Source organism: Lepidochelys kempii, chromosome 1 (genome assembly GCF_965140285.1).
Source record: "Lepidochelys kempii isolate rLepKem1 chromosome 1, rLepKem1.hap1, whole genome shotgun sequence".
NCBI lineage: Eukaryota > Metazoa > Chordata > Testudines > Cheloniidae > Lepidochelys > Lepidochelys kempii.
Window position 1 is genome coordinate 97,128,031 of NC_136380.1, and position 248,139 is coordinate 97,376,169.

Genomic DNA, 248,139 nt, shown 5'->3' on the forward strand with positions numbered 1-248,139 from the left:
CATACAAGTCACACAGAACAGAGACACAATCTGAGGCTTTACGTTTCTATATGAGCTAAATTCCCTCGGTTAATACAAGTTATCTATCGCCTCTGAACAGTTTCCCAGCAGGCCCTGTCCTAGAGGGGATCCAGTGCTTCATGGAAAGCACCCCACTTAGATGCTGGCCCTTCATTTGCGGATAGCCTTCATTTCAAATCCCTTTCAACAGAGTTTGCAGAGTTTTCTTCCTTTCCCCCCAGACTATGGTAATTTATACATTATACTATACATTATACTATACATTATTATACATTATACTATACATTAATACAATACTATATATTAGTAACACAACAGGGGTGGGGTTTCCCAGAATGGGGTTTTCTTTTCAGTTTCAAGTTGTTTTAGTGTTTTTTCCATTAATTTTAATGGTCCACCATTGTCTCTTCCTACCTGGACAATGCTAGGTGCTCAGAGTGTGAACACCTGCCTGGGAGGTGCCCTCCCTGCCTGATTATTTCACTGCACTGCTGTGAGGTGATGCTGCAGTTGCACTATGGGTACGATTACAATTTTCTACACATAAATACATGCATCAATTCATAACCATAACCTGTATACATATCTCCTAATGGCCATCAAGTTCAGGACATTACATGTTTTCACAAAAGAACTTAGTTGGCATATTTTATATACATAATAACACTGTCGATAACCAGTTGATTCAATTGCTTATTTTGGGGGGTTCAGACTCCCTCATTCTCTCCTTCGGGTGTTTGGACCTTTATTGTCACAACAGCCTTTTTCGCAACTGCATCACATCGCTGACTCATAATCAACTTGTGATCTACTAAAACCTCCAGATGCTTTTCAGCAGCACTACTGCCTACCCAGTTATTCCCCATGGTGTATATGTGCTTTTGATATTTTTTCCTTCATAAGTATGGTACTTTGCACTTGTCTTTAATGAATTTCATCTTGCTGATTTCAGACCAATTCACCAATTTGTCAAGGTCATTTTGAATTCATTCTTCCTGCTTGTTTGCTTAAAGCCTGCTATTAAACTAAATCAATATATTAATATAGTAAACATCCCAACAACAAACAGGTGTAACGGTGGGCACTCACAGCTGGAGCAATCTCTGGCAGCCTGTGGAGGAACCAGGTTGTGTCTCTGCTTTGGTTTCTCTTAACGTGCTTTCAATAAGTTCAGTGAGGCTGATACATATTGAACAGTGCCCCTTCAGGGGTCTAGTTTACTCATTCCAAAAGGGAACATGTTGCACAAATAAGCCTCCACACCATCATCCTCGCTGGCAGGGGAAGGGAGCAGAATTAACCTCAGTCCACCATCCCCCTTCCATCCAGGCTCCTTACCAGCAAGGGCCCTCTTGACTCAGAACACTCTTCTGGAGTCAGGGCTGTGACAGATATTGCAAATATCTGTTTCTCCTCCTACCCTTTGTCCATCTGGCTGTTTAGGTTGTAAACCCTCTTGGGGAGGGACCGTTTCTTACCATGTGTTTTTACAGCATCAAACACAACTGTAAGGGGACCTGATTGAGGCCTCTGGACAGTGCCATAATACAAATTATTTCAAGTGCAATACTGCATTTGGGTTTTTACATGGTAATGTGTGTGCTCATTATAACAGGGTTACACATACTTTTGAGGATTTCATCATCACACTTTCTTCACACAGCAATACGTCATACCATATAGTCAACTAAAAACCCTTCTATGACAATAACAATCAAAAGTCATTATACAAATTCCAAGCAAAACAGTGAAAGTTCTCAAACAATGCCACGTTACCGAAACTAAAGTGTGTGTAGAAATCCATTCTTCTGTTAAAATGTCAGAAGTTCACCCTCATCACAGGAAATAATTAGTCTTTTTAAAAAAAGAAGAGTGAATGCAGAGATGAAAAGGTCAGATTTTTGTGGGGGAGAGAGATCAGGCAATCTGAAAAGCAACACTTTTCAGGGAGGTCTCTACACCTTTCTTGGGAGTCCTAAGGATCTTCCATTTCCCCACAATTTTATCCAAACGCATCATACCACTATTTTTCTAACCATAGGCTGGAACCAGTCAACAATCACTCAGACAACCAGATAAACTGATCCTGATCAAAGAAAGTGATGATCTCTTTCAAGGACTGGACATGCTGGTGTTGCTGCAATTTAGCCTAGATCTACCCTAAGAGTGAGAACTTGGTGCAGGGAATTCAACAGAACATTGCCACAAGGCCCACCGGACCCAGAGATAAACACTATTTAAAAGAATTTTGTGCAATCTTCCTCCTGATGGTGTTTATTCTTCCACAATTTGTCTATTTTGTACAAACAGATATCAGACACGCCATGACTATCATTTATCTAAATTACAATTATTTAGATCAGAATCAGGGTCTGCTCTTAGTCTCTTTCCCAACAAATACACCTTGTCAAGGTTCCTCCCCCACTCTGAACTCTAGGGTACAGATGTGGGGACCTGCATGAAAAACCTCCTAAGCTTATCTTTACCAGCTTAGGTCAAAACTTCCCCAAGGTACAAAATATTCCCCCCGTTGTCCTTGGATTGGCCGCTACCACCACCAAACTAATACTGGTTACTGGGGAAGAGCTGTTTGGACGCGTCCTTCCCCCCAAAATACTTCCCAAAACCTTGCACCCCACTTCCTGGACAAGGTTTGGTAAAAAGCCTCACCAATTTGCCTAGGTGACTACAGACCCAGACCCTTGGATCTTAAGAACAATGAACAATCCTCCCAACACTTGCACCCCCACTTTCCTGGGAAATGTTGGATAAAAAGCCTCACCAATTTGCATAGGTGACCACAGACCCAAACCCTTGGATCTGAGAACAATGAAAAAGCATTCAGTTTTCTTACAAGAAGACTTTTAATAAAAATAGAAGTAAATAGAAATGAAGAAATCCCCCCTGTAAAATCAGGATGGTAGATATCTTACAGGGTAATTAGATTCAAAAACATAGAGAACCCCTCTAGGCAAAACCTTAAGTTACAAAAAAGATACACAGACAGAAATAGTTATTCTATTCAGCACAATTCTTTTCTCAGCCATTTAAAGAAATCATAATCTAACACATACCTAGCTAGATTACTTACTAAAAGTTCTAAGACTCCATTCCTGGTCTATCCCCGGCAGAAACCAGCATATAGACAGACACACAGACCCTTTGTTTCTCTCCCTCCTCCCAGCTTTTGAAAGTATCTTGTCTCCTCATTGGTCATTTTGGTCAGGTGCCAGCGAGGTTACCTTTAGCTTCTTAACCCTTTACAGGTGAGAGGAGCTTTCCCCTGGCCAGGAGGGATTTCAAAGGGGTTTACCCTTCCCTTTATATTTATGACACACCTATGCACTGATGACTTTCAGAAGTTGTTGTATTTTAAATAGTCTATAGTAGAATTAAGATTCTAGAGAATTTTAAGGCAGTTGATGGTGAAGAAATTGTTTTAAAAGGCTTCAATAATTCAGAAGATGGAATTCATTTCCAAGAGATTCCAATTAAGGAATGTAGATCATGACAACCCAGCTTTGTTGCTTCTAGGTAAATTAAGAATATTTTCCAATGTAGATGTGAGAACAGTTTGAATTCTACCTGAAATAGATACGTAAAAGGCTTACCTGGAACAGAACTATGTACATTTAACAGTCAAGAGACCCAGCAAATGGAAGGCTAATTCCCTCCCACACTTTACTTAAACACTAAGTCATAAATTTGATTGCTAACAATAAGGTGCACTGACACATTTTTACTCATCTGAAAGTAAATGGACCAGCCAATGTTACATAATTGTTAAAACAAAACAGCAACAGATGTTAAGAAAAAAATGGAACAATGATGTATTGGTTAAATCTAACCTGTATTATTTAGCTTAACTATTTTTTAAAAGAGTACAATATGGATTTAATGGCATTGAGAGAAGTTACTCGAACATGAACATACCAGTACCAGTTGTCCTGTTCAACAACTTACACAGGTTTTCATTTTGATTTCTGACACTGACATTTGAGACATATAGCTGGTATTGTCCTGTCAAAACATGTCATACAGTATAATCCACATTCTCCTAGATGCCAAGCATTTTTGTGTGCATTCAAAAAGCTACAGTATCAAATTAATGTCCTGGTAAGTAAAGTATACTAGTTGACTAGTTGATAAAGCAAGATCTGTCTAGCTTTCATGCCAGTGAGCCTGCAGAAGCCAAAAACTTTGGATTCTTCTCTCAAATATACCATAGAAGCATTTTTGGCTGAAATGGTCTAGAGCCACAATATACCCTTGATCCATGCACATGATTCCCTTGAATATTGATGGAAATTATGGGCATAGATTCACAGTACAATATGGCCAGATGCCTGCACTTTCGTAGTATGTTTAAAAACTCCAGCATATCACACACAGTACACATGATTCTCCTCTTATCTTGTCGTAAACCAAAGACATACATCCATGCAAGGCCATAGAATTGCACCACTGTAAAACAGGGTTAGGTGAGATTAGACTCAGCCCAATAAAAGGGCCCGAATGTGAGACCCTTATGTTAAATAGCACCATATCAAATGTCCTCCTATTGAATTTAATGGGAGTAATTGTGGAGTAAGGTGCTACTCATCAAGAGAAAGGGTGTCAGAATCTGCCCAAGCAGTATTTCATTTTGGAACTTCATGATAACAATAAAAGAGTGTTACTAGGAGCCAGATGCCACACCTGTGTAGATGGGCAAATGAGAACCAAATGCAGCGGAAATGGATCATTTCTGCTGTCAGGTGGCCCATACCATAAAGAACCCACATACAGGGATGCCACAACCCTTTGAATGTCACAGAGCAGAGTTCTGTAGCAGCTGGTCTCTATTTAGGGTGTGACCATAATTATCTTACTTGTGGACAGAGCGGAATTTTGCATTTAAATCAGATTTTTGCTGGTATTGCTGCTTGAAATAAGATTAACAGTTTGAATTTCCCTTAATTTAGTCACTTCCTTCACTGGGAAAATAATATCTATCATATAATATAACAATTATATTCTACAGGATTTTAAAAATCACAACTTTCTTTTCCATTTTTCTTCATTATTTGCTGCTCTTCAGTCGACGAAAGAGAAAACACCATTTAAAATGTAAGGTGAATAACCTTAGACTGCACTGAACCTCAAATTGTAAATATCTCTATCAAAAGCAAAGAACTGGAAGTAGCAAAGCACTTGCTTAATTTTTGAAGCATGCGAATAGTGCTACATGCTTAAGTTCTTTACTGGATCAGGACCTAACTTATGAACACAGAATACAGACCTTTCCTTAAATTCTTGTCAATATCAGTAAGGGCATTCAAAATTACAAGTGATACTTTTCTACTCATGAGAGCTGAAATGGCAACTTCACAAAGGTTCAATTAAACAGAATTCCTGATGCAAAATTTTTAAATGCATTAATTTAAAACAGTAAAATAAAGTATATTTAATGAATTTGCTGTGTACCCTGCAGGTGGAGATTTGGCTTGAATTGTATTAAGGCACAATAAATGCAAATAATGTACACATTTTCACAATGTGTTTTGCAGAAGATAACTTTCTGCTACATAGTGTTTACTGATGACAAGTCTTTCAATAAGTATTTCCTCTAGTTATTTTAATACTTTTTTCTTTGATTACCTGGACAAAAAGAGGAATGTATATTCAATTATTTAAATATTGGGGTAGTGCAAAATACAAGCATTACAAATACAGCAGTGCAAATACAATGCGACCATTTTCTTCTAAAATACAGTAGATTGATACTGATTTTTAGCATTTGGATCTCAGCAAAGGAAAACTGAAATTTTTACATTAATTTCTACACACCATACCTGTATTACATTTTAATTTAAAAATTAACAGTTTGTTCACTTATTTCTATAAAAATGTATTTTTGGTTGGTTCAGTTCTTGTTTCTGCCAGTTTGTAAAACTGCTTTAAAAAGATGGCTTATATAAAAGGTACTGCATTAGAAGATGGTGTGTTATATTATCAAAACTGCGGTAAGACAAAGTTGTCATTTTAAAGTGACACTAAACAAATTGATTTTACATGCTTTCCAAATGGGAAAACAGAGAAACTCCAGGTTTTGTAATAATCTCTAAAACTGCACCCCAGAATTGTTAGATGCCTTGCACCTGTGATTTAAAAATGAAAGTCTCCACAATGTAACTTTAAAAAACAAACAACAACCTAGGTCTGCCTAATTCCTTTAGTAATGGAAATTTATTTAGATGGAAATGATAAATGTATTGCACTGAAATTAAAGAGCTAGAGAGATGAAACATTTTTCTAAACATTAAATATGATTGTTGTCTAGTGCAAAAAGCTCCCCTCTAAACACTGTCAGTCATCCAGTTTAGATGGTTTCAGGTTTGCATTCTACAGAAAGCAATCATGTCTACGCTGGATCACAGTGCAGTTTCATAAATGATTAATCCTGAGGCAACATCTTTTGAAGAATCTGTGACAATTTGACCATTCTGAATAACTTCTGGGTAATTTTTACTGAAGTAGACCTAGAAAAAGAAAACATACATACACTGATTAATTTTACCCATCACTGTTAAACATTTTTTAGTTTCAAAAGACATAGTTCTCCAGATTAATGCAATGTAAGCACAGAAATTAATTTCCATCAGGAAACTGAACAGGAACTTTAGTTTAACAAAATTCAAGACATAGCTCCTTATTCACTGAGGAATTAGTAAAATTACTGTCCGATCTTTCTCTCTGATCAGAATAAAGTGTAACTGAATCCTCACATGACCTGTAGATCCATTCAAGTTAGATATAGTACATCACTTTGCATTAAACAGATAAGTAAAATTAAACAGATAAGTAAAATTATTTTACTGGCTCAAAACATGGAGATAAATTAAAAACAGTATGACAAAGAGGCTGGGAAATCTAGAGTCCGCACAAGGGTTTCTCATTTTCACACATAAAATGAACACAATGGATCTGGATGTTAATATCAGGTTGTAATCCTTATATTTTACAAACTATGATTGACAACCATTGAAACTTCACAGTATATGTATGAAATATCCCAGCGTTTAATTTGTGCTGCAGGGCAGTTATAGGGCCTATAGAAATGTGATCTCTGGATAGTGTACCACAACAATGAAAGGAGAAGCAAAAGCCTTAACAATGACTCAACCAAGCAACTTCTCTAAAATGTAAGATGATACCAAATAATAGGACAGTTCTTTGCCAAGCCTTTGAGTTCTTGAATTCTACCAATTTCTAGCTGAACTAGAAGAGATACAGGTTTCCTGATAAATGTATAATCAGAACATAAAGGAAATGAAATGCTGTCAAGTTTCACTGTTCCACAATCATCAGTTTTTAGTAGCTGTATCATATCTCTGTTCCTTGACAGATGCGCATTACAAAATGAAATAATGTCAAGACTTGTGTGCTCTTATCTGAAAATGTGTTTGGGTGAGAAAGGACTTCAAATGTAATTTTTTCAAAGAAGAATGTGAAAAGTTTTGTTTGAGTCTTTAAAAAACAGAAAATACGCGATCTTTCTGAGGCTGACATGTGTCACAAGTTAGGTCTCATATTCATGCTGTCCTGAATATGGCTTGTGAAACATTTCTCCTATTTATATTTTGGGGGCACTGTCAACAAAGTTAGCTTTGCCTGATAATTATGTTCTTTTCATATCTGAATAAATGTATAGGACATAGGATATAAAAAAGAAATAGCTATATTATACAAAACCTCCTATATGTATGAATGTCTCCCTTTGTGTACACACACACACTAATGCAGTGTATTTGTACAATTTCCAAAGAACATTAAGGTTATGATTTGAATCAACAAAAGGACTGGAAGTCAAGTATTCTCCAGTAACCAGCCATAATGGGGCGCACAAGAGGAAAAGTAATCTAGTGCCTGGCTGCATCTACATATTGGCCGTTGAAGCCTTGGTAGTTCACTTCCATCTTTTTACTGATTTAAGACATAATTTTAACATATTTTTACTGGAGCTTTTGACAGTGAATTTTCTTAAGAAAAGGTAATAGAAAACCTCAGCACATTACCGGGGATACAATGAAATGGCAGTAGTTTTTTCAACCATCTCACTGTACGTGTACGGGAATCCTCCACCTGGGGCCTGATATCGCAAGATGCGGAATGCCCACAGTTCAAGTGTGTAAGGTGCTTAGAGCCTCACATAAGACAGGTCTTCCACTAACATTAACAGGACAGTAATGACATTAAAACGTCTATACAGTAATGACTGTGCATGCATAATAGCTGATATTTAAATATATATTTGTAAGCAAAAATCTTTTATCAATATATCCAAAGGCTGTTAATACAATAACTGCCCACTCCTGGTGCCACTGAAGTCAAGAGCAAAGCTTCCCTTGACATCAGGATTGGAGTCCAAATGGTAAATTTTGTTTATCTGAATAAATCATTGTTGAGTGTGCAGCAGTGGCGTAAAATAAGCTAAACTCAATGAACATGTTGTTCTGTCCAACAATTATTTCTCTTTTTCTTATGATGATCTCCTAACAGCTCCTTTTAAATTGAACATAGATAACAACAATGTTCACTTAGGGCTCAATCTTGCAGAGTGGCTTTGAGGTGGCTGAGCAGTGTCACACAGCATTCAGACTCATAAGCAATTCTGAGCATGCTCAGCAGGATGGACTTTGAGCTGCATCATACTATGCCAGGGTTGTTACCTTTTACATTTGCAGAAAAATAATAAGAAATGCTAAGTGGCTGAAATGGGCAGAATTCTCTGACTGGTTTATGAATGTTATAATTCTTGACATCTGACTTGTGTCCATTTATTCTTTTACGTAGAGACTGTCCAGTTTGCCCAATGTACATGGCAGAGGGGCATTGCTGGCACATGATGGCATATATCACATTGGTAGATGTGCAGGTGAACGAGCCTCTGATAGTGTGGCTGATGTGATTAGGCCCTATGATGGTGTCCCCTGATCGACTCCTTTTCTTTTTGCGAGTTCAAACTAACACGGCTGCTACTCTGAAACCTGTCATTATGCAAGGCACTGCATTTAGCCGTATGGAGTGGAAATCTATCAACTTCATGAAAAAACTCGTACAGATACAGATAGACATCATCTTCCTTTCCAAATGCAAACAGATGGACATCATACCAAAAGGACTGAAGGTAAAAAATCCATTACAATCTACATACCACACAGACTATGCTGACAGCTTGTGTCACACACTCTCAAAGAAACTGCGGAACCACCTGATCAACATCCTCTACAGCAAACAGGGAAAGATTAAGAATGAGCTCTCAAAACTGGATACTCTCATAAAAAACCAACCTTCCACACAAACTTCCTCGTGGCTAGACTTTACTAAAACTAGACAAGCCATTTACAACACACACTTTGCTTCTCTACAAAAGAAAAAGGACACTAAACTATCTAAACTACTACTTGCCACAAGGGGCCACAGCAATGGTTCCCTTAACCCACCCAGCAATATTGTTAATCTATCCAACTGTCATAAATATAAAGGGAAGGGTAAACCCCTTTGAAATCCCTCCTGGCCAGGGGAAAGCTCCTCTCACCTGTAAAGGGTTAAGAAGCTAAAGGTAACCTCGCTGGCACCTGACCAAAATGACCAATGAGGAGACAAGATACTTTCAAAAGCTGGGAGGAGGGAGAGAAACAAAGGGTCTGTGTCTGTCTGTAGTCGTCTTGGCCGGGGATAGACCAGGAATGGAGTCTTAGAACTTTTAGTAAGTAATCTAGCTAGGTATGTGTTAGATTATGATTTCTTTAAATGGCTGAGAAAAGAATTGTGCTGAATAGAATAACTATTTCTGTCTGTGTATCTTTTTTGTAACTTAAGGTTTTGCCTAGAGGGGTTCTCTATGTTTTTGAATCTAATTACCCTGTAAGATATCTACCATCCTGATTTTACAGGGGGGATTTCTTTATTTCTATTTACTTCTATTTTTTATTAAAAGTCTTCTTGTAAAAAACTGAATGCTTTTTCATTGTTCTCAGATCCAAGGGTTTGGGTCTGTGGTCACCTATGCAAATTGGTGAGGCTTTTTATCCAACATTTCCCAGGAAAGGGGGGGTGCAAGTGTTGGGAGGATTGTTCATTGTTCTTAAGATCCAAGGGTCTGGGTCTGTAGTCACCTAGGCAAATTGGTGAGGCTTTTTACCAAACCTTGTCCAGGAAGTGGGGTGCAGGGTTTTGGGAAGTATTTTGGGGGGAAAGACGCGTCCAAACAGCTCTTCCCCAGTAACCAGTATTAGTTTGGTGGTGGTAGCGGCCAGTCCAAGGACAACGGGGGGAATATTTTGTACCTTGGGGAAGTTTTGACCTAAGCTGGTAAAGATAAGCTTAGGAGGTTTTTTCATGCAGGTCCCCACATCTATACCCTAGAGTTCAGAGTGGGGGAGGAACCGTGACACCAACTATCCTCTTAACCCAGCAGAAGAATCTGTCCTATCTCGGGGCCTCTCCTTCTGCCCCTCCACACCCACGAACATGATACAGTTCTGTGGTGACCTAGAATCCTATTTCTAGGTGGACTCCTCCTGAAGGTCGAAACAGCAGACTGGACTTCTACACAGAGTGCTTCCGCCGACGTGCACAGGCAGAAATTGTGGAAAAGCAGCATCACTTGCCCCATAACCTCAGTCGTGCAGAACACAATGCCATCCACAGCCTCAGAAACAACTCTGACATCATAATAAAAAAGGCTGACAAAGGAGGCGCTGTTGTCATCATGAATAGGTCGGCATATGAACAAGAGGCTGCTTGGCAGCTCTCCAACACCACTTTCTACAAGCCATTACCCTCTGATCCCACTGAGGGTTACCAAAAGAAACTACACCATTTGCTCAAGAAACTCCCTGAAAAAGCACAAGAACAAATCCGCACAGGCGCACCCCTGGAACCCCGACCTGGGGTATACTATCTGCTACCCAAGATCCATAAACCTGGAAATCCTGGGCGCCCCATCATCTCAGGCATTGGCACCCTGACTGCAGGATTGTCTGGCTACGTAGACTCCCTCCTCAGGCCCTATGCTACCAGCACTCCCAGCTATCTTCGAGACACCACAGACTTCCTGAGGAAACTACAATCCATCGGAGATCTTCCTGAAAACACCATCCTGGCCACTATGGATGTAGAAGCCCTCTCCACCAACATTCCACACAAAGATGGACTACAAGCCATCAGGAACAGTATCCCCGATAATGTCACGGCAAACCTGGTGGCTGAACTTTGTCACTTTTTCCTTACCCATAACTATTTCACATTTGGGGACAATGTATACCTTCAAATCAGCGGCACTGCTGTGGGTACCCGCATGGCCCCACAGTATGCCAACATTTTTATGGCTGACTTAGAACAACGCTTCCTCATCTCTCGTCCCCTAATGCCCCAACTCTACTTGCGCTATATTGATGACATCTTCATCATCTGGACCCATGGAAAAGAAGCCCTTGAGGAATTCCACCAGGATTTCAACAATTTCCATCCCATCATCAACCTCTGCCTGGTCCAGTCCACACAAGAGATCCACTTCCTGGACACTACGGTGCTAATAAGCGATGGTCACATAATCACCACCCTATGCCGGAAACCTGCTGACCGCTATTCCTACCCATGCCTCCAGCTTTCACCCAGACCACACCACACGATCCATTGTCTACAACCAAGCTCTACGATACAACCGCATTTGCTCCAAACCCTCAGACCGAGACAAACACCTACAAGATCTCTATCAAGCATTCTTACAACTACAATACCCACCTGCTGAAGTGAAGAAACAGATTGATAGAGCCAGAAGAGTTCCCAGAAGTCACCTACTACAGGACAGGCCCAACAAAGAAAGTAACAGAACGCCACTAGCCATCCCCTTCAGCCCCCAACTAAAACCTCTCCAACGCATTATTAAGGATCTACAACCTATCCTGAAGGACGACCCATCACTCTCACAAATCTTGGGAGACAGGCCAGTCCTTGCCTACAGACAGCCCCCCAACCTGAAGCAAATACTCGCCAGCAACCACATACCACACAACAGAACCACTAACCCAGGAACCTATCCTTGCAACAAAGCCTGTTGCCAACTGTGCCCACATATCTATTCAGGGGACACCATCACAGGGCCTAATAACATCAGCCACACTATCAGAGGCTCGTTCACCTGCACATCCACCAATGTGATATATGCTATCATGTGCCAGCAATGCCCCTCTGCCATGTACATTGGTCAAACTGGACAGTCTCTACGTAAAAGAATAAATGGACACAAATCAGATGTCAAGAATTATAACATTCATAAACCAGTTGGAGAACACTTTAATCTCTCTGGTCACTCGATTTCTGATCTCAAAGTGACTATCCTTCAACAAAAAAACTTCAAAAACAGACTCCAATGAGAGACTGCTGAATTGGAATTCATTTGCAAATTGGATACAATTAACTTAGGCTTGAATAGAGACTGGGAGTGGTTGAGTCATTATACTAAGTAAAACTATTTCCCCTTGTTTATTACTCCCTCTCCCCCGCCACTGTTCCTCAGATGTTCTTGTTAACTCCTGGAAATGTGCTGGAAATGGCCCACCTTGATTATCACTTCAAAAGGTTTTCTCTCCCCTCACCCCACTCTCCTGCTGGTAATAGCTCATCTTAAGTGATCACCCTCCTTACAATGTGTATTTTTTCATGGTCTGTGTGTATATAAAATCTCCTCACTGTATTTTCCACTTTATGCATCCGATGAAGTGAGCTGTAGCTAACGAAAGCTTATGCTCAAATAAATTGGTTCGTCTCTAAGGTGCCACAAGGACTCCCTTTCTTTTTGCGAATACAGACTAACATGGCTGCTATTCTAAACATAGCAAAGAGACTGTGATAAAGGACAAGAGAGAATACTGGGATGTGGAGCTGAAGGGGTGGGGTATTGGGACAAGGATAGGCTGGAGGGGTCAGGGGCAGAAGTGTCTGTAGCCACTAAAGTCCCCTCAGAATCTAGAATAGAAACCAGGATTCCAGAATCAATATTCCTCTCTACTCAGCAAATAGCTGTATAACCAACTGGCAAAATTTGTACTACATTTACCTCCCGTGGCTGGCCCACACAGATGACAACCTACTACTGAGATCGGCTACTCCTTTAGCTCAAGTAGCAGAGGTCTGAGTGGTGGATCTAAAGATTCAGACTGAGCAGGGGGTTGGACTAGATGACCTCCTGAGGTCTCTTCCAACCCTAATCTTCTATCATTCTATGATTCTGGAACAGTTGAACCACTATGTAGGAGACCATACAATTTCATGTGATGGAATTTGGTTTTTCAGGTTGCTTTTTTAAAAATCCAGGAAGTTACATACAAAAAACTACTTTACTATTAAGATTGCAAAGTCAAGCAGTCAGAAATTAGGAAATATCACAATAAAGTTGCCTGTGCATTCAGAACAAAAAGTGTTATAAGATGCTGAATTATCTAAAAAATCAGGACACAGGTATATCAAATTGGGCACCCCAAATTAGTACACACTTGATCTTAATGTCTCTGTGTCTCAGCTCCCCATCTGTATAGTAGGGATAATACTATCCCCTCATCTCAGAAGGATGTTGTGAAAATAAATCACTTAATGTTTGTGAAACACTCAGATGCTGTAATGTTAAGAGTCATAAAAAAGCTCATGAGGAAATTAATAATTCTTTATTCAGAGCTGGTTTGAATAGTGTGCAATAAATAAGGCCTGGGACAATACAATGAAGAGAAAGCAAAATATTGAATACCCACTCATTCAATGAGCACCATTCATCTTGTGCACTGAGCAAGGAAAAGATAATATATGATCATATAACTAACAGTTGTGTCATAAGGGGGTCAAATGTAGGTCGCATGGGCAACCTTAATTTTGTCATTTTCTAACTTCTGAGTGCTTGACCTCCCAACCTTAACGTTCTTTCACGTTCATTTTTTTCAAAAAGAAAAGGAGTACTTGTGGTACCTTAGAGACTAACCAATTTATTTGAGCATGAGCTTTCGTGAGCTACAGCTCACTTCATCAGATGTATGCCGTGGAAACTGCAGCAGACTTTATATATACACAGAGAATATGAAAAAATACCTCCTCCCACCCCATTGTCCAGCTGGTAATAGCTTATCATTTTTTTGTGAGTGATGTATATCTATAACACACACTATATTATTTATACATGCATATGTGCACAAACACATACAGATGGAAACAATCCCAAGCATCAACTCAGGATATATATCATTTTGAGCTCTGGATGTATATTATTTTATATCCCAGTAATAAAGCACTGAATATAAGGGTTTAGAATTGAAAAGCTGATAGATCATTAACTACAGGAATGGATGGGGCCTGCTCTAATACTGAATATGCTAACATGTGAAAAATAAGACTATAGAGACAAACTTAATTACAACTTATTTTAAAACTACCTGTTTTGCTGTTTCAATCAGAGCAGCAGCTTCAGCCTTGCCCACTTGTTGCACCATCTTGTAGAACAGGCTCTCTTTTTCTTGTAGCAAAATGTATGGCTCATTATATTCTTTCAGTCTTCCTGCATCTAAAACCTGTTAATGAGCAGCAACACACCTATTAACACATGAAATTCTGAAACAACATATTATAGGTAATTCACTACAATAGTAGGGCTGGTAGGTGGGGTTTTTTAGGCTGTATTCTTTGATTAAATGTTAAAATGCATTATATGGATTGAAGGTTGGATATTCTAATATCCTTTCAGTGGGCGCATGGTATATTTTCTGTTTCTAGACCAGGGAAGATACCTACCCTGACTCTATTCTTTACTCGTAATAAAGATGAGGTACTATCAGAGATAGAGGTGTCAAAAGAAGAAGTGCTCGAACAAATTCATCAATTAAAAAGCATTAAGTCGTTACGTCAGCAGTACACGCTCAAGAATTTTGAAAAAAAATTCAGAGTAAAGTCGGTGAGCTGCTAGGAAAAATGTGCAGGCTCTCGTTACAATCAGCTAAAGAACTAGAAGGTAGCAAATATTGTACATATATATATTTAAAAGATACTGACTGGGTGATCTCAGAAATTACAGACTGTGAAGTCTTACTACTTTCCTTGGTAATTTGATCAAAATGATAATTAAAAATAGAATTATAAAGCACTTAGTAAATCATGATAAATTAGGATCTAACCACCTTGGCTTTTGCAAAGGAAAATTATGCCTCACAAATTTATTAGAATTCATAGAATCATAGAATATCAGGGTTGGAAGGGACCTCAGGAGGTCATCTAGTCCAACCCCCTGCTCAAAGCAGGACCAATCCCCAACTAAATCATCCCAGCCAGGGCTTTGCCAAGCCTGACCTTAAAAACTTCTAAGGAAGGAGATTCCACCACCTCCCTAGTAACGCATTTCAGTGTTTCACCACCCTCCTAGTGAAAAAGTTTTTCCTAATATCCAACCTAAACCTCCCCCACTGTAACTTGAGACCATTACTCCTCGTTCTGTCATCTGCTACCACTGAGAACAGTCTAGATCCATCCTCTTTGGAACCCCCTTTCAGGTAGTTGAAAGCAGCTATCAAATCCCCCCTCATTCTTCTCTTCTGCAGACTAAACAATCCCAGTTCCCTCAGCATCTCCTCGTAAGTCATGTGTTCCAGTCCCCTAATCATTTTTGTTGCCCTCCGCTGGACTTTTTCCAATTTTTCCACATCCTTCTTGTAGTGTGGGGCCCAAAACTGCACACAGAACTCCAGATGAGTCCTCACCAATGTCGAATAGAGGGGAATGATCAAGTCCCTCGATCTGCTGGCAATGGCCCTACTTATACATCCCAAAATGCTATTGGCCTTCTTGGCAACAATGGCACACTGTTGACTCATATCCAGCTTCTCGTCCACTGTAACCCCAGGTCCTTTTCTGCAGAACTGCTGCCGAGCCATTCGGTCCCTATTCTTCCGTCCTAAGTGCAGGACTCTGCACTTGTCCTTGTTGAACCACATCAGATTTCTTTTGGCCTAATCCTCCAATTTGTCTAGGGCCCTCTGTATCCCATCCCTACCCTCCAGTGTATCTACCTCTCCTCCCAGTTTAGTGTCATCTGCAAACTATTCTAAAATGCATCAATAACACAGTAGATAAAGGAGAACTGGTTGACAATTTATTTGGACTTTCAAAAGGCTACTGAAGGAACTAAGTATGCACGGTAGAGATAGGATGGAACGCACTAAGAGATAGAAAACAAAGAGTAGAAATAAATGGTCAATTTTTAACATGGCAAAAGCAGGATACCACGAAGTTCCATACAAAGATTGATGTTCAATATATTTATTTGTTGTGTGGAAAAGAGGTGAGTAGTGAGGTGTCAAAACTTGCAGATGGTACAAAATTATTCAGGTAAGTCTAGACCAGAGAAGACTGTCAATAACTTCAAAGGACCCTACCAAACTAAATGAATGAGCACCACAATGGCAGATGAAAATAAATTCTGACAAATACAAAGTAATGCATATTGGAGGGAACACTTAACGACCTATGCATCCAATGAAGCGAGCTGTAGCTCATGAAAGCTTATGCTCAAATACATTTGTTAGTCTCTAAGGTGCCACAAGTCCTCCTTTTCTTTTAACAACTCATATACTCTACTGGATTCTAAATTAACTATATGACTCAGGAAAAAGACTTGGATATCATGGTGTACAAACTATATTCTAAGTTTAGTAGCAGTCAAGATAGCAAACAAAACGTTAGGATACAGAAGGGAATTGAATAGAAAATAATATAGAAAATATTTTTCTATTATATAAATCAATGATATGCACTCACCTGGAATACTCTACTCAGCTTTCAAAAAGGATAAAGCAGAAAGCCAGGGACAGATGATGAGAATGATTAGAGAGACAAAAACTCATATAGCGAGATGTTAAAGAAGTTGGGATTATTTACTTTAAAGAAGAGATGAATAAGAGGGAACATGATAAAAGTATTCAAAATAGTAAGTAGCATGGAGAAGGTAGCTCAAAGACCTGTTCTCCCTGTCTCATAACACAGGACCAGCGGACACTCAATGAAATTGAACGGTGGCAAATTCAAAATGAGGAAGAGAAAATTGCTTCATAAAATGCCTACCCTGCCTATAGTGCTCATTGTGACAATATATCATTGAGGCCAATAGGTTAGGAGGATTCAAGAATGGATTGGATGTTTATATGGATAACAAGAATATACAGAATTATAATAGTAAATACTAAAAAAAGGTAGGAAGCAATATAAACTCTCATATTTCAGATTGTAAGTCGAACTCTTACTCTTAGGGGTTAGGAGGAAACTGCCCATGAAATAGGTAATTCCAGAACTTTTGGGTTTCTCATAGTTTTCTCTAAAGTTGCTAGTACTGCTGACTGTCAGTGACAGAAAACAGGATGAACTGGACCAATGGACTGATCCATGTGGCAGTCCCATGTAAGAATTAGGCACTGTTGATGCTTTCTGCTAATGTGTTTTAAACATCTGGACCTAGCATTGGGAAATTCAAACTCCCAGCTCTAAGCTACCAGTTAAATTATAATAGATTCATATATATTAAGGTCAGAAGGGACCATTATGATCATCTAGTCTGACCTCCTGCACAACGCAGGCCACAGAATCTCACACACCCACTCCTGCAAAAAACCTCTTACCTATGTCTGAGCTATTGAAGTCCTCAAATCGTGGTTATACCAGTAATGTACCAGTTATTACACATTTAGAAGTATGATACATTATATTTGAACATATGATAATCAAGATCATATGCAGCAATTATTACAAAAAAAGTTTGCAGAGAAGTAGCCCATAGACTTTTTTCCATTTAAAAAAGCTTCTATAGTAAAGAAAAATGCAAAGTATATGCAATGAATTCCTCTAGAGAACAATATATACAGTACTGTTGTGTGTATGGATGTACAAAGTGTTAATGGAAAACTTTTGCAAGCTCAAGTTATATTACACAGCACATAAATCACTCTTACTCTATAATAAATGCTCAAAGTATGTCACCTGGGCAGGTATTAATTATACATGCAGATATTTCAATATTCTTACACCTATCATTATTAATTTGCATATTTAAGGATAAATTACAAATGTAATTTTCATTGCAATCTTTTATTTACTACAGTAAATCATAGTTAAATGCAGCTTTCTTAAGCATTTAAGGATAATTGAATCTATCTTATATACAGTACATACATAATAATTAAGATGACCTATGGCTTTCCAAGTTAGGTGCCTTGAATGTGCAATTTTTTTAAAGTATAGCACTTTATTATGTAACCTCTCCTTATGAAATCAAAGACAAAGCATGTTCTCTAAATATAGGACACTTTCTCTCTCATGTGAAGAAGTATGTAGATAAAATGAAGCTATTTCCTATGCCCTGGTCTACACCACAAGTTTAGGTCGAATTTAGCAGCATTAGATCGATTGAACCCTTCACCCGTCCACACAACGAAGCCATTTTTTTCGACTTAAAGGGCTCCTAAAATCGATTTCTGTACTTCTCCCCTGACGAGGGGATTAGCGCTGAAATCGACCTTGCCGGGTCGAATTTGGGGTAGTGTGGTCGCAATTCGACGGTATTGGCCTTTGGGAGCTATCCCAGAGTGCTCCATTGTGACCGCTCTGGACAGCACTCTCGACTCAGATGCATTGGCCAGGTAGACAGGAAAAGGCCTGCGAACTTTTGAATCTCATTTCCTGTTTGGCCAGCGCGGCAAGCTGCAGGTGACTGCGGATCTCATCAGCAGAGGTGACCATGATGGAGTCCCAGAATCACAAAAGAGCTCCAGCATGGACCGAACGGGAGGTACGGGATCTGATCGCTGTATGGGGAGACGAATCCGTGCTATCAGAACTCTGTTCCAAAAGACGAAATGCCCAAACGTTTGAAAAAATCTCCAAGGGCATGAAGGACAGAGGCTAAAACAGGGACCCACAGCAGTGCCGCGTGAAACTTAAGGAGCTCCGACAAGCCTACCAAAAAACCAGAGAGGCAAATAGCCACTCAGGGTCAGAGACCCAGACATGCCGCTTCTATGATGAGCTGCATGTCATTCTAGGGGGTAGAGCCACCACTACCCCACCCCTGTGCTTTGACTCCATCTATGGATTATCACACAACAGGGATGCACATTTTGGAGATGAGGAAGATGATGATGAGGAGGAGGTTGAGGATAGCGCACAGCGAGCAAGCGGAGAAACCGTTTTCCCCGAGAGCCAGGAACTGTTTCTCACCCTGGACCTGGAGCCAGTACCCTCTGAACCCACTCAAGGCGGGCTCCCAGACCCGCCAGGTGGAGAAGGGACCTCTGGTGAGTGTACCTTTGTAAATATAATACACAGTTTAAAAGCAAGCGCGTTTAATGATTAATTTGCCCCGAAGACTTGGGATGCATTCGCGGCCAGTACAGCTACTGGAAAAGTCTGTTAATGTGTCTGGGGATGGAGCGGAAATCCTCCAGGGACATCTCCATAAAGCTCTCCTGGATGGTCACTCCTCATGGTCACCTGGTTGAAATAGGGTAATTTTATTAAGGGGACATTCAGACGTGGCTGTTCCTGCTGGGCTGTGTGCCTGTGGCTGAAAAGAAATATTTCCCGCTGTTATCCACATAGTGTGGGGAGGGGTGAAGCGATCATCCCAGAGAATTGGGTGTGTGTGGGGGTGGCCGTTCCTGCTGGGCTGTGTGCCTGTGACTGAACAGAAATCTTCCCCGCTGTCTCTCTTTTGCTGTGGGAGCAGGGGTGAAGCAATCATACCAGAGAATTGGGTGTGTGTGGGGGGGGGTTAGTTGGATTTGTGCTGCACGTTAACTCGAAAATTGCAGCCCTTCCTTTTAAATTGCGCTGCTGTTTGAAACCATTCCCACATGTTATGAGGGTGTCCATGTCCTCATCACTCTCGTCACTGCGCTGCCATCGCCTCTTCACCTGCTTTTGCAGGTTCTGGTTCTGCATATACTGCTGGATAACGCGCATAGTGTTTACAATGCTCATAACTGCCATGGTGATCTGAGCGGGCTCCATGCTTGCCGTGGTATGGCATCTGCAGGAGAGCAGAGTGGCAGCAGAAGCGGCGGGTGGATGATGATGCTGACAGCAATATGGCGCCCGCATGGAAAAAGGCGTGAAACTATTGTCGGCCGTTACTTTCACGGAAGGGGGGGCAAGGGGTAGGCTGGCAGCAGACAGTGCAGTACGACTGCTAGCAGTCGTTGTCTCCTGGGTGCTCGCCAGCTGACGGTGCAGTACGACTGTAGCCGTCATCGTTTCCAAGCAGACAATCTCCATGAGATGAAATTTCAGAAGAGAATGACCTGGAGTCACTCCCATGTCTGCACAGGCGCCCCGACCGACCTCACTGAGGTCGGCCAAGAGCACCCAGGAGACGACGACGATGATGGCTGCCAGTCATATTGAACCGTCTGCTGCCACAAGGCAATGAGCTGCTGTTATGTAGCAATGCAGTGCCGCGTCTGCCAGGACACATACGGTGACAGTGAGCTGAGCGGGCTCCATGCTTGCCGTGGTATGGCGTCTGCACGGGTAACCCAGGAAAAAAGGCACAAAATGATTGTCTGCCGTTGCTTTCATGGAGGGAAGGGGGCCTGACGACATGTACCCAGAACCACCCGCAACAATGTTTTTGCCTCATCAGGCATTGGGATCTCAACCCAGAATTCCACTGGGTGGTGGAGACTGCAGTAACTGTGGGATAGCTACCCACAGAGCAAGGCTCTGGAAGTTGACGCTAGCCTTGGTACTGTGGACGCACTCCGCCGACTTAATGGTCTTAAGTGGGAACACACACAATTGACTGTATGAAATCAATTTCTAAAAAATCGACTTCTATAAATTCGACCTAATTTCGTAGTGTAGACATACCCTATGTAAAATACTGTTTTATACTATTATGGAATACAGATTGTCCTGAAGCTACAAAGAACTTTGTGAACATTACAAAAAACAAACTACTGGATAAAATTTAAAGTTTTTGACCTATAAAAGCCCTAAATGTCCTGGGATCTACTTATTGAAAGTGCCATACTATTGCCACAGCTGCATTCACAGGGGACAGATGAGATGGAGTCCCAGGATCAGAGGGAAGCAGCTGATGTGGCATTATCCATGCACACTCCTCAGCTTTTGAACTCACTATCCACTTCAGTTTAGAACAGCTCTAGTTTATCAATCTTTGGAATAGCATAAAAGGCCCATATGCTTTTGCTAGCTGTCAGGAAACCGGAAGGCTGCAGTGGGAGTTCTTAATGATTTTAAATATGTTTTTCACTGCTGGATTATCATTAGTAGATATGAATACTGATTAATGGTTAAAGGAATGGGGGGGCTATAGGTATGGTCAATTTGGTCCTTATATATTTAAGAATAGTCCGTAAATGCCTTGAGTAAAAGATAGGCACTCTTCTTTAAGTGGCCAAATATAAAAATCAAAATAAATAGTACTTAACTCCAGGAGTTAGACCTATTAAAATCAGTATCACTATTCGCAAAGTAAGCTGCTAATCAATGTAAGAGAGGTAAAATCTGGCCCTTAACCACTGACACTTATCTTCTGATGAAATTACATCCAAAGTGTAACTCATACCACCGTACAATATGACTAAACTCAGCCCAGACACTTTCCCAGGTAGTTGTAGCTGTTGAATTTGGTCCAGAAAAGCCAGACAGACTCTCAGTTAGCAAGATCAGACAGGAGTAAAATAAGCATGGAGACAGGTATTGGTGTTCGACTGAAGTCAGATCTTGATTTCAGTGTAAGTGCCAACACAGATTTTATCTGACACCTAAGAGAAATCACTTAATTTCTCAGTGCCTCAGTTTCACTATTTGTAGCCTGTCATAAATATAAAGAGAAGGGTAACAACCTTCCTGTATACAGTACTATAAAATCCCTTCTGGCCAGAGGCACAATATCCTTTTACCTATAAAGGGTTAAGAAGCTCAGGTAACCTGGCTGGCACCAGACCAAAAGGACCAATAAGGGGACAAGATACTTTCAAATCTAGGGTGGGGGGCAGAGAGAAGGCTTTTGTCTGTCTGGTCTGTGTGCTTGCCGGAGAGAGATCAAGAAAGCAAGTAATCCAGCTCCATTAGAATTAGTAAGTACTAGCAAAAAGAAAAGGAGTACTTGTGACACCTTAGAGACTAACAAATTTATTTGAGCATAAGCTTTCATGAGCTACAGCTCACTTCATCGGATACATTCAGTGGAAAATACAGTGGGGAGATTTATATACATAGAGAACATGAAACAATGGGTGTTACCATACACACTGTAACAAGAGTGATCAGGTAAGGTGAGCTATTACCAGCAGAAGAGCGGAGGGCGGACCTTTTGTAGTGATAATCAAGGTGGGCCATTTCCAGCAGTTGACAAGAATGTCTGAGGAACAGTGGGGGAGGGAGGAGAACATGGGGAAATAGCTTTACTTTGTGTAATTACCCATCCACTCCCAGTCTTTATTCATGCCTAAGTTAATTGTATCCAGTTTGCAAATTAATTCCAATTCAGCAGTCTCTCATTGGAGTCTGTTTTTGAAGTTTTTTTGTTGAAGAATTGCCACTTTTAGGTCTGTAATTGAGTGACCAAAGAGATTGAAGTGTTCTCCGACTGGTTTTTGAATGTTATAATTCTTGACGTCTGATCTGTGTCCATTGATTCTTTTACAAAGAGACTGCCCAGTTTGGCCAATGTACATGGCAGAGTGGCACTGCTGGCACATGATGACATATCACATTGGTGGATGTGCAGATGAACGAGCCTCTGATAGTGTGGCTGAATTGATTAGGCCCTATGATGGTGTCCCCTGAATATTTATGTGGACACAGTTGGCAACGGGCTTTGTTGCAAGGAAAGGTTCCTGGGTTAGTGGTTCTGTTGTGTGGTGTGTGGTTGCTGGTGAGTATTTGCTTCAGGTTGGGGGGCTGTCTGTAGGCAAGGACTGGCCTGTCTCCCAAGATTTGTGAGAGTGATGGGTCATCCTTCAGGACCATAGGTTATAGATCCTTGATGATGCGTTGGAGAGGTTTTAGTTGGGGGCTGAAGGGGATGGCTAGTGGCGTTCTGTTATTTTCTTTGTTGGGCCTGTCCTGTAGTAGGTGACTTCTGGGTACTCTTCTGGCTCTGTCAATCTGTTTCTTCACTTCAGCAGGTGGGTATTGTAGTTGTAAGAATGCTTGATAGAGATCTTGTAGGTGTTTGCTTCTGTCTGAGGGTTTGGAGCAAATGCAGTTGTATCGTAGAGCTTGGCTGTAGACAATGGATCGTGTGGTGTGTCCTGGATGAAAGCTGGAGGCATGTAGGTAGGCATAGCAGTCAGTAGGTTTCCGGTATAGAATGGTGTTTATGTGACCATTGCTTATGAGCACCGTAGTGTCCAGGAAGTGGATCTCTTATGTGGACTGGTCCAGGCTGAGGTTGATGGTGGGATGGAAATTGTTGAAATCCTGGTGGAATTCCTCAAGGGCCTCCTTCCCATGGGTCCAGATGATGAAGATGCCATCAGTGTAGTGCAAGTAGAGTAGGGTCATTAGAGGATGAGAGTTGAGGAAGCGTTGTTCTAAATCAGCCATAAAAATGTTGGCATACTGTGGAGCCATGCGGGTACCCATAGCAGTGCCACTGATTTGAAGGTACACATTGTCCCCAAATGTGAAATAGTTATGGGTGAGGACAAAGTGACAAAGTTCAGCCACCAGGTTTCCCGTGACATTAGTTTACTTTAGTTTTGGCTTGTGATTTACTCTGTGCTAAGAGGAAGGTGTATTCCTGGTTTTCTTTTTGTCACTTTGAAGTTTTTGCCCAGAGCGAAACCCTCTGTGTTTTAAATCTGATTGCTCTGTGAGATTAGCTTCCCTTCTAAGTTTACGGAGGTGCTTCTTTTACCTTTTTTCTTTCTAATAAAGTTCTGTTTCTTTTAAGAGCCTGACTGATTTCCTAAGACCCAGGGCTTTGGGTCTGTGATCACTTTGTAACCAGTTGGTTACGATATTATTCTCAAGCCTCCCCAGGAAAGGGGGTGTAAGGGCTTGGGGGGATATTTTGGGGGAATAGGATCTCCAAGTGGTCCTTTCCCTGATTCTTTGTTAAATCACCTGGTGGTGGCAGCGTATCCTCCAAGGGTAAAGCGTTTGTGCCTTGGGGAGGTTTTACCCTAAGCTGGTAGAAATAAGGGTCCCCACATGCAGGTCCCCACATCTGTACCCTGGAATTCAGAGTGGGAGGGAACTCTGACATAGTCTCACTGGGATGTGGTAAGAATTATGAACTGGTTGTAAAGTTCTTTGAGATCTTTGGATAAAAACGCTTTATAAACCCAAAGTAGTGGTATATAGATTAGGGTCTGATTCTCTACTGTCTTGCACCTTGTGCATCATTTATTTATACCTGTGCAAAGTGAGTGTAAAAAGCAACCATTTTGATTTGGCAGCATTTTTTACCCACTTTTTACATGACTACACAGGGGCAAAGCTGAGAAAAGTCAGACCCTTATGTCTAATCTTGTCATTTACTTGCATGGGGCTATTCTCCTGAGTAAGAATAACTCACATGAGTATGAGTTTACAAGACAGGATCTTGGTGATCACCCACAGGACTATATGAAAGTTCATCTTTAAAGTTAATGGAAGACATCGATCCATCTTAATATGCAAAGTGCATGTGATTATACTTTATTTCTGCCCAGAATGCCATTTGTACTCAGGCAGCATTGGCCATACAATTTTACTTTAAAAATGTGTAAATGTGTCTCTTGGTTCTTGAATGGAACCCCCTAGCCATTTCTGAACCACAGAATGTTTTATCTGAGTTGTGGAGTCTTCTGGGGATGAATAGCTGTCATCCACCCCATCACACACAACTTAGTGTGAGAGTTACCAAAAGGGAATAGATAGAATTGGATTGGATAGAAAGCACTACTAAAGTTTAGTTTGACAAAGAGAGAGAGAGATCAACAGAGAAAAGGGTGGGAAAGGAGTTAGCAAAATTAGAGGAAAGCAGCAATTTTACAGTAACTTGCAGAAGCTAATTCGGAAGTGCAGTGTTATCCATACAAAAATATATCCTCCCCATGGCCTCTCTAGCCAGTCTCTGGGGGCTATTTGCTTTTGCCAAAAAAATATTTCTGAGCTACTTTTTTATAAAGATTTTTTTTATGCCACAAGTTTGTTGGCCATTTTTTCTCTGGTATCTATTGCAACAGTATGTTTTCTCCCCTCAACGGTGCAATTATTAAGGATTATTTTTTATAACTTCATTTTTATATATTAACCTGGACCCACTCTGTGCAATAGTAGATATTTTCACTCTCTGTGATCTCAAAGAATGATACATTCTGAGTGTCCACAGCAAGGAGAACTGGCCAGCAGACTTCAGGAACATTACTTTTTGCTTAAGATTAGTTTGAATTTATTATGTACTGAACTCCCCTCACAGACTGATTATTTTGGACATTTTTCAGAGTAATAGCCGTGTTAGTCTGTATTCGCAAAAAGAAAAGGAGTACTTGTGGCACCTTAGAAACTAACCAATTTATTTGAGCATAAGCTTTCGTGAGCTACAGCTTACTTATCGGATGCATACTGTAGAAAGTGTTGAAGATCTTTTTATACACACAAAGCATGAAAAAATACCTACCCCCCACCCCACTCTCCTGCTGGTAATAGCTTATCTAAAGTGATCACTCTCCTTATAATGTGTATGATAATCAAGGTGGGCCATTTCCAGCACAAATCCAGGGTTTAACAAGAACGTCTGAGGGGAGAGGGGGAGTAGGAAAAAACAAGGGGAAATAGGTTACCTTGCATAATGACTTAGCCACTCCCAGTCTCTATTCAAGCCTAAGTTAATTGTATCCAATTTGCAAATGAATTCCAATTCAGCAGTCTCCCGCTGGAGTCCGGATTTGAAGTTTTTTTGTTGTAATATCGCAACTTTCATGTCTGTAATCGTGTGACCAGAGAGATGGAAGTGTTCTCCGACTGGTTTATGAATGTTATAATTCTTGACATCTGATTTGTGTCCAGTTATTCTTTTATGTAGAGACTGTCCAGTTTGACCAATGTACATGGCAGAGGGGCATTGCTGGCACATGATGGCATATATCACATGGACCCATGGAAAAGAAGCCCTTGAGGAATTCCACCAGGATTTCAACAATTCCATCCCACCATCAACCTCAGTCTGGTCCAGTCCACACAAGAGATCCACTTCCTGGACACTACAGTGCTAATAAACAATGGTCACATAAACACCACCCTATACCGGAAACCTACTGACCGCTATTCCTACTTACATGCCTCCAGCTTTCACCCTGACCACACCACACGATCCATTGTCTACAGCCAAGCTCTACGATACAACCGCATTTGCTCCAACCCCTCAGACAGAGACAAACACCTACAAGATCTCTATCAAGCATTCTTACAACTACAATACCCACCTGCTGAAGTGAAGAAACAGATTGATAGAGCCAGAAGAGTTCCCAGAAGTCACTTACTACAGGACAGGCCTAACAAAGAAAATAACAGAACGCCACTAGCCGTCACCTTCAGCCCCCAACTAAAACCCCTCCAACGCATTATTAAGGATCTACATCCTATCCTGAAGGATGACCCAACACTCTCACAAATCTTGGGAGACAGGCCAGTCCTTGCCTACAGACAGCCCCCCAACCTGAAGCAAATACTCGCCAGCAACCACATACCACACAACAGAACCACTAACCCAGGAACCTATCCTTGCAACAAAGCCTGTTGCCAACTGTGCCCACATATCTATTCAGGGGACACCATCACAGGGCCTAATAACATCAGCCACACTATCAGAGGCTCGTTCACCTGCACATCCACCAATGTGATATATGCCATCATGTGCCAGCAATGCCCCTCTGCCATGTACATTGGTCAAACTGGACAGTCTCTACGTAAAAGAATAAATGGACACAAATCAGATGTCAAGAATTATAACATTCATAAACCAGTCGGAGAACACTTCCATCTCTCTGGTCACACAATTACAGACATGAAAGTTGCGATATTACAACAAAAAAACTTCAAATCCAGACTCCAGCGAGAGACTGCTGAATTGGAATTCATTTTCAAATTGGATACAATTAACTTAGGCTTGAATAGAGACTGGGAGTGGCTAAGTCATTATGCAAGGTAACCTATTTCCCCTTGTTTTTTCGTACTCCCCCTCTCCCCCCAGACGTTCTTGTTAACCCTGGATTTGTGCTGGAAATGGCCCACCTTGATTATCATACACATTGTAAGGAGAGTGATCACTTTAGATAAGCTATTACCAACAGGAGAGTGGGGTGGGGGGAGGTATTTTTTCATGCTTTGTGTGTATAAAAAGATCTTCTACACTTTCCACAGTATGCATCCGATGAAGTGAGCTGTAGCTCACGAAAGCTTATGCTCAAATAAATTGGTTAGTCTCTAAGGTGCCACAAGAACTCCTTTTCTTATTTTGGACATTGAGCACATTTTGGTTGCTTGCTCTGTATTCATGCTTACTTTTGCAGCTCACTTAACAAATGCAGAAAAATATAAGCCAAAGTATAAAATACAGGATAAAAAAAAGTTATGTTAAATCTAAAGGTCTTTTTGGCAAAGAGAAAAGGGGTTTTAAAAGACTTTGAAAACAAAGAAAGTACATACTATATAAAACAAGATTCAACAAATGCATCAAAACATAAGTGACAAAGCCATGAATGTGCACTATTTATGTTTCTTTGTATATCCCTGTATCTGTCCCACATTACTGAGTTATGCAGGACTTGGTGAATTCAAATGACATACATTCACCATACTCTATATAAATACTAATTTTGAAAGTGAATAATACTTTTCTTCTTACATGATCTGTGTTCTCTGCATTACCTCATCAAGCTAATGTATCGCAAGCAACAGATTAAGGTAAAGCATACAGCCTTTGAAAGTGGTGTAATAAATATTGTGTAACTGGCTATCCAGAGAGACAAAAGGTAAACTGCTTTTTAAAACTTTGTATATATTATTTTCTAACTTTCAACAATGAAAGCAGCCAAATAAATAGAATCACTACAGTTATAAAACATTCTGAGAAAAATAGATTACAAGGGAGTGGTGGTGTATTTCAGTTATTAAAGAATGAACAGTATTCACTGTATAGCCACAAGGAAAAATGGACATTCAAGAGTTGACCATAAATGTTTTTATTTCCTATTAAAAAGGAAACTAATTCAATCAAATTTTCTCCAGGGGAATATATCTGAATTAATTTGGATTTAGGGAGAACATAACTAAACAACAAAATTATTCTAAAGTTCAAAATCCTACTAGGGAAAAATACTTTAAACAGTGTTATCCTCAGAGGACACATCAAGCCGATCTTCAACAAAATGCTGGCAAGGGAGGAGTACTTAGGAGACACTTTTAATTGCATCATAATTATAAAAAAATATATTTTATCCAAGACTCTAGATAATGCATAGCTTTGTGGGAAAGAATTCAGCAGCTTGTGTCCCAGTTTGAATAAACTCAGATTTAAGTTTTAAGCCTTTTCCTCCTCATCATGGTTTGCCTAGCCGGCTCGGAAACTTATACACATTTCTCATAAGAATCATTTTGTAGATCTTATCCTCCCTGGTACACGGTTGTGACCTGAGGACACAAAGAATACTGCAAATGTAGTTCAGGAATAATTTTCAAAGGTTTTACTCTCCACATGTAATATAAATGTTCCCCACACCCTTCCTGAGATTTGGTACAACTACTCTACTGTTAAAGGCAGCTCAAATTTGGCGCTGATTTCACATACCACTTGCTGTATCTCTCCCCCTCCCCACACACACACCCCCATACAGTACCGAGCACAATGGCACCTTTAACTTCATTTGATTTGAACTGTTGTCTTTTCATGCCCCTGACCATTTCTCCATTGTGGTGTGACAATGCTGCTGACCATTAGGATTCTGAATACATGCTCTCCCCACTTTCTGGGGCAGAAGTAATGCTTAAGTAGTCTTGTTCTAGCATCTGGACTGGTGGGTCTGCTTAGTCTTAAATTATAGCTCACTGGAAATTGACCATGCTACCATCAATTAGCAAATTGCTTTACCCCCAAAAATTAAGGCATGAGTCACCTCCATTCTTGTCAACCTTTACTTGTAGATGCTTAACAGTCTACTCTTTTTCTGTTTGCCCATTTGATTGCAGACATCTGTGGCTAGCTATTATGGCATAACAAAAATCATAGCCATGTGCAAACTGCTGAAATCCCTACACTGGTGACCATCGTCTGATACCAACACCTCATGTATTCTGTGCTGGGCAAAGACGTCTATGTGTACCAGCCACTGTGGAAGTTTTTGCATTCTTCAATCTCTGCAACTCAAAACAACATCTATAATATACTACTAGATTCATGTAGTTTTCACTATACAGCGTGCAAAGGTCTGGTACCACCTCCTGCCATGGGCAAGACAGTATGTTAAGGGATTACATGCTTCCAAGAGTCTCACTTGAAGGTTCCTCACAGCAGCACAAGCTTTAGCACTTCCTCTATTTGTCCATTCTTAAGAGACCAAACAGCAAAGCTTGGGCCATGCACTACTTCATCACAGTGTGTCCTTTCCAAGCTCAGTGACCATGAAACCACAAATATTTCACCTGGAGGAGTCAGATCATACATAACTACTAGCTACTCACGGAATGTCCAGAACTTCAACAACTGTGACAAACATTTTCTTATGACCAGCCAGCAATGATAGTTTTCTTCGGTGTAGATAAATGGAGAACTGGCTTGGTTGCGACCCTTAGATCAGCCATTTTCATGCTTGACAATGAACTTGTGGCTCAAATGACTCTTGCAAATTATGCCAGAAACTATCTGCTTAAGCGGCAAAGAGTCCTGTGGCACCTTATAGACTAACAGACATATTGAAGCATAAGCTTTCATGGGTGAATACCCACTTCGTCGGATGCTTAAGGTTTCAGTAACTGGTGTGTCCTTTTCTGGTCAGTGTTTAACAATAATGTTGGGTGTCTTCAGGAGCAAAAAAAAAAAAGCATTATTTTTAGTCTGGTGCTGCTGCTATGTGGGTTTTATTGCTCGTGGTTGCCTTCAAAGGATCTGACTCCATTGTCCTCCCCCCCACCAAATTGTATTGATGGAAGTGCTCACAATGAACACAACTACATGAATTTCTTTTTCGATCTGGGCATAGATTACTTCTGTGCAGATGAAAGACTTGAATGCATGAATCAGTATTCGCTTCTTGCAGTAACTCAAATCCAAGTCTTCACTTCGATGCTTCCATGTGAAGACACTGCTTTCGCCAAATGTGCTTGCATTAACAATTAATTGTTTCATTTAGGTGACGGCAGAACCTTGCTGGGCGTCCTATTGAAACTCAGTCTGACTCTTTCTTTAGGAGATCTCTCAATGGTGCCAACTCATCTGAGAGGTGTGGTTTGAACTTGGCAAGGCAAAACAACAATTTTCTTTTTAAGCTCAGCAGGATTCTGACTGTCTCATTTTAGAGATTGCTGCTGAGTTTGCTGGGCCAGGCCTGATACCTTCAGCTGAGGGAATGTGACTGACATACTTTATTTCAGTTGTTTTGATAATACATTTGTCCAGATATCTGGAGCATGGCACATGGCTCGGCATTGTTTTCCTCAACACAAAGCACAAACATCAAGATGTCTTCCTCAATGACTGCAACCCCACAAAGCCCTGCAGAGCTTTAATCCAGGGGTTTTTGAAATACTTCTTGAGCTGAATGAATACCAAAGAGTAAGCAGGTAAATAAGTTTCTTGTGGGACAGTAAACATGGTTAGTAAACCTGGCTAGAGAATGGTAATTCCATTTTGTGGAGAATTTCAAGATTTCCAAATTTGGTTTTGTTCCAATTTTCAGCCCAGCTGTACTGGAAGTTCCAGCTCCAGGATAGCCCACCTGGTGGGCTGCCGAGGAGCAGGGAACCCAGAAATCCTGGGCTGCCAAGGACTCATGAGCCTGGTGGGTTGCCAAGTAGCTTGGAACGTGAAAGCTCAGGCTCCTCAGAAGCATGCCAGGAAGACTTACGAGGAGGCAACCTGGCTGGAATTCTGCCTGGTTTCCAGCAGGATTTTGTCAGAACTGAACAGTTTCTGCAAAATGTTTTGATTTTGATGTATTGGCAAATTCTGATGACAGAACATTTTGTCAGAATTTTTCTGACCAGCTCTAGTGATAAGTATTGAATTTCTTTTCCCGTTTTTCCAACCTTGCCTTTCAGACACTGGAAAACTGGGTATCCCAAGAATGTACTTGTCACTTCATCAGACATATGCATCTGGTAATGGTCCGATTTGATTCCCTTGTTCAGATGTCACAGACTCAGCACAGCTGTAGCTCCCCTGTGTGCAGCTTCTCCTCTACCACTGCAGAGTTCAATTGCCTTCTCTGTAGGATCACCTACTTTGACAATTACCCCTACATGTTCCAGTTTCAATATTTCATTAGCTGACTGACTGATTTTTGTGTTGCAGTACAAGAGGGATTTTTCTTGGACCGTGGTACGTACTCTAAGACCTATTGGAATCTAGACCTTAATCTGGTGTTCCCTGGCCAATATCTTCAAAACTAGAAATCTAACTTCTATAGAAGCTGCTGATGCTTAGTACTTTAGAATGACAGGGTTATTTATTCAGATGCCTAAATATGGATTTAGGAGCCTGACTTTAGCCTGGGAGTTTTGACAATGTTGCCCCCAAATAACTGCAGTAATCCTTAAAACATCTTTGCATTCTTTCAGTCCGTCATCTGTTTTGATTGGTGTCAATGGCACTAGAACTGTGATGTTTCCCACTGACATTACCCAGTTGATCAGTTCATGATCCAGGATCACTATAAGATCAGATGCTTCTTGGGTTTCTGTGCTTTACTATATAATATTGTACACATTTTATACCCTCATTGCAGTTCTCTCCACTTCTGAATTTCAAGCTGTGCATGCAAATTGTGCATGCAAAACTTCTGCTCCTCAGGATGTTTCATGGTTTCCCAGTTCACGCTGGGCTCCAGCAAATCTACCATCTACGTCAGCCAGCTTTTGCACATGCAGGGCTTCTGTCTCATGTAATGCTTGCAGGAGTGAGTATGTCCTTTAGGCAATAGCTCTCCACCAATAAATGATTCTAGACAGAAACCCTTCGGCAGAGAGAATAGCTTTCCTGGTGATATGCTCAGCTTCTACAAGAAACTGCATTGCAACTAAGTGCACACTTTTCTACGAGATCAAACTGCCTATATGGTCAACTAAAAGAACTTGTAAGATTATCTATAATAACGACATCCAATGATTTCTATTAACACAAAAAGCAAAAGATGAGCCTGTAAACCATTGTATTCAGAGTAATGCTAACACAGCATTTATCCTATCTACCAGCTTCCCCCATTCAAACTAGTACGCTCATCCATACCTGCAAGATAAGCACAACAATATATAGGAACCTGGAATAAACTTTACCAAGGGCACAATACATTAAAAACAACAAAAAACATGGGGACAAGTAGAATGAAAGAGATTCACTGGAGAGCTAAGAAATAACTTTTGACAGAGAACACAACTCTAGTTCACACGAACGATAGATTAAAAAATCAGTTGTAAATTGCTTGGGTAATGAGAAATTTCAATGGTTTCTCAATATAAACTGGCAAATGCTTTCAATTTAAAAAACAAAGAACAACTCTACACATGGATCCACCACTTTAAAGAGAATACACCAACAACACATAACGTGTGTCACTCTTCGTTTCTCCTTCAACAGTATCATTTCTTGATTCTCATGCTTCTAAAAACTCCATGGCCTCTGTAGGATAAGTGATGTTATATTTTGTTACCTCTGCTTGGTACTTACAAACAGACATGAGGCCAGACTGGTATAACAGTTTCTTATAAAATAGAGTGGATCAGACTGAGTCTAAGCATTTCCCAACAGAACAACGGATATTGGATTATTGCTGCCTGAACTCTTGAGCCCTGGCTGTGAAGTACATTACAGTACTTTCACATTTTCTGCTTGGATATTAGTCATTTCAGGATGTAATCAAAGCATGTTTTCTGTACAACAAAGTAACACTCCCCATCAGTTTGAAGTTCCCTTTTACCAGAATGGTGAACTACATCTTTTTAAATTAGAAGAAGTAGTATTGTTTGCACACAGAGTTTCCATATCAAAGAAACATTCTGGTGATAATAAAGTCTCCAGGAGGGAAACATCACTATAATTCAGAAATTTGGCAAATACTTCTTAATACTTCAAAGATTCCTATAAGGCTTTCCTCATAGAAAAGCACCATGATGCAGGGTTCAGAGCAGAGAAAAGCTTCAGAACTCGAGTATTTTTAGTTCTGCTGATGCCTCACTGTGACTTCGGGCATGTCCCTTAATCTCTGTGTCCCACAATTTACCCATCTGTAACATGGGAAGATTATTATTATGGCATTATTATTACAGGAGATGGGTTAGATGACCTGACCTAACAAGTCTTTTCCAATTCTAGTTTCAATAACTCTGAATACTTCCGTACCTCGCGGGGCTGTTGAGGTTTAATTAATTAATGTTTGTACTGAGCTTTGAAATTTCCAGATGAAAGGTTCTGTATAAATGCAAAATATTATTACTCCTTGATGTGATTGTGTTGGAAAAGTATCATCTTACACAATACAACTCTTCTCTCAATGATTTCAAGTGTTTGAAGTTTTGATAAACATATTTGTAATTAAGAACAATATAGTGGAGATAATCTTAAGGCGTGACCTGGATTATGAAACCAGAAATATGGCTTTAGGGATGGAACAAACTAGAATTAAAACAATTCCTAAGGCCAGCTCTGTCTGTAGTTGGGTAAAAAGCATTCTGTTCTTCCTTTTTCTCTTTCAGTTAAGCTACTTTCCTTTTCCAAAATTGAACAGATTTTATAGTGGGTATGAATAGAAGATTTACCATTTTTACACTAACCTAACATTTATATTTGCTCATGACTTTTTCAAAAATTTCCTTGATCTAAAATTTTCCATGATTGGACTCAACCTAAACATGAATATTGTTGAAAGTTTGAAACTCAATCTAGCCATTTAAATATTTGAGCATTAAACAAAAACCAGCAACAACTTGTCCCCTATTCCAATTAGAAATGTGGTCTGATTACTTTCAACAGAACAGTTTTTCATCAGATAATGTTGGTTCACTGAAATCCAAACATTTTGCCAAAATATACCGGTTTTGATTAAATGTTAATCGCAAAAGGTTTCTCAGGTCCAGGATGGAATTTCTGGCCTGACAGACCCTCCCCTCCCAGCCCCATTCTGTATAGCCCATTGGTTATGCCACTCACCTGGGGGGGAGGAACCTACATTCAAGTCCCTGTTCTGCTGTTCTCCCACTTCCCAGCTGAGTGCCCTAACTACCAGTCTAAAGAAGGAGAACAAAGGCAAGACAAAATTATGATGATCAACAGATGGCTCAGGCAGTGGTGGTATAAGGAGGGCTTTGGGATGTTTCACCACTGGGAGGCATTCATGGACAGAGGTCTGTTCTCATAGGATGGAGTCCACCTGAATAGGGAGGGATATAGACTTCTGGGACGGAGGTTGGCACAAGTGATTAAAAGAGCTTTAAACTAAGAACTCAGGGGAGATGGCTGGGAGATGCTCATGTAATGTCCATGCCTAATTCTAACATCGAGGTGGAGGAAAATCAAGTAAGAGAGAATACAGCAACAGACAAAGGAATAATAGAGAGTAGGAGAATGGACAACAAGAGAAAAGATAGCGCCAATACCAATGAAGCTAACAGGTAGGTGATACTGGCAATAAAATGACTGTACCCAATTGACAGGTTTCAGAGTAACAGCCGTGTTAGTCTGTATTCGCAAAAAGAAAAGGAGTACTTGTGGCACCTTAGAGACTAACCAATTTATTTGAGCATGAGCTTTCGTGAGCTACAGCTCACTTCATCGGATGCATACCGTGGAAACTGCAGCAGACTTTATATATACACAGAGAATATGAAACAATACCTCCTCCCACCCCACTGTCCTGCTGGTAATAGCTTATCTAAAGTGATCATCAGGTGGGCCATTTCCAGCACAAATCCAGGTTTTCTCACCCCCCACCCCCCCACACAAATTCACTCTCCTGCTGGTGATAGCCCATCCAAAGTGACAACTCTTTACACAATGTGCATGATAATCAAGTTGGGCTATTTCCTGCACAAATCCAGGTTTTCTCACATCCCCCCCACCCCCATACACACACAAACTCACTCTCCTGCTGGTAATAGCTCATCCAAACTGACCACTCTCCAAGCCCAACTTGATTGTCATGCACATTGTGTAAAGAGTTGTCACTTTGGATGGGCTATCACCTGCAGGAGAGTGAATTTGTGTGGGGGGGTGGAGGGTGAGAAAACCTGGATTTGTGCTGGAAATGGCCCAACTTGATGATCACTTTAGATAAGCTATTACCAGCAGGACAGTGGGGTGGGAGGAGGTATTGTTTCATATTCTCTGTGTATATATAAAGTCTGCTGCAGTTTCCACGGTATGCATCCGATGAAGTGAGCTATAGCTCACGAAAGCTCATGCTCAAATAAATTGGTTAGTCTCTAAGGTGCCACAAGTACTCCTTTTCTTTTTGTACCCAATTGGGTGAGGAATCTGGGTGAAGCCAAGCAGAAAAAAATAAGATGTTTATACACCAATGCAAGGACCCTGGATAACAAAATGGAGGAACTAGGACTACTGGTGCAGGAAGTGAAACCAGATATTATAGGGATAATAGAAACATGTTGGAATAGTAAAGGTTGGAGGGTATGTGCTATTCAGGGTATTGAAGGGTATGTGCTATTCAGGAAAGACAGAAATAAAGGTAAAGGTGGTAGAGTAGTACAGTATATTAATGATGAAATAGACTGCAAAGAAATTAGAAGTCATGGAATGGATAAAACAGAGTCTGTTTGGGCCCAAAATCACTTTGGGGAAGAAAGCTACCAAAGGCTCCCCTGGGTTAGTGTTTGCTACAGACCCCCAGGATCCAGTTTGGATATGGATAGAGACCTCTTTAATGATTTTAATTAAATAAATACTACTGGGAATTGTGTGATTTAGAGAGACTAATTTCTCAGATACAGATTGGAGGACAAGTGATACTAATAATAGTAGGACCTATATTTTCCTGGACGTGATAGCTGACAGATTTCTTCACCAAACAGTCACCAAATCTACAAGATGTGATGCCATTTTAGAATTTTTATTGGTGAGTAGCGAGGACCTCACAGAAAAAGGGGAAAACTTTGGTTCAAGTGATCATGAGCTAATCCATTTTAAACTAAATGGAAAGATAAACAAAAATAGATCTGCAACAAGGACGCTTGATTTCAAAAGGGCAAACTTAAAAAAATTAAGGGAATTAGTTAGGGAAGGGAACTGGACTGAAGAACTGAAGGACCTTAATGTGGAAGAGGCTTTGAATTACTTCAAGTCAAAGATGCAGAAACTATCTGAAGCCTGCATCCCAAGAAGGGGAAAAAATTCATAGAGAAGGATTCTAGACCAAGCTGGATGAACAAGCATCTCAAACAGGTGACTAAGAGAAAGCAGAAAGCCTACAAGGAATGGAAGATGGGATCGATAGGCAAGGAAAGCTACCTCTTGGAGGTCAGAAAGTGTAGGGGAAAAAGCCAAGCAGAGTTGGACCTTGCAAAGGAAATTAAAACCAATAGTAAAAGATTCTATAGCCATATAAAAAGAAAAGGAGGAAAGAAGCACTGAGCATGTGGTGGAGATTAAAGATAATCTAGGCATGGCCCAACACCTAAACAAATACTTTGCCTCAGTTTTAATAAAGGTAATGAGGAATTTGAGGGTAGTGGCAGGGGGGCTAATGGAAATGAGGATATGGAAGTAGAAATTACCACATCCAAGATGGAGGTCAAACTCAAACAGCTTAATGGGACTAAATCAGAGGGCCCAGATAATCTCCATCCAAGAATATTAAAGGAACTGGCACATGAAATTGCAAGCCCAATAGCAAGGATTTTTAATGAATCTGTAAACTCGGGGGTCATACCCTATGACTGAGAATTGCTAATGTAGCACCTATATTTATGAAAGGGAAAAAATGTGATCCAGGAAACTACAAGCCTGTTAGTTTAACCTCCATTGCATGCAAGGTCTTAGAACAAATTTTGAAAGAGAAAGTAGTTAAGGACATAGAGATAAACATTAACAGGGATAAAATACAACATGTTTTTACAAAAAGTAGATGGTGACAGACCAAATTGATCTTTTTCTTTGAGAAGATAACAGATTTTTTAGACATAGGAAATGCAGTAGATCTAATCTACCTATATTTCAGTAAGGTATTTAATACAGTTCCATGGGAAATTATTAGTTAAATTGGAGAAGAATGGGATTAATATGAGAATTGAAAGATGGATAAGGAACTGGATAAAGGGGAGACTACAGTGGATCATACTGACAGGTGATCTCTCAGGCTGGAGGGAGGTTACTAGTGGAGTTCCTCAGGGATTGGCCATGGGACCAATCTTATTTAACATTTTTATTAATGACCTCAGCACAAAAAGTGGGAGTGTGCTAATAAAATCTGCAGATGACACAAAGTTGGGAGGTACTGCCAGTACGGAAGAGGATCAGAATATTACACAAGAAGATCGGGACGACCTTGAAAGCTGGAGTAATACAAATTAGATGAAATTTATTAGTGCAAGGTCATGCACTTACAGACAAATAACAAGAATTTTTGCTGTAAGCTGGGGATTTATCAGTTGGAAGCAACAGAGGAGAAGAAAGACCTGGGTGTATTGGTTGATCACAGGATGAGCTGCCAATGTGATGCATCTGTGAAAAAAGCTAATGCAGTCCTAGGATGCATCAGTAGAGATTATACAAGGCACTGGTGAGACTCATCTGGAACACTATGTGAAATTCTGGTCTCCCATGTTTAAGAAAGATTAATTCAAATTGGAACAGGTGCAGAGAAGGGACACTAGGATGATCTGAGGAATGGAAAACCTACCTTATGAGAGGAGACTCAAAGAGCTTGGCTTGTTTAGCCTAATGAAAAAAAGTCTTTCTTTGCAGCATGGGGCATGCAGATCACTTGCAGGTTTCAACTAGTGTAAATGGTGGATTCTCTGTAATTTGAAGGCTTTAAATCATGATTTAAGGACTTCAGTAATTCAGCCAGAGGTCATGGGTCTATTACAGGAGTGGGTGGGTGAGGTTCCATGGTCTGCAATGTTCAGGAGGTCAGAGCAGATGATCATGATGGTCCCTTCTGGCCTTAAAGTCTATCAGCCCATCAGAAGGCAGGTCCTGATTCAGCTTACACTGTCTTGGGGACCTGATGAACCTGAAGTAAATGGTGGATTCTCTGTAACTTGAAGTCTTTAAATCATGATATGAGGACTTCAGTAACTGAGCCAGAGGTTAGGGGTATATTACAGGAGTGGATGGATGAGGTTCTATGGCCTGCATTGTGCAAGAGGTCTGAACAAATGATCATGATGGTGTCTTCTGGCCTTAAAGTCGATGAGACTATTGGGTATTCTGGATGACTCTCTCTCACTGTCTTCTGTCAGAGCTGTTCCATTTTGTGTATCTGAAGATGGGATTTGAACCTAGGTCTCCCACATCCTAGAGCAGTGCCCTAACCAGTGGGATATAAAGTCAGTCTCACGTGCTTTCTCTCGCACTCTGTACTAATGAATATTTAATACAAAGTGGAACCCCAATGGGCTATTCTGGGTTGGTGTTACTCTCTCTCACCAAAATTTCAAAAAGGTCACGGTTTTGTCTGGTATATAATGGGAAAATATTTGAAATTTTCACGAGGCAAGAAAACAGTTTCCTGCCTAGCTCTAGTTATTAGATTTTGGTGAGATTTATAAAACAAGCCCAACTTGAAGAAAGTCAATTCAGCAAGTCTAAAGTTATGTTTGAAGTCTGCACTTGAATCCTGATAAGTTATTGAAAGCCTACAATTTGAGACAGCATAAATTTGGGATGGCCTAGAATTGGAGGCAGTTTTCTTAAGGAGCAGAAAAATATAAAAGGCTTAGAAAATTACAAGTCCTGGAAGATAAATAGTTCATTTCCGTTTTTGTATTTATACTCTTAACCCCTCCCCCGCCCCGCAATTTGTATCATATTATTTTCAGGGTTATGGCCCTTCAACAACACCTCGTTGGAGTGTTGACAGAGTTGTACGCTTATTCTGGGTCCGGTCACTTAAGTGGGGGCACTCAATAGCACTCTGAAGGGGCTGGATTCTCAGCCCTCCAGCCAAGTTCCTTAGGATGTTTACCCCTTTCGAGGTCCCAGGGAATAAACAATTTAGGAGTAGCAACATAAATGAAGGAAAAGGGACTATACAGACAGTCCCAGCCAGGCAATTGGCCTCTCCTCCTTCAAGGGGCCTTGGATGGTGTACAATCCAGCTCCAGGTCCACTGGTTCACTTACAGTGGAAGGAATACGATACAGCCTCCTTTGCCTCAGGTGACTTGGGCCTTCTTTTCAGCAAGGGTGTAGGCTCTGCTCTCTGCCAGGCTCTGCTCTCTGCCCTGGGAGCTAGCAAGTTGAGCATTCAGTTCTCCTCTCAGAGCTGCTCCTCCTCCTCCTCCATTCTTGACGTGACTCACAAGTGTGGACCACTCCAAAGCAGAGCATCTCCTTAACCCCTTCCTGTCTGGTGTGGGCTTTACATACCTTGTCACAGTTACACATTTGTATTTAAGAAATAACACATTGTGATATTGAGAGCCCATATCTGAAAATATATGCACAAAGGGAATACAGTTAAGGTTAATTATTTAGCCTTAACTTTTGAAATTCTCTGACTTTTGAGTAATTTGTTTATTAACCTGAATCATCCATTAAGGCTAGTTTGCATGCACGGAATATATGTATTTAGGGGTACCAGATTTGCTATTTCCACAATGAAGAACAGTCTTTTGCTGTTGTAAGAATACTGAACACTGTTTTGGTTTTCTTTTTTTCTTTTTTTTTTTTTTTTTACAATTCCAGGATCCTTCTAGCCTCTTTAATAGGTCACTTCCCATAAGGTATATGTATATATGAATGCAGATTTTTTTTAAAGTATACTTTTATTTAAAAGTATCCCTTCCATAGACACTGCCATTTAGCCTCTGACTGCCCAAAGCTGGGAGTGGATTACTCGATAATTGCCTGTTCTGTCTCTCTGAAGCACCTGGCATTGGCCACTGTTGGAAGACACAATTCTGAGCTAGATGCACCATTGGTTTGACCCAGTACAGTCATTCTTATGTTGTTATTTTCAATGGTGTACAATGCTTCTGATCTTCTGGAGGCAGAGCCAATAGTTTCATGTTGGTATCCTTCTTGCTGCTAGTGTAGTGAGAGAAGATTAAGTCTCACTCATAGCTACTGGAAACCAGCTGTAAGTGGCTCCAAGCCAGGAAAAGCTCTGTGTAGTGACGAAGAAAAGAGGTTTCTTAATGGCTCACAATAGGTATTAAAATTTCTCATTCTTTCGGTATTATGTTTCTCCCCCCTGCAAATTCTTGCAGAATTCTCAAGCCACCAATGTGGACTAGTAAAGCTTGCTGCACCTATGGGACACTTTGTAAATCCTCTCCTTAATACAATCTAGAAAGGACAGCAAAACCATTCCAAGAGAAGTCAGATTGGATTGTATGTGGACATAAAGGGTTTGTAAAGGACAGGTCTGTAATGTAAGCTAAAAGGAAACAATAAAACTTCAGAAATGGCACGCTAATTCTAGAGCTACAACAAAGGAACTATCTTCAGTCGTAAGAGAGCGAGCAGTATGGGAAGAAAGACTATTTTTAATTTGTCTACCTTGCTCCAGTATTTTATAGCAAATGAGTAAATAAAGTATTAAGTAGCTATCATTATGACTGTACCATGCTAAATAACATGAAAACATCTTTATAAAACAGCATTCTGAACCTAACATGTTAATGGTGCCTAATGAACCAAAATCAGTGGAAATCCCTTTGGATAGCCAACATATAAACAAAGTTATTAATTAGGTTGCAGTTGTTTCCGAACAAGCCTTTCATTCAACATAGTGGCGGTAAACAAAACCAGATCCATCAGTCTTTGTGGGGAAGTATTCACCAGTGAAGGAATACTTAATGATTACACCTTAAGCACTTGCAGTTACATGACTTATGACAATGTTTATGAAGTGACTAGCAAGCAGCAAACTATAATCTCTCAATTCATAGCCTAATGTTTATGATGCTCCAGAACACCAATAAGCACAGATGCTTCATTTTTGTACACACCACACAACCATTACAATCCTTGACTATTGGTTTAAAATGTGTTTATGGTGTCCAAAAGGAAAAAATACCTAGTGAGAATAAAAACACTCCCTATTTCAGCTTTTAAGAGAGAAAAAGTTTAATAAAGATGGTTTTATTAATATCATCCTCATCTGGCAGGAGGATGTATATCAGTCTTCAGCTCTGTAAAGGAGCCAAATCTTTAAGCTTCAAAGTTGGTGTAGGAAAAGTTATCAGAGGCTGGGATGAAGCTCTGTTGACAATGACTAAAGGGGAGAAGGCTCATCTGGAAATTGAACTTGAATGGGCTTATGGGAAGAAAGGGCAGACTGATGCCAAGATTCCTCCAAATGCAAAGCTCTTTTTTGAAGTTGAATTGGTGGATATTGATTGATATGAAGACCCTTCTGTTCAACCATAAGTGTGACCTCTTGTGTCATTTCTACTGTTGCTTTTTGTGATGTAAGTGCCCACAAAGGCCCTCATCTTACAATGAATAGCACATGGGTGGACAGCTGTGCCCATGCAGAGTTGCATTAACTTGACTGAAGCTCCGTACAAGAGTAGCATAATCAGAACCTAAGAAATGAGTTGAGATGACAGATCCACACCTAGTAAACCATTAAATAACTGGCAGTTGCTTTCATTGACTATCAAGCTAGTTTCAAACCAATCAATAAGAGATTAAAGGCTCCATATCTTTTGGCCCAGATCAATCTCAAACCAAGAACTATTGACACAGTGCAGCCAAGAGGACACAAGCACCATCTTTGCCAGGAGGCGTGGGAGATGGATTGGATTGGCCATGTGCTTCAGATGGAAACTGATTCCATCACCAGAGTAGCAATAAGATGGACACCTGAAAGCAAGCAAAAATGAGGCCGCCCCAAAACAACATGGCAAAAAGCAGTGGAAGCCAAGCTGAAAAACCTGGGGCACAGCTGGGGGACCATTGAAAGACTTGCCAGAAACAGACAGGAGTGAGGAGCTTCGTTGCTTCCAGAGGCGTAAAGGGAACATGATGATGATAATGATGATGATCCATTCCATTCTCTTATCATGTTGACCTCCATCTTGATGTATCCAGATGGTATCTATATCCAGTTTTCAAGTTTCTTATAGTAAGATAGCGCAAATGACTGAAGAAACATGGGGAGCAAATAACAAACCGAGATACAATTTACATAGATATTCAATGGGAGGAAATAATCTGGAAAGCAGTACTCCTGATAGAGGGCTAGAAGATTCAGAGCGGAACAAGGGACCATATTAGACACAAGTCTGCAATACAATATGGGAGCAAAATAGGCCAATACAAATTTAGGCTGCTCAGACACAATGACGGAGCAGGGAAGCAACGGTCCTTCTTTATATAGCTCTGAGACAACTGCACATGAAATATTGTTTGCAGCTCCACACAAATCAATGCCAGAAAGATCCTTACAAATTGGAGGAAGTTCAGAGAACAGAAACAACAGTGATTAATAATTAGGAATTTGGAGGGACTTACTTACAAGGAAAGACTTAAATGTCTCACTTGAGTATTCATAGTTTGGTTTGGTGACTATAAAAGAGGAGATACAAATATCTGAATGCTGCAGAAGACTTCAAGGAGGAAAAGTTATATCAGGATGGTACAAGGCAGTATTCATACTATAATGTGATGAAATTAAGAAAATATATAAAATATCAATACAACTCTTCTCATATTCCTGTTGAATAGTCTCTCAAGGGAAGTGGTGGAAACCCCACCACCACATGGGACATTTATTTGGGGAAATACTAATTCATGTACTGTAGGCAGGGCCACTTGCATGCAATGGCTGTGGAATTAAATTCTTGTTACAAAATTAATCTCCAGAATCTGTTCCTGTATAAGACACATTATGTTATTAGCCCTTATGTTCATGAAGATAACCTTGAAGAAGTTAACTGAGCGTAAACCAATGCAGTAATACCAGCCTGACCCTGCAGACAACTTGAAACAATAACCCCAAGAGCTGGGAATTGTTTAATTCATCTCAATCAGGGTCCACAATTCTATAGACACAGAATTTGGCATATTCCAAAATAGTCAGCATTTTTGCTGTATAAGTCAGCATTTTACTAAAGCCAGGTGCCTGTCATTTTATGTCTCCCAGGCCTTTGAAGCCCTTCCTGCAACCTTCGAGCCTGGGAGCCTAAAATGTCCAGTTTGCACCCAAGAAGCAAGATTGTGGGGGCTTGGGGCAGAGATAAGGGTGATGGAGGGAGACCAGGTACCAGAAGTACAGGCTGGGAAGCGGGGTTGTTTGGAGAACAGCAAAGCAACTGAGCACTGGGAAGCTGAGGAAAGGAGTTGCTAAAGCTATCGACAAGCTCCCTTTTCCCCCTGGAACACAGAGGAGGAAGAATTTTCTGAGCCAGGCTAAACAACATTGTAGGAGCCACGGCCCAGGGACTGCAGCCAGGTTGCCGGGAGAGCACAGCAAAAATATCCCCTCTTGAAAAATAATCAACAGATTGCACTTCACTGAGTCTTTTTCAGCTATGAGCTGAGGGGGAGCAGAAGATGGCAACGAAAGGTATTTAATAAATGCGTATGTCTGCAGAGTACATGGGACCCTGACTTTAGAGTACAATGCTGAATCAGCAGAGAGAGGGACTGGGTGATCGAGTAGGTCTTTTCCCATCCCTATCTTCTATGAGCTGCTAGTCATGGTAGTTGTCTGGGTTCCCTCCCCACTCTGAACTCTAGGGTACAGATGTGGGGACCCGCATGAAAGACCCCCTAAGCTTATTTCTACCAGCTTAGGGTAAAACTTCCCCAAGGCACAAACTCTTTGTCCTAGGAGGGTACACTGCCACCACCAAGTGACTTAAAGAATCAGGGAAAGGACCACTTGGAGTTCTTATTCCCCCAAAATATCCCCCCAAACCCTTATACCCCCTTTCCTGGGGAGGCTTGAGAATAATATCGTAACCAATTGGTTACAACGTGATCACATACCCAAAGCCCTAGGTCTTAGGACCATAGAGAAATCAGTCAGGTTCTTAAAAGAAGGATATTATTTTAAAAAAAGGTAAAAATCACCTCTGTAAAATCAGGATGGAAAATAACTTTACAGGGTAACAAAAGACTGAAAAACACAGCAGAACTTCCATTAGGCTTAGTTTCAAAGTTACAAAAAACAGGAATAAACCTCCCTCCAGCAAAGGAAAAATTCACAAGCAGAACAAAAGATAATCTAACACGCCTTGCCTGGCTTTTACTTACAATTTTTGTAATATGAGAGACTTTTAGGATGGTTTAAAGGAGGCGAAGGAGTTTTCTGACCTGATGCTTCTCTGCTTTCCAAGAGAACACTCACATCAAAGCCTTTCCCCCCACAACACCCTTCAAGATTTGAAAGTATTTTCTTTCCCCATTGGTCCTTTTGGTCAGGTGCCAACCAGGTTATTTGAGCTTCTTAACCCCTTACAGGTAAGGAGGAATTCTAGGCTACCCTTAGCTGTATGGTTATGACAGTAATATTTAGAGGGAACTTGAACCAATGCTGTTAACTTTCTTACCATAATCTTGTCACTGTCGATAATGGTGTTTAACCTGTGTGCAATGGTCAGCACAGTGCACTGGGCAAACTTTTCACGAATTGTCTTTTGAATTAACTCATCCGTTCTGAAACACAGGAAGAGCAGTGGAAATGGAAGTGAGAGATCTACATGAACAACAATCTGACTGCAGAGAAGTTCTATGATTGTATTGTAGATAACTGTAATATTATTCAATCCATAACCAACAGGTTTTCTGTCCTCTTCTCAGAGACCAATCCTTGCTATTCTCTCTGCTGCTATTCAAGAGGGCCCTGACAATCTCTTAGTCACTTGGGAGACAGAAGCCCAGGGGAGACAAAGGGTCCCACTCTCTGAAGCAGTTGTGAGGATAGGTTATGTACACCCCTCCTCTCCAATTATTCTAGATAGAGGGGTGGTTGGGGATGGTCTATACAGAAGAGAGGGAGAAACATTTTTTTTTTTAAAAGGACAGTCATTAAGCTCAGAACTATTTTTACTGAGGGGGCACTAAGGGAGCACAAGGAGTTATAGCTTAATAAGAAATTCTGAAAACAATTAAAAATAAAGTTTAAATGATTTGGAACTTTCGAGTTGTGCCCACTGTCAGCCTTTGTAGCCACACGATCTTACCATCATCCTTGTCCTCCCTTTCTTCCTATTGTTTGTTGCACTCTCCTGTTGAATCTTTTATTAGTAAGTTCTTCAGGGCAGATGCCATGTTTGCTTATATTCTGGACAGAATCTAACACAATGGGGCCTTGATCCCTAATAATAAACCAATGGTTGCATGTATGTGCAGTTTCAAAAAGTTCTGAAAGTGAGGCTGCCAAAAGAAGAGTTAACTATATTAATTAGAAAAAAGTGGGGGCCCATACTTAAAACAGCACAGGTTACAAAATAATATAGAACCTATCACTGATAGGTTCTGAGACAGATTCACCCCAAGGTTATTCAGATTCTGGAGGAGAGTCTGCTGGAGGGAAGGGGAAAAAGGAGGTTGTGGTGATTGAAAGCAGCTGCAACTTCACCTTCAACAAGGGAGGGAAGAAAGCAAGCACAGCCTCAAAAAATGCCCCTCCTAGATTTAACTGGAAAATGGGTATAGCCAGCGAGCCTGGGCTGACTGAGCGCAAATGCTATTTCCAATGTGAATTACAACCACCCACTCAGTGGAAAACTGAGGCAAAGTAGCAGTGGCTCTGCCATTCCGCAGGGAGAATTCGCACTGGGAGCAGGCACCTCTGTGGGCCAGCTTCACTATAGCCCTGATCCTTCACATATGTTTGAAAACAAAAACCTCATCTGAATGTTAATCAAATAATGGTAGCTGACAAAGAAACCCAACCCTATTTTAATTAAACTTCATGCAGACAGATTTATCTGGGGGTGAAAAAGGGATGTAAACTCTCCAGAAAGTTTCACAAGTCTCAATTATTGGAGATTTTCCAAGATATAATGCTGGAAATAAAGTGATTCATATCATTTCCACTTCTAATGCCAAGGATTTCATGTGCAACTTTTAAGAATCATTTAACTATTACAGAATTATTTTATTCATGGGGATAAAAATTCCAAATTCATGACCACGAAGAAAAGCTAAAATTGTGCTAAATTTCCATCAATCATCATGTGAAATACTTAGACCACCAGGCTTAGGTAAACTTTCATATTGTGACGGCTATAGAAAAGTAGTGGGAGACAGATATATTAGCCCCAGGCTAAACAAATCCCTGTTACCAGAATAAGTAAATGGCAGCTGCTCCAGGTCAATTAAGACATCTGGGGCCAATTAAGATCTTTCCAGAAGGCAGGGAAGATAGCTAGGTTGATTGGGTCACCTGAAGCCAATTAGGGGCTGTCTGAAACTAGTTAAAAGCCTCCCAGTTAGTCAGTTGGGCATGAGTCTCAGGAGCTATAGGAGGAAGCCGCGCTGTTGGAGGAACTGAGCAGTACAAACCATTTCAGGCACAAGGAAGGAGGCTCTGAGGTAAGGGTGACGTAGATATTGAGGAAGTGGGGGCTACTGTGGGGAAGTGTCCCAGGGAATTGTACGAGTCCTATTTTCAAAAAGTCAGCTACCCTAGCTGCTACCATTAGGGTCCTTGGGTCCTACTCCAGGGTGGGCCCAGGTTCCCTCCCCCACAACTCCCTGATTAATCACTGAGACTGGGAGACAACAGAGACTGTGCTTGGGAGGGTTGCTTCCCCCCACCTTCCTTGCTGGCTTATGATGCAAATGGCTCAGTAGGCTGTGACCCTTGCCCCTAGAGAAAGAAGGGCTCACAGTGAGCCTCTGAGGCTAGCAAAATCTTCCAGGAAGTGAAAGACCCATGGAGACAAGGACAGAGTCACAATATTTAGACCATTTCCTATTTGACAATAGATTGCAGTATTTCCTGATGGGCATCCTATTAGGTTGTACTGCTTAAAAGTCCACCACCATAGCTACGCCCAAGAGGTTAAGAAAAAGGTAGTAAAGACTGCAGTGTAAACCAACTCAAAGAAGAAACTCCAAGTTAAAGTTGATACCTCTTCAATCATTTGTATTGTAATGCTTACGGTTGCTATTAGTAAACATTTACTTTATTGCAATATATCTGCAGCACATGTCAAGTAAGATAATTTAAATGGATAGTGCAAATAAAAAAAATAAAGATGTCAAAATGGGGAGGATGAATAAGAGGATATGAAATTTCCATTGGTCTGATTAAATCACAGATATTATCTCTTTTTAGCCAAAAATAAGCTAGAAGCCCAAAATCTATAGAGAACGAAAGGCACTTTCTCTAAAGATTTTAGAAATGAAATGCATGCTTCACTGCAAAGCTTCTCTGCTGGCACCACTTCTCTCCCAGGAAGAGGTTACAAAAATGAGTCATGGGCAGATACCACAGTGGAAGGATGAATTTACGGTTCTGGACTCCACGGAAATCTGGAAGAAGTCTATTAATTGCTAATGCTAGGTGTTTTATTTTTTTTAAATACAAGTGAAAATAAAATAGCCTGTTTCTTCTGCGGAAAGAGGAATGCCACCTTGCTATCGGCAGTATAAGAACTGACAATGATACTTTGCTTCCAGAATTATAGACTTACTATAGGTAAACCAGGTACACTTAACTGCAGTTGGGAGGGTTTCATTGACACAGCCCTTACATTTTTGAAGTTTGGCATTCTGATACAGAAGGGTAACTTCCCCCAGCACTGGACCATTACACATCTTACCAATCTCTCACACAGTACTAAAACAGTTTGGCAATATGCAGCACTGCAGTGATGGAAGTAACTGTGTATTATGTATAGAATGACTGACTTCTTTGGGGAAATCAAAGATTTGTACTACCTCCTCAGAAACGGCCACAAAATCTGTTGATTTTGCATGTGGCAATATGTTCACAACTCCTCAGTCAGCTTTTCTCTCTCTGCTAGCACCCAAATTTAATTTTCCTCAGGAAAACTACAATCATTGCCACTCGAAAGTGACCTACAGTGAGCAAATCAAAAACCAAACAGGCCCCAATCCCGCAAGCTGATCCTCACAGGAGGTCCACCTGCACTGATCATCTTGCATGATTATAGCATTACTCTCCTTTGCCACGATGCCTACAAAAAGCTTGACAACAATCAGGCTGCTGGTGTGCAGAGAACTCTGCCTATCTTGCTGACCAATACTGTCTCCTTGTTTCTTTGTACTCTGCCGTCTGTCTATCTCCATTTGTTCTCTAATCTTATACACAGATTGTGAGCCGCTTGGAACGGGGACCGTTTGTACACTGCTTAGCTCAATGGAGTCCTGTTCCATAACTAGACCTCCTACATGCTATGGTAATTCAAATAAATAATAATATTAAGTATAGCACGCTGGAATACTACAGGCAAGATTTCTCACTAATGCTGTTCAGATCCTTTTATATCCAGAACTGATTATTATAACTCCTTTTATACTGGAATATCAAAGCAACTCTACTGATTGCAGCTAGTGCAAAAAAATGACTGAATGACCAGTCATGAACAAATAGCATCAATTCTTTGACCAATGAGTGAACTACAATTTGTTTTGATGATGTATAAAATAGTAAATGAACCTATTTGAAGGACTTGCTGTTTTATTGTCCTTGGATTTTCTCAAATCATACTTTGGTGGAACTATCTGTTCAGCTCTCAAACTGATGCAGCATATTTGCAGAGTTTTCAAAAAATACGGTCTCTTTTAGTGAATCCCACCAGTGTTCAAAAGAGCTTTAAAGACTACTTTATTTTGTAGTTCCTATGATATTTGAAGATCTCTTAGGATTTTGATCTCTATTTAATGGGTTTTATCTGTAACCCACTGTGTGTACTGAATAGCATCCCGAGCATTTGGAAGGAATGAAAACTAATAAATATTATTTGTTATTTGTCACAGTCATTTTTCCTTGCTCGTCTTTGTCACTATGTGCACAGGATACCCTTCCTGGATCAACAGACCTCAACACTATGCCTAACTTTTTCATCATGAGGTCCCTCATCTTTGTGGGATCGTGGTGGCCTAAGAATCTTTCCATTCTGTGAAGTCTTTTGAGAGTTTATCTTTTGTTTGCAGTGTAGCTGTGTCGGTCCTAAGATACTAGAGAGACACCAACAGAAGTTAGTCCAATAAAAGATATTGCCTCATCCATTCTGTCTCTCTAAGAGGTTATCCTGACAGTTGTGATCTGCATTTCCAAAAGGAGTCTTTTATCCATGGCTGCTGTAGGGTAAATAGCTTTGAATGTTAATTTACACATAGAAATCAAGGATATTTTTCTCCTTCCAGAGACAGAACCTGTATCTATCCCCTCTTAGGATGCATTCAGGGGAGCTTTCATGATCGAACCCCTTAAGCTATATACCGTGTTTGGTTTGCCTGCTCTTGAATAGGCATTAGTGACGCCGTCAGCGTTCATGAGAACGCAAACCCCAGCACGGGCTGCACAAGATACGAAGCTTTTCAGTTCACCTCTGTGTACGCCAACCATGTACAAACAGGATAATTCATTTTACTATGGCCTCTGGTGTTTTACCTTGGGTCCACATTTGCTGTTGCTTCGTCAATAATCAGAATTTGATTTTTTTTGAGAATTGCCCTGGCAAGGCACACGAGCTGTCTCTGACCGACGCTAAAATTAGATCCAGATTCTGCCAACTGTGTCTCCATTTTATCAGGAAGTTCTTCCACAGCCTCCTTCAGTTGAACCTGTAGGTATGCCAACGTACTGTAAGATGAGTAACTCACTTCTAAACAAAATATGGTTGTTGTGATTAGGTTGCCTATTTTTTGTTATGCTTTACACAACAATAAGCATGTAAGATTTACCTTTCATACTCATATACATACACTATGTAATTCAATTCTAGAGTTAAGTCTAAAACTGTTTAAAAATCTATTTTTAATTAATCAAAATATATCAAACCTGCATCCCGAATGATAAAAAAAATATTAATGCAAGATCCAGCAGGTCAATGTTATATACAGAGACATTTATATACATTTATACACCCCACAATTATTTTCCTTTCTTCTGTCGGCCATATCCTTACGTAATCCAACAAACCAGCTCAAACCTAATATGTATAAACACTATGAATAATGTTATTTTATATGTAAACATTAGATACAAATGATCAGATATTTGGAATTACCTCTTCCAAGACATTCCACAGCTCTTCATCAGTGTATTCATTGAAAGGATCCAAGTTTTTTCTCATCGTTCCAGTGAACAGAATGGGCTCCTACAAACCAATGAAACATTACATTTTACTTTATATACACTTAGTTTTCGTACTGCAATACAGAATTTAAACACAGTAAAGCTGAGTTGAAGCATGCATGGTACATACATGTAGTACAACAACAAATTATCCCTAGTACAAGACAAGGGGAAAAAACTGTTGCGATTCTTTTTACATCAGAGAAGTAATAAAAGAAAACTCAGAGGTGTATTAGGAGCATGTGGAAGAAAAAAATAAGATAAATGCATAACAAGCCTGCATGAAGATATTTTAATAAAACAGATGAAACAAATACAGGTATTTTGACAAAATCGATATATATCCAACAATTTATTCTGTCTGTACTTGAACTGGCTTATCTGTGCTACTCTTGACACCACAACGCTTTATAGTATATTTATAAGCTAGGCAATTAAATCCACTGACACTGTTAGCGGAAACAAGCGACAACAAGAAGATCCACTCAACGCACTAACGTTCCTAGGATACTTGGGTGCTTTTGAAACTGTGCTCCCTAACTATATAAGGCACAGACAGAGGAGAAGACTCAAGTGGCTCAAGAGGTAGAATACAAGGTGTTGGGATTTTTGTTTTATTTCAGTTTGGAGAAACTCTCCAAGTTTAACATTAAAGAATCTGAAAGATAAATAGATTTCACAACTTTTCTGCAACATTTACGTCTACACATGTATCTGTCAATGATGGTTAATACTAATATTTGTACTTCAGTAGCACCAAGAGAGAATTTGGGCACCTCTAGGCAAACACATGGCAAGGCATAATCACTGCCCCAGAGAGTTTACACTCTAATTTCAAACAAGACTCAACCCATTGAGTGTGACAAACCAAGGGAGAGAACAGGATAGCGAGACAAGGGTGGCAAAGAAAACAACATGCAGTTACACAGGCTAGACACATGCCTGAGATGATGGTTCCAAATCATCTGAATTTTCTTTTTAACCTAGTCATGGCTGACTGATTTCTTGTAGGTGTCACAGCAGAAGTATGGATTAGTTCAGGGAGGGAATTCCATGTTACAGACAATGTGGAAAAAAGTCTGGAGATATTTGTAGGAGAAGCAGACAAATGGGCATTAAAGGACGACATAATTGGCAGAGCACAGAGTATGGGGGTGATAAGAATGAGCAAATGACTAAGGAAGGAAGAGTTGTAAAGAGTCTTGAGGGGAGGTTAAGAAGCTTGAATTTGATACAGTGAAATACAATGAGCCAGTGGAGGGAATCAAAGAGTGAGAAGGAGGAGGATTATGGCCTATTCTCCCAGCTGGGGCAATAGGAATCCCTCAGATCTGCTGCTGGCATCCTAATGCTCCCTCTGAAGACAGCCAAGATATACTATTAGTCTATTCTATGGAGGGACTAAACATACCCTGGGTTAGGGCTGCTACCACTGCACAGACCTCAGGCAGGAATGTGATGACATCTTTGGTTCCTGAATTTACTAAAATGTTGTAGCTTGTTTTCTAAAACATTTTTCCCTTGTAAAAGTGTCCCTATTCCTTCATTCATTATATAGGGGAAAGGCAGCCTCTGATCTGCAGTCTGAGGACTGATCACCTTTCTGCTCTTGGGTTTCAGTTGTGGCCACCCCACTTTTCTGCCTATGGAGTTACTGAGCAAATGGGGTTCAATACCCCTCCCCCATCTTGTTTTGATTGTCATGTTCTAGCAGCCCTCATCAGTTGATGAGCTGGGACTGGAATCCTGTGACGGGGACACATACCTGCTAGATTTTCATTCTTCCTTTTTTTACTGTGTGGGTGTGTAAAATCACTGTTAAGGCTCTGGTGGGATAGCTGTGCTCTTTTTGCTCCTTGGGATAGAGACAGCTTTTGCAAAGAAGTAGTCACCCCCTGGATCCTCATCCAAGAGAAGAAATGACTAGGGTATCCCTCTAAAATTCCCTGCCCTCATCTTGAGAGGAAGGGAAGCTGGAAGGGATGCCTGCCCCTTGCCTAATGAGAAGTGTCCTATTTAAAGACTTGTGGCAGAACTCATCTAGGTGGAACTATTACTGGTTGGAGAGGGGTTGGGTTTGATAGATTTACTCCTGGAGCAGACATTGGGTGCCTGGACTCTTCCTCCTGTGAGCCAATCAGGTTATTCCTTTCTTTCTGTGTTCTCTCTCTCAGTGTGGAATATATTGTGGCTTGATGGGAGGCAGACCCTCTCAAACTAGTCCAACTCAGAGCCTCTCCCCTAGGCAGAGCAAGGGTCCACAAACTGCGGACAGGCATGGCAAAGCTCTCCTGAGCTGCTAAACAGAACTGCCTCATTAGATGAACGCTGCTTGGTCTCTGGTTGGTGTCTTCTGGACAGTTCTACCATGAAGAGAAGAGGCAGAGGGACCTGTCAGGGGGGCACTACACTGGAAGACCCAGAAGGCAAAGATCTCCATGCTGCTCTGAAGGGGAGAAGAGGCATGAGAGAGTGAAAAGACCAGGAAATAAGTTTGTTCCTACCCAAAGGCCCTGAAGGAAATCAAAAGGTTAAGGCAACAAAAGTGGGAGAGCACTGAACCACTAAGCTTTAGCCCAATGCCACAAACTGATCTTCAAGTCAAAAAAAGCAAGAGGGACATGATTTTGCCCCAGAATTCCCTACTAACAGCCCTGAATGCCACTGATATTCAAGCAGAGACGGCACAGTCTGAGAATCATGAACTGTAGGAAATGTTAGGATGTCAGTAATTGTTGGTGTTATACACAAGATATCTGAGCCCAAAAAACCATCACAATGCTGTTGAGGACTGTGAAATATCTGACTTGTTACCAGAGGTTCTTAAATCTATATTTTTTTTTAAAAAAAAAGAGTAAACACTTGTTTATATATGATATGATTTTTTTAAAACCATCACACATCTTAAAGGTTAAATCCTGCCCTGATTAAGACCCCATGTAACCCTACTGCTGTCCATGGACCTGCATGTGGGTGTAGAAAGCCCATGTAGAATTTGGACCTAAACCTTTTATGATTATGTGTTAATTTTTAAGCCATTCCTGGAGTATTATGAAGGTATTGATGATGGCAGAATGTGGTACAATAAAAATGTAAGAAGATAATGTGTTTTCTTTTTATTTTCTTGTTATGTGCCAAGTATTTGAAAGTATTTGTTGCACCAGGACCAATAAAAACCTGTTGAATGAGCAAAGGCGTTTAATAGAAGGGTTGAGAGAACATTTTTCTTTAAAAAAAAACACTGCAAGTAATTTGTTTAACAATACACATTTTAATAAGTTATTTGAGATGTTCTGAAGGTATTGTTAAGATAATTTTCCGTTTCAATCTATTTTTATAGGTTGGCAAAATAAGAAATTGAATTTATAAAATGTTCATAACTATTATAAGAGGTCCTAAAATCAAACATGTATTGCAACAGTAGATAAGGATAATTTTTAATTATCATTTCTGACACAGATTAGTATTTAAAATAGCCTGTTTTATGAGAGGAAGTTAATAAGCCAAACCTGTAAATAATTGTTGTAGAAATGCTTGCAGTCAGGGTAACAGATAATATTTACAGACAGACACAACCTTCATACAGCTCCATCCAAGCAAACAATTAGAAACCTAAGGACATTTTTATTTCTATGAGTAGATATTTAAACTCAGATTTAAGAAAACTTCACTCTCTGGAGAGTGACTCAGTTAGCATGCTACCCGATATATTTTACAAATGCCTACAGCTAGACTACATAGTTTTCCAAGAAAATGCTGAGGGTTGCAGCTACAAACTGTTGCCCTATGTTATGTAGCTATTTTTATTACTCATACAAATATTAGTAATATAGTACAAAATGTCTATTGTAGTATAATTATTCCCCCACTCTCCAAAATGGTTAAAGTCATTCCTTGGTCTTAGACCTTTGCATATACTTAATAGAAAACAAACCTCTCTTTATCTGGAAGAGAAACCCTACCTGCTAACCTTCAGATACTGAAAACCCCTGGGGACCATGACAAAAACCTTCTATATAACTAGCAAGATAAAAATAACAACATTTTACTTCATTACAATAATTTTATGCCCAGGTCAGGAAACTTCTGCATGAATAAAATATACAATTAATTATGAGTGCTCAAGGTGTAGAACAGCATTAGATCAGCAGTTTTCCATCTCTAGAGTTATATTTTGTTCACCTGGGATCAGATATCCAAATGTGGAAATCACCTGAAATACTTGTGGTTAAAGTTCTCAAAACCCTGTAGCCCTTGAATGAACTGATCATCATCCGTTTTCAGGAGAAAAGAACATTGTGCACAAACAAAAGAGAAAGAATGTAAGTTTATGTAAAGTCCTCTTTAGATAGAAAAAGGTCACTAACTCCACTGAGTAGCACCACTGTGCATTAATGAAGCCTCCAGTATGCAGAAACAAAAGACGGCCCACATGAGGCTGCAATCCAATTGTATGTCTTTGCTAGTAACAGCATACCTACCTCTTTCTGTTTGGCTTCTATTCTCAAGAAAGAAAAAAGAAAGCCAGGTGATGGAGAGGCATTAAAGAGCCATTGTTTGTTAACCTTCTTATCACATTCACAGTTGTTTTTAAAAAGAGAGATAACAGAATATAAACATATAAAACAGTACATTAAGTAAGTGCTACCGTGATTTCTTCATCCAGCTGACGAACCAACAAACATTCAGACACCAATATGGTCAAAGGCCTCTGGATCCAACGTTATTAAACAAAACAGAATGAAAGCTGGAAATTAATAGTTAAAATGCTACCTACTAAGCAAATTCCACTGGTGTCTAAACAAGTGTTTCCTCCCATCACCCAAACAAATAGGATGAGCTACCTGCAAAGCACATGCCTTCAGGAAAGGAATAGGGCACTGCAGAGGGAGCACCATATAGTCATGGCTGCTAGAGCCATGTTCTCCCGCAAAGGGGAATTATGGCCAGAGGATAGGTCAGAGTCCCCATGGAATCTGGTGACCTGCATAGGCCCAGCTATCCAAAGAGATGTGGATCATACCAAACTCTTCTGCTGCAACAATGTCTAGCTTGCTGTTTCAGTCAGCTGTAGGGTAAAGGTGTGTGGCTGCTCTGAAGAGGAAAAGGCGTACTTCCAGAACCACCACAAGTACTTTTCTTCCAACGCCCCTCATCAGGTCTAGGATGGCAACTTTATGGCTTTGTAGCTGGTAGCATCATCCTCAGCCAGGACCTAACACAAGGCCTCTTCTGTTAATAAATTGAAGGCCTAGAACAACTGCCCTCACTGAACAACATTGGTCACTACTCAGAGGTAGGCATCAGGGTCATCATCCAGTTCAATCTTGGACAGAGAAGGGGGCAGATCGAGGGACGTGATCGTTCCCCTCTATTCAACATTGGTGAGGCCTCATCTGGAGTACTGTGTCCAGTTTTGGGCCCCACACTTCAAGAAGGATGTGGATAAATTGGAGAGAGTCCAGCGAAGGGCAACAAAAATGATTAGGGGACTGGAACACATGAGTTATGAGGAGAGGCTGAGGGAGCTGGGATTGTTTAGCCTGCAGAAGAGAAGAATGAGGGGGGATTTGATAGCTGCTTTCAACTACCTGAAAGGGGGTTCCAAAGAGGATGGCTCTAGACTGTTCTCAATGGTAGCAGATGACAGAACGAGGAGTAATGGTCTTAAGTTGCAGTGGGGGAGGTTTAGATTGGATATTAGGAAAAACTTTTTCACTAAGAGGGTGGTGAAACACTTGGAATGCGTTACCTAGGGAGGTGGTAGAATCTCCTTCCTTAGAGGTTTTTAAGGTCAGGCTTGACAAAGCCCTGGCTGGGATGATTTAACTGGGAATTGGTCCTGCTTCGAGCAGGGGGTTGGACTAGATGACCTTCTGGGGTCCCTTCCAACCCTGATATTCTATGATTCTATGGTACTCACTGGCTGCTTAACTGGTGTCCTTGGATTACTGAACATAGGAAACACAGCTAGTGGATCACTGCTTTGGCTTGTTTCTCCTTTGTGATTTACAGTAAGAACTGCTGTTGTTGGGCTACAATTGGTTTTGCTGCTACTGTCCATCTTCCAGTTTGTGATCTCTTCCATTACTCCCCCTTTTTATACCTCTTCTGCAGATGAGGTTCAAAAGAAAACTTCCATGCAATACCACACGCAGAATGCTCTAGAGGTCAGCAACAAGACTCATTTTTTCAGGGAGAGGAGGCAAGACATTTCTGGGAGAAGGCTTTCAGCTTTGGAGTTTGATCCCTTCGATAGTCCAAAGCCAGAACCTGGTAATATTTAAGATGCAGTGCAAATAGCATCTCTTCAGACTGGCATTTTAGCTGGCAGGAAATGTATGGTCATTTCTGGGGGAAGGAGGAAAGTGACTTAAAAATTAGAAAGGCTCTGTTGTTGAAGAGAGGAGCTGAGGGGCAAACAGATGTTTAGTTGTGAAGTCTTGTTTAGCCATTGATATTGTTTATGATTAATTTTTGTGTTTACACCCAAATCATATTACGGATATAGCCAGTACAATAAGAAAACATTCCAAACATTCACGTCAATTAGGTGCCTAAAGTATCAATGCAAAAAAAAGTGTTTAATTTTCACTCAGAATTTAATTCAAATACATGAAAAACCAAAAATCACATACTGCTAAATAAATCTAGCTTTCAGGAGCATGTATGTGTTTGAGAGGGGAGAGCAGGGTTTCTTTCTTTGCTTTTTTTCTTTAAAAAAAAGAGAATAATAATAAAATCCTACACACACACACACACACACACACACACACACATTCTCTGCTGCACCACTTTCCATGTAGTCCAGCTGAGGGGTGGGAGATGGGTATCAGGGAAGCCAGTGGAGGTCTGTGATTCTCTCCCCAGCTTCTGCCCTGGTGCAGGTTGCACAGCTGGCAACAGTCCCTAAGGGATCATATGCCCGATGTTGCTGGAGTGCAACATACCCTGACATGCCTTCTCTGCAACTTTCTCCTGGTGGGGAGGGTGGCATACTGCTTGCACTCCCCTACACTCCTGTCAGAGCAGCACAAAGAGGACAGAGAAGAGGAAAGAGTCAGACCCAAAGGGCTGATCCTATACGTTATGGAAGAGGCACTCTGTAGGAAATAATGTGATCTTATTCAAATTCTTTCAAATACATCAGATTACACAGAAGCACAATCTCAGTTATTGTCTCTTACCAGTTCTTGAAGAACTTGTCCACAAGAATGGACCGATTTAAATGATTAAGACATATGGCCTCAAAATTTGCCCTACTTTCAGACTGAATCATTTGGATACGAAATATATAGGCTCTTGTTTTCAATTTAGTAGTCCATTCCAGAGATATTATGGAAAACAATAGCCACTAGTATTTTTAGCAAATGTTTTATGCTCTGTGCTGGCTCTTCAGCAGCAGTTAGCCAGAAACTTAATTCAAACTCTTTCTAGAATTGTGCTGATATTGATATCACTGATGCACACACAAAATAATTGGTTGACATGACAGGAATCCATAGATAATGAAGTTGTTAAAAAAAGCCGTGATTATTTCAGCTCCATTCTCAGGTTACAGTGGGGGAACAGGGGAACTAATATTTGCAAAACAGACAAGGATGAAATTCTGGGACCTAAGAATACTGCAAACAGAAAGCAGAAAAAGAAAAAATGATTATAAAAATGATCTTGACAGAGTTTTTGAAATGTTACAGCCCTAAAATGAAAATAGATGTGGCAGACAAAGTCAGCTTCATACCTGAGGTATGATTGAAATTTTCTTTCGCAAGTCATGAAGTCCTAGTTCTGATGTTAAGTACTTATCAATCCAAATTCGTCCTTTGGGTTCAGCCAACCGAAAGAGAGCTGCTATCAAAGAGCTCTTTCCAGCTCCTGTTCTTCCCACAATTCCAACCTGCAAAACCAACCAAGCCAGTATGATTAAAATTGTTTCTTTCTTTCTTTCTTTCTTTCTTTTTTTTTTAAGGTAAATGCTAAGAAGAACAACACCCTGGAGTTGGATAGGATTTGAAGCTTTAAGAATTTTCTAGATCATCTCATTCAAAAGTGAAATGAATGTTTTCTTAACAAAATGCCTCCCTTAATATGAGTTGCGGAATGCCTAAATGAGAGGCAATGTGGCCAGTGGATGGAGCACTGAACTGGTACTTAGGAGTCCTGCGTTCCATTTCCAGCTCTGCCATTAGCCTATTGGGTGACCTTGCACTAATCATGTCACTTCCCTGTGCCTCAATTTCTCTATCTGTAAAAAGGGAACAATGACACTAACACTCCTTCGTAAAGCACTTTGAGATCTGCCTATGGACATTATTAGTATTAAACAAGCATTACTAACTGCACTTGAGACAATTCTGAGTCAGATTCTGATGACCTCACTCAAGCTGAATAGTATGTAACTCAGTGAGGAGCCATAACAAAGTCAAAACTAACAATAGAGCTACAAAAAGTATCTGAGCAAAGGGCATGGAGAGATGGTCCTAATGTTTGCCATAAGGAGCTGCAGTAAAGAAGAAACTAATGCTGGCTGGGGCAGTGGATTCCTTTGATAGCCTAGCTTTCAAAGTTCAGATCACTGCAGGGGACAGATATGCTGCTTTTCTCAAAGCTCTGAATACCAGAGCCACATATCTCATAACCAGGGATCTCAAAGAAGGACATTTGAGGGAATTAAGAAATCTAGTTAAGTACAATAAGTGGAAGAAGGCCGACCAATCCTAGAAGACACTATAAGGCACAACACAGTCTAAAAATCCTCTCAGAAAACAGGAATTCACAAAAAGAAAATCTGCCAATATGACTCCACAAGGAGCCATTGAAAAACCAGAGGATTAAAAAAACCATACTGACAACAGAAAAAAAAAATGGAGAAGCAACACAACTAACACATTCAGTCAGTAAGGCTTTCACAGAAAATGCAGGAAAAATGCAAAATAAGGAAATGCTAAGAAGCCTAATGGTATGGAACTAAAAAATCTTTTACAAATATATCAAATGAAAAAAATACGTAGGGAGATCGTATGTCTATTAATAAATGAAGAAAGGGGCAAAATTAATGCTGACTAAATATGACTCAGCTAGTGAACTCCTTTCTGCAAGAAACCTGTCTTCAGAAGAAGCAGCTAAGGGATTACTTAGAAAAACGGAATGTACACCCAATCAACTGTCTCACAGAGCACTGCTTAGGATAACTCTCTATATAGAGCTGCTCTGCCAGAACCTCTTACAGTAGAACCTCAGAGTTATGATCACCAGAGTTACAAACTGACCAGTCAACACACACCTCAATTGGAATCAGAAGTACACAATGAGGCAGCGGAGCCAAAAAATAAAAAAGCAAATACCGTACAGTACAGTACTGTGTTAAACATAAACTACTAAAAACAATAAAGGGAAAGTTTAAAAAAAAAGATTTGACAAAGCCAGGAAACAGTTTCTGTGCTTGTTTCTTTTAAATTAAGATGGTTAAAAGCACCATTTTTCTTCTGCATAGTAAAGTTTCAAAGCTATATTAAGTCAACGTTCAGTTGTAAACTTTTGAAAGAACAACCATAACATTTTGTTCAGAGTTACGAACAAGTCAGAGTTATGAACAACCTCCATTCTCAAAGTGTTCGTAACTCTGAGGTTCTATGTATATATTGCATTCAGTTCAAGGCACCACATTTCCAGAGAGATATTGGCAAACACTGGAGGGATTTCAGAGATAAGCAAGAAAAATTATCATGGTTTGGAGATACTGATTTATGAGGAAAGATAAAAGAGTTAAATATGCACAGCAGTGGTTCTCAACCAGGGGTAGGGAGAGGTCTTCCACGGGGTACATCAGCTCATCTAGATATTTGCCTAGTTTTACAAAAGGCTACATAAAAAGCACTAGCGAAGTCAGTACAAACTAAAATTTCATACAATGCCTTGTTTATACTGCTCTATATACACTATACACTAAAATGTAAGTACAATATTTGTATCCCAATTGATTTATTTTATAATTATATGGTAAAAATGAGAAAGTAAGCAATTTTTCAGTAATAGTGTGCTGTGACACTTCTGTATTTTTATGTCTGATTTTGAAAGCATGTCATTTTTAAGTGAGGTGAAACTTGGGGTACACGCAAGACAAATCAAACTTGTAAAAGGGATACAGTAGTCTGAAAAGGTTAAGAATCACTGATGTACAGTGTAGCATAGCTAAGTAATTAAGAGGGCACATGACAACAGAAGAATATTTGAAAAGTACAAACACCAAACAAAAGAGGGCAATTATGTAGTGTGATACACAGAGATACTGAAATGATATTAAGGAAAGGAAAACTTAAGGTGAATTTCAGGAAAAAATTTGTAACAGAGAAATTAAGCTATGGAACAGGCTCCCAAGCAAAATGGCAGAACCTGCATTTAAAAGAAACAAAACACCCTAGACTAAGCACAAGAAAATATACTGGAAGAAGCAACTTGGAAGATGGACTGGATAACCTAAAAGGTCTTTTCTACCTCTAAATTTTCCAATTATATGATTTTATTGAATAACTGATTCTCGTAGGTGTGTACAATCACGAAGTACTATGTAAGTGCTAATCATTATATTACTGTTACCTAAAACACAGCATAGTTTTAGCAAATCTGTTTAAAGGAATGGTATAAAAGTAAAAGGAAAAAAAACTGAAATGAGAAATATTTCTGAAGAACCTCTACTAAAGCTCCTCTTCCTTCGAAAAGATAAATCAGAAAGAAAAAGCTAAATGGAGAACACACAAAGTGTTTTAAAGAAGAAAGAGTTAAAAAGCATTTCTTTTGAAAACCTTAGTGATATACACTATTATATTAACAACATGAAAAAAACATTATCAAAAATAAAGTAACTCTTAAAATAAAAATGCAGCTGCTTGTATATTGTCAATATCTCTCTTTCAGGCAGACATCAAATGAAAACATTGCATTTTTCAGTGTTTGACCAAAAATACAAATGGATTTCTCTAAATTGACTACACTCTGCTAAAATCAACATGAATTTGAACTGGCTCTCAGTAAACAGAATTTTATTCCCTTTTATAAATCATGTTATTCAAAAGGCACATTATTTTTCCATATACAGATCATAATCAAATCTGTCCTGCAAAACCAGGCAGGCAGGCCCTTGTGCAGCCCCACTGAAGCCAATGGCTACCTGCATACACAAAAGGGTCTGTCAGCAGAATTGGGTTCCTGATTACTAAACACATAATTTAGGTCATCCAGACAAAGAAAATAACTTATGTTTAGCAACTGTATGAACTGACATGTGTTAATGTGTTTTTAAACACCACTTACCATCTAGCTTTGACAAAGACAGTTGACTTGTGTTTAAAAGCCACCACTATTTTTGGCCTGATCTACCTTTAAAACTTATACCATAAAAACATAAGAATGGCCATACTGGGTCAGAGCAATGGTCCATCGAGCCCAGTATCCTGTCATCTGAAAGTGGCTAATACCAGGTGCTTCAGAGGAATTAACAGAACAGGGCATCCAACCCCTATCATCCAGTCCCAGATTCTGGAAGTCAGAGATTTAGAGACATCCAGAGCACGGGATTGTGTCCCTGACCATCTTGGATAACAGCCACTAATGGGTCTATCCTCTATGGCCAAACTTACTGACACTCTGAGACGCATATGATAATCTTCAGAAGTTCAAGAGCCAGGTGCACCTGTTGGGGCTTGGGGCATCAGCCTCACAGCAGGGTGGTGGGGCTTACCTGCTGGGGCATCAGCCCCATGGGGCATGCCTGCCAGGGCTCAGGCCTTCAGCCCCGCAGCACGGTGGTGGTGGGGCTAGAGCAGTGGTTCTCAACCTGTGGCCCATGAACTGCTTGCGGCCCAATCAGCACACAGCTACAGACCATGTGACATTCTCAGGGCCATACAAATAATATATATATTGTGTGGATGCAGCCCACATAACACATAGAGAGCTGTAAATGAGGCCCACGATGGTAAATAGGTTAAGAACCATGGGGCTAGGGGCTTCTGTCCTGCAGAGATGGGGGTCTCAGGGCTTCAGCCCCGTGGGAGGCACCTGCCAGGGCTCGAGGCTTCAGCCCCACTCCTGCTGAAGGAGCTTGCAGGGATTTCACTTTTGGCACTGTACCTTTTAATTTCTGTTTAACTAACTTCCTCACTTTTGTCTAGTTCCCCTTTCTGAAATTAAATGCTACAGTGGTGGGCTGCTTTGGTGTTTTCCCCACCACAGGGATGTTAAATTTTATTATGTTATGGTCAGTATTACCAAGCAGTTCAGCTATATTCACCTCTTGGATCAGATCTGCGCTCCCTTTAGGACTAAATCAAGAATTGCCTCTCCTCTTGTGGGTCCCAGGACTAGCTGCTCCAAGAAGCTTCCATAGTGTAGACATAGTCTTCATCTATGTTAGGTGCTAAATGTTGTTTGAGGCCTTAGAGGACAGTGAGAAAATACTTTGGCCTAGTCTATATTTAAACCTTAAGCCAGGTGGACTGAAAAATCCTGTGCATCATAGCTATGTCAACCTAATCCCCATTGTAGAGGCAGCTAGGCTGACAGAAGAATGCTTTCATTGACCTAGCTACCATCGCTCAGGGAGATGGGATTCCTACAGTGACGGAAAAACCCCTTCCATCACGGTCACCTGCGTCTACACTATGGGATTACAGCAGCATAGCTTTAGTGCCATAGCTGTACCACGGTAACTCCTGTAGCATGGACATGGCCTAAACTGTTAGCAACTTCCAGATTTTCAAGAAATGCTTCCCTCTTACTAAAATCCAGTGAACAGGGGCAGATACTTGGAAACCTATTATTTTACACATTATATTGATGATGGCCTACTGTCACACCATGTGATACATTATCAAAAACAGTAGCTTCTAAAAAGGAAACAAATCTCTCTTCAGAGCTGCAAGAGCTTTAGACTGGACAAACTTACTTTAGGATGACCAACGCACAGCACAATCACGCAGGTCAAAAAAAACAACAAGTATTTCGCCACTGTCTGGGTACCTCTCTTATTTCGGTTCTTTTATTTTATGTCTGTTTCTCACCATGAAATTTACATCTTCTTATTCACTATTACACTAGAGTGGCTTATTATAACTGCTACAGAGCTGGCCCAAAGGCAAGAAAAGTACAGAGAAAAAAAACAGCATTTTTGCTACACTTTGTAAACTCCTTGCCCTCAACTCCCACTTACTTTTCTCTGTGAAATCATCTTTGTACCGGACAGAAGGGCTGAATTCTTGAAACATACTTGTTACTAAAATGATTCACTTGAGGAATGAAATGGAGGTGGGGGCTGAATGAAAGTGTGTGTCACAAATTAAACAAGGGCAATGATTGTACAGAATTGAGCCAATCCCCCGGGGGAGATCTGAAATAAAATCATGTGCTAAATCATAATCCTAAAATTATGCAATCGACTCCCCAGCCTTTTCTCTCCTTCTCCCCTATCCTGGGATTATGTGTGTTGCATACACCCTCCTTTATTTTTTATGGTCACTGTCCACCCTTTGTGTTGCCCCTCCCTACCCCTTTTGTGTTTCCCTTAGTGGATCCTCAGTGTCCCTTTGTACGGCTCTACTTGTCTCCCCTCTTTCTCATCCATACTTAGCTTCCTAATAATTTTCTTTCTCAAGACCCATGCTGATGGAAAAGATAATTAACCTGCATCTAAACTAGGGAAAAGGTTACATGCAGTTAGCTAACACAAGTTAGTTAAACTCAATCCGTCCTTGACCCTTTTTCTCCCTAATGGATACAAACCGTTGGAATCATCAGAGCAGCTTTGTCTTCTCAGTGGCAGAGACAGAAGATGCTCTCAAGCAAAGTGTGATTGTCCCAAAATAAGCATTTATTTGTAGTTAATAAGAGTAATGTGTTCATAAGGTGGCTAACAGTTTAGCATACCCTTAATTATTCATTTCCTTGCTTTTAAATTCTGGACTTTGTAAACAACATCTGGCATGCATGTTGTTTTCTCTTAGTGACCTTAGTTGCATTTTGAAATAAAGGTCATGATCGTGCAAGAGGATCTATATGCCTGGGCTGAGTCCCACTGAAGTCACCAAGGCTCTGCACATACACAAGGATTCTGATCTGCCCACATGGATCCAGTCACAGGATCAAGGCCTGCATTTGTTTTCTTATAATTATTTGCATTATGTAGCACATAAAGGCCCAAGCCCTACTGGGATAGGCACTTTACAAACCTATAACCAAGAAAAAGTCCCTGCCCTGAAGAGCATACAATCTAAGTGCGTTTTGTTTTTGGAGTTTATGCAATAGGCAAAGTCCCTAGTTTCATAGGTTCTTAAGTAGGTTATTTACTCATAACCATGCATATTACCAAACATCACTGCATAACTTATTGTAAGTAAACATGCTTTATCCTTTAATAAATATAAGTAATATAATTACTTTATTTTTATTTTTTTAAAGACAGGCCTCATTTTCTAAAGACAGTATATTTCAGGGCTGGCCAAACTTACTGACCCTCTGAGCTACATACGAGAATCTTCAGAAGTTCGAGAGCTGGGGTGCGCCTGCTGGAACTCAGGGCTTCAACCTGGCAGGGACGGGGGTCTTGGGGCTTCAGCCCTGTGGGAAGTGCCTGCCAGGGCTTGAGGCCCCCTTCTTGCTGGGCAGAAGTCAGAAGTGATGCATGGAGGGTCTCATGGGATCACGTGCCCCCCCGATTTTTGCTAGGGTTTGCTGGCCCTCACTCGGTCAGTTCCTGGAGCTGGCAAGCTGGAAGTTGAGGCCATGTGGAGAGGCAGTGGCAAGCAACTGGGAGCAGCAGGGAGAGCTGCTGCTTTTGCTGCTTCCTGCAGAGCTAAAGCAGCAGCCCCTCCCTGAAGCTCCCAGCTGCTTGCTGCTGGCTCTTCATGTGGAGCTAACACCAGGGAGATGCAGGGAGGGGCCGCTGAGGGTAAGGGGGGAGGAGGCGTACCTGGAGGTGCAACTCAAACTGTTTAAATTGTACCCCCCACTCTCAGCAGGCACCAGTCATCTCTGGCAGAAGTCCCTAACCCCACCACCCCACTGCAGGGCAGAAGCCCTGAGCTTTATGCCTCAGTCTGGTAGGTGGAGAATGGGGGGGTATAGGAGACTCCACAAGCTGCACTTTAACTATAAAAGAGATGCATACCTCTCACAAGCCACAGTTTGGCCACCCCTGGTACATTTTATAGCACTGTATAGAGTTGGAAAAAAAGACCATAAGGTATTACCTCCTTAATGAAAATGTTGTGTATATCTGAAATAAGCATGCAATGCATACCTTTTCTTTTGATTTAATTAGAACAGACAAGTGCCTCAACACCAAGGGTCCATCTAAGCTGTAAGTGAAGTTAACATTTTCAAAGGCTATCACTCCTTGGCTTGGCCATTCAGCTGGTGGACGTTTGTTGGACTCCCAAGGAGCTTCCTTTTCAAGTTCTGTGTATTCCATTACTCTTTCTACTGAGATCATCTGGAAAAAAGTCACACAAGCAATGAAACTCTTTTATATTTTGGGTAACATTTTGATTATAAAAAAAGCTACAAAATAACAGGAGAAATTTTCTTTCAATCATATGAGAGAGAGAGAGAGAGAGAGAGAGAGAGAGAGGATGAATCGTGGTACTGTCCTATTTTTATTAGACAGAAATGCAAGTCTTACCTCCTAATATAGGTCCTGATCCAGCATAACATTTAAGTATGTACTTAATTTTAAAGCATGTTAATTGAGTCAATGTAAGCATTAATTTGAGGTCAATGGCATTACTCACATGCTTAAGTGCTTTGCAGGACTGGAGCCTTATTTTCTACATGATAGGTTGTCTTTCTGCTGGGCCTCCATGGGAGTAATACTAAAGATCTGACTTATATCTGAGCTACAGGAAGATCCAGACTATTAATAATACCATTGATAAGTTTATCATTTTTGTGTGTTCTGAGCCACCACCATCTCTGGGGTTTCACCAACGAGCTTGTCCCTTGCAGCTCTGGCTAAGGTTACTATGTGCTTGGAATGAATATCTATAATTCAGCGGTAGAGCCAAATCAGTATACTAGTTACTACAGTATTGGCTAGATAGCTAGCAGAATTTTTTTTCATATCCATGGACATACAAATATGAAAGAGGCAGCAAGATCTATTGTTAACTGAGATTTTATGGGATTCTAAATGGAAAAGACTAACTAACGGAACTAACCTCTCCCCAAATTTGAGACATTTGGGCTGCCTCTCTCTTCTTGCAAATATGGGAGGCAGTTCAGTTTTGGCCATGGGGTACCGTTTCCCCCCACCCCTTTCATCCCCGCAACAGATTATTACATCAAAAACTGTAAGAAAAAACTAAACTTTTCTTAACAGATTATATTTCACCTTACTCAGCTTTGTTAACTTCATATATGAACCATGAAGAGACCATCATAACAATACCCAAAGACTTATCTCGACAGCAGTGGATCTGGGGAGGGAGTCAGTCCCAGAAAGTGAACAATGCAGTAGCAAGTTCTCCATTCTGGACCTCTCCTCCTCAGTTGGAAACACATGAGAGACAGAATGAAGTAAGAAAAAATTACTAGTGAAGGAGAGCTAAGTAGGACAAAACCACAAAACCTCGGATTCTTGTGAGTCATGGAAAAAGGAAGTCATTTACAATAGCTCCACGAAGTACTCCACATTCTACACTAGTGTCAGCCTAGTAAATGGTATGTCTTGTTCTATGATACCTCTGAATCTTCACCTCCCACAGAGTAATTCACCCCCACAGGAGAGCCTCACACATTTGAACTTCATTAATCCACAACCTGATAATTCAGACAAAAAGTTTAGCAGTCTCTCCCCACTTCTCCAAAAAGATTGATAAGTATTGGTTAATTCTTGCCTGCAACATGCTTTGAAAATGCAATAAGCTATACAGCATAAATGCTAAATACAAAATTATTATTAGCAGGAGTGTTGTAGTACAGTTTAACACTAAATAAGCCTTTGTTATTCTTTATGTAGTGTACAAGGTGTATTTACCAGAATGTTACGGTGACTCATCATAAATAATTACAAGTAAACCAAAACTGTCAACACAAATGAATAAGTAGATTTTTGATGTTGTATTTTTTTTATTGTGGTTGCTTACTCATTAATTTAAAAAAATTAATATGCAACAAACAGCATCTTAGTAAATAGTGTAAATTGATGTTCTACCATATGCAAAAATGTATTTGGAAATTTATGCCGACCTTATGTAGTATGACTTGAATAAAGATTTAATACATCTTAAATATTTGTTACCTTTACACAAATTAACAGGGTCTAAGGCTTTAGATAGAAATAACAGGGTCTTTAAAATTCCATTAATGCAAAGATAACACTTCTAATGTATTTCATGTCACTGAACAGCAAAGAGATGTGAAAAATACGAAGTTGAGAAATTAATATTACCAGATTTTCAACTTCAGCACTTTGCCTAACTCCCCACTGGAACATTCCCATGAGCGTGATTGCATAGGACAATGCCAAGCCAACCTGTCCTGCATCCAGAGCTGTAGGGCGAGGAGGAGAAAAATCACATCTATATAATTACACAAAACTCTGCTTAACTCTTCCTTCAATCTAATATGCCACTGAAGTGGTAGCTGGCTCTTGGTCACACCAGTTTAAATAGTAGCTCTGTGGAAAAAGTCTATCTTGTCACATTACTTTTGTAAGCTTTCTAAAACTATATTTGTGTTTGACAATAAGGTCCTGGTTCTCCACTGCAAGGCAACTTGTCTTAAAAAAAAAAAAAAAAAAAAAAAAAAAAAAAGCCCAGAATCAACTAATCTCTTAAGCACAAGCTTAGGGTCATTGCTAGTCAGTTAAGCAATTGAGAATCTTTCAATTAATTTCAAAGGGAGTTGGATCAGACCCCTAAACCTGTGCATAGTGAGCATAAAATGCTACTAAAACACATTGCTAGCATTTACACAAACTATGTACTGGTATAAATGGGTGCAAAGCACTGTAAGAGCAGACAAGATGCTTTTGAAGGGCAAACTTCTGCTCACCCTACTCATATGGACAGACTCATTACACTCAGCGAGTCAGCTCTTGTGAATAAACTAAACAGGATTTGGTCCTAATATGGGATCCGATTCTCCTCTCACTATAGCCATTTTATATCAGCATAACTCCATTGACTTCACAAAAGCTGCTCCTTATACTGATTGGAGAGACAAATTAAACCCAGTGTTTTGATTTGTCTTCAAGTCTAGTAACTTGAAACCTAGTTGGAAATCTCTATAATGCCATGTATATAGGTCTATATATAATTTATCTAAAGGAAAAATAAAGGAAACAAAGAACAGCAAACTAGCACCCAAATTTCATGTCCAAGATAATTACTTCCTTTGTATTTTAGAAGACTATCTAGTTTTAGAACATCTACCATAATTACATCCTAGGATGATCATATAAAACAACAGCATCAGAATGACAATGAATATAAAATTTCTTATAATGCAATCTCCCTTTCTGGGATTGGGCTCTCCCTGAATCCAAGACATTTGAGCTGAATCCTTGAATGTTCAGCCTGCTTTGTTTTGCCTAGTCTGCCGTGACAAGAAGGGAAACAAATGTTGTTGTCCCAAAGACAGCTTTAAAAGCTAGTATTTCAACAGTAAAGGCAAGATTGTAGAATTGCAAGCTTGCCTGCAACACTGTGGGGAGATAATCTGGAGAAAGGTTGTTAGGTTCATGGCCAATCCCTTGAGTCCAGAGAAGTCTAAACGGTCTCCAGTACTTACAGGAATGTCTTGGACAGAGGGACAGACCAGGATCTAGAAAGAAACATTTTACGTAACTGCAATCCATAAACAATTAGAGAAAGTAAATTCTGAAAAAGAATAAGGTATTGCTATATATTGTAATTATAGCATTAACATTCCTAGCATCTGTACTTACTCTTTGCGAGAAGCAGGGAACCAAAGGCAACCACTATAACAAAGATGGCACAGATGGCATCCAGCCGCACAGCAAACCATCGGGAGGTAGTCAAAAACAGAAACCAAGCCTCTAAAGAGTTTTTTAAAAGTCATAATAAGAACAATAAGTTATTGGGGAAAAAATAAGTTCTATAAGGACTCCCATAAGACAGTAATATAACATTAGCATGGACTAATTCCATAAGCTGCAAAAATACCATTGTCTTGGAGAGTGTTTGCATGTGTTGATGATGATGTCCTATTTTCCTAGCTAGTGCTGGCCAGTTTTCAGGTTTTCACACCGTTTAACACAGCTGACACTAGTATATCAAATAGGAGTTGGAATAGAAATAAAAGATGCTAGGGCCTGATTCATAGCCCACTGAAGCCAACAAAAAGACTCTCATTGACTTCAATGGACTTTGGATCAGATGCCTAGTATGCTATGTAAAATACCATTGCAATTTTCTTTCATATAACATTTAGATAAAGTATATCCCAATATGCTTCAGAGAATTGAGTATTACTGACAGTGGAGGTTATATGATATAAATCACAGAAGAATGCAGCATAATCTGTATGATGAAAATTCAAGTATTCAAAGTTAGGGCCAATAACAGAAGTCAAATAGGCATCAGATAGAATTCTATATTGCTTTGTAATCTGGGCCTGTTCATATAAAATGTATTTTCATATAGCCAAATTCAAAGTTACATGTCTTGGAAAAAGGCCATACCTACAGACTGGGGACCTGTGTTCTGGAAAACAGTGACTCTGAAAAGGATTTAGGTGTCATACTGGTCAAGCAACTTATCATGAACTTTCAGTGCGATGCTGTGATACAAAGGGCTATTGCGCTCGTTAGATGTATAAGCAGGGCAGTAGTAAGTAGAAATAGGGAGGCAATTTTACTTTTGTGTATAAGGCACTGTCAAGACTGATACTGAATACTATGTACAGTTCAGGTGGCCACATTTTCAAAATATATAAAAAAAACTGGAGGTGCAGAAAAAAGTCACAAATTATTTGGAGTTGAGTTATTTGAAGAAAATGCCTTGCAGCAAGAGACTTAGAGAGGTCAATCTGTTTAGTTTATCAAAAAGAAGATTGAGAAGTGACTTGATTACACTGTATAAGTACCTGCATGGGGAGAAAATATCACATACTACATGGCTCTTTATTCTAGTAGAGAAAGACATAACAACTAATGGTTGAAAGCCGAAGTGAGACAAATACTTCAGGTCAAGACTGGATGACTTTCTGGGGATATACTTTAGCCAAACACATGCCTCTTGACTCAGTACAGGGGTAGCTAGGTGAAATGTAATGGTCTGTAAAATACAGGAAGTCAGGTTAGATGATAAAATGGTCTCTTCTTGCCTGAAACTCTATGACTCTATCAATTAAAAAAAAAAAAAGAAGGCAAACTAGTATAGAATACTTAGTACAAACATAATTCAGATTACTTTTGCATACAGAATATTCATATTGCAGCCAAGTAGACTTTAATAAAAACTAACCTACAGTATTAACACAGACAGGAGCTCTTAAAGTTGCTCAGACAAAAAAGATAAGAGATTAACAGGTTTTTATATTTTTCCAAAGGATAATTTACATTAAATATTTTTGTACAGTTTTAGGATTGGTCTACACTACACAATCAGGTCAATGTAAGGCAGCTTACATTGACCTAATTATGTCAGTGTACACACTACAGCCTTGTCCCGCCAATGTAACTGCCCTACTACACCAACATAATAACTCCACCTCCACAAGAGGTGCAGGGCTTATGTCGGTGAAGTTAGGGTGACACAGAGTCTGTGCAAACACTGTGTTAATTACATCAGCTATTAGCTCTCTTGTCAATTTCACTGCTTGCTGTGAAATTGACAAGAAAGCCAGGCAGCTAGAGCCCAGCTACCCCTACTCCTTTGGAGAGCTGGGAATCTGGACCCCACTCCCAGCAGGGAACGAGCAGGCAAGAAGCCCCAGCGGGCTTCCCCGCCTGCTCCTGGAGGAGAATGGAGAGGCGAAAAGCCCTGGGAGGCTTTCTCCTGCTCCTGGCAGGGAACAGGGAGCCAATGGGGCGGGCAGCCAGCTGGGTTCCTGGCAGGGATCTGCCAGCAGAGCTGAGAGACTGGGCTCTCAACTCCCCACATTGCCCCTCTTAGGTCAGTGGAAGCGCTCCTGTTGAGATACGCACCACAAACCCAAGGAGAGTCATGTGGACATGCACCACGGCAGTAATTACTGCGGTGGCTGTAAACCGACCTAATACAGGGCGACTCAATTTTTTAGTGTAGATGCATCCTTAGTGTTCCACCTGAATAATATTAAATATTGCTAAGTATAACTTGTTTTGCCTTAAAATATTATGCAATACAAGATCTTGGTGAAAAATGAATTTTAAATATACTTATTGGGTATACTTTAAAATGTTTATCGTAAATATTGTTATTATGCATGCTTGGCTCTCTCAAACTATACTAGAGTCCAAAGTGTATTCTACAAATCCAGAAAAACAGAAGAAAAAACTAATGGGGAGATTTTTCCCTAAAGAGAGATGTATTAAAATCAGTGTGAGCTGTGCATGTACGCTGCACATGTGTACCTGAGGGGAGAAAATATTTCCCTCTGAAAGAGCTACATACTTAGTTGTCCATGTCTATTGGTGACAAACCTGAGTGAAGATCTTGGTGAGCATCAAATAATTCTTGGAATCTTTGCTCTGCTTTGAAAGCACGAATTGTCCAAAGTCCCTGGAGAGATGTTGACAAGTGGGAGAACACTGGACTTCGAGCTGCAAAGTAAAAAAGATTAATTTATTGTAGCTGAAGGGCAGTGTTGGTAATTTTTTGCACTATGTTAACCTTTAATCCTACTTCTCTGTTTACTGACACAAGCCACTGAATCACATCTTTTAGGATAAACATAGGATAAACCTATTTTCCTGTTACTCAATTATACCCACTTGGATGGCAAAATGGATTAATCTAATTGACACAAAAAACGTTTTCAACAGTTGTTATCATCCATGACTTCTTCCTTTGTTTCTTTCACTAATCAGATAACGCACCCATTTTTTTTTATTCATGATGCTAAAGACTCAGACTCTGCTATTTAATAATCAATTTGAAATACTGAGATAATCATGAATCTATGAAGGTCATACTGGGTCAAAACCTACATTATTATGTGCAATTAGCCCACTAAGGCCAAGATTCAGCAAATCATTTAAACTTAACTTTAAGTTTAAGTTGTCCTTAACTTTAAATATATGAGTAGTCCATTTGACTTCAAAGACATTAATTGTGAACTTAAGCCTGGGGTTAAGCAAGTTTTGAAGGATTTTGCTGGGTTAAGACTCAAGACAACAAGCAAGTAATTTGCAAAACTACAGCAAAAATTCCTGATTAATTGATTGTTTGCAGAATTTTAGCATCTCATATAATTGTTGCTCAGACTAAAAATCAGCTCTATCCAAGCAACGTACTTGTGGACTCCAGACGTTTAATATCTCTTGCTGTGTCTAAGAAATACCGTCGAAGAAAAATGAAAAGAATACAAAGTGGAACTAAAGGGATGAGTATCCAAGGAATCACTGCCACAGCCACAGCTACTACGCCAAAAATCTGAAGGAGAGTCTGCAACAACATAGGCAAGAGAAAACATTACTTCCTTACCCAGAAGGGTTCCGTTTAAAACAAGCTCAAAAACTATTTCACATCATTAAAAGGTTAAATATTCAGACAAAGATGACACTCCAATTAAAAGGATAAACAACAACTCTCATATAATAGCTAGATCACAATTATTTTCACAATATAATTATAAGATTTAATATTTTTAGTATTTCAGATTAATTGTAGAATTTACTCTATTTTCTGCATGATTTGTTCTGCCAGAGTCTAATGGGAGCTGCTACAATCAACGTGACCCAACATGAAAAGCTTGCTTTCATGGCATTGGTCCATTTCCTGTGATCCTGCAAATAACTAACAGTGTACCTGATTTACAAATGGTTAAAATGGACACGTTCAAGATAGGTAATAGTTAATTGCTCTGCAGCCATTCAGAGAACCATATAGATGTATTTTCTAGCTCAGGTGAAAGGTTGAATTGAGCTTTGACAGAAACTTAAGTGTTCTTTGAACCACCTTGCCCAGCATAAACTGAAGATCCGACTGCCTGACAGTATTTTTAAAGTTTGAACTTTCTATGCCTGTGTGATTAATCTGATAAAAGGAAAGGTAACTTCTACAGTGAAGAACAACATGGAACACTGCCAAGAGAGGTTTCCAAAGAGACCAGTGTACCAGGTTAAGAATCCAACAAGAAACAGGAGACTGAACAGCTGGGCTAAACCTGAAGCTGACCTATAGAAATCTGGAGATACTAGAGTGAGAAGGTTAATTGTCTAGGGTGTGGAAATCCTCAGGGCAGCGAGTGCTTCCATAAGAACAGCCATACTGGGTCAGATCAAAGGTCCATCAAGCACAGTGTCCTGTCTACCAACAATGGACAATGCCAGGTGCCCCAGAGGGAGTGAACCTAACAGGTAATGATCTAGTGATCTCTCTCCTGCCATCCATCTCCACCCTCTGACAAACAGAGGCTAGGGACACCATTCCTTACCCATCCTGGTTAATAGCCATTAATGGACTTAACCTCCACAAATTTATCCAGTTCTCTTTTAAACCCTGTTATAGTCCTAGCCTTCACAACCTCCTCAGGCAAGGAGTTCCACAGGTTGACTGTGTGCTGAGTGAAGAAGAACTTCCTTTTATTTGTTTTAAACCTGCTGCCCATTAATTTCATTTGGTGGCCCCTAGTTCTTATATTATGGGAACAAGTAAATAACTTTTCCTTATTCACTTTCTCCACACCACTCATGATTTTATAGACCTCTATCATATACCCCCTTAGTCTCCTCTTTTCCAAGCTGAAAAGTCCTAGCCTCTTTAATCTCTCCTCATATGGGACCTGTTCCAAATCCCTAATCATTTTAGTTGCCCTTTTCTGAACCTTTTCTAATGCTGTATATCTTTTTTGAGATGAGGGTTCACATCTGTACGCAGTATTCAAGATGTGGGTGTACCATGGATTTATATAAGGGCAATAAGATATTCTCTGTCTTATTCTCTATCCCTTTTTTGATGATTCCTAACATCCCGTTTGCTTTTTGACTGCCGCTGCACACTGTATGGACGTCTTCAGAGAACTATCCACAATGACTCCAAGATTTTTCTCCTGATTAGTTGTAGCTAAATTAGCCCCCATCATATTGTATGTATAGTTTGGGTTATTTTTTCCAATGTGCATTACTTTACATTTATCCACATTAAATTTCATTTGCCATTTTGTTGCCCAGTCACTTAGTTTTCTGAGATCTTTTTGAAGCTCTTCACAGTCTGCTTTGGTCTTAACTATCTTGAGCAGTTTAGTATCATCTGCAAACTTTGCCACCTCACTGTTTACCCCTTTCTCCAGATCATTTATGAATAAGTTGAAAAGGATTGGTCCTAGGATTGACCCTTGGGGAACACCACTAGTTACCCCTCCTATTTTCCTATTCTGGAAATTTACTATTTATTCCTAACCTTTGTTCCCTGTCTTTTAACCAGTTCTCAATCCACGAAAGGATCTTTCCTCTTATCCCATGACAACTTAATTTATGTAAGAGCCTTTGGTGAGGGACTGTAGAGGGGTGGCTATCCCCACTCCTAAAATAGAAAGGGTTAAAAGCAGTCCTGGAGAGGGCTGTGGCTGGGGACTGCTGATTGGGGAAGCAGCCGCAGTTGGGCCACGCCCCAATCAGGCCCCAGCTGACCTGTATAAAAAGGCTGTGAGCCAGAGGCCCAAGGAGTCTCTTGACAGAGTGAGTGAACGAACGAACAAACGAACAAACACACTGAGGGTGGTGCAGTGCTGGGGAAGGAGCAGGCTGAGCAGGGGCGCTCCAGGCTGGCAACTCCCCAGGCTGAAAGGCCTGGTCCAAGGCCCATAGAAGTACTGGGAGGCAGAGAAAGGCAACAGGTCTGAACCCCCTTGCCTATGATGAGTGGCCTTTACACTGAAGTCTGCCCCAGGGAGCGGGGGTTGGTGATGACTGGCAGTAGTCCAGCCTGAGGCAAGGTGGGGATAGTGGGTTGGGGGTTCCACAGGAAGGGGAGACCCAGAGGCAGAGTGTGGGGGTACTGCCAGGGGGCAGAACCCCAGAGAAAGGGGCGCTGGGGTCTGTGAGAGACACAGGGGCCAGAGCTGTGCAATCATCAGCCTGCAGAGGGCGCTCCAGGCTGGAAAAGAGCTAATTCCCAAGGATGACCAGCAGGAGGCACTGCAGGGGTAGTCTGCTCCTTTACAGGGACCTTGTCAAAGGCTTTCTGGAAATGTAAGTACACTATGTCCCTGGATCCCCCTTGTCCACATGTTTGTTGACCCCCCTCAAAGAACTGTAATAGATTAGAAAGACACAATCTCCATTTACAGAAACCACGTTGACTTTTGCACAACTATTTATATTCTATGTGTCTGACAATTTTATTCTTTACTACTGTCTCAACTAATTTGCCCTGTATTGACATTAGACTTACTGGTCTGTAATTGCCAGAATCACCTCTATAGCCCTTCTTAAATAGTGGTGTTACATTAGCTATCTTCCAGTCATTGGGTACAGTAGCTGATTTAAAGGACAGGTTACAAACCATAGTTAATAGTTCTGCAATTTCACATTTTGTTCTTTCAGAACTCCTGGGTGAATGCCACCTGGTCCCAGTGACTTGTTACTGTTAAGTTTCTCAATTAATTCCCAAACCTCCTCTAGTGACACTTCCATCTGTGACAATTCCTCAGATTTGTCACCTACAAAAGACAGCTCACATTTGGGAATCTCCCTAACATCCTCAGCAGTGAAGACTGAAGCAAAGAATTAATTTAGTTTCTCTGTGATGACTTTATCGTCTTTAAGTGCTCCTTTTGTATCTCAATCATCCAGGGGCCCCACTGGTTGTTTAGTGTATGTACCCAATGGTACATATGTACCCAATGGTAGGTAACATAAGCCTTTATGACATGCAGATAGCTGAAATTCCAGGTTTATGTCAAATTCCTGCTCAGTGTTAATTATTACTTCTTGGAAGGTACACTGTTAGAAAACTGTTCTCCATAGTCCATACTAGCTCCTAGATGTGGAATCCCTTCTAGTTTATGAATTTTTGTGTGTAACTAAATTCCAGCTGAATTCTACTGCTGCTGCTTGATCTCCAGATGTCAATGGAAATGTGGGACTCCCTTTGGCCTTGAGAAAGCAAGACTTGGGCAGGAAAGCATCAATCCTTATCTTTTTAAAGGTATTTGGAAAAGATGAATGAAATATCAGATATGGATGACCAAATGGATAAACTGAATTACCTGGATTTTCATAATATTTTCCATTAAGTTGCCTATGAAGCAGGAAGCATTCCCATCTTACTTCTAATAAAGTCCACACATATTTAATAAAGTCAAACGTGCCCCCTCATGTTGGCTGTGTTATTTTTGAGTTACCAATAGAGTCAATCAGCACAAACCTCAGAGGAACCTCTCCCCTTACGCCTAAGTGTTCTTAGGGTTTCTTACAGGATCTTCCTGTTTGAACATTAATTTCCCCTACACACATGTAAGGGTCCTACACACACAGTTCTGTTATATCTTGGTGGCATAATGAATCAACAGAATTTACTCATCAGCTTTATGCAAGATTCTAACTCCTGATAACAGGATGGATCAACAAAAGAACCCTGCATCCCTATGTAAGATTATGCACTTTGCCACCCTGTTACAGTACCTCATAAAAGATTATTAAGGAAAATAACTAAGGGATAAGAGGTAAAGTCCTGCTGTGAATTATACACAGATTCAACAATAGGAAACAGTTGTTATAGCCCACTATTCATCAGAGTTAAAATAAGTTAGTAGGGTAACTCTCCAGGAGTCAGTTTTGAGGCCAGTGTTGATATACAGTACAAGGTAAATTAACTTTAAAAAAAAATCCAAATTTGAGCTTTAGTGATGATAACCCACAACATTTTGCCAAATACTGTTGTGGGTAGGAGGAGCGCTGCTGAGATCTAGCTCATGTAACAATACCTTATTAGGCAGGAAAAGTTAGGCTACTAATTAGGCCACTGGCATGCTGAGACCACTGCCCATCATGCTGATCAATACTGTCTCATTGTTTCCTTGTACACCCACGTCTGTGTCCCTCTCTTGTCTTATATTTACTGCTTTGGGGCAGGGACCAATTTTTTGTCCTCTGTGTATGTACAGAACCTAATACAATGGAGTCCTGATCCATGACTAGGGCTCCTATAATTAATATCATTATCATTACCACCACCACAAGCATTTGAGGTCTCGTGCATGTAACTTAGGGATTTATTATCTTATGAGAAGAAGATATCAGAAGGATTTGTTAGAAATAATTTTTTGTATAACTCCAATAACAGAAAAGACCTCTGAATCTTGGTCTCTCCTGAGGCAGTACAAGCAGTATAGGTTGAACCTCTCTAGTCCGGCACCCTCGGGACCTGACCCAGTTCTGAACCAGAGAATTTACCAAACCACGGGAGGTCAATGCAGAGTGCCAGCGGGTCTCCATAGGTGTGGGAAGTAAAGGTGCGGGGGGTGCTGCAGCACCCCCAGGCTTTGCACCCAGTGTGGCTCCCCGCCCGGGGCCCCGTTGCCACCTAGGGTCCCTGTGGCCAGCCCCAGGTCCTCCGCCTCCCTCCTGGAGCTTGAAAGCCACAAATCAGCTGTTTGCGGCACTCCGGAAGCACTGGGAGGGTGGAGGAGGAGTTGGTAAGCACGGGGCTGCCGGAGTGCAAGAGCTGCGGGGGAGGGGAGCAGAGAGGGAAGCATAGTGCCGGTAGATGCTCTGTACCCACTAATTTTTCCCCCGTTTGAGAGAGTTGTACCCGAGTGTGTGTGTGTGTGTGTCACCCCTCCCCTTGTGTGTCACCCCTCCCTAAAGTCTTAAAGATAAGAAAGTAAATAAAAAGAATCCAACTACTTTTTAACAGGTTTGTATTTTTTTGAATGGTTATACTGCATAGTTCTGATTGCCGTTGAACTTATTTGAATATGAGTAATTTTACCAGGTGTCCCTTATTCAGCATAGGGAAATATGGTCACCCTAGTAGGTTCTAACTTCAATCATGCACTCCAGAGTGGGGATCTATTGCAGTATTCTTGCCTTTGAGAATTACAGATAATATCTGAATGAGTAATAAATAAACTATCTTAACAACACTGTAGATAAAATATAAAACTTTTAGAGTGTATTTTTGACAAACTATATATATGCACTTTCCACAGTTGTTGGCAGATATCAAAACTGGAACCAAAAACCCAACCCTCTACCTCTTGAGCTATGAAGAACTCTTTTAGCTATAAGAAAAGGAGTACTTGTGGCACCTTAGAGACTAACAAATTTATTTGAGCATAAGCTTTCGTGAGCTACAGCTCACTTCATCAGATGCATTCAGTGGAAAATACAGCAGGGAGATTTATATACATAGAGAACATGAAACAATGAGTGTTACCATACACACTGAAACAAGAGTGATCACTTAAGGTGAGCTATTAAGCAGGAGAGTGGGGGGGAAAAACCGACCTGGAGTTTTATATCTGCTACCCAAGATCCATAAACCTGAAAATCCTGGGCGCCCCATCATCTTAGGCTTGGCACCCTGACAGCAGGAGTGTCTGGCTATGTAGACTCCCTCCTCAGGCCCTACGCTACCAACACTCCCAGTTACCTTCGAGACACCACTGACTTCCTGAGGAAACTACAATCCACCGGTGATCTTCCTGAAAACACCATCCTGGCCACTATGGATGTAGAAGCCCTCTACACCAACATTCCACACAAAGATGGACTACAAGACGTCAGGAACAGTATCCCCGATAATGTCATGGCAAACCTGGTGGCTGAACTTTGTCCTCACCCGTAACTATTTCACATTTGGGGACAATGTATACCTTCAAATCAGCGGCACTGCTATGGGTACCCGCATGGCCCCACAGTATGCCAACATTTTTATGACTCACTTAGAACAACGCTTCCTCAGCTCTCGCCCCCTAATGCCCCTACTCGCACTACATTGGTGACATCTTCATCATCTGGACCCGTGGAAAAGAAGCCCTTGAGGAATTCCACCAGGATTTCAACAATTTCCATCCCACCATCAACCTCTGCCTGAACCAGTCCACACAAGAGATCCACTTCCTGGACACTACGATGCTAATAAGCGATGGTCAGATAAACACCACCTTATACCGGAAACCTACTGACCACTATGCCTACCTACATGCCTCCAGCTTTCATCCAGGACACACCACAAGAGCCATTGTCTACAGTCAAGCTCTATGATACAACCGCATTTGCTCCAACCCCTCAGACAGAGACAAACACCGACAAGACCTCTATCAAGCGTTCTTACAACTACAATACCCATCTGTTGAAGTGAAGAAACAGATTGACAGAGTCAGAAGAGTACCCAGAAGTCACCTACTACAAGACAGGCCCAACAAAGAAAATAACAGAACGCCACCTTCAGCCCCCAACTAAAACCTCTCCAATGCATCATCAAGGATCTACAACCTATCCTGAAGGATGACCCATCACTCTCACACATCTTGGGAGACAGGCCAGTCCTGTCCTTGCTTTCAGACAGCCCCCCAACCTGAAGTAAATACTCACCAGCAACCACACAACAGAACCACTAACCCAGAAACCTATCCTTGCAACAAAGCCCATTGCCAACTGTGTCCACGTATCTATTCAGGGGACACCATCATAGGACCTAATCAATTCAGTCACACTATCAGAGGCTCGTTCACCTGCACATCCACCAATGTGATATATGCCATCATGTGCCAGCAATGCCCCTCTGCCATGTACATTGGCCAAACTGGACAGTCTCTACGTAAAAGAATAAATGGACACAAATCAGATGTCAAGAATTATAACATTCATAAACCAGTTGGAGAACACTTCAAATCTCTTTGGTCACTCGATTACAGACCTAAAAGTGGCAATTCTTCAACAAAAAAACTTCAAAAACAGACTCCAACGTGAGACTGCTGAATTGGAATTAATTTGCAAACTGGATACAACTAACTTAGGCTTGAATAAAGACTGGGAGTGGATGGGTCATTATACAAAGTAAAACTATTTCCCCATGTTTATTCTCCCCACTCCCCCACCGTTCCTCAGACATTCTTGTCAACTTCTGGAAATGGAAATGGCTTGATTATCACTACGAAAGGTACCCCCCACCCGCCGCTCTCCTGCTGGCAATAGCTCACCTTACTTGATCGCTCTTGTTACAATGTGTATGGTAACACCCATTGTTTCATGTTCTCTGTGTATATAAATCTCCCCACTGTATTTTCCACTGAATGCATCCGATGAAGTGAGTTGTAGCTCACGAAAGCTTATGCTCAAATAAATTTGTTAGTCTCTAAGGTGCCACAAGTCCTCCTTTTCTTTTTGCAGATACAGACTAACACGGCTGCTACTCTGAAACCTGTCTTTTAGCTATGAGTAAGTTATAGGCTGTTAGTTATGGAAGCAGACATAAGGGAAACCGTTACTAAGCCAGTGTATTACCTATTGGTAGCCTAACATTTTTTTCTCAGCAATGAGGACCTAACATAATCCATTTAACAGTACACAAATGACTTGCAAATAAAGGACTGTGCTGTATTTCAAAGCCCACTGAAAAACAAGAGTTGGGGAAAAGAAGATGGAAGTAAACACAATGGTTTAGAATAGTAGCTTTCCACAATAATGCAGGAATAGCTATTGTCTAGAAAGTGAAAGTTCTTTTTTCCCTCTAATTTTCTTCTATTTTCAGAACTAGAGAAAATAATCCAAATGTACTGAGGAAGTAAAAAGTGCTATTAAATTAATACCAAAAGACAGCAATGCTTCCCAAAGCAAGAAATGTTACATCCCTTTTCAGTCCCTGAAAAGTGCCCTCCTCTTTCAATGTACTAGATGACCCAAGCGTCAGACATTATTTTATGGCCAACTTAACTGAAACCTATTTCCATAGCCTTGGACAACCTGCACAAAGACTGCTGCTCTATTGTTGATGCTGTTAAAATGTGGAAAGAATGTCAAACATTGAAGAAAGAAATACCCAACAACAAAGTTAAATTGCAGGCATTAAAGAAGCAGATGGATCAAGCACTTACTCCACCTCATTTTCTTGCAATATTCCCAACCCAAAGTACCAGGGTAGATGTTTAAACTGCTGAAGGAGATGCTACTATGACATGAGCATCTAATAATCACCCATTAATCATGCCAATCATCATGACTTTCAGGGTTGGAGGTGAACCATTCAAGCAGTACATGTTTGCTGATGATCTTTTAAAGAAAGTCACACCACTGAGCTGGTGGAAGTCACTAGCTAAGCACCTGGAACCAGAGCCTGTTGAAGTGCTACAACTGCTTTTGACAATACTAGCCTCTTCTGCAGGCACAGAAAGAATATTTTCTTCATTTGGACTAATACATTCAAAGCTGAGAAGTCAATTAGGAGTTGAAAAAGAAGGAAAACTTGTCTATGAATAAAAACAAGGAGGGAGGGAATAAGATCCCCTAGTTTTAAAAGTTTGAAGGACAGTCTAAGTAACAGAATAGACGGTCTCATTTTCAAGAGATTTAGGCCAAGTCTACATTATAAACTTACTTTGGTATAACTACATCGCTCAGGGGGTTGAAAAATAATCCACAATTATACCGACCTAACCCCAGTGTAGACAGCTCTCTGTCAGTGGGAGAGCTGCTTCCTTCAACACAGGCACCGCTCTGAGGGAGGTGGATTAATTACGCCGACAGGAGAAGCTCTCCCGTTGGCACAGAGAGTCTTCACTGAAGCACTACAGTGGCACTGCTGCCGTGTTTGAAGTGTAGACCTGCCCTTAGGCAAGTAGAACCTTAAGCTCCAGTCATTTTCACTTGTACATCTTTTTAAAAATTTACCATGTTGGGCTGAAATAATAGTTCAGTTTACTGACTACAGTTAACCCCTCTGTTTAAGAAATCGTTTAGTTGTAAATGTGAAACATTTTGATAATTGAAATTTATGTATCTAAAATATTTAAAGCATTAAAAAAATTGTATATGCTGCTTTGTGTTCAGTTAAATTCCAGTTCCCACCCTAATGCAGCTTGACACAAATCATGAGAAAAAAAATCTTAATTATCCAGCAAACAAGCAACACATCATTTACCATATTCTAACATAATAAAAAGATACAATTAATAATAATCTGAAAAAATAAACTATTCAATGTTAAATGTTAAATAAATGTATATAGTTATAATGGACCCTCCGAGGTAGCAATTCTAGTGTAAAGGCTTTATTTAGTTGTAAGTCAACATGTTTTTATTGTTCTATCAACCGGTAAGAATGTAGTTAGAAAATAACTGAAGTACAAATGAAAAACTTGATTAGAACTGATGATTTATATCAAGGATTTCCACTTGGTGATATAAATCAGTGATTTAAATTGCCTTTCTTTAAATCAATCCATAGACGACGTACTGTCTGTGGACTCATCAATGCAACTCCTTAATCTGCTGGAGGATTCACTGATCAACAACTATATCAATTTCCGATCTTGTGAAAAGCAGGATAAAAGTTCTGAAGTACTGCATGATATGCACATGTAACCCGAGAAGCACATTTCTATGAGATTTTTTTTGTTACAGATAATTTCTTGTCCTCATGTTTGTTTTCAGAATAAATATGTATAATGATCCAATACCCACACTAGTAAACATAACTTAGTCATTCAAATTATGCTCAGTTTTTTTTCACAAATCAAAAGTAAAATCTACAGTCTTTTTGCCAAACAGTGAAATCCTACTTTGTTTGTAAGCACATAAGTCATATCTATAGTATATCAATAGTTTAAGGCAATCTAGAAGATTTGTACTTATCGCCATTTGGAACAGGATTGTTACATTCTATGACTGACAGTAGAATTAAAAGATTTCTAGCTGCTGTGAAGTGTTAGAAATATTAATGACCTTGATATGTCTTTTTTTTAATAATCAGGTTGTGCTACAAATGTGGAGGGTTATAAAAATGCTTGACAAGCCATTTAAATAAATAATCAAATGCTTCACCCCTGTGCCAAAAGCAAATTTAGTATTACAAAAAAGATAGAGAAAAAATACAAACAAACTGTAGAAAATATATTTGCTTAGCCTTATGAATACCTCTTTGTGGCCTTTCCATACTAAAATATACCAAACCCCACTTCTAATAGACTTGAAGAGTCTAGGATCAGCAGGATCTCTTGAAAGACATTTAGGAATTTTGGGTGAACTCAACTCCTCACTTGGCCTCTGGGTGGCCAAATCCTCAGCTGGTGTAAAGGCTGGTACACTTCAATGCAGCTAAGCTGATTTGCACCAGCTAAAGATCTGTTCCAAAGTAACTTGGGAAGGAAAATAGGGATATGAATGCCAAAGGTAAGGTCTGACCTAAATTTTTATCCAAAAGTAGAACTGAACCCTTGTTTGGTTGTTCATTTAACTTTAAAGTAGTTTTGTGCAACCTCACCACCTTTTGGTTTCATCCAGAGGCACCAAAATACTTTGAGAAAAGCTGTCCTTGCTATATTCCCGCTGCTTGCAACCAGTCAAAACCATGAACTACTAGAAATCTTGCAAAAAGACTGCATCACATGAGACTTCCAGTACTCTAGACCAGGAGCTACAGCGAAAAGAGTTCATATCACTAAATGAAAGCTAGTTTTATTTTTCAAGGAACTGAGAGATACTATATTCAAAACACTGCTTTCCCCCAATTCATTGAGAAAAATCAGAGAAATAACTTAGGTACAATATGTTGTTGTAAGCTGGGAAGTACACAAAGAAAAAGACAAGAAAGTGAAAAGAAAATGAAGAAGAAAAAGGTCAGGAAAGAGAGAAACAGAGTCATCAAGAGAAAAAGATAAATGCAAAATAATTAAGAGGAATGTTTGTGTACAGTCTTCTTCCACATATGAATAAAGGTTAGGGGGCATCTCATTAAGAATTTATTTTATTCAAAAATAGAACAGATATGAAACAAGAACAAAATGCAGAAAACACTGAAATAGTTATCTGTATATTTGATATTTTATATTAAATTTCTGTTTTGCTATAGTAATAAACCTTATTGCATGCATATATATATAGAGAGAGAGAGAGAGAAAGAGAGAGAGAGAAAGAAACTTTACCTGTCACTAATAATGCTGAAAATAGTTGTAGAGTAGAAATAAAAACTGGAAACTGGAGACATCTCTGAGCTCTGCATGGCTCTGGCCTAAATCTGGATGACCAGCCTACCCAGATATTTGGTTGAAGTACAAGAAATAATTTTTTAAAACATTAAAGAAAAATGGATGACAGTTACAGTGTAAAAACACAGCAATGGCTTTAGCATATATACTGGTTATCATCAAGATTACTCCATCTGGTTCCTGAGATTTAATAGTTGGGGCATTCAAAAGAGGAGTGAGAGAGCAAATAAAGGGCAGCTTTATTTAGCCAACACACCATGTTACCCTCACACCTACAGCATTTTTGATCTTCAAGGCAGAAATCCTCCCCTCCTTTTTTTCACATCAGTGTAAATAGTATATTTTTATTCTGAGTTAATGGCAACCATGAAAATACAAAAATAAATAAATAAAAAAAATCAAGGAACTTCAGAAAAAGTTACAGAATCACCTTTTTTTTTTAAAATGAACATTTCCACCTCACCATATTTCTATCTAAATGCCTGTGCCTTCTTCTAATAGACCTGGTAAAAATCACATTCTTATTTTCGCCTGTCCCCCTGTCCCAATAAGACTTAATTAGCCCTATGTTAAATACTAACTGATCCATTGTGGCATGGATGCTGGACAAGAGAAATTGGAACGTGTAGATGCAAGCAGAAAAAGGTTCAGAGAGTCCCCCCATGATTAACTGTCACCAAGCTGCTATTTACTGTTCTCTTTTAGCTAAACTTCCTATAATGGCAAAATCACAGAATCTTTGCAACTAATACCACTCAAAAATCAGAATGTAACAACACACACACAAAAGATACATGTTTGCATGACCTGCTTCACCAAACAGAACAGAGAGACATTTAACAAAGATCCCAGTCCTTGGGTATTTTTTGATACCCTCATTATTTTAATGTTTTAAAATATCATAAAAATTGAACCAAGTTACATAATCTTTTAGCAGACAAAGAACTTTTATGTAATTATCCAATGCACACATCTTAAAATTATCTTACACATACAAAAGCTGACTAACTTTGGGGGGAAAAAATGAACTGTAAGAATCACAAAATGACAAAGTCATTGTAAAGCTAAAAGATGCTGGAATTCCTTCTACACACTTTCCCTGACATTGCCAAACAATAAAATGCAAGGGTCAGTGATACTGAAACAAGTAAAGGCAGTTCCACTCTTTTGCACCTATGAAAGCAAGTGACCCTAGCTTATTATTCCAGTCTTAGGCACTTTTTGTTCTTAATATCCAGATGCAGCAGCTATTTTTTAAAAGGAATGACTGTGGACACCTTCTTCACATTTTCCTTTTCTTCAGTATTTTCACTTCATAAAGCTGCAGTCAATGTGTTTTGTGTGTGGTGAGAAGGGAATGACACATTCAGCGGTGGTCTTAGCCAAAGCCTACATTGGTGGCTCAAGTAGGCTCAAGATTAGGTCTTTGTATGTGATGAAAGGATATGAAAAGTCAGTTATTTAAGCTCAGTCAAGCTGTTGATTTTGGGAGGAAAAAGGTTTCGCAATTCAGTTTTCCTCAATAAATCACTGCCCTTTACCAAGAGCAGCTGCTGATAGTTCACATGTTCACAATGTTCCCCAGAAACAAAACAATCTTGAGTTTTTTAAAATCCAGCACAGGGTAAAATCAAAAGGAGTGGGAGATAATTTAAAAGCAGTGTCTTCTTTAAATATAAGGGAAACTAAACCAGCAATTCATTTATCTAGATATGAATAATGAAATCATAGAGGATTTATATTTTGTTATCAAAAAGACAATAAACTAAGACATCTATATTATGCTGACTTTAAATACCAACTAGTGACTATTGTAGAAGAAAGGGAATATTTAAAAAAAGAGCATGAAATGGTGAAGCTATTGGAAATGGAAGAATCCGTAGAACTTTACGAAGATGATCATACTGGCCAACATTTTCAAGTGGCTACTAATTTTGGGAGCCCAACTTGAGACACTGAAAATGCTGATTTTTCAAGGATGCTAAGCACCCACAAGTCCATTTGAACTTAATGAGATATGGACTCTCAGCATCTCTGTAAATAAGCCCCAAAGTGTCTCCAGTTGAGCATGCAGAAATCAAGGCATCATAAACAGTGGCCACTTTTGAAAATATGGGCTATTGTATATAAAATGTTACGTTATACCTTACATTTCTTATTAAACTATGAGTACTATAATATTCCACCCCTGGATTCTTTCTCCAATTAAAAAAGCCAATATACAAATTTATTATGTTAAGTTGTATACAGCTGTAATATTTTAACCACAGTGTATTTAAATGATAAGCCACAGTTTGTCAATGAGCTCCACATGGCTGGAACCTTGCGTCCCTGCCGTGCTAGAGATAGAGTCAGGAAATTTTGGCTAAGATACTAAGTGAGCTTAGAAGGGATTTTCAAAAGAGCCTGAAGGAGCTGAGTGCCAAAGTCCTATTCACTTTTAACAGAAGTTGGGCATTGAACATCCTTAAGCCCATTTATCTATTTAATTAAATCTGATCAGTTTTATTGTTCACTAAACAAAGGATATTTGTGACTATTATTTATATTCTGGTAGCACCTCTAGACCCCACTCAGGATGAAAGTCCTATTGTGCCAGATACAGTACAAACATATAAGCAGGTATAGAATAAAATCTTAGGAAGCATCTAAGGAGAGGTCTTTCAGTGCAAAAAAAGGTGTTTGCTAACTCAGAATAAAATAGTAGTGAAGACATCGCAACCCAGCTTTTAATCAAGTTAGCATTTGAGTGCAACACCAGACTCCGCTACAGGCTTTACCTTGAGCTTCAAATTCAAGATAATAGCGGAGTTTTCCTGTCCGTACTGCTTTTTTAACCTGTTAGCTAACCTGAGTTAAGAACTAACCCTTTATTGTATTTACAGTGTAGATGTACCCTAAGTAATTTTAGGTGTCTAAATCCATTGAAAGTCAATGAGAATCAGTCACCTAAGTCATCAATGCACTTTTGAACATTTTATCCATGGTTCCTGCCTTGAAGAGCTTACAACTTAGTTGAAAACGAGATGTCCCAAATGAATGTAATCAACAGCAGGAAAGGAAGGGGAAGGAAGAATGAGGGTAAGAGTTATAAGGTAACTGACTAACAAAGTATATGGGCTTACATCAACCAAACACTGTTACCTTCATTTTGCTTTTCAAGTTATTTCCACTAGTTCAAGTCACTAACTTTCTAAAAATCAGTTTGGACTATAGCAAACATAGCAGTAAATGAAAATGATCAGTTATGAATTTAATAAATATGGCACAAAGAGATGAGCTGTCATGGAAACTTACGCCCACGCAGAGTCCATCAGAGGCATAAGGGCCCAAACCAGTGCACCAATTTCTGGATACAGGCCTTGAACGCTAGCAGCCTGATACAGAGCCTACTGAAGTTAATGAAAAGATTCCTATTTACTTTTATGAGTTTTGAATCAGACCGTAAATGTAAAATTCAAAGAAACTCAGCTAAGTATAATAACCTAATATCCGATAATAACCCTCTGTCTGCACATACAGCTCCATTTGATATCAGTGTAGCAGCATACATCCTTAAATGTGTGCTCTGACAGATCATTCTAATTTTTATTTATAAAATGATGGAAGCAATTATTCCAACAGACAGTTATCAAATGAACATGATCTTTACAAAGTAGCAGGCAAAAAATGATTTCCTCATTCTGTAAGGCCAAAATCTTCTCTTTTTAATACCTTCATGCTGAAGTTGAGCAGATCTTTTCACAAAACAAGGGAAGCAGAATTTATAGTCTCCTGCTCTTTAATCCTCACATATTGGACTATGAGGAGCTGACTTTGGGTGCCCTTTCAGATCCACAGTTCTGAAAAACATGGTCAGCTCTGGAACCCAAATATAGTAAGGCTTTATTTAAGCATTTTTGTGCTTGTTGCATGCCCCCCATTTAATTTTTTTTCTCTAACAACTCTTTATTACATGTCCAGAACATTTCTAGTCTCTTTTAAAAATAAACAAACTGTTTCTTTCTGGTTTATCCAATGACGGACAAAATAAATGTAATTATTTCCATTTTAGGAATTATTTTTCATCCAGAATAGCTATCTAGACTAATCATGTTCATTAGAACTGTAGTGCAGTGTGTACATTTTATTAGGGGTCTATGGTAATACTGGGAATTTTTGGTATTCTCTTAAAATCTATATTCTTTTTAACTATGAAATTCCTGAAACTAGTAAATTTTTATTTATTTATAGGTACTTCTACAGCACTCCTCATTGTAGTATCTGAGCCCAGCCAAGTTAAGTTTATTTGTTCAGAAATGAATTATACACTTGCTAATATAGTAACGATAACTCACAACAAGGACCACTTCTTCAATGCAAATCTTCACAAGAAAAGCTTCTACACATAAAGTAAAATGAATCAGTTACTGCATTGTTTATTAAATTTCACTTGATTCCTCCTGACAACCATTTAAAACAATGAATTTTGGGAAATGTCCCTCAAATAATCAACAATAATAGTAGGGATCAGAGCTTTTATACTTCGCTAATACTGTTCTTAAAAAGAAGAAAATATTTCTTCCTGAAGGGATTATAGAAAGTCTTATAAAAGACACCTGCAAACAAAATAAGTGACAAAAGATCTTTATCATAATTGATAACAGTTATCCTCTCTAGAAATCTATGCTTCCTTAGAGATAATGTAATATAACTTTGCTGTTAAATTCAAGATGTATTAACTAATATGCATCACCGACGTTCAGCAGTGGTACATTTTAACAAAGAGAGGGAATGTTTTTCCTCTCATGCTCAGAAGTTTAATAGCTAAGTGCAACAAACCTACAATAGGATTTAACTAACTAAGGCTTCTTTTCTTATGCCCAACAGAACAGGGAAGCACTGAAATTTATGTACAACGAAAATCATTTAAATAATTTCTGTAAAGATTCTGGACGTATACAACTGTGTATTTAAAAAAAATCCTTTTACCCCCACTTAACTATACCATACATCTGTTCCCAAAGCTTGTGTGTTTTCACTTACAGTGCAAACTTTAGAACACCTGTCTTTCAAATATTTAAATGCCCTATTTACAAGAGATGAACTAAGTAGCTCAGCACATGAGATTTTGGATGGGAAACTTTTGCAAATTGCAGTTTTCACAATATGGATAAGAGGCTTGATAACAGTCAAAAGAACAAGAAATTCACATTTACAATGAAATGCTTTATTCTTTCATCCCAGATCAGTTTTGTTTGGGTAAACATACAATACACTGACTTTACCCCCATTTGCCTGTAATATCTGAGCACTTACTAACTACAGTGGCAGGCATTTGAAAGATGCATGTAATAATATAAATTATCTGCACTAGTTGGAAAGACATATTTGTACCTCTCTACCTCCAGACACTCCACAATAGGAGACAGACCCCAGAGAGATCCCTATTCTCAAATGAGTGACAACATGGGACATGTTAACCCTAAATTGAGGAATACAATGCGGAACATCATTTCCCCTGCAATTGTCTGTTTACCTCTGTTCCCTTTCCCTGCCTCAGTTTCTCAACACCTCCCCTTTCCTTTTGTCCCCTAAATTCTTTCCAACTCTCTCCAGCTTTGGCAGCAGCCACCAGGCTTTGTGGAGGAGAGGAGTTTCATGCTGATTACAGGAGCAGACAATCAAGTACCAGAAGCAGCAGCAAAGCCATGTCATTTCACTGTCCGCAGCCTGGACTTACCCAGTCCTGTACACAGTGGAGAGAGCAGAAGCATACTATACGCAGGAGAGGAAGCTAGCAAAAGGGCAGTATGCAGAGTAGTCTGGGCACGCAGCAGGATAGCAGGACAAAAATACATTGCCTAAACCAATTGAAACAAAGCAAGATGTCCTAATAAAAGATAGTTGAAAAGTCTAAAGAAAAACAAAGTTTTGATTCCATATAACTGATAGAAATAAATGGCCAATACACATACACTCTAGCACAGAGATGGGCAAACTACGGCCTGCAGGCCACATCCAGCCCGCAGGACCATCACGCCCAGCCCCTGAGCTCCTGGCAGGGGAGGCTAGCCCCTGGCCCCTCCCCTGCTGTCCCTCCTCCGCTGCAGCCTCAGCTCGCTGTGCCGCCGGTGCTTTGGCCTGCTGGCTCCAGCCAGGCGGCGAGCTCCTGCTGCTCTAAGCAGCATGGTAAGGGAGCGGGGGGGGGGGGGGGGGGAATAAGGGGCAGGGGGTCCCGGGGGACAGTCAGGGGATAGGGGTGTGGGTAGGCGTCAGGGCAGTCAGAGGACAGGGAATGGGGGGGTTGGATAGCGGCTAGGGTCCTGGGGGGTGGGGGGCGGTTAGGGATGGGGGGTCCTGGGAGGGGGCGTTCAAGGGACAAGGAGCGGGGGAGGGTTGGATGGGTTGGGAGTTCTGAGGGGGGCTGTCAGGGGCGGGAAGTGGGATGGGGCAGATGGGGGCAGGGGCCAGGCTGTTTGGGAAGGCACAGCCTTCCCTACCAGGACCTCCATACAGTTTCGCAACCGTGACGTGGCCCTCGGGCCAAAAAGTTTGCCCACCCCTGCTCTAGCAGATTGTTTACCTTCTGCCCATAGGACAGATCTCTTGTATACTTTGGAAACTAGGCAAATTCAAAAACTTAACATTAAGAGTTAGAAAAACAGCAGATAATGGTAAAAAGTGTTTACAATTTCTAAGGGAGGTCCTGCAAGCAGATTAAAAAAAAAAAGCCATCCCATCTCCCTCTCAAAGGGGTCTACTGCACTGAACAGCTTTGAAAAGCAGGACAAAAAGCTCTTCAACCTTAAGGCCTTGCTTAGGCAAGAAAAGAGGTCTTTTCTAAAAAATGTGTTTTAACTAAAAATGTCTTAAATTAATTTTTCAGCACACTTCAAGAGTTAAGTATTATCAATGTGATAAAAGTAACTTTTACAAACCCAAAGTACATTTAATTTCAATATGAAAAAAACAGGTTAAATCTCCATGGAGTCATCCGTAAGACTGGATAAAGCACTAAGTAATATTACTGTAGGAAACATTTCTGAATAGGTAGAATGATGAATCTACAGACGGTCTAATCAGTCTTTTCCATCTCTAATTTCTGCAATTCTGAATTTTAAGTCTACAGGCATTAAGAATATTTTAGCATACAGCGGTTGTTTTTGTAAACATTTTGCTTTTGAAGTATTGATAAAAAGGATGAATTGGGATGCCAATCAAAATCACTGGAATATCATAAATTTAATCCTTTTATTGTCACTAACATTGTTTGTGCTTATAGACATTTTTCTATTTGCAGTAACTTCTTTCTCTTGTTCCTATTAAGACTATTATTTTCACCCTGTTATTACTAATCCTTTCTTTGTAAAAAGCCACACCTATTTTAATCCAAAATGGTGTGGTAAGCATTTGCTTCTTTGTGGAAGTACACGCATAATTAGGTTAATCTGTGCTATCTTGCCATGTGAATTGATTGTTTCTTTACTGTAAATATATTTCATAACACACTAGGCTTGCCAGAGTGCTTGGAGGCAAATCCGGAGTGATTTATGAAGCATGTAGCTACTATGAACTGAAATCTTGACATGATAGCAAGCTGTATAGCCACACCTACCTGCCACTTATTGCTCATGATAGCTTTTCACTTGCACATTAAATTTTGACCACACCTTTCTTTCACAAACAAGCACTTTCATTAAATTCATTCAACTAAAACTTTGGCAGATAAGTGATTGGGTTTTGTATGTCATCTGAGTATAGAGGACTTGAAATTCATAGCACAAGGTAAAATTCTCAAACAGTAGCAACTACATTACCTGTATGAAGTCTAAAATTGTCAGTGGAAGCAAATCATCCAGATGGCCAATATCTTTGGAGAAACGATTTAAGATTCTCCCTATAAAAACAGGATTCAAAAGAAATTGTAGTTTTTTTCAAAGACAATTTTTAAAAATTCACAAAAAATCAGAATAATATTTTTTAAAATACAATATGCTTTAGTTTTACAGGCAATTTAAGAAAATCAAGAAGAAAATGGCTGACATCTGAAAATAAACAAAAAAGGAGATCTTCTGAAAACAGAACACAAAAGGAGATTTTTTACAGCTAGTGCAATACATTTTGCTAAAAAAGAATAAAAATATTATTTTTGAATGAATGCTTCTTTAATACAGACATAAATTGTTTATTTAATAGTGATAGTGTGTGGTCACCACCATTTCAAATGTTTCATAACAGTCTGAAACTAGTCATTTAGATAGAACTTAAGACCTCAATCCTGCAAATCCTTACATACATGCATGACATTATCCACATAAGTAAACAGTTATAGGACTAGATTCTTAATACTTATATACATCAATCAATATGGGCCATAACCTGTCTGACTCTGGTCCTTGCTTGCAAGTTCCACTGACATTTACCTGAGTTGTATGCATTTACTGCAAGGCCTAATATTGTCCTTTTTAGTAGTTCTGTGATTTTTAACCAACTTAGATTTCACAAAAGTAAAGAAATCTTAGCATCTTTAAATTCATGTTGCAGCTATTCTGGAATCAAATTTTAGTTAGGTTTGTATTGATGTGGCATGTTTTTATGTTGATGCAGCATGTTTTTTATATTTATTCAAAACCTTGACAATGCTGATCTTTATTAAAACTAATAACATTTTTAATCTATTATCACTGAAGCATTTATTCTCTTCTATTTTCTTAAGGTCTACTTGTGTGAAAAAAATTCAGTCATAGCAAGAGAGCTTTAATTATAAATGTCACCATTCTGCCACCATTAGATAGATTAGTACTTTACTCCACGAACTGATGCTTCTACTCAGGAAGTAAGGTACCATTTAACCTAGGGATGAGAATCTTACCTTTCATAAGGGGTTTATGTATGTGGACACATTCAAGTTTCTTTCTTTCTTTCTTTCTATCTACCTCAATTATTTTAATGAATTTTGTGATGAGATTTAGTTTTTCTCTCTTTTGGAATCATGGATCATAAGGAGAGGGAATTGAAGAATGTATTTTTTTAAGAAAAGTGACAAAAATCAGTGATTTTCAAATCCTCCTCTGGCAGAGGGGCAAGAGCGGGTCCTCTGCTGAAAATTCTGTTGAGTTTAAAAGTTTGGCATAAAGATGAACTGCAGATTAAAAAATAAAAACGGAGTTAAACTGAGATTTTTGTGATGAACATCTGTCTCATTAGCCAGGATCAGGTGGGAGAGGATTATTCAGTTCACAAATGTTTTTTTAAACCAGCTTTCTCAACAGTCTCTCCTCTCTCTCTGATATAACCTCTTGGTATGTCTAGGTTTACTGAAGATATCTGAAAGTGCATTATTCTGTGATATCACAAACACTATGTGTCCAGGCTGTACTCCTAAAATCTCCATGCAGATCTCACCACACAGTGGGAAAGGACAGCTACTTCTACAGCACGATCCCCACTTACCTAGTAGCTCACAGAAGACTGTTCACAGGGTCAGGATTGATGTGCTGTGGGATGGACAGGGACTGGGAAACCCCACATTGGGTGGGAGTGGGATGAAGTGAGAAACACATAATCACTCTTTCAACCTTGTAACGAGTACTCAGGAAAATTAACTGATCCTGGCACAGTAACCTGTTCTCAGGTGCCCTTGAATCATGGGGAATCACCTTTTAAGAATCATGGGGAATCACCTCTGTCCATGCAGAGCCATTGTAGTGGGAGAGGAAGGGCACGTTACGGGCATGGAGATAGCTCTGAGACACAGGGCCTCTGTGCAGATGGCGCAGAGATCCTGCAGTTTTTGGGTATCCTCCAGATTTGCAAATGAGCCCTGCCAGTTGTTTCATGTTGGAACAGAAAGATCAGGGAAACTCCATCAAGGGATGCAGCTTGGAGGTTTCTTTCCCTTTGATCCCCCCATGGGGGTTTTGACACAGGAGGGGTGACTCAGCCCATGAAATGCATGTGCTGCAGTGAGACTCTTGGTAGCTCTTACATCACATTCTGGGATATCTTCAAGGGAACCAAATAGTACCAAGAGGATTTCACAAAGGAAAAGATCATTTAAAAAAGTTTATTGCTAACTTCTCTTCAGACTGCCCCCGTGGCCTGCTTAGCACAGGGACATACAGTACAGAAGCCTGAGCTTCTCTCTGTTTTAAATTTTGTTTTGGCATTCACCTTTAATCTGGTTTATTTGTAATAGTGATAAGAGATTGCAGCAGAATTATCTTGGTTACTCCTCAGAGGAAATTCCATAATACACAGAACGTGCACCAACAAAGCAAGTTCTTTCAGACTGGCTGCTTCAACACCAGTAGTACCGTGCAGGTCACTATTAACAATGTCAGGAAACCTGGAATACCTTCATCATGTCCCATGATTCAATGAGTAGATAGCACATGCAAATTCCTTCCTGGAGCAGCATTACAGTTACTCTAACACAGCTGTGAAAATAGTTTAACTTTGTACTTTTTGTAGACAGGGCCGTGAAGGGTAGAAGGCTGAGACAAATTAGTAGTGAAATGCTCACAAACTATCACAAAGCAGTTTATCACTTTGAAGTTTCAATCCCAACACTATCTGAAGTTTTGTTGTCCATTTTCTGGCAGGTTTTTATTGCAACTTACAAGTGAAAGTTAGAGGTTTGTTACTATAGAAGTTTGTGACTACCCCTTTGCACTACCTCAAAGTTTCAAAGCTCTACGACAGCCCCCATAGACAGATGGAGAAAGTTTTAAGTTGCAACAGTAATAAAGTTCTGTTCTGGCTCTTTAAAACAAAATAAAACATACACAACACAGGTTTCAGAGTAACAGCCGTGTTAGTCTGTATTCGCAAAAAGAAAAGGAGTACTTGTGGCACCTTAGAGACTAACCAATTTATTTGAGCATGAGCTTTCGTGAGCTACAGCTCACTTCATCGGATGCATGCCGTGGAAACTGCAGCAGACTTTATTTATACACAGAGAATATGAAAAAATACCTCCTCCAACCCCACTGTCCTGCTGGTAATAGCTTATCTAAAGTGATCATCAGGTGGGCCATTTCCAGCACAAATCCAGGTTTTCTCACCCTCCACCCCCCACACACAAATTCACTCTCCTGCTGGTGATAGCCCATCCAAAGTGACAACTCTTTACACAATGTGCATGATAATAAAGTTGGGCCATTTCCTGCACAAATCCAGGTTCTCTCACCCCCTCACCCCCCTCCCAAAAACCACACACACAAACTCACTATCCTGCTGGTAATAGCTCAGCCAAAGTGACCATTCTCCCTACAATGTGCATAATTAAGGTGGGCCATTTCCAGCACAAATCCAGGTTTTCTCACATCCCCCCACCCCCATACACACACAAACTCACTCTCCTGCTGGTAATAGCTCATCCAAACTGACCACAACTGATACACAACACAAACATTTTATAAAATAATACCAAAACTCATTATGACTGCCAAGAACAAGTTCCAGAATATTCTCATTTACAATAACATCTCATTTGGCTAAAGTTCTTTGATGCATACAGACCCACGCTAAAACCAAGCTGGGTGAACCATAAGAAAGATTCCTCTGGCGTGACTATCTCCTCCTCATATCCACATTCTAATCAAACTCCTACTTAGTTCTCATGGGTAATCAAGTTGCTAACTAATACCAAAAATGTAATTTTGGTGATTGCCTTATAAAATTGTTATATGTTTTTAGAGAATGTTTTTGATACAGCAGGTAATAGGAAAGTAGAAATTAATCTGACATTATCAATAAAATGGGAAAAAATCTTTTAATCTGCTTAATCCACATTCGAATGTAAATATAGTAATTCTGTAGAATGACAAGGACTAAAATATGAGTAAGAAAAACAGTTGGTGTATGAACATGACTGAACTTGAAAGGAATGGGCCCGCCTTCAATCCACCCTATGAAAAGAAATGTAAACATCCTGGAGTTGGATCAACCAATTCCTAAATAGGAAATTCAGGTCTATCTACAATTGCAAGATTTTAATATTTTGGAATCTTCAATAGTTACTGCACAAAGTTGTTTATTGTCTATTCGGTATTTATGCACACTCCTTTTGGTAAAGCATGACTGATCATTAAGCTCATGGAAGTGTTTGCCTCCTAAAGGCTCATGTTTCTTTCTCCTATTGCTAATTAGTTATTCTAGTGCCCATTACTGTTGTATCCGGGTGCATCACAAATAAAAACAAAAAATTTCTAGCACAGAAGAAACAAACAAAGCAACGGGCCTTAATCCCACTTTCACAAAAGCTGATTTTACCCCAGTGTTACTCCATTGACTATATGAGATCAGAATCAAGCCCAGGGAACCCAGTTCACAGAAGGTATAACTTCTCTTAACAGTAATAAACTCCGGCAACGACAGCTTATCAGACAGAGCAAATTCCAACATTAGGGACCAGTCACAGAGAATAGCCTGCATCCAAATTTCAGTGCCCCATTCAGGGATTTGCCATTCTGATGTGGCATAGGTAGAGACTGCATATTCATAGTATGGATATGTCTACACTGCAATTAGACACCCATGGCTGGCCTGTGCAGCTGACTTGGACTTGTGGGACTTGGACTAAAGAACTCTTCAGTTGCAGTGTAGACATTGAGGCTCAGGCTGGAGCCTGAGAACTCGGACCTCCCACCTTGCAGGGTCCTAGAGCCATAGTTCCAGCCTGAGCCCTGGGATCTTGTGAGGTGAGAGGGTCCCAGATGTCAGGCTGCAGCCTGAGCCTGAACATCTACGCTGCAGTTGAACAGCCCCTTAGTCCAAGCCCCGCAAGCTTGAGACAACTGTCACAAACCTACCATGGGTTTCTAATTGCAGTGTAGACATTACCCTAAGTTTCTAATTCAAACTGAAGACTGTTTCACAAGATATGAAGAAACATAATTCTACTTTTCCTTTTTAAATAGCACATGGTTTAGTTGCTTAGGTATGCACTATTAACTGTGCAAGAGAAGAGATTCTAGATGTGAAAGCAAAATTAATCATTCTTGCAAAAATTTTCAAACCTTTCCCAAGAACATGATTACACATTTTCTGCCAGCATTCACACACTCAATTTGCCCAGGGCTGCTCCCCAGATTCAAAGGATTGTTGTACCTGATATCTGGGACCTGTTAAGCTGGCCTACAGAAAATATTTTCTCTAAGCCCTCTGGGGCCCTTATAGCCTATCACCATTTCTATGGGCTCCTTTACGCTTCCCCAAGTCCCTTAAATAAGCTGTGAGTGTTCTATGGATCATTTGGACTGTGGTATTTTCAGGACACTGAACGCGTAGTAGGTAAGTCCCCACAAAAATCCTGCCTTAGAATTAACCCACATTTTCAAACTCAACTACTGCATGCAACTTGAATTATTCAAATACGAATCACATCTTCTTCACATAGCATTTTAAAAGAACCAAAATTACTAAAAATATAGACATTGTATAGTAATGGATGGATAACCTCCACTGACCAAAAAAAGTCTTCCCATAAATCAATTCAGAAATATTTTAAAGTGTCAGTGTTGCAAGAGTACTTGAATCTGCCAAAAGAACCTGCTATTTTTAGTATTATGAAACTTCCAAACGCTTTGTGTAATTTCAGTAGCAAGCTGCAGTGGAGAACGTGCTCACTCCAGCAGTTCCATGTATGTTACTATATTAAATAACTTAATCAAACCACACTCTGTTCTTAGATTTATTCTGAAGTAATTAAATAACTATTCAATGCCAATTAATCACAGTTAAATAAGGGTCTGTCAGCAAAGTGCTATGTACACATTTGAGACTATTTAACTGTCAAATACTTGGCAGTATCTAAGTTAAACAATGATTCATTAAACCTCCCTTACAATATAATAGTTAGGCTAAACTTGAAGTGAAAGAATCGAAACTCTTTTCTTCTGCATGAAAAGGACATCAAACCTCAGAGTGTGATATTCTTTTCTTACTAACTCTGTAAACTGCTTTAATTTCATGAATCAGAATGTGTTCAGGTGCTCTATAGCCACTTAGCTTCGGCAGGTGTTTGTTGGTACTTTGGAGTAGATGTTCAAATCTTTTCATCCAAACAATGAAAATACTTGACAATTTACCACACCTATTTAAAATGTTTATTCATACTAAATGATTAAAGGAATATAATCCAAACTGAATCAACATTTATGATCTAAACACCAGAAAATGAAAGAATTTTCTTCTACCAGTTTCACATTATTATCAATCACATTAACCTTCATGTACTACTATTAGCATTTAGTATTACACAATCCAAATTCCCAAAATCAAGTGATTAGTAATCTTTGTTTAATGAATTTTACTATCCTGCTTTACTTTCTGGCCAATGTATTAATCAAAACATTCCTTTACAACAGAATAAAATAGATGGACTGATTTTAAAGTCTTGCAATTAATTTAGAAAGCCCTATACTCACTTGGGTCATCATACATTTCAGACCTACTCTGTTGTTGCTGGTCTGCTGACTCCCTTATTTCGAACAAGAAAAGGTTTTAGAGTAAGACTGCTGGGGATAGAGCCTTAGAGATGCTTGTTTTTTTGCCTAGAACGTTTTCCCTGTAGAGATTAGGCTAATCCTTAGTATGGAGCATTTTGAACATTCTACACTTTTATTCAATGTACACTTTATTAATAAAATGTTTGTAACCTGAACAATTACATGGGAATGGGCTTAAACACTAGGTTTAATGCTCAAGGACATCTGCTTTTCTACAAACTACGTTAGGGGCCATTACCACCCACTCCAAAAATGTTGCTCCAGTGGCCACAAACAGGTTGAAGGAAGGGTAACAGAGCCAAACAGCAACATCCCTCACTGCCTCCAAGCCCTCACAAACCCCGTGGAAGCAACACATAGAGTGCTTGGGGATCTGTACATTTAGGAACTGCCTCAGCAAGGTACTTACGCACATACACATAGGATCAAGTAGTCCCATTTACTTCTTCAGGCTTACTGTATGCTTAAAGTTATGCATGTGCTGAAATACTTAGCTGAGCCAGGACTAGATGTGGTTGGGAATTTTTTGACAAAATGGAAAGACAGAGACTGACCATATCTCAGCAGTTGGAGCAGCGAGTCACTTCTTGGAGGTGAATCCGACAGAGCAGGGATTTAAACCTGGGTCTCCCACATCCCAGGCTAGTGCCCCAACAGCTGGACAACAGGCGTGTACGTACACACACACACACTTTTCAAAATCTTGCAAATTTGTGCAAGAGAGGAAAACAGTTTCTCACCTGCTTTAGACAGGATTTCAATGGGGGCAGCTACACAGTAGAAAGTGTGCAATTGGCCAACATCTTTTCTACTAAGTGTAACTAACTAACCCCTTACTAACATTCAGTGGGGGTGTCTTAGTTGCTAGCTCCCAGTACTAAAAGGGGGGAAGAGCCGATGGGAAATCAGGACCCTGAGACTGACAGCCCCCAGGAACAATGGGGAGAGGCCAATGCTCCAGGTCAGCCTGAATGAGGGGGCGGGCAGGCTAATCAGAGTCAGGAGGCCAGGGAGGTCCCGTCCTCCATGTGAGCTGGATTTGCCTGGGTCGGACAGAGTGGGGCTGAGCTAAGGAGAAAACTGGGACCCACACTGAGCTGGGGAGCAGAGCTGTGCCAGATCCAGAGGGGCCAGAAAAGCAGCCCACGAAGCAGGTCAGTGCAGGGAGCAGAGTCACAGAAACAGCCTGCAGAGCAGACCTGTCCTGGGAGCAGAGCTGTAGCAACCAGAGGCAGAGGGGCCAAAGAAGCAGCCCAGGGAGCTGGAGGCAGAGCAGCAGCCGTGCTGAGGCAGAGTGGAGCTGGAGCTAAGACAGAGTGGAGCTGGAGCTAAGACAGAGTGGAGTTGGAGCTGGAGTTGGACCAGTCCAGAGCCGGGTGCGGTGAGCAGCTGGGAAGAGCGAGGGGGGACCCCGGGCAGCAGGCCCAGCACAGGGAGACGCCTCAGCCAGGCAGCTCTGCAGGCCAGACTCGGAGAGGGATTGGTAACCCTGCCAGGGCAGGGGCAACACTGGGAAGAAGGGCCCTGCCACCTCAAGCCTGAGAGCATGTGGCCACCACCAGAGCGAGCGTCTAACCCACAGCATCCCTGCAGCACAGCCAGGGCCTGAGAAGGAGGCTGGGACTTACAAGGAACAGACTGTGAACTGCCCTGACATTCCAGAGAAACTGTGATGTTCCCCTGCCACAGAGCGGGTTGATGTGTTTCCTTTAACCTTTCCCATTTTCCCTTATTCTTTTTCAAATTAATTGTTGATTAAATAACTTGCATTTGCTTTAAATTGTATGTAATGATCAGTGGGTCAGAGAAGTGCCCAGTGCAGAGAGAGTATCCTGGAGTGGGGACACCCTAGCCCCTGTCCTAGGTGACCACAGCAGTGTTGGGGGTCGAGCCCCCCAGAAATCCTGGGCCCAGCTTTGTTGGGGTTACGAGGACTCTCCCAGACAGGAGAGTTGAAGGGGAGTCCTCAAGAGCAGGGAGGCCGCTGGGTAAAGGAATTGGGAGCGAGGACTCAGATTCTTTCACTAGCCCACTTCACCAGGGTAATGCAGAAGCCAGGAAAATTCCCCACAATAGCGGACTATTCCCCTGCTTACATCAGCAAGACTAGGGTGGAAATTCCCAGTGAAGTGTTACGCTGACAATATGTGCTTCAGAAGCTGTTTGAAGCAGGGATGTAAGGTGCAAGCAAAGAGGAGGAGTCAGGGTTGGTATGCTTCTAAGGGTTTTTCCATAACAGGGTGCATTACAGCTGCATATAAATAACAAATGAATTTACACCAGATTGGCTATAAGGATAGGAAATCACTAACTATACAAAAAAATCACACATGCATTAACCATCCCAAATCATAAATAATTTTTAAATGATTTTATATATAGTTCAACAACAATATACACAAGATGGGAGTGAAAGGCAATAACTATGCAGAACTGAACTTTTACACACAGAGCTGTATATTCTGTGGTACAAACATACCCAAATTTACCCACATTAAATGTGTTTTTCTATTCTGCTCTGCTCATGGTATAAGTTGGTAACAATATCATATGTGTCTTGGTCTGTTAAACTATGACATACACACTTTTTTTTTTCCACCTACACTGAGTGTATACACATAGTTTAATAAAACAAATTTTACCTCAACTATAAGAAGTCTTCCAGTTTATCAAAGCAGAAAAAAAAAGTGGATTTGTCCATACCAAATGCTGGCAGGAAGAACACATTGCATCAACCTAGTAAAATACAACTTAATGTAATAATTCAATCAACAAAATAATTAAAAATGGACAGACTCTGAAAGGTAACATAAATTTAACAGATTTCTCCAACGAGAAATCTGAAAATACATCTCCTGTGTAAGTGACAGTTACTGATCCATTCTGGCTTTCTTTCCATGTTCTCACAAATAAATGTCTATAGGCCTCTTATCTTTTTTTTTATGGAGTTAGCACCACATGCCCATGTAAACTGCCACACAGCATTGCTGGCTTCCCTACAGGCATCCCATAAATACAAACGAATTCTGCCCCATATTTTCTCAGAGGCCTGAAACTGACAGGAATATTATCACTTTCTCAGATTCTTGCAAATGGGCACAGTGGTGCTGGCAGAAATGTGCTGAGATCATAATATCCATTTATCTGAACTGCCAGCATGTAACAAATTCAGATGGGGTGCTTGCTACCCAAATTAATTTACTACTTGAAAAAGACTTGACTGTCAAAAGACTGTCAAAAAGAAAAGAGGAAAAGAGTTAAGAAATTTCAAGAAAATCTGAGCACAGTTTGTGTTTGCCCCCTCCTGTACCCCAAACCCCTCCTCTCCGACCCCACCCCAGAGCCCATACCACAGCCAGAGCCCTCACCCGCTCTCATACCCCAACCCCCTGCCCCAGCCCGGACCCCCTCCCACATCCCCAGATGGAGCCCTCACCCCCTCCCACACTCCAACCGCCTGCCCCAGCCCAGTGAGAGTGAGTGAGGGTGGGGGAGAACGAGCGACAGAGGAAGAGTGGCTGGAGTGAGGGTGGGGCCCCAGAGAAGGGTGGGCACAGGGGTGGGGCCTCGGGGAAGGGGCAGCGCAAGGGTGTTTGGTTTTGTGCAATGAGAAAGTTGGCAACTGTATTCACGTAGCTGTGGTCAGGAAAACACATATGTTATTAACATTCTCCCGAGGTTAAAATTTGATCTCCCGAGGTTAAAATTTCAGCACAGAATGTATGCAAATTCCTCATTACCAATAACTACATTTAAAAGTATCTTGATTCCCACTACTATACTACTTTTTCGCTCTCAAACTACCCTCACCTTAAGTGTCAAAACACTCTATTATTATAATACAGCATTACCAGTTAACCACTTTCTCTACAATTTCAGTCTTACCAGGATTCTCCATACAGAATAAGATTTACTAGCTGCAATAAAATAAGCTCCTAAATAATCTGTTTTACAAAAGATTTTACCTTCTTTCATGGCATGTTCACAAGCAATTTTCAAATTATTGATCATTGAGCTCACTTACTGCTTCTCACTTCATATATTAATATTTTCCTAAATCACTGTGTTCCTTCACAGTAAATAAAGAGATCAGAATCATTTAACAATTTTGAATAGCCTCTAGCTAAAAACCATAGCTTTATCCACCAAATACAAAACCACATCTTTTTTTTTCAGTTTATAATGAGATCTTTACTCATAATAATACAGCTTATTTATTCTCTCCTTTCCCTTTCAGAAATAGCTTTAAATCTTGTCCTTCTTATACTAACATCTAAAAAAAAGACAACCAAAAACACTGACTGCACTCAAGATTCTTGACTTGTTTTTTTCACTAGCTTTGTTGGGGAGGAGGGTATTTTAATTATCAAATTTCCCTGCATTTGAGAAAAATTAAGTGCTGGATGTAATGCAAACAGGATGAATACAAAAGCAAGAAATAAAATATCCCACCTCTTTAAATGCATTGTGAAAACATTTCAATATTAATGTATTTTTCTTGTATACGTCTACTTTTATATGACAGTATGAGGAGCGAGAGCATTGTAATTCCAGTAGTCTAACAATCTATAAAATAAGCAGTTTTTTTTTATGAATGAACAGGTCCCAGTAATAAGAGGACATGGCATCATGCATCGCTAACATTGTCTGAAGTATATATATATATATATGTGCAACCATTCACATTTATTATGCACAAATGCTTCATCTACTCACATTTTTACAAAGCACCAATGTAGCAGAAACTTGGAATAGGTCATATAAAATGTATGATTTGCTGGCTCTTTACCAGTCAGATCATTTACTGGACTCTCACTTGGATTTCTGTGTACCATGAAGACATTAATTTCTGAAAGAGCATGTGTGATATAACTGTATGATGATATATAAATCCTGATTGTATTCAGATTATTTCTTATTTCATTTTGTTCTCTTTTGGATCTCTTTCCCGGAAGTAATTTAAACAATGTGCTTACTGCTGTTGAATGCAGTGGGTCTTTGTCTGAGCATGAGAAAGAAAAGGGGTTGTGGCGGCTTTGAGGGTCTCCACTGAGCAAGAGGTAAGCCAGAAGTCCAGCTCCGTGGCAGCATCGACCTATCAGGCACACAGGGGTGAGGTGGGCTGGGGGGGGATTTATACCCCATGCCCTCCATGTGGAATCCTGCACCGACCAGCAGCACTCACCCTCCCACTCATGGGATCAGAGTAGGACTGGGTCTCTTCTGATCTGCTGTAGGCATTGTGCTAGCTGACTTGTTCTTTGGGGCTCGAAAGGAATTTTTCCCTCTGCCAGACTGGCCAAGCCAGGGTGGGTTTTTTCACCCTCCTCATAGCAGATCAGAGATCCAGTGGGGGTAGGTAAGGTTAGTTCAAGATGTCACAGCTCAGTAGGTGCCAGATGTGGTAGGTCTCCAGTGCACGTAATCATTCCAAAAGGGTTCTAGTTCCCTGATAAACAAGAGATGGAAGGGGATTTAGGGAAGTCATCTCCTAAACAAGCTGGAGAAGGGGACTGGTGCCTGTAACATCTGGCACCCCCTTTCTTTCCAGCTCCTCTCAACCCTCACATAGGGCTTCTCAACAATGGGCTACTTCCAGGTTGGGAATGGGGGCGGGGGCTGTTAGTCCCAATAGGTAGAGATGATTAAGGGAAGAACGATGACCTGCACGGTATGATTTATTGCCCAGTATTCCCAGATAAGTTAATAAAGTTGTAGCCGAATTAAACCACATCCACTGTATCTTGTTTTTCTTCCTATGAAGCTAGAACAATGGACTGTAATAGCTAAAGACATATTTATGTTTCCTTTCAAAGCCATTTTTAGTTTGTTTTTAGGAAACAAAGAAGAATATAGAAATATGTGACATTTTTTGGTAAGTCTGCTCTCCAAGAATATTAAAAAACAATTGCTTGCTAATGTGGTATAATGCCAGAAGCTAGAATTCAAAACAGGCTTTGGACACAATGCACCATTAAATATTAACAGTGAACTTCTTAAACAATATAAAAAGAGTGTTGCGAACTCTCAAGATTTTATTTGAAAGTCTCACAATCTTTGGTGATTTTCTTAAAGTCCCAGTTCTTGGAGTCAGATGATTACCTGAGAATCATAACTTTCATTGAAGAAAAAAAGAAAGACAGTTTTTAACATTCATGGTGGCAGAGAAAAGACTGACAGTATGACCCTATTGCAGTCTAAAGGCTCAAAAGGCAAATAAAAAGATAACCTAAAGTTATTTTAAAAATCTCATGACTTTAAAGACAATCTCATGATTTTGCAGATCTGATTCATGTCTTTGTGCTTGGAGTTGGCAATACTATAAAAATATATAATTTATTACAAAACAATATAATCCCCACTAGCATGCATGGATAAAATTTACAATGCAGGATATTTTCCAGAGGCTAGCATGGCAAAAAAAAAAAGTGGTCTATTGGAACAGTGGTCTAGAAAGAGTCAAAGACTAATCAAACAGGGATGTGTGTCCACAACAGAACTAAAAGAATGCTCAGATGAACTGCTGTGTCCAGAGAAAGACATGAGAGCATTTCTAGCACTGCACATACAGAAGTTAGAACCTCCATTTGTACACAGGGATGGTAGCTACCTGACCAGATATTCTTTTGCCACAGTGTTGAGTGATATATTAACCACTTGATGCTCAAACCAGCAAATTTTTATATGCATGCCATTAGGAGTGGTGTGGCAAAATCCCCACAACTTTGGAGAGATTTGAGTCAGAGAGGGTCCAGGTGAATGGCAATGCAGATTGCAATGATATATCATTCAGAGTCAGATTGGTATGATGATAATTAGAACATCACTGAATACACAACTCTTTCCTTTAAAATGCTCATTTAAAAGGCCTTCCACCTGCCTGTGTCCTGTGGCTATGGTCAGGAAAGCATATGTTATTACCATCCTGTATAAGACTTCCAGAACTTTTAGCAGCTTTTTTATAATATCCTCCCTCATATTGAAGAAGATAATTAGGACTGTGCTCCATCTAAAAAATACAGTAAATGTGACGTTTCACACCCTCATCTGATTTTCTAGAGCCTCATCTTCCCTTTGTTAAGTTGTTATTTTTTGACCCAAGCATCTTTGAAGACTTTTACATCAACGTTTTCTTTGCTAATCTTTAAATCTATTTTAGTCTTGTCCAAACTGACCTCTGGCTTTAACCAGTAAAGTACCTGTCAAGGTTCTTTCCCCACTCTGAACTCTAGGGTACAGATGTGGGGACCTGCATGAAAAACCCCCTAAGCTTATTTTTACCAGCTTAGGTTAAAACTTCCCCAAGGTACAAACTATTTTACCTTTTGTCCCTGGACCTTATTGCTGCCACCACCAAGCATCTCACAAAAATAACAGGGAAAGAGCCCACTTGGAAACATCTTTCCCCCAAAAATCCCCCCAAGCCCTACACTCCCTTTCCTGGGGAAGGCTTGATAAAAATCCTTATCAATTTGCATAGGTGAACACAGACCCAAAACCCTTGGATCTTAAGAACAATGAAAAAGCAATCAGGTTCTTAAAAGAAGAATTTTAATTAAAGAAAAAGTAAAAGAATCACCTCTGTAAAATCAGGATGGTAAATACCTTACAGGGTAATCAGATTCAAAACATAGAGAATCCCTCTAGGAAAAACCTTAAGTTACAAAAAGACACAAAAACAGGAATATACATTCCATTCAGCACAACTTATTTTATCAGCCATTTAAACAAAACAGAATCTAACGCATATCGAACTAGATTGCTTATTAACTCTTTACAGGAGTTCTGACCTGCATTCCTGCTCTGGTCCCGGCAAAAGCAACATGCCAACAGAAAGAACCCTTTGTTTTTCCTCCCCTCCAGCTTTGAAAGTATCTTGTCTCCTCATTTGTCATTTTGGTCAGGTGCCAATGAGGTTATCTTAGCTTCTTAACCCTTTACAGGTGAAACGGTTTTTCTTCTGGCCAGGAGGGATTTAAAGGTGTTTACCCTTCCCTTTATATTTATGAAAGTGCCTAGCGAGGATAGCTACAAAACAGATATTAATAAAAGGCCTATTCTACCATACAATTTAGCAGTGCCACATCTCATATGATTCCTAAGGTGCCTTTTCTTCTCCATCAGCTTTTACTGTCAAAGAAGATAACATACTAGTGGTGTTTTTGCTACCCAAAGTTTGGAAAAGTTAGCACTATCTGATTTTCCATGTCTTTGCCCATCATTTATGAAACAAATGGAATGGCTGTGAGTAATGCTTTCTACCACCACTGGTTGGCTAGGAAACTCCATCCCATCCTAGTGGATGAAGAGTTGACCTTGGTTATTCGTGCCTTTGTCACCTCTTGGATGGATTACAGCAATGTGATATACCTGGGTATGAACTCTTCAGCATTTAGGAAACTCCAACTAATACAAAATGCTACAATGCATCTTCTTAGCAACACAGGCTACCATGAGTGCATCCGATCTATCCCCTGTTCTTTACATTGGTTGCCCACAGAATTTTGAATCAAGTTCAAGATCTTGGTCCTCATCTTCAAAGAGCTTCATGACTTTGGCCCACTGTACCTAAAAGACCACTTAAAGCTCCAGGATGAACATCATGGTCGACAACTTCGCTCCTCTGGAACAACGGAACTCTCAACAATTAGAGTAAAGCTTGTCTGTGTGTGGGAGGCAGAACCTTCTCCAGGGCTGGTCCAAGAATATGGAATAAACTCCCCCAGGAAGTAAAGACTATCACAAACCTCACCACCTTCCACTCCAAGTGCAAGGCACATTTCTTTGACCTTCCCTTCTCTAATATAAATATATAACAACAGGAATATTTAACAAAAAACAAACAAAAAAACCTTACCAAAATAAGACACTCCACTCCATGCCTTTCACCCTCTAAGGACAGGACAAGAGAACAAACACATGGCATAGATGTAGTCACACTGCCTGATGTAGTACTAGAAGGCACACAGTTACTGATGAGCGTGGTATACAAATCTATATAGAATATAATTGAAATCTTGGCCCCACTGAAACCAGTGGGAGTTTTGCTACTGACTTTAATGGGGCCATCATTCTACCCACTGTGTTTAGGAGTGGCACAACAACAGTGTAAGCGTGCTTACCCCACCATCAGGTTCAAAGAGCAACTTAAATTTTGCAGGATGTTGAGTTTGGCCTCTATCCAGATGCAAGCAATCTGCAGCTAGTCTTTCGTCCTTTATTCCCAATCTTGGAATTGTAACAGAGAGTTTTTTTTAGAATGAGGGGAAAAAATTTCTCTCTGACTAAAACGAAGATATGGCTGAATAAATTTTCCTTCAATTTTCTTCCCTCCTTCCACAATGATAACCCAAACTGATGGACAGAGATTATGCATAGGAATTTTTTTTTTTTTTGGTAAAACTTCCTTTGAGCAATCAGCTTCTGAAAAAAGGGGTTATCATAAAAATAATTATACAGCCTTATCTATAGCTTTCACTAACAGCAAAGCTGTTTGAATGTATAGGAAATCTTATACCCTATATTTCTAATTAGACAAACAAAGTTAACAATTTCTCCTTAAGCAATCCATAATGGCATATAAGATTAGATATATGAAACAAAAAGAGAAAAATCCACATTATTTTAAGTAATAATACTTGACAACAGTAATATACCCCCTCTACTGGTCAGCTATTAGAAATTTACATTTCTTAAAGATGTAAACCATACCAGTCATTACAGTTACACAAAGTAGTTAATATTAGAATACAATGTCATGATTTATCCCAGGGGGTTCTAGTGATAAATACAAGGGCAGTGATACATGAAACTAAACCTATGAAAGCAAACTTTACACCTTATGAATATTCTTCAGCATTCACCACAGTGATCATTCCTTATCATACACAAGCATAATTTAATTGTATCGTCTCCATTCTTTGAGATCTGAAAGATAGATTGTTTACATTAATAAGTAGGTTACATTTGAGACACGCATGTATGTTAAAAGCAAATCACTCTAAAGGGGAAAAAAATCTCATGATCCTATAAATCTAACTTTTTTCATGTCTACAGAAATACGTTACGCAATTACAAATAGACTTAAAAAGTATATTTTAAGCTTTGATTTATACTGGACCAACAAATCAACAAGTGATTACAAAATAGAAACAAATTAAACAAAAGTGTAGTGTTTAGGATTGCCACATAGTGGTGCTATTGTTAGTTATTTCATTATGGTAGCACCCAAAGGCACAGTGAGACTCAAAACCCCATTGTGCTGGGTATTGGACACGAATGCAGTAAGAGAAAGTCCCTGCCCTGAAGGGCTCACAATTTAGATTAAGACAAAACACAGACACAAAGGATTGCAGCAGATAACAAGGGAAATGGACAGGAAAAGGGAGAAGAGGGTAACAGTAATGGGGTCACAAGACCTACTTTTAAGGAAAAAATAAATAAAATTAAAGAAGAGAGAGAGGTTAATAAATTTCTACAAGCCATTATCCATTGGTAGTTTAACTCTGGGAATCATGGCAGAGATGGCTCTTGACAAAGGACTTCAAGAACAATAAAGATCTACTTTGTGAATAAGTTCAGGACAGTCTTTCATGCACAGAGGGCATGAAGAACACATATACGACCTTGTGAGAGAAGCAGACAAAGTGGTGATGGACAGGAGAACAACTGCAGGGAGGAACCAGCTACAGACACTCCAGTGGGTAGGAGGAGAAGCAACCTCAGCACTGTGGGGCAGGACTTAAAATGGGGTCCAGCAGGGCTACCCCCCCCGACGTATCCCCCTGGAGCCAGAATTGTGCAAGGGAGATGCTCTAATATGGGGGCACTAGGATCTCCCCTCTGCCATGTAGCATGGGAGGAAATTGCAGAAAGGAATCAAACTCCAGCTGGTAGGAGCAGCTGCAGAAGTAGCCAAATCTGGGACCTATGGACATCCAGAGAATGTTCTACAGTTCTTCTTGGACTTTCTCTGCCTGTGCTGAATGGCTCTATCTCCCCCTCCCCCACTTCCCTTGTTCCTTCACAGGCTCTTCATAGAATCATAGAATCATAGAATATCAGGGTTGGAAGGGACCCCAGAAGGTCATCTAGTCCAACCCCCTGCTCAAAGCAGGACCAATTCCCAGTTAAATCATCCCAGCCAGGGCTTTGTCAAGCCTGACCTTAAAAACCTCTAAGGAAGGAGATTCTACCACCTCCCTAGGTAACGCATTCCAGTGTTACACCACCCTCTTAGTGAAAAAGTTTTTCCTAATATCCAATCTAAACCTCCCCCACTGCAACTTGAGACCATTACTCCTCGTTCTGTCATCTGCTACCATTGAGAACAGTCTAGAGCCATCCTCTTTGGAACCCCCTTTCAGGTAGTTGAAAGCAGCTATCAAATCCCCCCTCATTCTTCTCTTCTGCAGGCTAAACAATCCCAGCTCCCTCAGCCTCTCCTCATAACTCATGTGTTCCAGTCCCCTAATCATTTTTGTTGCCCTTCGCTGGACTCTCTCCAATTTATCCACATCCTTCTTGAAGTGTGGGGCCCAAAACTGGACACAGTACTCCAGATGAGGCCTCACCAATGTCGAATAGAGGGGAACGATCACGTCCCTCGATCTGCTCGCTATGCCCCTACTTATACATCCCAAAATGCCATTGGCCTTCTTGGCAACAAGGGCACACTGCTGACTCATATCCAGCTTCTCGTCCACTGTCACCCCTAGGTCCTTTTCCGCAGAACTGCTGCCTAGCCATTCGGTCCCTAGTCTGTAGCTGTGCATTGGGTTCTTCCATCCTAAGTGCAGGACCCTGCACTTATCCTTATTGAACCTCATCAGATTCCTTTTGGCCCAATCTTCCAATTGGTCTAGGTCCTTCTGTATACTATCCCTCCCCTCCAGCGTATCTACCACTCCTCCCAGTTTAGTATCATCCGCAAATTTGCTGAGAGTGCAATCCACACCATCCTCCAGATCATTTATGAAGATATTGAATAAAACCGGCCCCAGGACCGACCCTTGGGGCACTCCACTTGATACCGGCTGCCAACTAGACATGGAGCCATTGATCACTACCCGTTGAGCCCGACAATCTAGCCAGCTTTCTACCCACCTTATAGTGCATTCATCCAGCCCATACTTCCTTAACTTGCTTCACCTGAGCTTCACTCCACATCTGTCCCTCTTACCCTCGTCTCCCCATCCTGTCCCTTCAGTCTCATTCTCTACAATGTCCCCACTCCCCCTTCACTTTTCTTTTCATTTAGTAACTCCAACCCCAAAATATTGTGGAACTAATATACTGTTTGGGGCTGTCACATTGTTCACTTGGCTTGTGTGTTACAGACCTTCCCCCACCCTCCATTATCCAAGTCATTAATGAAAATATTGAATAATACCAGACCCAAGACTGACCCCTATGGGATCCCACTAGATATACCCTCCCAATTTGACAGCAAACCACTGATAACTACTCTTTGAATATGGTCATTCAAACTGTTGTGCATCCACCTTATAGTAATTTTGCCTAGACCACATTTCTCTAGTATGCTTATGATTATTAATAAATAATAATAATAGGTTGCCATCACTGGCTGAGCCAAAAAGATGGGTCCTGATAAGGTAAGACAGAAGGGGCCAAGTGAAGGGGCCAAGTGATAAAGGGTCTTCACCACCTCCCTAGGTAACCCATTCCAGTGCTTCACCACTCTCCTAGTGAAATAGTTTTTCCTAATATCCAACCAAGACTTCCCCCACTGCAACTTGAAACCACAGCTCCTTGTTCTGTCATCTGCCACCACTGAGAACAGCCGAGCTCCATCCTCTTTGGAACCCCCCTTCAGGTAGTTGAAGGCTGCTATTCAATGCTCCCTCACTCTTCTCTTCTACTAACTAAATAAGCCCAGTTCCTCCAGCCTCTCATCATAAGTCATGTGCCCCAGCCCCCGAATCATTTTTGTTGTCCTCTGCTGGACTCTCTCCAATTTGTCCACATCCTTTCTGTAGTGGAGGGCCTAAAACTGGACACAATGCTCCAGATGTGTCCTCACCACTGCTGAATAGAGGGGAATAATCACTTCCTTCGATCTACTGGCAATGCTCCTCCTAATGCAGCCCAGTATGCCGTTAGCCTTCTTGGCAACAGGGGCACACTGTTGATTCATATCCAGCTTCTCATCCACTGTAATCACCAGGTCCTTTTCTGCAGAACTGCTGTGACACTCTGTACCTTGGGGGAACACCCTGCAATCCCATGTTCATCCTTATAATATGATTGTGTGGTATCCAATGCAAAGTTTGTCATGTTGGGTGTCTTTGGAAGACTCATGATGCACTGAGCATTGTTGTTACAGTAATGTTATAGGTTGTAATTTCATGTATATAGTTGTGAGGCTGAAAATGTGTCCTCATGGCTTAAAACAAGCCCAGGCAAAAAACTCTCCAGGAGCAAAGGGGCAGTTCTCACCTCATTAGGGCATGTATGGGACAAACTCAGCCCAGCCTCACAAGAACAAAGGACGCTGGCCTAGGAAGCAACAAAGGATCTGTTGATCTCTCGATTGAGTCACCCCCCCCTTCCCTTGGTCAGTTTGGGACTACAATGAGGTAATGCTCACCTGACTGTGAAGGGGTGGGGAAAAGCCAAGAGGGAAGAAAGAACATGATAAAAGGGAGAGACGTTTGTCATGTGCTCTCTCTTCCACTTACATCTACAGACACCACCACCAAGTGACTGAAGCGTTGATCAAAGGGGAGAGCCTGGCTGAAGGTCAACCAGCCAGCCTGTGGTGAGAAGCATCTAAGTTTGTAAGGGCGTTGAAAGTGTTAAGATCAACTTAGAATGCATTTTACTTTTATTTCATGACTTCTTGTTCTTTGACTTATAATCACTTAAATCTATCTTTTGTAGTTAATACATCTGTTTATTCACCTGAAGCAGTGCGTTTGGTTTAAAGCGTGTCAGAGAGTGCCCTTGGGATAACAAGCCTGGTGCACACCAATTCCTGTGTTAAATTGACAAACTCATATAAGCTTGCAGCGTCCAGCAGGCATCATTGGACACTGCAAGATTGAGGTTCCTAGGGTTGTGTCTGGGACCGGGTCCCAAAACTGGACACAGTACTCCAGATGAGGCCTCACCAATGTCGAATAAGAGGGGAACGATCATGTCCCACAATCTGCTGGCAATGCCCCTAGTTATACATCCCAAAATGCCATTGGCCTTCTTGGCAACAAGGGCACACTGTTGACTCATATCCAGCTTCTCGTCCACTGAAACCCCTAGGTCCTTTTCTGCAGAACTGCTGCCTAGCCACTCGGTCCCTAATCTGTAGCAATGCATGGCATTCTTCCATCCTAAGTGCAGGACTCTGCTCTTGTCCTTGTTGAACCTCATCAGATTTCTTTTGGCCCAATCCCCCAATTTGTCTAGGACCCTCTGTATCCTATCCCTATCCTCCAGCATATCTACCACTCCTCCCAGTTTAATGTCATCTGAAAACTTGCTCAGGGTGCAATCCACACCATCCTCCAGATCATTAATGAAGATATTGAACAAAACCAGCCCCAGGACCGACCCTTGGGGCACTCCACTTAATATCGGCTGCCAACTAGACATGGAGCCATTGATCACTACCCGTTGAGCCTGACAGTTTGGCCAGCTTTCTATCCACCTTATAGTCCATTCATCCAGCCCATACTTCTTTAACTTGCTGGCAAGAATACTGTGGGAGACTGTGTCAAATGCTTTGCTAAAGTCAACGAACAACATGTCCACCGCTTTCCCCTCATCCACAGAGCCAGTTACCTCATCATAGAAGGCAATTAGATTAGTCAGGCATGACTTGCCCTTGGTGAATCCATGAATCACTTTCCTCTCGTCTAAGTGCTTCAGAATTGATTCCTTGAGGACCTGCTCCATGATTTTTCCAGGGACTGAGGTTAGGCTGACTGGCCTGTAGTTCCCAGGATCCTCCTTCTTTCCTTTTTTAAAGATGGGCACTACATTAGCCTTTTTTCAGTCGTCTGGGACCTCCCCCGATCGCCATGAGTTTTCAAAGATAATGGACAATGGCTCTGCAATCACATCCACCAACTCCTTTAGCACTCTTGGATGCAGCACATCTGGCCCCATGGACTTGTACTCGTCCAGCTTTTCTAAATAGTTCTGAACCACTTCTTTCTCCACAGAGGGCTGGTCACCTCCTCCCCATGCTGTGCTGCCCAGTGCAGCAGTCTGGGAGCTGACCTTGTTCGTGAAGACAGAGGCAAAAAAAGCATTGAGTACATTCGCTTTTTCCACATCCTCTGTCACTAGGTTGCCTCCTTCATTCAGTAAGGGGCCCACACTTTCCTTGACTTTCTTCTTGTTGTTAACATACTTGAAAAAACCCTTCTTGTTACTCTTAACATCTCTTGCTAGCTGCAACTCCAGGTGTGATTTGGCCTTCCTGATTTCACTCCTGCATTCCCAAGCAATATTTTTATACTCTTCCCTGGTCATTTGTCCAATCTTCCACTATCCCTACCTTCCAGTGTATCTGCCTCTCTCCCCAGCTTAGTGTCATCCATGAACTTGCGGACCAATGCCTGGGGCACTCCACTTGATACCAGTTGCCAACTAGACATGGAGCCATTGATCACTACCCGTTGAGCCCAACAATCTAGCCAGCTTTCTATCCACCTTATAGTCCACTCATCCAGCCTATACTTCTTTAATTTGCTGGCAAGAATACTGTGGGAGACTGTGTCAAATGCTTTGCTAAAGTCAAGAAACAACATGTCGACTGCTTTCCCCATATCCACAGAGCCAGTTATCTCATCATAGAAGGCAATCAGGTTGGTCAGGCATGACTTGCCCTTGGTGAATCCACGTTGAGTGTTCCTGATCACCTTCCTCTCCTCCAAGTGCTTCAAAATGGATTCCTTGAGGATCTGCTTCATGATTTTTCCAGGGACTGAGGTGAGGCTGACAAGTCTGTAGAACCCCGGATTCTCCTTCTTCCCTTTTTTAAAGATGGGCATCTGCTCACATGGATCATCTTGCAGGATGAGAGCTTAAATTATGTGCTTTAAAAGTGACTGAAGAACAGGGTCCTTAGTGTGGAAATCCAAATGAACATTAGTAACAAACTCTAGGTGTTTTCAAGTACTACAGAAATACTTTGAAAATAATGTTAATTAGTTGCTTCTACACACACTCAATTCCTCTATTCTCCTCAGCAGAAACAGACAACCAAAGGATCACTTTTATGTTTAGAAAAGAGACACAGGAAGAACTGAAAGGTTCTGACATCTGAGAATTTAAACTAGATTTGAATCCTATTGAGGATGCATGAGTCATCTCTCAGGTTTAAATTAGATTATCTGCTAAAAGAAGAAGCACTATAATCTATAATGAAGGGTGACTGCCTACAGGAAAATAAATTTTTGTCCCTAGTGGCAGATGCTTGAACTTTAAAGGATCTGAGACTAAGCTTTTTGTGTAAGCCTTCCTGACAGAAATCAAACAATTGAAGCGATATCTTTAGTAGGTCCAAACTTCACTCCGCATACCACATGAAAACAATATCTAAACTCTGTGAAAGAAAATATATTGTCACTTCTAAAGCAACTGAGATTAAAAAAAATTACAGAAACCAAAGACTTATTTTGATGACAATTAAATCTATCACCAGGATTTGAGATTCAATGAAATTGGACAATTGTGAAGAAAGGGGCTTTATTTTACTAAGTCTGGAGTACTTGGAAGACTCAACAGAAATTCTGTTGCACACTGAATTAGATGGAAGTATTAGATACTCTTTGAGGATTGTCTAGAGTTCAGTAATTAAAATAAGTACTTCTTTGCTCTGCTCTGTTTCCTTCCAGAATTGTGTTTGGAATTACAGCAGAAATAGAAAGACATACTTCAAGATGCAAACAGTTTTCAGAACAAGCATTATACCAGTCAGGTTTCCTTTCTTAAAGGAGTGGCATATTTTGGTGTCTTCTTTATTGTTTCAAGTCTATTGCAACAGAACCTCTATTCCCATTAAAACTAGAGCCAAAGATGTATGACTTACTTCTGTACACCAAGCCCAAGTGCTTTTTAAGCAGTCCACCAATCTCTTTTTCATGTATCTAAGATGTTGTAGAAAGCCCTCATGTTTACCTCACACAGTATTTTGGATACCCAAAAGCTGTGGGCAGCAATGCAGGCCGGACCACCGCTTCCCACAGCTCCCATTGGCCGGGGACGGCGAACCATGGCCACTGGGAGCTGCAAGCGGCCATACCTGTGGATGCTCAGGTAAACAAATTGTCTCGTGGTCCACCAGGGGCTTACCCTGAACAAGCTGCTAACCAAGTTTGGGAACCCCTGATCTAGTCTTACCTCCTGCACTCCTGTAATAGACCCATAACCGCTGGCTGAGTTACTGAAGTCCTCTCATCATGATTTAAAGACTTCAAGTTACAGAGAAGTCACCATTTACATTAGTTTGAACCATGCTGCAGAGGATGGTGAAAACCCCCCAGGGTCTCTGCCAATCTGACCCAGGGAAAAATTCCTTCCTGAAGTCAAATATGGCAATCAGTTAGATCGTGAGCATGTGGGCAAGACCCACCAGCCAGACACCTGGGAAAGAATTCTCTGTAGTAACTTAGAGCCCTCCCCATCTAGTGTCCCATCACTGGCCTTGGAGATATTTGCAACTAGGAGTGGCAGATCGGTTACATCCCATTGTAGGCAGTCTCATCATACCACCCCCCGCATAAACTTATCAAGCCGAGTCTTGAAGCCAGTTGGGTATTTTGCCCCCACTACTCCCCATGTCAAGTCTTTTGTAGGCAACACAGCACAAAGGGCTTTTGAGGAGGGATTTGAAAGTGGATAATGAGGAGGCTTGCAGATGTTTATGGGGAGTCTTCAGGGACAGCATGGAAAAAGACATGGAGGTGCTTATTTGAAAACTTAACAAATGAAGATGGAAATTGGCACCATGGACCAATCAGAAGTGAGTGTCGATGAAAAGGAAATGAGAGATGATAGGTAGGGTGGGGATTGACTATGAAGGGCCTTGAAAATGAAGAGAAGGAACTGATATTTGATGCCACAGAGAATTGGGATCCAATGGAGGGGTGCAAAGAGAGCAGTGCCATTGTCAAAGTGATAAACTAATGGCAAGAGCTCATGGCAAGTCCACACAACAAAAGCAGACTCTATGGTTATTACCATGGAAATTGATCTCATAGGGTTGTATCTGTGGCTGAAAACATGACTGAGATTAGTTTGATAACACAATTTTTCTTTTTACAAATAATTTTAGTCCCTGCTAGCAATAGATTAAAGGTGTTGGTCAACATATGTATGTGTTACTTCTTACATTCTTATGGTTTAAATGCACAATATGGATATTGTATGTATAAATTTTGGCAGTTACTCCAACTGAATTGTACTGTTTTTTCCCACAATGCTGTTCACTCTTGTTCACTGGCATATCCCACAATACCTGGATACAGAACAACTCAGTATTTGGCATAAGGGGATAGGAAAACTGTCAGAAACAAAGTACATTACTGTTCTGCCCCAATACAAGCTTGGGAGGTACTTTCATGGACCAGTAACTGAAATACTATTTTGCAAACAAAGATAAGCAAGGTACAAAACAATAAGTTAAAGAACTGGCAGAAACTGGTGAGTTGAATTTTAGAGACATAAAGAATGTATTTTCCACTGAATGCATCCGATGAAGTGAGCTGTAGCTCACGAAAGCTTATGCTCAAATAAATTTGTTAGTCTGTAAGGCGCCACAAGTACTCCTTTTCTTTTTGCGAATATAGACTAACACGGCTGCTACTCTGAAAAGAATGTTTTGTAACTTGTGAAACCATGCCATAAATATAGCCAATTTAAATACATATTTCCGAAGCACACCTTCTGTGTAATATGAACTGAACACACTGCTTCCCTAGATGCATTGCTGATGTATTAACTCTTTCTTTTGTGCACCATATTTCTTTGTCTATAGACAATAAATTGGCTGTGCTTGGTTATTTGGATCTCTCAAACATTTTTAATATCCAACCACAGGTGTAGTCAAAATCAATTGGCTAAAAATATCAACACAGTGCAGCCATAACTATTTCACTAAAATTATTTTGACAGCATTACAAAAAGAAAAAAGGAAACAATCCCTTTTTCCAACTATATTTCTAATATTATAAGTGAATTTAGTACTTGTGAAAGGTGACAGATAACAGACCAGGTCACACTCAAGTCCATCCCACATATAGAATACAGCATCAATGCAAGCTTTCTGCCTTCTACCCCATTCATGTGTCTGACACCTGTTTTAGAATGATCACCTGCAGAACAATTCCCCTAAGTCTCTACTACAGACTGAGCATCACTGGATTAATCATTAAGATGGGGGGGGGTAATGTGGGGTTTGTATTTTGTTGTTGTTGTTTTTTACACATACATATAAACAGTGTTTGGTAAATGACTTTGAAGACGATGCTAAATTTCATTGTATGTGTCAATGCTGGTAACTAGCTTACTTTATTACCAAAAAATATGTACTGCCGTCATTAGTAACATAGTTCAAAAACGAAGGTCTTCAATATACCTGTCAATGCTTCAGAAAGAAACCTCAAGTCAATATTCTCTCACAGGATGAATTGGTTCTCTTTTGAAATTATTCCTTTGGATAAATTTCTGATGATTAGAACAAGTCTAAAATGTTTTTTGTTGAAAATGTTAGAAAGATTATTACAATTTTTCTATGATCAATAGAATTGCGACAGAAAAGAGAAACATTTTTGAAAAACTAACAAGAACTTGATTACATAATGAATAACTTTTGACTTGAAATGTCCTATATTTATTACCTTCCATCCTATCCAAGTACCAAGAAGTTCCTTCTGAATAGCAAAGATGTGCAAGATTAATAAAGAGGTCTACTATCATCTAAGGCATCTTCCACAATTACACTCTATTTTAGTCGAGGAATACCAGAATTACTTTTGAAGAACTAATAATAGTAGCTTTTACTCAAAGACAGACAAATTTTGTATGCATCTTTTTCCCCTCCCCAAATTAAAAAAAAAAAACTACTAGCAATTTTAGAACATTGGGCTCTATTGTCTGGACATTTCACAACACATATAGTCACCCTCAAACTCAGATTTTTTTCCTGGTTGGGAAATAAACGCTTCTGCAGATCTGTTATGAGAAGTACTAAGATTATATGCAGTGTCACTTCAACAGGATTTTGTATAAATGTTTAAACATAGGCCTGGGAACCTTAGCACCTAAATTAATCTCGATTTCTCCATTTGTAAATTGGAAATATGAAAGTACCTAGCTCACTGGATGCTGCAATGATTGATCATTGTTTATAGATCATAACGAAAATAAAAGGCATTTTATATATGTATCTGCTACAGTATATATTGCAAATAGTCAGCACTATAGGTCACATGTTCGTTTCTGCCATGTAGAGCAAGAAAGAGCAAACAAGCCCACTGACCCATAAATGAGGGCAATGCTTCTCTGTCATGCTCCACACTGACTCTCATACTGCAAGAAGTCCTGCATACAAAAACCTCATGGTCAGGACTCCATCCATTCAGAAGGGCTAGACTAATTGAAGAGGTGACAGCCACTCCAGGATATTGTATCCGAGGAAGACCGCAGGGATCACACACATAAAATAACTGCACTAGCATAGAAATGGAATGGATGTTCGAATTTTGGGGGTGGGGGTGACTGGGTTTTGGGGGGGTTACAGCTGATGTGCAAAGGAAAAGATGTATTGCGAAAGTCTGATGTATAGGGAAGGTCCTAAAAAAAGAAATGGTAGCTGTTTTCCTACATGAGAAATTCAGGTCAATTGTCCTGAAAGACTAGATAACCTTGCCTACACTCGGAAAAGTATCCATTATTGACAATGGGTGTTCAAAGAGATGCAGCTGAACTTGTGCTACACCTGCAAGTGCAACCAAGGACAAACTGTGATCACCATTGTTCACCATGATGTTCAACTGCATTCGCTGGTGACTAGCAATAGCAGAAGGAAACTCTTTTTTTCCTACAGACAAGGTTAAAGGTGATTGGAGACGGAGAAATGACAACAGCAAAAGAATGAAAGTTGAGCAATTAACAATGGAATGTTTTTTAGTCAGACTATTTTTTTCTTAACACAAATTGGACTTCAATGACTAACATTTTGGGCAAAGACACATTTGGCAAAGATTTAGCACACTGTAGTTTAAATGAATTACTCGTAATTAATACATTAATTTGCCTAGTAACGAATCTATTTGTTAAAAAATATATTTCCTGAATCTTTTCATTTTTGTCTGTATTATTACAGACATACTTGCTGACGGGTATTTTGAAATAAATGATCAAAATAATGGAAACTGGCATGATTATATTGTGTTATTTTGACAAATAAAATATGCAGAATTTTTAATATTTTGGCACAGAATTCCCCCAGAAGTAATAAAGAAGCAGAAAAGGCCACAAGCCCAAATTTTTAAAAAAATTATTTGCAGATCTCCCTAAGTGGATTGTTCTTCCCATAATAAAAACCTTTCCACATTACCCAAAAGGGATACTGGTTCAACGGCAGCCAAAACCAACCTATTCATGCTGCCACTTGGAGAAAGAGTAAGATTTGTGAACCACAATATATGTCTGTATGCAGATAGCCTGGGCCGCCACTAGATATCTGGGATTCAATAATATCTTGTGACGTGTGAATTTTGGAGGCCAGATCCCCTTTCCACTCTGTGGAGTGGGGCAAACCTCCTCCCACACAGACTGACTTGGATTTGGATAGTGAGTGAATCTGGAGTTTCCTCATCTTGTACCTGAGATGTTCCTGTGGAGGAAAAAGTGTCCCTATATCATCATCTAGCAGCTTGACATGTAGAAGTTTACTAGTTTGCAATAAATATATTTTAATTAAAAGTGTCCTAACTTCATTTTAATTAGGGAAAGCAGTTTTAGTAATGAAGCTATGAGCCAAATAGTGGCTGCTCCAGTGTAGGCACTGTGGGAGCTAGAGAGAGGTTGTTAGCCTTGCCCTGTCAGCCAGCCAGTGCTGCCATGCAAAGAAAGTAGTGATAATGTTGCTGCCTGCCATTCTTGGAGCAGGGAGAAAGAGAGAGACAGAGGGAGAGATGCTGCCACCAGCTCTGAACAATCCAGATATGTAGCCATGCTTCCTTTGTATTAGAAGGCTTTGGAGAGGTCTGTTGGGGGCAATCCATGCTACATCTTTTCAGTGGTTATACAAAGGAGTACTATGGAGTGTGCTTCTCCAGCACCACCAGAGGCATCATATTTGCTCCTGTTCTGTATGCATAATGCCTCCCATTATCACCACACTTCCTACCCTTTCTCCACCCCACCCACACCATAGCTTTAACAGAAGGAGTCATAATTTAACCATACGTTTTAAATCTCTTGACTTGAAGACAGAATTTTTATGCCATGGTCTGTTTTGCTGAGTAAGTGTAATGAGTTATCAGAAAGAACATACCAATGTTTGTTAGGATGATGCCATATGTATTTAGTTGCATACTTCTTGGCCTTTTAAATAGCAACAAATGCACATTGCAGGATCAATATCCAATATTAAAAATAGATTTTGAAACCATCTTGGTCTAATCTCAATGCTGGTACAATACGCTTACATGTGGGGAACCCAGCTTTGGGATCTAAATGTTGTCCTTAATTTATGGAGTGAGAATGCTGTGGCCAAGGAGAAGAAAGTACTTTGTGTTTGTTTTCTTGTGACCTTTCCAGTCAACTAAGGAACAATGTTGATGAGCTATCGAGGAAGCCGTGACCAGACCTCTTCGATGGAAAAAGATTCACCACAATATGAGGCTTTATGTGTGCTATTTACTAATTAGCAGGGGTCTATATTGTATCTTATATGTATTAAAATTTCACCATGAAATAGTGTGCCTGACAAAACTGTGAAGTACTGTGCCTGACAAAGTGCCTGAAAAATGCAAGGAAATGACAAGTTAAGCCACCAAACTGTACATATACCATCTTCTCCACCGACCAACACACTATCATTACCACAACTGCCATACACAAAAGACCATGCACCACAATCTTAACTGTGGCCTTTATTTACCTTTCTGCATGCACCCCTTCATCATATTCTTTTTTCCCTCAACACCAGGAGTCGTTTAGTGTAGGGTTGTGTTGAGAGAAGTTAGAGTGGTAAAAAAGTACGTGCAGGGGGAAGTTTAAAGAAGGTGATGGAAGGATGGCATTCCTAGATAGGCAAAGTAGAGATGGAGGTATATTGTCTGAGGTACAGTAGCTGTGGCACTGGTAAGACATGTAGTTATGGATGGAAGAGTAGATAGTACAAATCGCTCGGTGGCTTAACTTTTCACTTCCTTACTTTTATGGGTTAGTGTTTGTCAGGATTCAGGGCTTGAAGCAAAGACAGACTCCAAGTAACCTAACAAATGCAGTTGGATCAGCCCCACCTCTCCTGGGGGAAGAATAGCTCAGTGGTTTGAGCATTGGCCTGCTAAACCCAGGGTTGTGAGTTCAATCCTTGAGGGGGCCATTTGGAATCTGCAGCAAAAATTGGGGATTGGTCCTGCTTTGAGCCGGGGATTGGACTAGATGACCTCCTGAGGTCCCTTCTAACCCTGATATTCTATGATTCTAACATGGAGAAGAATCAGTGCCAGACATTGGGCCTATGCCTATACTGTATGGGAACCAGGACACTTCCATCAAGCAGCCCTACCAAGGTCTGAGCTGCGGTCACTTGGGAAACACCAAGTTCCAGCTCCAATAGAGCCTTTCTCCTCTCCTTGCAGGCCAACATTTGTCTCATGGTATCCTGGTGATGGCCAATCAGCATCCAAAACATCTTCAACTCTGGCACCCTGCCATGCCTGACACCAACGTAGAGGTGCTGCTGGACTCAAGTGCCTCAAGCAATTTCATAGATCTTGAGCACACAAGATCCCCACCAGCACAAGGACTTCCCCAAGTTAGTGGAGTCCATACATGTGTCATTCCTTTCATAGGGACCAGTCACCCACCAAATGGCTCCCTTAGAGGTAACCACTCTTCTAGGCCATCAATAAATCCTCCAGTTTGGGCTAATTCATGCACTGCATTCATCAGTTATACTTGGCATCCTCTGGCTCATTGTCCATGACTGGTCAGAGTTGCCGAGGTCTGCTGGACCAGGGCAGTGGTCCCCTGCTGGCCAGTCAGCTGGAGCAGCTGTGGTCGTCCGCTGGCACTGGCAACAGTCCGCAGACCCCGGCAGCTGGTACCATTGGCCCCGGGCACTGGTAAGGCATGTAGTTGTGGATGGAAGAGTACAATTATTGTTTACTTCCCATGACCTGTCCATGACTTTTACTAAAAATACCCATGACTAAATTGTAGCCTTAATCATCAGGTATTCATGAGTCCTTCCTAGTTACAGAATAAAATCTCACAGAAAAAATTGTAGTTCACCACTGAGAAGATATTGTGCACTCCCAGACCCATCAACCAACCAAATAGGGTTGTATGCACATCCTGACACACTCCCCCAAGGATAAACCCATTAGCCCTGTGGGCATCCAAGCTCCCTGCCCCACCAAGTGTGCACAGTGCATAAGCTTTGTTATAATGGTTAAATATGATCCTCAGTTCACCATTTTATTTCTTAAAAACTCCGATTCCACGAGTTGTTCTCAAAAGACACCCCCCTGCCAAGTTTTGCATAGATAGACAATGTTTTTAAAAAGATATTGATCAACAATATAAAACAGGACTGCCAAGGAAAATAATTCATCAGGAGACCAAATTCAAATGCTTCCTATTAAAAATATGATAAACCAAATCAAAATGCATAGAATATTCAAAAGGGGATAAAAATTAAACTAGTGTAAAATTTCACCCCAAATGGACACCTAACATTTAGAGGGAAATTTCCACACACACACCCATTTTAGAATACTACCCTAGCTATGGAGTCACTTCCCAGAGCCTCTGTAGTGGACACACAACATATGTCTACTTTTTATGTTTTTTACTCTTAAAAAATAATGAATTAAACAAAGCCATATGTGATAAATGAAGGGGGGGAGGGGTAGCTTTCTTTTATGGACACCCAGCCAGCCAGTTAGCTTTAAAGTCCCTCTTAGTAGCTGTTCTCTACTTTCTTTACCTGTAAAGGGTTAAAAAGTCTGACTGCATCCATAAGTAAAAGGAAGTGAGTGGGCACCTGCCAAAAGAGCCAGTGGGAAGGCTAGAACTTTTTAAAATTGAAACAAGACTCCCCTTTGGCTATCTGTTGTTCTCCAGAGAAAGGAGATGCAGAGCAGAAACAGGGCTAAACTATGCCATAGAAAGCTTTAAGCCAGGTATGAAAAACCATCAGATCATACCTAGAGACTATGTATCTGAAACCCCAGATATGTAAGTATAGGAGGGAATGTTTAGGAAGAAGACACGATTAGGGTTATTTCTTATTGGCTTGTGGACTCCTCTGTGCTAACCCCCAAATGCTTTTGTTTTGCTTGTAACCTTTAAGCTGGACCTCAAGAAAATTATTTTGATGCTTAATCCTTATAAGTGGTTCTTTTTAAATCTAGCAAAAAGACTAAGTTCCAAATTTTCTTCTTTTTTGTTTTTAATAAAATTTACCTTTTTTAAGAACAGGATTGAATTTTTGTGCCCTAAGAGGTTTGTGCATATGTTGTTTAATTAGTTGGTGGCAACAACTGATTTCCTTCGTTTTTCTTTTTCACTTCTTCCCCGGAGTGGGAGTGAAAGGGCTTGCGAGTACCCCACAGGAAGGAATTCCCAGGTGTGCTTTTCTGGGTTCTCAAAAGGGATTTTTTTGCACTTGAGTGGTGGCAGCATCTATCCATTCAAGGTCAGAGAGAAGCTACAATCTTGGGAGTTTAATACAAGCCTGGAGTGGCCGGTATTAATTTTTAGAATCTTTGCAGGCCCCCACCTTCTGCACTCAAAGTTCCAGAGTGGGCAATCAGCTTAGACACCATACAAGGGCAATAACTTACTAATGCAAAAGCTATTTAAAATACTGATATCTGTCAACACACCTACCCCATCAAGCTGTTCCTTCACCTACATACCTAAATACGAAATCATGTTATTATTTAGGATATATTCATACAGTGGAAGATAATGTCACAAATACCCAAATCTTGATTCTCTTTAGACTTCCTGCATTTCTACCCATATTAATGCATGATGCGCTGTGATTTAAAATAGCTGACAAAACACCAACATACATCTTTTTCTGGAAAAAAAAAAAGGGGGGAAAAACCAACAAGCTAATTTATTCTGGATTGTTTCTAATGGTTTGGCAATTAATTCTAGCTGTTACCTTTTCTAATTAAACAACATCAGAGCAGTGATCACTTAAACACTATCACTATCAAGTGCAGAAATCTCGGCACTCCCGCAGCTACTGATTGCTATATGTCAGGTTTTAATCTGGATTTCTGGAGTAGGTAGACTTTTAGATATAGCATCATCCCAATTTTCATTCATATCTTCTACTGAAATTTTTATTTTGGATTGTAAATCTGAGAAATGTCTTTTCATCCCAGTCTTCTTCAAGAGCCTCACATGCAGAGAAACAATCTTCAACTGTTGCATAATCTGCTAGATGCTTACAGTCTGGTATGAAACTAATTAACTCATCCAGATGCTGCAGTGCAGATTACCCAGGATCATCTGGGAGAGAGAGTTCTGTGCAGTACAAAACAGAAAAGCACTGTTAATGAAACATTTTTTTAATTGTAATGCTCTTCAGTTCATTCCAACTTGCAGCAGCTCAGTTCACAGCACCCAGCAGGTTGACGTCTCTGCAGGCAATGTTGTGCTTTAAATTGTATCCATTTTATCAATTAGAAATGACATTAAACACTAACAGAAGGTTTTTAGTAATTTGATTATCCCAACATATAACTTTAAACACAAGGTGCAGTTTCCTGGAAGCCTTTTGGTTTCATATTTCAAAGACTTATATAACCGGGACCAAGCGCTCTGTCCATAAACAGCAAGACAGAATGACTTTTTCACACTCTTTGTTTTGTTTCCAATTCACAACAAACCTAGAAGCCTCCCACAATTTTTAAACAACTAGATTATTACTTTCTCTATCCCTCAGATCACTTATTACTAGCTTTTAAACCATACTTGTCTACCAATCTGTCTATTTCCAAATCCTTATTTTATGGTGGGGTCACACTAACTGGGCTATTCTTCAGTGTTACAGTTTTAAATCGCTCACACATTGTTTCACTAATATTATCACTCTCCATTTGTTTCCTTTTGAAAGTGCCTTGAACCATCAATGTTTCCTTCCCACCTGTGGTGAGTTGTTAAAATGTCCTGAATCTGTTTATAACCATGGCATAACTCCTCTTCTACTTTTCTGCATGCCACATTCATGAATGACTTTAATTCAGTCTTCTAAATTTAATACTTTTAATTAGGTTCCTTTCCCTTTGTCAGCTTCTCTCCCTACCCCTTTACATCTGGTTCAGATGGAACGGCTGCCTTTCTGACTGCTTTAGCAAGTGGCAGCATAGAATTGCAGTATCTGGGCAGGTCAGCATATGGTCAGAAATGAGATTCACAGCAGGCCATTCTTTTGCAGGGGGTCTTACTGTGAGGAAGATGGAAAATCTCTGTGAAGGGACTTGAAATCTTGTGCCAGTGAAGCAGGACACTGCGACTTGGAAGTGGCTGCAAGCACAAGTGTCACTCTATATCTGTTTCAAATATGTGCAGTATTCTTCTAAACAGCTTTTATAAGATTTTAATTTTATTTCACACATTAAAGGTAAATAGAGTGAATGGCAACTTGACGAACTGCAAAGGTAGTGGGCTTGTCTCATTATCAGCTTCTGACTGAGCTTCAGCCAATGATTATTACAAAGAAAAATAAGAATAAAGATGAAATAGGTTGTGATAATAGATAATAAATGTAACCAAAATACTGGTGTAATATTTACTAACCTTAGACTACTCCTACAGTAATCAACTTTATAAAGGTTATTGGCAGAATCACAATAGCAATCAAATATACGTAAGTGTAAGTCTATTTAAATTCGTAACAAAAGCTATGAGACTATCAGTAAGTGAACAACTCCCATATAATATCATTTAATATCACACCCTGATAAGACTAAGCACATATAACCATTGTTATGTTAAAAAAAATTAAACCTCTTTAGAAAAACCAAAACAGGTTTTAATTACCACACCTACTTTAAACTACAAACAGTTCCATTCAAACACACAAAAACAATATTTAGAGTGTTATGTGGTTGTTCAGGATCTTTATGATTGATGGAATCTATTGTGTTGTCATCTTTATAATCACTCACATTTGTTGTTACTAACAAGGAAAAGGACGGTGTGTTTTTATTTTATAATAAAGGTTGTCTTACAGCGACTAACTCCTTCCTTTGAACATAAACTAACAAACCTGTGTACACGTGAATATGTTTTAAAAGTTGGCTCACAGAGGAAAAAAAACAAAGCCTGTGGAACTTGAGCTAATATGAAAAATATTCTACTTAAGGGAGCTGTCAAATAGCTATTATCCTTACTCACCATTCCTTGAAGTTCATCTTGATCACAAGGAAACATCAAAAAACTATTTTAAAAACCCAGTATATAATATATTTTGTTATAAAAGGAAACCAGTTGAGTAATTTCACTCATATAGGCATATAACCAATTTTCTGACATTGCTACTGAATATTTTATCAGCAACGAATTATAAAACTAGCGAAATATTTTAACATGAAGCCTTGCCTTGTAAACTGCCTGTCCCATATGTCAAAACATCACCTACCATAAATCATAGAATTTGAGACTAGTATTTCTTGTTTAAACATGCTGACTTATTCAGCAGAATCACTTGTGTGAACAAGCATAGATTAAAGTACACAAACTTAAGCAGCTTTGCCATCCAACTGATACAGCTATAATTTAAACTCATTATCAGTGTTCTAATTTTCAGAATGCTGAAATAATGTGCTTGTTGAAAATATTATACATTTAAATACCTTAACAGCATTGCCCATTTGAAGCTACTTTCAACTTGCAAATAAAACAGACAGGCACTTGTGTATTGATGAACATGCTTGTCACCCAACAAAGGAACTTTCTGTGTCAAATTATAGGTGTTTAATCAGTTGATTTATGAACACCACAATTAAATAATCTATGCGACAGAAAAAAATAAACTGCATTATAAAACCACTTTTCTTTTATATTTTTATCTACCACATTTATAGTTGGGATTTGCTTTTGCCTCATGGCTAGTAGCTTTCAGTTTAATATATCATTTTTGGCTGTAAGGGACTATTTCTTTCTATGATAATGATGCCTGAATCTCAAAAAGTTTGGCATAGAAGCACCCAAAAGACTGAACGCTTATTCACAGCTTGTCCAGCCCTCTGGCACAAATGGGCTGAAAATTTCACCAGAAACAGGACATTTCTTGCAAGACTTTCAGTACTTTCTGCTGCTGAGCAGGCCAGAAATGCTGTTAGGGCCGCAGTCCACAGTATTGCGGCTCTTCTTGTTCTAGTCCCAGCCCGAAACCCAGAGTGCTAAGAGTACTAAGCGTCTGTTTGTTTTGTTTATAAAGATTGAGAACATTTTGTGTACATCTCAGTAGTGCTTCTGGTTCTCGACAGAGCTTTGGGGGGAAAACAGGTTTCTATTTTATCTGAACAAATTCATACATATGAATCATTTATTTTATTCATTCCTATGGCACTTATAGCATGGCAGCAGCAGGTTTCAGTTTACTAAATTTAAACAGAAAAATTATGTAGACCATCCACAAAAACTAAAATTATTGCAAGGACCAGCATCCCTTCTCTAAGGAGAGAAAGAAAGATCAGCCCACAAGATCCAAGAAACAGAAAAAATAAACACAATATTTAAAAGCTATGGAACTATATTTCAAAGTAGGAGCTCTCAATTAAACAGTCACTCCTTGTGGGATCTTGGTGTCTAACCCATAGTTCTGTCAAATTTGATGACAAATGTTTCTTACAAACAAGTAGAAAAAGAAACTAAGTGTTGCTAGAGTCCTCCTTATATGAGCCAAATAGGTAAAATCCATAATGTTACCTGCCTCCTTTGGTGACAAGACTACACAGTTTGTGGACTCTAATGTCTTAGAAGACAGGCTTCGAACTTACAGTGAGAATAATTAAGGGAAAATATTATATTTGTATGTAATCAAGATAATACCACAGAACCATATTATTGCCCAATGTATAGATTGAAAAATTCAAAGTCCAATGCTGAAAGATTGCTTCTAAAAATAGACCAGATGAATCTTTGTTATTTTTCTAATAAACTGTTGTAATACTAGACCAGGATAAAATGGCTCATGCTGCCCTCTTGTGCTAGACTTGCAAAAGAGAGCAAGCCTTTCTTTATTCATGCTGGAGAACAGATGAAGTGGAACATATGAAGAATTCACTATGAACTGGAAAATGTCCACAGTTTCCTCCTAAGAGCTAACCTGGAATGCATGTTCAGACTCCCATACTGGTATCTGGATGGAGGAGCAGAGGAAAGTTTGAAGAGCAAAGGATAACTTGTATATTCCTTTAAAAGAATGCAAGTAAGTTTTATTAACCAATATAGACAAGCAATAAATAATAAAGTCTGAAACCCAACAATGTGATATCACATATAAATCAAACATTATTATGACTCCATAATTAGGGATCTGTCGAGATCCACAGCTAAAACTGAATTTCAGTGCCCTAATTTCCAATCACCACTTCTGCACATAGAGTAAAATTTTCAAAAATGTTTAAGTCACTTAGGCACTTCAGTCCCATTTGCAATGACACTTGGGCTCCTAAGGATATGTCTACACTGCAATTAAAAACCAGCCTGGATGCTGGGACACTCCAGGCTCCAGCCTGAGCCCAAACGTCTACACCACAATTAAACATCCCCTTAGAACCACACCCCATGAACATGAGTCAGCTGGCATGGGCCAGCCGCGGATGTATATTTGTAGTGTAGATAGATCGTAAGTCACTTCTGAATATTGGATGTAGGTACTTTCTAATAATGTTACCAAATAGTGTTACCAGTAACACACTTAAACAATCAATACTAATTGCATTTTTACATATGTGTCATATTACATAATGGTAGAATCTGCCTACTTAAAAACCTTTATTTTCATTACTAAATATAATATTTTTTAAAATACTTAACAAGTTTTTCTATTGTTTCTTTTATTTCCTAAAACATCATGATATCTAGATTTCCAAAATTATTCCAGATTACCTCAATCGTTCCTAATTCTCATTTATACCATGACACCTTTACACACTTCTGGAACTGTCAGAATAGCATAAAGGGATTTGCATGTAAAGGAGAATCAATCCTCATATCTGAGTCATAAGTTAATCAGTAAAATATTATTTTTAAAACGTTATTCCCATAATCCCATGATTCCCATAAACATCTTTACTGATTTGAGATACACCACTGGGAGCTGATGAACAGGTCATGATTCATCACCTATTTCCCTTTTTCAATGTCACTTCCCTAGCCCTACTTACTAGCCTCTTTCCCCAACAGGAACTATTAGGTGCTCAACACTTTTGCAAAATCAAACCACTTATTAGTTGCCTAATTGGATTTAGTAGCCTAATTTAGTCCACCATTTTTAAATTCTTGGCTCTTGTATTTAGTATTGCTGCTTATAAAGAATGATCCTCCTGAACTACAGAGAAGTAAGGAGATAGCTAAGATTGCTGTGGGGATGTTAACAATGAATTCCTTAACTTCTGCGTTACTACAATCTCATCCTTACTGGTGCATATAACAGTGTAAATATAATATTAAAAGAGCAACACAATACTTTCAAAATAAAGTTGTAGTTCATTCAATCAATCAATAAGGCACTTCTTTTAATAAATGGAGACATCTTTAGCCCAGGCAAATCTTGCTCCCGTTCAAAAGCTACCTGCACAGGATTTGATAGCAGAATGGAATCCCTAGGTTGAAGATCTAAAATAAGATGCATACACAGTACAAGATTTTCCAGATGACTGAAAGATGGTGCACATATCGTGCTCAGCACTAAATTGCAGAACTGCTGACTGCTGCAACTTTGAATAAGAACAACCAGAGTTTCATATGCCTTCTTTATGAGAGAAACAAGATGTGCAAAAACACCTATACAAGAATATCTTTATATGCTACTGTATGCTACTTTATATGCTACTGCAAATGATGTAGGAGAAGAAACATGTGTACACAGAAATTATTCCTAAATCATAATAATGGAAACATAATAATAATGTAATAACTAATAATGGAAACATCCATGTAAAAACCATAGAGAGATCTGGGTAATACTGGTGTATTTGTTCTGTGCATAGCTGTTGTTAAAAAACAAATAATGATCTTTTACATCACACTTTTTATCTATAGGTTTCAAAGTACATTACAAAGCAGACTGGTAAGTAATGCAGACTGAATGCAGCTATTTAATTCTATCCCATAGATATGACCCAGAGATTTTATAATAAATTATGTTCATTGAGCTTACTACAAGATGATTACATCTCCCCTCAGATGGGGTTACTGTACCTTGTTAAACACTTCAAAGGGGGAAATGCTGCATATCTGGTGATATCCCCCTTGGTTGGTCCTGCCATTCCTCTTGACCAGCTCCAACAGGCATCACACAAACAGATATATCCTGCTCCACTGAGCACCAGCTCTCCACTCACCAGCCCCCTAGCTGAGCATACAGTTTCTCTTTGAGCCCTCCCGCCTAGACTGCCACATACCCATAATGTTGGCCCACCGACATATCTCTATGCATGTCTAAATGCATGTTATGTTCAAAAAATGGTACCATGGCTATCTACTGCACTTATAATCTCACATCCACTGCTTTTTACTTCATATGAACATTTATGCAAAGGAAAAATAATAATTCTCTCAATGAAAAGCAACCTAGACTTATTCTCACAATCCTGGAAGAAGATGTTTTATAGGAGAAAAACCTCTATAGGAACACATCACATCATCCTTCCATTTCTCAAAGACCAGTGATTCTCCTCTTGGTATTTTCTTTCCCCACTCCTCCTCACTCTGCTTCACTTTCACTTCCTTTCACTTCTCCCCCTCCTCAAATATTATAATCACATCACAAATTTATCAGGTGTACTTTGCATCCAAACACCTTTCCCTTTATGCTCAAATAAATTTGTTAGTCTTTAAGGTGCCACAAGTACTCCTCGTTCTTTTTGCTGATACAGACTAACACGGCTACCACTCTGAAACCTGACCCAGATTATATCTTTTAAATTGCATAGTTTTGTTTTCTATCCATTCTGGGTGTGTGAGTGAGATATTTTTACAGTCATTGTCCAAACTGTTGTTTCTACACATTTTTGAACCGCTATAGCATAGTTTAAATAGATTGTTTAAAATCATCTCTGTACACATCTTTGCCATCCACAAATAACATTTAGGGTCAATTCCACAAACAACATTTAGGGTCAATTTTTCAATGAAAGACACTACAAATTACCTCACAAAAATGCACATATACTTGTTACACGCAGAAAAACTTAAACTCATGTTCACAAATCAAGTAATTAGTAATGCAACTGGTAGATAAGTGTGCAATACCAACAACAGCTTCTGTCTGCATGTGCAAGTGCAGGATTAGGTAAACATCCAGAATAAGATCAGTCAGTTACTAATATGCTTTAAAAAATGTAACTCTAGCTTTCTAACTGATATGATGTAGTAGTAAATATGAAGATTTTTATTTTTTAAAAAGCAAAAATGTGTGAGTACCAGAAGACTTAATTTGGATTACCACACATTTGTTTCATTTTTCCTATCATACGTCATGATGGAGATAGTATGTAATTTTTTTAAATGTTCATCTTACCTATAGGGTTTCTGTCAAAGAACAACACTGGAGCTTTCAAAAGTGACTGAAACATTTTGTTGTGCAAAGTTTGACCAGCATTCACAAGAACTGTGAATACCAACAGACTTCTCACTATGCCAAAAAGTACTGTCGCCATAGTCAAACCTAAAATTAAACAAATAAATACGGTCACAGTACATACACACAGATCTATCCCTTTAATGATACCGTGTGAGAGCATTTTGGTTAAAACTACATCCATTTTGTTCAGAGTTGTGTTCAGACAGTTCACATGAAGTAAATCATCATTAAAGCTTAAGACTCAGGATGAATGCTCTCTCCAGTATGAAGCAGTACTATAAACTTGTTAATAGCTTAATTTATCCTAAAATTAACTGACAATTTAAACAGTTTCTTTTTTATACCATTTACAGAGGCATAACTTTATACAACCACAGGAAATTTCATTAACTATCTGATAGTCTGTACAATATCCTTTGCACATCCATTCTGTCACGTAATTCTTTATACAGTATTACACATAATTGTGGCTTATGTTGGTCACTATTGAAAAGCCAACGTTTTCCAACAGATACTAACCACATATTGACCAGTTATTTCCTATTCTAAGGATAGGGGAAATTGGCTATATTTCAGATCCCACTGTATGGCAACTGTGGGACACGGTGAGTTTTTAAATGTCAATCACTTTATATAGTCAGGTCTATCAACTGTACCATGTTATTTGCAGTAGTTTCTGCTGGCTTAGAGTTTTACCTCAGTAAAATATCCTTTACTTTTCTGTCCAGTGGCACCTTAAAGGCTAACATGCATGCATCTGAAGAAGTGGGTTTTCACCCACGAAAGCTTATGCCCAAATAAATCTGTCAGTCTTTAAGGTGCCCCAGACTCCTTGTTTTTTTGGGGATACAGACTAACAGGGCTACCCCCTGATACTTTACTTTTCTGAATATCTTTTTACACAAAGGTTCAGAAGGAAATACGGTAGCATTTATTACACCCCCACATCACCCAGGATCTGAAACAAAACATAGCCTTTTGCCAAATTCAGAAATGGTAACAATAGACATAGATCACATTAAACTATTAGATATATCCTTTTGCCTTTGGTTTTTAAGATTTTTTTGGGGTGACGTTTAAACTTGGTTTCTGTAAAATGAACATTGTACCAACCTATTGCTTTCAGTTACAAACAAAAAACAAACAATTCTATCCTTGAGAGATCTTAAAATTACAATATCAAATTTATCTTTATTTTGTTAGCATACACAAATCTTGCCTTAAATCTGTATAATTACTTTATTATTTGTAAAATGATTTAATTGTACAATCATAAAGTGCCAGATTCTGCCACCCTTACTCATATTGTGTAGCCCCATGGAACTGTGTAACGCCGAGAGATCCTGGTTGTCAGGTGGGATTGAACCTGGGGCCTCTGGAGCTTAGTGCATGAGCTTCTACCTCATGAGCTAATGTTTTAGCTGGCTTTTAGCTCATGCACTAGAGGCTCATGCACTAAGCTCCAGAGGTCCCAGGTTCGAGCCCACCCACTGACGACCGAGGTCTGTTGGTGTTACATGTGGGAGCTCGCCTGGGATTTCAGCTGGGAAGTGTCTGAAGCTCGGGATGCACTTCCTCAGCGAGGGGAAGTATGTAACCCACACACGTCCTGGGTGTGGTGTTCTGTCCCATCTAGTGGCACTGAGACCACTTAGAGAGCAATTAATGAGTCTGCTCTATGCTCTGTGAGAAAGGGTGGTATCATCTGGCCCTTAAACTATAAGGTTATCAGGGCATGGATTTGACTTCCCTGTGCCCTCTGTGAAAAGACTAATATACACGGAGGAGCTATGAAAACAATAAATCTGTATCAGAACATATGCAGTGTGTGTTTGTTTCCCTGATGTCCCTCAGGACCACCACAAATAAATGAGTGCATGAAATTATTGTGGTTCATAAAAGTTTAAACAACTACATTAAACAAACTGAAAAGAATGATAACTAGTTAAGATTTGGTGGAAGCTTCTTAATATATAATTGACTTTTTTTCAGGATGGTATGTAAAAATTAAGTACTTTTGGCCATATTTTGAAAGGTATTTTAGCTGCCTAAAGGTGTAGATAGGCACCTAGTTGAATTTTTAAAAGCATGTAGGCATGTAACGCCAATTGATAGGACTTAAGCACCTAAGCACTTTTGAAAATGCCATTAGGCTCCTATCCGCATCTTTAGGTATCTAAATATCTTTAAAAATCTGGCCCTGTGTACCTATCAAAGATGCTTTATTTTGCTACAGAACTTCAGAAGGAACATACCCATCCTGACTTTTAAAAAGCCATCACTGTATATAAACAAAAACTGGAACAGAGAGTTGCAGAATGAGGATCAATTTCTAATCCCTCTTGCCCACACACGTAATGACTGATGATTTAGCTGAAACAACCTATTAGTGTAGACAATAGCCACAAGTTTACAGAGACTGCCTTTTTGAATACTTAATTCCTGGTTTACCTTTCAAAATCCAGTACAGAGCAAATTAAGAGTCTGCATTCAATCTATTGCTTCTACTAGAGTTTTTTTTTTTTTTTAATTATTCCTATTAATTTAGTCAGGAAACAAGGCTCAGTCTGCTAATCTGCTCAGACATTACTGAATCACTGTTAGAAATCCTATTTTCCCACACTGCTACTTAGAGTGTTCCTTTCAAAACCCTCTATTATATTGGAGCAAATGATTAAAATATTTTTACCTGCATAAATTCCTAAATACAAGCTAAGATCTAGATGTCTAGTCTCATTTATTCCACTATTTCCATGTGATGTGACATTCAGCTTTTCTTGCTGGTTTGACCTACAGAAATGTATGCAAAAGATAAATAATAATCAAAACAACAGGAAGATCACTTAAGCAAGGCATTATCTAATCATTCTGAAACTGGAAAAATATACCTGAAGTTTGCCATATACCTGTACATTTATCATATTATTCACATGTACCTTCTACTACTTTTAAATTGAACTTCAATCAAGATCTCCAATTCTAAATATTATCTGGGCTCATGCTGTCATGAATTATACATGGGTACAGACTATTATGAGCCACACTTTACTGCAAGAACTTTATTTTGTCCCACAAATAAAGTAAGAGGGGATTGGAAGGAAGGTTGAACAAACTCTAAATTTTCTTTGAACAGGCTTCTCCCCCATATATATATATATATATTTCTGTTTTCTATTAATTACACAGCACTTCTCTGCAAGAAGTCAAATAACCTACCAGTATGAAAGCCACCAATCCTGAAGCACATAAGCAACCTTGAATAAATAAAGGCAAATATTTGGATTAATTTACAAAAAGTATATAATACTAGAGAACTAAATTTCCTCAGCCATTCTTCTATGTCCCCTGGTAAAATCTGTCATTAAAAAAATATGCTGCCCATCCCAAACCCTCCTCTCCCCTCCCCTTCCCCCCGTTATATACTATACTGAGCTGGTGCATATATATTTAGGGCCCAATCTCATTCTTCAGTTAGTAGTACACCTCACTGCATATTTCGTAAAATCAAATACTAGGCATCCATATGAAAGTGCATGAGCTGATTTTTCTAAGACCAATAGTGATTTGCAGAGCATATTAGGACCTTCAACCTCCAGAAGGCAAGAAGTTATCTGCTTATGAGAACTGCGTGATGGTGAAACAAGGGGAAAGCAAGACGTTCAACAAAAAACAGCCATAACAACTCTCTCTAACAGATGTTAATTCATATAGCAAAGGGTCGGGTCTTTCTGTTCCTAAACTCCCTATTGTAGACATCGCAAACTGCTTCTTGCTTAGTACATATGCTCACAGGCATAAGAGCCAACTCCTGATGTTATCAGTTCAGAACTTTATTTTTATAGGAGATAATTAGGAACACAATGTTAAAAGGAAGGAAAAACTGAAAATAATTTCTGCCCTCACTCTCCAACCAGAGATGACTATGATATTACAAGCTCTGTAACAGAGCTTAATTTGTATCAAAATCTAACTCTATTCAATTCAATTAAAATACTGTAGGGCTATCCCAGAGAGACCAGATCATATTCACCATCTTCCCAAACATAGATGGTCTCAGTTCAAGGACCCTGTGCAAATTCTCCTATTTCTTCAAACTTCTTTTTGAAGCCAAGACCAATCATTTCTACAAAATTCCTTTGAACCTTCTCACCACAACACAGTAACAAGCCCACATCATACCATCCTCAAAATAACTTCACTGGTTCCCCATTCATTTCAGGATACAGTTCAAAATTGTTCTCCTTCGTAAAAATTCCTTCACAAACTTGCTCCAGCTTGCCTCACACATACAGTCTTCCTCTATTTCCCATTCCCTACTCCTTCTACTTGGTAAACAACAGCCTCTGACCTATCTCCAGAATCTCCTGTCTGTTGGCAGGAGAGTCTTTTCCTCCGTAGCTCTTATGTCAGGAACAGCCTCTATCAATCTGTCTCATTAGCCATACAACACATTTTGATTCTGAATTGAAAACACATTTTCTCCCATAGCTCTTCCTCAAATGCAATCTATGGCTGCCATTATTTTTATTTAATTTAGTAATTACATTATGTATCTCTGAGAAGGGTAGTGGAATACAATTTGTATGAATGGCAATATAAAATAAATTATACAACACAAAAGTGCTTTAAATTGATCAGCAGGACTATTGAACTGAGGATTATTACCCTAATGTCCCACTGGAATACAAATTTAAATGACAGAAACCACATTCAGATATTATCAGATTTGATCAGGTATACTGCCAAGTATTAAAATCATTATACATAAGAGTATCATGTATCAAAAGCTTTTCACATAAACATCAGAACAGCTGTTAAGTACACAGTGTTAATGTAAACACAAAACAAAAATCTATTCTTTATTATTTGTGGCACCCATCAGATATCTTACCTGTGCCAAAATATTTAGAAGTAAAAGTATGAAAATTACAAAGTAGTTTGCTCCAGCAGCAAAATATTTCCTGTAAATCTTGAAGTTTATTTTTCCCTCAGACCGGCTCTCTTCTGGCAGTGCAGTCACCAAAGGTTCAGTCTATAAAAAATAAAATGGATAAGAAAACTAATGCTAAAATTCATATTAAAGTCATGGTTCCAGAAAAAGTTACTGATAGGTCATAGTTATGAATCAGCAATATACTAAATAAGGAGATAAAATTATACTTATTAAAATATTTTTAAAATGTTAGCATTGTGACACAAAAACAACAGAAAACAGGAAATTCAATCTTACAGCGCAGTACTACTCCAAGAATTTGACTGTAAAACGGGATTCTGGGGTTCTATCTTTCTCTCAGTGACTCCATGTTATAAGTACTCAGTTTACAAGTAACAAGATGCTTGTTCTAACTGCCAGTGCTGCAAACTAAACCTCAACTGAGAGCCAAACTGAGTTTTTTTCTCTGTCATGTATCAACATCAGTAATAAAGGTTCCATAGACCAAGATCACAATATGGGAAAGCATCTATATTCAGAAAGAGCACTTAAGCATGTGTTTAAATACTTCCCTGAATAGGAACAGTTTAAAACATGTGTGTTTCTGAATCAAGGCATTAAAAAACAAAAAGATAAAGATTATAGCCATAAGCTGTGCACCCTAGGGGTTCTCAGACTTTTGTACTGGTGACCCTTTTCACACAGCAAACCTCTGAGTGAGACCCCCCTTACACGTTAAAAACACTTTTTTATATATTTAACACCATTACAAATACTGGAGGGAAAGTGGGGTTTGGGGTGGAGGCTGCCAGCTCGCAACCCCCCCAAGTAATAACCCTGAGGTGTCCTGATCCCCAGTTTGAGAACCCCTGCTTTAATGGATCAAACTCAACAGGAGCAACTCCCTTGAAACAGTTCAGATTGCAAGAGCCACAACATTCCAGCCAATTCTCCAAAGAGTAAGTGCCCACAAGAGAGCTTTTAATGGGGAAAACAGAAGGAGAGGATGACAAATGGAGAAAATTAGATTGAGGAAAGGGGAAAAAGAAAAGTTAATTATAGAGCACACGAAAAAGCAAACAGAAGGAGGAAGAGAGACAGATGAAAAAAACAGTAAATGAGCAAAAAAGGAAGAAACGAAAAAATTTGCTGAGACTATAAGTAACTTTTAGTAATTGTATTATCAACAAACAGAAAGACTGGTACTAACATAATACAGTGAAATACACAATGTTTCACTTAGCTGTCCAGGGATATGATTGTGTAGGAACAGGGGGAATGACAGACCTCCATTGTGGATGGGAGAGGAGCAGAGGAACTCAGTATACACACACACACACACACACACACACACACACAAAGAAGAGAACAATAATCTGTTCTGGGTTTGTATGTCACTGCTGGCACTTTGCATGGGCTGTGTATGTCACTTTGCTGGCAACCAGGTGCCAACTCTTGCCAAAGCTTTAGGCCTCAGCTGAGCACTGACAAATTCATTGCTGGAAACCAGTCTGTTTCACCTGCGTGTTAGTATGGTTAAGATGGGTACTGGACTTATAACAATATGTTTAGTGCTTAGACTTTATGAAATGCTTGTAAGTGAGATTAATGCATGCAGCAACTTACAATATCTTTATTAAATGCTATAAGGTAATATTTAAGTTTTTGCTTTGTAACTGTAAAAACTGTTTGCTATAAAACTGTGAACCTGTCGGGGGGGGATCATCTCCTGCTCATCAAGAAGGGATATCAGAACTAAATGAGTCACTGTGGGACATCACAATACAAAGACTTTGTTAATTGTCCCTTCATAACCATGAAGAGGCTACTTGCAAAAGGGCTCATCCCATCAGCTTGCATTCTGGGAGAAGGAAATAAAAATAGCCAACAAGAAAATTTTTCATCTCTCTTTTACTTTTTGGACTTTTACAGGGCCAGAGCTACGAAAGAGAAGCAGATACGCCCAGGGTCAAACTGGGTTAGCCCTAAAAGACATTCATAGCTGATAGATTACTACAGTTCTGTCACCTTTCGGAAACCTGCTTTAACCTTGAAATACTTCTCTCATTTATTTTTCCTAGTTAATAAATCCTTAGTTAGTTTACTATAGGATTGGCTACAAGCATTGTCTTTGGTGTGAGATCTAAGGTATAAATTGACCTGGGGTAAGTAACTGGTTTCTTGGAACTGGAAGCAACCTGCATATGTTGTGATCTTTGGTGTACTGCAACCAACTATCACTAAGTCCAGCTTGCCTGGGTGGCCAGACAGCTGGGAATGGCCAAGGATGTCTGTGACTCTATGGTAAGTTGTTACAGTGAGTTAGAAGCTCATATTTGTTACTGGGTTGGTGAAATCTAATTATAGAACTCACAACCCGTTTGGGGTCTTTGCCCTGCTTCTTGACAGTCTGCCCCGAGGTTGGCACTCACGATCGTGAATCACTCCAGATAGCATGACATGGGCACATTTGATGGGAAATGAAAATATTGAGCCCACTGGCTTTAGTACCAGCTGGCAGGGAGAGAGTTTAAACAAATATAACTAATCACTGACAAATTACAGTAAAATATCAAGTTTTGTTGGCCTAAAATGATTGTTCTGAAAAGTCTTAAAATACAGAAAACTGCAGAGAACCCTTGCCCCTCCTTTTTATTTATTTTTATATGTATGTACATATGCTCTTTTTTTTACAGAAGACTAAATAATGGTATTTATAGGCACAGGGATGGAGAGCACATAGCCCTTATGTATACACATATTTACAACCTGCCTCTGTGGCTCAGGGGGTTAGCGCAGTGGCCTGGGAATGCAAGGGTCACAGGTTCAATTCCAGGGCAGCTATCTCGGATTCAGAAACTCCTCACTGGTGGCTTGTCTCCCTGCCTCAGTGGCTCATCTCTCCTCAACGTTAGCCTACTTTACCATAAGAATATCATAGTTTGAACAAAATTAACAAGTCATATGATGTTTAATTCATATTTGATGTACTCACAGGTGGCTGTTCTATTGCTCCATCTTTCTGTGACTGCACCAAGGAATCTTGTGACCAGACAGAGGACTGTGAAAAGGTACGGTTCCTTGCTAACTTCATAGTGGATATTCCAGGAATTGGTGACTGTTCAACCTCTTCATTTTTTTTCAGAAGGGAAGCAAAATCGATTCCAGAACTCAGGAACTCTGAATAGGTCCCTTTCCCCACCATTTTACCCTACAGCAAAATATTTTTTAAAATTTTGTTCACATGCTGTGTGCACATTCTGTACAGGGTGAATTTAACAATCTGTTGCATAAACCTTCATTACTGGAGCCCCATGGCTTTTGACACATGTACTGTCTGAAAATAAAAGCTCAAGAGATTTCTTACAAACCCTTACTTCATAACACTGAAAGGTTAAATCCTTCCAATTATCCATTCTTTTTCTATAGCAAGGCATTACAGGCAAGATCCTTACCTCCCCCAAACCAGCCCCTTCATGCCAGGTAAATGGGTCAGAGTGGTATAAAGGGACCCAAATCTGGACGGGGGAGGATTCCCTCATTGCAGAACCTGCACAAGATAGCCTTACAGCTTAGAGGCAGGCTTCCATATCATAAACAGGTCTCTTAGCTTATGTGATATGCCAGGGGTTGTGGAGCCACACAGAATTGGGAGGTCTTAAAGCCACCTTAGCCCTCTGCTCCCCATGGGGCTCTTAGAGGAGCCACACAGAATTTCACCCCATGTGTTCCAGCCTAAAAAACCCCAACACAATCCATTCTTTTGCACCTATGCCAGAGATTATTGTATCTTCAAGGTAATCTGACAAGGAAAAAGATGGGTGTTGTGGCCTTTTTTTTCTTTTTTTTTTGCAACTTTATGAAGTATAAAGAAGGCCTAAAGGGTCCTGCTTCTCCCAACCTTAAAAAGTAGGGGAACAGTCCTGCAGTTTTTTTTTTTTATCTTAAGTATTTAGGACCATCAAGTCTGGGGCTCTCTGCTTTTGCTGGAAGACTAGTTTGTCTCAGATACATATGGCCTTTTCTCAGTCTTTAATTAAAATGGAACTGAGCTGCAGAGTCTAATAAATACAGCTTCTTCTGCTCTTCCCCCTGCCCTACCTATTTATTAAGGCACTAAAATAAATCTTAACAAAAAACAAAGTTTTAAATACTCAGTAAAAATCACTTCCCTACAAGCAGAATATATAACATGATAACATGCCAGTTCAAATTTTTCAGGCAAGTTATTCTAAGAAAACTCTTCTCAGCTTCTGTTGTTAATAACAGATACACTTAACGAATGTCTTTAGGAGACATAAAATACATTTATAAACTGTAATTATATTTTATAGAAAATCACTTTTCCTAACTCTTCACATTTTTATCTTCAGAGTATGAGTGAGTAGCAGCAACAACTGAGTTTTAAAAGCGAGCCAGTGATATGACTTACCGCTTTTAAAATCAAAATCTGGTTTACCGCATGGAGGTACTGCAACTGATGAGTCACCAAAATAGAGATCTTTTGGTGCAAGGCCTGATAAATACACCTGCAAACAGAAGGAAAGAAATGGACAGCACATTAATGTTCTAAAACATTTTTGTACATTACAGAAATAATTTATAAAACCACATATATTAATTACTTTGTCATCAAGGAAGAAAAATACCACCACAGGACAAGCAGACACCCAAAATAATGTACTTGTCAAAATTATGTTAACTTGGCATGTCTCTAATACACTGAAGAGCACACTATGGGAATCTCTTATTTAAATACTGTATGCTTACAAAGTAGGTGAAATAAACCAAATTGTGAATTAAAATTTCTGATTCTAGAGAAAAGAGATTACTAAGGAAATCTTATAATTGTGCATTCAGCCTATTATTAATATATGTACATGTCTTAAAGTAAACAGGGCTATGAACAGAACAGACCTATTTAATCAAAATGAAATTCACAGAAGTGAATGAAGTTAGGCAACATATTGTAGCATAGACAATTATCCAAAAACAAGGGCAACATTCAACTTCTGTGAGCTAAATTTCCAAAAGTTTGTGGAGTATGTAATTAATACCAACCAGAGGAGTAAACATTATTATTATTGGCCTGGACCATATTGACTCCAATATGCGTATGGTGGTGGATCCCTCAAGCATAGCTCTCCCTCTTTCATCCCACCTTCACAGAAAGGGGGTTCACCTGTCTCTGTGGTATCATCCCTCTCTTGTGCCCCAGATGGAGGGGTAACCAGGCCATATTTCAGTGAGTAGCCCTGCGACCTCACAAGGGCACAATGTTCACTAGCATTCTTAGATGTTAAAACTGAGAAATATTGCCCTGAAAATTTTGTGAACAGTAAGGTATGTGTTTTTAAAAGGTTTCCTAGCCTACGCACAGACAGCAGGATCAAAGGGCTGATTTATTTAAAGTAGAATCGCCTTTATTGAAATCAATGTATTAATGGCTCCAGTTCCATCTAGATTACATTAGAAAGTCTCATTTTGTAAAGGGATGGGGGTGCTCCAAGTTAAAAAAAAGGTAAAGGGGGAGCATGATTCAAAAAAAGGTTAAGAACCATGGTATAACCTGTTCTTAAAAACCTCCAATAACAGGAAGTCTAGTTAGGTCCTTTGGAATCCTATTCCATTCGTAACTATCCTTACAGTTAGAAAGTTTCTCCTAATATCTAATCTATCTCTCTCTTGTTGCAGATTTAGGGCTTGTCTACACAAACAACTAGATTGCAGCAAGATGGGATGTGAATTTACCATGCACTGGCCTGCTGTGGTCTACCTGTCCACGTGCACCCTGCAGATGTACATTAACAGTTAGTCAGAGTGCTTTGATTGAGCCCTCTTTGAAATGGAACTAGCTCAAAGCACATTATCAAACAGTTAATGTGCATCAGAAGAACACACATGGACAGTTAGACTGTGGCAGGCTCGCAAGGGGTAGATTCACACCCCACCTTCCCTCAATCTAATTGTTCATGTAGACAAGCTGTAAACTGATTACTTCTTGTCCTATCTTTAGTGGACATGAAGAACAATTGATCACTGTCCTCTTTACAACAGCCTTTAGATTTTCTTCCCATGGGACCTTACTTACCAGTTCTTTGTCAAAGTCTGCTTTTTTGAAATCCATTGTTCTGCTGCTCTCACTCATTCCTTTCCTTAAAATCATATATCATTTAATGTTCACTTTAATCCAAATTGCCTTCTACCTTCAGATGCACAATGAATTCCTCCACATTAGTCAGAACCAAGTCTAAAATGTGGAACTTCCCTCCAAAATTACACTATTCTGAAGTGCAGATTTGGCAATAGTCAAGTTTTGCACAACTGACGTGTTTAAGGTCCAATATTTCACAAACTCGCCAAGCTAGGAGCAGGAGCTTTGTCACATGCTCAAAGTATTTCTGCACATTTTCAGAAACTAAGTAACAAAGGCTTTTACAAATGCAGGTTAGAATTCTCTACAACTTACTAAAGAACAAAATATGTGGTATACAGCAAGGAGATGCTGAATGCACATAAACGTCTATGATGCCATTTCTCCTTTCACACTTATTTTGCTACATATATTCCCATTTCATGAGATGCTTCAGCATGCACTGTACTAGTGGTGTAGCTGAACTACAAGGAAGAGAACTAGCATAATGTTACCAGCAAGCTCTCCACAAATCACAACTTTAGAGAATTTTGTAGAGTTGTACTTGGGTTTGGGTTGGCCAGATACATGCTATGTTTTTTTATTTAGCATTAATATATTGAAACTGATATCTGAACTGATAAAATCAAAAGGAAGAGCAGGTTAGAGTGGGTGAGATAATGTGTTCATTTAAAGTTTTCATTAAAAAGTACTTCACTTCTCCTGTCCCATTCATTGCTCTTTGCTCTGCCGTTCACACAATTGCTACCAGGACTCAAAAGTGCTATCTTTGAAACCACAGCCTGATATTCTACAAATACAAAAGATCGTGCTCAGAGTTCAGGTCTACCTAGCATGATTGAGAACCAGGAGACTTTAAAGCATATACCAAAATTTGTTACTCATTCCAGCTAGCTGCTGAACATCAATAAAATTTAGACCTTTCCCAATTCTACAGCTGTTATGGAAGTATCAGAAGAAAACTTCTACTTTCAAAGAGGTATTCCTGAAGACTGTGGATGGAAAAAAATGGTTACTAACCTTTTTGTAACTGTAGTTCTTCGAGATGTGTTGCACATGTCCATTCCAATGTAGCTGTGTGCATGCCCCAAACACAGTCACCAGAAATTTTTCCCCCAGTGTACCCGTTGGGTCGGCTCTGGTGCCCTCTGGTGCAGCACACTCTTAGCGCCAGTATAAAGGGCCTGGCCAAGCCTGCGCCCCCTCAGTTCCTTTTTTCCAGCCAACTCTGGTGTAGAGAGGTAGGAGGATGGGTCTTGGAATGGACATGTACAACGCATCTTGAAGAACAACAGTTACAGAAAGGTTAGTAAACATTTTTTTTTCTTTGAGTGATTGCACATGTCTATTCCACTGTAGGTGACTCCCAAGCAGTTGTATAGGAGGTGGGGTTGGAGTTCATGGACATGGTGACTGTAAAACAGCTTGACTGAAACTGGCATAATCCTAGCCTGTTGCACAATAGCATAATGAGTAGAAAACAAATGCACAGACGACCATGTAGCCATTCTGCAAATGTCCTGAATAGGCACCTGAGCCCAGAATGCTGATGATGATGCTTGCACTCTTGGGGAGCAGGCAGTCAGGATAACTGGTGGTGGATCACTGACCTGATCGTATCACGTGAGAAAGCATGATGTGATCCATGACGAAAGTCTCAGAGCAGAGACTTTTACCCTTTCAGCGATCACTGTGAAGAGTTGGATGGATCTACAGACTGGTATGGTTCTGTAGGACATGGGAGAAGAGCGTGTTCTACCTCCCTGCCTGTTGAGGTAGAACGCAGCTGCAGTGTTGTCTATAAACACCTTCCCGAAATGTGAGGCAAGACTGCTTGACAGGCCAGGCGAACTGCCCAGAGATCTCTGACACTGATGTGTAGTGAGAGTTTTTATGGAGACCATAAGCTTTGAGTCCCGAGTGGTCCTAGGTGTGCTCCCCAGCCTAGTGCTGATGGGTCCAAGACAAGGGAAATCGGCAGATGGGACTATGAGAAGGGCATGCCCACACAAATCACCCACGGATCCAGCCACCAGTTGAGGGAGCTGAAGAACAGAGAAGGTATAGTAAGGACCAAATCCAGATAATGGCGGTTAGGGGCATACACTGAAGCCAGCCATCGCTGGAGGGGCCTGATGTGTAGTCATGCATTCTGCACCACATACATTCATGAGGGCATTGTGACCCAACAGCCTCAGACAAGAACAGGCTGTTATAACGGGATGATCCCTGAGGAGTACTATCAGGGATGTGATTATCTGAAACCAACCTTCTGGGAGGAAGGCTCTGGCCTGGGTGGAATCAAGCACCACTCCAATAAACGCTATCCTCTGTATCGGGCTAAGGGTAGACTTCTGTGCATTTATTAGCATGCCTAAGGCCTAGAAAGTCAACTAAATGAGGTGGAATCCACGATGGCCTTACTGAGAGGTAGGGCTACTCATGACAGGCCCACCGTGGTCAGGATGTCGATCAAACTATAGAAGGACTCTTTGACTTCCTCCACCTGTATGTCCAAATTTTGGACCACCCTTTTCAACAAGTCCTGGTGGGCCTTCTAGTTGTTATGGGGAGGTGACGCACCTGCTCCCGACATGGTAACGTTGGGAGAGGAGGAAGAGGAGCCTTACACTGGCTGAGGGCACTCCTAGTCACCTTCTGCGCTGATCGGATCTCAAGGCACCTGCTCCTGGTACACAGCACTGGCCTTGGTACCGGAGTCTGAACTGGTTGCTCCTCAAAGGTGTGGGGGTGCCCTTCCTTCAGAGGTCAGCGAATAGAAACACCTTGACTGGGGTTCCTGCATCGGTGGAAATGCCCACAAGTTCCAAAAAGGCCACTGCATGGTCACAGGCCAGTGACCAGGAGGCCAAGTACTCGATGGTATTCCCTGGCCCAGGTGCACAGCCAGGTAGGGACACCTTGAGGAATGCCAGGGCCAACTCCTTGGTTGGAAGGAGTACAACCCCCTTCTGACTCTGACGACAAGGAGTCTCTGTCTGGCGACCACGGCTCAGCGGTTCCCACCGATGCCACCAAAGTCTGCGTCATTGGAATGGACATATGTAATCACAGAAAGAGTTGTTCTCCAAGTCTTCCTCCCCCATAATATATCTTGGTTTTACTCTAGAGTTTGGAAAAGAAGACTGAAAAGAACTTTTACTTCTTTTCTGAGTTTCTAAATATCTCATTCTCCATGCCATTTAGCAGCAATGGGAGATCACGTGTCATTGAACCAATGTCATCTAGCCTCTTTATGGTGTTTATTGGTAGGAAAACATTATTATTTGTACTGTGATAACAGCTAGTAGCCCCAGTCATGGACCTCACTGTGCTAGGCACTGTATGAACTCAGAATTAATGGATCTGGAAATATCAGGCTGGAAGATTAAGCCCTAAAAGGTACTTATGCCCTTTCCTTTTTAATTTGCACGCTATATAATGAAAATTTAAGACATTAAAATTGTAAGTGACAGTGGACGGACACACATTTAACAGCTGTTATAGCCCTCCCACAAGAAGCAGAAAAGGAAACAGTGTACATGGGAATGCAGTGCATCAGAATATATGAGCTTTATACGTGATCATGGATGCACACCAATCACAGAAGGCAAAATTCTCCCCAGGACACAAGGCTAGCACAAAGCCTATACACCACTAAAGTCTTATTTAAGCCCTACAAAACAGGTAGTGCTGGCTCACAGAAGTGTATTTTGGCTACTGGAAGAAACAACAAAATAAGTCTGATGCAATGAGAAGGCGAAAAAATACATATTTTGCACCCAATTTTCAATTGGTCTGAAAATGCAGCTGCAAATCAGAGAACTGCCTACACCAATAGGTATTCAGATGTATAATTATCTAACCTACACGTTACTTTTCTGCATGGCTATGAAAGTGTGTGCCAGATTGAATTTGCATCCACTAAAGAAAATCTTGATCAAGAAAACAATCTTGTTTAGGGCCTCATCCAAAGCCCACTGAAGTCAACGGGAATCTTTCTTTAGACTTGCAACAGGCCTTGGATGAGACCTGTCAACAGAGATAGGAGCATACCAGGTACATTGGCCTACTCGACTGTTCTTGAGTTATCTGGGTTTGCAGAGCAAACCTCTGAAAGCAGAAATGGGAGAAAAGAAAAAAAAAACACAGTAATTTATGAGAAAGGGAACATGATTCTCACAAAGAACAGTTCTATTTTCCTTGGGGATGAGGGAAGGGCTAGATTCCCCTTTCTTCTATGGTAAATGTGTTTTCTATTTCCTTTCTCCTCATACTGCTCTCAAGTGTCTAGTCAACAGGACATGACTCCTTATTTCATCTGCCTGAGATGGCTTAAACTATAAAGAATGAGGGAAGAGGAAAATCATTCAAGAATTTAAAAGAGAAGGGAGATGTTTTTCCTAGCCACTTAGAACAAACAGGTTTCAGAGTAACAGCCTTGTTAGTCTGTATTCGCAAAAAGAAAAGGAGTACTTGTGGCACCTTAGAGACTAACCAATTTATTTGAGCATGAGCTTTTGTGAGCTACAGCTCACTTCATCGGATGCATACCGTGGAAACTGCAGAAGACATTATACACACAGAGACCATGAAACAATACCTCCTCCCACCCCACTCTCCTGCTGGTAATAGCTTATCTAAAGTGATCATCAAGTTGGGCCATTTCCAGCACAAATCCAGGTTTTCTCAACACCCCACCCCATCCCACCCCCCCCACCCCCACACACACACAAACTCACTCTCCTGCTGGCAATAGCTCATCCAAACTGACCACTCTCCTTACAATGTGCATGATAATCAAGATGGGCCATTTCCAGCATAAATCCAAGTTTAACCAGAACGTCGGGGGGGAGGGTAGAAAAAAACAAGGGGAAATAGGCTACCTTCCCCCCCCCGCCCCGACGTTCTGGTTAAACTTGGATTTATGCTGGAAATGGCCCCCCTTGATTATCATGCACATTGTAGGGAGAGTGGTCGCTTTGGATAAGCTATTACCAGCAGGAGAGTGAGTTTGTGTGTGGGGTTTTTGGAGGGGGGTGAGAAAACCTGGATTTGTGCTGGAAATGGCCCACCTTGATTTTCATACACATTGTGAGGAGAGGGGTCACTTTGGATAAGCTATTACCAGCAGGAGAGTGAGTTTGTGTGTGTGGTTTTTGGAGGGGGGTGGGAGGGTGAGAAAACCTGGATTTGTGCTGGAAATGGCCCACCTTGATTATCATACACATTTTAAAGAGAGTGGTCACTTTGGATGGGCTATTACCAGCAGGAGAGTGAGTTTGGGGGGGGTGGGGTGGAGGGTGAGAAAACCTGGATTTGTGCTGGAAATGGCCCAACTTGTTGATCACTTTAGATAAGCTATTACCAGCAGGAGAGTGGGGTGGGAGGAGGTATTGTTTCATGGTCTCTGTGTATATAATGTCTTCTGCAGTTTCCACAGTATGCATCCGATGAAGTGAGCTGTAGCTCACGAAAGCTCATGCTCAAATAAATTGGTTAGTCTCTAAGGTGCCACAAGTACTCCTTTTCTTTTTTAGAACAAACAGTTGCAGTTTAACAACATAAAGCTCTAATGATGTAAAAAATGAATGACAATTCTTTGTTTCTTTCTTCAGGTATAGAGTGTAACATTATAAACTAATGTTTGGTTGGTACTAGGGACTAAAACTAGCTTACCAAATGTAATATTGCATTATGAAATTTGCCATTTTGCTCCAAGAAAAATGGCATGTTTTTCCTTAAAAAACATATAGTCCTATTTATTATGGCCTCAAAAACAGATTATAGATTCAAGTGAGGAACGAAACAGCACGAACAGATTAACTGCTTTCATACAAATATCTTAAAGAATAAGTTCAGGAAGAAAATACTGATAATATAAGGTACAGAAGGAGAATTGTCTCTAAAAACAATATTTTTCTAAATTTCCCTGTTTGGAATCAGTGTATCTAAATTAAAATTCAAAGAAAAACAAAATAGTAACATACTTTTCAAATAAGTGTCTGCTAACTTCTGCATCTACTGCACTCAGTGGATCATCCAAGAGGTAGATGTCTGCATCCTGATACACCGCTCTACAACATTTAAAGAAATGTTAGTCAAGTCAGTGCCAAATACATTCTTACAGTCAACTTGCTTATATTAGTCACTAGTGTCTATGATAGGTACCAACAGATATTACGAGAAATAACAATTTTTACCTAGCAAGATTTACACGGGCTTTCTGTCCACCACTCAATGTAGCTCCACGATCTCCTATCATGGTTAGGTCACCATCTTCTAACAATCCCATGTCCTGTGAATATAGAGAACATACAGTGGTAAAAATTCTTTACAAAAGGAATATCTCCCACATCTGAATCAAAATTACTTTCCCAAAGTATTTAGTAGTTACTAAGCCCTGGTCTACTCTGGGGGTGGGGGGGGTTGATCTAAATTACACAACAGCAGGAGAGATTAAAGAAGTTCTATCTACAGTGTGTAAAACAACCTTGCAAAAAAGATTTTCCATTACAGTAAAAGTCTAGTTTTCACCTGTATTACTGCTGATAGGAATATCATAACATGCTGCAGGATATGCAGCAAAATAATACCTTTTAGCTATCAAGCAAAATGTCTATTTCTTGACAAATAGATTTAACCCTCTTCTGTATCACACGTGACAAATGCCTTCTATACATACATACATACACACACACCCCTTTCAAAAACATTTTTTCCACAAGGCTACAAGGGCTCAGCAGGTTCTCCAGTCTATAGTGTTAAGGAGCTATGAATATCACTTTGCAATATGCACACTGTACATCTTAAAGGGAGTATAGCATTCTGTAAAGGTTATTTGCAAAACAAAAGTGGCAAGTGGCATCAGTTATGAATGTTTGTTTCTACCTTGTTAGCTCATTTAGGCAGTTAGCTCCTCTAAGCATCTATTATAAAAGCAATTAACATGGCTAAAACTCATTATCATACAAAATATTTGGAACTAGCTTTTTCCTGTCAAATTTGTCCTAGCTTCTCAGAAAATCAATCTCCCTCTAGTGAATTTATTATGAATTACAAGAATTTGCTCTTATACCTAAATCTCACAAAACAACTATGTACGGTGTTAAATTATAGGATTCATCTATCTCACAAGTAAATTGGTAACTAATTCTATAAATTACATATCACAACAGATACTAGCTATCATAGCAATAACATTAAAGTGAAAAACAAAGTTGGCTGTTGCTAAAACAGAATCAACATTCAAAAGAAAATCACTTACTTTTTTAAGAGCACAAACTTTTAGAACTTTTTCATACTTTTCTTTCTCATATTCTCTGCCAAATAGTATATTATTTCTCACGGTGCCAGGAAATACCCATGGTTGCTGAGAAACATAGGCTATTCTTCCTCTAACATCCATCAAACCTTTGTCTTTAGGCAGTTCGCCGAGTACAGCACTTAAGAGAGATGACTGCAAGAGAGTTTATTGTTTGGTTGGTAGTTTAAAACAAAAGTTGTTAAACTCAGTTTTTGAACACTATAAAGAACATGCAGAAAAGAAATGATACATGCCCCCACTTCAGATTCAGAAACTAATTTTTCATTTTAATGTGTAAAAAAAAACTTTGGATAAAATTTGCTAACGCACTTAAGTGACTTCAGAACTTCAGTCCCATTGAGAGTCAATGAGATGTAAGCTCCAAAGTTACCTAATTCTCAATGGGACTGAAATTTGAAGTCACTTAGGTACTTTTGAAAATTTCATCCTTTAACTTAGTTGGTTATATCATTTTTAAAATACTTTGCCATTTTTATTGTATTAAAAGCTTCATTTTGTAAATTGTAACATAATGGGACAAAAAAGAATTCTAAAACCAACACACTATGAAGTAAGACATTTCATCCATTTACCCAAACAGGAACACATGTACTGGTATCCGTCACATTTATACTGAAAGTGAAGCATTGGGGGAGGGGGGGTGTCTTAATTTTGAACCTCAAACCATATTCTTCACAGTAAGTGGCATTACCCTAACTACTCTGTACTCCAGTATGCGCACCTAAATGTATTATACAACACAACATAAGAAATTCATAAAACTTGAATGCATATATCCAACGGAACTGTAGCAAAAACAATGTAAAACAGGCCAACACATTATGACTTACTTTCCCAGCTCCTACAGGGCCAATCACAGCCAATAATTCTCCTGGTCTGACAGTAAAAGAAAGTTGCTGAAGGGTTGGGATTTCCAAATTCTATGAATTTATAAAGGGAAAAATAAGTTAATTTTTCTCAGTACTGAAAAATATATCAAAAATGTCTTTTAAAAAGTAGAATAGTATACATAAACTAGCAGATAAATCCACACACTTAATAAACATGAAACTGTTAAATATTTATTTCTAGTCTAAATCTTCTTCAGTTCATACAGAGCATTTGTCCACATGCTTTGCATCTCTCCTTCCAACCTTTAATTGTAACATTTCAGTTTCTAGCAAAATGGAGATTCATTCCTTTTCTAAATTGTAAACTCCTTACGGCCACGATCCATCGTTTTAACGATAATAATTAATCCCCACAAGGTGGCAGCAACAGGGTATTTTTATAAATTGATTTCTCAATCCAGCATAAACAGTCTAGGATCTCTGCTGGTGTTTAGTTCAATAGAGCGATGCCAGTTTACACCAGCTAGGGACCTGGAACATATATGTTTATTTATTTAGAAAGTGATTCCATAAAATACATTATAGCAGCTATAATGACCCATTTGTCAGTGTTTACCAGAACTGGACACAGTATTGCAGAAGCAGTCACACCAGTGCAAATACAGAGGTAAAATAAACTCTCTACTCCAAACCCAGTTTCCCCTGTTTATGATCGAAGCATTGCATTAGCTCTTTTGGCCACAGTGTGGCACAGGGAGCTCATGTTCAGCTGACAGTTTCCTATGACTTCCAAATCTTCTGCAGAGTCACTGCTTCCCAGGATAGAATCCCCCAGTTTATAAGTATGGCCTACATTCTTTGTTCCTAGATGTACAGCTTTATATTTAGGCATATTAAAACACACATCGTTTGCTTGACCACAGCTTACCAAGAGATTCAGATCGCTCTGTATCAGTGACCTGTCCTCCCCATTATTTACCAGTAACTCCCCCAAATTTTGAGTCATCTGCAAACTTTATCAGTGATGATTTTATGTTTTCTTCCAGATCATTAATAAAAATATTAAATAGCATAGGCCAAGAACAGATCCCTGTGGGATGCCACCAGAAACATACCCATTCAATGATGATTCCCTTTTTACAAATATATTTTGAGACAATATATCAGTTAGCCAGCCTATTAATCCATTTAATGTGTGCCATGTTCATTCTATATTGTTCTAGGCTTTTTAATCAAAATGTCACGTGGTACAAAGTCAAATGCCTTTCAGCAGTCAAAGCATATTACATTAATACTGCTACCTTTATCAAACTTGATATTTTGATGAAATTACAAGTGTTTTATAACTTATCTTTCTCCATGATCTTTTCAGCAAAACTCCCCTAATAAACTATTTTGTAACATTACTAAAAACTTAAGACAACTTCATTCCAAATGAGTACTCTCACCTCCTTATTCTAATTAAAAATTAAAATAAAAACTGCAACTTGAGATTAATTTTAGCCAGCATATTAAGACTAATTCTAGTCATCATACTGGTTGGGCTTGAATGCTGTGCAACTTGCCTGAGGGTACAGTGCTTAAGAATGTATAACAATTGTACAAAGGGATATTTTGATCTTCCCTAGATTATTTCACACAAATATGCACACAATACTTACAATATTTGTAGCATGTTATTAGTGTCATTAAATAATCAACATGATTTCAACAGATGGTTTGTTGAAATACTCTACTTACTGAAACATTTATTTGAAAAAGTGTTTCCACTAACAAAAACAATATGTATTACTTGTAAGTGCCAACAGTGTGCTTGGCGCTGTACAGGACACAAATTAAAAAGACACACATGAAAGCTATTTCCTATCATTAGATGGTTAATTTAACTGGCTAAAAAAAAAAAGAATAAAATCTTTCCTTGTGTGTACATTGTCCAAAACTGGTGATTCATCATTGTATGATATGGGAAAAGTTACAGCAAAAATGCAGAAGTTAATTTTAGTTCTAATAAAAAGGAAAGTTCAAGCCATACATTCTTTTTAATAAACATTGTTCATCAGGAAAAATGTAAAATCATTATTATTAATAGTTTAAAGGCTATAAAGATAGCCAGTTACATACACAAAAAGAGCTAAATGTGTATACATCCATGGAAGAGTCTTGCTCAGCAGTCATCAGATCAGGGTGAAACAGCCCATGACTATGTAAAACCCTAGAGGTCCCTTTTTTTTTCCCCCACAGAAATTATGTGAGAAATCAGAACTCCGTGACAAAACTTACAGACGTATACACAACTCACAGTAAACCAAATAGAGGAGTTTTCTTAATATATTTTGAATTTGGCCCGAGTATGTGACACAGATAGCACTGATCAGAACCATGCAGAGTTCAGGCAAATGTTAGTATGTAAGATTCGCCCCTTACAGTTCTGGCAATGCACCTCAATCTTGACCCCCATCAGAATCCTGGCCCTCTCTCAAGACAAACTAGGAGAAGACATATGGGAATGGTATTTCTTTACACTGGATCGAATCCAAAGCCCACAGAATTAAGTGGCAGGCTCTGTATGTAAGGGGGTGATAATTCTTCTTTTGACATCAGCAGGGTTTGGATCAGGCCCATTATAAGAAATGTGAAGACTTTTAATCAAAAAACAACCAAAAAAAGCGGAAAATGTCTGTGGGAGCGCAGAAGGAGATGGCAGAGACAGCATCATGATATGTTGTAATCTGTCATCAAATCACAAATGGCCAGTATATTGACAAAAAGATACAAGACAAAATGCTAAATCACACTGTGAAACCATGTTCAAGCAAAACATTTTCTGACACAGATTTGAAAGTTCCATCTATTTCTTTAAAGCCCATAGTAACAAAAGCTTGTATGTCCTCTCACATCAAAAATACTGTTATTAAACTGATTTTACTGAATAAAGACATCAACGAGGGACTAACGTTGAACTGCACAACTGAAATAAATTATTATATATAAAAACAAAGTAACTTCTTTGGGGGAGGAGGGGGTTTGAAGTCAGACTGGGAGAGCCATGTGGCATATCTTATGGATAACATTACATTTATATACATTATAATTCTTGGACCTTCAAGATTCCTTACAACTACAGATAGAAGTCACTGTGCACTGCCAGATGCATTCCATAAGAGAAACTATGAAGGTTTCAAAATGCACAATAGACTGCTGTTTGACACAGCATTGCTAGTTTTAAAATGAAAAAGGTACCTTACCATCTTTTTTCAAAAAAAACCCAAATAGTCCATGTAATAGATTTATCACCTATGTAATACCTTTTTTAAACACCACTTTGAGTTTATGAAGCGTTTTTAGCCCTTTTTACATAAAGAGTAATCTGTAAATGAACTCTGCGGCTGCCATTGTAATTAAAAGAACAAAATGCTCCAGGTTCGCCATGGTGAGCTCCTGCTCTCAACCCCAATGTGCGTGGCAGTGCATCATGCTGTTTCTAGACCAATGGCTGATCTGCAGTCAGTTGTTCTGAATCACATGAAAGACTAAAACCTGATAATGTACTATAAAAAGGTCACCAGAAAGGAGCATTATACTCCATTTTACGTTTTGTGTCCTTGACTAGCAACAAATCAGAGTTAGGATTCAGAGTATCAGCGTGACAGCAGAGTGCTATTCAACCAAGCTGAGAGAAATTGTCACATAGAACAGTAGCTTCTTTTATAACTAGTTTTAACATTTAGAGATCGCTGTATTTTATAATTAATCTAATTTGATAGTGTTTTCATAGCTATTCTTTAGTTTTGACTTCACCCGCTAAATGGTTTCACATATATGTAAGAGGTTATATATGAAGTTTGTGTATTGAATGTATTGTACAATATACCCACTACCTTATTTAGACTCAAAATACTTGCAGCACCAAATTCAATATGTTTAAAAAAAACCCTATATCCATGAGGTTTTGCGGAGGGAGATTTACCTTATCCCAATAACAAGTCAAGTCTTGAACATGAAGTAGGACATTTTCGTTGCTATTCTCCAATTGCAGATTGAACTGTGAAACCTCATCAAGTATTAGAAAGTTCTGTAGTAAAAGAAAAAAACAGGGATTGCTTAACAGGACTCAGAAAAGTGAATTAAAAATAAAAGTGTTTCTGGGTATACAGTACAAAAATGGAAACGATATGTGACAAAGTACTCTGACCTAGGAATTATGTTTCCAAAGCAACGTACAAAAACTTCAAACAGTATCCCATAATTAACTAACCATAACTGTGCATTTACCTATTGTTCCACCAGCAATACTATCCAGAAGTGTGCATTTCATGGAATAAAAATACTACCAATGAGGTTTCAGGATTTTTTTTTGTTAAGAACTCTTATGAGAAAGTCGGTACCATAATCTGAACTTCAAAATCAGCTGAATTTTTATTTTGAAATTTTGACAATAAAACAATATGGGTCTCCCCACTCTTTCTGCCCCATCTATAGCACCTTTACCCACCTGTCAGTAGTTTTGACTCTATATCTTTACTCATCACATAATATGACAGGTTTCCACACCCCTTTCTGGGATATTGCACTAATGAGCACCCCTTTTACACATCACCCCTCTCCCCCTTTTGTCACTAGCCCAGGCTTTCTAATTCAGTGGTTCTCAACTTTTTTGGGCTCAGGGCCCATTTGTAAATGTTTATGGCCTGTCGCATCCCAGTAAATAGTCCGGGAGTGGAGGCCCCAGAGTGATTTTGGTCATGTCCTGTCCCCTGGGGGGCGGTGATTGGGGTCTGCCCAGCACTCACCCCACAGTGGCAGGTTCTGCAGCTCCTGTGCTGTGGAGCTGACTGGGCTTGGCTCTCTCTGGGGTTGCAACACTGATCAGGTTTGCCCCTCCCCCCCGCTGACTGAAATAAATTTGTGAGAAGTGGAATTGCAATACAATTCACTCAAATTTGGCCTACCCACACGACCGTCATCATGACAGCTGGGCCAAACCTGAGTGGTGCTGGGACCCAGAGGTTGCAGTCCCTGGACCAGGAAGGCAAGCCCAGCCAGCCCCATGGGACAGAAGCCATTGGAGCTGCTACATGACCCCTTTGAAACATTTTGGAGACCCAATTTTGGGTCCTGACCTACGGAGTGAGAAACCTTGTTCTAACTGAATGTATGCTTAGAGTGGTGTATCTATAATACAGAAGTGGGCTTGAATGTATACTTAACTCTTTTAGGAAGTAGGGCAGGGGAGGGTGCTTGTGAGTGGTGTTCTGTGTTTGCATGTTGTATGTTTTGCTAAACATTTTTTTTTTTTTTTAACATTTATCTGTCCTTCAAAAACTTCACTAAAATGAAGAGCCCTCCAATACAGCTGAAGACAATAGGTGCTAATTTCCAACAAATATATTACAGGTTATGAAGAAATACCTTAATTTGAGTAAATGGAATAAGAGAAATTGGAGTGCAGGTTAGACATGTATTCCCATTATGGTCTCTCTATCAGTCTGTTTAAAAAGAAATGCTAAAGGAATTGTGTGAAAGAAAAAAGAAGTTTTATTCCTGTTCCAGAATTAAAAAAGCAAATAAGGCTAATTGATAAATTTACACAGGTTTTGTAAAGAGTTTGATAGAAGTCTTTCTGCATACTTATTTTGCTTATTTTTTGTTTAGTTTTTGTTTTTGTTTTATCCCCTTTAACTTATATATTAATATGATACAGTGAATAATCCCATAAAAAGCTGTGGGGTTATAAAAACCTTCAGACTAGATCAGGAAAATGCAATGCAACTTGATATTCTATGATGTATGTGTAGGCTTGGCTTGACATGAACAATTATGAATGAGGCCTCATTTCTTGGAGACAGGAATAGGGAGGAAAATGGATAAGCAGGCTGGACACAGAATGTCTATACTAGCTAAGGTAAGGGGAAACACCCAGGGAATCATTTACCATGGACAAGATAAGCCTGGAACATAGGATGATATAAATAGTAAGTTGTGCATGGACAGAATATGTTGTACAGGGATTGGCTCCTACAAAGTTACCAAGCCAATCCCAGAACATGTGATATAATGTATAAATATATAAAAAGGAAGAGGTTTACTGTGTAACTTTAGATGTATGATACGCCCTATACGTATCTCCTATGCCTGTGTCTGTTCAACTCCATGTAGCTTTTCTGTATGCCAGATACAGGAACCTGAGTGACGAACTGGAGTCGGGCTGGATTCTTGGGGAACTGAGTGGAAGATATCTCAGGGGAATCCCAACAATGAGAGTCTGCAGAAAGCCCACTCATTAAAGAATACCTTCTGTTAGGCTAGGCCAATGAGGTAGGGTTTGTTGCAAGCTCTCAGATCAGGGGTTTCTGCCACATGATTTGTCGGTGGGCAGGGGTGAGGGAAGTTTCACTTCTCTCTGTCTTTTTTAGCTGTACTTTAAAAAAACTTTCTTGGTCACCTCTGAAAAGAGGCTGTAGAACAACTCTACACTGCACAACGTAACTAACTCTACAGTTATATTCTGTCTCTTTGTCACTAATACTTTGAAATCTTTGTGCAATTTTACTTTTTTAGAAATGTACTAACTGCAAATAAGAATATTTTCCTATCAAAAATGATTTTACACACACACACACACCTACTTTATTCCTCTGGTAGTAAGCATTTCTACAACTACTTAGTAGATTTTATTTAGAAAGTACTCAATCGATAAAATACTTTTAGGTAAAAATGTATTAACTCTTCTTTATTCATCCGTCATTTAGACTTTGTATACCTGTTTATTACAAGACTTACTTTAGAATTGTATTACCTGGATGAAAGAATATTTTCTGCTAAAAATGCATGATTTTATATAATAATCCTTTATTCCTCTAACATTAAGGCTTTGACGGCTATTTAGAAATGTACTAAATGCATAAAAATATTTTCCTCTAAAAAGAAGAAGTGTGTGTGTGGGTGTGTATTTATGTATGTATTAACACTTCTCCTTTATTCCTCTGACATTAAAGCTTTCATTTAAAAATACACTAACTACATATAAAGATATCTTTCTCTAAAAAAAGTGAAAAATGCAGTTAACATATTTATGCATTAACACTGTATACTATCATTACTAAGATTCTTGTAAATTATTTAATGGCTTTCTTTAGAAATGTACTGTGTTAATACTATTTTCCTCTAAAAATGAGAAAAATCCATGTATGTCTATATATATGTATGTATTAACACTTCTTTTTTGGTCAGTAAGCCTTTGCACAATTATTTAATGCCTTTATTTGGAAAAGGACCAACTAGATAAAAAATTATCTAAAATTGCATGTTAACAGTTCTTTATCCTTCTGTCATTCAGAATTTGTGGACCTGTTTACTAGACTTTATTTAGTATTGCACTAAATGCATAAAACATATTTTCCTCTTAAAAGGAGGAAAAGGCATGAAAGCTATAGCTATTCATTTATTTTTAATGTTTCCAGTAAGCATAAATTAAATCAATTTTTTAAAAAAACTTTTTTTCCAAAGTAGCCGATGGTGACAAAATATACCTGTATCTAAACATGATATCTAAAGGTCACAGAAAAGGAGAAAAGAGTAGGATGGACTTCCAAAATCATACGGCCTGCTGACTGGACAAAAAGGGGGCAAGACAAAAAGAGCAGCACAGTGTGTGAAACAGGTTCTCATTGGCACATCAACATAGAAAGGGAGCACGGAAACCTGTCAAAAATTATATGACAAGTAAAATTATAGAGTTAAAACTATTCCCCTCCTGTGTGATGTATGAAGGCCTCAGCGTGGGGTCCAGGATTGTGTGGATTTTTATAGGACTGTCTGGAGACAGGGCAGGCTAGGGATTCCCCTTATCTCCCTTCCAGGCTAGGGAAATTTATGCAAAAAAAGACAAGGCTTACGATTACATTATTTCTGTTGCTAAATCCCTCAGCCACTATGGTCCTTGGGATACAAGGAAATGAACACCATTCCTTCTTGGCTCATGTTTCCTCAACGGAATTGTTAAGTTCCAGTCACAGAATCTCTACTACATATTGTACACAAGCATACACCTCAATTGTATTGTAGCCTCTAACACACTTAAGACACCAGGCAACAATGGTTGATGTGCAATTCAGAAAGAACAGAAGTAGACTTTCAGATCCCAGAGGTAATTTTCAGGGTTAACAGTTACCAAAAGTATCTTTTTTATTTATAAAACAAACATATTTGATCTGCAGTTACTGAGACACAGGAAACCAGGAAACCCCAGAATGGCTGCTCTTGGATGGAAAATATTCTGAACGGGTATCAGGCAGCTCTTGGAATAGTTGATTATGAAGCCAAGATTGGTTAGCAGATGTTGAATTCATAGTTAGACATCCATAGGTAGACTGCAGAAAGTGGATGCTTGTTTAAGCAATTGCACAATCTTATATTTATACGTTAAGGGCTTTCCTTTTATTTTAACCAATATTCCTTCAAAATATGCAGATAGGATTAGTATAGGAGGAGGAGATTTTTGCTGACAATCCAATAGGGAGCACTATAGCAATAGTCCCCAGAATTCCAAGACATAGAATAGCGGACAGGGAGAAAAAAAAAAAAGAGTTGGAACGGAAGAGTTGGCTGGGTGGGGCTGAAGATGAGAGACACACTGGGGATTCGCTCCAGAAATGATAGAGAGTAACTAGAGAGAAAGAGACAAAGACGACAAGGGAAACAAAACTCATATAGGGGTATGTGAAAAAGATTTTTTGAATAAAAATCATGAAAACAAAGGGGACAAGCTGTTTGACTAATTCTGAGGAATTTATAGGAAAAACACAATGGTAAAATTTTCAAAAGTGTCTCACTGACTTTTAGTTTAAAGAACTCAGGGATCTCAAAATATTCCTTAGCACCTTCTGTCCTCAAGAATCTACCCTGCTGAAAGGAGTTAAGCTGCCAAAAGCCATCCATAGGAGTTTGAGAAGCAGACATTGTTTTAGAACAGGGATTTTGATATTGTCCTTGAGAGTGGATGCGACTATCTTCTGTATATGGGATGACATTTCACTATTTTCAAAACTGATTTTGGCACTTAGGTTCCTAACTCTCACTGAAAGTCAATGAGATTTAGACTAAGTGCTCATCATTTTTGAAAATAAGATTTGGGCACTTTTGAAAAATTTACTTTTAATTATTATAGTTTTATGAGACTCAATAATAGGAAGGGAACAGAGGACTCATTGCAGGTCATCTCCATGCCAGTACATTCTGCAGCATCAACCAATCAGCCCTTAACCCCCCTGAGAATACACAGGTTGCTAACTTTTAGAAGATCTGGCCACACAAGTATGTAGAAAAAACTGAGTTACTAATAATTTTCTGAGCTTATGTTTGCAAACACAGTATACTAATTCAACTTCGCATTATTGTGCAGTGGTGTACCATTATCAAAGGAAAGAGTAGTATCACCTAGGATTAACTTAGGTTAAGTATGGAAACTAGAAGTTTATCTGTAAGCAGAGACTGAAGAATGAAATCTCCTCCTCTGGAGAAATTCAAAGATAATTGACCTCTTTCAAAGAGTTCCTTTCCTATTGTTTTCAATGGGACTGAAGCCAAAAGCTGCACAGCTAAGATGCCTTTTTTCAAAGTGGCCACTGTCTTGCATTGTTCCCAACAGGAGTGAAGCCAAGCTGTCCCAAGAGAAGATGGTGGCCCACTCTGTCATCAGGAAGTAGAGATGAGCCTGTGAGGAGCACAGGAGCAGCCACGGAGGCGGTAGGCCATCTTCACCAAAGGCAACCTGTTGCCTCAGTCCCACTGAGAAAAATAAGAGATGGCAGCCATTTTGAAAAAGCATATTGTGGAATTCTGAGCAATAGAACGTTCTCCCCTCTGCTGAGGGAGAAACTTTCAGTTATGAAGAATACTGGCAAAAAAAGACCCTTAATCCTAAAATTTTTCTTCAAGTTTACCCAATACCCAAATTTTCAATGAATTATCACTACATGGGAAGTTTGAACACTCTTTGTTATTCCATTACGAAGACCATTTGGGACCAAAAGAGGTCTGAGACAGGATTCTAAAATTTCCTTAAAGGACCCAGTATTTAATTACATTTTAACACAAACTAATTAATAGCTTTCTAAATTCTCAAAAAAATTAATTCTGCACTTCAAAAATTAAGTGCTGTAATTTTGAGGAGGCTCTGCTGGCACTGAGTCCCTGCTGCAACTGGTGCCTCCACACTGAAGGGAAGAATTTAACCACAAAAATATAGTTGCAGCTTTAAGAAACATAAGAAATTTGCAGTTAGCAGTAAATATTTAAATAAAATAACATTGTGTAACTCCTTATCATATCTCCAGAGAAAATTAATATACAAGTATTTGATGCAGTGTGATATACTACAATATTACTCAAAGCAAACTCAAGAGACCTTGCTGTTGAATTTTAAAGCAAGTACTTCTCTAGTATGAATTCTCTCCTGAAATATAACAGAAAGGAAGCTGTAGAACCTCCCCGCAACCCCCAGAAACATAGGTCTATTGTACTTTAGAGTACTGTAGTGTAATTCAGATATTTTCCAAAGTACTGTATACAAATAAATGGGATAGTCTATTTTGGAACAAGGTCATGCCATAGGAATCCAAAACGCCACAAATTCCAACATAAAGTCAAACATTAAATCCAAAAATTTGTTTTGGCGACGCTAAAATATTGATGGAACAGTATATATATCCATCAAACATCAAATCCAAAAATTTCTCAGTTTCTCAGTGTACCTTGATTCGTCGTATGCTGATCATTGCCTCAGATGCTCTCTCAACAGCCGCAGGGAAGAAGAGAGTGACAGTCAGTCTCACTGCACCATATAGTGACACCGCCATGAACACCCGACTTGCAGAAATAACATTGCCAAGTAGGACATATGTCATGAAAGTCAGAAAAACTGTTATTTTGCTTGCAACAAAGAACGATGCCAAGTTCAATCCTCGAAGATAGGAGCTTTTAAGAACCATGGAAATCTCCTTCCTAAAAACATAACACAAAATAGTTTCAAAGCTATGACTATATTAGACCATACACACAGGCTCACTCTCATCCTGGACTTCTTTTAATAATAGGAAAACACCCAGTTTCAGCATTTTGTTGTTAACTGTTGGGATATTTTAATTGCTTTTATGCAAGGATACATGATGTTAAAAATAATGTACTCAAGAATGATTGCTAAAACAGTATTGCATTTGGCAAATAGTAATAAAATAAAACAATAACACAGGAGCTTCTAAATAGGGCTTAGAATAATATTTAAATGCAAGGTTCTTCACCAACAGCTATAGGAAAGGAAAGCTCTAAATAAGACTACTTTTTTTCCAAAGGAGGAAGAGCAAAATGAAGTGCTTTCTTGTATCTAATTTAATCAGGATACAAAGCATCACTTTGAGAAACTGATGCAATTCTGAAAAAAATATACGAGTTCAGCTATGGAATGCTGGTCCAAATGAACTTGTGTAGCTAGTTGGTTGCCAATTCCTCTGGCTGAATCACAGGCCCCGCAATGTTCCCTGTTCTTGTTCCAGATCCTTCACTGGATTTGGGCCCTATTCCTAAAACTGCTGATCTAGTTCCTGACAGCTGTGATCCACAGCTGTGACCTCTGTGCCAGCTATTCTGCCAACCATTACACTACCAACCCGGTGCTGGGCGGACCGATTCAGTTCATAGGAATACAAGGCTGTTCACCTAATTCATCTCCCCGTAGAGATCTGAAGGTTGCTGGAGCATATGTTTTCCAAACTAAAATTTATTTTCAAAATCTTTAATTTCCATTTATAAATTAGTCATTCAATATGGAGGTTGAGAGAGCACTGACAGAAATGCAGGGAGAGACACAGAAGCTGCAGCAAGCAGGAATTCTGCTTCTCCCACCACAAACAGCAACAGGCAGAGGCTCCTGAATGAAAAGGTTTACAGATACCAAACAGTTAGGGAAACAGTGAGATTGCAGCCCAGAGATCCAGCCCCAGACTGGTTAAACTACAGAATGCCACCCTTGAGAAAGGTCTCAGAGTAGTAGCCGTGTTAGTCTGTATCCACAAAAAGAAAAGGAGCACCTTCTTTGTGGCACCTTACAGACTAAGAAATTTATTTGAGCATAAGCTTTCATGAGCTACAGCTCACTTCATCGGATTCATTCAGTGGAAAATACAGTGGGGAGATTTATATACACAGAGAAAATGAAACAATGGGTGCTACCATACACATTGTAACAAGAGTGATCAGGTAAGGTGAGCTATTACCAGCAGGAGAGCAGGGGTGGGGTGGGGGGAGGAACCTTTTGTAGTGATAATTAAGGTGGGCCATTTCCAGCAGTTGACAAGAAGGTCTGAGGAACAGCGGGGAGAAATAGTTTTACTTTCTGTAATGACCCATCCACTCCCAGTCTTTATTCAAGCCTAAATTAATTGTATCCAGTTTGCAAATTAATTCCAATTCAGCAGTCTCTCGTTGGAGTCTGTTTTCAAAGTTTTGTTGTTGAAGAATGGCCACTTTTAGGTCTGTAATTGAGTGACCAGAGAGATTGAAGTGTTCTCCAACTGGTTTTTGAATGTTATAATTCTTGACGTCTGATTTGCGTCCATTTATTCTTTTACAAAGAGACTGTCCAGTTTGGCCAATGTACATGGCAGAGGGGCATTGATGGCACATGATGGCATATATCACATTGGTAGATGTACAGATGAACGAGCCTCTGATAGTGTGGCTGAATTGATTAGGCTCTATGATGGTGTCCCCTGAATAGATATGTGGACACAGTTGGCAATGGGCTTTGTTGCAAGGATAGGTTCCTGGGTTAGTGGTTCTGTTGTGTGGTATGTGGTTGCTGTTGAGTATTTGCTTCAGGTTGGGGGGCTGTCTGTAAGCAGGGACTGGCCTGTCTCCCAAGATGTGTGAGAGTGATGGGTCATCCTTCAGGATAGGTTGCAGATCCTTGATGATGCGTTGGAGAGGTTTTAGTTGGGGGCTGAAGGGGATGGCTAGTGGTGTTCTGTTATTTTCTTCGTTGGCCTGTCCTGTAGTAGGTGACTTCTGGGTACTCTTCTGGCTCTGTCAGATGGGTATTGTAGTTGTAAGAACGCTTGATAGAGATCTTGTAGGTGTTTGTCTCGGTCTGAGGTGTTGGAGCAAATGCGGTTGTACCGTAGAGCTTGGCTATAGACAATGGATCGTGTGGTGTGTCCTGGATGAAAGCTGGAGGCATGTAGGTAGGCATAGTGGTCAGTAGGTTTCCGGTATAGGGTGGTGTTTATGTGACCATCGCTTATTAGCACCGTAGTGTCCAGGAAGTGGATCTCTTGTGTGGACTGGTCCAGGCAGAGGTTGATGGTGGAAATTGTTGAAATCCTGGTGGAATTCCTCAAGGGCTTCTTTTCCATGGGTCTAGATGATGAAGATGTCGTCAGTGTAGTGCAAGTAGAATAGGGGCATTAGGGGACGAGAGCTGAGGAAGCATTGTTCTAAGTCAGCCCTAAAAATGTTGGCATACTGTGAGGCCATGCGGGTACCCATAGCAGTGCCGCTGATTTGAAGGTATACATTGTCCCCAAATCTGACATAGTTATGGGTGAGGATAAAGTCACAAAGTTTAGCCACCAGGTTTGCCGTGACATTATCAGGGATACTGTTCCTGACGGCTTGTAGTCCATCTTTGTGTGGAATGTTGGTGTAGAGGGCTTCTACATCCATAGTGACCAGGATGGTGTTTTCAGGAAGATCACTGATAGATTGTAGTTTCCTCTGGAAGTCAGTGGTGTCTCAAAGGTAGCTGGGAGTGCTGGTAGCGTAGGGCCTGAGGAGGGAGTCTACACAGCCAGACAATCCTGCTGTCAGGGTGCCAATGCCTGAGATAATGGGGCGTCCAGGATTTCCAGGTTTATGGATCTTGGGTAGCAGATAGAATACCCCTGGTTGGGGTTCCAGGGGTGTGTCTGTGCGGATTTGTTCTCGTGCTTTTTCAGGGATTTTCTTGAGCAAATGGTGTAGTTTCTTTTGGTAACCCTCAGTGGGATCACAGGCTAATGGCTTCGCCTGATGGCTACACTTCAGATGGACACAAAAGGAGTCTAAGTATAACCTCTGTAGGATTCTAGATTTATAGCTAAGGTGAGAAAGGAAATCCCATGCTACTCCCCAGAGAAAAATATTTTGCAGGTTAAAGTCAGGAGAGCCAGTAAGCAGGACTGCAAGGATGAAACTCTTTATCAATAGAGGACGTCTGATTAATAGGCAATAAACCAAATGTGAAAACAAGAAAAATGGTGATTCTGTATTCACACTTACAAAAAACCAAATTAATAAACATCAAAGAATTTTTTTCTGCCCTCAAGACAAACTCATATTGTCACCCCTTATGCAGAGGTGAAGAAAAAAACTACAAAGCTCTACAAGGATTCTAGGAAATTTCTGGATTTTAAATCCAAAAACTTAAATGAATTTAGATCAAATACCATGGCATAAATTTCAGTGAAACACGGATTACCTTCTTAAACTGCTAACTAATTCTGAAAATGATTTTTCCCAGGCATACATCTTTATTATCCTCATACTAGCTATGACTTCATTCATTGTCCTAATCCTGGCATCTGTCAAAGCTGCAGTTCTGCTCCTGTAATTAAAAGAAAAAGTTCTCAGATTCACAACAAAAGTGACTGTTCAATCTGTACTGTTACACTTATACAATAAACTTTGACATGCAGTAAAAACCTGGGTTTTGTGTTCTCATCTATGCAATTTCCAGTGAATAGCCTAGCATTTGTCTACACCAGGAGTACAGAGCATTGCATGTACCCATATATACAGACACTGTGATTATATGCCCTATTTTTAAAAAAGAAAATGTATTTTTGCATGGTTAAGAATAACTGAAATATATTTTGGCCAGAGTAAGAATATTTGCCAATAAAAAAAGACAACCTGATAAATAAAATGCCTCTCATCAAGTGTAATATACAATATAATAGAGATTTTCCAAACGTATTTAAAAGACAAGATAAAAAAAAAGGGAAGGAAAAATACTGGACATTCAAGAAGTAAATAATCTGAGTTGAAAATGCCAAAATATAAACATTTCTCCAAGACAGCAACTGCTTTTTCTGCCAACACAAAGTGGGGAAAGAGGCTCTTCTGAAGAGGTCAATGAATGGGATTGACCTGATCTTGGTTACTTCTATGGCTAATTCTGCCTGAAGTACAGCATAACTCACGATATGGAGCATTAAAAGTAATTAGTTATAATTAGGCCTGGTGAGAAAATTTTCATCAAGATTAAATTCTTTTGACAAATGAAGGGGAAAAAAATGTGAACTCTTGTTTTCTGACCAGCTTAAAATATAATAATATTCTGTATCCAGAGCTCTTGACACCTCACACGCAGGTCGTATAAACTCAGTTAACAACTACCAAAACCAGCAGTTTCTTCGAGAAGCAGTAGGACAATATGAGAGGGAAAGCAGACCACCTCTAATACTACAGGAAAGGACAGTGGGTATCTATTATACTGAAAGCAAGAATTGTAAGGAAGAAATTTTCTTGTAAATACATATATTTCCAGACTTTACAACTTAAAATCACCAGGGATATTTCCAAAAATAATATAAAATATTGGTACAAAAGTGAAAGGAAGTGATAACAGGAAACAATGAGAAACAGTCACTATTTGTTGATAACTGTATAAAATATGACAGCAGGATTTGTTGTTTAGGTTGCATTAAGCATATCTATTCTAACCCCATATTTCCTGTTGCTTATAACCAGGGATTCTAGACATCCATTTGCCATGGAAAAACATGGAATTTGCATTTTTACAGAGAATCTTTAGTTTTTACATTTTGTGAATAAAAACCTATGTAGTAGAACCCCATTTATCCGAGCCTCCATTATCCAGCTCTCCGGATTAACCGAACCAGGACTGACAGCCCGAGCCCCAGGCGACGGGACTCCCGCTGTCAGCCCCAGGCAGCGTGGCTCAGGCTTCAGCTGAAGTTGCAGCCCTGCTACCCAGGGCTGAGGCTCTCCGGATTATCCAAATTATTGATTATCTGATCTGGCCCCAGTCCCAATTAGACTTGATAAAAGGGGTTCCTCTGTATCAATAAAATATTGTGTTCAACTGATACCCGTATATATTGTGGCTAGGGAAACTATGGTACAGTGTTTTATTTTAATTGTGGAAAAACACAGACTTTTTTTTTTAAACAGAGAATTTTGGTTTCGTTTTTCTTGTTATCATGGAAAATTAGGATCTCTGCTTATAACTAAGGTCCGAGTTTATCATGGTGAACAAATTAAAAAAAAAACAGCTTCTTAAATGATAAAAAGTCACCGTTTAAACTGGGGAAAAATTAACACATTTTTGCGTATGTATGAAATGGTTCCCTATTTTTAAAGTATTCTAAAACCATATTGAATTCATTCATGTAGAAAAGAAAACACAGTAAACATAAAATATTAATAAATTCTTATTTACAGTAGGGTTTATTTTGACGCATCATGTGCTAAAATTTTCCACCGTTGCTACTACCAGCTCAGCTCCACTAACAGCAGGAACTATTGGAGCACTAGTGTAGCCAAGGCACTAGCACATCAGGGCTAGACAGCACATTCTATCTCGGTGCTCCAACCACTGCTACTACTGTTGGAACTGGAGAGAAATTTCAGAGAAAATAGGGTTGTGTATGCATAGCCAAAGAAGCCGTCCTGCAAAGCATTTTTCTTTCATATAAAAGTTGTGTTTAGAGATGACAGGATATCTGTAAAACCATGTCACTTAGGAATATAGCACATGATGTATCAAAATAAACCCTACTATAACCTTTTATAAGAATTTATCAATATTTTATGTTTACTATGTCTTCCAAATGTAAACAAGGTTTGCTAGTAGAACACAGGAAGACGATATAGTATCAGTTACTCTTGTTTCATGTCAGGAAGATTAATAATAAAAAATAATCCTTTTCATGGTTTTTAAACTCCCCCAGTGAGGGTACATATACACAGCCAAAGTAGTGAGTCTCAGAGCCTGGGTCAAGAGACTCGGGCTCGCGGGGCTTGCACTACTGCACTAAACACAGACGTGTAGACATTGCAGCTCAGACTCTGAAGTCTAGGGAGGAGGGTAAGCTTCAGAACCCGAGTTCCAGACCTACACACAACTTAAAAGCTCTGTCCAAACAGCTATTTTTAGTGTGGTGGCATGAGCCCAGTGAGCCTGAGACTGTTAACCTGGGCTCAGAGGACACAAAGTTAAGTTTCCTATGGTAATAGTCCTCAATGGGAGCGTCTTCAAGTGTTCCAGTGAAAATTAGTTTTTATTTGAATGAGTTATTACCCATTGCAAAGTCATATTTGCGCACGCACACTGGAGGCCAGATTCTCACTAGTGTAAATCAGAGTAGCTCATGGACTTCCATGGAGCTATGACAATTTATGCCAACAGAAGACCTGGCCCCAGATTTTAAAAAAGAACAGATCTAAGCTCAGCACATGCACATGTTAGCTGTGCTACGCATGCACTCACGCCAAATTTAGGTGTGAAAAGGAAATATACCGAAGGTTTCCTATAGACTTCCTAAACTATGCATGAGAGGGTCCCTTGTATAGTCCTCATAAAGTGCTTACACTCGAAGTCAATGGCAAAACTCCCACTGGCTTTAATGGTAGCAGCCACAGTGCATGAGACAGCGCATAAGAGTCGTGCCTAGCCCAATAGTGGAATTAATCTTTTCTAACTTTTTCTCTTTTAAATCACATAAAATATTACATTTTTAAGTACATTTAAAGAGAATGCTACCATTACATAGTTAAGTCCTGAAAAAGTCTGGAAATTATAATGCTAAGATTGCTCACACCATCTGAAGGTTGTTCCCATGCGTATATTTACAATACAGTCTTCAATTTCATGATGACAAACTGTTTCTCAAATAATGCGGTATAATACATACATTTTGTATAAATGTTTATGTGCGGCTAACAGTAGTACCATATAATACAGTGTCCCAGAGACCACAAAGGTAATTTATATGACAAGTACACCAGTTAGTCTTATTCAAGACATTACAGAATAAGGGTCCCATTCTGAAAAATAGGCATTGAAGTCAATGGTACTATTTGCATGAGCCAAGTTACTAATATACATAGATATTTGCAAGACTGGGGCAGAAGTATAAAATGCTGCATAATAATGAAAGTTAGCTTCTCATGTAGAGCCCACCTAAACTTGTAGCAGTGGCTCCAATCCTGCAATTAGCTCCACGCAGGTGGACCCCTGTGCCCAGGCAGAGCCCCAGTCACTTCAATGCCCACACATAGCTCATTGCAGGGTTGAAATCTACTTCAGCTTCATTCCCTGAACTGAAAATAAAGAAAGACTTATGCATATGTGTGCAGATAAGTATCTTCCTCATCAACATATTCCTTCCCCTGTGCTGAGCCTAAGCAAGGATCTGCTGCTGGTTGAAAAACATTGAATATTACATGGCCACTGACTAATTATTACATTATTATTACATAATATTACATTATTAATAATGTAAATATTATGTAATATGTAATAATATGTAATAATTAGTCAGTAATAATATGTAATAATATGTAATAATGTTATTACATTATGTAATAATATTACATTATTATTACATAACTTAGAGAAGATAATTTCTCACCTTGTTGTGTGACCTTGGTCAAGTCACTTAATCTCTCTGTGCCTCAGTTTTCCCATCTGTAAAATGGGGATAATAATGCTTACCACCTTGAAAAAGCACATTGAGCTCTATGGATGAAATGCACTATGCAAGTGCTAAGTATTATAATGACTGTTAATATAAAAAAGCCTAAGTCAGTAAAGCTAAATTGGATCATTACAAGAATGAAAACAGTGCAAGTGTATAGACTGAAAAAGTTATTAAAACATGGTACATGTATGTATAACTAAAGTTGTGGGGAAAAAACTGTATTCATAGATTCATAGATACTAAGGTCAAAAGGGACCATTATGATCATCTAGTCTGACCTCCTGCACAATGCAGGCCACAGAATTTCACCCACCCACTCCTGCGAAAAACCTCTCACCTATTATTTTATTATTTGAGAAATAGTAAGCGACCATGTAATTGAAGACTGTATCATAGTGAACATGCACAAGGAACAGCATTCTATGGGTAACTCAAATTTGGTAATTTCCAGACTTTTGAGTGCTTAGCTATGCAATAGCAATGTCAGTTTGACTATTTTCACAATATTCTACCTTCAACCAATCTTAAAACAAATTAAAACGTCAGTACCTAGCCATATAGTTTTTATTATATAAAGACAAAGTAGGAAACTATTCACACTATAACAGGTTATGGCACAAAGAAGAGCCAGGCCAAGCTCACAGACATCCACTCGTTACTCAAATTAAAGAGCTTTAATAACATTCTCAGACAAAGCTACCAAATGCTTCATTAAAACAATATGTGTATGTGTTCAGAATATGTTTGTAAAATAAGTTATCTATTAATTTAACACATTACTAGAACTTTGCCATTACAAAAGTTTGAAAGTTAGGAAATCAGACTACTGTAGTTTAAAAAAACCTCTCTTTTCTCAATATGTGATTTTTTTTGGAGGGGGGGGGGAGGAGAGGAAGCTGGTGGGGTGGGGAGAGCCATAAGGTCTGAATCCTGGTTAGAAAGCTACTGCAGAGCCACTATACATAAAAACTCTTCCTGTTACAAATCTTGCACCACTACTGGAGTCCTCAGGAGCCCATTGCCATCCCCCCCCACCCCATTGTTTCCTTACACCCTCTCCCCACTTTCAAGACCCTGAATCACAGGTACCATTCTTACAAATGAGGAGCCTTGCATAGGAATCTTTTTAGAGCTTCTGACTGCAACATCTTCATCATCCTCAGAGGTCAAACCTTGTGAAAAACCAAGGCACTCTCTTTTTCATGTTGCAAGGAATAATAGTATTGTCCACAACAATCCCAGTCCCTAAATGTCCATGCAGCGAGATATCAAGGTCAAGATTTTTCAAAATATTAGACTTCCAAGTCCATATGTAGGCAAGCAAATAAGCAACCTGATTTTCAAAAGGATTTGGCACCTAAGCAGGTCCCAGTGACTTTAATGGGATTTGCTGGATGCTCAGCACTTTTGCAAATCACATCTCTTATTTTAGGTGCTACTTTTTGAAAATATTGGCAAACAATTGGAAATTGAACAAAGGGCCTTGCCCATGGCAGTTTTGACATCAGGCCAACCAAGCACATGCACTTTGAAAACCTGCACAGGTAATGTGCACCACAAAAGTTTACCTTACCTTAGTGAAGAAAACAACCTCCCAATACAGGTTTGTAAAGGAAGTAGAATAATCAGAATTGCCATTCCTGCAAGGCATGATGGGCCTATTTCAATCCAGAGAAGAGCAGTCACTGCTATAGCTTGAAGTGGTCCAGCCCATAAAAAGTGTAAGAAAATTGTTACCTGCACAATTAGTTAAGATATAAAAACAGCTTTTAGCATTAATTGAAAAGACAAAAATACAAACAATAAAACCCTTATCAGCAGGGAAATTTTATATATAAATATATATAATATTCAATTTTAAAATATAAATTTTTGCATGCTTTGTGCTTCTGGTAGACAGTCTGAAAAATAAGCCTGCAGAAAGATTATGGTATGCAGGCGAGGGCGGGGAGAGAGATTGATTCACAGCCCAGTTATTGAGAGAGAACTAAATAATGGTTTTAAAAATCAGTATCCTCAGATAGTTAGAGTGCAGGCATTTGCATAAATGGGAAAACTGTACAATTATGCATCAGTAACTTTAGAGTACCCTGTATTCCAAGACAATTCCATGAGTATAACATGTGTCCTGTCATTTTCTTGCTTCATTTACAAAACATATAATTGTCCGCCAAAACAGTTCAGCTATTTCTGAGAACAAGGTTCAGGAAAAATATGTTTTGCCCATGTTAAAAATTCCACCAGCCTTTTCTTTGAGAAGCTCTAGCATTCCTTTTCTTTTGGAGCAGGGACTTGAAATGTGGCAAGGAGTGGCCATTGTATCAGAAATGTGCCTTTTGCCATCTCCAGGAAAATCCACCCAAATTTGCTCAAGTAATAAACCCTTGAAAAAAAATCACAGTTCACACACGCTGAACAGAGACTTGTTAGAGTTTAAGGTCTAAATCTCTGAAGAGTCTATCCTCACTGAACATGCTCCAGCCTCCCACGGGTCCTAGTGCTGAACATATTGCTCACGGGCCATCACCACAGAGCCTATAAGGAAATCAATAATCTGTATTCAGGGCAAAGTTTGAATAGTGCACACTAAATAAGGCCTACGGCCACAGCTGATTGATGAGGATAAAACAAAATACTGACTGCCTGTTCATTCAGTGAGTTCCATCCTTCCTATGCACTGAAACTGATAGGGGTTGTGGAAAATATAGTATGTGCTGATGTAATCAGAGATTGTAAGGCATTTCCTAACTTTTGAATGCTTGACTTTGCAACTTTAATAATGTTCTTTTAATGTAGTTTTTTGTGGAGGTATTTTTTAAACTTTTTGTTTAAATTTAAAATATTCTAGTCAAACACACACAACATTAGGGTGCTGCCTATTAATTCAACAGCAACACTGCCTTCAGATATCAGTTCAGCTCAGGATACCTTATCATAAAGCATGGAAGTGTTTCCCAGTTTTTACAGTAATCCTGGTTGAATTGCAGCTTAAAAGCTAAAATGAAGAGTTTTAAATGTGTTTCAGTTCACTCAGCACAACCTTTTAAAAACTAAAACCAAAAGCATCTCAAATAATTCAGTCAATTGCAGAGTTGCCTTTAATACACTTACATGCACCAGCACTACGCCGGGTTTATAAACACAGCAAAAATATCTACACACAAAAAGAAAACAGATTTTTTCCCAATTTCAAGAAGATATTGCTATTAATATGTTTGGTAAAACCACCTTTAAAAATCAATACTAAATTATGAGCCTCAGTTGTCACTTTAACAATGATTGTAAAGTAAAACCTCATATGCCACCCCTCAAATATTGCAGCTTGGACCCATCTCTCATCTCCTTACCAGAATTGTCTAAGACCACCAATAATAAGTCTCACCTGATCAAATTTGTTCACATCATTTGATAAAAGATTTACTATTTGACCTGTGGTAGTTTTTCCCAAAGCTGTGTTACTGAGACGAAGTGCCTGAAATAGAAAAAAAAATCAAGCATTCTTAAATTATTTTAAATTAACTACCACATTGTATGATATCAAAATAGATGCATTGTCTCTTCTAAAGCCTAGATGTACTACTGACAAATCCGGCATCAGAGCTATGAATTATGAGGTATTTTTAATATGAAGACACATGAGAATTCTTGGAACTGCAGTTTAAAGGCCTCAGTTAAAACACGGGCTGGTGATTAAGATTTGGCTCTGAAGTAGAAAACACATATAGAATAATATATTGGGGGGAGGAAGCAGAATTGATATTAAAAATCTATTTCCCTCTGCATTTCCAGAAGTAACTCAGAACATGAAACTAATATGTTTCATATTAGTCTGCTGCTTGCCAGGGGCTAAGATTCGTGATGTGACGGAGAGACTGCCGAGACTCATCAAGCCCTCGGATCGCTACCCCTTCCTGCTTCTCCACGTGGGCACCAATGATACTGCCAAGAATGACCTTGAGCGGATCACTGCGGACTATGTGGCTCTAGGAAGAAGAATAAAGGAGTTGGAGGCGCAAGTGGTGTTCTCGTCCATCCTCCCCGTGGAAGGAAAAGGCCTAGGTAGGGAGCGTCAAATCGTGGAAGTCAACGAATGGCTACTCAGATGGTGTCGGAGAGAAGGCTTTGGTTTCTTTGACCATGGGATGGTGTTCCATGAAGGAGGAGTGCTGGGTAGAGACGGGCTCCATCTTACGAAGAGAGGGAAGAGCATCTTTGCCAGCAGGCTGGCTAACCTAGTGAGGAGGGCTTTAAACTAGGTTCACCGGGGGAAGGAGACCAAAGCCCTGAGGTAAGTGGGAAAGCGGGATACCGGGAGGAAGCACAGGCAGGAATGTCTGTGAGGGGAGGGCTCCTGCCTCATACTGGCAATGAGGGGCGATCAACAGGTTATCTCAAGTGCTTATATACAAATGCACAAAGCCTTGGAAACAAGCAGGGAGAACTGGAGGTCCTGGTGATGTCAAGGAACTATGACGTGATCAGAATAACAGAGACTTGGTGGGATAACTCATATGACTGGAGTACTGTCATGGATGGTTATAAACTGTTCAGGAAGGACAGGCAGGGCAGAAAAGGTGGGGGAGTAGCACTGTATGTAAGGGAGCAGTATGACTGCTCAGAGCTCCGGTACGAAACTGCAGAAAAACCTGAGTGTCTCTGGATTAAGTTTAGAAGTGTGTGCAACAAGAGTGATGTAGTGGTGGGAGTCTGCTATAGACCACCGGACCAGGGGGATGAGGCTTTCTTCCGGCAGCTCACGGAAGCTACTAGATCGCATGCCCTGATTCTCATGGGTGACTTTAATTTTCCTGATATCTGCTGGGAGAGCAATACAGCGGTGCACAGACAATCCAGGAAGTTTTTGGAAAGCGTAGGGGACAATTTCCTGGCGCAAGTGCTAGAGGAGCCAACTAGGGGGGGTGCTTTTCTTGACCTGCTGCTCACAATTAGAATTAGTAGGGGAAGCAAAAGTGGATGGGAATCTGGGAGGCAGTGACCATGAGTTGGTTGAGTTCAGGATCCTGACGCAGGGAACAAAGGTAAGCAGCAGGATACGGACCCTGGACTTCAGGAAAGCAGACTTCGACTCCCTCAGGGAACGGATGGCCAGGATCCCCTGGGGGACTAACTTGAAGGGGAAAGGAGTCCAGGAGAGCTGGCTGTATTTCAAGGAATCCCTGTTGAGGTTACAGGGACAAACCATCCCGATGAGTCGAAAGAATAGTAAATATGGCAGGCGACCAACTTGGCTTAATGGTGAAATCCTAGCGGATCTTAAACATAAAAAAGAAGCTTACAAGAAGTGGAAGGTTGGACATATGACCAGGGAAGAGTATAAAAATATTGCTCGGGCATGTAGGAATGTTATCAGGAGGGCCAAATCGCACCTGGAGCTGCAGCTAGCCAGAGATGTCAAGAGTAACAAGAAGGGTTTCTTCAGGTATGTTGGCAACAAGAAGAAAGCCAAGGAATGTGTGGGCCCCTTACTGAATGAGGGAGGCAACCTAGTGACAGAGGATGTGGAAAAAGCTAATGTACTCAATGCTTTTTTTGCCTCTGTTTTCACTAACAAGGTCAGCTCCCAGACTGCTGCGCTGGGCATCACAAAATGCGGAAGAGATGGCCAGCCCTCTGTGGAGATAGAGGCGGTTAGGGACTATTTAGAAAAGCTGGACGTGCACAAGTCCATGGGGCCGGACGAGTTGCATCCGAGAGTGCTGAAGGAATTGGCGGCTGTGATTGCAGAGCCACTGGCCATTATCTTTGAAAACTCGTGGCGAACCGGGGAAGTCCCGGATGACTGGAAAAAGGCTAATGTAGTGCCAATCTTTAAAAAAGGGAAGAAGGAAGATCCTGGGAACTACAGGCCAGTCAGCCTCACCTCAGTCCCTGGAAAAATCATGGAGCAGGTCCTCAAAGAATCAATCCTGAAGCACTTGCATGAGAGGAAAGTGATCAGGAACAGCCAGCATGGATTCACCAAGGGAAGGTCATGCCTGACTAATCTAATCGCCTTTTATGATGAGATTACTGGTTCTGTGGATGAAGGGAAAGCAGTGGATGTATTGTTTCTTGACTTTAGCAAAGCTTTTGACACGGTCTCCCATAGTATTCTTGTCAGCAAGTTAAGGAAGTATGGGCTGGATGAATGCACTATAAGGTGGGTAGAAAGCTGGCTAAATTGTCGGGCTCAACGGGTAGTGATCAATGGCTCCATGTCTGGTTGGCAGCCGGTGTCGAGTGGAGTGCCCCGGGGGTCGGTCCTGGGGCCGGTTTTGTTCAATATCTTCATAAATGATCTGGAGGATGGTGTGGATTGCACTCTCAGCAAATTTGCGGATGATACTAAACTGGGAGGAGTGGTAGATACGCTGGAGGGGAGGGATAGGATACAGAAGGACCTAGACCAATTGGAAGATTGGGCCAAAAGGAATCTGATGAGGTTCAATAAGGATAAGTGCAGGGTCCTGCACTTAGGACGGAAGAACCCAATGCACAGCTACAGACTTGGGACCGAATGGCTAGGCAGCAGTTCTGCAGAAAAGGACCTAGGGGTGACAGTGGACGAGAAGCTGGATATGAGTCAGCAGTGTGCCCTTGTTGCCAAGAAGGCCAATGGCATTTTGGGATGTATAAGTAGGGGCATAGCGAGCAGATCGAGGGACGTGATCGTTCCCCTCTATTCGACATTGGTGAGGCCTCATCTGGAGTACTGTGTCCAGTTTTGGGCCCCACACTTCAAGAAGGATGTGGATAAATTGGAGAGAGTCCAGCAAAGGGCAACAAAAATGATTAGGGGACTGGAACACATGAGTTATGAGGAGAGGCTGAGGGAGCTGGGATTGTTTAGCCTGCAGAAGAGAAGAATGAGGGGGGATTTGATAGCTGCTTTCAACTACCTGAAAGGGGGTTCCAAAGAGGATGGCTCTAGACTGTTCTCAATGGTAGCAGATGACAGAACGAGGAGTAATGGTCTCAAGTTGCAGTGGGGGAGGTTTAGATTGGATATTAGGAAAAACTTTTTCACTAAGAGGGTGGTGAAACACTGGAATGCGTTACCTAGGGAGGTGGTAGAATCTCCTTCCTTAGAGGTTTTTAAGGTCAGGCTTGACAAAGCCCTGGCTGGGATGATTTAACTGGGAATTGGTCCTGCTTTGAGCAGGGGGTTGGACTAGATGACCTTCTGGGGTCCCTTCCAACCCTGATATTCTATGATTCTATGATTCTATGAATATGGCAAAATATTAAACCTGAACCAAAACCCCCCACATGCATCCCTCCGTCAAGAACACTTGAGCAAAACTAGACTGGAAATTTCTATCCTGAAGACTCAATTTGACCAGCTGACGCTTTGCCCCAATCTTCCAATGATAAGAATAGAGAACACTGCAAATACTAAAATACGGGTACTGTAAATATGAAGATGCAGGGGGGAAAATGCCAAGACTTTTAATGATGCCCACTGTATACTTGAAATATATCTTTAAGAGGCAGATTAAATAGTTATTGGAGTTGTTATTTATATTGCATCACTACTGAAAATATTGCCGGTGCTTTCCAAATAGTCTCTTCTCCAAAGAGCTTGCAATTGAAAGCCCTCCTGATCCTGCAAAGACATAAGCATGTGCTCATCTTCCAGCAAAGTAGTCTCACTGACTTCAGGATCTGGGCCTAAATAGGAAAGACAGACAAACCACCATTCAACCAGTAAAATGTCTGAAGTGGTCTTAGGTACAAGTCTTATTAGTTATGTTTGTGTGTTACGTTCCACCAACTCTCCCTCCTTTTTCTAGGCACCCCAGCTAACCTGCTTCACTAGTGCAGCCCCAACTTGCCCACCCTACAAAGATTCAGGCTGATATCCTCTGAGAAAGCAATCAGCCAGACATTTCCCATATTAATAGTTTAGTTTCTAAAGGCTACCTAGGGCTTGGAGAAGGTGTACACAAAAGCACACCTACAGCACACCTGCTGCTCACTCTATCATTCTCTGCCACTGGTATGGGTGGGAGAGAACCCTCCCTGTAGTCACTGGCAGCTCTTGCAGCTTAACTGCTCTCAAATTAGCATGGTTGTCATAAAAGAAATCTCAGAGAAACATTTACATTTTCCCGACAAAAAGAACCAGCCTAGACCTAAGTCTAGAGAAGTGGCAATGTCAAACACCAAGCAATGGCCTTAAGCTTGTAACCAGGCTCCATCAAAAAACCCTATTTTAGCTCTCTCCCAATCCACTAAAATACTGACTGGGAATGTTGGTTTGGCCTGAAAATTGCCAAATTTACTCTAAAGGCAAAAGAGAATTTCTCGAGGGATTAAAGAAAATTTACCAAGGTGGGGTTTTTTTTGTTTTTTGTTTTGGTTTTTTTTGAGTTACAGACTATTAAACTCATCATTAAAAAGAAACTCTGATTTGAAATTTTTCTATTTGTCAAATGTTTATCTCTTTCTAGCACAAAAAACAGATTGGTTAATGTCCCTTTGAATTTTCCATACAGTTACAGATCCTTGTAAACACCTGGTTGGGCTATATTTGGGCTGGGGTGGGGGGGCGGGAACTAGGCTGGAATTACATAAAATCATTAATGATTGTTATGGAGAAGTTAAGGTGAATCCTATTCCCACTGCTGTCTTCTTCTGAAATGCTGCCTTCTTTCAGATATGAACTCATTGGTCCTTTGTCCATTTCCTTCCCCCTGTTACAGGCAGTTCTACTCTCCTCTCAACCAGAAATACCATCTAAATAATACTGACATCAATCCCTGGATTAGGATTTGTTTTAGAATCAGGTTAACTAATTCTGGTCTCCCTTCTTAGATCTTTGTTCTCTCCCTGTTCCAAATTGTTGGTTGCAAGTATAGAAAGATAAAGAGATATCACGGAGGAAAGGACCAGTTTTTTTCCACTGAAGGGACCGTTGTCATGTTTTAGAGTAATTAGCCCACCCTGTCCCAACCAACAAATCACTGGTCTCACAACTTGAGCTGTTCTGTTCTTTTCATTTCTGCCAAACTGAAGAGAATCCTTAGAAAATGAAGCCAATTATTTTTAAGAGAAGCAATGCATAGATGATCTTTGTGTTACAGTATCGGACTGAGAATTAGTCATGAGACAGATTCTCGTCCCATCTTTACAACCGACTTCCTGAGTGCAGCATCTTATTACTAATACTTTTTAGTATACACAAAACATCTTTTTGGAGTTTTAACAACACAAATAGACAATGATTTGTTCTACAGATAAAATTCGTTTTCTATCACTTCAGATGAAGGGAAAGGGAGTACAAAAATTTAAGTAACTAGCATTTGAACTTCAGTACTAGGAATCTGTCATTTACTATGGTTAACAAAACCAGCACACATAATGACACACAGCCACCACTGACAGAAACTTAGCATAACAGGTGTATATTTACGACAGATATTAATGAATGCCAAAAAGAAGTATAGGGGAAATTAGCATTCAGCTTTTCTTTTAAAACTGTATATCAAGGATTTATAAAAGGTATGACCTATCCACACACCTCAAATGAGGTAACTGATTGCCAAGTTATTGGTGTTCTACCATTACCTCAATCTTTACCCTGGGGAGCAAACATTTATGAGATGAAAGAAGATTAATATTCAATTTAATCATGCCTAGAAATAAAGTACACAATGTGAACATTTTGCTTTTCCAAGCTTTCAGTCCTCCAAGTGAATTATCCACACTGAAACAAACAACACTTGCTATACAAATATTTCATGAATTTCAAGCAAAGTGTGTTATGATAATCAGTATAGTAAATTAATTCCTTAGAGATATGTTTATGTACAAGAAAGAAGTGTGCCATGTTAGAACTGAGTTCCCAGAGGATAATTTCCAAGGTATCAGAAGAGGGAGGAGGATAAATATGTGCATAAAAAACAACAATTCACCAGTCCAATGGCCTGAGACATTATTCCCTACTTTTTTCTCTCTTAGTTTACTATAAATTATGGAGTCCAAAGATGAGGATGGAGAGAGGAGAAATCTAAATGTTAACTTTAAGTGGGGGTATTACATGTTTTAGAACAGAGGACGGGTTGGGTTTTTCCCCCTCTTAAAAAGAAAGATTGATTAAAATTCAATCTGAATGTAATCTAAATATCTAATCCCTGCCTAAACTTCATTTCTGAGGCAAGGGTGAGGAGGGCACTGCTCCAAAAATTTGGAAGGCAGGTAATTTAAGTCCATCAGAGCCCCTAATTGTATAGATACTACATTCTCCCCTCTGCCACCTCCTGTATGGTTCCTACACGCAGGGCTGATAAGAGGTGGAGAAAAGAAGGGACTGTTGTACTGGGACCCTGAGGTCAGGGGGCCCCTCAAAGTGTTTTGTGTAAACAAAGTGAAATGGGAGGGAAGGCAGTGAACATGATGCGCTGGGGCCCCAAAATTTCTCTTGACAGGCTTACCTACATGGGAGGTAAAAGCAGAGAGAGGCATGGTGGCTTGAAGGCTACCACCAGCCACAAAGAAGCTACCGACAGCTAGTAAGGCTATCGCTTCTCAAAAGCCACACTGGCAATGGACGAAAGCAGCTTTTCATCCTGTGAGATGCCCAGCTACTTTCCCTGCCTGTTCTGGCCTGGTAGTCGCTACTTCTGCTTCTGTTCCACTGATCACCTGGCTCCTCTCCCTAGATAGTGATTGCCACATGTTGATCAGCACATGTAGGTGAAAAAAATGCAGACACAGGGGTAGAATTAACTGACAGGCCACAACTTCAGTAACTTAACGATGGAGAGGAGTGCTATCTGCCCACCCCTGCTCACATACCAAGCACTTAATTGGGTCCAGCAGAGAATCACAGGACTCTCACTATAATCAATAACTCAGGGCAAACCCTCTTCAGCCTAAACCCTAGGACTCAACTCATTCCTCACTCCTCTCACCCTCCCCTCCACTTGGGAGATAAAGGGTACTAAGGGTGAATTCAGACTGCAAAGACTTCAGGTCTCCCCTTCTTACAGCAACAGGTTCACTAGCCACATCCCAGGCCTCATTTACCTCTGGGACCTGGCCCTTTGAGCCTTTATTCACACTGGACACCAGGCTCATGTTGCAATGGACTAACATTTTTGTATTCGTCCTAGTTAAATTCCCATCCTATTCTTACTCCTTTTAACCTGAAATGTGTGAAAAACCCTCTGGGCCTGCCAAGAAAAAACAATCCTTCCGGATCCCAGGAACTGGTCATCAGTCAGCCCCACAGCATCCTAGAAAGACTGCTCAATATACCTCAACTGCAGGGAGGGAAGGTGGGGCAGCAATACTGCCCCTAGGGAGGCTTTAATTTGAGAGGAGGGAGCTGTGAGAGCCAATCAGCTCCTCTAATGCCCTTCCTGGTTGGTCAAAGGGAGGCAGAGAAGCCCCTCCCCCAAGCACAATCCCACATGCACTGTGAGACATAAGGAGAGGCTTGGCTCCAGCCTGTCTGGACATGAGCTCTCCTCTTCCAGGAGTTGGCTATTCCCCTACTTGTTTGACCAAACTTCCTCCCGGCTGAGACAGGAAGGCAGCGGGTGGCAGGGGTGGGGGTGGGGGCATTCTCTCCCAATGCATCTCTAGAGTGGAGGAGAATGATCACACAACAGTCAACAGCTCCCTTTCCCCCACATCCTCTGGACCTCAGACAATAACCTACAACATTATATAGGCATCCATATACTGTTGAGTTCAGTATAAAAAAATCAATACATATATACATATGCTAACCCTGATTTTCATTAATATAGACTTATACCCTGTTCCTTCAAATGCCATGACTTCAGAACTATTACAAGAGTGAAAAATAATTCAAATACTTAATTTTAAACTAATTATTAGAAGACCTAACTTATATACACATACGTTTGAAAAATGAAAGGTTGCTTACCTTCCGATAAATCATGTGACACATCGCTACTCTCAACTTCATGCCAGCCCGTTGTACATGATAAAAGTATAAGTGGTGTGTTATGGCTAAAATCAATGTACATACAGACAAAGCAGCTGCATAGCCGTAGGCAAAATTCAAAGCAGCAGTATCAAGGGGATCAAAAATTTCAAAATAATTAATAATTTTTCCCAAAAAGACTGGTTGAATTACTTTGAGTGTTTCCTAAAAGAAAGAAGGGAGGGGGGGACAAATAGAAATAATGTATTCTGTAGTTTTCTATCCAGGTTTCTTCCAAGGCAAGTAAGAAATTTCTGGCACACCCTTCTTCCTATTATTATAATAATAAAACCCAGGCCAGTTTTTATTGCCACATAACCCAGAAGAACTAGACTTCTATATTAACACATGTATTTCAATAGTATTAAAATTAAAATATTTTAAACTTTTCAAAAGTTCTTTAAGCCACCAATAAAATGTTTCATGTCACATAACGAGTTACACAAATACAGATCTCCTTTAATTTCTGAAGATCACATGGTACTTTTTTGTGACATAGTTACATTTAGCAAAAAGCTTTTTTTATGCTTCATCCCAGGAACCTATGGATACTGTAATGTACAGCCCAGCAGCAGATATGAGCTCAGAAACAACTCCTGAACAGGAGGGGCTGGCACTATCAAAGAGAAAATGTGCTTTCAGTTATACCAGCGTAATCCCACTGTTATGCAATTGTGACTGAACGGAGAATCCTACCCAGTGTTTTCCACTTCTAGTAGTCAGAGTGTGGCCCTAGTGTATTTTTCTGAAAGCAAGAGAGAGAGAGAGAGAGAGAGAGAGAGAGAGAGAGAGAGAGAGAGAGAGAGAGAGGGTTAAGGAGAGACATCCTAGTCTCTGAAAAACAAAAAGTACAGAGTTTGTAGCTGCTACTATCTGGCAGAAAGAAATTATAAATGGGGAAAGAGTTGGGTCCCAGAATTAAATCACCAGTATTCATCACAAATGCCTATTGGACAAGATTTACATTGCTATTGGGTAAAAGGATATTCAAAGATACATTGTATTGTATTTTCCATCTCTTACCTCGATCAGTGTGAACAATCCCAAAGCTAAATAGGATTTCCAATAACAAAGTATGATTGCTTTTGTTAAATATGGCGTTCTTGCTTCTTCTTTAGCTTTTTGCACCTCTTTATCCCAGTACCTAGAAAATAAAGTAAAATCAGACTGGCAAACAAGAAAAGTCTAACTTAAAAATCACCAGAAACAGAACATAATTTGTTAAAGTTGTAAAACAGAGAGTTTGGTCTATAGTAGGATTGCCAAATTATCTGGTCAGTCACTCCACATCTGGCACAACCATATACTTTCTCTTTAAGAACCTGACACCAAAATAATCTTTTTTAAAAATTTTATTTTATTGATTTATTTCTGCTTGCTCATGAAAGCCTGTGGTTAGCATTACAGGCTCATTTTGTTCCTCTGTGCTCAAGAACACACTGATAATATCAACAAACCTTGGACTAGCTGCTGATTTATAGAGACATACAACAAAGGCAGAACTAGCTAGTCACAGTCCTTGGTTTGTTCTTAGCCTGGATCAGACTGAGCCAGCTACCGAAGTTAAGGGCCAAGTCACAATAAGCCTTCCTGGCACTGGCCTGCACTGAGGCAGTGTGGAGATGCTCCACCTCGGCAAAATCCCTCTTGGAGCTCCAAGAAGAACAGAGGAGTGTGCACATCCACAGGTCGTTAGGTTGTGAAGCACGCTCTCTTATCTTCACCTGGTTATGTACTTAGGTGAGGGGGAAGTGGAATTTTTTTATTATTATTATTTCCATTATCATATTGCCTCGGAGCCCCAATCATGAACCATGACACGATTGTGCTAGGTGCTGTACAACACAGAACAAAAAGACAAGCTCGTCAGTTCAGGGACTACAATCTAAATAGACAAGACAGACTCAGGGTGGAGGAAGGAGTACAACACACAAGCAGAGAGAACAATGTGATGGTGTCAAACATCATGGAGTGGATTGCACCACCTGTGGAGCCCAGGCTTCCCCAGCGAGTGCTCCTTCCTTAAGCAGGGACTATGACTGTGCTTGACCTTTGCATTGTGGCAGGGCTGGGCACCTGCACATGAGCAAGGCACAATCTGTTCAAATCCGAATCAAAAGACAGTAAGAACACAAGTGATCATTCTGCTCATATAATGTGTTCAAGAATACACCAGCGCCACTCTACAATTGTTAAAGCACAGGATTTTCACATAAGGTGCCTCCCTCATTTCTGGAGGTCAAGTGCATTCTGCTGTGCACCAAGACCCTGTTGGTCCAAGAACTGCGAATACACCAATGTCTCAAACCTGCTAAAAGATGGCACGCTAACTTTGGGCATGCGGAATAGCCACCAGAAAGATATTATCTTGATTACTGAGATATTTTCTCTTATCATCGGGGGGGGGGGGGAGGAGTGGAAATAGGGTAAAATGACAGACTCCACAGTGCAGTTTGTTGGATTTTGTGAAGTTTCTATAAGCCTTAGTCTTGCAGGCTGCTTGCTTAAGTAAAGTAAAATGAGAGGTTAAAATAGGGAAAGAACAAGTTAAAAATTACTTAGACAAGTTAGGTATCTTCAAGTCACCAGGGCCTGATGAAATACATCCTAGAATACACAAGAAGCTGACTGAGGAGATATCTGTGCCATTAGCGATTATCTTCGAAATGTCATGGAAGAGAGATTCTAGAGGACTGGAAAAGGGTGAATATAGCGCCCATCTATGAAAAGGGAAATAAGGACAACCTGGGGAATTACAGACTAGTCAGATTAATTTCAGTACCCGGAAAGATAACAGAGCAAATAATTAAGCAATCACCTACAAGATAATAAAGAGATAAGTAACAGTCAGCATGAATTTGTCAAGAATAAATCATGTCAAACCAACTCAATAGCTTTCTCTGACAGGGTAACAAGCCCTGTGGATGGTGGGAAGAGGTAGATGGGTATATTTTGACTTTATTAAGGCTTTTCAGATGGTTTTACATGACCTCATAAACAAACTAAGGAAATACAACCTAGATGGAGCTACTATAAGGTGGGTGCATAACTGGTTGGAAAACCTCTCCCAGAGAGTAGTTATCATGGTTCACAGCCAAGCTGGAAGGGCATATCGAGTGGGGTCCCGCAGGGATCAGTTCTGGGTCTGGTTCTGTTCAATACCTTCATCAATGATTTAGATAATGGCATAGAGAGTACACTTATAAAATCTGCGGATGATACCAAGCTAGTAGGGGTTGCAAGTGCTTTGGCGGATAGGTTTAAAATTCAAAATAATCTGGACAAACTGGAGAAATGGTCTGAAGTAAATAGGATAAAATTCAGTAAGGAAGAATCAGTTGCATACATATATGGGAAACAATTGCCTCGGAAGGAGTCCTGCAGAAAGAGATCTGGGAGTCATAGTGGATCACAAGCTAAATATGAGTCAATAGCGTAACACTGTTTCAAAAAAAGCAAACACCATTCTGGGATGTATTAGCAGGAGTGTTGTAAGCAAAACACAAGTAATTCTTTCACCCTATTCTGGGCTGATTAGGCCTCAAATGGAGTATTGTGTCCAGTTCTGGGTGCCACATTTCATGAAGAATGTGGAGAAATGGGAGAAAGTCCAGAGAAGAGCAACAAAAATTATTTAAAAACTAGAAAACATGATTTATCAGGGAAGACTGAAAAAACTGGGTTTGTTTAGTCTGGAGAAGAGAAGACTAAGGAGGGACATGACAACCGTTTTCAAGCACATAAAAGGTTGTTACAAGGAGGAAGGAAAAAAATTGTTCTCCTTCACCTCTGAGAATAGAACAAGAAGCAATGGGCTTAAATTGTAGCAAGCGCGGTTCAGATTGGACATTAGGAGAAACTTCCTGTCAGGGTGGTTAAGCACTGGAATAAATTGCCTAGGGAGATTGTGGAATCTCCATCACTGGAGATTTGTAATGCAGGTTAGACAAACACCTGTCCAGAATGCTCGAGATAATACTTAGTCCTGCCATGAGTGCAGGGCACTGAACTAGATGACCTCTCGAGGTCCCTTCCAGTCCAACGATTCTGTGATTCTATGATTTACGAATGATTCTCCTTGTGTGTTGTCAAGTAGAATAGAAAGTGAAAATGCACACATAGACCCATAGATTCTGCTAAATATGCCATTATGTCTATGCAAGCATTTTTCCTGACCACATGGGAAGGAAGTGCAATTATTGCAAGAGTCACTGGAAAGACTTCACCCTCCTTTACAGTGTAAGCCCTGAACTCTTCAAGGCATGTCAGTGGATTTTCACTTTGATTATAATGAGAACACGCTCAAATTGATATTCACCTCCACCATAATTAGGTTCTACTATGCTAATATTCTTGGAATTCTGCAAAGATCTGCTGAATAGATGTTAAATGCTGCATTCCACGGGGATTATCAATTTAACTACTACTTCTGCTCTAGCTAACTCAGGATCAAAGAAGTTGTTGCCTCTCCTTGCTCCTTCTCCTCTACAGAGAAGTTCCTGCTCCCAATTTAGTTAAGAGTGACAATTAGACCTTTCAGAAGGTTCTGTCCACCTCCTCCATAGCTGCCTCACCTCATGTAACAGCAGGAAGTTAAGAGGCCATGCCACCACTCCTCTGGTAGAGAGGAGAGTATCTTTCAGTAGGAAAGCCCTCTGCAGATATATTGAAACACTACTTGTTTCAAGTTACTATATAATAAAAACCTCTCTCCTATAACAGAGGTACTGATGAGGTTCCTGTAGGAGTCAAGAAAGAAAATTACTTGCATAAACAGTTATTCTCTTAAAACATGTTATAATAAAGATACACTCTTGGTACGTGATCCTGGCACATATCTGGAATGGACTCACTTAACCTTTAAGCCTGCCTTGAAAAAGGATATTTATACCTACGCTTGGAAGGATTAGATTTTATCAGTAAATGTCAGTAGACCAATTGATTTCACCCTACATACACAAGCCAACAAAAAATATTTCCATTGATAACAACAGAAATTTACAGATAGGCAGAGTAAGAAAAATGCTGTTTGAAAACTTAGAAGCCTGATTTAGGCATAGTTACTTTGTAAACTTACACATGTGATGTTGATAATTTGTGTTTTAACAGCTATAAAGCTTAAACTTTTAAAATCTCAGTCGGTCATTAAATAATTCTTGTCTGATCCCTCCTATTGTCTGATCCTGCCAAAACTTCCCACAGCTGTGAAAAATTACAATCAATAAAAACTGAAAAAAGCTTAAAACCCATAATTTTGCATGACTTTTATTTTTATCAATTTAAATTTTCAAAGTGTTTCAAAACAAACATTAATATTAACTGTCACGTTATAAAAAAATCAAGTTCTGCCAAGCCTACTCATACCACTGGACCTATACCAGTACAAGTTTCAGAGGAACAGCCGTGTTAGTCTGTATTCGCAAAAAGAAAAGGAGTACTTGTGGCACCTTAGAGACTAACCAATTTATCTGAGCATGAGCTTTCGTGAGCTACAGCTCGCTTCATCGGATGCATACTGTGGAAACTGCAGAAGACATTATATACACACAGAGACCATGAAACAATACCTCCTCCGGCTCCACTGTCCTGCTGGTAATAGCTTATCTAAAGTGATCATCAAGTTGGGCCATTTCCAGCACAAATCCAGGTTTTCTCACCCTCCGCCCCGCCACACACAAACTCACTCTCCTGCTGGTAATAGCCCATCCAAAGTGACCACTCTCTTCACAATGTGTATGATAATCAAGGTGGGCCATTTCCTGAACAAATCCAGGTTCTCTCACGCCCCCCCCACCCCCATACACACACAAACTCACTCTCCTGCTGGTAATAGCTTATCCAAAGTGACCACTCTCCCTACAATGTGCATGGTAATCAAGGTGGGCCATTTCCAGCACAAATCCAGGCTCTCTCACACACACACACACACCCCGGGACACACACACACACACACACAAACTCACTCTCCTGGCAATACCTCATCCAAACTGATCACTCTCCAAGTTTAAATCCAAGTTTAACCAGAACGTCGGGGGAGGGGTAGGAAAAAACAAGGGGAAATAGGCTACCTTGCATAATGACTTAGCCACTCCCAGTCTCTATTTAAGCCTAAATTAATAGTATCCAATTTGCAAATGAATTCCAATTCAGCAGTTTCTCGCTGGAGTCTGGATTTGAAGTTTTTTTGTTGTAAGATAGCGACCTTCATGTCTGTGATTGCGTGACCAGAGAGATTGAAGTGTTCTCCGACTGGTTTATGAATGTTATAATTCTTGACATCTGATTTGTGTCCATTTATTCTTTTACGTAGAGACTGTCCAGTTTGACCAATGTAAATGGCAGAGGGGCATTGCTGGCACATGATGGCATATATCACATTGGTGGATGTGCAGGTGAACGAGCCTCTGATAATGTGGCTGATGTTATTAGGCCCTGTGATGGTGTCCCCTGAATAGATATGTGGGCAGTTACCAACAGGCTTTGTTGCAAGGATAGGTTCCTGGGGGGTGAGGGGGTGAAAGAACCTGGATTTGTGCAGGAAATGGCCCACCTTGATTATCATACACATTGTGAAGAGAGTGGTCACTTTGGATGGGCTATTACCAGCAGGAGAGTGAATTTGTGTGTGGCGGGGCGGAGGGTGAGAAAACCTGGATTTGTGCTGGAAATGGCCCAACTTGATGATCATTTTAGATAAGCTATTACCAGCAGGACAGTGGGGCGGGAGGAGGTATTTTTTCATGGTCTCTGTGTGTATATAATGTCTTCTGCAGTTTCCACGGTATGCATCTGATGAAGTGAGCTGTAGCTCACGAAAGCTCATGCTCAAATAAATTGGTTAGTCTCTAAGGTGCCACAAGTACTCCTTTTCTTTATACCAGTACAAAAAATCCTAATGAAGATAAGCCCTTAGATGTCCTGTACAGCTAAACCCTCTCTATCAATCAGTGGCATTTTTCACCTTTACTAAGGGAATGTTTTTGCCCCTACTAATTCAGTTTGTTTTGTTTTTCAAGCAAAAACGTAGAAAGCATAGACTTGTTCCCCTGTCTCTATAAGGGGAGAAAGTTGGATAATATATCTTTACCACAGCATAGAATTGCTTTATTAAGATATAATTCCTGGAATGTCAGAGTACAGAATCTTCGATTCCAGGCATTTTGTAGAGTGCCATTCAAATGAAGCATCTTTGAAGAAAAGATAATAATGCAAATTCTTTTACAGTAACTCCTCACTTATTGTCCTAGTTACGTTCTTGAAAAATGCAACTTTAAGCGAAATGATGTTAAGCGAATCTAATTTCCACATAAGAACTAATGAAAATAGGGGTTAGGTTCCAGGGAAATTTTTTTCACCAAACAAAAGACATTATATACATACACAGTATAAGTTTTAAATAATTTTTAACAAACAATTTAATACTGTACTCACCAATGATTGTGAAGCTTGGTTGAGGCAGGGGCATAGCAGGGCTGGAGTGCAGGGGCTTGCCACATTCCGCCTGCCTGGCGCTCCAGCCAGGGAGCGTGGTCGGGGCGCAGGGGCTTGCCTGAACCCTGGCTGGAATGCTGGATGGGCAGAGCAGGGGAAGTCCCCGCACCCCGACTCCACTCTCCAGCGGGAGCGCCAGGCGGGCAGAATGGGGGGGAGCCAAACAACGTTATAAGGGAACATTGCAGGACTTTAAGGGAGTATGTTCTCGAATAGGTCAGCAACCTAATAGTGAAACAATATTAACTGGGAGGATGTTGTTAAGTGAGGAGTTACTGTATATGTTTTCCTCCCAGAGCACTCCTCTTTGAAGACGTGACTACATGAAGTGTTGATTTTTTCCTTACCATTGCAACTCCTCTCCAACCCTCTCTGACGAATCTTCAGCCAGCACTTTATACATATCATCTTCTTCAAGCTTTCGTTTGTGACCAGTAACAAATAAAGGATTCAACCACCTATTTGAATATACAATAAAAATTGTTATATTCAGTCAATGGAGCAGAAAGAGTAATTTATTTATGTATTAATTTGTTTTCTCAGGTACTCACAAGCCTCCACCGCCCTATTACTGTGGTAACTGAACACTTTACAGTCTTTACCATATTTATCATCACAACCCCTGAGAGGTAAGAAGTCACCCTGATATTACAGATAAGGAACTGCGGCACAGAGAGACTCAGGGTATGTCTACACTGCAGTTAGACACCCAGGTATGGCCAGTGTCAATGTAGAAGTTGGGGCTCGAACTGCAGCCTGAGCTCTGGGATCCTCCCACCTCACAGGGTCCTAGAACCTGGGCTCCAGCCTGAGCCCAAACATTTACACCGCAGCTAAACAGCCCCTTAGCTTGAGCCCCATGAGCCCAAATCAGCTGGCACAGGCCAGCCATGGGTGTCTAACTGAAGCATAGATGTACCCAAGGTGACTTGTCCAAGGCTACACAAGAAGTCTATGGCAGAACAGTGAATTGAACCCTGGTCTCTTAAGTCCCAAGTTAGCACCCTCACCAGCTTCCTTCCTCTCCACTGTCCAGACCCTGGGTATTGTATACTCTTACCAGCATAGAAAGCAGGAAATAAAGAATATTTTGACAATCAGTCCCTTTTAAAAGGAGTGGAATTCTGGGTAAGTAGAAAAGCTTAAAATTTCCCATCAATAAAAAATGAGTCACAAAATGTATAGCAAGGAAATATACGTTAGAAATGACACTTACGAAAATAAGTCAGAAAATAAGGTAAATTTGTGTCACTATGAACACACTATTATAGTAATATTTTGGGACTAAAAAGAGATAGGAGTAATAACAATTCTTAAAATCCTTTAACAGTTTTATACAACAATTCTAGTGATATGTCCAAATAAATCATTACATTGCGGATATGGTCCAGAATTATCCCTGTTAGAGAATTTTCTTTAAACTGGAATCTCTTTCATAATATTTCTCTTCCAAATATACCAAACTCTACAAATTATAGCATGTAGACTAGACAAACCAAAATGTAAAACACTAAGCTAGAGATTGAAATCCCACACACACAGGAAGGAAGTGTCCACTATCAGATAAAACATCTAAATCTCAAAAAACAAAAGAACCATATACTTCATTATCATCTCCAACACAGTCTTCATCAATACTTTGGGTAGTTAACTAAAGGGCTTGGGATAGAAATAGAACTGAGGGAATAACTGATTTTCCATTCAGTGGCAGAACTGAAAAATGCAGAAACAGAAAAAAAAGTCCTCACTTCAGGTTAAACCCCAAACCAGAAATGTTTTCAGTTTCTCACAGAAATGAAGAAAAAAACCTGAAAAAGTTCAGTTTGAGTCAAAACATTCTGCTCAACCTGAAATTAATTTTTTGAGGGTAGGGTTGATTTAGAAGTATAAACATTTTATTTTGAAAATGTAAAAAAAAAAAAAAAAAATTTTTGACTTTTTCAAAAATTTTCTTCATTTTTTTGGCCAAAACTATTTGCCAGATTTGACCCAAATTCACAAATAGTTTTGGTCAACTCAAAACTGGTGGTGGTTGTTGTTTTTTCATTCCAAAAATTTCACCCAGCTCCAGATATAAAGAAAATATTTTCTGGCACTCCCATATCGCCAAAGGCACTGCCCTGCTCAAATTCTGTTGATGTCCTATCCTGAATTATTTCTAGAGCTGTATAAAATACTTCCTCTGTCATAAATCCAAGGAAAAGAAATAACCTTTAATTCCAAGCTCTGCCAATTGTGGGTAACTCAGGAGACACATCTGGTTGTGAGTGAACACAGAAATCTTATTTTAATTATGTTAAGCTGGGTAAAAAAAAAAACATGTAACCAGACTTTTGAAAGCTGCTGAATCTTCATCAAAGAGTCAAGAGAAATCTTTGCAATGTCTCATGGAGTTATAAATATGTCACAAGAAATTATATGGGGACACATTTCACGGCTTGATATCCATTCATTAAATATATGGAAAGAAAGATGCTAACCTCAACTAAGCAGAATATGGATGCAATACTAGCCAAAAGATTTACTCTGTCTGACCTGACAAGGCTTTTGAAGTTTAAAAATGTCAGAGAAAACTGCCGGTTGGCTAGCTCACTCACAAATATAAAACTTGGTAATTAAAATGTTCAGATTGTAAAGTTTTAAATATAGAATGATTGTTATGGTGTTTTGCAAATACATTACAAAGTGTTCTATCAGCATTAATAGTAATAAAAGACATAGTAAAAATGCAATTAGGAAGAAATGGACAGATTAACAAAGGGACGTATTTCTATTAACGAAGAGCTCAGCTCCAATCTAGACAGCAAAATAAATGGCCAGATTTTCAAAAAGTTCAGTATATTAAAAAAGCTCTTCTGAAAATCTTGCCAGAAGTGTCACAGTGCAAGCTGTTGAGTACTGAGCACTGTAAAATATGGCCCCAATTATGGGCACTGAGTATTGATAACGTGGTCCACAATACTTAAGTGATAGCAGAGAGAGTGAGGCCATGTCTACACTACAGAGTTAAGTGGACTTAAGTAATATCGATAATCATAAGTCATTTAATGCCATCGGTTGTGCACGTCCACACAATGCTCCTTGTGTTGGTGGAACATGTCCACAGTCGTCGCTCTTACAACGACAGAGAGAGCGTTGCACTGTAGGTAGCTATCCCACTGTGCAACTCGCCACCCTCTGCCACTGAAATCTCTGGGAACGGATCATGGCACATCATGGAGACGTGCTCGCCGTCCCGTGACGTAGGTCTTTCCATCCCACCATTCCATGGGCTTCCTACTTCATTTTGTGCTGTTTTCCAACCATCCTTGTAAACTATGTGCCCACCATCTCTGCCTGGCAGCATGGATCCTGATCTGCTGACCAGTCTGATGATGAGCATTATGAACACAACACAGCTGGTCCTGCAGTATTTCATGAGCAGAGATTCAAAACAGAGAGTGAATTGGTGATGCCTGCCCCGCTGTTTGCCATGAAAACAAATAATTCAAGATTGCTGCTGGCATTCATGAACTAGCTTGCCACAGTAGACTGACGGTACTGGGCTCAGGAAACAAGCACCGAGTGGTGAGATCGCATCATGATGCATGTATGGGATGATGAGCAGTGGCTATAAAACTTTCGGATGTGCCAATCAACCTTCCTGGACCTGTGTGTGGAGTTCTCCCCTGGAACTGTGGTGCAAGGACACAAGAATGAGAGCTGCTCTCACTGAGGAAAAGCAAGTGGCGATCTCTGTATGGAAACTGGCAACTCCAGACTGCTACCAATCAGTCACAAATCACGGTCCATCTTGGGGGTTACCGTGATGCAAGTGTGCAGGGCCATTAATCGCCTCCTACCATGAAGGACTGTGACTCACGACAATGTGCAGAAAACAGTTGATGGCTTTGAGGCAATGGGATTCCCTAACTGCAGCAGGGCAATAGATGGAACGTATATCCCAATTTTGGCCCCCAACCACCTTGCAACAGAGTACATCAACCGAAAGGGATACTTCTCCATGATCTTGCAGGCACTGGTGGATCACCAGGACTGAAAAACTTAGGAGTTGGGCCCGTCTTCAAGGAAATTCATGTTATCGGAAGAAGAGACAGTTTGGTTACAAGGGCAGAGATGAGGTGATGGGAATCTTGGAAGAAAAATTCAAGAGGGAGTTTTTTTGGTCGCTCATTCACACTGCTTGAGTGTCCATCGAAGAAAGGTTTGAATAAATGAAACACCATGAAAACACTGGGGGCGGGGGAGGAAGGGGCTTATAAGCTGCAGGCAGACAGGAAAACACTCTTGAACAATTGTACGGACCTTCACTGGACGCTGACACATGGGGAATGTTTGAATGTTCGATAAAGGCCTCTATATCAAATTGGACATGTGTCACATTTTGCCACATGGGAAGCACTTTCCCCTCCAAGTTCTCCAATTCATTCATGATGCAGAGCTGAAGGACACTTTGAGGATTCTACTCACGCTGCTAGACACAGTCACAAGTGGTGAGCACAGCTTTTCGAAGCTCAGGCTAATTAAAACGTATCTTCAATTGACAATGGGCGACCAGAGACTGACATCACTTGCTATTTTATCGCTTTAAAATGTTATTGGCTAGTCTTTTGATCTCTCTGACGCCGTGCTTAAGTTCGGGAGGGCAAAGGCAAGAAATGCGACCTTTTGAACTAATGGACTAGGGTTAACATTCTAAGGCTGTCACCTACTGTAACACATTTTAATATTGGCCCAACCAATGTTGGTGCACAGTTGGGTGGGGGAGAGATAGCTCAGTGGTTTAAGCATTGGTCTGCTAAACCCAGGGTTGTGAGTTCAATCCTTGAGGGGGCCATTTAGGGATGTGGGGCAAAAATTGGGGATTGGTCCTGCTTTGAGCAGGGGGTTGGACTAGATGACCTCCTGAGGTCCCTTCCAACCCTGAGATTCTATGATTCCTCCCTAAATTTCTTGGTATTAGTACATTTCAGTTATTCTTAAAATTAAAAAGTTTCTATAAGCTTAGTGGAAATGGATTTTTTTATTTACTGAAATGTGGCATAAATAAATACAGATTTACAGATCCTAGCGTAAGAATTTATAGTCTTATATGACAGGGATAAATCATGCATCAAAGTCGTGAAATGGGCTACAAATGCAATAAAAAAAATAAAGTATTCAAAAGTTTAACAAATGGAGGGGGGCACCAAAGATGCTCCTCGCCTGGGCACCATTTGGTCTAGGGCCAGCCCTGGTCCTTATTAAGTCCATAATTTCTGGTGTCTAGCAGAGTTATGAATTTAAGTTCCCAGGCTTATCTTTTGAAGGTGTTGTGCAGGTTTCCTTTGAGGAAGAGGACTGAGAGATCAGATATGACATTATCATTCTGTGAAAAGTAGAAGCTGAAGTTAGACAAATTCAACCTTAAAATAAGATGCAATTTCCTACTAGTGACAGTAATTAAACAATTTAACAGCATAGCAGGGGAGGTGGTGGACTCACCATCACCTGGAGTTTTTAAAAGGAGATTAGATATCTTTCTGAAAGATGTGCTTTAATCCAGCTGCTGGGAGAAATGCTACATGTGTTCCGGGGGTCAGGCTAGATGGTTGTGGTGGTCCCTTCTGGCCTTAGAGTCTGAATCTACTAATCCCCCTGTTCATTCCCTTCCTTCATGGGCCATAGAGAGAACAGTAAATTCTGCATTGCCTTCAATATACTCATAACACCAGCAGCTCTACATTATGACAATGACTATCATAAAATCTCATACTTCAGAGCTTCAGAGACGGCCATAACTGGATACAGGACACTGACCAGAGCTCTAAGGTGATACAGACCGACACTCTTCTTTCTCAGGTGCCTGGCTGGTTTGTCTTGTTCACATGCTCAGGGTCAAACAGATTTGGGGTCATTAAAGAATTTTCTCTCAAGTCAGATTGAAAGGGACCTTGAGGGGGTTTTGCCTTCTTCTGGACCACAAGGCATGGATCATCAGGTAGGATCATCTGAGCATATCTCACCAGTTGATCTCTGACCTGACTTTATGACCTATGACACTGACTCAAGGGTGATTTTATGCTTGCTAGAGGTAAAATGACATTATAAAAGTATAAGATGGAGTGTATTTCTTATTAGCGTATTAGGAACATGCATGGAGGAAAAATATATAAACATAAGCAAATGAGTTATTAGGTCTGTTGTACACTAGAGGCTGTGAGTTAGCTGACTAGTGTAGGACTAAGGAGATATCTGATCTACAGTTATTTTGCACTGTCATTCTCAGAGACAAATGAGTAACCACAAATAGATATACTACACCACAGGATTCTGCAAGAAAGAAGTTGGGGAAGGGGAGCCTTTAGCAATTAGGTTGCTATGCAGTATCTAAGCAGTTAGACTGAATGATCCTACCTCATTTTCATTGGCAGAGGCTAAAATAGGGAAAGAACAAGTTAAACATTACTTAGACAAGTTAGATGTCTTCAAATCACCAAGGCCTGATTAAATACGTCCTAGAATACTCAAGGAGCTGACTGAGGAGATATCTGAGCCATTATTATCTTCGAAAAGTCATGGAAAAGAGATTCCAGAGGACTGGAAAAGGGCAAATATAGTGCCCATCTATAAAAAGGGAAATAAGGACAACCCAGGGAATTACAAACCAGTCAGATTAATTTCAGGACCTGGAAAGATAATGTAGCACATAATTAGCAATCACCTAGAAGATAATAAAGTGATAAGTAACAGTCAGCATGGAGAGGAACTGGATGGCACTCCATACCTAGTCCCCATGGGGGCTGGCCAAGGCCCCAGCCGTGCCCCTCTGAAACATTCCTCCACATCCCCCTGGGGGGGACCCCACAGTTTGGGGACCTTTGATTTAGATAATGGTCTACATAGAGAGTACACTTATAAAGTTTGCAGACAATATCAAGCTAGGAGGGGTTGCAAGTGCTTTGGAAGATAGGATTAAAATTCAAAATCATCTGGACAAACTGGAGAAAATGGTCTGATGACCAAATAAGATGAAATTCAATAAGGACAAATGCAAAATACTCCACTTAGGAAGAAACAATCAGTTGCACACATACAAAATGGGAAATGAGTGCCTAGGAAGGAGTCCTGCAGAAAGGGATCTGTGAGTCATAGTGCATCACAACCTAATATGAGTCAATAGTGTAACACTGTTGCAAAAAAAGCAAACATCATTCTGGGATGTATTAGCAGGAGTTTTGCAAGCAAGACACGAGAAGTAATTCTTTGACTCTACTCTGTGCTGATTAGGCCTCAACTGAAGTACTGTGTCCAGTTCTGGGTGCCACGTTTCAGGAAAGATGTGGACAAATTGGAGAAAATCCAGAGAAGAGCTATAAAAATGATTAAAGATCTAGAAAACATGACCTATGAGGGAAGATTGAAAAAATTGAGCTTATTTAATCTGGAGAACAGAAGACTGAAAGTGGACATGATAACAGTTTTCAAGCACATAAAAGGTTGTTACATGGAAGAGGGAGAAAAATTGTTCTCCTTCACCTCTGAGGATAGGACAAGAACCAATGGGCTTAAATTGCAACAAAGACGGTTTAGGAAAAACTTCCTAACTGTCAGGGTGGTTAAGTACAAGAATAAATTGCCTAGAGAAGTTGTGGAATCTTTGTCATCGGGGATTTGTAATGCAGGTTAGACAAACACCTGTCCAGAATGCTCGAGATAATACTTAGTCCTGCCATGAGTGCAGGGGACTGCACTAGATGACCTCCTGAGGTCCCTTCCAGGGCTACAACTCTATGATCCTATGATTCTACATATAGGAATTAAGAAATAAGTGATACAAATCATTACTATGAATGCTTGATGCTTAATTATGGACATCCCAAAGACGACATACAGATAAGGGCAGCTATTGACCTTATAATCAGGGTAAAGGATCAAATATGGCATATATCCCTACTATTACCATAAGGAAGAGTACAAAATACTAAACCCAGTACCCATTTCTTCAGGTTCATCAGGTCCCCAAGACAGCGTAAGCTGAATCAGGACCTGCCTTCTGATGGGCTTATAGACGTTAACGCCAGAAGGGACCATCATGATCATCTGCTCTGACCTCCTGCACATTGCAGGCCATGGAACCTCACCCACCCACTCCTGTAATAGACCCATGACCTCTGGCTGAATTACTGAAGTCCTTAAATCATGATTTAAAGACTTCAAATTACAGAGAATCCACCATTTAAACTAGTTGAAACCTGCAAGTGACCTGCGTGCCCCATACTGCAAAGAAAGACAAAAAACTCCCAGGGTCTCTGCCAATCTGACGCAGGGGAAAATTCCTTCCCATCCCCACATATGGTAGTCAGTTGGATCCTGAGCATTTCAGCAAGACCCATCAGCCAGACACCAGGAAAGAATTCTCTGTAGTAACTCTGAGCCCTCCCCATCTAGTGTCCCATCACTGGCCATTGGGGATATTTGCTACTAGCAGTTGCAGATTACCTACATGCCATTGAAGGCAGTCTCACCATACCACCCCTTCCACAAACTTATCAAGCTCAGTCTTGAAGTAAGTGAGGTTTTTTGTGTCCACTTCAGCCACTCCCCTGAGAAGGCTGTTCCAGAATGGGTTTGGAACGGGTCCCATATGAGAAGAGATTAAAGAGGCTAGGACTTTTCAGCTTGGAAAAGAGGAGATTAAGGGGGGGCTATGATAGAGATATATAAAATCATGAGTGGTATGGAAAAAGTGAATAAGGAAATGTTATTTACTTGTTCCCATAATATAAGAACTAGTGGCCACCAAATGAAATCAATGGCAGCAGGTTTAAAACAAATAAAAGGAAGTTCTTCTTCACACAGTGCACAGTCAACCTGTGGAACTCCTTGCCTGAGGAGGTTGTGAAGGCTAGGACTATAACAGGGTTTAAAAGAGAACTGGATAAATTCATGGAGGTTAAGTCCATTAATGGCTATTACTCCCCCTGGAGTACTGTTTCGATAATATAACGCTGTCATACTGTCTCTTACTACCTGAACGGCTTTGTTTTTGAGTTGAGGCAGAAAAGACCTTAGAGTTAGTCTGATTGCTATCAATTCTAAAATATTGATGTGTAAGTTCTTCTCCTTTGCTGACCAGTGATCTCTGACCAACAACTGGTTGGTCAAGTGGACTCCCCATCCCAGAGTAGATGCATCCATGGTCAGTAATACTGACGTAGGGGGATTGAAAAGTGTACCCTTCCTTCATTTTCTCTAGTGGTTCATCGGTTTAAACAGTCCTTCTCCTTCAAATAGAAGGTCCTCTAGCCCCATTTTTGTCTCACGAGGAAGTCCCACTGATCTTAACCATGTGTGTCTCCTTAGTGAGACAGCCGAAGTTACTGATCTTGCTGAAGTATCTGAGGAGTCAAAAGCCACTCTGAACTGTTGCTTCGCAACATTTATCAAATGCCATTTTGACTGAATGACACTGTTTGTGTTCCCTTGGAAGTGCACGAAGAAAAGAGGACATTTTGCTCTAGAGATGGTATTGGTACCTAGCCATGACAGCTTCAGAGTCAGATAGGCATATGTTTAATGTAGCTAAAGAAAGTATTTTTCTTCCTAACACGTCCAGCCTTTTCCCTTTCTTGTCCAACGGAGTAGAGTGAGCTTGAGCTCCTTTTGATCTGTGAAGTCCCACTTCAAACACCAACAAATTAGGAGGTGGATGAGTATGAAACATAGCAAGTCCTTCTTGAAGGAACTTATATATTTTGTCTGCCTTTTTACATAGAGACTGAATGGTTGAGAGTGTTTTACAGGCTGTCTTTGCTGACTGAAGCAATCCCTCTAACAAGAGAAGTGAGGCTCATTGACTAGACGCTGTCCCAAAATATTGAAGATAGGATGTGATGATTCCTCCACAAAAACAGAAGGAATATTTGTCATAAATATAAAGGGAAGGGTAAACCCCTTTGAAATCCCTCCTGGCCAGGGGAAAAATCCTCTCACCTGTAAAGGGTTAAGAAGCTAAAGGTAACCTCGCTGGCACCTGACCAAAATGACCAATGAGGAGACAAGATACTTTCAAAAGCTGGGAGGAGGGAGAGAAACAAAGGGTCTCTGTCTGTCTTTATGCTGTGTCTTTGCCGGAGATAGACCAGGAATGGAGTCTTAGAACTTTTAGTAAGTAATCTAGCTAGGTATGTGTTAGATTATGATTTCTTTAAATGGCTGAGAAAAGAATTGTGCTGAATAGAATAACTATTTCTGTCTGTGTATCTTTTTTGTAACTTAAGGTTTTGCCTAGAGGGATTCTCTATGTTTTGAATCTAATTACCCTGTAAGGTATCTACCATCCTGATTTTACAGAGGTGATTTCTTTACTTCTATTTACTTCTATTTCTATTAAAAGTCTTCTTGTAAGAAAACTGAATGCTTTTTCATTGTTCTCAGATCCAAGGGTTTGGGTCTGTACTCACCTAGGCAAATTGGTGAGGCTTTTTACCAAACCTTGTCCAGGAACTGGGGTGCAAGGTTTTGGGAAGTATTTGGGGAGAAAGACGTTTCCAAACAGCTCTTCCCCAGTAACCAGTATTTGTTTGGTGGTGGTAGCGGCCAATCCAAGGACAAAGGGTGGAATATTTTGTACTTTGGGGAAGTTTTGACCTAAGCTGGTAAAGATAAGCTTAGGAGGTTTTTCATGCAGGTCCCCACATCTGTACCCTAGAGTTCAGAGTGAGGGAGGAACCTTGACAATATCTAATATCTTTGACATTCAAGATACTAACTCATGAAAGACTATAGCATCTTCCGATGGTGATGATACTGAGATGTCCCCCACATTTTCATACATTACTTCTGAGGCAGACTAGAGCTCCAGTTCAGATAATATTTCACCTATTTCTATAAATGGCTTGTTCTGAGTAAGCTGCATTGGCTGGTCCTTATCTGTTGGATCTGACAACTGAATGTCCTCCTGACACAACCTCCTTGAAAAAAGAGAGCAGAGAGATGTTCTTCTCCGGGGATCCCAAAGGGGCCAGTGGAAGAGGCAGCAGCAGAGAGCTCCTGGCCCTTTCCTCTTCTTCGCTGACTCTCAGAGAAGTAGTCAGCCTGACTGGTTGTGGTAACATGCCTGGTGTGTCCTGAGATGCAGTATCTGGGTCAACTGTCAACAGAGCCGGAGACAAATCTGCCCGATGAACTACTGCTATCACAAAAAGAAAAGAAGTACTTGTGGCACCTTAGAGACTAACCAATTTATACTGTATGGAGCTGACTTTCAGAGTTATCTGATTCTGATAACTTGAATCAGAGCCTGGCTCCATAATGAGATTCTGTCCCTGTAAGTCCTTCTCTCCCAGATTGGCTCTTTGTAATGGGTCCGACATCGAGGACGGTGCACTTTTTTTTTTTCTCGGTACCACAATTGAGCCTTTGAAATGAGACAGCTCTGGAAAGAGTCTGTCACTCATTCAGTCATGTCACTTTTCTTTCCTTCCCACCCCTCCCCCTTAGCTTTTTAGGATCCTGCATCTGACATAGAAGCTGAATCTCGCTTCTTCCCTGCTGAATTGGATGGGGTCAGAGCCAAAGCCAGTCCCTGAGAACATAAGAACAGCCATACTGAGTCAGACCAAAGGTCCATCTAGCCCAGTATCCTGTCTTCCAGCAGTGGCCAATGCCAGGTGCCCACAGGGAATGAACAGAACTGGTAATCATCAAGTGATCCATCCCATTGCCCATTCACAGCTTATGGCAAACAGAGGCTAGGAACACCATCCCTGTCTATCCTGGCTAATAGCCATTGATGGACCTATCCTCCATGAGCTTATCTAGTTCTTTTTTGAACGCTCTTATAGTCTTGGCCTTCACAACATCCTCTGGCAAGGATTTCCACAGGTTGACTTTGAGAGCACTGTGGGGAAAAAAATGCTTCCTTTTGTTTGTTTTAAATCAGCTGCCTATTAATTTCATTTGATGACCCCCAGTTCGTGTGTTATGAGAAGGAGTAAATAACACTTTCTTCTTTACTTTCTCCTCACAAGTTATGATTTTATAAACCTCTGTCATATCCCCCCTTAGTCGCCTCTTTCCAAGCTGAAAAGTCCCAGTCTTATTAATCTCTCCTCATATCAATCCTGAAGCACTTGCATGAGAGGAAAGTGATCAGGAACAGCCAGCATGGATTCACCAAGGGAAGGTCATGCCTGACTAATCTAATCGCCTTTTATGATGAGATTACTGGTTCTGTGGATGAAGGGAAAGCAGTGGATGTATTGTTTCTTGACTTTAGCAAAGCTTTTGACACGGTCTCCCACAGTATTCTTGTCAGCAAGTTAAGGAAGTATGGGCTGGATGAATGCACTACAAGGTGGGTAGAAAGCTGGCTAGATTGTCGGGCTCAACGGGTAGTGATCAATGGCTCCATATCTAGTTGGCAGCCGGTATCAAGTGGAGTACCCCAGGGGTCGGTCCTGGGGCCAGTTTTGTTCAATATCTTCATAAATGATCTGGAGGATGGTGTGGATTGCACTCTCAGCAAATTTGCGGATGATACTAAACTGGGAGGAGTGGTAGATACGCTGGAGGGCAGGGGTAGGATACAGAAAGACCTAGACAAATTGGAGGATTGGGCCAAAAGAAATCTGATGAGGTTCAATAAGGATAAGTGCAGGGTCCTGCACCTAGGACGGAAGAACCCAATGCACAGCTACAGACTAGGGACCGAATGGCTAGGCAGCAGTTCTGCGGAAAAGGACCTAGGGGTGACAGTGGACGAGAAGCTGGATATGAGTCAGCAGTGTGCCCTTGTTGCCAAGAAGGCCAATGGCATTTTGGGATGTATAAGTAGGGGCATAGCGAGCAGATCGAGGGACGTGATCGTTCCCCTCTATTCGACATTGGTGAGGCCTCATCTGGAGTACTGTGTCCAGTTTTGGGCCCCACACTTCAAGAAGGATGTGGATAAATTGGAGAGAGTCCAGCGAAGGGCAACAAAAATGATTAGGGGACTGGAACACATGAGTTATGAGGAGAGGCTGAGGGAGCTGGGATTGTTTAGCCTGCAGAAGAGAAGAATGAGGGGGGATTTGATAGCTGCTTTCAACTACCTGAAAGGGGGTTCCAAAGAGGATGGCTCTAGACTGTTCTCAATGGTAGCAGATGACAGAACGAGGAGTAATGGTCTCAAGTTGCAGTGGGGGAGGTTTAGATTGGATATTAGGAAAAACTTTTTCACTAAGAGGGTGGTGAAACACTGGAATGCGTTACCTAGGGAGGTGGTAGAATCTCCTTCCTTAGAGGTTTTTAAGGTCAGGCTTGACAAAGCCCTGGCTGGGATGATTTAACTGGGAATTGGTCCTGCTTTGAGCAGGGGGTTGGACTAGATGACCTTCTGGGGTCCCTTCCAACCCTGATATTCTATGATTCTATAATATGTCAGCCGTTCCATACCCCTAACCATTTTTGTTGCTCTTTTCTGAACCTTTTCCAATTCCAATATATCTTTTTGAATTGGGGTGACCACATCTGCATGCAGTATTCCAGATGTGAGCATTCCATTGATTTATACAGATGCAATATGGTATTTTCTGTCTTATTATCTATCCCTTTCTTAATGATTCCCAACATTCTGTTCACTTTTTTGACTGCCACCGCAAACTGAATGGATGTTTTCAGATAACTATCCACAATGACTCAAAGATCTCTTTCTTGAGCGGTAACAGCTAATTTAGACCCCATTATTTTATATGTATAGTTGGGATTACATTTTCCAATGTGCATTACTTTGCATCTAACAACACTGAATTTCATCTGCCATTTTGTTGCCCAGTCACTCAGTTTTGAGAGATCCTCTTGTAGCTCTTCGCAGTCTGCCTGGGATTTAACTATCTTGAGTAGTTTTGTATCAAAACTCCAAAAATCCAATTAAGAGAATCACCTGCCACTGTCAGTGCTTCCTGCAATAAAGTTGCCTGGAGCCTGTTTTGCCTCTTTCCTTGCCCTTGTGGTAAACGTTGAGCAGATCGGACATTTAGAGGGAGAATGCTCTTCCCCCAAACATGCCAATTATCTGACATGTGCATCTGATGCTGGGAAACCACCAGGCATGAGAAACACATCTTTTGAATTCAGGCTTCTTTGCCTTCTGATACATCATGTTATCCTTTAACTATCTCTAAATAAAACTAGGTAACCCTGTGTACTAATGTAACCTCTACTATTAGATCCACATAGCAACAATGTAACCATCCAGTTGGTGATGGTTGTCCTAGAACATCCAGAGTTCAGTAATGAGGGTGGGGGAGGGGGGTATGCTCCAATGGCTACTGCTAGTAGAATGTTATTGTTCTGGCTGCATCTATTGCTGCATCCCATGAGAAGAAATATGCAGAGAGCACTATTCAAAGGAAGAAGTACCCGTATTTTACGTTTTGAACACTACTGAGTATACTGCCAACACTTAAACACTAATAAGCAGTTTTGGATCTAAGAGAGACGCAGAATTCCACACAAGATAAATCATAGCCAACATTGTGTTTTTTGGTTCTTCAATTTTTTGTGTCAATTTCAATTAAAACTTCATCACCATCCCAAAGTCACATAATTCACAGGGATTACAAATCTTGTTCTCACAGTTTATAGATTTTGGAATACAGATAAAGGACCAAAAAAAAAAAAAAGGCTTAAACCAAACTGATTATCACTACTGACAGACTCAAGTGAAACAGATTCAAATGTACAAAATAGGATTATATGAAGCTGAACATCTACCAGAAGTCAAATGTTCACAGTATCACAGACACATGGTACAACCTCATTTAAGATTCTTAGATACCAGCATTATGTGCCTTACATTTGATTAGATCAGAGCTCTCTCCACCAATAAGGATCTTTAAAAGCTGTTGCTACAGAGAATTTAAGAATTCAAAATCAGTTAAGAGACCAGAAAATCTCTGATAGTCTAGATTGTCCTTGTAAACTTTTATCATAACTCTAGATAAGGGAACTCATGTTTTAAGACTTTTTTTAAAAAAGTGAAGTTTTACAGATAAAGAAAGGTTAGGTGGGTGTTTTTGCTTTTTAAGTGAATTTATTCCTTCAGAAAGGTTTTGGTTTGAGACATCCCAAGACTGAAGTTCCTTATTTGTCCACAGAACAGGATCAGCACAAGCAACAGCAGTGCAAGTTTCACTACCTTTAGTGTGTCTCAACTGGAGTGACCACTTTGGGGGGTAAGAGTTCAGTTGCTATTCTTACTCAATCCCTAGACTATTTACTAAGAATAACAACAGGGATACCACTTGTGAATGTGAATTGTGTGGCATAGACATCTATCAATTTAGAACTGAACTGAGACCATCTTATTTCCCACATGCTACTTCACAACCATCAAAGAATAATTAATTGCAGTCACTGCCAACCTGGATTGGGCTTGACTTGATAACCTAGAGGTCAGGTTTCTGTACTCCTATTAGCAAGACTCAGTCATCCAGATGGTAAGTCAGGCAATTCATCAGGAACTCAAGTCTTAAAAAAAGTAGGCTCCTCATATTTTTTCCTTTCTTCACCTTTGTGCTTTTTGTCATGCTGCCTCTACTGTTTGGAATGATCTTCCCGTTCTTGTGCATTGGCCAATTACCATCTCCTTCAAAAATACTCTACTTGTGCAAAGCCTTTAAAAGTGTTCCTCGAGAGTAATTTGCATATATTAAAAAGGGGGATGTTATTGGAAGAGGCCCTGAGCATTCTCTGTTCAGGCTAAGAGAACATCTCTTCCCCAATATAGGGGATTAGAAGATCATGAATGAGTGCAAAGGTACCACACTGATGTGAAAGTCACCAGAGAGGCGCTGTGAGCAGGCCGAGCACTCGCCCCTCCAGCTCTGTCAGTCATGTATATGAGGGAGGAGGCCTTTAAAAAGGAGGAAACTGCAGGAAGATGAGAGAAGAGATCACCCTGAGCAGGAAACTGCTGGAGCGACCCCTAAAGCCACAAGGGGAACTCCCATCCAAAAGATCTCCACCTCTGTCCCTACACGGAGTGCAGTATTCCCAATGTAAGCCTCACAGAGTGAGCCCAACCAGCTGACTCTTCAAAAACTGCTATGCAAGCAGCACTGAAACAAGAAAGTACTGTTGGCCTTTTTCCTTTTGAGTTGGCTCCAGGAAGACATTATCCTCAGGACACAGACATTTTTTTTTTTGATCCCCCATCTGAAGATACTGAAGAAGACTCACAATGGGCACGGTCCCCAGTTTGCAAGGACTAGGAAACCGGGGTCTATATATAGGCCACCCACGGTAGATAACTGGGCATGGCCAGAGTCTCCGCCCATCTGGGAGAAAAACTTTTTTACAAGGATCAAGGACACCACTCTGGAAATAATCCAAGAAGTAATCTGTGTCCCTAGTGAGTCAAGACAGAGTCACTTAGCAACCTGACACAACAACACAAGATGTACTCCTCCTCAGAAACACTTACTCCTCTAAGACACCATCCAGAACATTGTGACTGGAAGAGGGACTCATTATCTGGACCAGCAGTTATAAAATGAGACTATCCTACAAACATGGACTTGATGGACATAACTGCATTCATACTCCCCTTCGTATGTTATCACATGACGTATCTTGATCAATCCTGAGTCCCATATAAAAAGGCTTCTCTGGGACTCTAAGATCACATACAGATGATCTGTGGCTTAATAGCTTCAAGGCTGTCCAGGGAAATGTTTGACTTCTTCCAGCTCCAATTACAGTGACTACACTGACATTTAGATGGGTGGCAGAACCTCAAAGTAGGTGATTAGTCTCTGAAGAAACAGTAACTTAAGTATACATAAGTCATGGGGGAGGGGGGGAGTAGGCCCTGAATGTTCTGGGGCCTTGGAGTTCTGGGGCCTGATTTTCCTCACACAGCAGTTTCACATCAATGTAACTCATGGGCCGAATTCTGCCTGCACGTGGGTGCAACTCATATTAACTTGAATGGGTCTTGCACCTGTGTGAGGACAGATGTGGGTCTATTGACCTCAGTTGAGTTAATTCTCTATTACACAAGTATAAGCGAGAAGAGAATTAGGTCCCTGCTATGGTTTTTGGAATCAACACTGTCAGGTGTTTTCTACACAGAAGAATAGGATCCTATCTCCTAAATCACAAAGCCCTGCTATTCTGAGATCTGACAGTGATCCAAAAGGCATTTCTTCCCTGACTGGAAAGAATTTATTACAGAAAGACTGAACTGATTGGCAGTGAATCACTTGCATGGTCCCTCAGTCTAGGGATGGTGGATCAATACACCACTTGGACAGTGAGTATCTGTTATATTGTGCTCAACAACAGCTAGTATTTAAAAACAGTTTTCACTTTGTAGGAGAAGTCTGCAGAGTTTTCCAGAAATTGCCTAAAGGATTTATGTTATTACATGCACAATTAGCCTTTGGAATTCACTGCCACAAAATTATCACTGAGACCAAGCATTTAGCAGGATTCAAAAGAACAGTAGATATTTATATGAATAATGACATCAATAGTTACACTAGATAGTATAAAAAAGAGGGATGTAAACTACTAACGCCTGTGTTTAAGAAGAAATCCTCCTTAGCCGATTATTCCACAACTGTCCACAAGGATTCTTGCACCTTCCTCTGAAACATCTGAGGTGAAATCCTGCTCCCACTGATTTCAGTAGGGCCAGGATTTCACCCCTGGACACTGTCACGAAGACAGATACTAGACAGAGGCTGCTCAAGACATTCTGATGCCTAGGCAAAACTTCAGCATGCTGCCCCCTTCCTCACAGGCCTAGGGTGGCAGATTTGGCCTGGCTGCCCCTCAGTCATGACGAAGAAGTGGCTAGGCCAAATTTGCCATCCTATGCAACTGCTCAGTTTGCCTAAAGCTAGCGCAGCCCCTGATACCAAACTAATCTGATCACTCTTCTGATCCAATATGGCAATTCTTCTGTTTCCATGCTCTTTATTTTCAAATTACATAGCGATGTTACTGCCTGTGGGGCTACAATACCTAACAAAAGCCACATGCTGTATATTTCCACAAACTTTAATTCCTTATGAAGATGGGTTTGGAAACTGCATTTTTCCAATTCTCCTCAAGCCTATTTGTAAATTACTTTACAGGAATCATCTGTTTATACTCAGCCTCCAGCTGTTTTTCAGGAGTTGGACACGAACCATTTTGTTTACCCAAATTTTTCCCTTGCACTCAGATTTTATTTTCAAGTAGTTTCATTAGGCACTGCCTTAAATACTGAGCTAAATATACAACATGCATTGTGTGCCCTTTAATTATCAGCTTTGTAATTTGACTACAAAAAGCAATAAAGTTTTCTGGCATTATTTGTTCTTTGCATGGTTCTATTACCTTCGACTTTAAGTTCCTGCATACTTTCTCTTACTGACTATTCCCTTATTCATGTATTGAATCAATGGTCTGGCCCAGTTTGGAAAAAATCTAGTGTTATTTACCTTCTGGTTGTTTTTATCCCCAGAAGTATTGATAGAAACTACAACTTCAGTATTCTTACATACAATAGAATGTGTGAATTCTCAGTAAGTAACCTGTAACATTCCTATTATTTTTTTGTTATTCCCTTTAAGTTTTCTTTAATAGGCTCACCTCTTCTCTTTCATAATTTTTTATAAAAAAATTTATCCCCCATCACAGAAACTATCGACAATTAACACAGTAAGTGGACTGAGCTATGTCATTTGTTATAAAAACTCTTATGATTTGCAGATTGGCTGCCACTTGTTGCTGTTTACTGGCACTCTGTTTAAACAATCCCTTGGGTGTTGAAAAAGTGGATTTGCTTTTTGCTTGCACTACAAAAGAGGTTATTACATTCAGTGTAAAACTTTGTATTTTAAAGCCTTTGAGACTCAGCAATGCCCTCTGGACTTGCAGTTACACCGCCAGGTTGAAATACCCCTGAAGCCTCAGAAAAAGTTATTTTGTCCACAGCTTTTCCACAATAGGGCCTGATCCTCCAATCTGCGGAGCACTATCACTTAGTGGTGTTGAGCAGAAGTAACACAGCCAGTGATTTCCATGTTACCCCCCAATTGTGAGGTACCATTACCCTGGCCACCCCCACCCCCCCGATGCTCCACAATATCAAAGTGCCGAGTGAAATGTTAGAAGAAGCCATTTCAACTGCCTTACCCTCCACTCAGAAATCCAAAACCTTCAACCTCTCATAATATTCTGTCCCTTTTCCATGGGTCAAATTATGCCTACTTGCAGCAGCTTGGTGACCTCAGTTTGTGTTCCTGAATCACAGCTTTCATTTAGGGGTGGGGTGGAGGTTCTCTAGCCCCCATCGTTGCTAAGAAAATCTTCAGAAAGTGAACAAGGGGTAAAACAATGCGGTGTTATTTGCCTGAATCTACAAACTGCCTGAAATCATAACCGCCACTATTCATTTCAGGGTATGCTGTTTTATATCTTTATCAGTGATCTGGAAGAAAATATAAAATCACTGCTAGTAAAGTTGTACGTTGCACAAAAATTGGTGGAGTGGTAAATAATTATGGAGATAGGTCAGTTATCCCAAGCAATCTAGACTGGTCTGTAAAGTGGTCTTATTTGAACAACATGAGTTTTAATTCAGCCAAATGCAAGGTCAGACATCTAGGAACAAAGAATATAGGTTACACCAGGGATCAGCAACCTTTGGCACATGGCCTGCCAGGGTAAGCCCCCTGTAGGCTTACAGGAACAGGGTAACCAACTGAGCATGAGCTCCAAGTGCAATGCTGCAGCTAAGAGAGACAACACAACCCTTAGAACACAGGAATATTGAGTAGGGATGGAGTATTACCTCTATATGTGATGTTATTGAGACCATTAACTGGAACATTGTGTCACATTCCAGGATCCACACTTCCAAAAGGATGTTGAACAATATGAAAGGGTTCAGAAAAGAGCTACAAGAATGATTTGCAGTCTGGAAAAATATACCTTACAATGAGATACTTAAGTGCAATATATTTAGTTTATCCAAGAGAATGTTAAGTCATGATTTCATCACAGTCTACAAGTACCTACACAAGGAAGAGATTTCTAACAGTAGACAGAATCTAGCAGAAAAAGGCATAACAAGATTGAGTGGTTGCAAGCTGCAACCAAAGTCAGACTAGAAATAAGATGCTAAATTTTAACAGTGAGGGTAATTAACCATTGGAACAACTTAACATAGGGAAATGGTGAATTCTTTAGCAGCTGAATCAGGACTGGAAGTCTTTCTAAAAGATATGCTATAGCTCAGACAGAAGTAATGCGCTTGATACAGGTAATACTGGATGAAATTCTATTTCCTTTGTTATGCTGGAGGTCAGACTAGATTATCATAATGATGCCATCTGGTCTTAATCTGTTAAAAGAGCTGTTGATTCTGAAGCCTATCAGTGGTAATTTAAATATTAATGATTTTGTTGATAATTAAAGCAGGCAGAAAAGAGACATAATATGGAGATCTGTACAGTCTACTGCAAATGGCATCACGCTTTGTCTTAACTTTTCACTTTGCATCGCACTTTGTCTTAAAAAGTGGCTGGAGTGTAGGATGTGGACAGAATTAGGAAAACATTCCCTCTGCCACCCACCCACATTTGACGTTGTTCTCTCCCCTTTCTTTCCAGATGTTCAGTGGGAATTTCTCAAAGTGGAGGAAGCAAAGGGGCAGAGGTATTATTTATGAGCAGAATGACAGGAACAGGCAGCACACTGTAGCCCTAATTTTCAATTTTTGCAGAGATTTGGGGTGGGGTGAAGGATGCAATCTCTGAGAAATTTTTGGTTAGTCTGAACCACCTGGGACATTTCAGAGGCAAAAAATCATTCGGTTATTTGATTGGTTCTAAACTGCAAATGCATATAAGCCATATCCCCACAAAGGTTTTTCCCATACACAGAAAATGGGGAAAATGCCAGCAGATCTAGTGACAAAAGTGTGTGCTTGTAGACCGTAATGTTTATTTGGCAACCCTCTACCACACAAAACTGTATCACGAAAGAGACTAAGTTATTATAAAAGAACTATTCTTGTTTACTAAGTATCTTGTAATAAATAGATTCAGAAAAAAAAATTTACATTAAAATGAGCACAGTTTGTCATGTGATTGTTGAATGAATAAACTTTGAATACAGCACAGTGTTATATTTCTGGTAAACAAAGAGACAGGAGGTTGCCTTTTTATCTATTACAAAATGCCTATTAGCTCAGCCTCCTTTTGATCTTAGAAAAAACTGCTTCTGTTTATGATGTACAAAAGCCCCAGTCCTGATATAGGCTCTATGCAGACCGCCTCACCCCTATTGAAGTAAGTGATTGGGACCTCAGTTATTTGAGCAACTATCCTCATCACTGTCTCTCCATATTTGGTGCTTAAATGCATTTTTTTTAAAAACAGAATCCTTTCTTCATTGCAAACTTGATAGACAGCCCAACAATGACTAATATTTTAATCTGACATTCTAAATCACAGCTTGACTTTGATAGCTCATACCCAAGTTGCATTACATTATGCAGAGCCCCTCTCTGAAGAGTTCCGCAGATATTTCAACTTGAACCTCTAAACCTAATAAATGCTAATGTGTGATGGTAAATATTTAGAGACTATAGGCAAAACATGCACAAAGGTCCCTGGTTCTCCATTGCCTCATACTGGCCAGTTAGTCTGACATTTAACCCACGCAAAATAATGGAAAAGCTGATAGGGGATTCAACTGATAAACAATTAAAGGATAGGAATATAATTAATGCCAGTCAATATTGTTTTATGCAAAATAGGCCTTGTCAAGTAAACCTGATTTAATTCTTTGAATAGATTACAAGTCTGGCTGTGTAGAGGCAAAAAAACTTCTGTAAGGCATTTGACTTTTACACAAATTCAAATGAGAAATTACAAAAAAATTTAGCAGTCAGGGTAACTAACGAGTGGAACAAACTACCAAGAGACATGGTAGATTCTCCACCTGTTGATAGCTTCAAATCAAGACTACATGCCTTTCTGGAATACAGTACATGCTTTAGTCAAACACAAATTACTGGGCTCAGCTGGCAGGTAATTGGTGAAATGTAATGGTCTGTTATATACAGGAGGTCAGACTAGATGATCTAATGATCCAGTCTGGCCTTAAAATCTATGAAAAAATAGCATGTAGTTATCTAAACCTGTGCAAAATAGGTGTAAAACACTACAACCCTTATTTCCACAGGTGCAAATGACTACACAAGGTGCAAGTCACTGAAAAAAAAAAAAACCCAGACCCAAAATGCCTGTCTGCCCCTAATCTAGTAGTGAGTCTTCTCCACTGACATCTTGACTAAGACTACTGAAGAGAATTACTAAAATCTAGAAGTGGATAGTCGCTCACCTTAAATGACTTCCTTGGTAAGCCAATAGCACTATCATCAGATTGAAAAGTGCTGTACAAGAGCTGAATACCTATCATTACTAAGGCTTACGATTTAATTTTTTATTATTTTTTACTATTTTTTAGTAAAAGTCACAAACAGGTCACAGGCAATAACCAAAAAGTCGCGGCCAATGACCTGGCCATGACTTTTACTAAAAATACCCCTAAATCTTAGGTGCTGGGGGGGGTGGGGTGGGAGGGGAGGAAGGGTGCTCCAGTGGACGCTGCTGCTTCTGGGTATGGGGGGCGGCCCAGGGCCCTCCTGCCACTGCTGCTCCTGGAGGGGACGGCCTGGGACCCTGCCACCACAACTCCGGGCCAGAGGGCAACCCAGGGCCCCACCGCTGCCACTCCTCCAGGCCGGGAGGCGACCAGGTTCCCCGCTGACACCACTCCTCTGGGCCCAGGGGGTGGTGGCCAGGGGCCACACCACCACTGCTCCAGGTGAGGAGCAGTCCAGAGCCCCGCTGCCACTGCTCTGGGTGGGGGGCAGCCCAGGGCTCCATCATCACTGCTCCGGGCAAGGAGCGGCCTGGGGCCCCACCACTGCTGCTGCTCCTCTGGGCAGGGGTGGCCTGGGGCACTGCTGCTGCTCCCAGACCGCTGCGCTAGGTCAGCACCCGGGACCAGTTGCCTGGGGCCGCCAGAGCAGCGGCCGGTGCAGCTGGCCCCAGGGCTGCCTGAGCAGCTGGGGTGGCCCTGGGGCCAGCTGCACCAGCCACTGCAGTTGCCGAAGTCACGGAGGTCCTGGAAGATCATGGAATCCATGACTTCTGTGACCTCCCTGAAAGACTTTCAGCCTTAATCTTTACCAATCACAACCAGAAGGGACCTCAAGAAGTAATCTATCCATCCTCTCATGATAAGGTGGAACCAAGTATACCTAGACCATCCCTGATTGTGTTTGTCTAACCTGTTCTTAAATACCTGATGAGGATTCCACAGCCCCCCTTAGGAATCTATTCCAAAGCTTATTCCAAAGCTTAACTACCCTCATAGATAGATTTTTTTCCTAACATCTAACCTAAATCTCCATTGCTGCAAACTAATCCCATTACATCTTGTCCTATCCTTGGTGGACTTGACAAACAATGATCGCCATCCCCTTTATGACAACCTTTTACATCTTTGAAGACTTATGTTCACCCTCAGGCTTCTATTCTCTAGACTAAAACATACCTAATTCTTTCATCCTTACCTCATGAGTCATGTTTTCAAAGTATCTCATCATTGTTGTTACTCTCCTTTTGACTCTCTTTCTTAAAAGGAGATGCCTACAACTGGACACAGTATTTTAGCTGAGGCCTCACCAGTGTGGAGTAGAGCAGGACTATTACCTCCCATGTCTTACATATGACTCTCCTGTTAATACAGCCCAGAGTGACATGTGCCTTTTTCAAACAGCATTACACTGTTGAGTCATCCCCCAGATCCTTTTCTGCAGTACCACTGCCTACCCAGTTAAACCCCCTGTTGTATCTGCGCAGTTGCTTTTTCTTTCCTAAGTGCAGCACTTTGCACTTGTCTTTTCTGAATTTTGTCTTTTTAGTTCCAGACTAATTCTCCAATTTATTTGTCTTCCCACAAGATAGCAACCCCTCCCAGCTTGGTGTCATCTGCAAATTTTATAAACGTACTCTCCACTCCATCATCCAAGGCATTAATGGAAAATAATGAATAATACCTGCAGGACCTGACTTGATATGTACTCCCAGTTTGAGAGTAAACCACTGATAACTGGCTGAAAGACCATACTTGAGGAGTAGTTATGTATCTACCTTATAGTAATGTCATCTAGACCAGTGATCCTCAAACTAGGGCTGCTGCTTGTTGAGGGAAAGCCCCTGGCAGGCTGGGGCAGTTTGTTTACCTGTCGCGTCCGCAGGTTCGGCCGACTGCAGCTTCCACTGGCTGTGGTTTGCTGCTCCAGGCCAATGGGGGCTGCAGGAAGAGTAACCCTAATAAATGAGCATACCCCAAAATAACAGGCAAATCTGGTAAAACCAAGTTTGTACATTTTTGTTTGTTCATCCCTCCATCCTCTAAAAAAGATTTCTGTACCTGCTCAGAACTGTTTGCAGGATCAGGCCAAAGTTTGATTACTCAAACTCTTCCTGCGTTCCCAAGAGCTCCAAACAACGAATACAGCACTTCTCCCCTCACCACTCCCTCCTTCTCTGCAAGTGAAGCCTGCACTGGGGGAAATGCTGCTCTTCCCTTCTCCTTTAGTCACCCTACCAGGAAACTTTCCATATCGGCTCTGCTGGAATCCTGATCCACAAAGTGAGAGAAGACAGATGGGAGGATAGACTGACACCCTTTTCAAAAAAAAAAAAAAAAAAGTGTGCAGCAAACAATAGACTGATTCTCCATTGTCTTGCACCTTGAGTAATCATGTACACCTGTGTGAAATAACTGTAAAATGCTACCAAATCAGAATGGTCAAATTTTACATTAGCTTTGCAAAGGAGCAAATGCAGTGGAGAATCTGGTCCCAAGTACATAGTAATTTGTATGGGCTCTTCTCCCCATCCCACCCCACTGTGAAAAACTCTACCACCCCAAAAAGGATACAACCAATGGTCAGGAATGATACTGCAGGAAGCAGTCAGCTAATAATCTGGATGGCTGTTGCCTTGGGAGATTCCCCAGAGAGCCACCTGCTACTTGAGGGATCTCATTTAAGAAAACAGGAGTTTGCTAGAGACAGGGCAGATTTCTTTAGAATGAATAATGAATGGCTTGCCTCTGATCCATTAGGTAAGAAACAGCATGATTTCAGTCAACTTGCGTCAGAACTGGTCTCAGCACAGGTGGCTCAGACAATGGTAAGTGTTGACACAAGTAGAAAAGACGGTTCCCCTTTCCCCAATTGCTACATAAAACAAAATGACACACGGAATAGTGTAACGGGGCTTGAAGCAGCGGTAAACAAGGACATTCTCCACAGTAGCAAGCCACAGGGGATACTTAAAAATGGGCACGCCTCTAAGGCCCCTGACCACCTGTGGGGTAACAGAAGCAGGCAAGGGAGGTTGATTCCGCCGCAGCTCCACTTTCCAGCCTGCCCCTGGCTGTGTGCTCCGGGGCGGGAGGGGGGTCTTCTCAAACCAGCTGCTCACTACGAGAGGTTAGTGGAGGGTTGGCTGAAGAACCCGCCGTAGCAGCCCAGCTGGTGCAGCAGGCTGGCAGGCAGCGCCAGGCGGAACTATTTCACCTCAGGAGACGGGGTCTCAGATGACCTGACCAGACCTAGTCTTTGAGAAGCGGGCTGCTCGCACCGAAAGACCCCGCCCCGCCCCGCCAGCAAAGCGCCGTCGCCGCCCCCATGATCTGTCAGCGATGACACTCGGCCCACGGCCACCTCGGGGGGGACGGGGGGGCAGCTGCTGCTCGCGGGGCCCCGGCCCTGACCCGGGCGCACTGACACCCAGCCTCCGCCCCGCGGAAAAGCGCGGGAAGGGGCCAGGCGCCGCCGGGCTGAAGCTGGCGGCGGGGCGGGCGCTCTCCTCCCCAGGCTGCCTGCGCGCGGCTCGCTCCCACCCCCTTTCTGCACAGCCCGGCTCCGGGCGCCAGCGGCCGGAGCAGCCCTGCCGCACGGGGCCGCCCCGGGCCGGGGAGCCGGCGCGGCAGGGACTCACCAGAAGAAGAGCCGGGAGCAGAAGTTGGCAGCCCGCAGGGGGTTGGGCTTCTCCTCCCGCCGCGGCGCCTCCATCCCCCTGCCCCGGCCGCGCCAGCCGCTGCTCTGTCACCTGCTGCCGCCGCTGCCTCGGGCGCTCTGTGGCCGGCGTGCAACAGGCGCGGGGCTGCCGGGCAGCAACGGCTTCCCCGGCTCAGCAGCACCGTGCCGGCGCCGGAGCCGCTTCCGGGAAACCTGACACCCGGCCGGGCGCCGCTGCAGAGCCCGCCCCGCGGGGCTAGCGAGCGCCCGGGCTGAGTCCCCACGCACAGCCCACGTGCTCCTCGCTGCCCCTGTTCAAGGATGCATCCGATGAAGTGAGCTGTAGCGCACGAAAGCTTGTCCTCAAATAAATTGGTTGGTCTCTAAGGTGCCACAAGTCCTCCTTTTCTTTTTGCAAGAAATGAGGAGTCCCATGGCTGGTCAGCCTGGAGATCCCCGGGGGGAGTTGTGACATGGCCTTTACTGGGGGCAAGATTTCACCATAGATGTTTAAGCCCCCATCCTTCAAACACATATGCACACCAGTCCTGGCACTGGCTTCAGCTGGTTTGCTCAGGTACACTAAGGTTTCTGAGACGCCTGTTTTCAGGGTTTGGGCCTTAGCAGAGTCAGTGGGACTCTGCAGAAGGCCAGCTCCATGGGGCAACTTGCAGGAACAAGACCATAAATTAGTGCTTTTCAACCTTTTTGCATTTACAAACTCCTAAAAAATATTGAATGAAGCTGTGGACCCCTTTGGAAATCTTAAGACATAGTCTGCAGACCCCCAGGGGCTGCTGGACCACAGGTTGGAAACCACTTCCTTAGATTGGCAGCTCTTTAGGGGAGAGGCAGTTTTCCTACATGTTTGTACAGCGCTTACCCTTTTTTGCACTACTGAAATACAAATAAGCACTAATTAGATTGCAGTTGACAGCTGCAGGAGGAAAGCACCATCACTCCTAAACTTAACAGTATCCACAAGACTTTAAAAATTTGAAATAAGACAAATATAACTGCTTAATGCTTCTGAAGCATTTTATCCAAGCTTTCCTCCAGATATTATCAGAAAATTTTATTTCCAAATCTCAGTTCCAAGTCCCAAGTTAATTGCTGTGATAAACTTTGCATGGTTTGGTTGCTACATGAATGAAGACTTTATAGCCTGAATGTACATAAGAAAAACACAGTCTTGAGTTCTTAGATATTAATAAAATTGATTGTCCCGCAAGTGAAAGTGCTCCAAATCCTACTAAACAATTTCATGATGGTAGAACAAAAATGTCTAGTTCAATATATCAAGAAGAATAATAGCTTGTGCCAAACAGAACTTCTTGAAACAACTGTAAAGAATGAGTTAAGCTCATCCTCACTGTGGCTTTTATAACTTATATATGGTATTTCTAGGGCCCTTCATTTTCAGTTTTTATTTTATTTAATTTTTCCCAGGAATTTATCAGTGTTTATTGCCACAACAACAAAAACAGGTGCAAATCAGTGCAAAAAACTATTTTTCTGGGTAAACATCTGGGTAAACATTAGTGGACAGAAAGGGGAAAAAAGTTTTTAGTAGATTAATGCTCTGAATTGTATTCATCAATGTGGTTTGCTGTGGAACTAAAACAGAACTCAAAACACAATGCTTCCTCTGAGTTTAAGAAAACAATAAATCTCTAATCCCCAAATAAAGCTTTTCATTTGAATAAACAGTTTACTGTTGCAGACTTAGGACTATTAGCCTATAAGTATTTATATTTAATAGTTGGGCCACACCATTTACAGACATACATTCAACTTCATCCTTTTCTCCTGTTTTTGTTTTAATAAAACTTTTGAATACTTTCTTGTGTTCTGAAATGTATTCTAATACAGATTTTCATTTTCTTCCCATTTTAGTGTGTCAAATCTTTAAACTGTCATCTGCTAACAGTTTGAAATGTGTATGTGGTGGGCATGAGATTCACCAGTACGTTCAGATGTGCACGCACTTCAGAGCATGTGTGCTTGTTTGTTTATTGTGTGTATCTTCTAAACTAATGCATAGCCTTACTTCAACAGGCAGCTTTGCATATACACTCAGACTAACGTATTATCATAATACATATATCTCATACGATGTATTGTATTTTCCTAATAAAACAAGTTATTTTTATATATTTGAATGATACAAAAGATACTGTTAATCAAAAAAACTGAATAATACTTTTTAAAATACCCAGGAATTTTTCAGTAAGAATCAGCTGAAACTGAAAATGAAGGGGCTTAGGTATATCTAATGCTTTGAGAGTTATTGTGGCCAGCCATGAATGGGTGCTGTTGAGAAAAGTAGGTATGATACACTAACAGATACAACGAGAGAAGTTGTTAGAAAACTACATTTTTTAAATTGATACAAATATGGGAGAGGAGTCTGAAAAGAATCATAAGAATACTTATCTATTTAAAAATAAATCTAAATAAAGCATAGGGCTTTTCCCAGATCTTATCTTTGCTATGTCATATAGTGCACCCCCCAGTAGTCAGAGATTGTTTCCTACGCTATATTTTGGTAGTGCTCAGCTAGAGTTAGATTGTTGCAGGGAAGGAGGAAGGAGACTGAGATGGAAGTCTCTGCAAGTTCTGCCTTCCCATTCCATGATGTCTGACTTTTTCTGCTAGATGATCAGCAATGAAATAGTTAGTAGGGCTGCCATTTAAACTATCATTATAGCTTCCAGATACCACATTGTTGAGATGAAAGAGGACAGTTCAGGCTGTCTTTGTGGAGATTGAAGACACTACATAAATTCACATTTGAAAGGTTTAGAACCGTAAAGCTAATAAATCCCATTTCCCCAAACGTAAGCTCACATTCAGTAGAAACTGATGGGACTGACAGCAAAGTGCTGGTCTAGTTTAGTGTCCTGCTGTGTCCTAGCTCAGTCTGTCCCCTGGGATCTTGGGAGGAACAGTATACTTCTTACTTGTTGGTTATAGAGGGCTGAAGTAATGAAAGGACTTTAATTTTAGATTTCAGAAAAATGTATATTATAGGATCTGAAGTATTTAGATCATCTCCCAAAACATACAAAGCAAATTCTACCCCTCAGTTAAATTGGTCAACCCAGTGCTTTCAGAGGATCAAATTTGTCCAACTATGTACTAATAGAAAAGTTAATGCTATAATAGGGGCCAATATAACTCCCATGGACTTCAATGCTATTTGAATTAGGCTCATGTGGCTAAGAAAAGAGTGGAATCACCAAAAGTGATATGTAAATTTTAATCTTAACCTGTATTCATAACCATCCTTTTCCTGGGGCAAAATAGCAAAAATCTAGTTGCTTGTGAATTACAGTTGTCACACCATTTTTCTTATTGTGGGTATGGTATTAAAAAAAATTCTCTGATTAATTTCAGTCATTCAGAAGTCTTTTGCAACAATGCAATATCAGAAAGTGACTTTCATTTTTTTATTTGTAAAAAAAAAAAACCACATGAAGTAGATTATTGTCATTCCACTGAGTAATAGTCTTTCCATAGGTTGGCAGATGGCTTACAAAGGAAGTTGAGTAATCCGTCGGTCAGGGTTGAAATCAGAACCTTACACCCAAATCACATCTTGAACTTACTTTTCTCTTATATGTGGAGTGTTTGAGAGTTTCCAGATTTCAAACAATTTTGTAGTCTCTGTTCAAATCTTGACTGAATACTGGACACTGTGAAATCAGTTACTGTGAAGTATATCTACTTATAAAAATATTTTGCTGAATGTGGATAGATGGGTTCACCAGTCCCTATTTTAATTTTCTTGGGAGCTTTTCTCTTCTGGAAACTAAGGCATTCTGACTATATCCAACTTTCCCAGTGTATTTGCTTCTAGAATAAGTTGTAGCTTTATCTGATTGGATAGACTGAAATGAATTAAGTGTCATTTCATAAGAGATTGGTTGTCTGTTGCTCTTGCAGAGTTTTGGACAGATTGTCTACCTTGTTTAGGACTTCAGACCAGGAATATCTGGGTGATCCAGAGACAGTTTAAAGATGTGTTTGAAAAGGCATCTTTGGGTAATGACAGAAGATTGTGTATGTAAGTATTCACCAAGGCCCTGCTACAACATTCTGCCATTTTCTTAAATAGGCAATAGGCACAGAATGTGAGCCCTGTTTGGGAGAGATGGATCGGTGACATACTTTTCACACCATGCTCAGTAAATAAGAACTGTCAGTCCAAGTGGATGGCATATCCGTCCTCTTTTGAGATTTAGTAGGTTTTAAGTTTTCATACTATTCACTAAGAAATCCAGAGCTTGCTTTTCCTGTATTATTTAGAACTGAAATAGTTTTAGAAAAGTTTGGGGGTTTTGCAAATATAAATTAGTCCAATAGCATATGAAGGCATAAATTCCCTCTTCTGACTCACAGCCCTGGGGGCTCTGCAGGATGCCAAGTTTCCTTTATATATATATATCCTAGCTCCTAGCTCTTTTAGAAGGTGCCACAAAGGGAACTCTTCTATTTACCATCAGTGTGACACATTGCTTATGGGAATCTCATGCTCATTGACAGAATTTTAGAAGTTTCTTTTCTATCCTTTAGCTAGTATTTGTTCTTCCTTCCCACGCCATACTCAGAGATCATTGAGTAACTAAAAGGAAAGCCCTCATAGATCCAGATTCCAAGACGCAAAACATATAATATCAACCTCTTTTCTGACCCCATGTTCCTGTGAGCACAACAAATTACTCATCCATATGCCTCCTCCCTCTTTCTTCTTTGTTTTCAGTCTCTCGAGGTTTTGTTCCACACCATCAGGTTTTGCTCTCTCTCCTAACTCTAGTGCCTTTTATTTCTTTTGTTTTAAAATATAATAAAAAGATGTTTATACAAGGCTCTCAGTGCCCTAACATAATTAATACTACCAAAAAACTCAAGCAGCATTAAAATATTATTCCAAAAGGAACTTTGCCACCTACAGAAAGTTCTTTATCATCCTTCCATCATTTTGAGAAACATACCATTGGCCCTCTCAAAAAGCCCTTTTGAACAGGCACCTTTTGCAGAGTGCCCAGGTCACCAGATTCATGCTATTTTGGATCAGGGGGAGGAACAAGTTTCAGAGTCAGTATCAACTTGACTTCTTCTTCCCTGTCCCCTCCAATCTGTAATTATCCCAGTCATGTCTCTTCCCATTCCTAGTTCCTTGTCCCAGTCAGTTCTCCTTATCCATCCAGTCCCAGTCTCCACTCCTTCTCATCCCAGTCTCAATCTCATTACCCTAGTCTCACCCTCCAAGTTTATTATTTGACTCCCAATCTCTCCCCACACCCAGTCTCCTTGTCCAGCCAATCCCACTTCCCCACACTTCCTGGCTCATCGTCCAATCTGTCTCTTCCCTCTCTCCCCATTAGCTCCCAGGATCCCTCCGTAGGTTCCTCATCCAATCTCAGTCTCCCTATCCACCCCATGCTGAACTCCTTGTCCTCCATCCTACCCCTTTCCAGTAGACTCACAGATGCTGCTGCATGAGGCAACCAGGAGAACTTCTAAACTGGGGACTGAAAAGACTAATTGAGGGTGTGTACCTTCAACCATAGGAGACTACATCATGGCTGCATTCTTCAAACTGCTTTCATCTCTCCACTAGCATAACTTCTGTCTTGCTTGGGTTCAGCTTCAACCAGCTGTTCTTCATCCATGAACTGACCTTGTCCAACTATAAGGCTGTCTTGGTGGTAATGGTATAGTTATATGTGGTGAAGGATAGCTAGAGCTATGTGTCATCTCCATATTGCTAGTGCTTGGGTTTACGTCATTGTACTGGTTCACCTAGGGGCTGCATATAAATGTTGAATAAAACTAGAGATAGAATTGATCCTTGGAGGATTCCGCAGGTGAGGGTTTAGGGGCAGAGGTGCCTTTACCAGCACTACCCTTCAGTTGAATGTGTGCATATGTGTTTGCAGGATCAAGGCCTTACACAGTGAAGCTAGCTGTCTGGATGGTTTCAGCTTGTTAATGCACAACCATTTTTGAGATTTGTGTGTGAAAAACATGTGTCATCAGCCTGGAGGTTCTCACACTTTCACATATCAACAATGAATGTATTTATTTCAAACTTTGCAAAAAACAGCAAACAAAAGACTATTTCACTTTTGAGCTGAGACTAAGCATAGAATATTTCAGCTGAAAAGAAATTTTCTGACAGTTATGGGAATGTGAAAATGGTGGGTTACAAGACAAGGCTCAATATCACCCTAATTGCCTCTTTTGCTAGTAAACAAACATTATAAATAAGTTTTTTTTTCAAATTCAAGAGCATTAAACTTCTAAATATGGAAGAACATTTTCATCTTGCAGACTTTTGTTGTGCATGTCAAGCAATGGGCTTTTGAATGAGTCATTCAGTCTTTCAATTCTCTGAAGAGATTTTCCTTTAGTAATCTTGAGAGCCTAATGTTTCCTTAGAGGAAGGTCATTCTCTGATTTAAGACCCACCCAGAGAAGGCAGCCTGTAGCCTTAATAGCTTTTGTGTCAGAACTCTTGTGTGGGGGGTGAACTGGACAATGCTGTGTAGACTCTCTCAATCATACAGGAAGCCAGTTTAAACCATTTCTTACTCAGCAAGACTGACTTCTTGTTACACCCACTTGCTTTGTTCAGTTTGCTTCCTCGTCGATTAGTATTGGAGCCACTGTGTCTAAACTGGAATTTTGAACCACACCTGGCTTCAAAACTTCTACACAGTTGATGTGCCGCCCCTTCTACAACTTCTTTGTGTATCTCCCCCCCAAAAACTTACCAGGCCCATAGTAATCAGAGAAGTCACCCTCTCTGTTTGTTATACCACCTCTCCACGTTAGTCTAAAGATAGAATAGGACACTATGGCATCCCTGCAGCTCTTAGCGTTACTGAGAATGGATCAGATTGCTGAGAGTTCACGTCTGGCACAAAGTGCTGCAGGTTTCTACCTTCATGAGAACTAGCTAATACTGTAAATAACTAGTCATGCTATATAAAAGGGGCAATATTATTACAAAGGCATAGAAGTTTACATACCCTACTCTGTCACTACCTTAAGTGAAAAAATAGCCATGGATGCATTAATGCCATTGTGATATAACTCATTATTAAAATATTTGTGTTATATTTGTATGCACTGATATGATGATCATGACTAGCCCTCGCTTGTGTCAAAATATAAAAGGAAAAGTATAGCTAGATGCACACAGCTATCCAATTATGTGTTTTCAGGCCCTTGTCCTGATGCTGCTAATATTGATTGTGATATTAATGTAAATGTATTGCTCATTGTGGTTTTTATTTCAGAGTTTATTAATTTGAAAAAAAGGAAAACAAAAAAGTCCTTGTGGGACAGCCATATCCCAACAGAGAACATCGAAAAGTGGAAAGTCTGCAAAAATAATAAAACACAGCATCTCAAGCCACACACAAACTTTGCTGTCATCGGGGACGCACAGCCAGCTGGTGCAGCCCATGACATGTGCCTAACCAGCTAGGAGATGCCCTCATGCAACCCATTTCCCAGGCAGTCTTTGCCAAAGAGGCTTATAGTGAAACCTGGCTGGCTTCCCCAGCAGAAATCCTGGAAGAATGGGAATGGTAGTTCCACTCACTCTCCCTCAGTCAATGAATCCCACCATTAGTGCTCTTTCACAAATTCAGGGAGTGGCATTTGTAAAAACAACCCTTCTATGCTCACAGGAGCAAATCTGGCCTAATCAGTTTTCAAAATAGATGACAAATGCTGTTCTGTACATTTGTATTGAAAATGAGACAATAGCCATCAGGGAGCTCGGGCTGTCCTGTATATCGCCTACCTGGGAATTGTCAGACCAAATCACTAGATTCTGTCCTGCTGGGTCAGATGATTCCCAGCACCTGCTTGCTGGGCACCTCTCCAGAAGAGGGCTGTCTGTTCCCCAGCCCTGCTGCTCCTTAAACATGCAGACCACTCTGTTACACAGTACACATAAGCAGCTGATGATTTCATTTGCATTGCTGATGGATTGTTAGAACATAAAGCTTTGATTTTTATGTTAGAGTACTTTAAAGGAATTTTTTTAACGAAGGTGATCATGTGAAGAACTGTTCCATAGTTTTTTAATGTTTATATTTTACTCTGAAGCATCTAATACCACCAGACTTTTAACTTTTCTTTTCCTGAAGGGTTTGTCTTTTTTCCATTTGGCACAGTGTAGTTCTTGTGTCTCTGTTTCTCATGAAGCACCAAGTACCAGAGCTCTGCTTTGTTCATTTCCTTCTTTGTATAAAAGACATCATCAACAACATCAGCACAGTTATCAAAATATTTTTTTTCTTTTTTATTGCAACAGTGATCATGGAAGGAGCTGGATTTACAACTCTTGGAACTAAAGTGGTCTATTCATTGAAGATTTATTATTTAATATCTACAGAGCAGTTGTTCCCAGAGGCACCCATCAGGATCAGTGCTATGCACTGTACAAATATATATGTAGATATAGTCACTGCCCTGAAGAGCTCATAGTCTAAGGCTTGGTCTGCACTTAAAAGTTAGGTTGAGATAGCTACATTGGTCTAGGATATGAAAAAAACACACCCCAGATTGACATAGGTATCTTAACCTATGCCTAGATGCAGTGATATTGACGAAAGAGTATTTCTGTTGACAAAACTACTGTCACTCCTGGCTACACTGACAGAAGAATCCTTCCACCAGTGTAGGCTGTGTCTACACTACAGGGTTTTGCTAGCATAGCCACGGTGACCTTAAATACCTGATCCTTCAGTTGCCTCCACCCAGGCAAACCCCTATATCTGCATGGAAGCAGTTGCCTTACAAGACTAGTGTAATATAACGGATGAAGGGAGAAGGATACAATGCAACATATATAATTTGTACATACTTATATGTTTGCAATTTTACTAAGTTATCAAGTGCCAACTATCCCCACCTACCCCTCAAACTAGCCAGTGTAATTGATTAGCTGATTTAGACTCTAAAACTTTAAATTCAGACGTGACGATCATGATATCTAGTCTGACCTGCATATTGCAGGCCACAAAACCTCACCCCCACCACACAATCCTGTAATGGACCCATAACCTCTGGCTGAGTTACCAAGTCCTTAAATCATGGTTTAAAGACTTCAAGTTACAAAGAACCCACCATTTACAATAGTTTAAACCTTCACATGACCCCTGCCCCATGCTGCAGAGGAAGGTAAAAAACCCCAGGGTCTCTGCCAGTCTGACCTGAGAGATAATTCCCCAAATATGGTGACCCCAAATATGGTGATCAGTTACACCCTGGGCATGTGGGCAAGACCCACAAGCCTGACACCTGGGAAAGAATTCTCTGTTGCAACTCAGAGCCCTCCCCATCTAGATGTTTCTTATAGATGTCACAACAAATTTGGAGGTATTGCAAAAATTCTGCTTAAAAAACAAAATCTGTCCCCAAGCAAACCTTTTTATGTACTGTGACAGGGTCAGGCCAGATGGCTACAAAAGAGTGGCCGAAGGTAGATACATTAGTTCCAGGTTAAGCAGATCCCTTTTCCCTGGGTAAAATAACAGGGACTATTCCAGAACACTCAGGAACTTTCTAGAACTAATTAAGGCAGGCAGGCTAATTAGGACACCTGTAGCCAATTGGGAAGCTGCTAAAATTAATTAAGGCTAATCAGGACACCTGGTTTAAAAAGGCTCTCACTCCAGTTAGTGAGGTGTGTGTGCGCGCGTGCGCGCGAGGAGCTGAGAGTGAAAGGGCATGCTGCTGGAGGACTGAGGAGTACAAATGCTATCTGGCACCAGGAGGAAGGTCCTGTGGTGAGGATACAGAAGGTGTTGGGAGGAGGCCATGGGGAAGTAGCCCAGGGAGTTGTAGCTGTCACACCGGTGTTACACAAAACACTATAGACAGCTGTGATCCACAGGGCCCTGGGCTGGAACCTGGAATAGAGGGTGGGCCTGGGTTCCCCCTATCACCCCAACTCTGTATTGGATACAGGAGGAGTTGACTTGGACTGTGGGTCCCACCAGAGGGGAAGGTCCCTGGCCTGTCCCCTGACCCACTAGGTGGACCAGCAGAGACTGTGGGGATTGTTCTCCTTCCTTTTCCCTCTGCTGGCCAGTGATGAGGTTATCTGAGTGAATGGCAGATTTGAGCCATGAAAGTGGCCAAATGGAGAGCTACTGTGAATCTCTGAGGAGAGCAAAATCTACCAATAAGTGCAGGACCCACCAAGGTAAAGGAGGAACTTTGTTACAATACTAAATACATAAACACAATTTTTTAAAATGCATACAAATTTGGCACATTGGTTTGACTAATTCTAAGCACAACATCTTCTGTTTTAAGAAGGATTGGCAGTGTGAATTTTCTGCCAAACTATTCTATCAAAGAGCTTCAGACTTGACCTTAAGGGACTAATACTGGACTGTAGAAGTTACCTGTCATTTAGGTCTTACTGAAGTCTGCAGCAGAATGGCAGGATTTTTTCACTACCTCACGCTACACGCAAGTGTTAATTGTGGCCAACTTTTTAGGGTAGGTATGGCTCATTAGACTCCACTCTTGTATAAGGAAATTGGGAGTAACCCTTAGGGAAAAGGAGCTAGGGTAAAGGACAGAGCGATCTGAAAAGGAAGGGACTTTAGAGGTAGCCAAGCAAATAAGTATAGGAGGACTTAGGACAGAGCACAACAGTGCTAACAGTTAAAATAATCATTTATCTACATGTTGGCAACTGAGATAGAAGAGGAAAATAAGTGATGGTTTTGCAGATATGAATAAGTGGGAACCATAAATGCATATTGATTTTTTTCTGGTGGTGACCATTATGTACATGCTACCTGAGGAAATAAAGTAAGTGGCCAGAAAGGATCAATAATATCCTCCCTGCCTTGTATAGGTTGAACTCCCAATCATGAATGAGTAAGAATTGTTAGTTATCTAATTGGATATAAAATTTCTCCTTGACTTATAGCTTTTTTACTTCTGTTTGGTAAGTTTTATGCTATGTAAGCTTTTTGTTTTGTTTTAAAAAAACTTGATGGCAATACAACATTGGCTATTTCAAGTCAATGTAGGGAGTGTTCTTACATCATGTGTTTACTTTGATTCAAATTAATTAATAATTGCTTGCATGTCTCTTTATATGATATGGCATTTTCTTATCAAGAAAAAGTCTTTTGTTTAAAGAAAACTGGTTGTAAATTTATACTATTTTGCATAGCCTTAAACTTGCTTTCAGCAAAAATCCGTACCTCAGTGTGACAAAATATAGAGACCATGTAGGTGAGGTAATAATTTTTTATTGGACCAGCTTCTGTAATAAAAGATAAATTACCTCCCCACCTTGTCTCTCTAATATCCTGGGACCAACACGGCTACAACAACATGGCATGTGACAAAATATAAATATTTCAATGGATGTCCAAGCATACCAGGGCCATCTGCAAACTGTAGAGTGATGTAGGCTCTCTGTCTGACTGGCAGGGGCTTGGAAAAGTTCTTTGCATTCCTTAGCCAGAATCTATAGTTCTAGGTTCTGCCATATGGGCAGTACAGTGGTCTGAATCAAACATCACAGTAATAAAACTCTGACCTCACTGAAGTCAGTTGCAGATCTCCCCCTGACTTCAACAGGGTTAGGATTTCACCAGTGTCTACAGACATATATATGATCTATGTATTCACAATACTCTTGCTAAAAGTGTTCCCACAGCCATCTTGAAAGCTCTTTATGGGCTTGACTAATCCAGTCAGGAAGTAGAATCAATACTATGTGACTAATCACTGAGTCCAAATAGCTAAATGCAAATTAGTGATAACTCAAAGCAACTGTTACAGCAAATAGTTTGCTAGTAATCCATAGGCTGAAAAAAATATTCTCAAATCATTTGTTAAAGAATTTTGACTTTTCATTACTATTGTATTGCAGGAGTTTCCAGAGGTATAAAGGAGAATTGAGGCCACATTCTGCTCTCTATACAAACCACTTAAGATGTGGTCATGCCACAGACAAATATGTAAAACTGAAGTCTGTTAGCAAATAATTCCTGAACAGAAAAAGCTGATAAAGTTATGAAATAGTTTGCTGCAAATAGTCCATTCAGATCTACTTCAGTGACCCTTGTGAGTATGGACTGCAGAATTTGAGTGTACATTCTTTTACTATGCATCTGTGATACAAATATGTCCATAACAAACCCATCTCTTCTTATTTAGTTTTGTTGCAGTGCAATTAAGATTATTATATTGATTTAGATTATGAAACCTAGCTATTTACATTTAGGCCTTGAATCTGCAAACACATGTTTGAGAACTTTGGCCCAGATCCACAAAGATATTTAGGCACCTAAATCCCCTTTTTAGTCACCACTGCAAATCCGATCCACAAAACCCCTGCTCAGCTTTCACCTAATCCTGTAGATGCCTAGGTATTCAGAGTAAATGTTCCCTAAGCATTGCAATGTAAGCCCGATCTCAGACTCTGACTTGAGCCCAACCCCCTTCTGTCTACACACAAATCTCTCAGACTTTGGGCTCAGGCCTAGTACCCTAGGTCAGACTCCAGAGAAGTGGAGGGGTCAAGCTCAACTCAAGCCAGGATCCAGGGTTCAAGCCCTATTGCTTTGCAGCGTAGACACAGAACATACACACACTGACTCAGGTCCTGGGAGTCCACCAAAGGTGTCCCACAATACCATGGGCCAACTTCTTTTGTCCTCTTTATCCCAACAATCTCTAATCAACTTGAGGGAAACAGAAGCAACCCTCCTTTGTTTAATGCAGCAGTTCAGCAAGTCAGCGTTTAACTCTTCCATTGTTTTCTGACAGGCGAGCTGCAAACACACCAGCAGAGAGCCTTCTGTGTTTGCAATGAAGACGGAACAGAAGTTGTCTTTTGCAAAGCGTTCTGCTTCATGGTCATGGGAGCACATCCAGGTTTTGGTAAACCTCTAGTGCAAGGCCATCAAAACAGTGGATTTTAGTAAAAATAACAGGAATGATCCAGACATGCCAAACCCATGAGAAAAGCACAAAAATTGGGCTTGTTGGCTTAATTGGCTTGTGAGTTGGTTGGCTCGTTTTTGGATTGTAGCTTGTTGCTGCTTCCCTTTTTTTTTTTTTTTTTTTGATCAGCTCCCAGCAAGCAGGAGCAAGGGGAGGGGGGCAAGGGGGAGAGAGTCAGGGTGCACAGAAGGCCCACCACAGTCCCAAACTGCATGCCAGGAGGATCTAGTCACATAGAATGTTGAGGTTTTTAGGGATTGGCTTGTTTTGGCCTTGTTTTGAAATGGGATTAGCTTGATTTTTTGGCAGTTGTGAAAGTCAGGGTACTTATTTACCGGGTGAAAGCTGGCAGCTGTGGAATGTTCACACATACTAGCAAAGAAGCTGGCAGTATTGCAAATTTATCGGCACAGTGAGCAGTGCAGGGAGTGGATTAAATGGGTCAAGACTGAAAAACCAGGGACTAAAACCTCACCTTGCACAACTTGCTAATATCATCCCTGTTTTATGAGGAGTTTGTCTTGTACATGGTTTCACTAATTGTACTTGTTCATGCACTATGTTTTTTTTCTGCTAGTGTAACGCCAACAGACACTGGTCGCAGGCAGGCAGGATCAAACCTGGGACCTCTTGAGCTTAGTGCATGAGCCTCTACCGCATGAGCTAAAAGCTGACTGGGTGTTAGCGAAGGCTGTAAAGCAGACTCATTTTTTTTCTCTCTCTAAATGGTGTTCGTGCCACTAGATGTGACAGAACACCACACCTAGGAGGTGTGTGGGTTACACAAGGTACTGTTGTTACTGGTATGTTGGCATGGTAATGGCAGCTGGCCTGCCTGGCATTGGATGAATGTTGTACTTTTCTAATACACTTTTATAAATAAAGCTTTATATTTCTTCAAGAACATTTATTACTATCACTGCATCACATCATACAATGTGTACCCAAAATAATAAACACATGATCAGGGACAATTAGGAATTAGTAAGTAAACACTATTCCTCCATACAGTTAGCTACATAAATCCATACTCCAATCATTTCCTACATCAAGCCATACTGTGTATCCCACCCTGCCCCATTTCATAGGTGGTCATGTCATTCATAAGTACGTTGCATGGCAATCAACTCCCCACTGCTCCCATGCACTGAATCCCCCCCACAATCAATGAGCCCAACCTCCACAAGCATATTCATAAAGACATTCTTCCCCTTCTTCCATCAGGCCCCTTCTTTCATGCAAGCCCATAGTGTGGGAGCACAAAGTATCCCTGATTTCTGTTGCCCAGGTGAAGCCAGCTCCAGCTGTATGTGTTAGCTGCACTTTCTGGCTGAGTGTACTGATTCAGCAGTCCCTCCCTGTCACGGGTCCATTCAGGGGGAAATAGCTCACCCCAGGCTTCACAAAGACTGTGAAGAGCACAGCACTCCACAGTAATGTGGACAGCATTGATGACATTGGAATCCATTGGGTCTGTAGACGTCTGCAACAGGATTTCTATCTGCCAAAAGCACATTCAACAACCATTCCGCACCTGCTGACAGTGAAATTAAACCGTCTTTTGCCAGGGCTTCTGAAATCAGGGTATGGTTTTATAAGCCAAGGCAAAAGGGGTCTAGAGGGTCCCCCAGAATAATGGTGGGGACAGCAACTCCATTTATGACAATACTACTTGGTAGGAATAGTGTCCCAGACTATCCATTACTGTAGAATCCTGATCAGTGAAAAATCCTGGCATCATGAACTTTCCCAGTGCAATCCATGCTGCCATTCAAAAAAATCACCCTCTGTGGTCCATGGGGGCCTGCATAGCAATGGCGTAGCACTCTTTGCAGTTTATGGGCTTGTGTTCCTTGAGGAGGGCAAACTATGGGCACATGAGTCCCATCAATGGCCCCAGTGCAGTTTGGAAGACCCATTGTCTCAAAGCCATCAATTACTTCAGGAATATCTTTTATGCCCGCCCCCTTGGGGTAAACCACATGCCTGATTGTCTCAGAAACCTCTGCCACCATTTTAACCACAGCTGACTTTCTAACACCAAACAGGTTTGCAGTGGATCTGTAGCAGTCTGGGTAGCCAGCTTCCAGAAGGTCATAACATCCCACTTCTGGATTGGCAAAGGTTTTCTCATGCATGGCAGACCCTGTTCAAATCCTTTCTTTCAATCATGTAGAGAAGGGAATTGAACCTGGGTCTCCCACATCCAGGTGAGTGCTCTAACCACTGGGGTAAAACTTAAAAGGTGGGCAGTACCTCCTCCTACACTATTTTGTGTGGAGTGAGGCAGGTGCCCCAATCTTTCTCACAAGAAACAACTCAGGTGCCTAAGCTGCCTGGCTCCAGGAGAGGGGTTCCTGGCTATGGATCCCTACTAGAGATAGGTGTCCCTCTGCAGTCTAGACTTAAGCACTTATCTGTGTGAGTTGATGGGGCTTAAGTCACACCCCTCTGGGCGGCATCTCCCATTGGCTGGTTTAAGCTGCCTAGCATACTGGCTTTTGTGGATTGCATTCTAAAGTGCCTATCCCTCCCATTCATTATATAGGGAGCCTAAGTGCCTAACTCAGGCTTTGTGTTGTTCCAGTGATTTTCTAGTCAACTAAAGTTAGGTGTTACAATGCCTAACTTTCCCTGTTGTGGATTTGGGCCACTGTGCATACAGTTAGTCCCATTGAAATCAATAGGCCACCTCAGGCAAAACGTTACTGGCAGGTGAACAACCCCCAGGGGTTGGAAGGGACAACTCCCAGGTCCTAGCCCTATGTCTCTTCACAAACACCAGCCCTCACTCCTAGGGAGGTCACCATTAACACCTTGGAAAAAGTATCTTATTTAACAATGGAACAAAACCTTGATCTAACTCAGGTAAAGCCGGGAGTAAACCCAGAGAAGGATATCTAGCAGGATTTACACAGACTCCCTTGCCCCTTGTACAGCACAAGTCCCTCAACGCTAGCTAGACAGACACAGACTGTATGCCCCACAACCCGCCTTTGGTCAGTCTAAGCTGTATGCACATTCTGATATGTATGAGTGGTATGCACTGTGAGCTCAGAAAGGTGTGTGTTGCTGTATGATTTCAGCTGTCCTGGTGACTCCAGGCTGTGTGTCTGCAGGGGTCCCCTTTGCAATCACCAGTGCAGCAGGTGGCTTTCCCACTAGCAACTATTCCTTCAAACTCCACACCCCTGTGCTTTGGTGTCAGTCTGCCCCTTGCTCACTGCCACTAGCAGTGGGATTGCTACTGCTTTGTTCTCTCTCTCCCACAATCTGCTCATTGGCTCAAACCCGCCCAGGAGCTCTGTAGCCAATTTTGTTTCGGCACACCCCACCCCCACACACCTCACCACTTAAATATACCGGTCCCCAGGTAGCGCTCAAGCCCGGTATCTAGGCCATCCTCAGCACAGCTGTATGAGCCAGGTAGGGGGAACCCCTCTATTTGGGCTTTGAGACTGTCAGGCTGTTCCTGCCTCATTGCTCTGTGGTCCCCTTACTGTAGGGCCAGGCTTAGGTGCTTCCTCCCTCCTTGCTCCTACCTCTCTGCTCCTTGCCTCCCATGGAGCCAGGACTAGAGTCAGTTGCTTCCAGTGAGCCACCCCACTAGTAGGGGCCCAGTGACTCATTCTGGCCTGTCTCCTGGCTTCTAGAACTAGGCTCATGATCCTCCCCATTTCGTGGCTTGGGCTCAAAGTGGCAAGGCCACAGCATGCTCCAGTGGACCACCGTCTCTGTTCTATCTGCCAACACTGCTCGTATCTTGTATTATGGCCATCTGGGGTACAGGATCCCACAGACAATGTGCAGTTCAGGGCCCCAGGTTGCATTCAGTTTGAAGCACCTTTGCTGCCTGAGTAGGATCTGGTCCCCCAGGACTAATGGCCTGATACCAACATATCTGCAGTAGCCCCATTTCTGCTCATCTAGCGCACCTCCATTAGTGGCCACAACCCAGCCTGCCTCACTGAGGCTTCGGTGATGCTCATGGAACCTTTCTGGGGATCCTGGTTCCCTGGGGCTCCATGTTGGATACTGTGACAGGGTGCTGAATGAGAAGCACTTAATCATAGAATATCAGGGTTGGAAGGGACCTCAGGAGGTCATCTAGTCCAACCCCCTGCTCAAAAGCAGGACCAATCCCCAATTAAATCATCCCAGCCAGGGCTTTGTCAAGCCTGACCTTAAAAACTTCTAAGGAAGGAGATTCCACCACCTCCCTAGGCAACGCATTCCAGTGTTTCACCACCCTCCTAGTGAAAAAGTTTTTCCTAATATCCAACCTAAACCTCCCCCACTGCAACTTGAGACCATTACTCCTTGTCCTGTCCTCTTCTACCACTGAGAATAGTCTAGATACATCCTCTCTGGAACCACCTCTCAGGTAGTTGAAAGCAGCTATCAAATCCCCCCTCATTCTTCTCTTCTGCAGGCTAAACAATCCCAGCTCCCTCAGCCTCTCCTCATAACTCATGTGTTCCAGACCCCTAATCATTTTTGTTGCCCTTCGCTGGACTCTTTCCAATTTATCCACATCCTTCTTGTAGTGTGGGGCCCAAAATTGGACACAGTACTCCAGATGAGGCCTCACCAATGTCGAATAGAGGGGGACGATCACGTCCCTCTCTCTGCTCGCTATGCCCCTACTTATACATCCCAAAATGCCATTGGCCTTCTTGGCAACAAGGGCACACTGCTGACTCATATCCAGCTTCTCGTCCACTGTCACCCCTAGGTCCTTTTCCGCAGAACTGCTGCCTAGCCATTCGGTCCCTAGTCTGTAGCTGTGCATTGGGTTCTTCCGTCCTAAGTGCAGGACCTTGCACTTATCCTTATTGAACCTCATCAGATTTCTTTTGGCCCAATCCTCCAATTTGTCTAGGTCCCTCTGTATCCTATCCCTGCCCTCCAGCGTATCTACCACTCCTCCCAGTTTAGTATCATCCGCAAATTTGCTGAGGGTGCAATCCACACCATCCTCCAGATCATTTATGAAGATATTGAACAAAACTGGCCCCAGAACCGACCCCTGGGGCACTCCACTTGATACCGGCTGCCAACTAGACATGGAGCCATTGATCACTACCTGTTGAGCCCGACAATCTAGCCAACTTTCTACCCACCTTATAGTGCATTCATCCAGCCCGTACTTCTTTAACTAATCAGCCTCTGCCACTCCAGCCCCAATCAAGGGGAATGGATTGGGGCTGGTTGGATAACCCTGTGTCTGTCTGATAATGAGCAGTACCTCCCAGCGTCATTAGCCAGGCCTATAAAAGCTAGGAGGAAGCCAGAAAGAAGGGAGGAAGACAAAAGCCAGGCACATAAGGAGCTGGGAGTCTTCTGATCTGTTGCTGGCTAGGCCTGCACTTAGCAAAGTTGGCTATGAAACCTGTACATAGGTGGAAAGTGGTGGCTGGAAGGCAACTGTAAATAAAGAACACTGGTGTTGCATCAAGCTGAGGCGTTCCTGACTGATTGGAGAGGGCAATAGGGGCTGAAACCAGAGGGACCCAGCGTGCGCCTCTCTACAGACACCCAGGGTCATGTCTATTGCAGCTGGCCATGCTTGCCAAACACTATTCACACATGTAATTGCTTGCAGGGTCAGAACTTTAGCTGTCATCCATCTTAGGTAACTGCAAGATAATTTTCTCCATGCACTGAACTGAGGTACTATTAAGTTACTCTCCCCACCCTTAACTGTAGCATATTTATTTCATATCTACTAGCCGTTACTAGTTGTTGTTGTTTTACACTTTCACTTTTAATGTATTTTCCAATAACATCACTGCAACATACTGTTTTTGGAAGGAGTTTTCAACTACTCCAGAAGATAATACTGATGACACCCACAGTTTTTCAGTGAAAAATATAAGTTATACTTAAGGATCACTTCATCTCTCATTTGAAATGCTACCTGGGAGGCAGAGATGAAAGTAAGCTGGTCCGGTCCGGTATACCAGCAAGAGCCGGTACGCCATGCCAGACCAGACCGGACCGGCTTCCCTGGTGGTGATTTAAAGGCCCCAGGGCTCCCAGCGAGAGCCCCGGAGCCTTTAAATTGCCTCTTCCAGTTGAGGCCACGCCCCCACTCAGGACTCCGGTGTACCGGTAAATCCTTTAAATTACTTTCACCCCTGCTGGGAGGTAAAAACTACTGCTTGTTTGTTTTTTTAAATAGATGGCAGTACTACTACATAACCGTTTAGGAGAGGCATTTAACGTTGTATCAACTGAACCTGCAAGGGGGGGGCATTTCAAAAACCAGACATTACGTTCGTGTCTGCTCCAAATGTAATATTCCAATTTTGGTGAAGTTAAACATTTTAGAACAGGGGTTGGCAACCTTTCAGAAGTGGTGTGCCGAGTCTTTATGTATTCACTGTAATTTAAGGTTTTGCGTGCCAGTAATACATTAACATTTTTAGAAGGTCTCTTTCTATAAGTCCATAATATATAACTAAACTCTTGTTGTATGTAATGTAAATAAGGTTTTTAAAATGTTTAAGAAACTTCATTTAAAATTAAATTACAATGCAGAGCCCTCCGGACCGGTGGCCAGGACCCAGGCAGTGTGAGTGCCACTGAAAATCGGCACACGTACCAAAGGTTGCCTACCCCTGTTTTAGAAGAGCTGAGCTTTTGATCTTTCTGGAGACTGATATAACTGAGGTAGATGGCACACTGAAGTACAAAAGAATTAAGCTTCTCTCCAGAGAAAGGTAAAAGCTCGGATTCTATTCAAGCTTTTCAAGAAACTGGTAGACCTGCTGTTCTTTGGAAGCAAAGAAAGCAGCTGCTGTGACTTTGAATCTAATTAATAACTGTTCCAAAGGCTTTGCAGATGATCCCATCTTTAGCAATGCAGGAATTTTTAATTTGTAAAACTGGCCTAGTGACAATGACTCTCCTAAGACCTAAGGAGAAAAAGTGGTTCTGGCAATGTGATCACACTATACTCACCTTTTGGAAAATAAAGAGTACAAAGTTATTGAAGCATTACCACAATACAAAGAGCCCAAATCTGCATCCAGAAATTGAACTCTGCACAGGTTGCCTCTGCACCATGTGGCAGGAGATATTACTTCAGTCTTGTGAAAATTATAAAGATGTACTATCGCTTTGTCCTAAAAATTGTCCTAAAGATCCTAACAAGTATTATAGAGTGTAAAAAGGATGACCCCCCCCCCCAGTTGATGTTGATTATAACTGGAGGGCAAACCAGATGTGAAGTTCACCAGATGTGATGTGCTTTCTGCTTTAATGATTTGAAGGGTTAATGAAGATGTCAGGTAGAACTAGACCTTTTTTTATCTAGTTGTTATTCCACATGACTGTATTCCTATCCAAAACAATATGAATTATTTTTGATCTAGGATTTAATAGGACACACTATAATATGTTTCACTAGGTCAATGTATTTCATTTACTTTATTCTTTTTTATCCACTCATTTTATGATTCTAGCAAAGTAGGGAATCTTGTTGGTTGGGAAAGATTTATTCTTTATAAACCTTCACTACTTAATTCTGCATGGAGCTTGGATCCTGCAAAGATTTATACACTGACCTTTAAGCAGTCAGTGGGATTATCTACATGCTTGCAGGTGCATCAGCACATCCATTTGTTCAGGATCAGACCTAAAAAAAAATTCTCTTAATATTTCTTCCATAATTTTACTAGGAATAGCTGTTAGGTTTACAGGACATTGATTGTCAGCATTGCCTGAATTTCAATGAACAACTTTCAGTGGCTCAGCCCAGGATCACTGCCAAAACAAAATTTTACAAGACAAAATAATTTCCATGCAAATTCAAGCCAGAGCACTCGTCTCGTCTCCATTCCTTTATCTAATAGTTCTGATTGTCCCAAACCTTCAGATAAATTCTGCTTTAGTCTTCTGAAATGGCACATAGACAAATGACCAGAAAATTCCTTTTCAAGGCCAATTTTTTCCAGATTAGGTCAGATTTAACAAAATCACCTCAAATCCCAACATACCAATCTCAACCTTTTACTTACTTTTTTCCTGTATGTAGATATCAAAAACACTCACCAGCCACTAAAACTGTTCTAGACTTTCTCCTTCTTTCATGTGCGACCTATCTATCCATACTCAATTCACCTAAAAATAGCAAAACCTTTCAACATACTTTAACAGGTTCCTACACTATTCTGTGTTAAAATACATAAGTGTCCATCATCTAATCCCATAGGAAATACCCAGAAGTAAACCTGGCACCCAGGTGACAAAAATCTTTGAAATAGCTCACAATGGACAGAGCTTGACTCCCTCTGAAGTCAGTCAGTTGCAGAACTCCCACTTAATTGACTGCAGGATCAGACCTTGTGCAGTTCTTTCTCACATTGGATTTCATCATGAAAGATGTTGAGCACTCTCAGCTCTTGCAGGACTTCAACGTACACAGCACCTTATGGGATCAGGATAAACTTTTGGCAATCCTTGTTTATAATCACACCCTAATCTTAATATTCCCAAGAGATAGCATTCCATAGCAAAGGTAAGAATTCCAGGGCTTTTTTAAAAGACCTTGTCTGACACAGGTGGAGTCTGGAGGGTTGGGGGGGCAAAGGAGGGTGTCCCTCCCTCCACCAAACTGCAAGCCTCAGGGGCAGGCAGCCTGAATGTGCAATGCAATGAGTTCTGCAGAGGAAACAAGATGTGCCACTCCCAGTTTGTGCCCTTGAGGCAAGGAGTCAGAATCTTGTTTATAAACAGATTTCAGAGTAACAGCCATGTTAGTCTGTATTCGCAAAAAGAAAAGGAGTACTTGTGGCACCTTAGAGACTAACCATTGGTCTCTAAGGTGCCACAAGTACTCCTTTTCTTTTTATAAACAGAGTGATTAACAGTTGATTAAGATAAGAAGACTTAAGTTCAATGATCTGTTCCAAACTTGGTGAGCTGCAAAAAGTAAGTAGCCTAAATGATAGAAAATAATTGTAGATTTTTCTACAGTTGTTTCAGTTGTTGTATTCAAGAGCTTGTAACAAAGTTACTAATATCTTTCTTTGAGAAGATAACTGATTTTTCAGACAAACGAAACGCAATAGAGCTAATCTACCTGGATGTCAGTAAGACATTTGATACAGATCCACATGAGAAATTATTAGTTAAATAGGAAAAGATGGGGATTGTTGGACGCCATCAGGTGATCGACGGACATCTATCTAGAACACATCACTGGGCATTGGCAATACCAGGAGGGATGAGCCAGAGTGCCGATGAGAAGCAAAATCAGAAAGTAACTGAAATATTTCTCTGATGGATTATGTGTACTAAGGGACAATTTATCCTAAATGCTCAATTACTGAGGGACAATCTACACTCATTCCCATATTTGCTTTTTACAACCAACTATCAGTATAGTTTTTCATGAGTGATGTACCCGAGTTTTCAGATTTTAATATCTAAACTGTACCATTAAATTTATTCACCTCAATTTGGGTTATTGCAGATTATGTACTGTAAGTATCTCATGTCTTTTTAACCAGAGTTTGCACTTTTGGATAAGGTAAGCCCTACACCCAGATGTACAGACACTTTTTAAAATCTGTGTATTATATAATTTTTAACATTAGTTTTAATAAAAAAAATTTAATCCAAGAACTGAAAGGTGGATAAGGAACTGGTTAAAGGGAAGACTACAAAAGGTCATACTGAAAGGTGATCTCTCAGGCTAGACTAGAGGAAGGTTACTAGTGGAATTCCTCATGAATCAGTCTTGGGACAACCTTTTTTTAACATTTTTATTACTGATCATGGCACAAAAAGTGGGAGTGTGCTAATAAAATATGCAGAGGACACAAAGCTGGGAGGTATTGCCAATACTGAGGAGGACTGGAATATCATACAAGAAGATCTGGATGACCTTGTAAACTGGAGTAATAGAAATGGGATGATATTTAATAGTGCGAAGTGCAAGGTCATATATTTAGGGACTAACAAAAAGAATTTTTGCTATAAATTTTTGGGGACTTAGCAGTTAGAAGTGACAGTGGAGGAGAAAGAGCTGGGGGTTTTGGTTAATCACAGGATGACTATGAGCCATCAATGTGATGTGGCTATGAAAAGGCTTATGTGTCCTGGGGTGCCTCAGGCGAGATATTTCCAGAAGAGACAGGGATGTGCTAGTACCATTATACAAGGCTCTGATGAGACCTCTTCTGGAATACTGTGTGCAGTTCTGGTCTCCCATGTTTAAGAAAGATGAATTCAAACTGGAAAAGGTGCAGAGAAGGGCTACTGGGATGATCAGAGGAATGGAAAACCTGTCTTATGAGAAGAGACTTAACGACCTTGGCTTGTTTAGTCTAACCAATAGAAGGCTGAGGGGAGATATGAGCGCTCTGTATAAATACATCAGAGGGATAAATACCATGGAGGGAGAGGGGTTATTTAAATTAAGCATCAATGTGGACCCCAGAACAAATACATATAAACTGGCCATCAACAAGTTTAGGCTTGAAATTAGGCAAAGATTTCTAACCATCAGAGGAATGAAGTTCTAGAGCAGCCTCCCAAGGGGAGCAGTGGGGGCAAAAAAACCTAACTGGCTTCAAGACTGAGCTTGATCATTCTATGGAGGGGATGGTATGACAGGACCGCCTACAGTGGCATGTGGCCCATCAGCGACTGCCTGCAGCAAAAATCCACAATGGCTAGAGATGGGACATTAGAAGGGGAGTGCTCTGAGTTACTACAGAGAATTCTTTCCCACATTTTTCACCTTCTTCTGCTGCATGGAACCCTTGCAGGTTAAAACTAGTGGTGAATTCTGTGTAACCTGAAGTCTTTAAACCATGATATGAGGACTTCAGTAACTCAGCCAGATGTTATGGGTCTACTACAGGAGTGAGTGGGTGAGGTTCTGTGGCCTGCAATGTGCAGGAGGTCAGACTAGATGATCACGATGATCACTTCTGACTGTAGTAAGAGTGTCTAAGTAAGAATATACATTACAATTTTAAAGCTAACCAGTGACCTATAAGTGACTTGCCACAAGATGTCAGAACATGTTAGTATTAGAGCTGAGTGCGTCTAATATTTATTTCATTTTCTTTCTTGATATGGGAATTAGATGCAGTGCTCCTGTCAGATATTTCTAAGTTATCTGCAAAAACGCTAGAGTTTTCAGTTGCCTAAGTAACCACTGGAATCATGGTTAAAGTCCCCTCTCCCCCAGGTCTGAAATGGTTCCCCCATGGGCAGGCATGGAATTTGTTTGGCCCTGTTGGCCTGACTGGAGCTGCTCCCCCAAATATAGAAGTCAAACTACATCTGTGGTTTCTTATGTGCACAATTTTCGAGCATTTCTTATCTGTCTACCTGTGCTAAAGAAATAGCACTAGCATCAATCAGCTGGAGGTAATATTGCACTAGACAACCCAAAGAAGAAGAAAAAAATTAAAAAATGGCAGCTTTGAGGAAAGTAAAGCCAGATAGCTTCAAAGACTTAAATGGAGCTGACAACACTAGCTGAGGCTCTATTCCCAAAATTAGAATATAGACTATCAGCCAGATTCACAAAAGTACCTAGGCACTTAAGTCCACCATTTAGGCACTACTGCCATTCTCAAAACCTCAGCTGCCACCCAACCTATCAGGTACCTAAGTCCACAGCGGTGGGCATGCACAAAGCTGTCTAAGTCCTGATGTTACCCCAGAGCTAATGACCTGCTTGGAGCCCTAGCACAAGCCAAAGTCTCAGCGAAGGATTCTTAAACTATATATCCCACACCTATCTCACGAGTAGGGCCCAATCCTGTGGGCATTCTCACAGCACACATAAGGATTGGGCCCAGCACAAAATACAAAGGTGGGACAGGAGTGTGTCCCAGAAGAGCCAATAGCCTGGTAATTAGGGCACTCAGCTGGGATGTGGGTTCAAGTCCCTGCTCCAAAACAAGCAGAGCAGGATTTTTCACAAGAAGGGGCTGACCTGGCTTAGGTGCTTAACTTGAGAGGAGGGGTTTATAGCTGGGAATGTGTGCATGTCTGACCCATCAGTTAGCTCCCGAAGCTCCAAACCAATGAAAGTTAGGCACCTAAATGACTTTGAGGATTTGAGCCCTAAACCCCATCCCTTTCATCTGTACTTTATTCCTGGCTAGCTTGGGTATCTCTCTGCTCAGCTTGCTGGCTTCTGAGAATCCCTTTTTTAGGCATCTAAGTCTTCCCATGCATTGGATGGGGAAGCAGGGCACCTAACTCAGGACTGAGAATTCCACTAGGCAGCAGGGCACCTGGCGGGGTTGGTGCGGCAACACCTTCATTCTTTTATGAATCTGGATCTATGTACAGAGAGATTCCCAGAGCAAACGTGTAACTTGGCTGAAAGTGCTAGAAAGAAAAGCAAATCCACACTTCAAACAATGTGTTCCTCCTCCTTTCCTGATGGAGATTGCACTTAGCTGAGCAGGTGAGAATTCACTATTGTTACTAATTTATCACACTAGCTACTCTTCATTGTAAACATGCATGTCCTACTTCCATTGCATCTAAGATATACTAGGAATTGAAGAAGATTATAAGTCACGAAGTACGAATCAAATAGCTGGGAATATGCCAGGGAAGAATATTTTCTTTTAAGAATGAACTAATTGACTTGAAGTGTATGGGAACAATTACAAGTACCAAACTTGTAAGGATGTTCAGACCAAACACTACTTCTTTGCAAAGAGCATATCTTACGTATTTGTGATTTTTTTGAACTGTACCTTCTATGGATATGAAAAAGGAGATTTATAGTGACATCTGGTTATAGCTATGTAAATTAAAAGGCCTCTTCCTTCTGTGCCCACTCTACATCAGTTTAAAGCCACATTAGAGGAATACCGGAATGTATGTGCGAAATAATAACGGCTTTAGTGCAGCATTATCCAGAGGGTTGTACAATAATCTATCTGGAAAATATTCTTACTTAGTCACTTTTTGATCTCTCTGATTTGGTGCGCGCACTGTATGCAAGGGAGCAGAAGATCAGGATTGTTAACAGTGTTCAGGCAATGTCAGAAAGCAAATGATGGCTCACAGATCTGACAGTGCCAGGAGGATACAGAACTGAAGGAAGGATCATTCCTGGTAGCAAGAACAAAAAGAAATAAGCTCTTTAATCTGTTCATAAGAATGATGAGTTATGCTCACTGTTTTGCTGCTGCTTTACATCTAAAAAGAACCGTTTAGCAGAAGTGAAAATCCATGAGGTGTAACTCTTTCTTAATTGTAAATAAAGAAACCAATATTACAGAGACCTTAGGGCAATCAGTGTGTGAGACACAACTGGATATAGTAAGGGGGCATGGGCTGCACCATACCCACTATTGTTACTGCTTATGCCTCTGTGTCTATTACATCACATCCATGGGATGGCTAAGCTGCTCAATGTCATCAAGAGCAGGGACTGGGATTTGGGTAAAACTGCACTGTCTGCAACTCAATCCAGAAGAGTCATATTAGGCTAGTAGGTTGTGGGAACCAAATGGAAGAAAAGTCAGAATTGTCAGCTCCTTCTATTGAGGGAGTCTGACCACCTTCTGTTAATAAGGTTTGCAATCTGGAGATCCTGTTGGAGCCACAGCTGCTTCAGTATGCTCAGATAGGAGCAGTGGCCACGATTTGCACGTTGAGAAAGTTTCAGATTTTTCTTTTGTATACAGACCTTGCCCCAGTGCTCCTGGTCTTTGTCACTTTGAGATGAGGCTATTTCAATGCATTGTGCATAGGCTGTTGCCTTTACTCACAACCTTTTCTTATGCAGAATGTGCCAGCCCATTTGTTACAGGGTGTTTTGCATAAACAGCATATGAATCCTATACTTTGTAATCTGCAATGGTTTCTGATTCATTTCCAGGGGCAATTTAAGGTGTTGGTTATATCCTACACTATAAACTTAAATGGTTTGAGTCCTGGGTCACCTCAGAGTCATTTCTCACTGTACCATAACCACAGCCATTAAGAGGACCTGAAGTCCTTGATCTAAAAACTCCTGGTCTTGAGGGAGCTGGACACAGAGCATTTTCAGTGAGGGGTTCTCAGTGGAATACATTTTCTGCTTTACCTTGTCTAACCCTGATTTTGTTGAATTTCATGTTATGCTGCAAGGTCCATTTATTGTCTTCCCAGGCTTTTCCTAAAAGTGAGGGAAGGAAGAGGAGGGGCATCAGTAGGAGAGTTCTGGTTTTGGAGACCTCCAGAACATCTGAGAGGTCTCAGTTATTTAGACATGGGTTGTATAATGTTGCACTTTTGTGTGCTTGTGCCCAGAGCATGATTTGGGTGTATTTAAAAACCCTAAATAGATATAAAAAATTAAGTTAAATTCTGTCAAGAAACATGCATGTCCAGCTCCACATGACATCAAGTGTATTTAAACCAGGGAGCGACGCGGGCCTAGGGATGTGCTGGCCGCTGCTTCCCACAGCCCCCATTGGCCTGGAACAGTGAACCGTGGCCAGTGGGAGCTGCCATCGGCCGAACCTGCGGATGCGGCAGGTAAACAAACCAGCCCAACCTGCCAGGAGGCTTATCCTGGTGGGCCTCTGGCCAAAGGTTGCCGATCCCTGATTTAAACACTCTTATCTGAGAGATTGCTTTGGTCCTTGATTATTGTATTTGTGTGTTTAAAAGAATATGAGTATGAATGCAAGCTAAAGAGAAATTCAAAGCAGAATGAAGATATATATGCATTTAAAAAGTAATCATAACTTATGGTTTCCATGACTGGCCCAGTCAATGGACACCTTTTTTGCACAATGAGTTGATTTAATCAGTATGTTCTTAGACCCATTTCAAGTGTGCCTGGTGATATTTCTTAAGTTCTTTTTTTACTAATGTGAACAAGCATAGTTAAAAATAAACCTAAAGATAACCCTCAAGATAAAATTACTTGCTTGTTCTTTACCAGGCTGATTATCTGTGCCACACAGAACATTGTATGGTACTAATAATCATTAGGGGTGTGTGCAGTAATTTAATTTTGACTCCTTGTGGAAGGGCATGCTCCCCCCACCCACCATCCTGGCAGGAGGTCACTCTTCCTTCCCCCCACCTTGGCCCAGCAGGAAGTTGCTTGTCCTTCCCCTGCCCCGCAGCTCCCAGGGCTGGGAGGAGTTCTGTGCCCCCAGTGTTTGTGGAGGGTCATGCCCCTGCTTACCCCACCTTGTGCACACTGCTGCTTATCTAGTGCCACAAATTTACAGAGCACTTCACAAACAAAAAAGATATGATAGTAACAATAAAAGCGTTGGTATCCAATAAATGGTGGGAAAATGCACGTGGGTTGTTTTTAGTTTTTATAAAACATATCTTTGAATAATGTGATAAAATGTAATACTCCAGGGAATAGTAATTGTTTATATAGGGATTTTTTTAATGTACTCATTTAATAATCCTAATATAGTTAAGTTGATTTGATCATGTATACACATGATCACCAGAGTAGTCAGTTTTATCTGAATTTAGCCATTTTTGCATGAAAATTGTTTTAGTCCACCCTGGCAAACATTACTACAGCAAAAATTTTAGAGTCAATAGTATGTTTTTATTGAACTCTTCATTTTAGGTTAAAGAGATTAATTTATATAAATATACAAAATATAAAAGTCAGACTATTACTTGCCCACATAAACTTTAATAGCTTTCTGCAAAACAATTTCAGTTGCCAACTATATTTTAGGAATTGGCATTGGTATGCTTTTATAAGAGCATGCCCGTAGCAATAGCAGTATTTCATGTTGTTCGCATGATTTTCAATTAAGTTCCACAGGATTACATATTTCATGTGATTAATGATTTGTCTATTTGAAGTTTTAGATCAATAGTGTAATACAGATCAGGATCTATGCTCTGACGTTTCCTTCCCTTTTCGTTTGGAAATTCAGCAAGCTATCAGGACAAAATTCTCTTCCAACAGTTATGTCTGTTCAGTTACAAAGAAGACAATCAGCATTTTCCAAGATGTTAACAGATTAATTTTTAATTCTGCCTTGAACTTCTTAAATAACTGATTAACTTTTTCCTCAGAGCTTAACTTCAGAAATGTTACCTATCAGCTCTGTGTTCTTGGGGAACCAGGGTGCAGTACCCAGCCTGTCTGACTCAAAAGACCTCCCCCTTCTTCCCTGCCTCTGCTCGAACCAAAGCTGATCAGAAGAAAGACTTACAAAAAGCAATGAAAAGGCAACGGGAGACACACTTAAACCCCTAGGATAAGAGTGACAGGATTAAGGAAACTCCCCTAGCCTCATCTGCATCAAAGATGGGACAGGGAGGCATCTCCATTAACATACAGAATGGAGAATAGAGATTCCAAGGCAAGAACCGTATGGAACTCTGGGACCAGAAAAGCAAGGAAGCACTGCATGATGGGGGATCTCTGCTTCAGATGTTAATGAACCCATGCCTGCACACACCCAGCTCAGTAGTTATCAGACCAATTCTACTAATAAATCCTTTATTAGTATCCTAAATAGTGAAGCTCCCTAATTGCATTGTGAGATCCCTCCAAGGAACACTGCCCATAGGCAGGAATGATCAGTTCCTATTGTCTAGCCTGAACAAAACAACTTTGGTATACTCCCTTGAGCCATCAGTTTACCCATAAACAAGTCTAGTGTTCTCCTTTGAACCATTGTTGTTTCCCTACAAAAACCCCTACCAGTGCTCAAGTAAGTGCTCTGATGGCTGGATCCAAAATCTGTATCAGTTCCATTGGGACTTCATCTTCTCCTGACTGATCGTGCTGGGGGTTCTGCCTGTCTCCAGCACTCCGGACCCACAGCTACCACCACGAAGGGAACCCAGATCGATTCAAGCTTCACGGAGTGGTGAGAACCCATCTCTCTCTCTCTCTCTCTCTCTCTAGATATAGCCTTCTGACCCTGACCTGTTTGATCAGTTATAGTTTTCTAAACCTGACTTTTATAATCAAATTTAAGTTAGATTTAATATTATAAGTGTTTTGTTTGTTTGGTTCCCCTATGGTTATTACCTGGCAATAAATAACGTTTATGGTTAAGCTGGTTGCTTCTCTCTCTCTCTCTCCCTTGTGAGTGGCTTTTCTGGCTTCCTCATTCGCTCTGCAGCAACGCTCCTCATACCTAAGTGAAAGATTCCTGCAGTGCCCAAAAATCCTGTAGGGTTTGCTCATCAAGTGGGTTACTACCAGAACAATTGTAATGTGAAATTGGGGATAGGGACATGGTGAACCTGGGACATAGAAGGGTGGCAGCTTGGAAATGCTGCTTGACCCAGCCTACTGAGTCCAACGACATATACGGATCAGCTTGGGAGTGCGGATTAACCCGGTTTTGTGTGAGTGAGTGAGTGAGACAGAGAGAGATTCTGAGGCTGGAAGAACCCTGCCCTGGGGAACCTAGGTCTTGCAGAATAGCTCCATTGGGAGGGAACTGGGAGAAGCAGAGCGCTGTATGAGAACACAAGTGACACAAGAAGTAGATTGATAGAATTACAGAACACCCCCCCCCCCAAAAAAAAAAAGTAACCCTAACAAATGTGTGTCCGAAAGTAACGGGCAAATCTGGTAACAGAAATGAAGGCACAAAATAGGATTATTTCCTACCACTTTTCACAAACACTTAATACAGGACACAGTTCTTGTTACCATGAACTCAGTGAAATTACTTACAACAGGGTAAAAATCGCCGTTAAATAGAGGATCAGCATCAAAGCTTATGAGCCAATTAAGTTCCACTTAAGGCCTTAGAATGCAGTTTGGGATTTAAATGGAGCATAAGACTTGTGCAGGCCTGCAGTGAATATCAGTCAGATGATAGTGTATTCTGCACTCAGCAGAAAGGGCTAGATGCACAAAGATTTATTTAGGTAACACCTAACCCCCAGGCACCCTGCCACCAAGAAGAATCCACAGCCTTGAATTAGGCACCCAGGATGCTTGGGGGGAGTTAGGCACCTAAGGAAGGGTCCTCAGAAGCCAGTTAGCTGAGCAGGGAGCTGCCTAACCTCGCCAGGAGTGAAATACAG

The 248,139-nt window shown here is 40.5% G+C and overlaps 1 protein-coding gene across 12 annotated transcripts; it reads right to left on the reverse strand.

Moving 5' to 3' along the window:
• Window positions 1–3,044: 3,044 nt before the first annotated feature.
• On the reverse strand, window positions 3,045–217,285 carry ABCC4 (ATP binding cassette subfamily C member 4 (PEL blood group)). 12 transcript variants are annotated; one of them, XM_073347816.2, is made up of 32 exons: window positions 217,085–217,175; window positions 216,190–216,318; window positions 191,375–191,485; window positions 184,560–184,680; window positions 183,477–183,701; window positions 174,960–175,049; window positions 173,151–173,314; window positions 167,329–167,454; window positions 163,571–163,820; window positions 156,787–156,891; window positions 152,820–152,909; window positions 151,930–152,121; window positions 150,866–150,960; window positions 150,653–150,739; window positions 142,941–143,037; window positions 141,504–141,719; window positions 138,467–138,607; window positions 136,792–136,829; window positions 136,265–136,365; window positions 133,513–133,659; window positions 92,835–92,914; window positions 73,179–73,329; window positions 72,366–72,485; window positions 69,666–69,776; window positions 68,166–68,266; window positions 66,018–66,209; window positions 58,467–58,622; window positions 50,658–50,747; window positions 50,039–50,211; window positions 44,997–45,102; window positions 14,487–14,621; window positions 3,045–6,542 (listed from the first exon to the last, which is right to left on the reverse strand). In XM_073347816.2, the coding sequence occupies exons 2-32, from the start codon at window positions 216,198–216,200 to the stop codon at window positions 6,435–6,437; spliced, it is 3,930 nt and encodes a 1,309-aa protein (XP_073203917.1). In that variant the 5' UTR covers window positions 216,201–216,318; window positions 217,085–217,175; the 3' UTR covers window positions 3,045–6,434. The 12 variants fall into 12 exon arrangements, with proteins under 12 accessions (XP_073203917.1, XP_073203925.1, XP_073203909.1 ...); XM_073347824.2 differs by lacking the exons at window positions 216,190–216,318; window positions 217,085–217,175 and adding exons at window positions 215,314–215,384; window positions 215,505–215,700; XM_073347808.2 differs by lacking the exon at window positions 216,190–216,318 and having other exon boundaries at window positions 217,085–217,285.
• Between the last annotated feature and the right edge of the window lie 30,854 nt (window positions 217,286–248,139).

Excerpts from the sequence above, each read along its gene's own strand:
- ABCC4 (XM_073347808.2), bottom strand. The coding sequence starts at position 217,158 with ATGGAGGCGCCGCGGCGGGAGGAGAAGCCCAACCCCCTGCGGGCTGCC. Across the intron at positions 138,608-141,503 it reads GAGCAATAGAACAGCCACCT|ACTGAACCTTTGGTGACTGC; the intron begins GTGAGTACATCA and ends TATTTTTTATAG. Across the intron at positions 50,212-50,657 it reads TGTGGAATGTCTTGGAAGAG|GTTCAACTGAAGGAGGCTGT; the intron begins GTAATTCCAAAT and ends GCATACCTACAG.